At 38.7% G+C, this 288,358-nt stretch overlaps 19 protein-coding genes, 3 long non-coding RNA genes and 1 pseudogene across 39 annotated transcripts; 12 read left to right on the top strand and 11 right to left on the bottom strand.

The window, feature by feature from the left end:
- The first annotated feature begins 32,594 nt into the window (after positions 1 to 32,594).
- LOC115562383 (pyruvate dehydrogenase E1 component subunit alpha, mitochondrial) lies at positions 32,595 to 34,096 on the top strand. Its single transcript, XM_030383818.2, has one exon. It carries the CDS (start codon positions 32,759 to 32,761, stop codon positions 34,019 to 34,021), a length of 1,263 nt encoding a protein of 420 aa, XP_030239678.1. The 5' UTR covers positions 32,595 to 32,758; the 3' UTR covers positions 34,022 to 34,096.
- A 1,044-nt stretch (positions 34,097 to 35,140) lies between these two features.
- RpS26 (ribosomal protein S26) lies at positions 35,141 to 35,895 on the bottom strand. The gene is made up of 2 exons (XM_030383820.2): positions 35,743 to 35,895; positions 35,141 to 35,670 (listed from the first exon to the last, which is right to left on the bottom strand). Exon 2 carries the CDS (start codon positions 35,660 to 35,662, stop codon positions 35,318 to 35,320), a length of 345 nt encoding a protein of 114 aa, XP_030239680.1. The 5' UTR covers positions 35,663 to 35,670; positions 35,743 to 35,895; the 3' UTR covers positions 35,141 to 35,317.
- Positions 35,896 to 36,173: 278 nt separating this feature from the next.
- LOC115562381 (uncharacterized) lies at positions 36,174 to 38,372 on the top strand. Its single transcript, XM_030383814.2, has one exon. The coding sequence runs from the start codon at positions 36,174 to 36,176 to the stop codon at positions 38,370 to 38,372; it is 2,199 nt and encodes a 732-aa protein (XP_030239674.2).
- On the bottom strand, positions 37,707 to 43,018 carry ncm (pre-mRNA-splicing factor nucampholin). Of its 2 annotated transcripts, XM_089258329.1 has the most exons (4): positions 42,217 to 43,018; positions 40,812 to 42,150; positions 38,984 to 40,750; positions 37,707 to 38,941 (listed from the first exon to the last, which is right to left on the bottom strand). In XM_089258329.1, the coding sequence occupies exons 1-4, from the start codon at positions 42,823 to 42,825 to the stop codon at positions 38,859 to 38,861; spliced, it is 3,798 nt and encodes a 1,265-aa protein (XP_089114455.1). In that variant the 5' UTR covers positions 42,826 to 43,018; the 3' UTR covers positions 37,707 to 38,858. The 2 variants fall into 2 exon arrangements, with proteins under 2 accessions (XP_089114455.1, XP_030239668.2); XM_030383808.2 differs by having other exon boundaries at positions 37,707 to 40,750.
- A 364-nt stretch (positions 43,019 to 43,382) lies between these two features.
- On the bottom strand, positions 43,383 to 48,958 carry bsf (bicoid stability factor). Its single transcript, XM_030383806.2, has 5 exons — positions 48,705 to 48,958; positions 47,924 to 48,452; positions 46,534 to 47,854; positions 44,776 to 46,470; positions 43,383 to 44,718 (listed from the first exon to the last, which is right to left on the bottom strand). Exons 1-5 carry the CDS (start codon positions 48,842 to 48,844, stop codon positions 44,186 to 44,188), a joined length of 4,218 nt encoding a protein of 1,405 aa, XP_030239666.2. The 5' UTR covers positions 48,845 to 48,958; the 3' UTR covers positions 43,383 to 44,185.
- Positions 43,394 to 44,109, top strand: LOC149091644 (microtubule-associated protein RP/EB family member 3 pseudogene; annotated as a pseudogene).
- A 710-nt stretch (positions 48,959 to 49,668) lies between the features above and the next one.
- On the top strand, positions 49,669 to 52,358 carry LOC149091643 (uncharacterized). The gene is made up of 2 exons (XR_016196480.1): positions 49,669 to 49,826; positions 52,076 to 52,358. It is a non-coding gene; the product is annotated as an uncharacterized LOC149091643 (long non-coding RNA).
- A 15,692-nt stretch (positions 52,359 to 68,050) lies between these two features.
- Positions 68,051 to 70,311, top strand: LOC149091642 (uncharacterized). Its single transcript, XR_016196399.1, has 2 exons — positions 68,051 to 69,281; positions 69,873 to 70,311. It is a non-coding gene; the product is annotated as an uncharacterized LOC149091642 (long non-coding RNA).
- LOC108649326 (uncharacterized) lies at positions 70,197 to 85,909 on the bottom strand. 5 transcript variants are annotated; one of them, XM_030383811.2, is made up of 11 exons: positions 85,271 to 85,909; positions 74,324 to 74,386; positions 74,101 to 74,239; positions 73,916 to 74,030; positions 72,884 to 73,231; positions 72,299 to 72,505; positions 72,119 to 72,238; positions 71,970 to 72,020; positions 70,830 to 71,329; positions 70,655 to 70,763; positions 70,197 to 70,592 (listed from the first exon to the last, which is right to left on the bottom strand). In XM_030383811.2, the coding sequence occupies exons 1-11, from the start codon at positions 85,344 to 85,346 to the stop codon at positions 70,461 to 70,463; spliced, it is 1,860 nt and encodes a 619-aa protein (XP_030239671.1). In that variant the 5' UTR covers positions 85,347 to 85,909; the 3' UTR covers positions 70,197 to 70,460. The 5 variants fall into 5 exon arrangements, with proteins under 5 accessions (XP_030239671.1, XP_030239673.1, XP_030239669.1 ...); XM_030383813.2 differs by having other exon boundaries at positions 70,663 to 70,763; positions 73,154 to 73,231; positions 85,271 to 85,907; XM_030383809.2 differs by having other exon boundaries at positions 72,299 to 73,231.
- Positions 85,910 to 87,239: 1,330 nt separating this feature from the next.
- grnd (grindelwald) lies at positions 87,240 to 98,096 on the top strand. The gene is made up of 3 exons (XM_030383819.2): positions 87,240 to 88,025; positions 96,813 to 97,103; positions 97,172 to 98,096. The coding sequence occupies exons 1-3, from the start codon at positions 87,782 to 87,784 to the stop codon at positions 97,363 to 97,365; spliced, it is 729 nt and encodes a 242-aa protein (XP_030239679.1). The 5' UTR covers positions 87,240 to 87,781; the 3' UTR covers positions 97,366 to 98,096.
- On the bottom strand, positions 97,768 to 118,292 carry kon (chondroitin sulfate proteoglycan 4-like protein). 3 transcript variants are annotated; one of them, XM_089256923.1, is made up of 12 exons: positions 117,850 to 118,292; positions 113,557 to 114,207; positions 106,080 to 106,276; positions 105,755 to 105,985; positions 105,483 to 105,664; positions 104,402 to 104,990; positions 103,314 to 104,342; positions 101,849 to 103,245; positions 101,630 to 101,783; positions 100,908 to 101,571; positions 99,931 to 100,834; positions 97,768 to 99,867 (listed from the first exon to the last, which is right to left on the bottom strand). In XM_089256923.1, exons 2-12 carry the CDS (start codon positions 113,678 to 113,680, stop codon positions 98,124 to 98,126), a joined length of 7,215 nt encoding a protein of 2,404 aa, XP_089113049.1. In that variant the 5' UTR covers positions 113,681 to 114,207; positions 117,850 to 118,292; the 3' UTR covers positions 97,768 to 98,123. The 3 variants fall into 3 exon arrangements, with proteins under 3 accessions (XP_089113049.1, XP_030239665.1, XP_089113050.1); XM_030383805.2 differs by having other exon boundaries at positions 113,557 to 114,214; positions 117,916 to 118,292; XM_089256924.1 differs by having other exon boundaries at positions 113,557 to 114,214; positions 117,835 to 117,852.
- A 7,624-nt stretch (positions 118,293 to 125,916) lies between these two features.
- Ugt301D1 (UDP-glycosyltransferase family 301 member D1) lies at positions 125,917 to 129,925 on the top strand. Of its 2 annotated transcripts, none has more exons than XM_030383817.2 (4): positions 125,917 to 126,077; positions 128,180 to 128,432; positions 128,498 to 128,944; positions 129,006 to 129,925. In XM_030383817.2, the coding sequence occupies exons 2-4, from the start codon at positions 128,180 to 128,182 to the stop codon at positions 129,893 to 129,895; spliced, it is 1,590 nt and encodes a 529-aa protein (XP_030239677.1). In that variant the 5' UTR covers positions 125,917 to 126,077; the 3' UTR covers positions 129,896 to 129,925. The 2 variants fall into 2 exon arrangements, with proteins under 2 accessions (XP_030239677.1, XP_030239675.1); XM_030383815.2 differs by lacking the exon at positions 125,917 to 126,077 and adding an exon at positions 127,885 to 128,005.
- Positions 129,926 to 137,247: 7,322 nt separating this feature from the next.
- Positions 137,248 to 157,045, top strand: LOC108649762 (uncharacterized). Its single transcript, XM_030383807.2, has 9 exons — positions 137,248 to 137,979; positions 152,273 to 152,844; positions 152,910 to 153,645; positions 153,710 to 153,985; positions 154,050 to 154,267; positions 154,337 to 155,878; positions 155,943 to 156,351; positions 156,411 to 156,564; positions 156,634 to 157,045. The coding sequence occupies exons 1-9, from the start codon at positions 137,942 to 137,944 to the stop codon at positions 156,871 to 156,873; spliced, it is 4,185 nt and encodes a 1,394-aa protein (XP_030239667.1). The 5' UTR covers positions 137,248 to 137,941; the 3' UTR covers positions 156,874 to 157,045.
- Positions 152,272 to 246,418, bottom strand: Pde11 (Phosphodiesterase 11). Of its 8 annotated transcripts, none has more exons than XM_089258064.1 (18): positions 217,608 to 217,924; positions 216,668 to 217,043; positions 205,961 to 206,051; positions 172,671 to 173,202; positions 170,791 to 170,937; positions 170,240 to 170,699; positions 168,498 to 168,637; positions 167,286 to 167,436; positions 164,779 to 164,934; positions 163,953 to 164,474; positions 163,181 to 163,357; positions 161,544 to 161,630; positions 161,297 to 161,470; positions 161,131 to 161,240; positions 160,882 to 161,070; positions 160,608 to 160,824; positions 160,429 to 160,512; positions 152,272 to 160,363 (listed from the first exon to the last, which is right to left on the bottom strand). In XM_089258064.1, the coding sequence occupies exons 3-18, from the start codon at positions 206,019 to 206,021 to the stop codon at positions 159,248 to 159,250; spliced, it is 4,323 nt and encodes a 1,440-aa protein (XP_089114190.1). In that variant the 5' UTR covers positions 206,022 to 206,051; positions 216,668 to 217,043; positions 217,608 to 217,924; the 3' UTR covers positions 152,272 to 159,247. The 8 variants fall into 8 exon arrangements, with proteins under 8 accessions (XP_089114190.1, XP_089114191.1, XP_089114189.1 ...); XM_089258067.1 differs by lacking the exons at positions 205,961 to 206,051; positions 216,668 to 217,043; positions 217,608 to 217,924 and adding exons at positions 177,278 to 177,871; positions 200,933 to 202,203 and having other exon boundaries at positions 159,743 to 160,031; positions 160,103 to 160,363; XM_089258065.1 differs by lacking the exons at positions 216,668 to 217,043; positions 217,608 to 217,924 and adding an exon at positions 246,400 to 246,418.
- On the top strand, positions 230,257 to 231,026 carry LOC149091641 (uncharacterized). Its single transcript, XR_016196541.1, has 2 exons — positions 230,257 to 230,359; positions 230,420 to 231,026. It is a non-coding gene; the product is annotated as an uncharacterized LOC149091641 (long non-coding RNA).
- A 1,960-nt stretch (positions 246,419 to 248,378) lies between the features above and the next one.
- LOC115562401 (uncharacterized) lies at positions 248,379 to 254,021 on the top strand. Of its 2 annotated transcripts, none has more exons than XM_030383847.2 (8): positions 248,379 to 248,920; positions 248,985 to 249,111; positions 249,423 to 249,879; positions 249,949 to 250,113; positions 250,607 to 251,464; positions 251,592 to 251,742; positions 251,806 to 251,913; positions 251,992 to 254,021. In XM_030383847.2, exons 1-8 carry the CDS (start codon positions 248,719 to 248,721, stop codon positions 252,546 to 252,548), a joined length of 2,625 nt encoding a protein of 874 aa, XP_030239707.1. In that variant the 5' UTR covers positions 248,379 to 248,718; the 3' UTR covers positions 252,549 to 254,021. The 2 variants fall into 2 exon arrangements, with proteins under 2 accessions (XP_030239707.1, XP_030239706.1); XM_030383846.2 differs by having other exon boundaries at positions 250,550 to 251,464.
- A 1,462-nt stretch (positions 254,022 to 255,483) lies between these two features.
- amos (absent MD neurons and olfactory sensilla) lies at positions 255,484 to 256,624 on the bottom strand. Of its 2 annotated transcripts, XM_089258390.1 has the most exons (2): positions 256,455 to 256,624; positions 255,484 to 256,276 (listed from the first exon to the last, which is right to left on the bottom strand). In XM_089258390.1, the coding sequence occupies exon 2, from the start codon at positions 256,240 to 256,242 to the stop codon at positions 255,640 to 255,642; it is 603 nt and encodes a 200-aa protein (XP_089114516.1). In that variant the 5' UTR covers positions 256,243 to 256,276; positions 256,455 to 256,624; the 3' UTR covers positions 255,484 to 255,639. The 2 variants fall into 2 exon arrangements, with proteins under 2 accessions (XP_089114516.1, XP_030239709.1); XM_030383849.2 differs by lacking the exon at positions 256,455 to 256,624 and having other exon boundaries at positions 255,486 to 256,425.
- A 3,995-nt stretch (positions 256,625 to 260,619) lies between these two features.
- On the bottom strand, positions 260,620 to 265,867 carry LOC115562400 (solute carrier family 12 member 9). Its single transcript, XM_030383845.2, has 8 exons — positions 265,253 to 265,867; positions 265,045 to 265,179; positions 264,627 to 264,973; positions 262,975 to 263,859; positions 262,538 to 262,920; positions 262,251 to 262,442; positions 262,005 to 262,184; positions 260,620 to 261,947 (listed from the first exon to the last, which is right to left on the bottom strand). Exons 1-8 carry the CDS (start codon positions 265,530 to 265,532, stop codon positions 261,506 to 261,508), a joined length of 2,844 nt encoding a protein of 947 aa, XP_030239705.1. The 5' UTR covers positions 265,533 to 265,867; the 3' UTR covers positions 260,620 to 261,505.
- Positions 265,868 to 266,061: 194 nt separating this feature from the next.
- Positions 266,062 to 268,904, top strand: LOC108649322 (putative ATP-dependent RNA helicase DDX23). The gene is made up of 2 exons (XM_030383848.2): positions 266,062 to 266,477; positions 266,532 to 268,904. Exons 1-2 carry the CDS (start codon positions 266,260 to 266,262, stop codon positions 268,825 to 268,827), a joined length of 2,514 nt encoding a protein of 837 aa, XP_030239708.1. The 5' UTR covers positions 266,062 to 266,259; the 3' UTR covers positions 268,828 to 268,904.
- On the bottom strand, positions 268,905 to 271,738 carry Atac2 (Ada2a-containing complex component 2). The gene is made up of 5 exons (XM_030383825.2): positions 271,211 to 271,738; positions 270,996 to 271,147; positions 270,743 to 270,935; positions 269,385 to 270,676; positions 268,905 to 269,325 (listed from the first exon to the last, which is right to left on the bottom strand). Exons 1-5 carry the CDS (start codon positions 271,603 to 271,605, stop codon positions 268,970 to 268,972), a joined length of 2,388 nt encoding a protein of 795 aa, XP_030239685.1. The 5' UTR covers positions 271,606 to 271,738; the 3' UTR covers positions 268,905 to 268,969.
- A 1,020-nt stretch (positions 271,739 to 272,758) lies between these two features.
- LOC115562370 (uncharacterized) lies at positions 272,759 to 274,124 on the bottom strand. The gene is made up of 4 exons (XM_030383793.2): positions 273,574 to 274,124; positions 273,359 to 273,506; positions 273,088 to 273,301; positions 272,759 to 273,019 (listed from the first exon to the last, which is right to left on the bottom strand). Exons 1-4 carry the CDS (start codon positions 274,025 to 274,027, stop codon positions 272,804 to 272,806), a joined length of 1,032 nt encoding a protein of 343 aa, XP_030239653.1. The 5' UTR covers positions 274,028 to 274,124; the 3' UTR covers positions 272,759 to 272,803.
- A 1,053-nt stretch (positions 274,125 to 275,177) lies between these two features.
- Positions 275,178 to 276,492, bottom strand: Tengl1 (Testis EndoG-Like 1). Its single transcript, XM_030383843.2, has 2 exons — positions 276,157 to 276,492; positions 275,178 to 276,089 (listed from the first exon to the last, which is right to left on the bottom strand). The coding sequence occupies exons 1-2, from the start codon at positions 276,319 to 276,321 to the stop codon at positions 275,313 to 275,315; spliced, it is 942 nt and encodes a 313-aa protein (XP_030239703.1). The 5' UTR covers positions 276,322 to 276,492; the 3' UTR covers positions 275,178 to 275,312.
- A 3,337-nt stretch (positions 276,493 to 279,829) lies between these two features.
- Positions 279,830 to 282,471, top strand: LOC115562387 (phospholipase A1). Its single transcript, XM_030383822.2, has 3 exons — positions 279,830 to 279,956; positions 280,040 to 280,301; positions 281,533 to 282,471. The coding sequence occupies exons 1-3, from the start codon at positions 279,902 to 279,904 to the stop codon at positions 282,362 to 282,364; spliced, it is 1,149 nt and encodes a 382-aa protein (XP_030239682.1). The 5' UTR covers positions 279,830 to 279,901; the 3' UTR covers positions 282,365 to 282,471.
- The last annotated feature ends 5,887 nt before the right edge of the window (positions 282,472 to 288,358 follow it).

Here is a 288,358-nt window from a genome sequence, read left to right as displayed (position 1 = left end):
ATAACCTCACTTAACCTGCTTGTCCTGCTCGTCCTGCTCCCGATCGCCTTGCCGCATATAATTAATGACGGTAGAACAAAAAATCTTACATCTCACGCCAAAAGTCCAGGTCCGAACGCAAAGCAAACAAAAGTTTTCCGGCTCCACGACTAGACACGGCGCTCTACGTTTTATGTCCTTAGTCCTTGGGCGGAGGTAGTGGAGCTTCTCGCTGTTTGGCTATCAACGCCTTGGCCGCTTTGTCATCATTTCATTACCTTGCAGAAAGTCGGCTCTGCCTGCTCTGCTCCTGCTCTCCTCCTGCCGATGCTGGTATAATTTGTCTTGCAGGTGCGCCTTGAAATTTGTCAACAATTTCGGCCCACAAAACTTGCGTTTGCTTTTTAGCCCCAACAACAAGCAAGTGACCTTCTATTAGTGATAAAAATAGCAGCAGGAGGAGGAGGAGGAGCAGGAGCAGGAGCAACAGCAATCGCAACAAATGAGCCAGCAGCTGTCCAATGACTCAGCAGCTGTTGTTTCTCTTTTTTTTAGCTTTGGCTCTATAGAAAGTATGGCCGAGCCATTGAGAAATTATTGGCATATTTTAAATCAAAGTTTTGGGGCAAGAAATTTAATTTGATTGGCCATTAGTCGGCGCCTGGCCTGACTACAGTTGGTCAACCACTTGATTTTGACAAAACGCCGGCTCCTTAATAGCAGACGCTCGTTAGCCACAGCGGGATGGGCTGGGTTTTATCAGCCTTCCAGTTCCAGCTCCATACCGAGAGCATTATTAAGTTATGACCCGTCGTCCCGTTGGCTGGAAGACAGCATTAAATTATGACTTTAGCCATTTGGCGGCCATAAATGGCAACGCTTAGTTATGGCCAAATGATAGCCGCTAAAGGATTTGCCACAGAGCAGAGAGCACAGAGCCAAAGGAAATGCGTGCCATTAACGCTTTAGAGCAATTGTTGTCATTGTGCAGCTGATAAGCCTTAATGGCGTAGGTGAATAAAATTATAATCTCTTTCATTGGAGTAACAGCAAATGCTTAGCTTCCTTTCATTACTAAAACCTGAGGCTACGACGTAAATTCGCTAGGTAGATTGCTTAACATTGTACTCGGATATTAGCTAGAATTTTTAGTAGTTTTTTGGAGTTGTAAATAGAGCTATGAAGATTAAGCAAGTATATTGCAGTATATTATAGTATATATGCATAGTACTCGAATATTAGCTAGAAATTTTAGTAGTTTTTTGGCTTTTACTAGTATACTTTAGTATTTTATAGTATAAATTTTATTATAGAAAATATGATTATTTATTCATAGTAAAAAACCATTGACTTTAAACTTAAATATATAAAAATTTCCATTTAATAATGTTAATAAAAATATGTATATAAAATATACAATTTAAAAATGTTAAATAGAATTATATTAGTTGTAATTAAAATATGTAAACAAATTATATAATTTTTTTAAGTTTTATATAATTTAAAAATTAGAATTTTACTATTCTTAAGTATATCAAAATATGATTTAAAAATGTAAAATAGATATGTAAAATTTATAATCTAAAAATGTAAATTTAATATATGCTTATTATTGTTTAGTATATACAAATTATATTGTAAAATAATTATAGAAAAAGTACAATTTAATTAATTTAAAAAAATAAATACAGTTTATGCTTTAGTATATAACATTCACAATTTAGAAATGTAAAAGAAAATAAATTAAATACATAAAAAATAATAAAAACAAATGTTAAATAAGGATATAAAATATGTATGTAATTACAATTTTAAATTATTAAATTAAATTTTAAAATATAATCTATTTAAGATATATATATATATTGTCAACCCATTTCTTTAAGTTAAGAGCTAAGTGCGATACAGGCTCTTGGACGGGAACTAGAAACAAACATACAAATGTATATAAAAATAAAGCTTTGAACTTATATCAAATTTATTTAGTTACCTGACTGAACAGCTCGAGCGAAAAAAGTAAACAGAGTGCAAGAGAGAGAGAGAGAGCTCTAGGCTATCCAATAACTGAGTTCTCTCTAGAGATAGCAACTGTAAGCAAAAGTCACATTGCTCTCGCTACAAGATATTTCATAAAACTTCAATTAATCAAAGAGTCCTAATTATGCTTGTCAAACTACATCGAATGAGTCTATATATGCATATGTGTGTGCATGTATGTGTCTATGTATGTCAGTATCTGTGTGCTCTCTATTCAGGTACTAATGACTCGGCTACTCAATCAGGCTGAGTACCCAAGTTTAAGGGCACTTTAATCCGCCTGGCTGGCTGCCTGATATGGCCTTGGCAATCACACTGAAGAGCACTTGTACATACATATATATTCCTTCATCTTCTTTTCGTATAAATCAATCAAATGTTTTGCAATGCAATCGCCAATCAATAAACGCGCCCCGAAAATAGCTAAACCAAATGAAAAGCAAATAGGAGGGTAAAAAAAGTCGAAAATAAATAAAGTTGCGGCAAGTGCAATTTATCACTGCAAAAATAGAAGGTGCCAGCCACGCCCACTGCCCAGGATATCAATTTCAGAAGCCCGCTGGCTCATTTTTAATGCGCGACGACAGCGCGCGCCTGCATAATTATGCATGATCCGGCCTCCAATGAAGGCAGCGAGAGAGCTGGCTCGAATCGAGAGTTCTCAGCATTTAAGCCACCAATCAGCGTCAGAGTCAGCTACGTTGCGGGCGGGTGAGTGGGGGGCAGGGGGAGGTAACACTAATGCCAACACGATGGCGCCTGTTTTGAATTTTGAAAAAGTACGTGAAGTGAGCCAAGTTGCTGCAGTGCAACACGGCTGTGGATCCACGACTACGGCTACGTCCGGACGTCCGTGGCCACGGCCATAACTGCACCAAAGTATGGCAATCATTTTCCGCTTTAAGGCAGAAGGCGTCGCGACTGCTAGCCGCTCGGAATGACCAACATTTTCAATTACAACAAAGGAATGCCGGTCATTATTTATTATGCCGACCGCATGGCCTCCAGCATTGCCCGCCACCCGCGCTCCCCATCTCCCACCCATCCGCTGCTCGTGCAGCTCTTCAGCTCATTTCAGCGCGCTGAGCAACTTAAACCCTTCCAGCAGTACGACTGTCCCTTAGCCGGGCTGGGCTTGGCTTGCCTTGGCATTCATTCATCTAATATTCATGAAGAAAATGTTGCGCTCGTGCATATACATTTTGCAGTCAGTGTCTGTGCGCCGTCATTTTTCACAAACAGCTCCGCTCCGTCCAGTCCACGAGGCTTGGCGGCTTTTCATAATTTTCTGTTTATAAGACAGTGCAGGCTGCACTTTTTTTTCCCCCCCTCTCATTGCAGACTGCCCCACAGCCCCGCCGTCCCCCTTGAGCTTGTCAGTTTTATGTGTTTTATGAAATTTTTCGCAGCATATTTTGTATATATTGTATTACGCTTTTGCTTAATTTTGTGCGCCGCTTGTTGTAAAATGTTCAGGCGAAAAATGCGCTCATAAATCAAACACAGGCATTTTTCTTACAGCCTCCCCCCCACCATCGACACACCCACTACCCACTTTGCACTCCTCACTTTCCACTGCTGACTTCCTGGCTTAAGTCCTGTGCCAAACGAGTTCATTGGCTCAGCAATTTGTTTTTTGTTGTTGTTGTTGTTTTTTTTTTTTTTTGGCAAAAATTTTAATTGCATTCTGCAAAAGCAAGTTGTAGTTTTCTATGCCAACTTCTCAATTGAACAAAGCGCCAGTCTGCCAGCTGAAGGACAAAAGGTCACAATGCAAAAACTGTCCACGGCAACTTGAAGATTTAATGCTCTCTTCAAGTTATTTCTAGTGAAAGTTGTATTTATATGAAATGGAGAGGAGAACACGAAAGATCGTTTATCTATTGAATGTAAGCAATGAAGAGCTTACTTTTTAAAGGAATCAGAATCACAGACTGAGACTGAGACGGAAGCTGAGAGTGAAACTGAGAGTGAAAATTCGAGAGAAGCTGAGAGCGAAGCTAAGAGACAACTGAGGCAGAGGCCGAGACTTAAAGTGAGCTTATGCTTGGTGAAGTTGAAACTGACGCTGAAAGTGAAGCTCTAAGCGAAGCTCAGACTGAAGCTGAGAGTGAAGCCGAGAGTGAAGCTCCGAGTGAAGCTCCATGTGAAGCTGAGAGTGAAGCTGAGACAAAAAACACCGAGTGAAACTCAGAGTAAAGTTCAAACTGAGACTGAAACAGGGCGCAGAGATTAAAGCTGAGACTGGAGCAGAGATTAAACCTAAAGACTACAACGAAATAATTTTAAGCCCTTTCCAAATTAAAACTAAATAGTATGAAAAATAAATATTATAACCTACAAATCAATTTAGCTAGCCGTAAGCTTAATAATGAACATTAAATACATAAAATCAAATACAAACCTGCAAACGATTTTTTACATATTTTCTTTGATATGCCTGCAAATTATTTATATATATGATTTGCTAAATATTTAGTAGCTGCATCTAATTCTGCTCAATACAAATCCAAGTCCTGCGCATAGAGTGGGTCAATTAAAGCTCAATGTACCAAATTATGATTGACAAAAGGCAAGACACAAGCTGGGGTGTATTAGTGTGACCCCGTTTTTGGTTTTCTGTTTTCTTTCATTTTTGTTTTCCACTCCCAAACACAGAACACAGAACCTGAAAAAGGAAAACCAGAAATTAAGTTGCCAAAGGACATGGTTTGCCCAAAAGGCAAATGAAAACAATATGATGATGAAAACGATGACAAGCAGAAAGAAAAGAATGAACTAAGCAAAATGGATGAAATAATTGAAATGCCGAAGATTAAATACTCTATATACTTGGATGATTATACTATAAATATACGTATTTATGTCTTCTCTACGTATTTATAGAAATAACATAAATACTCTCTAAATATATTACAAACATTAAAATTTTAGTTAACTAGATTTTTAATGGGATCTATAAATCATATCAATTAAGGTTATATACAAACTAAGGATGTCATTTAGTAGTCATATTATATATGAAACTATTTATATGAATTTAATTTATACAAATTATATATAGTATATCTAATGCATATAAAAATTATGTGCCCCAAAAAATATATATATATTACTATTATATATATTACTATTAATATATTTTATTATTAATATATCTTTATATTCAATAAAATATCTATACACATATTTTTTTTGCAAATTTTTTAAGGTTATGCAGGAATGAATTACATAAAAAAAAACTCTCAGTAATTTTGGCTTAAAAAGAGACCCAATTATGAATACGCTTATTTGACGCTCACAATATTATATTATATGTTCTATACCGACATATGTATTCTCTCCATAATTCATGGCCCATTTAACATAATTATAATACACTGCATGTAGTGTATTCGAGTACAAGAATATGCCACTAATTTGCTAGGTTTGTATGCATAATGCTCGAGTTGTTGTTGTTGTTGTTATTGTTATTGTTGTAGCTCTACATCCGTTTGCGCTGCCTAATTGTTGTCCAGCCCTGACACAGTGCCACAGATACAGCTACGAGGCAGAGGCGAACAATGGCAAACAAAAGTAAATGCAAACCCTTTTTTGTTTTGCATTGTGCCCTGGGCTGAAGAAGAAGGGAATGGTGATTGGAGGCGGGGGGTGGGGGTGCATAAATTCGAACAACAAATAAGTTTGACTTGACAGCAAATGCGGCGTATGCGTAATATTATTTGTGTTGTGCGGTCACAGTGGTCTTTCGATTTGATTATGTAACAAATAAGCCGCACAAGTGGCTCACCAAATAACAACAACGACGAGCAGAGAAAGTTGTCGGCCAAACAATGGAAATAAGTATTGTATATATTGTATGTATGTATGTGTGTATAAATTTTTGATTTATTTGAGCGTGTAAAGGACACACACACACGCACACACATAAATATATAAATACATATATATACACACAGGAAATCCAAGTCGGAAAAACAGAAGCGGCAAAAAGTTTTTATTTTCGTTACAATTGTAGGCCATGCCACGCCCACGCAATTCCTGGAACACCTCGACGATAATCCTGTTAAAATTTTGTTTGTTTCCATTGCGCCAAAGTTTTCTTGTCCTTTTCGTATGCCCTAACCGAGATGTGCTGAATTGTGTCAATTAAATGCGTACGAAAAGGAAACTTAAATTCGATCGATAATAATAGCTAAAAATCTGCATTAAATGGCAGGCAATATACAAGAAAAATCATATTCAAAATATATTCTATTTAGAATACAATCTAGTTAGCTAATAATTCGATTAGTTGGACTAGTTACTGCTGCCAACTTTTACACACAATTGTATTAAGAGAATTCCCTATATATCGTTGATTTATTAAATATTTCTGAAACTTATCCACTATCTCATCATCAAATTTAATTCATACCTCAAGATATGTATCCCATGTTAGAATAATATGTAAAAGAAAATATATTAAAATGTATACAATTTTTGTTTTCTAAAAGAAATAACTTTATTGTATTTATAAATCGTGAATTTCTACTTAATAGCGTTATATAGATTTTTTTTTATTAAAATATTGTGTTTCTTGTTAGTAAATTTTATTTGAATTCTAAAAGTTCATTTTTATGCAGGATTGTAACAAAACTATAACTAACTAATCTACTTCAATGTAATATGGATGGAATATGCCTTTGCATTTTCGTTCGATCGTATATATATATTTGTTCTTCAATTTATTTGAAATTTAATCAGTTATGATAAAAATTTCCTTTTACCTCAATATAAAAATTTAAGCTTTGTTTATATTGAGTAAATATTGATGAAATATTTATTGGAAAAGCGGGCCTTTATTTTTATGAATTCCAATCAGATTTAGGCTCAGCTGCAGTATGCTTATATATATGTGTAGTTGTTTTATAACCCACTTGAACAACATATTCTACCACCATTGGCCTTAGCTTGCTCTACCTGATTTTCCTCTGCTAGGGCATTTCTTATTCGGCTCGGTGGATAATACGCTGCCATCTTGTACATTTTTGTTTTGGTTTTTATGGCTGCAACTTTGGCAGGTTAACCAAACTGAAATCGATTTAGGAGCCAGCCAGCAGGAAATTGATTTCGTATGCCATCGTCGAGAGGACTTGGCCTGCCTTAGCTAGGATGTGCCCTCCCACCATCAAGCAGCTCACCTCCTGGCTGGCCTTTCTCTTAAATGACCCAATAAAACACAAAAGCTAGCAAAATGTTGCTTTGATTTGCCAGCAACGCGCAAATTAGCTGCTCCATAGTGCGAGCTGCCCTTTTTTTTATATCTCGCCATAAAATGTTTTCGCGCGAATTTTAATTTCGCCCCACGCCCACCCTGCAGTCGCATCGTTGCTGCCCATTTGTTGTTTACCCTAGAGCAGCAAATGTTTGCTTTTGTATTTGCTTGTAATTCATTTTAGCGTGAAACTTCATTTGCCAGCTGCTCGATTGGGGTTTCCATTGTGTGTGTGTGTGTGTGTGTGTATTTTCTCCCCTGCTGTGAAAAGTGCCCTTAGTCAATTTTCAATCTGGCTGCTTCAAAATGCAATCGATGTATTCCAATTTGTTCGTTCATTAGATTCGATTTATTAATTAATTTCGCGTGCAGCACACAAACAATTTGCCGCAACTTTGACAGTGGCCCAACTAAATGCTGAAAATTCAATTTAAATCGTGGTTAAGCGAACAGGAAAACAAAGTCAGCAACTGCAGAAAAACTAAAAATAATGACCTGTTCATTATTACATCATTACACTAATATCGAAAATAAATTTAACAAAATATTTAAAAACTGGCGAAACTCTTATTGCTTGCGGCTAACAGTTTTCAATGGCTATTTTAGAGTTATGTGATTAAAGTATTAGAGCCACAGTGAAAACCTAGAAGAGTGGCTATCTCTGCTTAACACAGCAATTTAACGAGTGTCTCTTTAAAGCCTGAATTAAATTGAAGGTCAGAGTTCACTTTATACAAGTAAAGGGATACTTTACTATATTTGTATTAAAGAAAAACTAGTAATAATAATAAAAATCCATTTACAAAAAATATGTATATAAATTTATCAAAAAAAAAAATTATAATATTTTATTTATTTATTTAACTATTCATTTTTTTTTTATTTACTTTACTACATTTGCATGCGAAAAAAAAAAATAATAATAATAATAATAATAGTAATAATAATAAATTGTCAAAATGTATGTAGAATAGTTAAAAAAAAATAAAATATTTATAATTTATTGTTTGTGAAATTGTTTATTTACGTTAGTGAAATATTTTACTAAAAATTATAATAATAATAATAAAAATACTAAATATTTTTAATTATTTATATATTTTATTATTTATTGATTTTATATAATTTATATATAATATATTTTAATGTAAATACCCTCAATACTATTGAAAATTTACTAACAAAATCTCTCAATTCTGCTTTCAAATTCAATGAAACCTTTTAAATATCCATTTTAGACTCTTAATTTAAATACCTTCAATTATCGGTGGAAAACATCTGAAGTCTCATTTGCTTTATTTATTGCATTATTCTATTTAATCTTGCAATCAATCTCCACTTTACTTCGAATTCCAAGTAATCAATTTCAATTCAGTTCTATGTGTCAAGCATATGTTGCACGTTCAGCAGTTGATTGAACTCCAATGCCAACTGTTACCCCATCAACTGGGAAGGGGGCGGGGCTGGTCTGAGATTGTAATTGTAATTGTAATTGTAATTGTGCACGAGAGTGGGTAAGATGAAGAGCCACAACTACAACTGGAATAACTAGACCAAAATCATAATATGCTCCATGTCCTGTCCATTTCCTCCTCTCCACTCACAGTTTATGGATACTTGAGCTGACTTTCTCTGCAAAGCAACTCGCTAACTAGGCAAAATGTGTCCCAACTGTTGCCTGCTGCTGTTTATTAAATACTTGTAGACAAACACACACACACACACACACACACACACACACACACACACACACGCACTCTTAGTCTGCATAATGAGCAACTCTTGCAGCACATTTAACGGACAGAAGCAACAAATGTGCTTCATGTGGCAACAACTTAGCAACTTGCCACTCGACTTAATGACGTTTCACTGGCACACTTCAGCTCCTACATTTTATTATTATTATTTATGCTGCAGATGATGAAGCGCTTTTGCGCGCTGTTAACAACTATTTATGCTTATTAAAAGCAAATTATACAAATACTCAAATATATTATTATGTATATACACGAGTGTATATATAGTGTACCCCTTTTTTTTTGGCAAACTGACTTGAATTTATGTAAATGAGAAGCAACAAATTATTCGCTGCTAACAAGGAAAAGCCAAAAACATTTTCAAGCTCTAAGTTTGTAAAGTCAAAATACTCTTTCAGATCAGCAGAAATGATAATAATTTGCTTACCAAAATTTTTAAGAGAACAAAAAATTATAAAAAATAAATGTTATATATAAATTTTATATAAGAATTGAATTAAATCTAGATTTGAAATGAAAAACAGTTAAATTTTAAATAAAAGTGTGAGAAAAAGGGTCAAAGCCATATAAAAGCTTAAAATAAAATTATTAAATTATTGAACAGTATAAAATTACAAAAAAAAAAAATATATAAATAAATAAAATTGATAATAATATATAAAAGTAAATTTCATAGACAAAAATATAAAATAATTATACTTAAAAAAAATGTATAGAAAAATGAAGAGTAACTTTAAAATAAATGTTGAATACAAAAAAAAAAAAAAAAAAAAAAATGAATAAATAAATATCTAATAATAATTTTTTTTTTTAATTTCAATGCCAAAAAAAAAATATAATAATAAAAAAAATTTTTAATGTGAAGCTAAAGAAAATAATTCTAAGGCAACGATATATTTTTTTTATGTCTAAATATGGTTGAAAATTTGTTTAATTTAAGCTCTATATAAATATTTTTACGCTTTTCTGTTCTTTTTTTATATCCTGAACCCATTTTTTTCTTTTGTTCAGTCCAAAAAGTAGTTACTACATAAACTCTCAAGGTCTTAAGTCAATCAATTTGAACAGCCAAACTAAACTTAACCACAATTTTAAATTGCATTTTACTGCAGTCTTAGGCTTAAAATAAACCAAAAAAAAGCGTTATGAGTTTTATGTTATCAATCATGGACAGCAATGCTTGTAATCAGTTATTGTTAAAACTTTTGTGCATTTAAAATGCCTGCTAGCACTTTTGAATAACGCCTACAGAAAGGGTATGAAAACGGTAACAAAACTACTCGACATTGTAAGAGCATCTCCATCATCAAGCGGAAACGCATAAATTTGCCAAAAGTTCGTTTCAGCCAGAGAGGCAAGAGGGAGAGAAAGCGAGACTGAGAGAGAGAGAGAGAGAGAGAGAGAGTGAGTGACTGAGAGGTATGGCAACTGAGAGAGAAACTAATCAATCTTAATGTCACAACGAGCAACAAATTTTTAGCTGTTGTTATGCCAAGTTGTTTCTCGTTGCTGTTGTTGGCTCTTTCGATGTCATTAGAAAATGTTGCAGGTGAATGGAATGCGAGCGATCCATTTTCCAAACACAGCGCCTAACAGGCAATAGAAAACTTTGGAGAGATGTTACACAAAATATAAATGCTAAAAAAATACAGGAAATGATTGACTCCAAAATACCTAAATCAAGCCTCAAGTTTAATATAAATGAAAATGAAATTTAATTCAAAGATCATCAATGGAAAACCTTAATTATTTTAAAATTTGTATTGAAACACATTTTATTTAAATTAAATTTTAATTTTTACTACACCCTGTTTTAGCTTCCATCAGGGTATCCATTAAAAAAAAGAAAACGCAGACTTTTCACATGAAGAAAAATCGAAGCGTTTAAACTTTAACGCTGCGATTTCTTTAGCATTTGGGGGCGTGTGCATGTGTGTGTATGGGGGGCGTGTCTCTGTCTGTGTCTGGGCCCAGAGCAGCATTCAATGAATTTGACAGTGCGTTGGACGCATGACAAACGTGCTGGCTGGTGATTGATGTCTCATCATTCAGCTTACAGCATACAATTTCTTCATCTTTTTTTTCTACTTTGCTTATTTTCTTGTTTTTTTTTTTTTTTTTTTAAGCCGTTTTACAAATGTTTACAATGTTGCGTGATTTGCAATTGAATAAGAGTGCAACAGCAGTCCTGACAGACACGACAGGCACTGGGCGATGGGCGATGGGCGGGACTGATGGGCGACACATGGGTTAACTGAAAAGTTTGCGTTGAGAAATGACAAGAGTTTTAGGTACTTATAACAGAGACAAAGGGGCTTACGAATAAGATATAAATAGTAGGATGCAGAGATATTTTTGGTGAGCCACATGCAAATAAAAGAGACAAATAGCATGGCTTAACAGGGAGAGAGGGAGAGCGAGAGATTAGGGAGTGACGGAGGCTAAAGAGATGGGAGAATTAAAGAAGAAATGAATATTTAAACGAGACGAAAGAGCTAAATTCAGAATAAGATTAAACTGAGTGCAAGAAAGAGAGAAATGGAAGATGAGAGATATATAAATTTAAAATTGAAAGAATATAGAAACTAAGAAAGAAGTAGAAGTAAGAGTCAGAGCGAGAGAGAATCAGATGGAATAATAGAAAAAGAGAGAGAGAGTGAGGAGAGAGAGCGAGACAGTGAAAACGAGCCAATCAAAAGATCGGGAGATAAAATCCAATCCAATGCAAAATATTTAGAACACAACACAGCCTTCCTTCTAGTCATTATTTCAGCAAAAGAGCTTCAAGATCTTATTTACCATTTCCCACTAATTTGTAAATATTGGATATGCTAAAGGGCTTCAAAAATAGAACAACACATGGGAATTCCATAGGAAATTCTTGAATCTGCCCGCTCAGGGTATTTCTTCAATTCCCCTCGCCTTTAGTCTTGAATTTACCTGTAAACTCAAGCACATACAAAACACATTACCTACAGAGCAACAACAACAACAACAAGAGCCACTGCTCAGCGATTACGTGCCATTGAAGAATGTTGAGAAAACAAAGTTAGCTGAAAATTGCAAAAAAAAAAAAAAAAAATGTCGGGAAAATAAAAACCAAATTTAACCTTGAAAAATGTACGAAAAACCAAAGTTGACTCGAATTTAAGCTGAACTACGAAAAATGGAGAATGGGCAACAGGGCACGCAACGTGGGGGCGTGAGGGCGTGTAGGAACTCCTGACTTACGCGCCTGGGCTTTTGCCCAATTCAAATTTAGAGCGCGACAGAGAAGCGAAAAGTTCGCGCACAAATCCCATAAATACGGGCAGTTGCCGCCGACGCCAAAATAAATTATCTGAAACGTTGTAGCAGCCAACAACAACAACAATAGCAACAACAAGAAGAAGAGCGACAACAGCACGAAAAACAACAATTGCAACGGCTGCAACAAAAATTGGCATGCAACATCCGGTAGCGGCTGCGCTTAGAAATTGCAACAACGCCGCAGTCAGAAAACAAATGTCGATTTGAATGTCAGAATATTATTTGGAGCCCCGGGCAAAGTCGAAATGGGCGCACGGGTCTATGTGGGCAAGTGTAAAGGGGGCGGCGGCGCCTCGACTGCGTGTAAGCCAGCAATGCATGTCAATGAAAATATCAACGGCGGAGAGATATGCAAACATGCAGCAAAAATGAATTTTCAATGTGGAAATAGCCCACAGTAACAGAGCGACAGAGAGCGAGGTAGAGTGAGAGTGAGAGTGAGAGAGTGAGTGAGAGATAGAGTGAGAGGGAGAACGTTTGGCTTTTGTACATTGATCAGAAATAATTATAAAGATTTTTGCTTCTCGTTAAGGTCATCTGTTTACGTTATAATAATGAGAAAATGTGCAATTGGATGATAGAGTACATAAGTACAGTAAGTATAAAAAATAACCATAAATGTATATAAAAAAGTAATTAAAATGCGAAAAGGAACAAAAATAGGCAGAGAAACCTAATTTAATGAAATAGAAATCAAGCAGCCCAAACCACAGGAATTTTTCATAAATTCTCAGAAAATAAATAAAATAAATGAACGGCACAGGAATTCAAATTTAAATATGCAAAATTACAGAGTAAAAGAATTCGATGTAATAATTATTTATGAATGGTGTAAGAAAGTTAAATCGGCTCTTACGTTTTTTTTTTTTAATTTTATATAGTTGTTTAAGTTGGCATAAATAAATGTAGAGCAAATAGAATTTTTTTTTATAAAAATGTAATAGTAATAATAATATAATATATAATACTAATATATGACATAATAATATAAGAATCTGCAGATATACATAGACAGCAGCAGAAAAGATTTGAAGAAAGACAATGAAGAATGTGGCAAATGAATATCAAACATTTCCTAATACTAATATAATAATAATAATAATATTTAATATAATAAGACTAATAATAATATAATAATAATAATAATAATAATAATATATAGTATAATAATATAAGAATCTGAAATTATACATATTCAGCAGCTGTAGAGATTTGAAGAAACATCTGATTTAATATGACAAATCAAATCAATTGAAATATGAAATTGAATTTAATAAAGAGTCAAAAACATATTCAAATATATACATATCAGATTTCGATTGAGATAAGCTGCGATGCCTGCCCTATACAACTGTCCGCAACGCTGCAGTTTTCAATTCATTTCTACTTATTTTTTTGCTGCTCGTATAGCATTTCAGTTACTTAAGATCTGCTCGCCTGCCAGCCGAAATGTCCAGCAAATAGAAATCAGAGAGAAGAAATGCAGCCAATAGTAAATTCTTTGGCAGGCCGCTCGAAGGCACGCCATACAATTGTGTCCGGCTTAGTGGGATGGCAAGAAGTAAGCTTTGAATTTTATATGCTGACGTTTGATTATCGACACGCTTTTCTGCGCTTGCCGAACTCGCTGGCAGGCTTGTGTCCCCAATGGACCAATCTAACAGTAAAAAGTGCTGCAAGTGTGGCAGCAGCAAAACAGCTTCCGAGAGAAACAGCAAAGAGAAGAAGAAGCAACAGCAGCAGCAGCAGCAGCAAAGTAAATGTGTCTGCCACATAAAAACAGCCTGAAGATGCCAAACATTTTGTGCTGCTAAAATATGTGTGCGTATGTGTGAGACGTGGAAGGGGACTACGTGTGTGTGTGTGTGTGTGTTTGTGTGTGTGTGTAGACCGAGCTGTGGCCGACTCTTGTGCTGTTTGACAGTCATTTTCCAATAACTTCATTTTTCCGTTGTTGAGCAGAGATTGTGTTGCAGATTGCAGATTGCAGATTGCATGCAACAGCAGCGAAGCCAGCTGCCAGAAGATAAGCACCCCAACCAACCCCACCCGACCCGGCCAGACCTTGCCACAGCATGGGGCCAGCGCAGGCCGGGCCTTGTTATGCGGCTGCCTTGGCAACAACAAAAATTGCATTACATTGATAAGCGAAATCAGGTCAATGTGTGCCAATGTGTGTGTGAGTGTGTGTGTATCTGTCGGGGCGTATACGTAATGTAAAAAGCTTCTTTTTTTACTTTTCCTCTGGCGTTTGTTTGTTTGAGGAAACTCACATTCTTTTGTCTGATTCTATCGGCTGACTTTTCTATAAGCTGCAGCTACCAGGCCAAAAATGAAAACTATTTCGAGTATGCTTAAGTACGATGTTGTTCTAGTAGATGTCTGAGCTTTCCAAGTGAAGAGCTGCAAGGCATTCGAATTGCAGACCAGGTTCAATTGGGCTTTCTCTAAAATATAAAAAGATTCCCTAAGAGTAGATTTAAATCGAATTAGACAAAACAAAATCAATACAAACGGGATCCATATCAACTTCGACTCATACTCTTATTCCAAATACTTAACTCATTGCTGATGGGTCGATTTTAATTATGATTAATTCACTTCTTCATTTTTTTTAACAACATAAACCAAGGAACAAGCATCAAATGCGCTTTAAAATAATATTTAATTAAGCCATAACATATGGAACAAAGTGCCGACAATTAACACAATTTGCATTATTAGCACAATGCCTCGCTTTGTCCGGGGAATACCCCTGTTGGCATGCGCATTGTTAACAATATGATTAATTTTTATTTTGCTTTTGCGTAATTCTCTCGCCGAGTGCATTAACGTGCAATTAATTTTTTATTTGTCAGCCGTCAATTGGAGCGCCATTGTATGTATTTGATGAGTCCGAGATCGTGCTCGACTAATTGAAGTGTAAACATTTCAATGGCTTTCGAATCGATGCACAAAACGCATTAAATAATTATATGCAACACAAAACTAACAAACTGCAGTTGGCCGCAGCCGACTTCGAAATACTCGTTTGGGGTCGAACAAGAGCTGAAGTTGCCTGAAATGTCAGTGTTGGAAAAGTTGCAAAGACTTTAGTGTTGGACAATTTTCCAAGGTATAAGTCTATTCTGGGAAAATTTTAAAATACTATCGATACACCCATTTTCCAAATTTATTTTTTGAAACTGAATAAAATTTCAGTGTTGGAAAACTTTTAAATTTAAAAGATCAATTCGAGGAGAATGTTAGGATTGCGGCCGTCAAGATGAACGTATACTTTATCTTATATAATTTACATAAATAAATAATAGTTATCTATCTTTAAAAAAAAATAAAAATAAAAAAAAATAAAAATAGAAAATAGAACTCTCTTTAGCTAAAAATCTGTGGAATTTATTGAAAGAGATTATGAAATTCATACAAATAACCAAGGTATACACAAAACCAATACACTCTTTATCTCTCCTCCTTTATGAACAACTATAAACGATAAGAGTCGCGATGGCGCTGGCTGACCAACGAACCAACCAACTAACCGAACGACCAACCGACCGACCAACCAGTCGAGTCCAACTAAATTGCATTAAATTGCGTTAATCAAATGTCAGAGAATAAAAAAAAAAAATAAGCAATTTCGTAGGAGGAGAGGAACAGAGGTCTGGTGCGGCATTTAAAAGTCCATCAATATGCACTCAGATATTTAAATTAATAATGCGCGCATTATGAAGGCCGTGGCGTGGGCAGCAGCAGCAGCAGCAGCAGATAGATACAATTAAACCGTTACTTCCATTGCACGGCGACGCCATTTTATTTTTGCCGCGACGCTGATTACACTTCCGCTTTGGGAATCCCAGTTTATGGCGTTTGCGCTCTGCATTAATGAATTAATTGTTCCACCGGATATTTCAAACATTTTAGATTTGTGGTTTTTAATTTCCTGCAAAATAATCGACAATAAATGCAATATTGCTCAACAAGGATAGAGTAGCGAGAGCAGGCATATTGAACATAAAATGAGGTATGCATACTACAATGAAATGTTGAATTAGTGTTTTCTAGTTTCTCTGAACCACATCTAGGAGATGAGGAATAATAAGAGTAAGTCTTTATAAATCTCTCTTTCTGTCAATCTCTTTGCATATACATATAAATACATACAATTCCAATTGGAATATTTTGCATTTCTTACCTACTTTACAGCCAACTTTGATGTAAATAACAACTGTCTCTAAATAGAATGAAATTAATTTTCGAGTCAGAGTATTCAATTCGCTTTCATACACATCACATCTTAACGTTCTTTGTGGCTGTCAAATAAAATTATATTCAAATGTTAAATATTTTGCGGTATACGTTCATTGGCTGCCTGACTTTAAATGCCAACAGCAACAACAACAAAAAAAAAAAAAAAAAACAACTACCACAACAACAACAACTCAAACATTGTGACAATAGCCGCAAGCTGCCAAATGACTGACATGTTTTTGTGCACGTCAATGTGTGTGTGTGTATGTGTGTATGCGCAGTGGTTAAATTAGCCTAAGTGCAGTCAACACCACTGCAGCCGCGGCTGCATTTTACGATTTGGGCCCAAAAACTTTTCGCTAATAGAAAATATAAATTTTTGAAGAAGGCATTTGAAAATTATTTTAATATTTTTGAGAGGGTTTTTGTCAAGATGACTCACAGATGTTCTATAAAAAACTTTGCACATGAGAATAATTGCAGCAGCAAGCTGTTCAGATCTCAGACAATTATAGACTCTTACAGAATAATTCGCTTTGGTCAGCCATTCGAGGAAATTGTTGCATAAATTAAATCAAAAATTCTTTAAATAGATAAATATTTTATATATATTGAGATATTCAAATATATAAAATATTTACATTTAGTTTTTAGAACTACTTGAAAATGAAAATCAAATATCTAAGTTAAAGGTAACAAAATATGTATATATAAATAATATTAAAATATATTAAATTAATAAAAAATAAAACAAATATAAAAATTTAAAATAAAATAAAAAAAATAACAATATTTACATTTAGTTTTTAGAACTAATCAAATATCTAAGTTAAAGGTAACAAAATATGTATATATAAATAATATTAAAATATATTAAATTAATAAAAAAAAATATATATATAAAAATTTAAAATAAAATAAAAAAAATAACCATTATAATATAAAAATAACCATTATAATTATATGTATATACAAAATTAAAGAAAAATATGTTAAATAAAATTTATTAAAAAAAAAAAATAAATAAATAAATACGCAAAGAATAAATAAATTTAATTAAATATATATTTTTTATGTACCCCACAGCATCATTCTAACTATCATATAAATTGGGAAAAACTCTTGGCATTTCAATAGAATGTTCCAGTTTCTCTTATTTTATCTCAACTACAAAAACTCTCTCATTTGCCCCGTGATGCAGCAGCTTCTTGACCACCGAGCAAACTCAGGGCCCATTCAATTGATTAGCTGTAAATAGCACTCATATGGGCCCATTGATTGGGCTGCTGTCTGTACATTTCCCTTGCTGGTTTTTAAGCGGAAAAGTGCTTTAAGAACTCGCCCAGCGACTTGGCAGCCAAAAGCCACACAACTAACTTGAGCCCTCTCACACCTCCGCTCCTCGGCCTCCTGTGCCTTGGCAACCTGCTTAAGCCGCTTCCAGTTTCTGTTTTTTTCTCTCTTCTTCTTCTTCTGTGCAGTGAGCCCACAAAACATATTTCCGTTTCATTTACTGGCCAAAAAAGAGAAAAAAGAAAAAACTGAAACGAAGAACTAAGTGAAAAACGTTGGCCAAATACCGCACAGAGCAGCAGCTACACCAACAAGGGGCAGAGGCAGAGAGAGAACTGCAAGAAGAAGAACTCCATAAACAGGCGACCCAAGTAAAAATTGCTTGTAACCTATTTGGCAGCAATTTCATCGAAGCCCAGAAATTTGCTCGACCACAAAAATTTCGCCAGCGCCAAAAACTTTCCTTGGCGTTTTCAGCCACATCGTCCCACTAGTTGTCCTGCCGTCCTGCCAGGACGTTTGCATGTTTTCCCGCCGCACTTGCTTGTTTTTTCGGCTTGGCCAAAAGGCGAACGCAATCGGCTCGACACGAGCTCAAAATGGACCTAAGAGAAAAGTTATAGAAATAATATTTATAGTAAATAATAATAACTATTTAGTAATCCTTCTTTCCTTTCGTTTCATTTAGTTTAAGGAGCTTAGAACATATAGATCTTCCAATAGTTCTCGTTCAAGGAACCTCCTAGTTTTATAAGCCTAGATCTTGGTCTCTCTGATCTATTGAAATACAAATTATTTATCCAAACTTCACTTCACTAACTCCGATTGCTCTCCATATTGTGTAGACTGCCTCAGAGAAAGAGAGAAAGAGAGAGAGAGAGAGAGAGAGAGAGAGAGAGAGAGAGAGAGAGAGAGAGACAGACCTATCAACCATATATACCCCTTTGTTTCTCTGAGCGTGTATAAGAAATATAAATGCACGGCAGGCCGTGGCTACTTCATTTTCAGCTTTATATTTTGCAGTTTTCAAGCCTGTGGCTAACCCACAAGGCTTTACAACAATTTTTTGGCACTGTCCGCTCTTGCGTCTGCTATCTCGCTCGCACAAGATAAACAGCGATTCGAGGCAAAGGTCCTGCGCGGAGCTCGCTGCATATTTGCGTCTAACTACTGACGATGACTCTCGACTCTCGCCAACTGGCCAACTCCAGCAGCGACTCGAACTTCCAATTTTGCTGGCATTGTTGCGATAGCTGCGAAGGTTTCTTCTTCTTACTTACTGTTCTTTTCTTTTTTTGTGCATTTCTATTTCACATATATGTATGTATGTGTCTATGTATGCTCGGCCTATATGTGTTCATTGACCGCATTCTTTTTTGGCGCGAGCCAACAAATTTTTTCAATTTTTGTTTCTTTTTTTTGTCGGTTTCTTTTTGCTGGGTTCGCTGTTTGGTGAGGCATAAAAATGCATTGAAAGTGTGCACAATTTTACATTGAATACGGTTCGCATAAAGTTCGATGAGTTTGTACAACAGCCGGAAGTCTGGCAGCTAAAGATATGGTTTAATCAAGTTACGGTAGAGCACACAGCTATGCAAACATTTGGCATATTTATAGATTATTTCATTTGCCAATAAATATAAATTATGAGAGCAGAAGTGAGTTTAAGCCCAAGCATAGAATATTAATATAGGGGAAGTTACTTTGATAGATTAAAATTTTTGGATTTTTTTTTTAAGACTGACTAAAATAGTTGGGATTTTATATTTAAAAAAACAAATCAGGAAAATGAAATATATAATAAATAAATAAATAAATAAAAATATAATATAAAATATTATTTTTAAATAGATAAAAGTATAAAAAATAAATAGACAAGCATTTGCTGAGAAAAATAATATAGTATAGCAATACTAAAATATACAGATAATATAAAGTATGCAGACAAATTAAAATCAAAATTCTGTGCTAAAAAACCTTTCTAATAACACAGCTATCACTTTCTGTTCAGCTTACAGACAATCCACAAGGCAAAGGAATTATATCAAATTACTCGAAACTAGTCAATAAATTGAAGCATTAATGTCCATACAAGCTAATTTTACCATCTCAAAAGTGTGAAACATATTTTGAAACAAACTCTCAATGAAAAATTAGATGCTTATGTATAAGTCTTATATATCCGAAAGTCCACAGAATCGCCCCATAATGTCACCTAAACGTGTCAGCAATTATGAATGAACTCAACACTGAACTTTGACTGCCATCTAGAAGCCCTACGCTACTTGACATAAAACTCCGACAAAGAAGAAGAATACTCAACTGAAACTCCTTAGATTATAATGAGTTCAACTAAGATAGATATATAATGAGTAATGAGCTTAACAAACAACTAAAGACTTAGTACCATCTAAAACCTTTGTTTGATTAGCCACTCAGCTGCTGGCATAAACTTGATTTTAACGATATCATAAAACACTTTAACAATATTTGGCAATATTCAAGATTTTAATAGATGACCATTCGAATGGCTTTTACGACGCATTAATGAACTGAAAATTGAAAATGGATAACAGAGCAGAGCACAGAGAATTGAGAACTGGGAACTGAGCGCTGAGAATTCAGAGCAGTGCCAACGCAGAAACGGCCACAAGAACGCACCACAAGCCATATCTGGGATACGAAAACAGTTTATCTTGCGGCCTGAACAAGTAATAAATAACTTTGAAATGACCGCAACAGTTCATATATCAGCCGATGGCTGGCTGGCAGGCAGTCAGGCACTTCCATAGATTTTTCGCATTGAGTCTTTTGCCGTTTCGGCTTTCAGTTGAAGTCAGCTGAAGCAGCTCAGCTCGGCAGGCACCCGGGAAAAATGGCAATATCAACACTCTAATGCTGGAGGGTATTGCTCAAGTGTTAATAGCTCATAAATATTTTAAAATGTTTAGCAAATTCCGAGAAGCTGTCTTCAAATCCCAGCCAGAAACCCTTCCAGCAGCCAGCCCAATCTCCATCTCCCTCTCACTCTCGGTTTGAGCATGTGCGGTCATAAATGGCGAGGACATCCCTTAAGTGTGACATAATATCTGAAATATTTTGTGCAAAGTTATACAAAAGGCTAAAAAGGCGTCAGCCAGTTGAAGTTGGAAAGGAAACGGTGGCCAGGCAGGCCAGGGAGCTAGCTAGCTAGCCAACCAGCCAGCCACATGTGCTTGCCTTGCATGCCATTTAATTTTGCAAAATGTTTGTTTGATGTCCTTAATAGGCTTAGCGACGGCTCCATATCTAGCTCCTGCTGCCAAAATACTCTCGAAAGTTGGCCCACAAGAAAGCTGCAAGTCAAACACAAAAACTACTTTCACATCTCGATACCCTGTGGCAATCGAAAATGTTCAATAGCGGGTATATTACAGACAACAAATCTAACTTTTTGCGATTCAATTTGCTCAAAGTTTGTCTGTCTAAATATTGATCTAAATGCGAGTACAGAGGCGGATCAAGAATCCTAGTCTAGGAATCCATTTCAGAGGCTAATTTGCCTAACGCACACACACATATGTATATATGAATAAATGGAGAAAGTATGAGCTAAGCTAGTGCTCTCCTTATCTTATCATCGTCAGCTGCTTTCACGAGCTAGGTGCTGCCTAATGTCTAATGCCTTAGCAACAACTAATTCCTAATGCTTAGTATCTAGTTCGACTTATTTATAATGCTTGGTATCTAACGGTTGGCCAAAGCCACATTTTCAATTTAAGAACCAATGAGAATATCTCAGTCGACCGCATTTGGCCATATTACAGTACTTTTCACGGTCAAGAAATCTTTAAAAGTGATTTGAAATTGAAAAGTTTTTGAATCGTCCTCCCCCTCAATTAATTCTTACTAATTGTAGTTGACAGAGATATCTTTTGAAATGAACCAGTATAAAATTGCATTATCATTACTATGTTCATTTGGCCAGTATGGATCATAAAGCCGTTCCATTGCTGATCTGTGTGAAACGAAATACACGAGTACATGACATAGAAACTGAACCAGGATATACTTGCAAACCGACCACAGCGCCGACTATCAAGTGAACAATAATTTTTGATTATTCAAAATATCTATAAATGGATTTCTCTTAGCGTTATATTTATAACTTACATCTATGCATGTCCGTCCGTGAGTCTGCCAGTTCGTATGAAAAATACTATAAGAAGCATATTTTTTTTTTCGATAATCCACCCCAGTTTCTTATTATCGATGGCTTTAACTCACTGTCTGTCTCTCTTTCTTTAATTGGCGCTCTATCTATCCTTTACCCTCTCCCTCTTTTTTTTTCTATCTCTCTCTTTCTCTCTCTCCCCCTTTTCCATTCTCCCTTCTGCTGTTTATTGCTCCCTCCCTCTCTTTCTCTCTCTTACCTCGATTGCTCTACCTCTCTCCCTCCCTCTCTCTCACTCCCTCTCTCTCTCTCTCTCGCTCTGTCACTCTTCCATAGAGGTAGAGATCTACGTTTTGCAATATACATATGTATGTATAGCGACATATGTAAACCTTGACAGTACCATAAATATGATGTACATCTAGAATTGCTTTCCACTTGTGTAAAATGTAAAATCATAAATGTTACTTTGTGTATGTGTGCATGTTTCCATCGTCTCCAGGTCGGATATGCATGTAAAATCTTAGGAAATCTTGGCAAACTTTTCGCATTGAGGTTGTTGAAAGTTTGTCTATTCATTAACCTAAATACGAGTGCATGGCAGGACAGAGACGTGTGCTATGGAGGCACAAGTCCACGATTAAGTTTCAGAAGCTAATTTGCATATTTGAGTGACACAAACACAAACACACTCATACACTCACACACAGAGAGAGTGAGACAGAGACCTTCATACATACACAAAAAGCTGGAGAAATGCTGCGACTTTCGCTCTTGTTTTCTTGGCCAGGCCAAGTTATCATTGTCAGATTTTAGTTGTGCAAGTGCTTAAGCTGCTTTCAACTCTTAGCGCCTTGCAATATGAAAGATGTCACGAATTAGGTGCCGCCACCTAATGTCTAATGTCTTTAGTTTAAGCCGTCTTAGAAATAACTTTGTCTTGGCTCTCAACGCCTTGGTTTACTGGTGGCCAGAATGCTTGATGTAGTCCCAGTCGAGCATGCTCCTTATGCGCCTACTCTTGCTTATTATATGACAAATACACACATTCGAGTTCCATTAGCGAGCACGTTATTCAATCAATCGGCATCGAATCATCAGGCACGACTGTTACCTTTTCATACAGTGAACCGCAAATCAAATACGCCCAATTAAACAGCTTTTCATCTTAAAGCGAACGATTTTCCAACGGTTTTTCACTTTTTCTTTCCTCTAATTATTATCTAGACTGCGAGCCTTTTCCAATAGATTGTGTGAAATCAACGCTAACCAATTTTCAAATCAATCACAAAGCTGTGTGCCCAGAGTTTGAACCATTGAAGTCGTCTCCTGCCCCGGCTCCTGCGAATCGGGCGCCTAATCGAGCGTAATGATTGCGCTTATCTCTGGACGAAGTTAAGCAATTGCTATCTATTATTTGATTTCATTTTATTTTTTTTTACTTTTTGGCATTCTGTTAAATTAAGCGCTCATTATTTTAAGTGTATGCCCCGAGTCGGGCATAAAGCGATTGTATTGAATATTTGTGTCAAACTGGCGCAAGGCTGCAAAAGTTTCAAGGGGAAGCTCGTGCTTAAACTTGAGGCTCGAATCCTGTGGGCATCACCGCCCATTAATGAACACATGTTCACAAAACATTAAAATTAAATGTGCTGCTCATTAAAAATTGAAAACATATGCAAAACACACACACACACACACACACACACACACACACAGCAACAGCAAATTTTGCAGCCGAATGACCCACACACACAGAGAGACAGACAGATGAAGAGACGGACAGACAGAGAACATTCAGAACCCAACAGTTTTGCATCATATAACAATAATAATGAAGCATTTACGTTAAATGTCAAAAAGGGTTTTCATCAACGGATGGGCGCTCGGTTTAGATCTGTTAGCCAACGGCTGACGATAGGGCCAAAAGTGTTTTGGTCACTCCGTTCAAAGTGAGAGGGAGAGAGAGAGAGAGACAGAGAGGTGGCGAGGCGAGGCGTGGCACATGTATAAAACAAAAACCAACACCGACTGAAAGACTAAATGGCTGACAGACACAGAGACAGCAATAGCGACAGCAACAACAACAACAACAACAACAACGGCGACAGCGAGCGACCCGAACAGGACTGAGTGAGTGACATGAACATGGCACGAGTTCAATTCAATTTTTGGGCCATGTTTTTGACATTTCCATATATGCAAATGAGTGTGTGCTGAAAACCGGCAAAAATCAAACAGGGACAGCCAGGGCTGCGAGGTAAACAATATGACGAAGAGGCAGTTAGCTATAGCCCAGGAACTTCAGCTTAAAAGCATGCGTAATTGGAGCGACTGTCTTTGATTATATCTTATTTGTCCACTGCGCTGTAGTTTAGACTATGGCAATCAATTGAGCGTATAGTATTGGAAATAAAGGCAAATTGAATAAGCCATTAAATAAAGGGAGTGCTGACATGACAGAGGGATCATGGAGTATTTAACAATCAGTTAGGCATTGGCGAATAAATATTAAATATTACAATAATAGCCCATTAGGTAAGATCTCTATAATTATGTATATATTTTTGTATATTATTATATATTCTTATTATGGTTTCCTAAAGGGAAAAAATAATATAATCATGATTAAATTAAATTTTAAAAATTAAATTAAATTACAAAATTGAATACCTGAAATTAAATTTAAATAATTAATATATATTTAAGAATATATATTAAGAATTTTTAGTTTTATATTTTATTATTAAAAAAATAATAACATGAAATCAAATTTGATTAATTAATAAATATTTAAGAAACTATAATTTTATATTTTATTGTATTTTGATAATAATTTTAAGAATAACAAAAAAATTTATAGAAAATAAATAAAGTCGTTAAATTATTAATTATATTAAAATTATTAATATTAAAAATGTGAAAACGATTTTTCAAGAAATTGTTTGAATTTTTAATGCATATACAAAATATTTAATTTTCAATTATTCAATGTTCTGTCTAAAATTCTTATTTGATTTCGTTTAAGTGAGCTGGTCAAATATCTAAAATACCCTTAATTTATATATCTATACAAAACACCAGCCGTACAGCGCCGGCTAGCGCATAGTGAAATTCAAATAGCCATAGCTTATAGATTGGTCCTGTTTTTGATGGGCAATGAGTAAAGTCAAACATTTAACGCAGCTAAATGATTGTGCAAAAGAGAGAGATGGTAAAAGAGAGAGAGAGATAGAGTTAGAGAAGGTGTGAAGCGAAAGAGAGAGGGGAGAACAGAGGCAAAGCTGTTGGGCAATACAAATGAACATACGCAATGCGGCAAACAAAAGCCAGAACAGGATATACACGCATGCACACACCCATATATAGGTATACATATATGTATATATGCTGATATAGAAAAGGACACAGCACGCATATATAGAGAGAAGGACATCCGTTCTTGCCACTAGCGACGACAAATGTCATCAAGCAGTCCAAATAATAATAAAATATACACTTAAGCCTCGTTTTGTGTGCGTCCGCCGGCCCACAGCTGTGCGAGCTGTGTACGTGTGTGTGTGTGCTATGTGTGTGTGTGTGTGTGTGCGTGTGTGGATTTAAATAAAACGGAAATTTATTTCGACAAATGGCATTTACTTGCAACGGATGTACCACCATTACACTGACATGAAAAGGCTAGACTCTCGCCGCACTACCAAGACTCAGTCGCCAACCGTGCGCAATTTAAAGTGCCTAAGCAGTAGACGGACATTATTCAGTTTACTACAACGAATTTGACATACACTGCAAAAGAATTTATCATTTCAAGTGAAATAGTAAAATAATAATCAGCATAGAATAAGGTTAAGGAAACAATTTATTTATTATATATATTATACATATTATATTATATTATATTATATTATATTATATTATATTATATTATATTATATTATATTATATATACAAGCGATTAGGCTTTTGCATATATTTCATTTTTTCTTTATTTTTTTTTTTTTTTTTGTTATTTATATTTTTTAAGCTACAAATCCTTGCTAAGTGAATGTGACATGCCTCACAGTGGAATAATGTATCCCTTTAATAGAAACATCATCTAAACTGTACGCTGATGGGAGGCAATCGCAATCCCAGCATGACACGGACTGACTTACTGCTGCAGCCTCGTTTCCAGTTACCAGCATCGTTTCACGTCGTCTCCTCTCGTCTCGTCTCGACTGGCTAACTGAGTGACTTGAGTCGAGGCGACTGAGTGAATGCCTTCAACGTGAATAAGTGGGATAATGGGTCAGACTAAGCCACAAGCAACCCAATTGGACCCACTGAGCTGTCTCCGTGTCCGGAAACCCTCACGCAGCGCACACACGCGCGACAGTTGTATGATAAATTGTATAAGATATTGCTGTAGATTTTTACATACGAACATGCACATATGTGTGTGTGTGTGTTTCTCGGTGGTCCCTTATTATGGCTGGGGCATTTAGCATTCATGAGATAATAAAAAGCAGCCCAAAAACCACTGGACAACAACAAATGATTCGGGCCAACTGTGCTGTGTCATGTGTGAGTATGTTTGTTTGCTTTTTTAAGCGCGCCACATTGCGTATACGCAATATTGTTTAGCGAGCAAAAGTCAGTGCGCCGCCTCCAGCTGTTGATAATTTAGGGACCAAACCAACACACACACACAAACACACACTCTCTCTCTCTCTCTCTCTCTTTCACACCCACACATCATCTCAGTAATATTTTGTTGTCGTTTTTTTTTTCTGTGGAAATTTCACTTTGATCCATTTGCCAACGAACAGATTGTTTGTTCGGCTTTGGCTTTAGATTTGTATTTTATTTTGTTTTTATTAAAAACAAAATGTTTTATATGCATTTAGCTATTGGGGACTTGGCTTTCTTTTCTTTCACTTTTTTCGGTCTCTCTTTTCTCTGTGTGTGTGTGTGTGTGTGTGGGTTGCCTAAAAAGGGTTGGCAGTTTGTTCGGCATCCATTTCCTTGGCGTGAAAAGCGGAAAAATGCTCAGTGCTATCCTTCTGCGGCGCATTTCCCTCGTGGTAGAACCCTCTACATACGTAGATGATAAAATTCGCTCTGCGAAATATGCAAGGTAACCGCCAGGTCGCATGCAAAAGTGAAATGTACAAATTGAAAAGGGTGAGCTCATTTCGAACACAATTAAGCATTTAATGAGGCATTCACATATTGGCCGAACTTTTTCACAAATTATGCAAATTAAATATGCTCAACCACCACCACATACTCAATTTCAGGTTTGTAAATTGTACCATTAATGTGAATGAATATTGATATAGTGTATTGCTAAAACCAGTTAAAGGATTGTGTATTGTATAAAAATAAGCACAAGTAAATGAGTTAGTTTGAAAATAGAGAAATGCATAGAAATAGTATGCTCAGCTCCTCTTTGTCTTTGTCATGAGTATCTTTATATGTGAAGTCAAATAGAAGCTGAGCAGACGAATTCTTCACTCAATCTTTCATCAATCTTCATTCAATTTTCTCTCATATTTTTTGTATTTTACGTAATATTTTATTTTTTATATTTCCCCATACCTAATATTTTATTTTTTATATTTCCCCATACCTGCTGTATCATTTTCTATTATCACTTTTCAATTCTTTACTCCATATATGGTGGTATATCTCTCTGTCTCTCTCTATGTCTTTCTCTTTGTCTCTCTCTCACTCACTACATCCGCCTTTCTATCTCTTTATCCTTCTTTATCTCTTACTATCATTCTCTATCGCGCTGTCTTTCTCATTTTGCCCCATTTTTTTCCAGTTCTATCTCGCTCTATTCATCGTGCTCTCTCTCCTTTACTCGACTCCTCTTTATATATGTATGTAAATACATTTTTATCTTCTCTATCTCATGTTAGCTTTATCTTTAAAGGCTTTTTTCTCTCACTCTTTCCACACACATTCCCACACTCCTACACACACAATCTCTCTAACTCTCTGTCTTTCGCTCTCTTTAAAAGTGAACCATTTAGCAAGCCATTTAGCTTGCAAACTTAACTGTTAATTCAATTATGAAACATCATTATCAAAGACCGCATTGTGTCTGTGTAGACCATAAACGCATTACCGCCACGCTAATGAAGAGTTATGCTGAAGCAGAAGAAGCAGCAGCAGCAGCAGCAGCAGCAGACTAGACTTCAATAATAAAAGCGGCGCCTATAAAAATGTTGGCCCATTAGCATAAACGAGGCGAACTTCAAACAAGCCGTCGCTCCTTTTGCAGTCCATTAAAAGTGCAAAGAAATACACACACACACACACACACACACACATCTATATACATATATGTATGTATGTATAAGTACATGTTTATATATGTTTGTCTGGTTCGCTGAGCTTAATGTGGTCAAGGTAAAGTCGTTGAAAGGACGCGTCGGGGGACTCGGCCCAACTGCAGCAACTTCTGCAGTCAGTTGCATGAATTATTAATTAACCCCAAACAATTAAGAGTGAAATGTTTTCCCAGAAATAAGAAGGGGGGAAATAAAAATAATAATAAGAAAATAAATTTTTGTAATTACAAACAGAGTTTTTGAGCTGGAAAATGGCATAGGGTGAACGTATAAAATATTTTAAAATACATTCAAATGAGCGGTGGGGGAGGAGAATTCATTTGCAAAGCCCCACCGATAAACAATGTAGATTGTAATTAACTGTACCGGAGTAACACGCAGGTGCACTGTGAGCCCCATCGAATGCCCGCCAAGTGCGTCGCTGAGTCCTGGGCTTAATTGCATGCGCACAGGACAGGACACTGGCTAGCCTGCGAATGAATGAATGACATTCATTTTCGTGCCTTCTTTTCAGCATTTCATTTTTTTCTGTTGCACTTCCGTTTGCCACAGCGGAAGAAGTTGCCAGATAAAAGCAATCCGAAGCTGGACGTTGGAATCGGAGGGACGAAGTAGAGCCGACAAAATGGGCAGGAGCATAAAGTTACAGGACGTGAACACGACTGAAGGACTCGAGCGCACTCGAATTTCATAAAGCATTCTCAATGAAAATAATTAAAATGCGTCGAGCGTTCAAAATCAAGCAGCATGGAAATTTAATTGTATTGATGGCAGCAGCAGCAGCAGCAGCAGGAGCAGCAGAGGCAACAGCATCAGCAGCGGCTGAAAAATGGGGGCGCCACACCCACGCCCAGATGATAACGAATGGATTCCCAATTGCATTGGGGCGATAAATGAGTTTTCTCACAGGTGACAATGTTGAATGCAAACAAAATACCATCTTAAATCGAATGCAAACGTTGATAAATCGAAACAGCACAAAAGAATCGATGAAACAATTTCTGCTGCCTGTTTACAGGTCACAGAAAATTATCAACTATGAAGTGCTCAGGGCGTAAAAAATGTGATGGAAGCACAAATCAGATTATTGGAGCGAGAGTTGTCAATTATACAGCAGATTGAGGAGAACCTAGCAGAGCTGCAATTAAATAAATTCAAACAGATCATCCACATATCTAATTTAAAAATCCACATAATATTGACTTGAGTCTCTATTATAGATGATACATGCACATAGAGCATATTGCTTTTCATCTGTTTTTTCGCACAATTCGTATAGTCAATGGACTAGGATGTAACCCAAGGACACCGCAATTCCAGTACAATAAACACGCCCATACACCCATACACACATAGTCGCGATGGGAACTCACAGCTGTCATTGATAATAAACAGCAAAATATGGGTAGCATTGAAGAAAAGGAGGCATTGAAGACGAAATACCCTGCAAAATATATATATTTACAAAAATATATAAATACAAAATTTCAAATGCATGCGATCGCAGCATTGTATAGGCTTATTAATAAGTATGTGCACTCTCTTATGCATATCGATCTGTGCTGCTTTAACAACAGCTGCAAATCAATCGTCGCGATCCTTATCCTTCTCACTCTCTCTCTCCCATTTCTGTGCCGCAGCAACAGCATGTCGACCAATGACGTTCGACGAAGCTTGCACTGCAGCGCCTACCTGCACGCCATACTTATAACGGAATCTAACTTTGGACAATGGGTGAATACAATACTTACTATAGCTTTGCAGCGATAGAAGAGCTTTGACGAAGAAATATGCAAAGTTGGCCCACTGTCAGCAGTGAATAGATCAAATGTGACATTGCTTAAGATAGCATAGAACAGAAAGAGATGACCATATTACTCTCACTAAATCGCATTGAATAGACGTCTTCTTCTAGCCGTTACACATTATATGCAAAAGCTGAAGTACTCTGTTGAAACGTATAAAGAGGAATCATCAGAATAATGGCTCTGCACCTCTAACAGGGGACTACAAAAGCCACATCCCCAGCCGCACCCGCACCCGCAGCCACAATAACAACAGCAGCAATCAAACGTGTATTTTTTTATCAATCACAAAATAAACATTCAACTCGACTTTATGCGGCGCTTGTAGTGGGAGTAGGCGTCAGCCACAATGCTGGCATATTTTACACTTCTGCTTTCAATACAAACAAATTTTTTATTACAATATTATTGCTGAAGGCATAACATGTGGGTCCCCCTACAGCCAGCCAACCCCACCCACTTTGGCTGATATTTATGTGAAAGTAAAAAATGAATAAATGTTTATATGTATTTGTTTTTGCCATGTGTATATTTGTATTTTAATCTGCACAGCCTTCAACATAATTGAAATGAATGCAACGCCATTTGATGAGGCGCCCATTAACATACCCTCCGTAGGCGTTTGTCTGTATGTATAAAAGGAATGCTATTTTTATGATTTGTTTGACAAGCGCCCAACAACCCCCACTTGAAGGAGAACAGAGAACAACACCTAATAAGATCCGCGACAACCCGAGTCTAAACATATTTTCCACATTATTTCCCATTTTTCAAGACCCAAAATGGCATTGACAAAATACAAAAACGAATATAAAAAGAAAATAAAAATAAAACATATTTATACTTATATATGTATGTGTGTTTGTATTTGTAAGTAAATATATTGCCAGCAACATAAGCACAATAAATGAGCGCAAAAATCAATTGACAATTTATTGTCGAAGGCATAAAAAGCGAGCTGGAACATGGGCTAAAAATCTATATTAAATTACGAGACAGCCAGCCAAAATGGTCAAATAATAATAATAAAACAAACAACAAAAATACGAAGCTTGTGGAAATGGTATGGTCGACTGGACGTTGCCCTATAAATACGTAAAGTTGAGAAAATTTACAAGAGAAAATTATTTTGAAAATAAAATAGACCTTATTTATGTTAAGTCAATAATGAGAAAAACTACAATAAATAGATTAATAAAAGTAGATGTATATTTTAAAAATAATCTTTGTTCTAAACTGTATTTTTAGATATTAGCTACATTTTCCTTCAGCTAACAAAATTTTATTGCAAGATCTAAAATACATAATTAATTGTACTGAATCGAAAGTACTTCAATTCTAATGCTTTGAATATAAGCAAACCCATATTTATAGGGTATACAATCCATATAACACTCCTGAAAACCTTTTGACACAAGTCTGAAGCGACTTGACAGTTGATACAGATCAAAAGAAATATGTATTTAGATAAAAGTCTATTTAGGTATACCCTTAAGACTGACTGCACACATATGTATGTATGTGTATTTGGCCAACTTTATGATACCCTTTATGGCCATTTTTATGTGTTCAGCGTATTAAAAAGAAGGAGAAAAGTCACACGTCTACATATATATGATATATGTATGTATATGCATTGATATAGATGTTTCAGTATTGGCCCTTTATTTTTTTGTGGCCATTGTTGTTGTGCTCAATTGCCTTTAAATTGTGCCGAGTGTTAAGTGGCGCACGTTAAAAAAACATTTAACGTTTTTATTTACGCCTCAAATGGGCAAAAATGCTGCCACAACTCGATTGGGCAGCTGCCGAAAAGGGGGCGGCTGGCGGCCGCAGCGTGGCAGAGGTCAGCACAAGGCAGCGAAAGTGCTTTGTCCTGGCCATGGCATAGATACAATAAAGAATATACCAAAATACATATACATATATACATGATATGAGAAGGTATTGGCCATGGCGAAGAATGGCCAGAACAAAACGGAAATTAAAATAAAATATGACACACGGAATTTTATGTGCTCGACAGATAGTGGAAACTGTGTGCCGACGGAAAATATAGAAATGAAAATAGAAAAACTTTTATTTACGAATTCAGCCACTGCGAATATCAAACGAAGTTTTCTGACTATTTATTCCGCAAGTTCCCAGCCAAATAGAATGGAATAGTTCGAATAAAATGAATCGAATACTAACTAACGTATATAATAATTTCAAGAGAATTTTATGCGAGCAATTTAAGTGTATTTACTTGACATATTAATACAACAAAAGTTCAGATAAATGATAAATCGAATTTTTAAAACACTCTCTCAAAGACTAGTCCTATATTCCATAACTACATGCCCATTTTCTGCAAGGACATTCAGCTTCAGCGGAAATCATAAGTTAATTCAATCTCTAAATCGAGCACTCAATCTGTCTAATTCGAGATAAAATTGTGAATTTATAGATTGTGTTTATGAACAAAATCTATATGAAATTGGGAGCCCATAAAATTCTATTCATATTCGGACACCTACTACGCATAACATTTCAGTTAAAATCCAAGTGAAAAGCAAAAAAATCAAAAGGATATTGCCAGAATGTATCGAAATGTCTTAACGGTTCTATCCGCTCAGCTGCAGCAGCAGGTGAACCGGGCATTGAAGCGCTTCGTCAGCTGCACGGCTGCTCAGCTGCCGCGGCCACTGGCGCCCGGGCACGAGGAGGCAAACGTTGTGAGGCACGAGCCATATGTGGAGGAGGTGCGCCTGGTGCGCATATTCCTAGACTTTAAGCTGTATAAACTGGAACTGGGACCCGATACGCTGGTCGCTTTAACCGCGCAGGAGGCAGCGCTCTATATGAAGCAGCTGTTGGCTATCCGGCGCCTGGAGGCGGCATCTGAGCAGCTGTACAAGGAGCGTTTGGTGCGCGGCTTCTGTCATCTGTCGACCGGACAAGAGGCGTGCGCCGTCGGCCTGTGCTCCGCTCTACGCAAAGAGGATAATCTGGTCGCCGGCTATCGCATTCATGGACTGGCCTACTTGATGGGCGCCACGGCCAAGGGTGTGCTCAGCGAGCTCACTGGCAAGGCGAGCGGCTGTGCCCAGGGAAAGGGCGGCTCAATGCACATGTATGCGCCCAACTTCTACGGCGGCAATGGCATTGTGGGTGCTCAGGTGTCGCTGGGCGCGGGCATTGCCCTGGCCAATAAATATCGGGGCACCGGGGGCATCTGTTTCGCTTTGTATGGCGATGGGGCTGCGAATCAGGGCCAGATCTTCGAGTGCTTCAACATGGCGAAGCTGTGGAAGCTACCGATGGTCTTTGTCTGCGAGAACAACAACTATGGCATGGGTACAAGTGCCTGGCGTTCCTCCAGCAACACTGACTATTACACTAGAGGCGACTTTCTGCCCGGCATCTGGGTGGATGGGCAGGATGTTTTGGCCGTGCGCAGTGCCACACGCTTTGCCATCCAGTATGCCCAGCAACGGGGGCCTTTGGTTATGGAGCTGTGCACCTATCGCTATGCGGGCCATTCCATGTCCGATCCCGGCACTAGCTATCGCACACGCGAGGAGGTGAGTCAGGTGCGCCAGCGTCAGGATCCCATCAATCGGTTCCGCAAGGTCTGTCTCGACATGTCACTGCTCTCCGAAAATCAACTGCGCATCATCGATCAGAGCGTGCGCGAGGAAATGGAACAGGCGATCCAGGCGGCCCGACACGATGCGGAGCTGCCGCTGTCACATCTCGCCAACGATGTCTACTCGGGCAACTGTGCCGAGCTCAAGCTCCGCGGTGTACACGGCCACGACTTGGAGCATGCTCGCAGCAAAGCCACCAGCATGCATAACTAATCATGTTTTTCCTGTGAAACGGACAAAGTATCTCTTTATAGCAAAGCGTACCATGAATAAATTTCTTACTTTATATATACTGCTAGAAAATACTACCCGACTCTTATCATATCACAGGGTATTCAGAATATTATATTTTCATACGTATTTCTTGGTGCTATTGCTCAAGTCAAGTTTGCCATATATGCATTTCTTTTTTTATATTCAACTGTGGAGCACTTGCCATAACCTCCATTAGGATTCGTTTCTCTCTCTGTTCTCCTTCCTCTCTTCGTCTCTCTCTAAGTAATTTATGCTAAATGATCAACGGCAGATGCTTATGTCTACGTTTTATTTGCCAAGCAAAACGAAAACAATAATTTAGCGTGTAGAAGGCGCACAAACTGCTGCACAAGCACAAAAAGCGCAAAATAAATGTAGAGTGGGCTAAAAAGGGGTAAACAGGAAGCGGAAGTACGCCCGCACACACACACGCACAGTGAGCGCACAAACTCATTTGCCTTTGCGCTCACGTTTTCTGCAAAATTTATGCCAAAAAGCAGCATGCAATACATTTTTTTCTCTTCACTGCTGCTGCTTTTGTTGCTTCTTTAGCAGCCGCCTAAAAGTATGCCACAGTTGCGGCAGCTTACGGTATGCTACACTTATTGTGTAGGTTTCAGTTGCTTGCGCCAACCGCCGCTGGGCGGCGCTTTACAAACAAAGATTACAAATTACAGCACTTCGCTGCTTGCATACGTGTGTGCGGGTCGGAATGTATGTTTGCTTTTAATTTGTATGGGTTTCATGTTACGCAGCTTGCAATCTCTGTAGACAAAATATAAATAAATTTATTTTTAACTTAAGTTACCTAACCTCAAAGTATATGCCGGTTCCAATGAGTGTGTGTAAGCCTATTGTGCAGCAAAAAATTACGGCAGGAGCAAGCCGGAAATGAGATATTACACACGACTAAATGCATCACGTATCCGGCATCTGTAGCAAGCCGCCGGGCAACCGGAAGCGCCTGGAATACTGCTGAAAGCCCACCACCTCCCACAGCCAAGCGACATTTCCACGCCAACGAGCAGAGAATCTGAATCAAATATAGCCCGTTCCCATTAACGAATCCTTGATTTGTTTAAAAAAACGAATGCTTATATTTGGCCACGCCGCACAATATCCGAGACGTGCCATTTATCCAAGAATCGTAGCTAGCGTTTACAATAGTGTGTGTGTGGATTGTTGCTGTTGTGGTTGTTGTTGTTTATTCACATTGGCTGTGTATTTATAAGCAAGCCGCATCTTTTAATCAATTTACTTCCTATTCTGGTTGTTGCGCGCCATGTCCTTGGGGAAGGAGCGCACTGGAGGCGTACGCAAGCGACGAGCCTCACGGGAACGATTGCGCACCACCTTGGAGTGGATGGCGCAGGAGACGCAGTAGTGAAGCTTCGCGTAGAGTTTGGGCAGCACATAGGTGTCCCAAATGCTGGCCTCGCTGATATCGCGCACAGCGGCCGCCTCAACAATGTTGCGGATAACAAACTTCTTAATAGCTTTATCCTTGGGCACGCAACGGGCACAGTTGGTGCAGCGCACGGGCTTCACATGGCCGCGATTGTGCTTGTTGCGTCCTCCATTACGGCGCTTCTTCGTCATTTCGGCAGCTGCATAATGTTCAATGGGCAGTCGTTAGCCATTGGGGCATACATTCACAGTTGGATGGCAAGCATATTTACCTTATTTAACAATTGAAAAATCCACGAAGTAAAATCCGCGTGTTCACGCCAGGCGACACTTGTGCGAAAAGGGAGTTGCCAGCTAGAAATTTTTAATTACCAGCAACTCTGGGTAAATAGCGCTGCCACAGAATGAATTGCAGCGTTGCTTTTGAGATATTTTTTATAGTAATAGCGCCGCGTTCAGTCAGCTCAGCAGTTGACTAGCGAGGAAAATTTATTAAAAAACTGCGGAAAATTTTTAATATGCAGAGAAATAACAAGTATTACGGCAAAGTATTACTTAATTGAAGTTGACAATAATTTTAAGCTATGTATAAAACTACTAATAGACAACTTAAAAATGTATATTTATGCAGTGGTAATTTTTTAAACGGCGCCAAGAGGTGAGTTTCTTCTATTCCCCACATGTTTTTGTTTTGCTTTGCGGCATGTGCTCCAATTGGATGATCTTGCCACTAAATTTGCTAGATAAAAGCGAATTAGAGCTACAGCGGTGCTTTATACCCTACCAGGAGAATGACGTGATAACTATCAATGGCGCTTGGTGCAAATGTGTGCTTGAGGATGGCAGCTACACCGTTTGTCGTGTGGAGCAGCGCGTTGGAGCTGAAAAAAGTTGCTTTGTGGACGATGTGGTGGCATCAGCAGGATTCGTTGCCAACAAGCAACGTGTACGCTGCCTCGAGCCTCTAGATTTGGCAACCAATGTTGAACGAGTGATCTGCACTGTTCATATTACCGAACAACTACTGCGACGGCCGCAAATCTCTTTAAAGCAACTGCATCAGGATGTGGCCATCTTTATGCGCCACCTGAAGTTGATGAAAGGTTGCCATGTGCAACACGAGCGACTACTGAAACTGGGCATTGCCAGCATTGAGATATACGATGTACTGGCGCCAGACTTGCCTTCCAACAGCTGCTTCGAGCTGACGACGCTGGAGATTTCGGACGTGCGTCTGCCAGCGGCTACAGCTTTGCCACGCATCAAACGCTTTCAGCCCCACGGCTTTGAGGCGCCCTTACAGGCACTGGAGCAGCTGCTGCAGAGTTCTCGACGAGCGCAATTCAAGGGATTACCTCTAAATGCTCTCTTAGTCGGCGCCGTCGGCTCCGGGAAGAGCTGCGTGCTCGCCGAGTTTCTGCACCGACACAACTGCAATTGCTTCAATATAACCGCCTCCCAAGTGCTGCGCTCACAGCCCGGCGAAACGGAAACGGAGCTGCGCCGCATCTTCCACTCGGCTCACTCCTTTCAGCAGCTGTTGCATCCGAAGCAGCCAATTGTCATATTGCTGGAGGATCTGGAGCTTTTGTGTCCGGCAACTAGCGCTTCTGATGCCCGGAATTCGGGCAACGCCATGCGCATTACAGCGCAGCTCTACAAGCTCATCGACGAGCTGCCGCACCGCAGTCGCGGCATTTTATGCCTGGCCAGCAGCAGTGCGCCGAATGCAGTGCATCCGCATGCAAGGCGCGCCGGTCGATTTGGGCATGAGATCTGCATCGATATGCCCACGGAGCAGCAACGTCGTCAACTGTTTGCGGGACTCTGGCAGCAACAGCTGGAAGAGAAGCAGCAGCAGGAGCAGGACTCTCAATTGCTTACCCCAGCACTGCTGGACTATGTGGCACAGCAAACGCAGGGCTATGTCATCGCGGACCTAACACTTCTCCTACGCCAACTGCAGCAAAGAATGCTCAACCTGTTGCCCACGCCATCCGAGTTCGATCTCTTACTAAAGAATTCCCTCCTGCAGCTTCAGCCGAGCGCTTCCCGAGCTACGGATGTGAGAGTCCTAAAGCTCTCCACTGGCTTCGAGTCGATTGGCGGCATGGCTGCACTCAAACGCACGCTGCAGGTCTCCGTCTTGGCTGCTCTGCGCCACAGCGAGGCCCATGCTCGCTTTGGCTTGAGCCTGCCAAAGGGTTTGCTGCTCTATGGTCCGCCTGGCTGCGCGAAGACGTCCATTGCCAAGTGCCTGGCCAAGGAGGCGAACATGACCTTCATAGCCAGCTCGGCGGCGGAGGTCTACTCCCCGTATGTGGGCTGTGCGGAGCGCTTCATTACGCAAATCTTCAACACGGCGCGCAAGAATGCGCCCTGCCTCATATTTCTGGACGAGATCGACTCGCTCGTGGGCCGTCGGACGGTTGGAAATGGCTCAGGTGGCGGTGGTGTCCAGTTGCGCATCCTCTCCACGCTGCTCACCGAAATGGACGGCATCGTGAGCGGGGACAATGTGCAGCACATTCTTGTAGTGGCCGCCACCAATCGCCCAGACATGCTGGATGATGCGCTGCTGCGTCCCGGTCGCTTCGACAAACTCATCCATGTGCCGGCGCCAGACCTGGCCTCACGTCTGGCTCTACTCCAGCTGCATGCCCAACGCATGCCCTTCCATGCCAACGTGCAGCTCGAGGAGATTGCCGCACGCACCGAGCGCTACTCTGGCGCGGATCTGTGCAACCTTTGCAATGAGGCCGCCATCGAGGCCTTCCAGCGAGACTTCAATGTCAGCCACATTGAGCTGCAGGACTTTGAAACGGTCTTGGCCAGGCAAAGGTCATCACTCGACCAGCGCCAGATCGAGAGTTATTATAAGTTTGCAGCGAGGCATTTATAAGATCGCGAATCCAGAAGGATTTTAACTTGAATTTGTAAATAGATCAAGTATTGTTTGAGTTTGCATACCTTGGTTTCTTGTCCAGTTACATATTCTGTAAATAATTAAATTATTATTCATGTTTTTATACTCATGAAATGTATATTTTTTGCTTTCTGTCCGTCCGACCGTCTGCTAGAGATGAAGAGAGATTTTCTTATACATAATATGATATGATAAGCTGTAGAGATCAATGATTATGTAAATTATACTCATTCAACGAGTATATTGGCCTTGTCCAGGTCCGTCTTGCTATGATATGATTCAGTAAAAAGTTCCAAATTATGTTAGCAAGGTTTTTTTTTTTTTTTTTGCTTTTTGATATATTTTGTACATTTACAATTGTTGCTGCAGGGCTTAGATCGTTTCTTTGTACACCGTTTCGACATTAGAATAGATGGGAAATGCATTGGAGGTCGGCTTGGACGCTGCTGCTGCTGCTGTTGCTCAGCCGCGCTCCTTGGACACGCTGCGTCTATGCTGCTGGCGTCTGGGTGAATCGCGTCGCTCCCGTTCTCTGCGTGACGGTCGTGCATCACGATCGCGTTCACGCTCACGGTCACGTTCACGAGCGCGATCCCGCTCCCGGTCCCGGTCCCTTTCGCGTTCACGCTCCCTCTCCCTATCTCTGTCACGTTCTCTCTCCTTATCGCGTCCTCGCTCACGCTCACGCTCACGCTCGCGGTCACGTTCACCATCTCGTGGTCTCTTGCCGCTGCGACTCTCCTCTTCGGCTCGTCTGCCGCGACGATCGCGCTCCCTTTCCCTTTCCCTTTCCCTGTCCCTATCCCTTTCTCGCTCTCGTTCCTTGGCCGGCGATGCCTCTCGCCTGCTGTGGCCATTGTGCTGCTGTTGACGCACTGGCGGCGAGTCATCGGGTGCCTCCAGGTTGAAGTCATCGGAATCCGGATGCTTGCTCCGGGATGCAGATTTAGTTTTTGATTTGCTGCCGTTGTTCTTATCAGTGCGAGCAATCTTGGGCTGTGGCTCCTCGTTGCTGTTGTCGCTGCCGGAGGATGTGGCGGGAGAGGAGCTGCTGTCACTCTCATCCTCACTGCCAGCGCTGCTCGAACTGGAGCTGCTCGTCTCTGCGTGTTTGCGCTTTCGCTTTGCTTTCTTATCAGCTGCCTTTTTCTTTTCCTTCTTCTTCTCCTTCTTCTTGGCCTTCTCTGACTTCTTTTTCGCTTTCTCCTCCTCCCTCTCTTTGTCCTTGGACTTTTTGGCCTTGCTTTGCTTCTTTGAATTCTTCTTTCCCTTCTTCTTAGCGCTCTTCTCTTTATGCTTGCGCTTGCGCGTCGGCTCACTGGACTCGGAACTGGAGCTGGACTCGCTGTCGCTGTCCTCGTCGCTGGTGTCGTCATCGTCGCTGCTGGAGGAGTTGCTGCTGTCGCCACTGCTGCTGGAGGAGGAGGAGTCGGAGGAGGACGAACTTGAAGCTGGGGCCGCTTCGCCAGCTGCATTTGGATCCTTGAACGGATTACCGCTGGCCAGCAGCTCGGAATTGATGGCCGGCACTGTCTTGGGCGCATTCTTCAAGAATCGACGCAAATCATCCGTCAAGCCGCCCAAGCCGATGGAGGTGAAGAAATTGATGGAGAAGCGCGTATTACGCGGATTATCCTTGGGAAACAGACCCGCCAAACTGTCCAGCAGCACTTCCTCCTTGAGCTTCGCATTCAGCTTGCCCAGGCCCATATATTCGGCCAGCTCCTGGAATAAGATCTTGATGAAAATGCGACTCGACGAGGTCGTATCATCCTCGTTCAGCTGTATGCACTCCAGCACATCCCAGCTGATGGCGTCCGTGAAGAGCAGATGGGCAAAGAATTTGCTAACGTTGCGCAGACGATTCGTGTCCAGGCGATGGGTCGTCTGATAGGTGTCCTTGAAGATCTCCTCGAAGGGCGGTATATAGATCTTGTTGATGCTGCAGAAGCGCTGCGCCAGCAGCCCATAGAACTTCTCGTAGGTGCGCTGCTCGGCACAACAGTCGAGGAACATGTGACAGAGCTCCACCTCCTGGCCGGGCTTCAGCTGCATCTTCATCAGCTTGTGCGCGCACTCCTCGTAGTCCAAGCTGGAATTGATGGTCAGATAGATGGTGCGACGCAATGCAATCAGATTCGTTTCCGTGTTGTCAATAATATCGCCAGCGTCGCCCTTCTTGCCATCTGCATCGTTGTCTGAGCCGGATTCGCCATCCGAATCACTGTCCGAATCCGAACCAGAACCGGAGGAGCCAGAGCCCGAGCCACTGGCATCGCTGCCCAATATCTCGCAACTGAGCGCCTTGTACTTCTCCTCGTTCTCCGCATACTTCTCGTCGAATTTAAAGACATCTGCAAAAATGAATTGAAAGATTAGTGAATTCCTGGAGGAGAGTTTTCATAGTTCACTCACTAAGTATATCTTCTGTTTCGGTGGCCTCGTCCAGCATCATAAGATGCGTAAACTGATCATCCTCCTCCACAAGCTCCAGATCATCCACAATAGCCGGGTGATCCTTGAAGCCATCCTTGCGCACCTGGAAGAGCACCTCGATCATGTACTGCACACGTCTGTCCAGCTTGCCCTCATGCAGAATGTTGCGCAGCATCTCGAAGATGGCGCCAATGCCCTTGGAGGAGACCTCCGTCAGTTTCATGCCGCACTCCTTCAGAAAGGATATGGCCACCTCCACGGAATCATCGGTGGGCATCTCCACGAGCAGCGTCAGCATCTCCAGCGCCAGAATCTCATGCGCAACACGTTGATTAACCAGGTGGGCAATGAAGCGTGTGGCGGACATGCAAACCAGTTTGTCGTTGCGGCGGAAGGCGCGACGGAACTGGATAACCAAACGCTTCAGCAATAGCTCACCAATATTTGGAAACTTGGAGTTGATAATGGCCACCAGTGCCGCATAGACATGCGTGAAGGTGGGCGACGCCGCCTGCGCCTGAATGATGCTACGGCAGAGCAGGCCACGACCTCGCACAATATTCTCTCGCAAGAGTTCCCGAGTTATGATCGCGATGTTTGTGACGTTGACCTTGTTGATGTAGCCATGGATGGACTTCTTGAGCGCCTCCCAGGCGATGCGCTGATACGCCGCCGATGCCTTGTCCGTGATCTCGGCCTGCATGAGGCGCAGCTTGGCCGGCGGTATATAGGCGCCGCCAGTGCGCGAGGTTAGCAAATCGACGGTGCGTCGCTGTCGCTCGCTAATCTTGGCCGCTGGCTCGCTGACGGTGGCATTGTCCGCATTCTCGGCTGGCGGCGTGCTGGGCTTAGCTGCAGCTGCTGCTGCAGAGGACGGCTCATCGCTGCGGCGATGCTGATGACGCTTCTCACGCTCACGGGCGCGCTCCTCGTCGCGCTTATCCCGCTCCTCGTGACGCCTCTGACGCTCAGCACGCCTGCGTTCTACGGAAGTAGAGCGGCGTCGCACTGGACTCACGCTCCGGCTGCGCGGACTGCGTGTGCGCGTGCGTCGGCGTCGCTGGCGACGAGATGGACTCGTGCTGCGGCTGCGACTGTGCGATGCTTGTCGGCGTCGGCGTCGCTGCTGCTTCTCCTCATCCTCGTCGATGGATCGACTGCGAGTTCGTCTCCGCACCTGACTGGCAATTTGCGGCGGTTGTCTGGTCGGCGCCACCTGGCTAATTATTGACTTCAGCTGCGGCTCCTGCTGTTTGGCCACGTTGTTGCTCGCATCGGCAGCTGGTGTGGCTTCCACGGGCTGAACATCATCCTCTTTCTGAAAAGTTTATATCACATTAGTAAACAGAGAAATTATGTGTGTGTTTTTATATATTCATCTTACATCGGTAATTTCTCCCTCTTCCACATTACTGTGTGTAGGACTAGAAGCAGCGGCCTTCTCGCTCGTTCCATTCCCATTGCTGGTTACAGCTGGCAGTTCCTTTTCCTCCAGCTGCTGTTGCTTATTGTGCTCCTGCTCCTGTTCTTGCTCCTGTTCAGGCTGCTCACTTGGCGTTTCGACTTGTTGCTGTTCCTCAGCGGCATCTTTTGTTGTCTCTTTTATTTCTACCTTTGCGGGACTCTCAGGCTTGGGTGCATTTTCTTGTTCGTTCCGCTCAGACGTGTCAGCAACGTTTGTTTTATTTTTGTCAACAGCCTGTTCTGCTTCTTCTTCCCTATCACTTGTCGATTTTACTTTATCGTTAACATCCTTAACCTTATCCTTGTCTTTGCTTGTCGTTCGCCTCTTTGCTTGTCCCACGTCTTCCTCTTCTTCTTTATGCTCACTTGGCCGCTTGATGCTGCTGCTGCCAGCGTTGCTGTCGTCGCCGCTGCTGCTGCTGCCTTTGCTGGCGCTGCCGGTGCTGCTGGTGGAGCCACTACTGCTGCTGCTGCTACTGCTGTGACTGGAGCTATCGCTCGCATCACTTTCGGCATCACTGTTGGGCATGCTTTCTGCCGAATGTATAATTCTAACGCGTAACTTGTCGAAACTGGGTGTTGAAAATTTTACAGCTAAACGTTGGCAAACGCGGCCGCTTGGTCAGCGGTTGCAATAATATAATGTATGGCAACCCTCAAGTGCCGATATGTTTTTCATAAGTATTTATCGATACATCCAAGTCATTGTGGCGGCAGCTCGATAAGTTTGCCGCCAAACAAGATTTGAGGACTTCAAATAATATAAATATTTTTATAAAGCAGTCGTTGAAAAGAAAGCCAGCCATTTTATACAAAATTCGAAAGAGAAAATATGTTGTAGCTTCAGTTCATATTTTGATTAAGTCGAGGGTAGATCATTTCACGAGCTCTTCGCACATTTACAAATATAACTTTTATTCACAAAACGGAGTATATTTATACTCCATTCACAACTGAATACTTTTTTTTCGGCTTTTCGGATACCATAAAAATAAAATTTTTGATTTAAAGTAAATTTTTGTCTTCGGAGGTAATCGAATGGTAAGCGGTACGAACTGTTGCTCTCTACTATATTTTCCAAAGTAATTTCCGTAGACATGGCATTGAATCGTCGTCTGGTCAATGTAATTTCGACAAACAATACGAAAACGACTTGGTCCCGCCAGTCGATTCTGAGCTGGTGCAATCAAGTCCTAAGCACCGATATTCAGAAGATCGATGATCTGTGCACTGGGGCAGCCTATTGCTGCCTCATGGACATGCTGGTGCCGGACTGTATTAGCCTAAGCAAAGTGAAATTTAAGTGTTACCTGGAGAACCACTACATCAACAATTTGGCCCTGTTGCAACAGTGCTTCAACAAACTAAAGATCAACAAAGTCATTCCAATCCATAAGCTGGTCAGGGGCAAATTTCAGGACAATTACGAGTTCGCCGTATGGTTCCGTTTGTTCTTTGAGACCAACTTCCATAAATTGCCTGAGGGCTACGATGCCTTGGTCAAGCGCAACTATCAGACATTCACAAAGGAGCTGAAATCCTCCATACAGAAGGTCCAGCGTGCTGAGACACCCGTCGCTGTCACACCGAATGGACCACGCGATCGCGCCCGCTCCCGTGATCCGACCACAAGGGAGCAGACAGTCCGTGTGGCGCCCGTATCGGGTATAAACAGAGCCCGAGCCATTGGCGGGCAATCACCAAAGTTGAATAGATGTTAAAATATTGTTGAAGTTATTTTCTAGTTGTGATGGGGCTCATACATAGGTGGATTAAATAAAAAATATCGATTGTATTGCAACAAAAACATAAATATAGCTCTATATATTCTGCTTACACTCCTCTCGTAGGTCAACATACGTACTAAATTAGGATTATGCTAAGAAAATCTAAACACGCTCCGGCCTTGTGGGCGCTGTTTCTGGCCGCTTCGGCGTCACATCGTCATCGCTGCTGCTTGAGGAGGAGCTGGAGTCCTCCGCCTTGGTTCGCTTCTCAGGCACTGTATAGGGAAACTGCTGTGACTTCTCCTCGACGGCCTGCTTGAGGCGCAGCAGCGCCGTACGATTGATATTCTCTAGGGAGACATCCTTGATGGCATTGGCCAGCACTTCCAGTGCCTTGTCCGTATTGCCCTTGCTTGTCTGTATGTCTATCAAACATGAGTACGCATTGCCAATGGCGCCTTCGCTGATCTTGCTGCCGCGCAGCTGCGAGATCACCGTGGAGGCCAGCTTCTCGTCCTGCTGCTCGCGCGCCGTTTGCAGCACACGCTGGAACATCAGACGCGGCGCACTCGATAAATGCTTATCCCAGATCTGCTTGGAGGCCACCTCCTGGCCGTTCGATATCAGATGCATCCACAGCACGTTCATCGGGCCCAGCTGATTGTGGGCGGCGTATTTCTCAGCCAAAGCCTCGTCTGGCAAGGAATTACAGATTATTTACAGTTGATATCGATGACGAAGGATCTACTTACATTGAGCAATCAGTTCGGGATGCTTGTCCAGGATGCCGACGGCACCACCACGTGGGAACTTCTCGGCCAATTTGCCGGCCTCCTCCGATGACTTGACTGCTTCGATCTCGGTGCTCAGCTGCTTGAGGAACTGTTCCGCCTTTCCAGCCACAATGTAGGCGTGGCAATAGCGATTGTCAAAGGAAACGAGACGCTTCTGCTCATCATTGAGCTGCTGGCCAATGCGCTGCATCACCTCCAGATCGCCCGAGGAAGCAATTTTGTTCAGATAGAATTTAAAGATCTTTGGCTGTGGATGCTGCTTCTCAGCGAGTAGCTCCTCCACGTATTTGGTGGCCTCGCTTAAGCGATCGGCACGCACCAGCAGCTCGATTAGTCGCGATGTATCCAGCACATTGAACTTATCTCCGCTTAGGACGCGCTCCTTGAACGAAATTGCGGCATCCGGATCGTTGGCCTGAATGGCACGACGGAAGCCGGCAATGTTGGAGACAGGCTTGACTGCGGGCGCAGCCTTAGCTTTAGGTTCCACCTTCGGCTCTGGAGGGGATTGCACCACCTGCTCCGCCACCTTGGCTTCTGTTTTGGCTGGCTTGCTGCGCTTACTCTTCGGCTGCTGTGTTTCAGGCACCACGAAGGGCACCTCAATATTCTTGCGCTTGAGCAGTTCCGCAAGCTTGAGCAGGAAAGCATCCGTGGGCGTGACCCCCTCCTCCTGCATTTTAGTCCACAGACCGAGCGCCTTCTCAGTCTCGTCCGCCTTGTCGTAGCTGAGCAGCAGCGTGTAGTAGATCTTATTGCGGTCGATGTGGCCCAGATCCTTGGTCGCCTCAATGAGGCCCTCCAGCGGCTGCAGCATGCCCTCGTTCTTGTACCGGTCGCAGGCGTTGCTGATGCGCTGTGGCCGGGTGCGCAGTCCCGGTGTCTCCAAAATCTTTCTCGCCTGACGCACGCGTCCGCACTCGACGAAGGAGAACACCAGATCGTACAGGCTATTCACCTCACCGTGTATGCTCGTGCTCAGATCCGTGAGGCGTTGCAAATTGGCCGCATCCTCCTTCTGGATGAGCCGGCAGGCCAGCTCGTTCTTCCACGGCGTCGCTTTGTACTGCTGGCAGATCTGCTCGAAGGCATCAATGGCCTTCGGTATATCATCGCGCGACAAATGCACCTTGATCAACGGCCCCAGCAGCACATTCGTGGGCACCACATAGTTGCCCGCAACGAGGGCATCGAAGACCACCTTTAACCGCTCCGCATTGCCCGTCTCAGCGATGCTGTTGAGGATGCGCCACACTGTGCTCACATAGTTGAAGCTGCCCTCGCTGGCCTCAACGGCGACCTCCTTCTGGTTCTCCTTGAGCAGCTGCAGCGCCTCATCCACACGCTCCTCCTGCAGCAGCAAATCCGCCAGCCGCACGGTCTTATAATTGTCCAGCTTGAAATTGGCGTCCGCCGTGCGCAGCTTGGTGTACTGCGCCAGGGCGTCCGAGGTGCGCTTGTGGTGTGTATACAAATCGACGAGCTGGGCATAGATGCCAATGGGGATCTGGAATGCGTCTTTCTCGAGTCGCTCGATCACTTGCAACGTCTTCTCCAGGTTCTGCGAACGGAAGCAGGCGTTCAGCAGCTGGCGCTTTATGTTGTTCGAGTTCTCGCCCTTCGCTTCGACATTCTTGATGAAGCGTTCCAGTTCTAGAAACATTTAATATATAGAATTATAATAAATCTATTTCAATATCAGTCGCTGTAACTCACCGTCAATGGTTAAGGTGCCCAGGGAACGCTTTCCACTGTTGGGCAGTGGAATCGGTTCCAATTCGCCCGAGGTAAGCTTGCCCAGTTGCTCGTTAATCTTCGGGGTCATCTCAGAGCCGAGAAGCTCGGACAGTGCCGTCGCCTTGGCACTGCTCAGGGACAGACCCTGATTGACCAGGCCCTGCAATATCTTCTCCACAGTGGGCACGCGCTCGCGCCGGAAGTAGATTGCCGCATCATAGACAATTTGGCCCACCACATCGGGTGTCTGGCGCTCGGGAGTGGCTGGGGCTTCGGCATCAGTGGCTGCTTCTGGTGCTTCCTCGTTGGCCTCTCTGCTGGCGCGCAGCTGCAATCCCTCGTGCATCTGACGCACGCAACGTATGAAGGACGCAAAATCATTCGTGTGGGCCAGCGCCAGGATGAGCGGCTGACGGAAGATCAGAGGCATATAGTAGGCACGATTCTGTTCCATAATCTTGGCAGCATCCGCTATCTGATGGGTGGTCAGGGCTGCGTAGACAGCGGACGAAACGGCTGTGGAATTGGGTACACCCGCATCCCGGAGCACGGTGACCACACGATCCCAGTTCTTCTCCTTCAGATTGGGTATGATATAGTCTCGCACCGTTTCGGAATTGGGATTCAATGCGAAATCCTGCTGCATGCGACGCACTACGTCCAGCACCTGGTTGGAGTCCACGGAGCAAAACAATGGCCAGAAATAATGCTGACGTATGGGCAGACCCAGATTCTTCATCTCGTGCAGCAGGGGAAGCGCATTGTTCATCACGCCATTCGTCAGACCCGCCTCAGTGGCAATGGTCAGCGCCTTCGGATTCAAGCCCTCCGACTGGAGAGTGCGACAAATGCTCAGGATCTTCTCCACAGGCCGATTGGCCTTCACCAGCTGGCGTATGAAGAAGGCACCCACATCAGTTGGTTCCCCGTTGACGCGGGAGCTGCGCGGCATCAGTCGGAGGAGCTTCAGAGCCACATCCTCCTGGCCCTTGTTAACCAGACGCAATATAATGTTGACCGCATCCTGATTGAAGCCGGGGGATATGCGCAGCTTCGACAGCACTGCGTCCACATGCTCGCCATTTCCATGCACCGCCAGCGTGTAGGCTATGTCCAGCAAATCTTTGTCCAGCAGAATTATCTCCTTTGGCTCGCACTCGGCGAGCGTCGATTGCAGTGCTTCAATATCGCCGTGGCGCGCGAAGGCGCACAGGAGCGTCGTATAGGTGTCGGCAGTGGGCTCCAACCCAGCCTGCTTCATCACGCCTAGAATGCCCTTAGCGGACTCCAGATCGTTGGCCTAACAAACAATAAATAATGAAAGGATTCAGTTGAGACTAGCTACTAAAAATGGCAGGGATGAACTCACCTGTGAATGTCCCAGTATGAGGGAGTTGAAGACATTTTCGTTCACCGGCAAATTCTTGCCGCGCATATACTCCAGGATGCGTGTGGCTCCCTCGATGTCGCCTTGCTGGCAATAGCGCGCGATCAGGCGCTGATAGGTCACACGGTTGGGTTCGATGCCCTTGGCCTCGATTTCGGCTAGAAAGTCGGTGGGCGCGAACTGATGCTCGTTTTCCAAATAGACGCGCAGCAGAGCATTATAGTGTGATATATCCATTGGCACATTCAGAGCATTCAAAGTCTTCCAGATCTCCTGGACCAGGGCAGTGCGCACTTCGGGCTGCTCCTCGGGCACCAGATTGCCACAGCAGCGTATGACAAGCAGAGACTGCGAGCTGGTCGCTGTGCGATGTGTGCGTATCTCATCCAACACTTCCTCCAAATCCCGCCTAGAGATGCGGCCGATGCGACGCGCATCCTGATCCAAACGACGAATCTGCCGATCTAAGGTTACCTCCGCCTTGCTGGCGGCAGCATTGCTAGCAAAACCACTAGTAAGTAAACAGGAAATAATAGATATGTCAGTCTTTTTTTCAAATCTTTGTAGCTGCCCTTTGAGGTTATGTAAATGTGGGCAAACAATTAATACAATTTTCTCAAAGAAATCAGCACCCAATCACACTTGACTGAATGATCATATTGAGCATTCATAAATGTGCAACATGTGATGTCATTTTCAACATCGGAATTGCACAAATAGCCATATGCATTGCGTAATGCCGGGCAGAAACTTCGAAACTTACTTCTGGAATTGTCCGCACATGCAGGGGGCTGATTGAAGGAGATTGCTGCTCTCGCAGTCGCGCACCGAGTTGACCACCACGTTTCGCGTGAAGCCTGCAAAGTAACGCAACAGTTTGCCCGTGCGTAGTATGGATGCCATTATAAGCTATTTATGTATTTCAGCAATTAAAAACACAATTCTAGAAACAATTGCAAGGCAGCGCGCACACCAGTAATGTTTCAGTGGGACCGTCGTACTGAAATGTTGAAAAACCCTAATGTGGAAGATGTGCACATTGGACGCAAAAGTGAGCTAACAGATAAGCTTTACTGTTGACTAACAGAATACTGTTAAGAATTAACAGACGAAATATTTGAATTAAATTCGTTATATTAACTAGATACAAAATAGATTTATATAGTTACTTTCTGCTTGTTTTAAATACTTCTGACTAATATTTATTATAAAAACCGCTATTTCGATTTGTTATTAAATTAAGTGTTTTAATACTTTTAGTTATATAAAATCTAGTTTTATTTAATAAACTAATATAAAAAATTTCTTTATTTTCAATAACTAGTTTTTCTCTTATTTGTTTGTTTATTTTGAAGCAAAGCTTTAAAGGGGTAATTTGCTTGAATCCAAAGAGAGACTTTTTCAAAGAGTAAATAAATGCGTCGTTCTCTTGACGTTACTTTGCATAGCTGTCAGTAAAGAGCAGACTCAGTATTTTTTATTTTTATTTTTTTGCATGCCGTGTGATTCCATCAGTGCACGCACACAGTGGAGCAGGCGTATAATCTTTCTAGCTAAATTTAGTTAAAAGTTCGTTTGATGTTCTGTGTTAAGATTATATTCATATTTATAAATTAACAGCAAATAACAGACGTTGCTGTTAATACGCGGCGTGTTGAATTTCACAACACTAAGATAGAATTTTCTGAGTGGTCGTTCAACAGTTTTTCCCACCGTGCAGCTTTCTTTTGTCGCCAGCGCCGCTGCTTGCATTCATTTGCAAAAGATTCGTTGCACATCGCGGTCGCTTGCGCTTTTCGCTCTCTGCTTGTTCTTCCACTTCCATTTGCGTCGCATTGACTTTGCAAAGTTTACTTACACACATTCAGTTCCTGTAGTTATGGTGGTATTTGTTCATTTACAATTTTTGCGTGCTTGTGCTCGTGTGTGTGTATGTGTGCTTTAGTAACGTTCAAGTGCTCGTGGTTTGCGCATAATTTCTTGTTTCACGGTTTTTCGCGACGTCACCGCGCCGTTACATTGCCGTAGGGCTATTGCCCGCTCTTGTGTCGTTGTCGTTGCCTCTGCTGCTGCTGCTACTGCTACTGCTGGTTGTCTTTGTTTGTTGTGAATTCTCTTTTCATCATCAATTTGCATTGCAGGTGCGTTGTACTTTTACGATCGCGCTGTGTGGGCGGCGCATTTTCCAACACTGGTAAGCATCCCATCGTTGAGATCAACGTCGACGTCGCTGTCGCCGTCACCTTCCGCAGATGATTAAATTTATTGCATTCGATTGTTACACACATATTTACATACGCATAAGAACGCTCCCTCACACACATGAAGACGACAAGTCCGCGGCTGCATTACAACAATTACGAGTGAATGAGCGAGAGCACATACACAGCGTCAGAGAGAGGCAGCGTAGGGGCGTGAGTGAGCAGACAGATGAAAATTGCAATACACACACGCACACACCAACAAATTTACCACGCAAAAGCGGCCGGCACTTCGAAGCTTCCCCTTTCCCAACTTATATTGCCTCAGCGCTCGCGCGCGTGTGTTAGTGTGTGTAATTGTCTGATTGTTCTCTGTGTGTGTGTGTATGTGTGGATGCACTTGGTGCGATTCATTTGGTTTTATTACCATTTTTGTTGCTCGCCGCTGCCGCTGCTGCTGCTAGCTGCTTGCTGCCTACTGCCTGCGTTGGCGTCTCCTCCTCGTTTTGGGCTGTGCTTTTGCAATTGCACGAAGCGGCCGACGGCGACGCGTTGACTTTGATCGGCATCGGCTTTTTACTGCAAAATATGGCAACTCTGAGCAAACGTTGGAGAAAAAGTTCTCTACCCTTTTGTCAGTGTAGAGCGCGACTTTGAAATGTACGGCAACAGCAACGGCACAAAATGAGTTTGGCAAGTGAAAGAAAATATTTACTTACAACGAAATTCATGAAAATAAATACGAAAACCAAAAACTAAAGTGATAAATACAAAAAATAATTAAATACATGCATAAATATATATAAATTTCTACAAATAATTCTGAAACTTTGAAAAAAATCAAACCGAAAACCCAAATCTAGTACCTCAAATGCATTAAACAATCGTTGAACGGTTAAAAACGGACAAATTTCAGAGCTGTAAAACGCATTTTTCCGCATTGGCGATGACCTACGACAAAGGAAATGAAGTCACACAAACACACAAACATCGGTTACTCACACACATGCACACAGAAACACACTCGCTCACTCACTCAAGTGCAACTAGGCAAGCGAATAAGTAAAACAGACGCAATACAAAAAAGCAACAACACAGCCCTAACAACAACAACAACAACAACAAGAAAGCGTCAGCAATGAAAAAGCCTGAGCAACAACAGTAGCAGCGATACTAACGTCGACGTCGGCGTCGCCGTCATGCTTGCAGTGCGCATGCACATGCATACGCATACCAATGCACTCACAATTCGTGCACTCGTGTTGGTGCGCTTTGTTCGTTGCTTGGGTGCAAAAAGACAGCAAAAAAAAAGAAAAGTAAAACGGAAAAAATTGAATATAGAGGCAAATCTTGAGAAATTATTCTAAAAATATAGAAAATGCAAGAAAATTCAATTTTGAGCAAATGCAAAAAATTACAAGAGACTTTATCAAATTTATTTATAACCAAGTGCGTCTGTGTGTGCGGCTCGATTTAAATATATGTGTATATTTATTTGGCTTATGTGCTATATTTAATAATTTATTATGTATAAATGTATATACGTATATGTATATATACGAAGTATATATATACATATATATGTATATATATCAGTGTGTACACACTTGAATTTAATATGCGCGTCATGCTCCAACGGCAGTTGAATGCACTCAACGCTGATAATAATAAATGAAAGAAAAAACATACATACATATATATTTAATTTATACAAAAGAGATTAAATAAAATATTGACAGCTGCTTTTCCGCATTTAACAGTATATACACATAGTATATATTTAATGTTGCCTTACAAATTAGCTTTTATTGAAGAAATATTTGTGGTTTTCCTTAAGTATTTGCCGTTCTATATAATTTATTTATTTATTTCGTGCTGAGTCATGGACAAAATATTTCTGGCTTGCAAATGACCTTGAATCGCTGCATTATAGCCACAGCTACAGACATACAAACAAAACTATATAGTAAAGAATAGGCAACGTTTCCGATGGGGAATACATACAACTATTCTATATACATATGTCATATATACAATAAGACCCACACACACACACACAAACAAATTACTCATCCGTTTAGAAAGAACTCATAAAAAAAGAGTGCAAAAACCAATACAAATTTATGCAAGTGCACATAAACAATTTTATAAATAACAATAAATAAAAATAAAATAAATAACTATCGTAGAAATTTAAAACTGCGCACGCGTTGCAACTTTTTAAAACGAAACAAAATCAACAAAAGTAAATAACAAATTTCTATAAAAAAAATGAAAACTGAGGAAAAAACTATTATCAAGAAGTAACAACCGAAGCGCAGCGTTGCGCGTGCGAAAGGGATAGCAGCTGTTTGGCAATTCGACGTCGCCTTCAAGCGGCTAAGGACAATGGTTCAAGTGCAAAGAGGATGCCGCAACGTAATGCAACGAACGAGCCAACAGGAGGAGGCGGGGATTCGTAGGTGCTGGCGGCTCGCACAGGAACCAGGGAGACAGCGCAAGGACACCGTGTCTGTGTGGTGAGTTTCAATTGCATATACAGTGAACTAGCGCTAAAATGAACTTTTAGTTGTTCAGTAATTTCTATAGAACAGATGCAAATAAAATGCAAATGCGATCAAAAAATGCATTAGAATTGTATTACCTTACTATCTAATTAAAATCTAGTTTCCATTTTATGGCGTGTATACTGTATTGCGTATACGCGATGTGGTGAATTCGTAGATATTAAAGCATCGCTCCAGCTCCATTGAGCAACTATTTTTAGTATGCAGCCCCTAGCGCGGAGTGCTACCGACTGCTACACTCTGCCCTTGAACGCACAGAATTTCTCAGCTTTGGGTGCCCACACACACACACACACACACATAGATGCATCGTACACTGAAAAATATATTTCATTGGATTTGATTGTTAGAGATTTCAAGTAGAGATTTTTGCTTTTAAATGGTTTTCAATGATTATTAATCCTATTATTATGAATTTTTTTATATTTAACCTAAAAATTGGTAAAAAATTAAAGAGTTTTTATGTCATTAATTTTAAATAATCTGAAACTCCATCAGTAATATTTCTGTTTTTAAACTAAAGTTAAAATACTAATTCTTTGTTGTTTTTTTATTTATTTTATTTATTTATTTTTTTTTTTTTTTGAGTGTACTTGCAATTCTCAATCTCTCTCTCTCTCTCGTTCTCTCTCCAGTCCAGCGACAGTATCTGTGCACAGCTGGAAACCAGTTGTTTCGTGTCTGAGTAGCTGCATATGTCAAGCGAATTGAGCATTGATGCCCAAGCGTCGCCTCCCCTTTTCCCCTTCGTCGCGCCCACATAGTTGCTGCACGCCCATGCCCTTTAGGGCATGCCCAATGTCCAAATGTCCTTGCTTAGTGAACTCTGCATGCGATGACATTGATTTTTAGTTATATGCAAGTATGTACTAAGTTGTGTGTAGGTGTGCGTGTGTGTGTGTGTGTGTGGGTGTGTATGAGGCTGACGGTGTGTGGGTGCTTTGCGGTCTCCAATTGCAGCGGCGCCTCAGCTGTCAGCTGCATTAACATTTCAACTTGGCTTTCGAGTCTACCTCTGTCTCTCTCTCTCTCTCGTTTGCCCCCTCTCTTCTTTCTCTTTCTGAGCTGTTTGCTCGTTTAAGGGATGTGGAAATTGGCTAAATTAATGTTGTTTATAGACATTATAATAAATAAACTAACACACATTGGAAATTTGAGCGAAAAACGTTGTTATTATTTATATTATAGACGTGCTTCCATATAATCAGCAGCTATTGTTTACAGATTGAGCTAATTGTGTGTTAAACAATAGTAATATTGATTTATTTTGTTAGGATCAGGTAATTGTGTCAGTTTTAATTTGCTCAAGTTAGGCAATCTGAAACTAGAGATCAACTAGGGAATCGAGTTCAGCTTGAGTTAAGTTACGCTTGTGAAATGGCAACTGAAAATATTATTTATTTTTGTTTAGTAAATTTATACATAGTATATGGCAAGCCGAAGTTTCATTTTACATCAGCCAATTTCTTAAAACTTAATCAAATAAATATATAGTATGTATAGATAAAGTTGATTTGGTTTTTTAATTAATATATTCTAGGAAAGATTTCTCGAAATATTCTTTTGTGGCAGTTTTGCTGTAACATTTATTTATTGCTTCATATGATGATATATGATGTTGATTAGATGAACAATAAATGGATTGAATATGGATTTTATATATGTATTTAAATTGAATTTACGGAATTTTTTTTACGTATTTACTCGTTTTATTTTAATTATTTCACTGTACATATGGCAAAATGCGGGAATATGATATACAATTTTTAAAATAAAAATCTAAAAAATTGAATAAAATTTAAGTTTATAAAATCGTACAAAAATGTTAAATATAATGAAAAAATTGAAATAAACAAAACTTAAATTTAAAATTAAAATATATAGTAAAATTATTAATTACAATCGAAATAAAAAAATTTAAAATAACTAAAATTTAAATTTAAAGTCTACAAATATAGTTAAAATATTTAATTAAATTGATTGATTAATTGAAATAAATTTTAAATAAAACTCGTCTCTTCCAACTTCGGTTAATTTCACAACGTGGCGTATGCGTAATTTTCTAATAAACATAATCTCTTGCAAATTGATATATTCGACTGAATAGTCAGAATCAAATGGCTAGAAAAGTATCTGTGGGATACACAGAGAGGCAAGAGTCAGACTTGACTCACTGCGACCCGCCAGATGCAATGGCATCAACTGCATTCTAGTTGTTACTTTTTCTTGTTCAAGTTGCCGCTGCTGTTGTCGTTGTTGTTGTTGTTGTGGCTAGTTCTTCTTTTTTTTTTCTACGCGGAGGCCGCCATTGCTGCGGCAAGTCGCGACGTTCTTCTCTCGGGCAATGCCGAGAGTCGCGGCGTTGATAATGTCGATGACGTCGTTGCCATGACTGCTGCTGCTGCTGCTGCTGCTGCTGCTGAGTACAGTCATAGAGCGAGACATGAGCAGAGAGATAGAGAGAGAGAGTGAGAGGGAGGGAAGTGGGAGGCTGGCAAGGGCACACGCTGCAGCGTCGCATCCATAAACTACACAAATTCCTTTAAAAGCGTAAAATGCATTCGATAGATACACACACAGCGATTCAGGCTGCCAGAGAATACACACAGAATACACGAGGCGAGCATAGCTACAGATACATTCGCACAGTTGCAGATGCACAGATACGACTACAGATGCAGACGCAGATACAGATAGACCAACTATAGTTTGCCTCTCTCTCTGTGTGTATGTGTGTGCGTGTGTGTGCCTGTATATGTCTGTGTTAGCGTATCTTTTGCAGTTGTTGCATTGGCATTGCTCATATTTACTTGAAATTCAATTTGCAAACATATCTGACGATGTCTTTTGTTTGTCCAAAGTTTCAATTGTTTGCTATTGTGTTTGTTTTCTTTATTGTTGTTGTTGTTGTTGTATTTGCATTTAGCTGTACAAAATTCGCAATTAATTTGCGCTGCTTTTCCTTCGAACTGCGCTTCGGTTTTGATCGATTGCCACTTATGATTGTTGATTGTGTATGAAAATACATGTATGTATGTATGTATAAATAAGCATCGAGTTTTACATGTATATACATAGTTCTGAAAGTACATATATTGTATATAATATAATAATATTAAACCAATGGCAATGTACATTTTATATATTTTTGTCTTCCATCTGTCATCCCTCATTGTTATTATTTCCCAAGTCTAACTACGTATAAAATAGGGAATAAACACATCTATATAAATATTCTATATATAGGTAAATCCCATTCGCTTTATTGCCATCATAATTATTCTATAATTCTGTTGCAATTTAAAAGTCTGTTTTATCCATTTACAGTTATTTCTGGTTAAACTCATATTTTCTAACACAAATTTTTAGTTTTTTTATCCAATCAAAGCTGAATGGGAAAGTTTTATATATGAACGAGCTATTTTCAAGGGATAGCATTTTTTTCGATTTATTGCGATTTAGTGGGATACAAATCGTAGAGACTCGACTGTACTACAATTTTTTTTATATACCATATGCTTACAATATAAGTGATATACCTTAAGCCCAAAGCCCCATGGCCACAATTAGATTTCATATATATTTTTGAAATGAAGTATACGTCCCGTATGTCCAGCATTGCCCTATCTGACAGCTTTAGCCACAGCCGAATTCTCATCAATAAATGAAATGGTGCACTCAAGCGAGCCATTAACTACCATCGGCTGGCTTTTACCTCAGTCTACTGTAGCTCGAAGCCCTCTCCGGTTTGGGCCAAGAACCAAAGGCTCACTGCTTCGCTTGACTGCATGCTGCACTCAGTTTTTGACCAGCGCAACTCAAGCTTTTGTCCCTGCAGCAGGCATAACTGTAACTGGAATTCGTAAAGTGTGCAGAATGGCTGAATACTTAGTATTTAGAGCGTGACACGAAAGGGGTCGCTGACTATTTCATACCCTGCTCAGACAAGTGCACGAATAAATATTCAATATTAGCTTTGAAAGTCATCAAGACAAGCCTTCGTAGGTACTTATTTCAGTTGGCTTATGACTAACCCTAGCTCGGGGTATATACATATGTATCATGCACATGAAAGAGAGGGAAAAGAGCAAGATAGAACGATGGAGAGAGGGAGAGAGAGTATGTGTGAGCGAGACAAACAATTGCATTGGCAAATGCATTGTAATGAATGTCATCCGTTCATTAAAATTATGTCATACTCGCATATTTTGACACACATTTGCACTCACACACATACAGGTGCACACAAAGTCACACTCACACATGCATACACACATACGGAGACACCTCGTAAGCCCAACCAACAACTGCGCCTCATTAGCAATAGCAAACTGAACCACCCCGTTGGGGCCCGCCCCCTCTCTTCAACCAACGCACGCTTTGTTTCCGTTTCTATTCAATGCGACACCCTACTAAAAAACAACTCCTCCCTCCCTCATAGACACCCTCGATTCGGCATTTTAGCTGACCAATGAAAATCGAGCGACGTTCTGCTTCGAATATTTTTGCTGTTTGTTTATGGCTTTTCGCATTTTGATGGCCTAGCATAGATTGACGTAATGTCGCCTGAGTAAATGATAAATAAAAAAAGATATAGAAGATTGAAATGGATTATAGATGTAGATGTATTTGTATAAAGACAAACAGATATAAACGTATACAGACTTTTGTTGTATGTAGATATAGATATCGAGTTAGATACAGATATAGATGCAGATACAGATACAGATACAGATACAGATACAGATACAGATACAGATACAGATACAGATACAGATACAGATACAGATACAGATACAGATACAGATACAGATACAGATACAGATACAGATACAGATACAGATACAGATACAGATACAGATACAGATACAGATACAGATACAGATACAGATACAGATACAGATACAGATACAGATACAGATACAGATACAGATACAGATACAGATACAGATACAGATACAGATACAGATACAGATACAGATACAGATACAGATACAGATACAGATACAGATACAGATACAGATACAGATACAGATACAGATACAGATACAGATACAGATACAGATACAGATACAGATACAGATACAGATACAGATACAGATACAGATACAGATACAGATACAGATACAGATACAGATACAGATACAGATACAGATACAGATACAGATACAGATACAGATACAGATACAGATACAGATACAGATACAGATACAGATACAGATACAGATACAGATACAGATACAGATACAGATACAGATACAGATACAGATACAGATACAGATACAGATACAGATACAGATACAGATACAGATACAGATACAGATACAGATACAGATACAGATACAGATACAGATACAGATACAGATACAGATACAGATACAGATACAGATACAGATACAGATACAGATACAGATACAGATACAGATACCATACAGATACAGATACGATACAGATACAGATACGATACAGTAAAGATCAGATACAGATACAGATACAGATACAGATACAGATACAGATACAGATACAGATACAGATACAGATACAGATACAGATATAGTTACAGTTACATACAGTTACAGATACAGATACAGATACAGATACAGATACACATGCAGATACAGATACAGATACAGATACAGATACAGATACAGATAGATTTGTTTAGAAATCATATGTTACAATTCTAATTCAAGTTCCTTGGAATTCGTAGTACTTACGATTCCCAGTAATTCGCTTTACTGTTATTGCAATTCTCATGAAATTTCACGACACGAATTGCATCATTTTGCAAGTGCTTAACATTTTAAGTAGCTGTAAAGCATGGAAGTAGCTGGAATTAGTTTACATAGATGCCGCTTTGTGCTCTCTTTTAGCGTACGCAGCGCCCACGTCGCTGTCTCCCTCGCACCCACTCTACTTTATATGTCATGCAAAATGGCCGACGATTTGGTCACACTGCAAGATATTTGTTTGCGATTCGATGCTAAGGCGTCGCGCAGCTGCTGCTGAGCTCTGTCGTAGCTACTGTAGTTCTTCTTGTTTTTGTTGTTGCTTGTTTTCTATTAATTTTTCGCTCATTAATTTCAATTCTCCATTTAAATAGCTGTCGGACCGTTCGCTGTGCGCCATTTTGTTTATTTTTTTTTATTGACGTCGCGACGTTTATTTAAATTTGAATTTCCATTTTATATTCTGGGTATTTGCTTGCTTTTGCGGTGCTGATAAATAATTGTTAAATGTTGCTAACTAAAACAGACGCAAATTATTATTTATCTAGCTTAATTGGTGTGAACAAAAAACAATTGAGTATCAAATATCATATATCAGCAATTATCAAGTGAATAGCACAGTGTAAAATTGCATTTTACGAGTGTTTTATCAGTTGATCGGGAGATGTATTTATATTCATATCATAATAATTTTAAGTTTTTATTATTAAATAAATGGAATAGAAGAATAGAAGAAAGGAAAGGAAAAAAGGTATATTGTTTATTTTTTTTGCAATGTCCGTCTGCTTGTCTGTTTTCATACAGAGTTCAGTCTTTCCCGATAAGCCCTAGAAAGGTGAAATTTATGATTTTGTATATAACTAAAGAATATTTTGAATTTTCTTTTTATTCCACATAAGTTTCCAACTGAATGACCTTTACATATATAGGTATATATAGGTAATGCTACAGATAATGTGCCCTAGATCTATTATGGCCAGCTCCAATACTATCCACTTTGTATACTCCAACTGATCCACTTCCAAATGCAATGCAATTCAAGTTCGAATATTAATCTTGCAAAATGTTGCTCTGTGTATATAATTTTGGGATATTAACGGCATCAATTTCCACATCTCATTTGACCCTTTTGATAAATTATCGTATAATAATCATGCCACATGAATTGCGAACGGTGATGCCGCATACGCTTTTGCATTTGCCATCTTGCCACACCGTCAAATCCCATAAAAATCAACAGATTTTTGTCTTTAAAATTGCGCACAAATTATATGTTGAGGTTGCAAGCGGCTCTTTGCCTGCCGCGTTTTGTTGCAACTCGACCCTCTGCTGTGCCTTGCTTAACGGTAAAGCTAATTTATGCCACAAGTTTTTTGAGGAATTGCTCTCTAAAGCGCAAAGGCGGAAGTTGCTGTTGCTGTTGCAGTTGTTGCTGTCCAAGAAGCCAATTGAATGCAACAACAACGGCAAGCATTGTGGCAAGTGGCATGTTGCAGGTTGCAACTCTCTTGGTAGCCGGTGAAAGGGGCGCATTATACCGTTGGCTTCCCTAAATGTGTGTGTCTGACCTGCACTTGTTGGCCAGCTGCCTGCGTTTCAGCCATGGCTCAAACTTGTTTTCTGCGAATTTTGGAGGTAACACGCGGCGTATGCGTAATTAGATTTACGTTTGCTGTGCTCGCTCACTAATTAGCCTAAAGCTTGCCGCATTCTACTCGAAGCTAAACAGAGTGCAAATTAGAGGGGTTTGAGCATAAGATACCCTAGGCTGGGTTAAGGTAAAAGCACTCCATATTAACTTTCTACTCTCCGGGAGTTTGTTGGGTGAAATATTTAGATATAGAAACTTAGTAAAGCAATTAAATGAGCAAATATTATCAAATTTATTAGCAGAGAGAGATTATATTTTCAAATTCAGTTTTCTACTTGATCTAGCTTAAATTATTCTAATTTTTCCTTATATTACTTATTTAACTAATGGAGAATGATGAATATAAATAAATTAAAATGATTCTACTACATTTTCCCCCATTAGAAATACCATAAATAGTTCATTTTATGAAACTGTACAATCAATAATCTTAATCTTATGCTATTATACCATTCTTAATGATTTACCCTCAAAGTACAATACTTGTCTAATATTGCAGGGCATTTGGCAGTCATAGATACCCTCACTGCTATAGCAAACACATAAACTTTTTGTCCTGGGGCAAGGAATCGCAAGAAATAATACGGAAAAAAAAGAAACGCAGAGTGTGCACAGAGAAAAATGTAATTTCTGGTTTAACGTTCACTGATCCACGTTCTGTTGCTGCTGCTGCTTCTTCTTCGGCTAGCTGCCTCATATGTTGTGCCTCGCTGGGGTGCCACAGCGCGCTGTCGATGACGTTGCACTTTTGTGCTATTCTGTTCAGTTCGGATGATGATTTTTTTTTCTTTTTGCAACGTCAATAAACGAGTTTTGCGGCGAGCCAAGCGAACTGCCCAAGCAACGCTCTATTGGTGGCAGAGGCATGCACAAGGTGTAGAAGTTGGAGGGGAGGTTGGTATCGGGTTTTGGCTTCGACTTTGGTTCGTCTACCTTGTGCGTTGTTTTCGCTTCTGCCGCTGTTGCCGCTGTTGCCGCTGCCTCTGCTGCCTTTTGTTTAGTTGTTGCCATGTTGCATAGGATTTTGAACCCGTTTATGTAGTCATGTCGACCCTGCCTCCTAGCCCCTGTACTCCATGTGGCGCGTCCATAACCTAACCTAACTTTTTTTTATAGCCTCCAGATGAAATAGCGTGCGGTAAACGCTTTGTTAGCCGTTTGTTGTTGTTGTTGTTGGTGCTTAGCTGTGTGTGTTGCATGCTAAACGTGTTGATACCCTAACTGTTCCCTGTGTTTTTAGAACTCTTTGTCACATGACCTTTGTTTGAATGCATTTTACAGATAAATGCATTTTGGTTGTGCGCCGTTTATGCAGTGAATGATAAATATTTAAATATGTTTCGATACGAACTCATGAGTTCAATTGCCTAAAGTGCGACTGAGCAAGCTCTAAAATAGCAGCTCGAATATTCTAGTTAATATGTGTATGCATCAGAGAGAGAGAGAGAGAGAGGGATAGCTATTATACAATTACAGCGAATGAAGTAGAAACTTAGCTTGGCAAGCAAAGCAGCTCGTAAATTAGCGGCATTATAAGTTGACTCTTATACTTTGCTCCTCTTTACCGCCATTTGCTTGACAGGCAGAACTTCAGAAGAACTTTTGTGTGCACCTCTGGTGCTGTCTTCGGTAACCAATGAAACGTTCGCTTAATGAAAATAATTGCATTTTTTTGCATAATTTATGATACACACATACGCACACACACACATGCAGACGCTGCATTGAGGAGACACACAAAAGCCGCTGTCACCCACACACATAACTCACTGCTCGGCTCAAGGGCCTAAGAAGGATGTGCGGTTCTCTCTTCATTTGACGCTCGCTTTTCGGCCTGGCAAAGTAATTTTGTGGCACATGTGGGTGTCAAGCACCGTTGAAAAAGCAGCGTAAAATGCAATCAGCAACAATGAAAAAATTGCAAATGCAACAATAACAACAAAGTGAGCTTGCGTATTTCCTGTGTGTGAATGAAAACAGCAGCCGCAGCTGCAGCAGTAGCGAACAGAAATGAGAGCAAAATTCAATTTGTGCATATTTCTGCACAAAATGACAAAGAGAGCTTTCTTGGAGCTGGACAAAGAGAGCGCGCGTCAGGCAAAAGCTTTTGGGCGCTCTTCGTGGCTGGCATTGTGTGCGCTCTCTGACTCTCTGCTGTGCTGCGCCGCACGTTGCGTGTCATTGACCTTTGAAATTGCATTGCATGTGGCTTCGCTAATGCCGCTGTCGCTGCCGCTGCTGCTGTTGCTGTTGCTGCTGACGTCGCTGCTGCTTGTGCTGTTGCTGTCTTTTGCTCTGCTTTGCTACGTCATTCTACGTTATTTCGCATTGCCCACATGCCGCGGCCCTCTACGTCTGCTCTGTCTGCCTGCTGTGACTTCGTCATCAAGCTCACACACACACACACGCACACACTGAGCTTACGAACGACACGTGTATTTGTTTGTGTGCCTTGCCATAACATCAAATTATATTAAGGCAGCTGAAGCGAAGTTGTAGAAGAAGAAGAAGAACAAGAAAAGAGAGGATAAAAACGAATGCTGCTTATCTGCTGGTCCCCACCTCCCACTCCATCTTGGGCAGCTCCATTGTATGCCTTGGAAGTTATTTTAATATCTTTCAATATCTTGCGCTTTTTGAAGCACTTATTTTTCTTGTACCTTGTTGTTGCTGTTGCTTACTTCGATAATCGCTCGATAGCAAACAAAAACTTTGACAATGGATGGGCGACAACTCTCCGTCCGAGATTCACCGCCCGAGTCGCATTGTCTAAGTGGACGAAGAGCAGCAGCAGCCACAGCAGCAGCAAACGTCGCAGAAGTTCATTGAACGCCCCGCAGACATAAAGCAAACTCAATAAACGAACGCACAGCGCAAATAAACAGCAGCCAATGAGAAAAACGAATACGCAGATAGAAATCGCAACCAGGCAGAAGATGCAGAAGAGACGAGACCCAGCGCAAGACCAAGACCAAGACAAGACCCATGCAACAGAAACAGGCGGAAACAAAAGACAACAAAAAGAGAGCCATAGTATAAGTAGTTGCTACCGTGCATACTCACACATACAAATGCACACACACACACGCACACGTTCACCCAAACAGTTGATTTTTTAGCATGATTATCGCAGTTGTTTATGTGCCATAAAACCGATTCAATCTTAATATAACAGGTGTGTAAAAGCTCATTACAAAGACTGTTATAATTGAACCGGTTTAATGCGATTGGGAAATGAAACAAGCTGTAAATGAATGAAGAAACACTGGTATTGAAACAGCATTTGTCGGAAAAACAAAAATTAAATTAATGCGAAAATTAGAAAGGATTAATTTAATTTTGTTATAAAGAGAATGTCATAAACATTTTTTATTTGAAAACGTATAAAGATTAAATCAGTGAACTGAACTTGTTTTCGTTCCATAAAATGCTTAATAGTTTTGTATTAATTTCAACTATTATGATGGTAATATTGATATAGTAATTATTAAATAAGCTCCGTTGCATCACTCATCAAATATCGGAACTTTTCACGCATCAAAGTTCGTCATTCACGTTATGATTTAATTGCATGAAAGGCCGCAGCGACAATATTGTTCAATTTGCGAACAACAAAAGAGCAGTCATAACAAGGGGCAAATCCGAATCCGCTGTCCAGACTCAAAGCAGACCCATAGGCGAGACGTCACGGCGGTGTAGGAGGAGTGCACATGCGAAAAAGGAGCAGTCAGTCACACATACGTAAGCGAGAGAGGGAGAGTGAGCGAGCCTGAGTGTGTGTGTGTGTGTGTGTGTGTGTGTGTTTGGGTAGCCATGACGCGGCAGCACAACCATGACCCACACCAACAAACAGGAAACGAAACGACAAAATAAACGCCAAAACAGCTTTGCCGAAAAGCGGCAACTGTAAAAGAAATATACATGCAAAACGCTGCGAGTGGGAGAGAGGAGAGCGCAACTGAGGCAGAGTGAGAGAGTGAGAGAAGAGCAAGTCATTTACTCGCTTCAACGCCAAATTTCAATTACAATTACCAACACGGCGAAGGCCACAAAAGCAAGAAAAAAAAAAAATGAAACGGACGGCGAAATATGCAAAGCGAAGAAGCGAGCGTAGGCAGAGACGGTGGAGGCGTGGCAATGCAGCATAGTGTGAATGAAGCATAAACTACAAAACGCAAATAGCAGCACACGGTGAGAGAGCAGGAGCAGCAGGAGAAGAAGACAGAGCAGAAGAAGTCGAAAAAAGAACGTCGCCGTAGCCCAGACACAGCCAGACACACAATCTCACAGACACATATGCATGACGTACATGCATGATGTATGTGCGTGTGTGTGTGTGTGTGAGTGTGTGAGTGTACATATGGCTATTAAAAATGGCTGCTAACATGGCTGCGAACATGGCAGGCAGCGCAACAGACAGAGACGAAACACATACAACTTCAGCGGCAGGCAGCATTTAAATCGGAGCAGTGGCAGCAGCACCAGCACCAGCACCAGCAGCAGCAGCAGCAGCTCTGGAGCTTCTGCTGCTCCACGAATGAAGTTGCAAAACAGAACGCGCAAAGGTTAATCAACTCTGCATTTGGCTTTGCCAACAACTTCCCAACTCGGCACTGGGATTTTTCAAATGGGCAGAAGAGTCGCCTTCGCCACCGTCACAGCCAACAGCCGACAGCCAACGTGCGACTCTCCGTCGCGCACCATGTTGTTGTCTGTGGCAAAGGAGTTGGTAACATGCACCAACAACAACAACAACAACAAACGGCATCTAATTGAATTGCTTGCATGTGCCGCTTATCTCACTGTTTTTGCGTATAAATGTATGTGAGCGCGCGCACGTGTATGGGTGTGTGTGCAACTCCCATGACAATGGCATTGAAAGAGCAGCAAGCAGAAGTGACCCAACACATTGCGAGAGTAACGGGCAGAAAGAGAGTGAGCGTTAGCGCGAGAATGCGCTTAAGAGAGCGCGCTTGCAAATGGCGTATTGCATAATTATGTGCAACTGAGCTTCGTAGAGGTGCCATCATTTCAGTGTGTGTGTGTGAGTGTGTGTCCGTGTATGAGTGTGGCATTGCGGTTTTTTGTGCGGAGGCGCCTTTGGCCTTGGTTTTTTAAATTCGTGTGAAAGCCCGAGAATTTGCCCTAGGGATTGAATAAAATTAAAATAAAGTGAAAAGAATAAAGTAAATACTTGAATAAATGAAAAATGTAATGAAAAGGGAGGAAATTTCAGCTAAAAGTGAAATTAGAACGTAAATAATAAAGAATAATGATTGTACAATTAATATACAAAATTAAATTAAAAGATTAAATAGGAATAGTTTAAAAGTTTTAATGAATTGAAACCTAAAAATATTTAATAAAAATTGTAATAAACAATTTTCAAGTTTTTATTTAGTTAATAGATACATAAGAATTATAAAAGATCAATGTTTTCAACAATCAGATTCAAAAATTGTGAAAGCTTTGTATATTTCCTGCATAAAAAGATCTAATTAACATTTCCTGCTCGCATATTATTAGCTGGTGAAGAAATTCAATGCCTGCAAAATGAATCAGTAAATAAGCCAATTAAACAAGCGAGTTGCACATTTAAATGGCCTGAAGGCAAACATCCACACACGCCCGCAGACCGCACACCCGCACGCGGTCAGCATTCAAAATGAAAATTAATAGCCGCCGAGTTCATTTTCCATGCAAACATTTCCACATGATTGCGCGCATTCGAATGGAAATTGTTGATTAATGTGCAAATAATAAACGAATTTCGATATTATTTGCCGAGCTGTGGGGAAAATGCAAATAGCCTTATCGAAAAGAAAGTCAGCAAATGGTAACTAGCAGTCTAACAGGGTTTACTTGGCGTATGGATAATATCATATTTTGTACTCTTTTCCGTTTTCGTGTTTCCAAATTCCGTAATAATTGCAGCTTAAATGGAAAAGTTTTGCTTTTCGAGTGCGAAACAAAAACAAAACAAAATGTAAACAAATGTATGCTAAGAGCGCAGCAGAGCCTAATTATATAAGAGAGTGTGCGTGCCAAAGAGAACGTGCGAGAGAGCAAGCAAGCAAGCAAACAAGAGAGCTTTAGTAGCTGCAGGGGCAATGGCAATGCAAAGCTCATGCTGCTGGCAGAGCTGTTACCGGTTTTTTTGCGCGACGTCAACGTCAACGTCAGCTTCGCAACATAAGTAGGAAGGAAGCGCGCATGTATGTGTGACGTCGTTGTTGACTGTGTGTGAATTTGTTGAGGCAGGTCCTGGCTGAAATAGGTACAGCCAACGAACTGCGCGCAGACAGAGCGCGACAGTTGAGTGTGTTTGTGTGTGTGTGTGCGCTCTGCTGCTACCACCAAAGAATCATGTGGCAGGCCAATGGGTGAAGACGCAGCAGCATTTTGGCAGCGTCTCGCTGCTGTACATATGTATGCAATAACAACGACAACACCAGGAACAACAACGGGTACAACAAGCAACATATAGCCAAAACACTCGATAGATACAGCGACACACACACACCCATATAGAAATGGAGTTCAGCGCTCAGCTGCAGCAGCGCAGTCGCTGCACAGCAGACGTTGCCGCTACCGCTGCCGCTGTCGTTGCCGTTGCCTCTGCTACGCTCAATGGCATTTCAGTTTCAGTTTTTTGTTGTTCCGAGGCATTTGCCGTTCAGGAAGCGCAACGCCAAGTTGCCCAAAGCAGCCAAACTAAAGCTAACACACTTATATACATGTACACCTACATACATGCATATGTACTATATGTACTATGTGCATAGCATATGTATATAGCTAAAATAGAGCTAAAAAACTTAGCTAGATACGGCTAAAAGGCAACTTTTAGTGTGCAAATTGTTTTGTTTTTGTTGTTGTTTTTGTTTCGTGGTTATTTTTGTGGGCAATGCATGTGAGCTAACGTTTCTTTGTTGCTAAGTGAATTGCAGCTTGCAACAAGCAAGCGGCTTACGTGGCCAGCAGACATAAATCTGAAGAGAATAGAGCTTAACCACAGAAAAAAGACACTAGGTATACGTATATATAGAAGTAATAAATAACAAGAAATTATATGCATTAAATATCTAATTCTTTTTTCTCTCCACTATTTACAGCTTGCATACTGACAACTTGGCCAAAACACACACACACACACCATGAAAAGAAACAGAGTAAGCTTTATTTCGGCTCAGCACAAAGATTAAACAAGTTCCTTTTCTTTCAGCTTTGACAATGTGAAGATGTCGAGGCAGAAGAAGAAGAGCTGGAAAAACTACTGTCTACTGGAATTTCGCAACAATTCGAAATGCTGCTTGTGCATCAATCAAAGAACTTAGTAAATCCCATGAGAAATGGTGCATACTTACATATGGACCATTAACAGAAACCCGTAAATCCGAACTTGTGCTGTTTTATATCTGTTACAAGACCGGCATTATGGGAGTCTGTCAATGCAAACAACTTGGTTTTTGGCAACAAAGCAAAGCAACATTGAAATAACACAAGTAGAAACTATAAATAAAACAATAAATCAATATTATAAAATCGAAAAACAAACATGATATAACAAGGAAACAATAAGTTCAACAACAGTTCATAAACAAAAGGATATTAAATAATATGTATATGTAATTTCCACAAATTGAGTATAAATCTACAGAAATGTGAAAGAAAAGTAAAAAAAAAAAAAAACAAATAAACGCACCCTTAAAAAAAAAAATAAACAAATTTAAGATACAAATTAAAATATACAAATCGTAAGGAAAGACATATTCATCATATATACCTAATTATTAAAAATCATATAAATGTATACACAGAAAATAAAATAATAAATAATAATAATAAAATAAATAGGTAGACTAAAGTTTTTAAAAAATAAAAATAAAACAAAATATAAAATTAAGAAATTGAAAAGGAAATTTATAAAATTTGAGCGCTTAAAATAAAATCAAATCAAGTTCAAGTGAAAATAAAAAAGATGTTAACTATATATAATCAAATAATAATAATATAATATTAAAAATAATTGAATATATGTATATATCATATTTCCAAAAAAAAAAAAAAAAATAATAATAATAATAATATTTTTTTTCATAATATATAAAGCAATAATAAATATTTGATAAAAAATAAAGAAAAATAAAAATAAAATAAATAAAAATATATACAATAATTTATAAAAAAGCAAACCAAAAACGCCTTCAAATCTTCAAATAATAAAAACAATAAATAATAAATATTAAAAAGTAAAACAAGTTTATATTAAAGACTTTAACTGATTTGAATACATATAAATAAGTAAACTTGAAATATAATTTATTACCATTATAAATACACATTAATTTATTTAATCAGTTGCAGTTCATTTTACAACTTAATTAATTTAATATTATATTTTGCCAATTCCTATAATTTTTGCAATTCTCTTTAAGTTTTTCTTTTGTTGCTGTTGGTTTTACTATTTTGTTCGATTCGTTTAACAATTATGAAACCTTTAAACCAACTGACTTAAACCAAGCAAGCAAAAAGGACTACACCAAGGACCTTTTTCTCTCTGGCAAATTGAGGTAGTAGGTTGTATAGTAGTACTTATAGACCATACTATACAGCGTGCTAGCTTTCTTTGCTTGACTATAAGCCGCAAAGACATCCCACACACACTCGCCCAGCCATACAATGTGCTCGCTCTCTCTCTCTCACTCTCCGATTACCTGTTCATATACATATGTGTGTGTGTTTGTGTATTTGTGCGAAAGTGTTTTCACATTATTATTATATATATATTATCGATCTGTAATCATACGAAATTCACTTGCATATTACACATTGGTATTAGTGACATGTGCAAATGTTTGTATGGCTGATTCCCTGAGACCCTAACTTGTGACTTTTAATACCAGTTTCACAAGTTTTGATCTCCGGTATTGGACGCAAACTTGCTGATGTTAGTAAAAAGTACACATCGAGCTCAATCTACATATAAATATGTCTAACTGCATATGTCTATATGGGCTAACAACGTTTGTATATATATGAAACAAGACATGCCATTCCATAAGCTATTTTATTTTAAACGAACTTTTCATGCTATCCAGGTGTGAATGTATGAAGAAGTATGCTGTCTGATTTGATGATCGTGATGTGTCGTCGAACTGGATGTGAAGGTATCTTCATTTGTTTAGTAATGTAAGTAGAGATTCATCTATTAATTTTAGTGAACAATATGAAAAGAAATTTGTGGATATTTTATGAATTTATTTATATGATAGTTTTAGAACTAGTAGAAATTTAGAACTTGTATCTGAAAAACGATTGGTAGAATTGTAGAATGTGAAATGTGAATGAATTCTCTAAATAGAAAAAATTCGAAAAAAATCTTTATGAATTATCTCAAACTTACCGATCGTCTAACGAAAAAACCCTTAAAGGAAGTCTTCTATACAGACATGATTATTTATTAGAGGAACTAATCTGTAGTAATTTTGTATTTTCAATGAAAACTCAAATATGATATCAGTCTACACATGATTATATAGCCCTTAAGTTTTGCGCACTTGAATAAGTTTAACGAGATCAAAAATATTGAAAAAGTCGATGATATTAGCTTGAAACTATTCTACGTCATAGCGGATTAATTTTGTAATGCTACGGATTTCATTCGAATTTTTAAACTTTTATAAAAAAGTCAAACCTATTCCAGTGCGTGGCACTGTGTATATTATTATGTATAGTATATTTATTTGACCCTCTAAATTAATCAAAAATTTCTTACTATAGGCACAACATGTCATCAAATAATGAAACGGATATAGGATGCATATAAATCCGTGCTATGGAATCAACTGGTTGAATGTGGACTCTTCATGGAAAAGACGGCCGTTCATCATTTATCACAATATATAACTTAAGATCTGACCCCTAATTAGACTGTAATATAAAGATGTTCATTGAATATTCAATTCTTATTTTAAATAGACAAAATATTATTCAATTCATTAACAAATTGTAAATTGTTTACTGTACCAAAACATTCATTAATAATTTGTAATCCTCAATGCAAAAAAGTCAACACATTTCAACAAAACCAAAACACAAATAAAATTTTTATGCTTATTAACAAACATTTATTGTAAACCCAAAGTTGAGTTGTCTGTTAACAGATGCGATACACACAACAAAGGATTAAAATAAAGCTTATCTAAAAATACAAACTAAACTAGTTAAAGTTGTGAATATTGTATATATGATGAAGCTTGATGTGAGCTAAACAATTTCATTGTCGTTTGCAAAGAGAGAGAGAGAGCGAGCATACAAAATGTACGATGTAAGTATATATATATATATGTGGTAAAGATCAGTTATATGCTATGAACGCAGGGCGGCTTCACTGATGCGTGCACTTGTTGTCCTTGGACTTCTTTTTACGATCTTCACTTGAATTTGATCGTCGCGTACCTTGAATTGGCATGTAAGGCGGCGTAGGGCTGGCACTTTGATCTACAGACAGTGAGAGATGGATTAGTATAAAGCAGCTGATTGCTGAGCAGGCAGTTAAATACATATATACCAAAGTTGCCGGATTTGGAGTACTTGAGATGCGGCGAGACATCGTGACCGCTGGACAGCGTGCTGTCGTGAGAGCCCGCCTCCGAGCCATAGTGCTCCGAACTGGTATTAGAGAGAGAATAAATAACTTTACTAAATGCCTATAGAGATAGTTATTGTTATATTTACCGCGTCATGGAATTATGCTGCTGCTGCTGCTGCTGCAGCGCATCGGCCGTCAAATGCAAAGAGATGGGTCGCTGATGCCCCGGCCGGCAGCTGTCCACGGGCAGCGTGTAGATGTCATCGTCGCCGCGTGTCAGGCTGCTGGCGGCTGCGGCCGCCTGGCGCTGCTGTCGCTGCATGGAGCCATGCGAGGAGCTGCTGTCCCTGGTCAGGCTGCCATTGGTCAGCGTGCCGTTCGGCTGGCGCTGCTCAGCTCGGCTGCTGTTGAGCACATCTATGGGATTCGAATAGGCTTCCACGTCGATATCGTTTGGCGTTTGGATTTGTGACGCGGACATGCAGTCCTGCGGCAGCGCAAGCAACGGACCGCAATGCGAGCCATTTGTGCCGCACAGCAAACTGTTTACCCCATTGGCTCCAACAGCAGCGCCGGCTGCTGCTTCCTTTTGCTGGGATTTGCGCAGGCGCGCCTTCTCCTTGGCGCGCTTCACTTTGGCTTTCTCCTGCAGAGGGCGAACAAGATGAATTAGTTTTATTTGGGTATAAAGAAAATACATTCAAAATATTATTACTACAACTAATTTTATGTTAAAATATTTCATTATGTAAAGCTTTAAAAATGAGAACGAACAATTTTTGATTGGAGTTAAATATTTGAAAATTATGTTTAATGGATATTCATTTAAATTAATATATAAAATATATTCTTGGGTATTTTTTTTTTTTTCAGATTTCTTATACTTCAATTTTAATGCTGAGTAAAGCTTTTACACATGATCTAATCGAGAATAGTCTATGACAAGATTTCATTCAGTTCATGTATAGTTGATTTATAGGAAGGCATATCGAATGCTGCATTATAGATGCCAACTTGATACCCTGTAAATGCATCAAACTCTAGGCATCCATAAAAAGATAAAATAGTGCATTGAGTAGAAGGTCATGGAGCCCATACGCGTCAAAGCATTGTATAATATACAATAGAAATCTGTTACACCGACTTTTATAGCGTTCGATTATTGCGATGAAATTTCTGGTCCCCTGATAAACTAATATGATTATTATTGATTGAAACGATTGGCTAGCTGCATCGGCATGAACCTACTTCAGTAAAGCATACAAAATTCGACTCATTTCTTTTACCTTAACTGCAGAAATTTTGAGTTTCCTTAATTTGAATATGTTTTTTCCGTACTTGGAACAAAAAGTATATATAATAAATTATATACAGTGTAACAACAGGATTAGGATTACTAAATACTAAAACGAAATTTCCGATCTATTCAACTTACGCGCTCCTGCAGCATTTTGGCGAGTTCTTTGTCCTGCGCCTCGATGGCCAGCATGCGATCGCGTTGCTCCTGGAGCGCGCTATCCTTGCTCTCAATGGCCTGCAGGCGACGCGCGAGCAGCTGCAAGAAAGCAAAGGACATTAGTAAAAGTTAGAGACATTGCAATGGCTGTATAAGCACCTCATCCTTCTGCTCCTGCTTGAGCTTCTTGCTCAGCTCGTGCAGCTCCTCGGGCGGCAGTCCGATCTCGCGTAGGCTCGCATAGTCGCAGGGATCCACATAGAGCTCAATGTCGTCCGCATGCTGTTGCATGTGCCGCTCGACGGCCTTCGCGCTGCCCAGCGCAAAGTTGCCCACCATCTGATCGTATTTCTCCGGCGATAGTTTCTGAAATTGCGGTTCGGAACGCAGTAAGTTTTCGTGTGAGGCCGAGCGCTGGGGCATGGCTGAGTCGACAACAGTTGCTGCTGCAGCAGCTGCACCGACGCCCGTTGCCGACAGGCCGCGTATGCTGTCAGCAACATCGGCATAGTCCACCAGCTCGTCTATGTCAGCTGCCTGATGATTGATGCTGTTCTGTGTGGGAGTGTGCTGAGATGTAATGCTGTGCAATATAGATGCAGATGGAGATGCAGATGTAGATGTTGGTGTTGGTGTTGTTGGTGCTAAACGACGTGCTGATTGATGTTGCTGCTGATGTGCGTGATGGTGGCGTGCTTGTTGCTGCGGTGCAATTGTTGTTGGCGTGTGCTCAGCATCACTCACCAACAGCTGATTGTGTTGTGGCTGTGTTTTTTGTCTAGTGGGTGTGATAGCTGCCGCTGCTGCTGCTGCTGCTGGCACATCAACAATATTTGGTATAAGCGACAATCCTACATAGTTGTCTGTTTGTGAAAAGTGCTGCTGCTGCAGCAGCAATGGCAGCTGCTGCTGCTGCTGCTGCTGACTGAGATATCTAGCTTGTTGTGAGGTGCTGGGCTCGACTCTGCTATTCGACTCGTGTTGCAGTTGCAGCTGCTGCTGGTGTATACTTGCTTTGGCTGGTCGCGGCGGCGGGCGGCTCTTGTCGCGTGTTGCTGGCGGCGGCACCGGCGGCAGATTCACATAGATCTCCTGCAATGGTTACAGATTAGTTGCGTGACAGATTTTAAGTGTGGATTATGTTAGAGGAAAGACTAGAGTTATTTAAAGTGGAAGCACAAGCTTTTATAATCTATTTACGAAATATAATAGATAGTTTGAGGCAATGCATCGTGGATGATATATTCTATCTGAATATATCATAATTTTCTAGTAGGAATAAGTCTGTGAATCGTATTGTCCTAATTGAGGTATAATTGTTCTATAGTCTACCTACTATATTATTTAAATTCTTCTGGTACTTTCTTCAATGTGATATGCATTCTTCTTATACTTTTATCAATCTCTTAATCACTCTTCTTATAATTTCTTCAATCTAGTATGCATTAATCTTAGACTTTATTCAATCGGATATGTATTCTTCTTATACATTCTTCATTCTTCTTCTTCTTTGCATGCGCCCCATATTGTCTTCAGTGTAATGTGCATCTGTCCTATATTTCCTTCAATCTAACATATATTCTTCTTAAGTTTCCTCAAGTAAACATACATTTTTGTATACTCTCTGAAATCTAGTATACATTTTTCCCTGCACATAGTTATTTGATATCCTCTCCATCATCATATTATTTTTTTCACATTTCCATGCCATATTTTACTCTGTTATCCAAGATTAGTTTTTCTCATAATCTCTGCTCATCTCATTGGACAACACACCTGCATTTTCTGTGCAATTAGTTCGCTTTGCTGCAGCTCCTTTTGCTGCTGTTCCTGCAAATCGCGTTCCAGCTTCTCGGCGATCTCTTTGGCCACACGTTTATCATGCTCCTCCCTGCCACATAAAGAGAACTCACATTAGTAAAGCATAGAGAATAGTTGAGGAACCTAATATATATTCTTACTGCTCTGTCAGGCGTCTTCGATAGGCCTCCACCTGCCGCTGGGCCTGCTCCGTTTCCTTAATTTGCTCGTGCAGCGCCGTGGGGAAATCTTCGCGCACCGTTGCATTCCTGTACCGATTGCCCTTATAAAAGTCGTTAACTGCATGGGGAGAGAGGGCGCGAGAGGGAGAGGGCATTTAAGTGCAATCTAATGTTGTAAAATAAAAAAGGCTAAAGCACTTACTCTCCTGGGACTGCAGCTTGTAGGCCAGGGCGCCGTCCTCACGCACGAGCCATTCCTTGCAAACTGAAACGGAAAATCGAGAAGATGCTTAAGTTATTAAGGTTTGCTCTAATCACCTTTTGATGGCTCGGCCATAAAGTGGCAGCTCGACCAGCTTGATTACTAGCCATAAAAAAGGCAGCAGGGGAACATATTTGACTGACTAAAGCATACCCTGTGAGATGCTAACACATATACAGTTTCTTTATACTAGACTATAAAATATTCAGAATATTTGAATGAAAAATAATATTTGTAATATTTCTTACACTCTGTTCTTGAATAAATTTCAGTGTTTATCAATTTTTTAAATCTTGACAAACATAATTATATGCGCATATAAATTGAAGCGGATGTAATAAATATTTTATGTTTTAATTTAAAAATAAAATACATATATATAAAATGAAAATTTTATGGGGAGAATCTGCTTATACTATATCCAATTGGTTTGCCTTAGCTAATAATCCTATAAAAAGGAAAATGAGAAATGAGTTGATAAAAAAATATGATTTAGGATGAAAAAAAATTATGATTTAAGATGGAAATTCAATTTTAATTTATTTTAGGCACATAGCTCATACAAATGCTTATATTTCAATTATTGAATTACAATAAATTTTGTATAAAGTTAGACACCTAATTAGAAGTCAACCATGAAGTTAGATGATCTGTAGATAGCTTGAGAAAGGCAAAAAATGTGTACAAATTTAAGACCCAAATTAATCTATTTCCTCCACGACCGACCACAGCTCTATCCACTCAACTGTCTGTCAAAGAGATCTCCTTCATCACACACGAAACGCCAGCCAATGTACCCTTCCATTACCACTTTCATTAGATATACAGTTTATTGGAAAATATCTACTAAACGGCAACTGATATTTTAATGCATGCTCCCAATCGCTAAGCCTATCAAATTACCCAAACCGAATCGGAATCTAATGAAGCACCGCAAGAGCACATTATAATCTCGTAGTAGGCCATAAGAAGAAAAACGTAGAAAAATAAATAAACAGCAATGAGTCACGTCTCGGGAGTGAAGTGGCGAGCAGGAGGCGGGGATCCTGAACAAAGGCATTCCATTGAGGATGCACATGCTCGTTGCGTTTCACGGAAATGCATTTCGATGCAACTCCAGATAGGGCTCAGGCCTCACACAAGTGGGGGCGGGGACGAGCTGCGGCTATTGGGGGCGGGGGGCTGGCAGTCAGCGGATGTCAGCTTTTGATCGATTTGATGGGGCACCAAGATCTTGCTTCGTTGATAAGCGAAAGCGTGGAACAAAAATTTAGTTTTAATTATCTGAGTGTGTGGAGAGTTTTTCTTCTTTCTTTCTTCTTTTTTGTTTGATTGTCAGCTTACAAGTAGCAACGTTTGTTGTTGTTCTTGCTGTTGTGTCTGTCCCTGTCTCTGCCCCTGCCCCAGTCTCTGTCTCTGTCTGTGTTTATGTTTTGTGCCTCGCTGTCATTTATCATTAGTCGCGGAGCAGTTGGTAATTGGTTGCTTTGGGGCAAAGCTCTATTAACTAAAATTGTGTATGATTTATAAAATGGAAAGTGCCATACGAAAGTTGAACTGAAGCTCAAGTGTCTCTCTCTTTTTCTCTCTCTCTCTCTCTGTGACGCATCTGTTGCTTCAAGCTGTTGCAAATGAAGCCATGTAATCAAAGTTAACTTGATTTATTGGCTCGCCCTTATTGAGTAGTTTTTCTCGAGGCAGCTTCATTCGAACTATCGCTGAGTAAATGAGAATCCTCTTCGATTACGTATTTAGAATCGTTTATTTTCTATAAATATCATCCAGCTTTCCTATATTTTTTCCGTTTGTTAATGTGAATTTGTTAAAATTGCTTCGACTTTCGCTCGTTTGTGCTCGGGGGAAAGTCGTTAAGACTTCTTTCTAATTAGTTATGGCAGAGCTATCCAATGAGATTAAATTAAATGTATTTGCTTACTCATCTAGCTTTACTGTTTTAATTTAACTCATCTAAATTTAGTTTGTCAATAATAATATCTCATTAATAGTATGATTCTAGTTACTCTATTCTAATTCTATCCACATTAATCGTTTTCCAGTTTTTTTTTATTAAACTTTAAATATTGAACATTAATATTCGTTTCTCACATTTGTTTTTTATCTAGTATATATAGAAACATACACAAATGCCCTTATAACATTCTCAGTCAGCTTTTCTGACAGCCAAACATATCTCATTAATTTTCATTAACAAACGAGTCTGATATTTCATTCAGTGTTTATGCTCGTGCTTACCGACTGAGACGGGCATATTTGTATTCGATTTCTGAAACTTAAAACTTTGTATATACATATATGTATGTATAGTAGTGGTAATGGATACCTGAGTCAAAATACGTGTCATAGAGCAGCAATCGTGGGGTAGGTGTTGAATAGAATATATATAAATATATCAGAAATGGCTTGTTTAAGTGTTTAACATACTGAATATATGTTTTTCAGTAGTATTAAGGTAGTAGTGGTAATATTAGTAGAAATAGTAGTAGTAAAAGTAGTAGTAGTAGGAATGGTAATAGTTGTAGAAATAGCAGTTGTGGTAATAGTAGTAGTAGAAATAGTAGTAGTAGGAATAGTAGTAGTGGTAGAAATAGCAGTAGTGGTAATAGTAGTAGTAGAAATAGTAGTAGTAGGAATAGTAGTAGTGGTAGAAATAGCAGTAGTGGTAATAGGAGTAAGTAGAAATAGTAGTAGTGGTAATAGGAGTAAGTAGTAGTAGTAGGAATAGTAGTAGTGGAGTAAGTAGAAATAGTAGTAGTGGTAATAGGAGTAAGTAGAAATAGTAGTAGTAGAAATAGTAGAAGTGGTAATAATAGTAGAAATATTAGTAGTAGAAATAGTATTAGTGGTAATAATAATAGAAATAGTAGTAGTGGTAATAGTAGTAGAATTAGAATTTATTTAATTCAAAACAAACTTGATCTGCGTATTTACATTCTCCAGTTCCTATATGTTAAAGCTTCGATACTTTTATACATTTTGAGAAACCTACGAATGGCTAGGTAGCGCCCCATCGACTCAGCTGTCAATCAAAATTAAGAATATATATAATTAGAGAAGCTGACCACGCCTCTTTCTATCTCCTATGCAAGTAGACTGACCCCAGATCTCATTTCCCTCAAAACTAGACTCTAAGCGAGTATTAGAGAATCGTTCATGCCCAAGTGCTATACTCTACTTGTTGTTTATCTCTGCTCAAATGTGACACACACACACACGCACACCCAGTCACATTACACTTCGGTTTAATTTAAAGGTTCTTTGACTTTTAAACTGTCACTCGGCAATTAGCTGCACTCTGACCCGCAATTAGAATTAGTTTGTTCCTAGTTGAATTATGGCAGCATGACAAACGGAGCTGCCTGCTGCAGTTGCAGTTGCAGTTGCCGTTGCAGGCGCTGCTGTTGACGTTGCTTAATTAACTGCAATTTGCGGAAGTGCAAGTGCGCTGAGAGCTTGCTGCAAAGAGCGTCTCACTTGCAACAGCAGCGCCCTTCTCTCTCTCTCTGCCTTTGTCTCATGCTCTGTGGAAAAAAAGTATTTGCAGCCATAATCAATTTAGCTGTTCGCTTCAACATTTGATTTCTCACTGACCTAAGTATGTAACACTCTCAGTGTGTGTGTGTTTGTCTGTGTTTGTGTATCTGCTGCTGTGCATAAACAAGACCAAAAGTATCTTTTTTCCAAGCTCTGTTGCCCCACTCGATGTCGGTTCGGCGTGATTGCTCAGGTTGGGGCCCGACTCGTCTTACATATTTGCGCTGACTCCAGCATTCGTATGCACATATTAGCCCCGCCCTCCTCCTCCTCCTTCTCGGTCCTCATTCCGGGTGAGCACTGCTCAGGCTCCCCATTGGCATGTGTTTATTGTGCTTTCAGCATACATATTACTTACAAAGTCTCTTGTGTTGTTCTTTCGTTTGCGCTTTGCGCTTTGCTTTGCTTTTTTATAATGCCCCGCTAAAGCGCAGCTTTATATACCCTGTAGCTGACTGTGTGCCATGAGGTATGCTAGTTGGTTAGTTATTTTAATTTGTTTTTTTCATATAAATTGTTTTTAAAGTAAATATTTTTTCTTAATTTTCAGTTTAAGAAAAGTGTTTTTATTTTTTTATTTTATTATTATTTTTTTATTATTATTTTATTTATTTTTTTATTTATTTAATTTTATTTATTTATTTTTCTTTTAAATTCTTTTTTAAATTTTATTTCTTTATTTATTTTTTGTTAATTTGCATATTCTCAATTTTTGTGCTAAAAATTTTATAAAATTATATTAAATTTTTTAAACAAATTTTTGTCGTATATCATATTTTTAATCATATTATTCAACTTTTTTTTATAAAATGTAGTGTTATTATTTGATAAATTAATATTTTTTGATAACTATTTTATAACATTTTTCTAAGCATTTTTTTTTTTAAATATATATTTTGCCAGTTTTTTTACTTTTCTAAAATGATAAAAAAATTTTCAAATTCACAGAGTATCTATATAGTCTATATAGTCGTGCCTGCCACTGCCAAGAACATTTACTTGTTATTATGCACAACGGGCCGCGTTTCGAAAATGGTAAAAATAAGTTAAACTTTGCCTTTGACTGGTCAGCAAATGGGGAAATCAACTTGCAGTACATTTTGCGCTGGCCGTTAAATAAATTCTCAGTTTTTTGTTCGTTTTGTGCTCAAAGCGTCAGCAGGAAATGGGCTAGGCAGTTAAAAAATATGGCAAATACGTCTAATAGCGTATTGTTCGGCAGCTGCTGCTGACAGCAATAAAAGAAACAAAAATGCATTTGTCACAAGAAATTTGAAATTCCTTTCATTTCCTGCACGGCTAAGAACACATTGATGTGCATTAAAAAACACGCACACAAAAAAATATATATATTATAATGACAACTGATTTATTGCTCGACACATATATTGCGAGACATATGTATTTACCTTGCCCCGGAACGAGTTTTCATTCTACCTTTTTTTTGCGCCACATAACAGTTAACCCCAGCACCTACAAAAAGTGACACACTGAGGTGGTGTGTGTGGTGCATGTGCCTGCAATGTGGGTCGCCAGCAGCAGTTTATTGACTTGCCCAAAATGTGAAGAAGAGGAAGAGAAATAACAACAAGAGCTCTTGGAACGGGTTAGTAAGTCAACAGAATATGACTCTCCATCCCCGTCTCATGCGTCACGCGGAGTTCTCTGAAATTCCAACAGCAAAAACATATTGTATTCGGTTTTTGGCACAGTCAGCTGATCTTGGCCAAGATCTTACCTGCCAGACACCAAAGAGTAATCAAAGAATTCCCAAAAACTCATAACAATTAAGTAGAACTTCACAATCTTGGGGTTTTAATGATTTTTAATTAAAGCAATAATTGTATAAGAGGAAATGATGAAATGCGATGATCGTAGATTTGTAAATGTGGAGTAATTTTACATTTTAAAATATAGAAAAATATATAAGTTTTTTTTTTTATAGAACTTGGAGTTCATTTACGTAGGGTAATATATTTAAGTATGTAGGTCATCATATTTTGTTATGGAACTTATATAGCATCTACCCACAAATGGGTCTAGTAATATGGTCGAAAATGCTATTTTTTGAAAACCAATGCAATGTGGCTGTATTTCCGTAAATAGTCGTTATACTCATTCACAACGTATGCAATGCGCTGCTGTCCGTACGTCTGTCTATATGGGCGCAAACCATTTCTCTACTCTTGAAGGAAGAGAAATTAACTTTGGAGAATACTTTCCTTGATATATGTATGTATAATGCACATTCGTATATATATATATATATTCCTTGATATATGTATATGTATAATGCACATTTTCTTATAAAAATGCCCACTAGGGAACGGTTATAAGCAGGCAATACTGATAAAATAAAAACACAATTACATATTTAAGATTCTATAGAACTGAAATTTAAATGAAAGCTATACAAAAAATATATTTAAATATATATTTATAATAAATACATATACAATAAATATATAAATATATTTGGTATATAGAATAGCAACTATAAAAATTTCATATTCTCTTTGATCTCCTTATTCCAACATTTAAATATTACCTCCGTCAATTTAAGAATTTAGTCCCATTCAGCCATCTACACTTCTTATATCATCTGCTCGAATCGCGTTGCACCTTTCTAGCTATATTTAGGTGCTACATCTTCTTACAGTACAGCAAATTGAAGACCTCAACCTGCATTCGCTGCGCAGACCTTTGATGAAAAGCATTTGATAGCAGACCTCAATTAACCTTCGCAGTGCATTCAATTCATGAAATTCGTTTTCAGTTCACAGCACTTTGCATTGCGGTTCTCTGTGGCACTTTGTCTTTGTGGGGCTTCCCTCAATGATTTTTCACATCTCTCTCTCTCTCTCTGCCGCTCTTTCTGTTTCTCCCCCACTCTCTATGGCCATCTCTTTCATTTTCACTTGCTCTCTCTTTGGCCAAGTTCAAATAGCGGTCTACGCTTGAATGGCTCGGACTGTGGATCGCGTGAAGCGTTACACAACGAAAGAGGATATGTAAAAATGGTAAGAAAAAATGAAAAACCCGAACGAAAATTTATGCATATGCAAGCCATACTGCATATGAAAAACTATGGTATCGAGTGGAAACCCGAATTGGAAAGTCGAAGGAAAATTTATGAGAGGCAAAAGCAGCAAAAGCAGGAAAAATGCTGTCGACGCTGTTGCATTGATTAGCGGCTGAAAGTGGAAAAACCTGACTCAAGGTTGTTGAACATGCCACCAGACGGAGCCAAGAGGCAGCCTAGGCATGGGCATGGCCATGGGCCCAGGCATAGGCGGGGGCAGCAACAGACGCTTGCCACAAACAAAAATGTGGCTGCGACGCCGACAAGATGCGACGTTGACTATTTGAATGTTGCAGCTGATGGATACACACAGAAAACGAGCTAAAGATGCAGCATGTGTGTGTATATGAGTGTGTGTGTGTGTGTATATATATATATAGTGTGTTACCAAGCATTGACCTTAGCCATGGCCAAAGCCGTTAATAAGAAGCTGCCGCTGCAGCTGTGGGAAGAATTTAGCTCATTATGCAGCTGAAAACACTTTAAATGCGGGCTGATTGATTGATTGACGGATCGATTGAACCATGCGCTAGGAACGCACGTCAACAACAAATCGTTAATAATTATGCATTCGATTTAGCAAATTAGCGTAACTCGATATTTGATGACTGACGCAACGGAAGCATTCGCCAAGCTAAAACCAAATGTAAAGCCCATTAACGTAACTTTCTCTGAAATTGAGGTCCCCAAATATGACTTTTACATTTGCAAAGCACAACTGTGTGCCGCATTAAGAGTCGAGCTACTTAAAGCGAGCAACTAGCTAGCTGACAAAAAAGAAAACAAATAAAAAGAAGAAGAACAAGAGCAGAGAGCGCGTTTCCCATTTGCTTAGCCACGCAAAGAGTTTTTTGCCTTGAAAGCAAGACACAAACGAGTTCTAAACAAATAATTTGGTTTAATCAATTGCGATATCTTTTTAATTTAAATTGAATTAAAATAAAATTACTAATGAAATATTGTTAAAAATTCAATTCCCGTTAACTGTTGAAGTTTGAGTTATTTGATATTAAATAATCTCCTTGAATGTAAGTAAGGTTAAGGTAAGCTAAAGATTACTTCAATTGGAATTTTTCTGAGTAATCAATATGGTGATAAGATATCTTCTATATACCTAAAACATACATATATTTGTATAAAAAATATATCTTTTATAATATGTAAAGAAGATATAAAAGAAAATATTAAAAAATATAAAAGATAAAAACATTTATATGTTTATACACATATCATATCTGTTAATATTTACAAAATCTTATTTATCAGAAAGATAGCGTTGAATTTCACATTCAATATAGTAAGCGTATCTGTTCGCAATTTAGTCAAGAAAGTTGCGAAGTGGAAAGGTTATATAATCTTTTTGAGTACCGGTTTATAGACATTGACAACTTCCTGATCAGCGCACAAGCTATTGAAATTTGTGAGAAATTGTGATTGTCCAAGTATAAAAAATATATTATTTTGCAATAGTTATAGATTATTTATAAATATATAGAGTAGCCTAAGATTTAAGTAAGATATATAATACTATATCATGAATATATAGCCGGAAAAAGTATTTTTTAACTCGAAATTTCTAAGCTTTTAGTATATACTCCCAGCTAGATTTCATTTAGTTTATAGTTTAAGTAACTTTCCTATTAAGCGCAGCGCCCATTCTAGTTAGTCTTTGAGCAAAAACAAGAAAAAAAAACCCTTTTAAAACCTTTTGTATGCCAAAACAATTATGTAGCTGGCAGGAACGGGAGATTGGGAATTGTGAGTCTTTTAGGTGGCATCGCTAAGCTAAAGCCAAGTGGAGACCTCCTTCTGGCACTTGCACATCCTGTCGCCGACAAGTGAATCATTCGTGGCATGCAACAAAAACGCAGAGTAGTGGAAGCAGAAAAAAAAAAGAAAAAACAAAAACAAAAACATGCCACATAAACTGGAGTCAGTGAGGCAGCTCCGGCAGCTCCGGCATCTCGTCAAGCAACTGTCGACTGTTTCATTCTGCTCCTTGGCTCCTACTCCCTGTCCCTGTGCCTGTCCCTGTCCCTGTTCCTATTCCTATTCCTGCCTCTTTGCCAGCGGCCAGTTCGTCAGGCAAAAAGCAAAGAATGGAAAAAGGAAAAAGAGGCCAGCATTTGAGTGGCAGCCTCAATGCATGCAACTCGCAGCTGCGGCTACACGTTGTGGGGGTCTCTCTTTTGTCTTTTGTTATGCGTGCTTGGGCGCAAATGAAGCGGCTGCCCGAAGAAGTTGCTCGCGGGCAAGGGGCAGTGGGCGGAGGCAGGGCTAGCGGCAGCCACTGTCAGCTGTTGCCTGCTGCACGCGCGCATCTTTAAGATACAAAGATACATTTTGAGTGGGGTATTTTTTGCATCGAGCTCGTTGCATTAAATGGAAAGCGCTTCAGGCACAATTTTTGCACCTCCGGTTGTGTGTGGATTTTCGCTTTCAGTCAGCCCCCAAATAGTGTGAACTATAAGCAGACGAGGGATGCTCCATGAGTTCTGAGAGCTGACTAGCGCCAAGTGTGACCTGCAACATAATCTATTTAGAGAGACAAGGAAAACGAGAGAGTGCGAGAGAGAGAGGCAGATAGACAGGTAGAGAGAGAGGGAGTTAGATTGAGAGAAAAAAGTGCCACATGGAGGAAGATAGTGGGAAGGCAGAAACAGAAAGAGAGAGAGAGAGAGAGAGAGAGAGAGAAGAGAGAGTCAGAAGAAAAATTGAGAAATTCTATATTATTCTGCGAAAAATCCAATCTAGATATCCTCTTTCTGTCTATTTTTACTTCTCCCCCTCTCTCCCTGTACTTAAAGTCTTTCTTGTTTGTCCTTTTCGTACACTCAGTTCAAATATATGAATATAAACAAAAGAAACTTCCTATAACGAATTCCAACAGCATCGAAATACTTAAAAAATATCTCAACTTTGCCCTACACAACTTTAGTAGCAGCCCTCGTAATGCTATGCCGCATTTGTTTATTTTCAACAGAAATTTCTGCGTTTTATGTTTTTGGAAGTTGATGTTTAATTTGTCTGTCGGTTGTTATTGTCGTCGCTGTTGCTGTTGCTGTAGCCTGCTGACTGGCAGCTCATTGTTTTTGTTTATCGTTTCATGAAAGGAAAAAAAAAAACTTTCAAAAACTTAAATTGCACACAGTGCGCCCCTTCGAGAAAGATGAGAAAATAAAACCGAAAGAAAGTTCGTTGGCTTTGGCTCTTCGGTTTTTGGTTAGCTGAACAACAATTGCTTTGATTAGCATAACAACAAATTATGACTAAAATCTCTTGGGAGCTTTTGCCAACTCTTTGTCACAGATGTCGTAACGTTTCTTTTCAACTAATAAAGTTTCGTTTTTATCCGAGCTCTGGCCACTTTTCCGCATTGAACTTGGCTATAAATACAAACTTCTCCCAGAGTCGAGTTCGTTCTTAATATATGCACATATTTACTTTTGAGCTTAAATTTGGCCACACAGATCAAAAATCGTGGTTCTTGCTAATGTAATTAAGATCGCTTCGTTTATTTGAGACTCAGAAAATTTGAGACTCAGAAAAAAAATTAGAGATATTTATACTTATAATATTGAAAATGGGAATTCAGAGTGTTTTGTTTTTTTTTTTTATTTTATTTATTTTTTTTATCAAAAATATGCTCGAGAGAGCGTTTATGTATATATTCGGAAAATCTCAATAAATGGTTGTATAGGTATTCTACATTTTAAAGGAAATACATATGTAAACTCACTAAAAGCAACTCTTATATACACATGTATATTTAAACATGTATATAAATATAAATCAAATTTTTTAAAATATTTATTTGCTGAGCCTTCAAATCTGCGACGCTAAATTAATTTCTCGCATCAATCACATCATATTTGATGTGTTAAGTTGAGTTGAAGTGCTTTGAGACCTACTTATTGTTCTTCTTTTGTTTTTCATTCGAAAACGTGTTATTATACATATTACAGCACTTATTAACACCGCAATTAGAACTGCGACTCAATGAGGCACTTCCTGTTACAGCGAAACGTATGTGATACGATAAAGAGCGCTACATTTTAAACTCACCCTAAACTAATTGACATAGTTTCATAGTTGTTTCAGAACAGGTCTACCGAAACACTCTGGCCCTGCCCTTCCCCCACACCCGACCATCAATGCATTTCAAATGATATGCTATCTCTTTTGCGTCAGGCAAAGAAGCCCAACAAGCAAAATCTGAGCTGTTGCTGTTTTTGTTGTTGTCTCACTCTTACCCTCATTAACATGTCCCGATCGAGGCAGTGCGTCCTTTTTTGGCACTGCGGCCGTTGTTGTTGTGAAATTGTTCATCTTCCTTTGTTGTTGTTGCCGATTTTGGTGAAATTCTTTTCCCGAAGTTCAAGTTGCTGTTGTTGTTGCTGTTGAACAGGTGTTTTAATTATGAGCTCAAGGACGTGTTGTTGTTGTATTTGTTGTCTTTCGCTCAGTTTCAGTTTCAGGTTTCGGTTTGATGCTGCCGCACCTTCCCTTCCAGTTGAGCGACGGCGGCGGCGCGTCGCTTTCAATAGATAAACAATTAAGCAGAAGCAAACCTGACTTTGATTTTTTTTAATTTTAGAAATTTTTCACTTAATTGCGTCTGACTGCGCTCGTTTATGTTGTGTGGAATCCACTTGTGTTTAGTTATGTTGCTTGCAACGCATTTCACTTTCACGCCACGCGATTTATTTATAAATTTCACACACACACGAAAACACAACACAAACAAAGCGCGCGCGTCTTTGAGCAGCAGCTGCAATTTTTGTGTCCCGTTCGGCAAACCACGTCGCACTTCTGCCGTAATTTATGAACGCGCTCGCAGCTCATTCAACAGCGAAAGCCGCTCAACGAATGCGGCAATGGGGATGGCTGGCTTGGTGCCTGTCATATCGATAGGTCGATAGTATGCACTCACTTTTGGATATTCAAAATACGTTGACAGCGAAGAACCCTTCAAAAGCAATTCTAGTTTGATTAACATCGTTAAAAATATTTATTTAAATGATTCTTTTTAAATTTCGTGAAAGAGCTAAAATACAACCATTTTCAAATAGTTTTGTTCATTTAAAGCATTTTAAACTTGCCTGAAGCTATCGATATACCATATATCGGCAATAGTAGAGCGCGCAAAAGCTGCCAATTTGAGTCGACAGTGCTGCCAAGCACAGGCGAAAAAATTCGAATTAAACTAAGTTTCAAAAATAATGATTTTCATTAGTTGGTTTCAAATAAATAGTAATTCATACGTTAAGTATTGATATTTTTCTTTATTTCTCTTGTACGTTTCTTAAAGCACATAACATAAGTTTAATGCGCCCTTATTGCTGTGCCTTTATCCAAGTCACCAACCGCGAGCCAGTTCTCACACCGCATTTTAAAACTCTACAAAAAACTCTCGACACTGAAACTTGTTTGCTTCGGCTAAATAGCAATAATAACAACAAATAAAAATAGCAACAATAATGAGATGTGTTACACTGTTATTTGTTGACTCATGACGTCAAGTGCTTGCTTGCAAGTCTCAATGTATTGTAGATCATTAAGATATCATAGCTTCCTTAATAATTGTCATTTATCGCTCATCGACTTGATTTTTTTGTCTTCGCTTATTTTGTTTGTTTAATAGAAGTAGTTAAATGCCTCTGGACGTTCATTCATAAAAATAAATATTACAAAGAAATGAAGTCAGGTGATGATGGGCTGCTGTGCAGATGAGTCAACGTCTTTCTGCAATGCGTTGCGCTTTATCACAAATAAAATTGGCAAAACACAAAAAAAAACTTTTTATCATATTTTCATGACATCCGTTAAAATTATGATTAGAAACTACTCAAGGGCTATTCAGTCAAACTTGGATCAAATTCAAAACAAAATAGAGATCGCATACCAATGCATTTATACCTGTGAAACACATACATGTACACACCTACACCTATGTATATGTAGACTGTGCATAGTTAAAAATCAGTTGGGCACTTACACACACACACTTGCATTTTACAACTACATTCCATAATGTAAACAAGAGTCAAGTCGTTTGCGCATAGCGTGCCTACGTGAGAGCGAGAGCGAGAGCGAGAGCGCAATTGCCTGCTTGTGACTGAGTGTGCGTGTGAGTGAGCGCGAATGTGTGTGTGTGTGTGTATGCGTGATTCGAGCTCTGCTTGGTAACATTCGGCAGAGCGAGCGTTGCTGTTGCCAGTTTTGTGTTGAATGTGGCTTAAAGCAAAACGTTTGCGGCAGACAAAAGCAAATAATTCAAAAGGCCTATATATTATAAAGAAATCGTATACGTTTTTTTTTTCAATTGTAAACAAAATAATAAACACCAGAGTTTGAAGTGCAATAATACAATAAAAGTCGGGAAACTGTTAATAAAGCCAGCATTTTTTCTGCTCAAGTGAAACTAGTTTATAAGGCGGCTTACACATACACACACACACACGCGCACAAACTTCACTCAAACTGAAACTGGATTCAACGCTCGTCGCTTTCAAAGCGAAGTCAACAATTAAGAAAAAAAAAGAAGCTTTGCCAAGAAGCTGGCAGGCCGCAAAGTTATGAATCATAGCACAACAGGTAACAACTGCAGCGGTGCTTAAAACAAATCAGCTTCTTGAGTGCATATAAACGTTATGTGAAACACAACAAAAACTGAATCAACGACTGCAAAAACAACTGAAACAATAACAACAAGTTTGAAGACAAAGAAATTCAAATCAAGAGAGCACTCCAGAGCTGATCTGATGTCCGGCAGGGAAATGCGTCCCCTCTCGCTCTCCATCGGAGCCTCGCTGCTGCCCAGCTTCTCGCTGGTGAGCGCAGCCAATGACCGTGCGGCAGGCGCTGGCCAGGATTGCCATGGCAAGCTGTGCCATGCGGTGAGCGAGTACTGCTCCATGTTCGCCGAGAGCTGCATGCCGTGCGCCGACATCTGTGATGCCAGCTCACATAACTATCATGCGGACACCTGTGCCAAGGAGTGTTCAGGTGAGTTGCTAACAAACGGAAAAGTTTCCAATAAAATAAAAACCATTTTATTCGCCATGAATCTGTGGCTGAAATTCAAGTGTGCATAGGGGAGTCTAGGTGTTTGTATACACTGTTCGTGTGAGCAAAAGGGGCATATTTGTTATTGCAGTTATATACAAGGCTACTTGATTGAATTCTTTCAGCTATATGACACGTCTACTTAACGGGATTGGCAAATATTTATATGTGAACATATGCATACAAATTAAGCTTTTTTGCTGTAAGTGTTAGATGTTAGTGTGCGGTGTTGCACAAAATGAGTAGACTTCAATAATCCCGTGGCGACGACCGACGTTCTTTATTATCAAAAATCAACTAAAGTACAGTGACATAAATTCTTATATCCAAAGCTAGCCCTAAACCCTGATTATGCTGACATTGCATATTTACGCGAGGCATCGCATTACTTCGGGCAACAACATTGTTGCGCGTTGGAGCCACTGCTGCTGTTGTGCAATATCCGCTGGGAACGGCTACATTCATGCTGACGGCGCGTGATCAATCTGAACATTTATGTTTTGCTGGTCGATTGTGTTAACTCCTCCCCCACTTAGATGAATGACGTCCTCGGCTTTCTTGAAACTGTTAATTAATGTTTGAAGATCACGTTGACGTTTGTTCCTCTGATGTCTTTGATAGAGTTTCATCGAAGCGTAGCAGGAGAGTAAAAGGATGGCCACGGTTAGCCCAGATACTATTGGCCTTCTTACTAGCCCTTCCTCTAGTTGAGCAATATCCCGCAGATTTTTTATGCTTATCTTCTGCAGGTATGGCAGGCTTGGTATCTCTTGGTGGTCTGTTATATTTAAAAGCGCAGATACCGCTGGTCCCGGGGATTTCCTCACGTAGTTTTTTTGGTTTTGGTATACGGTGTTGTTTACCTTTATCTTGTCGTCAAAGGTAAGGAGGAACGTCCCTTTTACCATCTGCTCGTTGACTGTAGCTGCTCCGTCGTTGATGATGATTACTCCATCGTCGACTATGGTTAGAGGTTCGAGGTGGCTGGGCCGAGTTGAACAATGTGCGGTGTCCCCTGAGTGTAGCTGTTGAGCGCATGTTGTGTAGGGTGACTTCTTGCAGAACGTTATTGTGAGGGCTGTACTACAATTTCCTATTGATATTACATGATTTCCACAGTCAGCTAAATTGTAGTCTTCGGCGAAATTTATTATGATGCCGTTGTGTTGGACAGGGTATACGGTTAATTTTTTACATACTATGCTAGGCTTAGGATATCTTATAATGAAATGTAGAAAATTTTCGCTTAACAAAACTTTAATTTGAGATACTTCCATTAAGTCAGTAATAGTGATATTTATAGAGTGTTCATTAACAATGTTTTTTAAATCAGTGGAATCCAAAATGGAGGGGTTTACAATTCCAACCTTTGCAAGTGTTACTGATAGTATTAAGGTTTTTAACTCTGAGATAATTATTCTATTTCTTGTTAGCAGCGTTTCATATAAATGCTCTGTGTCTACTTGTTTTACTTTTGTGTTTTTTACTAGGAGGTTTACGGTGTCAGTTAGCTTATTAATTTGTTCCTGCATTTTTGTGTTTATGGTTATCTGCCTATTTTCTGACTCTACAAGTTCATTCTGTGTAAATTTTAGTTTCTCGAAATCATCATGGTCTGGCGTGCCAGCTACGACCTTTAGAACGGTGCCTAGCATATTGATACTCCTAGCATGTCTATGGTGGACATTTACTGTAGCTATTAATGTTTCTATATGTTGTATGTCTGCGTCTAATAACATTCTCATATGTGATCGGGGGAAATGGTTTGCTAATTCTTTCGTATTTTTTACTATTTCTGAGTATAGGGTAAGGTTGGTTGAGTGCTTCAAGTATTGGAAATCCGTCCAAATGGTTACGTATCCGTCCAAGATCGGTATGTAGTCCATGTTAGTATAGTCAGTCAATTTCGCTGTTATCGTTGTAGCAAAAAGAAGTATAGTCCAAATCCTAAAAAGATAAAAAAGGGAATTTAATGTTTTGCCTATCTTAGATTGTCCTTGTGGACCACCCTCCCTTTTATTAAGACTGTTGTCCCCAAGTCTGCGTCAATTTTGCCTTCGTTGTATAGTGGTGTCAGTTTGTTCCCTAAGCGTCTGTTTGTTTTTTCCAAAACTGTGTCGCCTATTTGGAATTGTCTATTGTGTCTTGTTTCGTTTACTCTATTTGTTAGGAGTTGTTGTGCCTTTTGAATTTTATTTCCTATCTCTATTTCGAGTTCTGGGGAGGATGAGTGGATTATATCGATTGGTCGTTTGTCCGTTACTGAGTGAATTGTATTGTTATATTCGATAGTTGCTTGAAGTATCGTTTCAACAGTGTCAGTAATTTTTCTTTGAGCTGTTAGGCATCTTGCAATGTCACCGAGGGTGCTATGGAATCTCTCGACTTGTCCGTTTGATGTACTATGGAGTGGTGGGGCATTTACGATTTGAATGTTATATTGATTGTTTAGCAGAGATTTTATTGTTTCGGACTTTATGGAGGGCTCGTTATCGCAATAGATCGTCTTGGTATGCCGGTAAAAATTTACAAGTTGTAAAATTGCTGATTGTATGTCAATTATTGTCCTTGAAGCGATGGGTTGAACAATTGCAAATTTTGAAAATTTATCTATGCACGTAAGGAAGTATTTTTTATTGGTTGAGTATATGTCTATGTGTAGTATTTCGCCCACATAGGAAGGTATGGGTGTTTCTCCAAGTATTTGTTTTTGTGGGTGACGATTGTACTTAGCTGTTTTACAAATTTTACAATTTGAAACAACTTCGTTCGTTAATTTTGTCATTTTCGGAAAAAAATAGTCTTGTAAAATCTGCTTCACATTTTCTTGGGCTGCTCTGTGAGCCCGATTGTGTTCTGTTGCAATTATTTCTTTCTGTTCGTTTTTATCAAAAATGTCATTTACTATGTACTTTGTATATCGAAATGTTGTTGTTGGAAAAGTTTCTATTAGTTTATGTTGTATGAATGCTAATATTGGTAACTCGCAATGGATTGCATTTACGACATCTTTTTTGACTACATCGCAAACTCTTTTGATTAACGAGTCTCTGTTTGAGAAATGAATTGTATGTCGGATTTTCTTACCAAATAGGATAACTGTACGATCAGAGGCTATATTATTTTCTTCTATTATAATTTGGTTTTGGAAACAGTTGATTGGTTTGTCTGTTGTGTCTATGGTGTATGTGAGCGATATTTCGCTGTGAATTGTGGCTCTGTCTGACTGTACATCGTCCTCTAGGGCATGAATATTATGCCGTGACAGTGCGTCCGCAACGTAGTTCTCCTTCCCTGGCTTGTAATAGATGTTTGCGTTATATTCATCTATAAAAGCTTTCCAACGCCTGATTTTTGCGTTCGGGTTTCGGTCGGATACTGCAAACGTCAGAGGCTGATGGTCCGTAAAGATATTTAAATTTTTTACCCCATATAGATAATTTCGGAGGTTTTTTAAAGCCCAAACTATTGCAAGTAGTTCCCTCTCATTTGTTGCAAAGATAAGCTCTCTATCCTTTAATGTTCTTGATATCATGGTGATTGGTTTTCCACCTTGTGACAGAACTGCCCCAAGACCAGAGGATGAAGCGTCCGTTGTTAAATCAAACGGCTTCTTGTAGTCAGGGTAGAGCAACATTACATTTTCGGATGCAAGAACCTCTTTTAGCTTCTCGAATGCCGCATGTTGACTCTCGTCAAATTTTACTGGAATTTTTTTGGATTGTCCGGCGCTCACTTTGCCATTTTGGCCTTTTAAGATGTCGCTTATAGGTTTTGCTATAGACGCGAAGTCCTTGATGAAACACCTATAGTAGCTTGCCAACCCAAGGAATGATCTGACGTTAAACAAAGTTGTTGGTACTTCATAGTTACGAATCGCTTCAACTTTACTTGGACATGTCTTTATACCATTACTTGAGACTACGAAACCTAGGTATTCTACACTTTCTTTGAAAAAGTGCGACTTTTCTGGTGAAACTCTCATGTTGGCCTCGTATAGTTTATCTAGGACCCAGGCGATATGCTTGACATGGCTTTCCATATTTTCAGAAAAAATGATTACGTCGTCTACGTAAACATAACAAGATTTTCCAATTTGCTCTCTGAGCACATCGTCAATGGCTCTCTGAAAAATACTAGGTGCATTTTTCAAGCCAAAAGGGAGCCTGCAGAACTCATACTTTCCGCTTCCTACAGAAAAGGCTGTTTTTTCTCTATCTTTTTCGGCAAGTAAAATCTGGTGGAATCCGGATTTTAAATCTAGTGTTGTAAAGTACTTTGCTGTGCCTAAGTTGGATAAAATGGAGGCTATATTGGGAATGGGGTATTTGTCATCTATTGTCTTTTTGTTTAGTTTTCTGAAGTCTATAACTAAACGTTTCTTTTTTCTTCCCTGCTCGTCGGTACCTTTTTTATCTACAACCCACACGGGGTTGTTGTATGGTGACTGGGACGGACGTATTATACCGTTTTCTAACAGATCTTGAGTTTCTGTGTTTACGAATTCTGATACGCCCATTGGGTATGGATATAATTTTGAATAAATGGGATTCTCGTCCTCTGTTCTAATAGTTGCAATGACATTTGTATTATACGGAAGCGCTTCATTTGGTTCCGCAAATACTCCTGCTCGGGCTTTGAGCATTGTTTGAAATTCCGTTGTTATAGCCTGAGGGGCTTCTATTTCTTTGACACTTGTGAAATTTACGGCTGGGCATTTTAGAAAGTTAATGGTCTCAGAACCATAGTTTGTTGTTAGTTTCTTATTTTTGAAGTCTAATAAAACGTTGGTTTGGTTTAGTAGGTCAAGTCCGATTATACCATCGAATGTCGTGAGGTTTGGTAATAAGAAAAATGTTGTCTTGGTATTAAAAAGGTGCATTATGCATTTCTTGTCAACTACGTTGTGGCCATGGATTGATTTTAATCGAAAGGGTTTTTCTACCGGCGTAATATTTTTTAGTTCTTTTAATGGTCTCACGTAATTCTTTGAGGCTCCGGTATCTATTAGCAACTTTATGGTTTTCCCTGCTATCGTTCTCTCTATGAACGGGAGCAGGGATTTATTCCTAAAAAATTGACCTGGTCGTATTCGTCCAATTCATTGTCAACGTCTTCTGTCTCGGTTTCTGCGATCGCTTGGTATTCGCTATTGTCCTGCTCGTATTCTGTATCTTCTGTTCCTAGGTGGTTAACTCTTTGCTGTTTCGGTCCTGTGAACCGTGCGCTACCGCTGTTTGGTCGTTTGTTTGCCTGTCCCTGGTTATTGTAGTTTTCGTATTGAGTGCGTCGTTGTTGATTTGGCCACTGAGTCTGTTTCGAGAAGGTCGCGTTTTGTTGGTGTTGCGTAGCCTGTCTGAAGCGAGAAGATGAGTCAACGTCCATTGGTTCTACCTGTTCTTGTCGTGGTGAGAATTCTGGTCTTTTGTAGTGTGGGCTTTTTCCTGGTTGGTTGTGTTTTGGGTCTTGAGCTAGAGTCTTGTCTCTGACTTGCTGTCTTTGTTCGATCTTCTGCGCTTTTTCTTCTATACTGCGGGCGAAATTTGTGGCGAACATATAACGTTCATGATTTGACTCAACTTCTTGAGCCAATGCCAATGCAGAGGGAAGATCAATTGGTCTAGCTGAGAATAGGACATCACTTAAGGCCTTCCTGGTTCCTGAGATGAATACTCGCAGGGCGTCTGCTCTATATTTCTCATTTAGCGAAGAGGCAACGGTGGTGTCGTAGGTCATGATTGTCTTATTTATAAGTAAAGTCAGTTTCTTTTCTACCTCTTCGTAGTACTGCAGTAGTGTCAAATTTCCTTGGCGGAGTGTTGACATCTCCTGTTCAATTAAGTATATCGGTCGTTTGTCGGAGTACGTGAAATCTAACCGATTTATAATGGCCTTAAAATTTAGAGGAGTGTCGAAAGAAGAGAGTACCATATCAGCAGCGTTCTTAATTTTGTTTCTTAATATTCCCAAAGCTTGATAATGCTTTGAGCTACCATCGTATTTCTCATATACCTTGTATGCGATATGCGCAGCCTTTCTCCAAGATACATAAGTTTCGCTTTTTCCTTCAAAGTCCGGGAGGGACTTCATGATGTCAAGGGTTTCGTTGCAAATAACACCTATTTTGATTTCTGCCTCCTTGAAAGTTTCTACCTCGGGTGCGCTAACCTGTACTGAATTTATACGTTGTTCAATTTCGTTTAATTTTCTATCAAAGCTATCTTTTTGAGCAGCTAAAGCGCTTGCGACTGCGCCTTCTACTATAGCTTTTAATTGATCTGAATTCAAAGCCATTTTTAAATTTTCTGTGTTGTAAATTTTTCGAAAATTTGTTATTAAATCTTGTATTTCACTATCACTCATAGGGCAAGTAAAGACAGGGAATTTTGCGTGCTGCGTTTTTTGTTATTAATAATTAATATTTAAAGGTTGAAATTGTATTTTTATTTGTTTTTACTCCTTAATTTCTTTTTTTGCAATGAACACTCTACTCACATGTTCTTATATTATGTTAGTAGACTGTATGTTGTGTGTTTCTTCGCTGATGAGCCGCTTCGTGGTGGGTGTCTTCGCTGCGTACTGTTTCGTCTAATGCTGCTTTCTTTTTATACCCTGAACCCATTGAAAATGGGAAATCAGGGTATAATGGTTTTGTTAAAATGTATGTAACAGGCAGAAGGAGGCGTGGCAGACCCCACAAAGTATATATATTCTTGATCAGGGCGACGAGCTGAGTCGATTTAGCCCTGTCCGTCTGTCTGTCCGTCCGTCCGTCCGTCCGTCCGTCCGTCCGTCCGTCCGTCCGTCCGTCCGTCCGTCTGTCCGTATGTTTGAACGCGTCGATTTCAGAAGATACGAGAGCTAGAGACTTCAACTTTTTTTTAAAATGTCCGTATATATCACGCGGATATCGAGTTTATCACTAAAAAAACGATAACTCATTCCGATACTTTTTTATCGATAAAAAACCTTATCGAATATCACTTAAATAATTATATCTCCTACATCTTTCAAGCTAGAGTCTCCAAATTTAAAATGTATATTAAGACGCATGTCATACAATTTCGGTTTTTGTTAAAATTTACCCCCCACCCCCAAATCCACCCCCTCACCCTAATCTTTGTAAAAGTCGTATATCAAATACTAGAGACTTGTGCTTCGGTATACACATACATTTAAACAATATGAATACGTTCTGAAAGTTTCATTACGATCGTACGTCTAGAAAATTAAATTATTCAACAAATAAGTTCTCTTAATATTGCCAACACTGCAGCGCAACCCAAGCGCAATCGCCTGTATATGTGAGTGTGTGTGTGTGCGTGTGTTTGTTTGTATGCGTGTGTGTGCGTGTGTTTGTTTGTATGCGTGTGTGTGTGTGTGTGCGTGTGTGTTTGCTAATTATTTTTGAAATATCAGTTGCTTGTAGGGTTCAGGGGATCTCGTAGTCGAGCAGTCTCGACTAGAGCTTTCTTACTTGTTTCTTTTTTCGTTTTGGTTATGCGTTTTAGTTGTCTTGCTGTTTTTTTTTTGCACTTGTGGGGTATTTATCTCACTGAATGCTTGTTTTAATCGAAGTTTTAATTTCGTTTTTTTTTTTTTTTTTTTTTTTTTTTTTTTTTTTTTTTTTTTTTTTTTTTGTTTTTGGGTTCGTTTCGGTTGGGCGCCAATTAAGCTTTTTTGCTGTAAGTGTTAGATGTTAGTGTGCGGTGTTGCACAAAATGAGTAGACTTCAATAATCCCGTGGCGACGACCGACGTTCTTTATTATCAAAAATCAACTAAAGTACAGTGACATAAATTCTTATATCCAAAGCTAGCCCTAAACCCTGATTATGCTGACATTGCATATTTACGCGAGGCATCGCATTACTTCGGGCAACAACATTGTTGCGCGTTGGAGCCACTGCTGCTGTTGTGCAATATCCGCTGGGAACGGCTACATTCATGCTGACGGCGCGTGATCAATCTGAACATTTATGTTTTGCTGGTCGATTGTGTTAACTTACATATATATTTGTATACACTGTTCTTGGTGATCAAATGAGGTATATTCAGTTAGCTATATATGAAAGCAAACTCGATTGAATTGAAGCTGGACTGGCTAATATGTATAATATTGGATATCTATAAAATTGGATATCTATCTGCAACGTCACTTCAGATAACTTATCTATAGATAACTGCTCTCTTTCTCTCTCACTTTTTTCAATCAGCTGAAGTTGCAAATAAAAATAATATTATTTTTACAACAGTAAATATGTACAGATGTATCAGTATATAGGAAGGTAGTTTGATAACTTTACACTTTTAAACAAAGAGAAAATTGTGGACAGTGTATAATGTAGTTGGCAACACGCCAAAATTTTGTTTACGGGTTTTCCACGGCACATCTCCCGTCTAGAGTTCATAACAGTTAATTGTCGTCGCATATGAACAATTGATTAGCTCATTGTATTGGTTGTCTATGTAAACATTATTAATGGAATTCACAATTTAACAGGTATTTGTTTAATCATTTTATTTGAACAGGTTTTTTTTTAAATAAGTAAATCTTGGGCGGAGTTGTGAAAATAAATGATTGGTTCAGTTCAGGTTCGACATCTATCTGCATCATCACTTCAGATAACTTATCTATAGATAACTGCTCTCTCTCTCACTTTTTGAAATCATATTATTATTATAACAGTATGATCTACAAATTTGGTAATCTCGATCTCTTTTACAGCCTACAAAAGCTTTGATCCTCTGCTGTCTGATATACAGAATCGGGTGGTGCCCAAACTGGATCAGATTCGAATTGTGTTGTTCATCATCCTCATATTAGTGTTCATCAATTATATGGTTAAGTTCCTGCGCTGGCTGGGCGTCAAGCGTTGCTTGCAGCGCTGCATGGCTCGGCTGCCGTCCAAGGCACAGCCGAGCAATGGAAAGGAGCTCAATGGCATGACCATACAGAATCCGAATGCTTTCAACCGTGACATTGAGCGAGCACCATCGCAAATCTACAGTGTAGCAGGTAAAATGCAGATTTGACTACCTGCCTTGGCAGTTTTATTGATTGACAATTGTTGTTTTTACAACTAGGCGCTGCCGAGGGCTCTGTGCTGACAATGGCAACGCCGGTGAGCACTCGCTATCCGGCTGAGAATAGCACAACACCAACAACAGTGGTCACCGAAATCGGCTATGGGCAAGGATACGACAACCAGGCGATGGTCACAACGCCTGTTGCAGAGAAGGCCGTAACGGCCACAACGTCCACAACAGCGGGCTTCTAAGTGTGGCGCCAGCATTAGCATTGCGAGCAACAGTGTGCATCACATTGAAACTAGTGATATTTTTATAATTAATAATCGTAATGAAAATACATAGTAATACATGCATCTGTACACAACATATATACATATATACATACATACATATATGTTCATACACATACATTTAATCATATTAAATAAACATTTTCGATAAATCTGCTAATGACTTAACATTTTAAGAAGTTCGATAGATTGTGGTGGCTAGTCGATTTGCATTATAACGCAAGCGCAAGTAGCTGACGATATCAATACAGTTTTCAAATGTTCGATAACTTGTGGTGGCTGGTTGATTACGCTTCAGTGCTGCAAAGATGTTTATGGAAAAAGTAACTGAAATTGGCATTTAAAACAATGATTTCAAAATTGGCTTAATAGTATTGTCATTTATTTTAAAATTTCGCAATTAAAATATTAATATTGAAAGTTGGCAAACTCTTGCAGTTAACGAGTATAACTCTTATATGAATAGATATCCATTTATATTTTATGGCAAAATTTGTATGGGCTGTTGTTTGATTTCTTTGACTTTTCGATATGTAACTAGCAAATTGATATAAATGCTTGATTAAAACTAAGAAAGTCCGTTGGCTTACTAGCTAAAATGTGCGAATCTCATAAATCAGCCTTAAACGTACCTAAATATACTCGTAAATATATGGCTAAATAAATACCCTAAGACTACGTTGCTGAAACTCTTCTTCCATGTTTGTTTTGTTTGCTTAGACCCAATACTGATTTCGGCGCAGCAGCGGATTTGTGGGCGGCGCTGACGGCGGCGAACTGACAGAGCCGGAAATCGATATGCTCTGCGGCACGGATGCATAGCCAGCAAAGTCGTTGGCCATGTCGCACGACGAACTCCATGTATCGTGGTCTATATGATAGGGATTGTAGCGCTGCGGCAACATCATTTGTTGCGGATCGCACTGATCGTCGGTTTCATCCTCGTCCGGATCGTAGTCGGGAAACTCGTGCTTGTACGACTCCACCGGTATTATCTTGCAGTGGGGTATATTACTGAAGCCCGGCAGGGGGGTTGAATTGCCCGTTGCCGGAACTGAATCCGCCTCCGAGCTGGCATAATGATGATGATGATGATGGTGATGATGCTGTGGACTGACCGACGTCAGGTCCGGAGGGCAGGGCAAAGGCGGTGGCGGATCCTTGGATATGTCAGCCTTTCGCTTGCGCATATTCCGCATCTTCAGCAAGAGCAGCACAAGCAGCAGGCAAATGAGAAGAACGAAGAGGGCACAGCCCACGGCTAGATAGTTAATGGATATATCTGCGTTGCCCAGATGCACTGTCTCCGTCTCTTGCAGCTGCGCACGATACTCAATGGCCACCGTTGCCTGAGCCGGCTGCACCGTCTTGATGAGCAGTTGATAGTCGAAGCTATCGCTATCCGCCTCCGTCTCGTCGACCGAGGCGTGCGGCACAAAGTAGACGACGCCGCTGCGCAACTCCTTGTACGAGAAGATGTTGGTGGAGCGCTCATTCTGCCCGTCGGCGGCGCCATTGATTCCCGCCTGCGTCAGGCTGGTGCTCCGTATGATCTTCCTCAGCTGGCCCGTTGCGGGCATGCGGGTGATAACGAACTTGGGATTGAATTTGTTGAGCTTCAGCGAGAGCGGATTGTCGTTGACCAGATAGCAGCTCAGCCTGATCTTGCCGCCCGCTGCACTCGAGCTGGACACCGCCTCGCGCATGGCAATGTCATTGATCTTGATCACCGGCTCCACATTGACCACCACATCCACTTGGGCGGCATAGTTGGTGCCGGGCACGTAGGCGCTCACCTGGAACGTGTCATTGGAGCGATTCAGATCCGTTTGCATATAGCTTATCTGTGACAGTTCCAGCTGCTGCTGGTTGAATCTCAGCGTCGGCTGATGCTTATACAGAATGATGCCATAGAGCGGCGAATTGGTTATGTTGTAGGCCAGTCGGTCCAGCTTCACATTCGTGTTCAGCCCAATGTGTTCCAGCTTCATCGCTGCACTGGTGGCGCCCTGCTGCAGGCTCACCGGCAGCTGCGTGCTCGCCGGCAGGAGGCTGATGGGCGCCACCTTGATGGTGAAGATCTCGTAGGCCGGATTGAACTGGCCGTCGGTCACGGTGAAGCAGAAGGTCGTGGACTGCGGCATGCCGAAGTGCACATAGATGATGCGATCGTTGTTGATGTCCGCTTGCGTGAACTGATTCGAAAAGGCCAGCAGCTCCTCGGCCTGGCCATCGTTGTTCAGCTTCTTGAGCACACCCAAAGTGGGGCCGCTCATCACGTCGTAGATAATCTCCTCGGGCGGCGTATCCTTGTCCTCGGTGAGCAGCACATTCCGTGTTATCGTACGGTTCTCGCCCTCAACGACCTCCATTTGGGGCAGATGCGTGGCCAGCTGGAAGGGCTGATCGTTGATCGGATTTATGGAGACGGGTATGGTCAAATTGCACAGAAAGATGTTGCTGCAATTGAAATTGGATAATATTTAGAATTAGCTTCTCCATTGAGTTATCTAATCAACTTACCCCTGTGTCAGGTACACGCTCATTAGTATGGTATCCTCCAGGGTGTCCGTGTGATCGTGTATATAGTAAACTTTCTTGGTAAATAAATCGCTTGGATGATATCGTTGCATGGCCTTGAAATCATGGCCCAGTCCAATGCTACCATGAGACGGCTTCTGGGCGGCTTCTATAAACAATTCCGGATTGTTGATGCCCGCCCGTGTCTTCAGGTACTCCAAGATCTTGGAGAAGTCCAATTTGATGGGCACCGAACCACCCTCATCCACCGTTAGCTTCGATACGGGCAAAAATCGCAGCAATCCTCCAGATGATACGGATATTTCTATGTTGAACTTCTGATCCAATAAGCGATCGCTGCGCTCGGCCACCACGTCAAAGTAGAACGAATCATTGATGCGGAACTCCATAATGACAGCCGTATGCTCGTAGAAAATGTGCCCATTGTCCACGTCGTTCTGCGTGAACTCGCTTATCTCCTTGGCATAGCCATTGCCCAGATACTCGTTGACAATCCGGCCCAGACTGGGCGGAACAGTCACGTTGTAGCGTATCTCGCGCTCCTCATCCGAGCACTTGTAGTACAGATGATCGCGCAAGATTTGCTTCTTGGTGAGTGGAAAAACGTGCAGATTCTCATTGCGCTCGACCAGAATCTCAATGGGTTTGACCTCGATGTGCAGCAATTGAGTGCTGGTATTAAAGAGGCCATCTGTGACCAGGAAGGAGAGCTCGTTCTTGCGGGAGTTGGCGTCGTGTATGAAATAGATCTTTTCCGCATTGATCTGCGCCTGCGTAAACTGTTCGATCTTGTGCTGCGTGGAGGACTTCTCAGCCAGGTAGCCGCCGTAAATGTGATGCACAATGTAGGTGAGATTCTCCGGTGGTGTATCGTAGTCCTGGGCCACTATAGAAAGGGAGTTGAATATTATTAAGTATACACGTTTTCTAGCTGAGTATTGTCAGTTACAAGAACTTACATAGATCTGTATTCTTAATGACATAACGCCCTCCGTTCCACACCTGCAGTCCCGTATTGGTGACCATCATCGGCTCCTCATCGTTGACCGGCACCACAGCAAACTCCAGCTCGAAGGGCACGCTCTCCTTGTTCCGGGCCACGGCTACCATGGTGAGGCTATCGGTGCTATTCTCGCTGCCATTGTGGACATACTGAATGCCGCCCTGCTCGAGTTGCTTTTGCGTGAAACGCTTGACCTTTGAACTGCCCGCCAGTATGTGACCCGAACTGGGCGTTATGGTCACGATATACTCCAAGATCTTGCCACGATAGTACTCCGAGTAGGGCTGTATATCCGTCGCGCTGATCTGCACCGTCTTGCCCTCCACCACGGATATGGTGTTGGTGTGCATGTACAGCTTCTCCGGTATGATGACTATCTTGAGCATCAGCTGACGCAGCCAGGTAATCCCGTTGGTCACATCAAAGACGAAATAATCGGAGGATTGATTAACGCCCGCCTGTATATAGAACATCTTTTCCGTGTTCACTGACGACTGATCAAAGACCTTGCAGTTGTACTCGTCGTCGAAGGACATCGACTGCATCTCCAAGTAGCCATGCATCGGGGACGAAGTTACCAGAAAAGTAATATCACCTGGCGAAATGTTTGGATGGACGACCTGGACAAGTAATACGTGTGATTAGTATTAGTACTGGAATATAGAAGAGCTCTTTTACCTCGAGAACATCCCGTGAGATCAGCACACTTGTTGACTCTTCCACGTAAAGCGTATGATTCTGCTTCACCTGCAACGGCTCCCAATAGGCCGAGGGATAGATGCGAAAGATGACCTCACCCTCAGCCGTTATGTTCTTGATGTGAACCCGATATCTGATGAGAGATGAGACATACATAAATATATTTATACATCAACAACTTTCTTGTCATTAGCCTACCTCACTTTATCCATCGATGCGATCTCTGTATTCCAGTAGACCAAACGCTCGCGCTCAATATCCAAATGCGTAAAGTTGCCCAGGGATGTGAAATTCGTGGCCTTGTGCACAGTCGTGCCGTTCTCCCCTCGCTGCCCGCTCAGATACATCAGGATGCCGTAGGAGGGCGGCTTGATGACCTCATAGTAGATCTCGTCCAGCTTCATATCCAAATTGGTCTCGAGCACAAAGTCTTTGTTCTTCAGAATCACAAATTTGCCCTCCTGCACAATGGACGCGTTGGCCGGCAGCATGGATACGAATGGATCTGAGGCGCGTATCTCCAGCTGCCCGTTGACCTCGTGCTGGCGATCCGTGACTATGAACGAGGCGGTGCCCACATCTGGTCCGCTGTGCTGGAACATAATGCGTCGATTGGCAATGTCGTCCTGACTGAAGCTGTCGATGAAGTGGCCCGACTTGTAGAAGGCGCCATTGGTGCTGGACACGTGTATATAGTGAATGTCCGTGTGATTGGTATTCACGTCCGCATCGAGGTACTGCAGCGCCGTGGGATTCAGAGTGCGTATGCCATTGCGCACCACGTGAAAGACTCGCTCCACGGCACTGCGATACGGCTCATTGTCGTTGACCAGCTTGATGTGCACCTCCATGTTGGCCACGAATTGCAGATCCGTCTCATCGCCGGACAGGATGAGCAGCTCGAAGCCATCCAGCGTGGACTCCGTGTCGTCGTGGCAGTAGTAGATGTCATTGCGGAACAGCTGCTCCAGCGTGAACAGCTCAATGGGCGTGGTCAGACCCGTTTGCTCATCGTACTTGCATATCAGGCCATGGGCCGGCGGCACCGAGACATGGAATTGCAGACTCTCGTAGATGTTGAAGCGTATCTCAAAGTGATTCTTCGTGATCAACGCCCGTTCGCCCTCCTGCACCTGCACCGCCTCGAACTTCTGGTAGTGCAGCTTGTGCGTCAGCTCAGTCAGCGGATTGAAGATGATCTGCAGCTTGCCCACAACATCGTCGCACTCCGCCACGGACACCACAAACTCCAGGTGATCTGTGAAGCTCGAGTAGCAGCTGTGATGCGTCCTATAGCGTATGCGACGCTTGTCTATGTCCAGCTGGGTAAACGAGTCCATTTGCTTGGCCGCCTTGCGCGATCCCTCCACATAGATGCCGCCGTACTTGGTGGGCTTGGTGATCTTGTAGATGACATTCCGCGGAAAGCTGCCAATGGGCACGGTCTCATAGCTCAGCAAATTGTTGGTCAGCTGTATCTCACGCGTTCCATTGATGGCAATCACAGCCGGCGAGCTGCTGGCGATGCGCAGGCGCGTGAAGGTTATGCGAAAGTCAAAGGTTTGTGTCGTCACAAAGCCAAACGAGGCAATGAACTGAATGGGGGAAATCAATTGTAGCTATAATTAAAAGAGCTAAAAGTAGTTGAGAGTAGTTAACTAACCTTGAATTCGTCCTGCCAAGGGAAGTCGCTGTTGTGCAGGTAGCGTATGTGGCCCAGCAGCAGTTGGCTATCGGTGAACCACTCGACATTTACCCAGGAGCCGTCGATTTGGCGCAGGCGCTGCAGAACGCCATGCTGGGGCGGCTTCACCACATCGTAGCGGATGTCAATGTGCTCGTCGACTGCATTGGTGCCGATCGACAGATTGGCTGGAGTCAGCAGCATCGAGCTCTTGTGTATCATGATGAGGCCGGTGTTGTTGACCACGCGCAGTTCCAGCGGATGCACCGAGACGGGCAAATAGACCGTATCGCTGGTCTCGATGCCATCGGAGACTTGCAGCAAGAGGTGATAGCTGAAGGACTCGGTTGTCGTCGAGTTGTACAAATAGGAGACTTTGCCCACGTTCACGTCCGCCTGGGAGAAGGTCATGGTGTGGACGCCGCCCACCATGAAGCGGCCAAAGGCCTCCTGGGAATTGGATGAAGGCATTATGGTATAGATCAAATCGCCAGGCTCGCTGTCCGGATCGACTATATTGAATAGATCCACATCGAGAATACGCTCGATGCCCTCGATGACGCGCAGTATTTTGTGGGAATGCAGCTGCAGCTGGGGCGGATCGTTGACGGCCGTGATGTTCGCATGAAGCAGAAAGCGATGCTTGCCCAGAATGTTGTCGGGTATCTTATGCGGATCCCCATAGACCTGCATGTCCAGTGTGGCGTGATCGTTGAAGTTCTCCAGGCCATTGTGCACGTACTTGACCTTATCTGTGGCCAAGTCAACCAGATTGAAGCTGCGGCAGGGCACAAAGCTGGCCTTCTCCGGCGAGTAGTGCAGCAGCTGGCCGAACTTGGGCTGCTGCACCACATGGAAGGCAATCGATTGCTCAGTGAGGCTGGGATAGCGGCGTGTGTCCAGCAGCACGTCGATGATCTGTGGCGAGAGAAAGGCGGTGCCGCCCTCCAGCAGCTGCATGGGCGAGACATACAGCAGCTCCAGTTCCGGGCTGGTTTCCGTGAAGATCTGAGGGGCAGAAGAATTCATTGAAAATATAGAGACGATTCAACTGGAGTTTCGCCTACCTTGAAGGGGCCCTGGAAGTCGGCCTTGATGCAGTAGGACTGATCGCAGTAGCAAATGAACTCGTCCACGCCATGCTGACTGCAGATGCCGCTCTTCAGGCAGGGACTGTGCTCCACGCACGGATACTTCCACACACAGTTGACGGCCAGATGGCGCGATATGGTCATCTCGGCGAAACCCAATGCCAGGCTATTCACCTGCAGATTGCGCATGCAGCCCTTGAAGCTAAGCTCATTGATGCGCAGTCCCTTGTTAATCAGCCGGCGGCGCATCTCCTCCTGCACGCCGCCAAAGAAGACGCTCTTCTCGAGATTTATGGTCGCCTTGGTGTCATTAGCGTGCTCGCCCCGATAGGTTGCGACCGCATCGTCCAGCCGCAGCTCCGCCATGGCGGCATTATAGCTCAACATCACACGATGCCATTTGCCATCGGAGATGGTCTCATTAGTCACGAACTGCACCAGGCTGCCGGCCTTATTGAATGTCAGCTTCAGCTTCTCATCCTCGATCTCCAGCAGCAGAAAATCGTAGCCGCCATTGAAGAACACCGTGCCCGAATCCGTCATCGTCCGAAATTGAAACGAGAGACTGAAATGATGAAGGTAAGTGAGCTGAATAAGAATTGTGAACGGCTTGAAAGAGACAGAAGTTCTTAGGCTGAATCGTATGCTGAGTTGTTGACAATGTCTACTTTTTATTTGAAAACTAGTTTAAAGATTTAGTTGAGCTTTAAAAGAGCCTAGAACTATTATAACTTAATAATATATGAGAGTTTAATAAAATTCGTTTAGTTTGGATAGTTGGTTTGCATAGTACTAGAGCAGATATATGGGCGCGGCTGCACTCATTCATTCTGTACTCATCTGTATGTTTCCAATATATTTATACATAACTATATATGACTAATCATTGAGATAAGTTTCCATAAGTACAGTATTCACTATTCAATGATAATCTGAGCTTTGAAAAAAGATCTGGCTGATAAACGATTCATGCACATTTGCAATCTGAAACTCAATAGCTTTATACAGCAAATCTTTTGCCGCCATCTCTCATCATCCTGTCTATCTCTATTCTTACCTTTCGCCTGTGCTATGCGACTCCTTGAGCATCAGCGCAAAGGAATCATTACTCAGGTAACTGATGCTATCCTGAATGCCGCCATCGAATTCATTGCTGCAAGTCCAGCCGACTCCGGTGCTGGTCGTGTGTCCCGTGCGGTCTTTGGCACGTTTTATGATGTTGATATTATTGTAGAACACCTAGAGACCATAAAACAAGCAACAGAACAAGATGGTAATCAAATCAATTCGATTAGACTAATGCCAGTTGGCACAGTGGGCGGCACTCACGTCCGATATGCAGCCGCGAAAGCCGATGACATCATCGAGAAACTCGGCCGTAAAATCGCCAACGCCGCCTAGGAAGGTGCCAAAGTGGACATTAAGAGCCAGTGAATCGGCTGGCAGCTGCTTGCGCATGATGTGACCATCCACCTGCAGGGTGACATTGTTCTCGAATCGTTGCACGGCCACATCGTGCCATTCCAGATCGTTGAGCGGCTGCTTCTTGGGCGAACGCAGCTGCAAAACAGGATTAGGCTCTCGGTTAGCGGGGCAATGCACATACATACATACATATGTTAACTCAAAAATATGCAACAGGTTATACACATACCTGAACGATGTCCCGTTCGATTTTATAGCTGAAACTGATGAGGCCATTCTCCAGCCGCAGCAGGCAGTAGTCGGTGCGACCCGCTGCCAAAAAGAGAAATGCGTCCGCCTGCTTGGTGCGAAACTTGACGCGTATATTCGTTGACATTTTGGCCTCCTGCAGCGGCATCGATACATAGCCATCGCCGAACAGCGAAACTGTAACACAGACAATAAAAGACAAATTGCAATGGACATTTCATCAGATACGGATGCACCGCCTCCCACTTCTCTCTCCCCCCCAAGTGCCGCAAGTTCCACTTGATTGGCTCTGATCGTGCTGCGCCTTCGAGAACTTATTCCAGTCGGCCTGTCACTCACTCTCTGTGCACTCTGTCAATCTATCTAGCCATCAATCGATCTATCTACATATCAATCCATCCATCTATATGGTTCCATCTCGCACTTGATTTGCTCAATTAGCTGTGCGCTTGAAGAGGGCAACCTCTGCCCATATCGTGTGGCCCCATTCCCTAGCTCTAGCCTTGCTCTGCGCTCTGTCAGGTTATTGCAATTTGTTTATTTGTTTAGAGTTCATTTAAAAGATCTGAAGATCCGAAATGCTGTTATCTCGTCAGTTTTAGTTTTGTAGGTGGCTGCAGTTCTGTCTGTAATTTTAGAGATGTTTGACTAAGGAAAGTGAAGGGCAGCTACATATGTTGATACGAGCTCATTTCAAAATGTCCAAATTGAAATTTAAAAAAAAAAAAAAATAATAATAATAATAATATAAAATAAATTTCTTAGTTTTTAGAAAGGTTTTTTTTTTTGACATTTTATATTCAACACAAAAAAAAAATTTATTTTCCAATATTTTTATTTTTTATACCCTGAACCCATTGAAAATGGGAAATCAGGGTATAATGTTTTTGTGTAAAAGTATGTAACAGGCAGAAGGAATCATCGCAGACCCCATAAAGTATATATATTCTTGATCAGCACGACGAGCTGAGTCGATATAGCCCTGTCCGTCTGTCCGTCCGTCCGTCCGTCCGTCCGTCCGTCCGTCCGTCCGTCCGTCCGTCCGTCCGTCCGTCCGTCCGTCCGTATGAACGCCGAGATCTCAGAAGATATAAGAGCTAGAGAGCTGAAATTTTTTGTGCATACTCGTGTATACCATACGCAGTACGAGTTTGCTTTATTTTTTCGATAACTCATCCGATAACTTTTTTATCGAGAATAATCGAAAAATTGATTTTGTTTTTTGATCCTCATGGGAGTACTAATAGACATAGAGACTTCAGATTTACTGTGTATATATATATGATGAATACAAACATTTTGTAATCAACAGTTTTTGGATACCACGCCCCCTTCGCCCCCAATTCGTAAAAAACGTATTTCAAGTACTAGAGACTTGTGCTTTAGAATGTACACACATTTTGACCATATGATTACGCTCTGAAAATTTCATTAAGATTGCATGTCTACAAAAAAAGTTATTCATCAAATAAATTCTCATACTATTGCCCACACTGCAGCGCAGCCCAAGCGCAGTCGCTGCTTACTGCGCAGTTAGAAGAGCACAGGCGCGTGAGGGTGGATGCATGTGTATGTATGTATGCGTGCATAAAAGAAGTGCAGAATGATAAGAATATCAGCTTGGAGGGTTCAGGGTATCTCCTAGTCGAGCAGTCTCGATTAGAGTCTTCTTACTTGTTATATTTTTTATTTTCCAATGCCCACATTAAATTGAATTCAGAAAACTAAAATAATAACACGATTTTTAAAATTAAATACCTTTTAAATATTTATGTCAAATTTGTTATATTTTAAGATTTTTTTTTTATAACTTTAACTTTGGAAAAATTGTTTTTTTTTATGTTTATTGTGTAAACAATCTATCGTTATTTCTAAAGATGCAACAATCAATTTCTATTTTATTTTGAAAATTTATTTTAGCATAAGCATAAGACAGCTAAATTCTCAATGTTGAGCTCAAAATAAATTTTATAAAAAAAGTTTCTTTCAATTTATAAAATTTCTATAAAATACGTGAATGTAATCATGAATATCTAATTCTTTTTTTTCAGCTCCCTCAAGCACTCTATTGTATTTATTTTTATCTCATTTTCCCTCAGTCTCCCTGCAGTTCTAAGAAAAGCGACTGTCTATGCTCTGCTCTGCTCTGCTTTTCACAGACATGTGCACATACATGGCTAAATTTGAGATGTTTCAAGGCAATATGATGATTTATGACCCGGTTCTTTTTACACAACGTCGCATATGTAGACGAATTTAGTTGTCACATTTTAGGGCTTTATTTCGGATTTAGTTTGTTAGTTTAACAAACTATATACAAATGCGCTCAACTTTGGCATCGATTTGTAGCAGAAATCGAGATGTGTTCGACATGCACATATTGACCTAACCCACATAGAGATGTTCAGCTGGCTGGATATGTTTGTGTTTTGTTAGCTGCTTGAGTAAACATGAAACAGTTGCACACAAATGTTGCACACGGAGAGAGAGAGAGAGAGGGGGGGAAAGAGGGAGAGAGAGAGAGAGAGAGAACGGAGGCACAACTGACAACAGTCAACAAGATAAACAAAGCAAAATGAGATACAAATAATTCGATTGTTGTTGTTATTGTTGTGATCAACGTCGGCGTCGGCGTCGGCGTCGGCGTCGCCTTGCGTTGGCAGAGCCATTTTGACGCCAATTAGCAGCAATCAGGCGTCAGAAAGTGTCGGAAAACCTAAAAAACACTTTCCCAACTCAATGCATTGACCTACATTAAGATATCGTTAAGAGCTGATCTGCAAACTATAGCGAGGTATAAGCGGGCGTATACGACTAGCTGATGCTCGGCAGTAATATAATATATAAAGGGATGTGAGACTAAGGCAGCAATTACTGGATTTAGGATATACTGGTTAAGAAATATTTGTAAAGAATTTTTGATATGATTATTTGAGGGTAGAAAATTGAAAAAATATTAAATATAAAATATGGACTTAAACTAAACATATGTACATATAAATATTTAAACAATTTTTAAATAAAAAATAATTTTATTGCTTATTTTTTCTCGTTTTTTTTTTTTATATTTTCAGCGTATTTTGTCTTGTCTTGTCTGGAATATTGTTTTCAGCATAAACAAAAATGCTTCGATCCGGAAGTGGCATCAACAATTTGCATCCAAAGGCGGCGGCTGCAACTCAAGTGTCGGCGCCCAGTAACAAATGAGACGTCATCAGCAGGCAACGGAACACCGAAATGCGGCCCACATGCCATAAGTTTTTGTTGCAAGTAGCGCGTTGCACGAATTATGGCAACAGATGCGCTGCAACTGGCTGACTGGCGACTGAGCCACCCCCGCTCGCTGCCAGCCAAATGTCAAATTTATGTTTATCTCCATCTAGCTCACTCTCCCCACCTTCTCTCTCTCTCTCTCTCTCTCTCTCTCGCTGTGGCAGGTATGTTCGTGGCAGGCGAATAGGTATTTATGTTATGGCCAATGTTTATTTTATTTGAGTTATATGTCGCATTCGGTCGTCCAGTTGCCCAAGTTTATAAGCTTTTGCTTTTATATAGATTTTATGCTTTCGCTTTGATGGCGGCATCTGCTGCCAGCCCATTCGCTTCCCTCCCCACCCCTCCGCCACTCAAACGACTTAATTAATGCGATCTAGGTGGGCTACAGGTATTCACATTTCGCTTGTCTTTCTTGTCATGGCATTCATTACAACATTTTATTCCGACACTGACAATTTATAATTTTTGATGCATTTTCTGTAACTTAATTTTGACTAATAATGTCACAGTTTATGTCCGAGCGCTGTGATTTGTGCGCTTGCTGCGTGTTGTTCAGCGAATTGCATACAGAATTTATGGAGTGTTGCTGCCGCTTTTATGAGGCTGAACAAATTGATAAGGCAGCGGAGTAGACATTTGTAGTTTTTGGATGCTGTTTCTGGACTTGAACTTGTAGGCAGTTATGCTCTTTAAATTGAACATACTTTCGATATATTTTTACATCCTTGCGGATGCAGCACAGATTATGCAATAGCTGGATATATTTGCAGAGCTGTGAAGCTATCATTAATGAAGTTAACGATAGGCAGATACAAATACTTCCCAAATGGAGTTTTTTTCATCATGAAAATTCCTCTCATATGCATGTTAATTGCAATAGTTAACACATGCTAGCCATTCCAGCTCATTTCTCAGCTCATTATTGGGCTCAGCTTTATGGCTAAGCCAGGGCTACGCGCTGCCAATTGTCCAACACTTTCACAGCATTTGGCCCCTCGTGTGTTTTATTCCCTAGATTTTATGGCTTCATTCTACAAGTGAAGAGATCAATTTAAATCAAATAAAACCACCATGACCATACTGCAAAGCACATTTAAGAAACCATTTGCCCGGTTTATGGCATGCCAAGCCGCAGCAGATAAACATGTGGAATGTGCATGGATAGACTCGCAGCCTAATTAGACCCCGGGGCCGCATAAAATTCAATTACATTTTTTTTTGTTTCTTGTCTCTGGTGTCTATCAACAACTGAGAAGCAATAATCGAGACAAATATCGTAGAGAGAACTTTTCACATGACTCAGTTCCGGTAGCCATTGACAATGGGGCTTGAGAATGTCGCCAAAATAAATATGAATCGTAAATTGAATGAGAATTTAAGAACTTGAGCATAAATGCATCGGCACATCTGCACATGAATTTAGCAGCCGGAGACAGTTATACACATACATATGTATCTATAATATGGGGAATATGTATAAATAGTCAAGGAGAGACTGCCGATGATGCCCAGCATTCGTAATTGTTTAGCGTAGAATACCCAGAATCAATAAAAGACAATTTTATATTTGACATGAGTAATAGCATGATATATGTATGTGATATAAATATAACTGATCATACTCATTATAGAGAACTAAGTAGTTTAATGTATATATAGAGAAGGATTTTATATAGCAAATGTGCAGAGTAGTCAAGGGTAGGCTCACTCACTGATGATATTCTCTGAGTACGCTCTTGATGATTCTACGGTATATCAACTCTAATATATATGAAAGAGAGATCTTTCATTGCTATAATATATAAGAGAGCTATTTTTTGTATAATTAACACAATTTATATTCATGTTTTCGTATACAAAATTTTTTAATAGATCGAAATAGATAAATTCGCTGAAAGTAATTGATACCTATCAATGCTTATTACAATGCCTATACTATATAGATAACAACCTTTTAGCTTCTGTTATCCCAGCATGCCTACACTCAAACAACAACAAACGAACTTCAGTGGATTCATAAATATAATCAGGCTGATTAGAGTTTCAAATTGTAATGACTCTATAGAATTATATTGAGATACTCGTAAATACGCCCATGTATAACTCCATGAAATACCTGCTAATGAGTTTTCATTGACTACAGGGTATAAAAATAATGAATAATCAAGAAACAGCAGGCAGCAGCAGCAGCACATGGCGCGCCACAGAGTCAGCTATAGATATACACAGATACATTTGTAGCTTGTATAAGTATCTGAGTGTTAAAATTGGCACAATGCGCTGCGCGTGTAAATGATGTACATTTTATGTAGCCAAAGTAAAATCTTCAGTGAAAATCGCAAATAAAGCGAAAACATCAACAAATAAGTGGAAAATTCGTGTTGACTTCGGCCGCATGATTCATGCCGCTGCGAAAGTGACGTCACACGCCAACTAAAAATATACGACGAAAATAAATATATACATATGTATATACAGCAGAAGCAGCCAAAATAAAGAGATACAAACAATATAGATATATATATATATATATATATATATATATATACATATACACATATATATATGTATCTAGTGATGAGAATTAAGAGCAGGCCGGCTGCTTTGGGTGCTTTGGCTGCTTTGTCTGTTCGCGTTGCAACATTTTGCGGCATGCCACAACGCTGCGAAGACATCGACGACAAAAGTGCGCCCCAAGTCAAATGTCAAGCGTGAAAAATGCGTTAAGTGCACGGCGACGGCGCATTGTACTTAAGTAGTTGGGTTTTACGACCAAACGTTTACCATGCAGCAACAACTTGAGAAAGTTGCGCCCTGGACAGCAGAAAAAAAAAATAAAAGAAAAGAAGAGGAAGCACTGAGAAAAACCACAAAATGCTGGCACAAGACCAACTTAAGTTGGCAGTCAACTCCAGTTATATAAAAGCTAACAAAAAGTATTTTTTTTTCCGATTTTGGCAACTGTCCGATCTTAACTTATGTAAGCTTCAATCGCAAGCAGCCTAGTTATAATGCCATTCAAGGCCAGCACATATCTATGGATAGTGAAATGGTATTTCCCTGGCAACTATTTCATTCAGTTCTCTTAATTTGTTTAGCTCTTCTATTTTAAGTTTTCTCGTGGGCCGCAAAATCATTTAGAATTAATTTAATTTATTAGTTGTTAACGGTTGAACTAGTTCGCAATTTGCTGGAAACATGTTCCGCTTTGCGCTGCTTTGGTAATCTTACATAAGTATTGCTGAGCTATGAATATGTTGATTAAATGTGCATAATAGATCTCTAATTGCCGTGTATGCCAGTTGTGTCTGTGTGAAAGCTTCTTAAAACTGTTATACATGAACTTTTCTTACTCTAGTTATAATTTATTATTGGAAGTTCTTGGCTAATCACAAAATAAACATACAGATAATGATTGAAAGGTCTATAACACTGTGCTACTGTTATACAATAGCTCAACGATCTTTTGCTTCTCTTCACTGATGTATTGGTCAGCCTTTCAAGGTAGAATACTTCCAGCTGTATGTGTGCTACTGTTATACAAAGTTTTTACAAAGATTTAGTGTATTTGTATTAAATGTAACCAAACACGACTTATTTGCTCCTAGCTGAAAGCTCTCTAAAAACTACGCTGCCTGAACTGTTATACTCTAGCTATTCTAATCTGTTTTGCTCACAGATTGCATTAGTATGGGTGAGCTTTCCCAGCCTGCCCACATTAAGTACGCGCCTGTCCAACTGTTTAGCATCTGTGATTTGTGTCTGTGTGAAAGCTCTCGAAAACTTTCTGCGGCTCTGAGCTGCCCACAGTGCCTGCCATTTAACGAACATGCAATGCAAATGAAATAAAAAACTATCTTCACTGTGCACCATTTGCAACTCTTTATTTTGACTTTTATTTATTTGTTGGCAGCCAAGTAAATGCAATTTGGACACATGGCCCACGTTTGCAGCTGCTGCGGCTGCTGCTGCTGCAGCTTCTGCTCAGAGCCGAGTGTCGCTTTTGCGGCCAATTCGTGTCTGGCCATATTTGTAATGAGCATAAATCGTGCGTTGATCATTTGCCATGATAAATCGCATGTTTATGGCCGAATGGTATTAAGTTCTGTGCGACAGCAGCGCGGCTACCGACTGCGATTTCAAGAGCGTAACATTTAATTAACTGTTCTGCAGCGACTCACCTTTCATAGATGCTGCCGTTTGCAGCAATTGCAGTAGGACGATCAGCAGCACTCCAAATCGAAATCCAAATCCAAATCCATATCCAAATCCCATGCCCGTTCGATATCCACAGAGTCGCAACATGGCGCTGCAGCTGCTTTGAAGTTATAAAATTTACAGCCAAAGCTGGTTTCGTGATTCGTTTTTCTCAGTTTTTCGTAGTTTTTAATAATTCTGCGTGTTAATTGATTTTTCATGGGGCCACGCATCCGTCGTCGTCGTCGTCGTCGAGCCCTGTCCCTGTCCCTGTTTATGTGGAGACCAGTGCGCTCATAAAAATAGCAACAACTGAGACGCAGCAGCAGCAGCAGCAGCAGCAGCACGTCCTGGTCTACGGCTACATAGACAGATGCTGCATGTCATTTCGTTGACAGAACTCATGCGTTTGCACCAACGGGGGGGCACACAGACTGAGGGACAGACAGACGGCCGGAGGGACGATCAGACAGCCACACTTATAGACAGACAGGCCTTTGAAGCTATCTATATAGAATTGCGCTTCGGTCTGTCTATTCAATATCTTTGCAATCTTTGCTACGTTTCTCTTTTGCTCGATTACGTTTCAATTTGTTGTTGAAGCATTTTCATTTCTCACACCTCGAACACTATTTCTGCGCACTGTAAATATTATACATACATATATTATAGATAAATATATTTAGGTTTTTTTTAGGTTTTATTTTTACATTTTATTGTTTTGATTTATTTGGATTTTTTTATTTGACTCGTGGCTCTCGTTTGTGGCAGGGGCACTAAATTAGTTTTTTATGATCAATCTTAAAGGCACAATTAAATATTTTAATAGACAATCATTTATCAGCAGCTGACATTTGACAAGCTGAACTCAATTGAAGTTTTATAGCTTTATTATTGAATTCATAAGTAGAACTCTGTTGGCCTCAGTATTGAAGAGCTTTAAAAGGATTCCTTATTAATTCATAGAGAGCTGCAGAGCTATATATAGAAAATCTCTTACAGGAGTTGAGACTCTCTTAAATTATTTAATTTAAATATATAAATTTGTTTTTAAAATTTTTATTTTAGGTTTAATTTCTTAAATTCACATGACATATTGATTTATTTTGATTTTCCACATCCTTTTATAGTGTCTGCCATATTTCTTGTTACTTAATTCAATTGCTCCGGCAATAGTTGGAAATAAATCTTTTGTAATTCTTGAAAAGAATAATCCGGCGTTGCATGGCGCACAGCCCAAACCAATTTGTACAATCCCCACATATATATCATTGATTAGCGTATCTGGTTATTTTATGGACACTTAATTGAGTTGCTGCAGCGCACTTCCCACTGTTCGCTCTCCACGCCCCATCTGCCCCCACTCTCCCCCTACCGCAAAGACACTTCACTTGAAACTGGCGCTGAGTAATATTTATTGTATTTTGGGCCAAGTAAGAGACGCCCATAAAAAGCAACTTAAGTGGCATGCCACGCAGCTTAACATTGTATGTGGCATATCGTGTTTTCTCTCTCTCTCTCGCTTTCTGCTTCAATTTCTTATTTTATTTTTATTTGATGGCAACAAATTGCCAAAGTGGAATTTCTAGTTCATGATTTGGCCAGGCAGCGCAATTGCTGTCAAAGTTCAATGCAATGTTGCTCGACAGCCTATTTAAAAATAAAGATTTTGTTTAAATGAAAAGTCAAAAGCAGCCAGATTAATTGGATGCTTTGAAATGGGGGCTTAAATCAGACTAAGAGAGCGTAAGCGAAGTCTTACTGCTTATTTTTGAAGCACTTTGTCACTAAATCAACATCCATCTAGAGATCTAGCTTAGATCAGCATCATAAAAACTAAAAAACTAGGTATCTATACTTCAAGATGTTACAGCCATAGCTGAGACCAACCTCTATGTCATCTAGAACATGTATTCTATAAGTAATCTATATGCACAGGATTTCGGAGCCTCAACTCGATGAGATCTTCAAATATTTTCAGGGCAAACAATATTAGAACATTATCAGAGAAAAGCTTAAATTCGAGATGACTGTATAGCAGATCAGTGACTATTCATCTGGAAGCCAATATACTCCTCGAAAATCAGACAAACAGAGTATATCGAAGAGATATCAAAAGGCCAAATAGGGCGCATAAACACTTTCAAGTTTAGATGCAAATCGACAGCGACGCAAACGTAAACGCAAATCCCTTGGGTGGAAATCCAAAAACAAAATTGAACCCACAGCATAGAGTAGGGAAGAAAGCAGACGCGCTGAAGCTGTCGAGGAGGCATTTCCCGTTAGTGGTGCTGCCGCCATGCCACACCACAGCGCACCGTCAGTTGGTGCAACATTCGTGCGACGAACGTCAACAACTGTGACTGGAAAATGAATTATTTACGCCTTGGGCAGCTAAAAATACGCAGACAAGAAGTCGGAAAGTCAAAAAGTTGGGGAGACTCAGAGAGAGAAAGAGAGAGAGGGAGAGCGAGTGGAGACGAGTGGATATCGGCGCATAAGCATTATGAATATGTTCAGTATGTGGAGTATGTTTATGAAAGGGAATGCAAATGACAACTACAGGAACTTCAGGTTCGACATCCTGGCGGGGTCAATTGCAGGCAGCCGCGGCTTGTTAGCGCTCGTTCAAGCTAATTTTACTAGCTAATTTCTTACTCACACACATATACACATACATATGTATAAGTCTATGTGTATTCCTGTACCCCATTTGGAGTGGGTTGTCATTAGTTTTATGGCCCGTCAAAATACAATTCGAGATGGCGACGCAGTGCACCCAAAGTGACAATCGTCGCTGCAGTTTTATGAGGAGCGCGTGTTGCCAGCGCATTTACATAAAATTTCATAAGTGTATCTGAATCTTTGCATTAGTGTCTCTGGCCGATGCAACGCCAACATGTGCAGCTGCATTATTTTTTGTTTCTTTTCTTTTTTTTGTTGTTGTTGGGAAAGTTCTGCCACATTGTTTAGCTACTTTGGCCAGCTATATATTTGATGGCAATTAAAATTAGTGGCAGCCAAACAAACCACCGCTCTTTAAGTAGTCCGAATCGATTTGATAAGCCAAAATGCTCGGAGCTGCGGCTAGCTTGGACCGAGCGAGTTCGTTTTCTTGTAGGCGTTAGCTTCCCACGCCGATTTTCAACACTTTTCTGAGCGTTTGAATGCAGATGAAGTTGACTCTGGGTTCAGTCATTCGCATAATCTATTGATTCACAATTGAAAATTCAAGATTAATGCCTAATGCGAAGGTTTACTCTGTGGTTTCTTTTGAGGGGGCGTGAAGTGTTTCAAAATATACATATATCAAAATACATTTATTCAGCTTTATTCGCATCTGCTTAGCTATAAAGACGGTCTAAATATGTATATTAAAGTCTTTTTAAGCTTTCGTCGAAAATTGTTTAAATTATTGATTTATATTTATGGCTTAGGTATTATAAAATGAATAAATAAATATTTTTCTTTTTTTTTTCAATATTATTTTTAATTTATTTTATATTTCTTTGAAAATGGAAAGTCTGTATAATGGTTTTTATAGTCCATTTTTTTTTTTACTTTTTATGAAAATAAAAAATATATATATTTTTTTTAATTTTCTTATTAGTTTATATATTTCATTAATTTTTATTGATTAACAATTTGAAAATATATTTTTATTAAATTTAAATTTAATTTTTTAAATTGTATATAAACATTTATATTTTTGTTTTGAATTTAAATTTTAGTATTTAATATTTTAAAATATATATTTTTTATTTTTATTTATACATAAATATATATTATATATATATTTATTTTCTTTGTATATACATATATATTTTGTTCAACACTCATTAACGCGCTCATTTCCGTTATACAAAATATTTTTATTCCGATTCCACATCTGTTATTTATACATATGTATTTACATATATGTATCCATATTTCTTGACAGTCCCTTAGTACCACAAAGAGCATTCATATTCACGGTCAATTTGCATTGGTTGTTCAGAACTTCATGTGTATAGCTGTGTGTGTGTGTGTGAGTGTGAGGGCATGTTGTGCACATCTCAACACATTCAGTTGCATTTTCTCAAATGCAACAACAAACGCTTCCATTCAGTATTTCTTTTTATCCAGAATTCTCGATAAAAACGACAAAAAGCGCCGACAGAAGCGAACCAAACCGAACGAAAAAGACAGAAAATAAATAACTTAAAAATAAATTAAATTTTTTAACTGTGCGGTGAATGGGCTCTGCGCGCTTTTCCACTTACTGAACAGGCACACACTAACGCACACACACACACACACACACATATACACATAGGGAGATTCGTTCAGACGCGCACACTCACATTCGGTGTGCGCAGAGTTTTTCCGCGACGTTTGCCGCCACCCGCAACAACAGCAACGAAAATTCGAATTCGTTCGATAAGCCAAAGGCCGCCCAGGCAAATGAAAAGCCAACGCGCAGCGCGAACAACCGAAAACAACCAACAACCGAACGAACAACAACCCAAAACAACCAAACGGCCCGACGTTTACTCACAGACTAACTGACTGACTGGCACCCAAAACCGAATCGCGCCGAACTCGAAAAGAAAATTCCGCACGCAGTGCGCAATGCGCAGTGAGACAGACCCCGAAACACCGAAACATCGAAAGACCAAACGACCGAAGAACGAACACCGAAAGACCCCGACAGGCCACGGCGCACCCGCGAGTCACTTTTACGCGGTTCACTCAGCTCCCTCGAGCCAGCGATCTCGGGGCGAAGGCGACCACCAGTCCAATAAGCATGATTGTATCTAGATATACGAAAACAGTGATGAGCTCTATTTTCAAGTGTTGCAGAGTATTTTAATTTTGAGCAGATCATAAAGAGAGACATAAGTGAAGTGTAGAGTGATATATTGTATATGTTATATATACCGTAAGGTATCGAATATGTTAAGATATAATATGATATAACATTTTAAAGGATAATATAGGATATTGGAGTGTATATTGATTCAATTATAGTATAGTACCGTACATTATAGGGTATATATTATATAGTAGATTTAATGTTGTATTTAATAGTGAACAAAATCATATATAATGGCATTGCTTGAGGAAAGCTGTTAGTAGGTTTAGAATATCATAAGCTATAATAATTTTATAAATACATTTATTGCTTAATATATTGTAATATTTTGTAGTTAACAAATTCAAACATAAATATTTATTAATATTATGAATATATCTACATATAAGGATAGCCTTAAATGGATAATTTATTATTGGAATTTATTAGTTTCGAATTGGAATTGTCAAATTATCTAACTTGATCTACTTGATCTCTAATCCACATTCGTGGGATCGCTATACAGATTTTGTCTCAATAATATTATTCTTAATCATCGCAAAAAGCAATTCCATATGCTCAAAGTATACTCTAAATTGAGGAATTCAGGAGAAGCTTTGATTAAGGACATGATTTACTATTTACAATAGTATAAGCACCCTTCCTTATTTCTTCCCAAAGAATGATATTTAATAATAATAAATTCACATTGGAATATTCCAACAATGTTGCGCTGCCTGCGCATCTCTGGCGCTGATGAGCGACCGAGTTCACTGTAGTACGTACTCTGTACTTGTGCGCTGTGGAACATGATGATCATCTAGAGATGTTGTCGCTGCTCCCTTTGCAATCTTTGTTGGGTGGCAGCGAGCACGCGAAAAAAGCAAAAACAACAAAAACAAAATAAGCTCGCGCGATTGAGCAATTGCGAGCGCCAAGAGGCTGAGGACTTGAAATTTTTCAATTTGTTTGCCTCAGTCGCCAATGCTGCCGCCGCTTGTTGCAGTTGCTGCTGCTGCTGTTGCTGTTGCTGTTGCTGTTGCTGTTGCTGCTGCTGTTGCTGTTGCTGATGATCATCGAGTTTGTGGGGCGAGCTGCGAGTGAGGCACACATGTGGATGCAATTTGGTGGCTGTGGCCATTGCCACATGTTGTTTGCCTATGCGACGTCGTCAACTCCTTAGCCAATGAGTGTGTGTGTTGTTGTTGTTGTTGCTGGTTGTTGATGAGTGATAAAAATCGCCCAGAAATTTTTTTAGCAGCCTATTAAGTTACATAAGTCACAGGGGCGCATCGTGTGAAATATCCTTTTGGCGTGTTAATGAACCCTTTGACACCAACGAGCAGCCAGAGCCGTACCCACCATTCATGCCACAGCGTGCCACATGCAGCAACGAAACATGCCACTGACAACACATGCCACATAAATCAGTGTGGCCAACGGCATTCGCTACGGCTCAGCTCAGCTCATTAATAAATTACGAGGCAACGCGGAAAATCAAAAATTTACCTATGAAAAAGTGGAGCATAGAAAGATAGTTGAATGCGACGCCCACCAGCTGCATATGTATGTGTGTGTGCGTGTGTGAGTGTGTGTGTGTGTTTGTTTGTGTTCGATATCGGTTACACGCCCCCCCTTCCAGCCAAGCCTGCTCATCTCAGCAACCCTTGGAGGTTATATTTCGGGGTGTGATAAGGCGAACGACTCGCAGGCACGCACAATTTAGAGCGGATCCAGCAGGAGCCGCGGCAGGAGTGGGAGTAGTATCGAGCTGCACCCAGAGGGGCAACCACTTGAGTGCTATGCATACACATATGTATATGCTTATGTATATGTATAGATATAGATATTGTACGTCAGGCATATCGAATATGCATGTATCTGGGTTAGGCCACACAGCTGTGCGCCCTGCGGCCTTATGTGTGGCATGTAAAAATATAAGCACATAAAACTGCACTTTTCCTAATTGCGCCAGGGAGAACCAGAAGCACCAATGGAGAGAGCAGGAAAGCGGGAGGGAGGGAGAGAGAGAGAGAGAGAGAAAGTCAGTTCGTCAAATATTCAAAAAACCAAATCGGCGATAAAGACACATGCATATAGTTCAAGTCAAATACATATACATATGTATATTCATGTTTGGGGAAAGATCTAGCAAATGCACACGTGCGCCGCTAATTGCAGTCGCAGCAGAGTTGTCGAACTAAGCGTTGAGCTGGGTTGCCATGCTCAATTATGAGTGCTGAAAATATTAACATGATTTTATAAATTTAGAGTGGGAAATCTGTGCAGGCGAATCCAAGCGGGGTCGATGGCAGCTGCAAAGGTTGAGAGAGAAAGTTCTCTGGGTACTATAGTCTGAGAAGTTGAACCTTGTATGTTGTATAAATCTAAAACAGAGCATATTATATTATAAAACATATTTCAAAGTATTTCTTCATTTCCAATTGAAAATACAAAAGATTGGCAGCCCTGTTGGATATCTAGAAAGGAAATGATAAGTACAGCAACACTTACCTACGCGAAGGGTGCATCCTTTTACGCATCAACAGTTTTTATAGTTGTTTGGCCTATCACTTGGTTTATACGCTCGAAATTTCTTTGGAAATGTTGGGAGCGAGCAGAGAGGAGGGGGCGTTACTCTGCCACGCAGTGAATCACTTTTAGGGCGTGTAACCAAAGTGCATCTGTGTGCATGTGTGTGTGTGTGTGTGTGCCTCACATTGTAATTTATGCATTCGTGTAGGTAATGAACTTGGAATTTATACGCAAATACCATGTAATTTGCTCATTAACAAATTGTTATAGTTTAGGCTTAGTACATGCATTTTGGGGCTCATTAGCTGGGCTGACCTTACCTTTTCGAGTGTTGCTGAGCACTTGAACTGAAACAGATTGTACTGACTACTCATGTCCTTTGCACGCCGTTCTCGAACCACTTCAATTTCCCACCCCTGTTCCAGCGCGTTTGGAAGGCGTCTCATGTGTCCCATTATAACTCAATTTTCCATTTTCAATTGCGTATAATTTTATTTTTGACATATTAAATTAATATTGACACATTGACAGCTGCTGGTTCGTCAAATTTGCCGACAGCCTGCCAAAACAAACTCCCACCCGGCCCGCTCTAACAGTCCATTACGAAAACTATCAACGACCATGTCCGAGTCTCAGTCTCTGTCGCTGTCTTTGTCTCTGTCTCTCTCGGCGTCTCAGTTTTGACGAGCGGCTGTCGCTGTCGACCACCCGCTGACAATGTTCTGTGCTGCGATCAAGCAATGCGGGCGCTGATCGAAGTTATAAACGAGAGAATGAGAGTAGCATCAGAGTGACTGACGCGGTAATACCCTCTGTTAAGCTATGCAGGATAAATTTAGAGCAGAGCAAAGTTTTGATAGATCGGATTAGAGTAGAGTAGGATAAGTGGAGAGGGCTTGAGTTGAGATCGGTAATAATGATCCAACTGGAGTTAAGTAAGAATAAAGTATAGAGTAGAGAGTAAGCTAAGCCCCGTTAGCCCTATTTTATATCTTATATTACTTAAAAGTCTCAACACGTTTTATTATAAACTTTAATTATAAATATTTTTAATTTTTAATTTTTAATTTTTTTTTTTTTTAATTAATTTTAATTTTTTAATTTTTAATTTTTACGAATGCTTATCAAAGAAGACCATTTACTACCTTTGATTTGAAAGGTTGTTAATATAAAATCTCATAAAGACAATGAAATCGTTTGTATTTTCTAACACAGTGTAAGGCTTGAAACCCTCTTTTCCTAATCTAGAATATGAGATCGGATATCTAATTCCACAATTAGAGCGCGTGTCAAAAGATAATTATGATTTAGTATAATTATATTGATCGGAGTTTCATTCCTTATCTGCTTATAACATACTTTTACAATGCCACCATATACCCTTTCTTAACCCCATCTACTCTATATAGGGTATAGAAAAATAAAAAATATTTGCTTTAATTTGTCGAATTCGTGCGCTAATCATGCGCAACGTTTACTTTTGGTGAAATTTTTAATTGCCGCTTGAAACGCCAGAGAACAAATGTGAGCCATGGGCTTTACTTCCGTGGAAAACGGCAGTGTCATCATTTTGGGTTTGTGTATTGCTGGGGTGTGTGGTAAGTGTGTGTGTGAGTGTATGTCGTGTGCGTCTGGCGTTTCCCTTTATCTAAAGCGCGCCTGGGAAAACGCGAGCTGGCTTAATTGATAGTTAGATAGATGTGGATGGTTGAATGGCCGACTGGAAATACATCGAAACAAATACGTTACAAATGGCATCTCGGACAAAGGTTCACGTTTTTAATAGCTCAATGCGTATCTGTTTGGATTTGCCCATTCGATGGGCTCGAAGTGCAAAGTAAACATTAAATTGGCGCAAACTAACAAATTGACCTTTGTTTCAGCCCCTGAAATGGATTTTTGGGTTGGGCCAAAGTCTGTATATGGAGCTGGGTGCGTGATCTAGAAGCGAACATCAATTGATAATATATTATATATCGATATAGTTTATAACGTGTAGTTTGCACCTCGTAAAAAAACAGAAATGAAAAGTGAATTTAGATAAGAATTAAATTGATTGATTAAATAATTTATAAAACTAAATAAATCAATTGATTTGCAGTATTTTTGAATAAAATTAAATATAATAGATATAATATCATTAAACTGTTAAACTACAAACTCAAGCCAATTAGCTAAATATTCACAATTATTTCCGTATATCGTCTCAAGCTCTTCAATTGGATAATAAATTGTTCCAGTCAGAAATGAGTTGTTAGCTTAAAGCATTCATTTTTGTGCACTTTATGCTCTCTTTAAACACATCACAGAGATCCTGGCATTCGGTGGCCAATTTATCTCCGACATTGATGTATACAAAGTATCTTAATGCCTCTCTCTGCTCGGCGGTTCTCGGACACATTTCGTTGCACGCAATTCAATTTCATTGCACCGTGGCAACATTTTGTTCCTTAGCTGCTTATGAATGAACTTTCCGCCGACAGCGAACAGTTGGAGTCAGCGCTGAGCTCTTGGCTTGGCTGGTCGCTGTCTCAACGGACTGTGGGCCGGGCAGTCCATCATCGCCCACGCCTCGCACCGCACTGCAACGCCCCGCCATGACCTGCGGTCTTCCTGAAGTTGCCTTCGTGTTCGCTTCATTGAAGCGTGCCAATTTTTATTGAAATGTTTCGGCATCTTCTGTTGTGCGTTTACGTATTCTGGTTTCGAGAGGGTAGCACAACTTTCTTAGCATTTGTGTAATGATTAGCAAAGGCAATCGAGAAAAGGAGAGCTAGTTGGAAAGACAGTCAAAGAGATAGAGACAGATACATGATAGACAAATAGAGATAGAGAGAGACAGAGGGAGAGAGAGAGGCATAGAGAGTGAGTGAGAGAGAAAGACAGAGAGAGAGGCATATAGAGAGTGAGTGAGAGAGAAAGACAGAGAGAGAGAGGCATATAGAGAGTGAGTGAGAGAGAAAGGCAGAGAGAGAGAGAGAGGGCCATAGAGAGAGTGCGTGAGAGAGTGAGAAACAAGAACAGAGACAGAAAAATCGTGAGCGAGCTAGAGAGGGAGAGGAAGAAAATGTTACAGAGTGACAGAGAAGAATAGATGACATTGATAGTGAAATATATTTCAAAGTTTTGTGCTTTTCTAAGTATATTTAAATATAAATGAATAAATTTGCAATGAGACTCCTTATATAATAAATGGGAGAGAGTATACAACCTTCAGCATGCCGCTCTTTCCCGATCCATATTCATCTTTAATTTGTTGCATGCTTTACTTGTGCTTTTTTATGGCATTTTTGGTGGCGACACACCAGTTGTCGGCGATGTTTTTACTGCTCTGTTTCTTCGCGCATTTAAACGACTGCAATGTTAATTATTTATTTTATTTGTATTTGTCGCTTTCGGTTTGTTAACGTTTATCAGCTGGCAACAGACTGCAATTTGTTAGCACTGAAAAATGTCGCCAGCTCGGGCAGGGATAGTCCGGCTTAAATTCTGTTTAAACATTAATTAAGTGATTTATTTATAGATTGTTCACGATTTTCAATTGTTTGAAGTTATTTAGTTATTTTCATTGTAAAGGAAATGCATGCATTTTTCGAGAGGAAAATCCCAAAACCGTTGAACGAAACAGGTTCTCCGTTTGACTATAAAATGCAGTAGAATTTGCTTTCGCTAAGCGTGGTTTAAATTATAGCTTCCCGAATTGATTCTTCGCGTTTTGTTTGTAATTTTATATTTTAACTAATTGATATTGTTTATTAAACAGCTTTATTTAATATTTATTCCCGTTTACTACCTGTTGAACAGGTTTACGTTGAGCGTTCTTGAATGTCATTTCTCTTTACATGAAACATCTCTGGCAGGAATCAATTTGAATTTTAAAATGTTGAAATATTATAATTTATTTATTATTATATAATATATATAATATAATTATAATTATATTATAGCTGTAAGGGAGAACTGTTTATGCTAATAAAATATTGAATATTAAAAAGTATAATAATAAATTTATAAAAATTAAATGAGTGTTCTAAAATTCATTCTTAACTCTAATCTAGTTTACGAAATATGAATATGATTCCCATAATAATTGAAACCTTTTTATTATACTCATTTTGAATGGATTGATGGGTGAAATCAAGTTTAAAGCCTAAAACTATTTTAATAAATATAATTTTACAAAATAATTTAAACTTTTTCTTTAAGGAATTTATAAGATATGCAAGAGCTCCGCATTCATTGCGAACAGACACAGTCTAGCCATATTTGCATCAAGCTGGTTGTTGAACTCACTCAATGGGCTGTGAATTCACTGTTTTGTCTGTTATATGTATGTATTTACATATGTATCTATACACCTGCATTGTGTCCATTGTATCGAATCTTTTTGGCTGCTTGATTGTGATAATCATAAATCCTCAAATGCTCATGTTCGTGACCTGCAAAACAAATTGGAGTCCATTCATCTCAATTGAAAGTTCAAGGCAAAGCTGTTGACTGGTTGGCATTGATATTTGCGTTATTTTATATTTATAAACTCAATTTTCAACACGTGCATCGATCACATGCGGCAAACAGTAGAATCGATCACAATTGCTCACAGTCGATCATCAGTCGAGCTGCTCCGATCTGTTCTACTGCAATTATTTGGCAATGCACGGGGCAATTTGTGAATACAAATATTTGTATATACATATACTGCAATAAATGTATACCTACATACATACATACATACATATGTACTTACACGCAAATCAGGAAATACGAAGCAGAAGCGAATACAAATGACAACAACAATAAGAGTACGTCACGTGCGCCAGGGCTGCATTCGCTCGGTCTTTGCATGCCAAAGCAAAGCGAATACATAAACAGTTATTATTGTGTTTGTTTTGCTTTGCCTTACAGTCGACGCTGACGCTGACGCTGGCTGTCGCCGTCGCTGGCTGCGCTGATTAAGCAGCAAAAGCTAAGGTGCTTGCATTCTGTGCGGTCAGTGATAACTGTCACTTGCCCAGCACCGAACGCGCCAAGTGACTGGCCGAGTGAATTCAAATAAATTTTGCAGTAAATGCAATTAAAGTGTTTTTAATAAAGTTTTTAAAATTAAAAACCAAGTTCTAACAGACAAATATAAAGGTGATTAAGAAGTTATTAATTGAAATCAAATCAAAGTTATGCAAATATAAAGACTTAAATCATTTTAATAAAAATAAAAATATAAATATTTTTAATCTTTTTGTTATAAAGTACAACCTTTTAAATGTTACTATGTTTATTTATTTTTTATTTTATTATTTTTACTCATTACTTACATGCGAAAAATGTTTTTAATCCTCGAAATTTAAAAATTAAATAAAAAATATTTAATAAAGTAAAATATAAACAAAACTAAATAAATAAAAGAAATTAATAAATAAAAATATAATAACTGAACTTAAAATATTTACAAAACTAAAGTGCTTAGTGATAATTAAATATATTAAAATATTATATATCTTATATAAATTGATTTAATTTAAATTGCTTGCAAAGCTAAAATTTGTGTCAAAATATTAAATTGATTTAATATAAAATATGGTGAAGGGAAAACAAATTTAAATAAAAATCAGAGAAAATATATTTAAATATTAAAGCAGATCTAAAAACATGTTTTCTGAATTAAAGAAGTCAACTCAAATACAAATATTATTTATAAATAGTTTTATATTGGTACTGGCATTGAGAAAATGATATAAAATTTCCTCTGGCAATTAAAACAAATCATTTCAACTTTTTTACATAATTAACATTTATAATAGAAGATATTTATTACCGTTTTATGTTTTTCTTATTATTTTTCTACAACTGCAACAAATTGTTCATAAATTAGTCAATTAAAAATAAATGCATTTATGTGTGAAGTTGCAGCTGGGAATAGAGCACGAAACCTTGGCGGACTGTGAGAGTTAAAGCTGAGTGGGTACCTAGGCACGTCAGTAAATATATATACATATACTGTTATTAGCTATAACAGTAAAACAAAGCACATATATATGCATTTGTGATATGAGGAATATAACAAAGCTCGTAAAGCAAGACTCGAAAATCTCTTGATGAAATGATATACATATCAAATGCTTATCGTCGTCTAGACTATATATACTATATAGGAGATATACGTGTTTTCGTGACTCTCATGGTCGTCGAGCATTATAAATTGATTTATTTTTTTTTGTAGAGCAACAGTAATAAAATATAAAATATAAATAAAAAATGTTTGTGTAGAAAGAATTTCGTTTGTTATCTTTGTATTTTTAAGCAGTAAAAAACATTGCGGTTATTATATGTAAGTGTAGGACTAGATATACATATATAACAAACACAATTATCTGTTAATCTGTCATTAGGCAAATCGTTTCACATTAGAGTCCAACCATATAAGTCCAATAAGAATGCAGTCCCGCCCGTTCTACTTTTTATGCGCAATTCATAAAGAATATGAATAATTTTATAATGATGAAATGCAGTTGGTGGATTACAAACAAATGTTTTAATCAGACACTGGATCAAGAATAGCAAAAATGTAGAAATTAAACCGAATATTTAAACACGCTTTGTTGAGAATATACAAATATATTATAAATATATAATATTAGCGAAGAGAAAATATACTATAGGAAAAAAATAATAGAATCAAGAATCAAGAATTATAAATGTAAAATTCAAGATAATTAAAAACATTATTTATATTATTATAAACAATAATACAAATTAATTTCAGGTTAAGAAACGATATATATGATTTTGTTTTGCTGTAATTATCATCATTAAATCAGAGAAGTCTAAGCATTGTTATTGATTGATTTTAATGATTTAATTGGCTTAAACGATCTGATGAATATGGAATATATTCTTAGATGAAATTAGTGATGGCAAACTAATTGATATATATTTTTGTCTATTCATATTCTTGTCTATACGTATAGAATGACAAATAGTAACTAGATTAGATGTAACTCATCATTGAAGGCAATGAAAAAGCCTACGCAGGGTATTAAAACTATTGCATTAGCCGATTAATGAAGGTAATGAGGAAACACATAGGAGACATGTTTATCCATTTGCGTAATCAAACAACATTAGTTGCAAATGTTAACGCGCTTATGCAAATCAAATTAGCTAAAGCTGTACTTCAAATGGAACTGGATATATGTATGTTAATCTGGCGCTCATAAGTTGAATTTTAATTGGTATTTCAGATGCAGCTGCAGTCGAGATCTTTGCTCTGTTTCGTAGTGCTCGCCATATGTGGACTCTACTCGGATGCCTATCGTATACTGTTTATGGGTCCGTTCCCAGCGCCCAGTCACTGGATGTGGCTGGAGCACTTTCAACGGGATCTCTTGAAGCGAGGACATCACGTGACCAGCCTCAACAATCATCCCACAAAGACACCACATGAGAATCTCACTGAGATCATACTCAATCCCATCTTTGATATACCCAAGCACTGTGAGTATTTAATAAACATGGATTTTTCAATATATGTATATATATTATATAAATTATTCTTGCAGTTCCCAAGGAGAATCTGTTCACCATGCGCTATGCCAGCGATTTTCAGAATCTGCAAATGTATTGGAAAATAGGTCAATTGACCACGGAACACGCTTTGCAGGACCCGCAAGTGAAGCGACTGATCGAGAGCCAGGACGAGCATTACGACCTGGTCATACTGGAGCAATACTTTCACGAGGCCTTCCTGATGTTTGGCCACAAGTTCAAGTGTCCCGTGGTCACAATCGGCACCATGGGCTATGCGGACAACATGGACCATGCCATGGGCATACTGACGCCCTGGTCGTTTATCCCCCATCTACTGCTGTCGCACACGGACAAGATGAGTTTCAGCCAACGCGCATACAATTCGTATCTGTCCCTATATGATGTCGTCGTTAGGCGTTGGTACTACATGCCACGCATGCAGCGTATAGCCGAGAAGTACTTCGGGTCGGTCACCAAAGGTGGGTGGGATGAAATCCTAGTCCTGGTTTGCAGTTGCTAAATATTATTCATACTTTTTAGGTGACTTTCCCAATGTGCTAGACTTGGAGCGAAACATTTCTCTGATGCTGATCAACAGCCATCGCAGCGTCGATCTGCCACGCCCCAGCATGCCAGGGCTGATAAATGTGGGCGGTGCACATATACAGCCCGTCCAGAAGCTGCCAGAGGATATACAGAGATTTATGGATAATGCCACGCACGGAGTGGTATACTTCAGCTTGGGCTCGTATATGAAGAGCACGGATATGCCACCGGAGAAGACGGCGCAGTTCCTCCAAGCCTTCGGCAGACTGAAGCAGCAGGTGCTGTGGAAGTATGAGAATGCCTCGATTGGCCAATTACCGGCAAATGTGATGATAAGGAAGTGGATGCCACAGAACGACATTCTGGCACATCCGAATCTCAAGCTGTTCATCACGCACGGCGGCATCTTTGGCACCCAGGAGGGCATCTACTGGGGCGTGCCGATGCTGTGCATTCCCCTGTTCGGGGATCAGCACAGGAATACGATCAAGTCCGTGCGTGAAGGATATGCGCGTTCCATGAATTTCGCGCAGTTGAATGTCGAGGATCTGGTGAGCAACATCGAGGCGTTGATCTATGAGCCCGCTTACAAGCGTAGCGCCTTGGAGATCTCCAAGCGTTTCCGCGACAATCCGATACATCCTCTGGAGGAAGCCAGCTATTGGATAGAGTACATCATCAGGCATCGCGGAGCGCTTTTCCTGAAATCACAGGGTGCCCAAATGCCGCTCTATCAGTATCTGCTGCTCGATGTGATTGGCTGCGCTCTGCTCCTCCTGTGGCTGGCCGTGTGGCTTCCCTGGCGCATGCTGCGCAAGGTCTACAATTGGTGGGCGCTGTCAGCGGCGACAGCGCAAAAGCGGGAAACTAAGAAACGTCTGTGAAATCTTTAAGAGTACATTTACATTGAAACATAATATCACAAATTATAAGACTGTGATAATAAGAGGCAAATATAAGCAAATGCAAAAAAGCTTCCAAAGAGCTTGACTGATATGACTTTTATAAGAGATACATAAGTCAATTGATGCGCTCAGTATAAGAGCCACGCGAGTCAGCGCTCCTTTCGAGTCATTCTCTTTGTCTTCACATTCGTAGCGTTTATTGCTGCCTTAAGCAGGTTATAAGACTGAGCTTTAGCTCAGTGTGTGGATAGCCGCGGAGAGCGCAAGTCCAAATTCGTTTGAGCGCAAGTTTTTATCGAAATTGTGAACCCAAAGTGTTGCCTACTTTTAGGCAGCGCCAAGAGAAATTGATGAACTAATCTAATAAAAAATGTAGCATACTTTTATGCAGCAGATAATACAAATATATTTATATCACAATTATAATCCATATAATACACCCACACAACTGATAGTGATTATATTAAAAGTGATTTGAAAGAAAATGTACTCAAGTTTTTAAATGGAATTTTATTAACATAACGATCGTCTACTGTACTTGTGCATTTTAATATGGTTCTCACTTACACGCACACACCCTCACACACAAAGACACACAGTTGCCGGCAGCAGTTAAAGGTAAGTGGCATAGCTGTTGCCCAGCATTATCTATATATACAATTTTATTTTTCTATTTCTATGAATAATTTATGTCCCAATTAATTAAATCGAAATAGGCAAATGGAAAAACTTAACAAAAATAAATCAAAAAAAAAAAAATCACATGGCATATATTGTGCGCGCTGTCTTTTAGTTATTTTTTGTTGTTGTTTATTTTTCAAATTGTGTTCTCTGTTGCTGGCAGAAATCACGAACTAACAGACAACTCCAGCCTCGATGCTCATAAAACGCCCTCGCACTGCACGTTCTTTTTTCAGCTTTTTTGCCAATTCAAGTCTGTAGCTCATTGTCACACATGGAGCACATGGAAGCTGCTTAGCTATGCTGCAAATGAAATATGCTAATCAAGGGCTATATAGGTGCATGGGAGAGAAACTATGGAAGCATACATATATAATATATTATTAATATTTTTAATTATCAGCAATAATTCTTCTTTAATATATATTTATTGTATGATAATTTATTTTTAATCTTTAGTCTATTTCGTACTTTGATTATCCAAAATTAGGTCAAATGAAGTCTAATTAATTGTTAAGTCTTATTAAACTCTACTCATGTAGAATATAACTTTCAATTATTATTATTTTAAGTTTAGATTTTTATTGAGATGTCCTAACTGTAGTTTGCATTCAGTTGAGACATTTTCTATTGGCCGTATTGAAATGATTTCATTATCTTGAAGTTAATTGCCACCATCTTTTAGTTTGTCATTATCATCGATTCCGAACTCCACACACAACTCAATTTCATTTTGTTATCGTATGATTTCATCATCGAACTTGTTTGCTTCCCTCAAAATAATAAATCTGAGCTCAAGTCCTTGAAAGCGTATTTTTTAAGTTTTTCTCTTTTCCATATACTTAATAATATAATAAATATATATATATATATATATATTTATTTATTTTTTATATATCTATAATATATAAATTTATTCATTTACCTTTATCATTAGCCACATGAACCTCTCTGAGTAACAGTCGCTGCTTGATACGAGACTTTCTCTGCATTAACTTTTGTTTTTCTTGTTATTTGCCCTTTTTTGTGGCAATTTATCCATCAATCATTTCTTAAGAAATTAAACTTTTCTGTAGATATACTATATTGCTTCTTAAGCATTTCAACAGCTAATCAAATGAGACAGCTCTCATATAATCGATTCTACTGGCTACTGTGTGGATGCCCATCCGCCCTCTTCCTCTTTCTCCATTCACAATATAAAAATTCGCTTTGGTGTTGCGTTTATGTCATATGGATCTCATTTACTTTCACTGCGATCACCTTGTGAAGGTTCAAGTGCGACTCCATTGTTGTCGGTGTTGTTGCTGCCGTTGTTATTGTGAGATAGAGGTATGTCTGGGTGCCCTTACCGGTTCAGCAGAGTGACCGAATGAAAGAGACTGCTCGCATAAGCTTTGTCGCATCTTCGGCGTTATCTGTATTGTATTGCTTAAATGGCTGTTATGTTGTCCGATTATAAATCGGGCGCTGAATTAAATATACGTATAGCTGATCTCCCGCTGCGGAACGAGAGCATGCGAATAATATATTTAATTTGACATCGTAACTCAAAACAGCGCCAAACTTGAAAAGCGAATATTCAATATTCAACACTTGACTGATTTTTCGTATGCAAACCTTTTGTTATCTTCGACTCGAATTTGTTTGTTTTTTTTTTTCTGCCTTTTTTTTTACTTTGCTAACGGTAATTTATAAGTTATGTACGCGGGTCTGTGTGTGCCTGTGCTTCAAATATAATTTAAATGATATTTGAATGTTTACGTAATGAACAGAAACCGGACCTACACCGGATCACACAACGTGGCACAAACGTAGTTCCGAGAGCGCATGAATGATGGTATCTGTGCCTAGCACGCGAATGCTTGAGCCTACAACATTTTGATTCTTGATGGGCCACTTTACAGCTGTGAAGTGTGTTGCCAACGAAAATGCTGAAAATAGATCGCTTTCATTTAACACTACTTGAAATACCCTGTAAAGGGCTGTTCAATGGCTTACAGATTATTTCACCTTGATATTGCTTCAATTTAGGAATCAACAAGTTTTTTAATTTGGTTAGAGCTTGGGGGCTGGGCATAGGCATGCTGTAAGGTAAATGCAAAGAGATAGAGAGAAAGAAAGAGAGAGAGAGACTTACATGCTTAGAATTCATTCATTCAGACTCTATATAAGGAATACGATATAGTATGAGTTACCTTATATGGGAGTAGAGATAGAGTAATATAATTTAAGCAATATTTATTACAAATATAAGCATAAAATAGACTTTTTCACTTTTGTTTGAAGCATGGCGACCAGGGTATTCTAGGGAGTGCTCGACTAGGTTATACCCTGAGTTGATTTCCTTTGCTTGTTTAATAAAAACCTTACACAACGAATAAATACAGATTCACGCTTAACATATACATAGAATTACCTAGATCCACTTAGCTCAGCAGTCTGACTATAATATAAGCTATATATGTGAGCTCCCTTAGTCAGTTACATACACAATCACAAAACCCATATACCCGGCTCGCTCATTCTCAATGTGCTCAGGTTATAAAAAAAGAATCAACATCAAGTTCAAATTATATAAACTCTTAGCGCCAGCCCCGAAACCGGGTAGACTATTCTGCGCAAATTTACATAAAAGTCATCGTCATAAAAAAAAAGCTTTGAGTGCTGTCTATAAATATTGAAGTTGGCGAACGAAATCGAAATTTTGAGATTTCGAGATAGATTTGGTAATACGATTGGTGAGAGCTCTAAGCCCAAAGACAGACACTCTACATCCGCTTTGATAATTAGCAAGTGCTTCAGTTAATTTGCGACATTTCAGTGCATGCAAAATATTTACTCTGAAAGATCGTTTGGTAATAGAACATACATAAGTTGTTTGACAAATGCCAACGAGTTGCCAGTTGGTCAAATACCAAAAACAATGACAAAAGGTAAACAAGCGGCCTCTGCTTATTATTATTTTAAAAGTAAAAAAAAAGTCATCGTAAAAAACAATAAAAATGTAACTTTTCTGCGAGAGCACGTGATGTAATGTCAGAGCTGAACGTTGGATTGTGTTTGAACACTTGAATCAATGAAACTGATAATGCGGGATATATGGGTTTCGTAACCAGGCTGAAGGAGATGTGGCAGGTACCATCAATTATCATTCCATTCTCTCCCTTCCGTATGAATCGGCAATAAAAGTTAGTTAACTTACTCTACTTAAAAATATATTTGCGTGTGCCATAAATAGTTCTATGACTTAAACCATTTTAATAATTTAATAAATAAATTGTCTATTTTATTAAACAATTTTTTTTGTCATAAAAATATTACTTTTATAACTTAAATTATTTACATATTTTGAAAATCCATTTTCAGCCATAAATATATTACTTCCATTACTTAAACCATTTCCATATTTTAAATACAAATTTTATTATTTTTTTTCGACTCCTTTATTAATTTGTTTGCCATAAATATTTTATTGCCATAGTTTAAACTATTTCCATATTTTAGATTCAAATTTTTTATTTGTTTTCTTATTACTTAATAAATTTTTAGCCATAGATATATTACTTCCATAACTTAAACCATTTCCATATATTAAATACAAACATTTTTTTTTTTTATTTTTGAAGCAATTTGGATATGTTTAAGTTCACAGCTTAAAACTAAAAAAAAAATCCAAAATAGGAAAAACGTAAAACTCCAGCGAAAACAAAAACAAAATGAAGATGTGCTGCGAGAGCACGTGATGCGCTGTCACAGCTCATGGTTGGTTTTTTTCCTTTTTGATAATTTTATTATTTATTTTTTTATGCTTAAGTTTGTGTGTGTGTGTGTGTGTGTGGCTGGCTGTCTGTAAAGTCTGTGCAGCTTTAGTAATTAGGCGAGCAGCTGAAATGCTCATTTAAATGTAATTTGAAATCAGTTTTTATTTGGTTTCTTTCGTTGTAGTTTTTAGCTTTTTGGTTGTTTTTGGTCAGCTGAGGTGACAAATTAAGGCCCCGACAAGGTCATGTGAGGGGCGTCCATTAGCCATGAAGCTGGCACCTCTACACACTCTGCGTGTGCATATCGTTTCATTTTCAGCCTTTGAACTCGCATCTCTGGCTCTCTATGGGTCTCTATCTCTCTCTTTCTCTTTCTGTTGCTCTTTCTTTCTCTCTCTGTCTGTCTGTTTTTTCCCTCTCTGTTTCTTTATTTGTTGTTTGATTGGAAAGTTGTTGTTTTGTGCACATTGTTGAGCATTGCGAGCACCCTTTGATAAACAAATGATGCAAAACATAATTTGAACATAATGTCAGCGCCATTATGCAAATCATCGTAAATACATTGACCTGCATTGATGGCAATATTTGTATTTGCTTGTGTCTACCAACAATCAAAATAACAGATTAAAGAAGTTGTTTGCCAAATTGTATTTTGGTTTTCAAAATGTTCAAATATTTGTTAGCCTGGAAGGCGCAAACATGTGCCTCAGTTTAGTGCAACTAACTAACTCTGACCCGATTCGATTCAAAGCGGATGTGAAGCCATATCTGAATCCTTGAGATATTGTTGCTGATTGACAAATCAATAGCGAGCAGTGTCAGTCTGTGCGTTATTCATATGATTAGATGGAAAGATAGGCATCTTATATATGCATATAAAGTCAGACGTCTTGCAATAAAATCATATGGATGAACCTCACGATCTGGAAACCTATCAAAAAGTTAAACAAACCCGTTCTACATGTGTTCCAGGCTTTTATCAAATAACTTGTTCTTTCACTTGCCAAAAATCATCAAAAAATGCCCTCAAGCATCTCTCTCTTGTTCATAGTAGGGACACCAGATTTGAAATATATAAACATTGTATGATTTTGTAAACATGTATAAAATTCTCTTGTTACTTATTTATGAATAATGTCAATATTAATTCTTTGATAATTTGATATAAATTTTATTCTATCCAATATTTGTTTTTAATATTGTATATTTATTTCATTTTGTTTTAATGACAACTTGTATGTTCACGCACACAAATTATATTGCTTATGCCATATGCCAGAATTTATACTCCAAAGTAAAAGCTATATCTTCAGAGATTAAGACACAAAAAGAAATATTATTAAGGAACTGGTATATACTATTTGACTTACTAAACCAAGCATAAATATTTTCCTGATTCGAACTGTGCCAAGGTTCCTTGACAAACTCTTAAGCTCATATTCAATCCATTATGTTTGACATATTAAAAATACATTTAGATCCATCTATGCTTATATGGAAATTATAAACTCAGCTGAATATCAAAACAAATTCTTGAATAGCAAGTTTTGTGCACTTTTCAGGAAAAAAACTCGATTAATATTATGAATATGAGTTGTCTGAGCAGCTATAACAGAATATATTAATATATGAATACATATCTCTATATAGATTCGTCGATGACTGACAAGATATTACTGAGAAGAGATTCTTGCGATATTATTCATAGTGGGGGAATAACGAACTGTTAGATCTAGAATCGAGGCGAAGTTTGAATACGACTGCAGTGGATGCTGAAAAGTTCACCAATACATTGGGCTCTAAGTGAATTTAGCTGATTTTAATTAGCCAAGCCTGCGATTACTTCGATGACAATTGTCAAATTTTAATTAATTTTATGATCACCGCTTGTCACCTGTCGTCCATGTTTGTTTTAGAGCTTAGCATTCCGATGCTAAGTAAACTGTTTGAGCTGGCCATTAGCAATGTCTATGGCCTCACTCGCAGACACTGGGGATGCCCGGCTGTTGAGATGACTATGGAGATCTATTTGATTTCTAATGCATGGCAACGCCCACCAAATGAGTTTGGTTGCCTAACTGGCAAGCGAGCGAGACCTTTGCGCAGCTTACATCACATAGCAGGAGTCGTTACCAGCTCGAGCGAAGAGCCAGGTCCAAACAGCCTGCTCAGAGACCCAGCTGTGGCACATAACTTGTTTGATGCGATGCTTCGACAGCAATAAATATTTGCCTCTTCACTCAGGTTTTTGTGGCTCTTGTTGTTGTTTCTTGTGCAAATTACAAAAATAATAATAATAAACGACACAAAGCGCGTGACTCCTTTCACAAGCCCAAAAAGTGCACACAAAAGGTGTTAAAAAATACATCTGTATACATGGATAAACGTATACAGGCACATATTGTGTATATACATGTATACACAATTACATAGACATGTTTGTATATAGCCAAAATTTGTCTGACCGCAAAAAATAAATCGAGAGAGCAAAACAAAAGCCTGGCCCCCATCTGACTTTATAAATTGGCCTGATTTTGCTTTCGTTTGGGTCCCCATGCTGTGTTGACGAGTGTTCGGCGCATCATTTTTACTTTCTCCATAGCACAGCACACACTCACACTCACACACACACGCACTCAGTTGCTTGGGGCGCCTTTGCGCTGGTGTGCGTGAGAGCTATAGCTGTGCCGGCGGCAGCAAAAGCTCACTTCTCTCACGCTCTCGCTCTCGCTCTCTCTGCACCTCTCTCGATCTCTCCCTCTCGCTGTTTGGTGTGTGCTTTGTCTGCGCTGTTTGCTCTACCGGTTTCATGTGCAAGCTTCTGCCCGTATATCCGTTTTGGCTCGTGTGCTTTGCCTTTTAAGCCCGACCACCAGCTCGGCCAGCTTTCAGATACGTTTTTGCTGTGCCAGCGTGCAAGTGTTGGCTCCAGCTGTACCATTCATCTGCCAAGCTATCGGTAACGGTTGTCGGTGTTTGCGCTGTATCGGTTTTCGCTTTTCGATTTTCGGTTTTCGGTTTTCCGTCTTGTCGGTGCTCGTTGGGCGAGCTAAGAGCTGTGTGCCGTACGCTTAATGCAAATCGCATTTACATCGATCCCAAAATAGGCTCGTCATCGCTTTGGTTCTATCAATGTTGTGCTCCGTATTGCCTGCGTTATGCTAATTACCGAAAGGATACAAATCGTTGCGTACATTATCGGTTACAATCTCTTTGGCAAGAAGACGTCTGACGTTTGTTGAAACAATTCGGCTATCACAAAATTAATTCCTCAGCGCACAAAGTGTTAATTCAAAACAAAACGAGAATACCAATTCCAATTCCAATTCCAACTGCAATTCCAATCACAATCAAAGCAAACATATATCACGCATCATATTTATTGTTTATCAATTTGCAAAACGTGCCAAATATAATTTAATAATTCTAATCTATTTATTCTCATTAACAAAGAGCTAATTAGTTTAACTATAAATTATTAAGTCGTAATCTTAAATACAAACAAAAAGCCAACGCTACAAAGAAAGAGAGAGAGAGAGTGAAGGAGAAAGAAAGAGCGAGAGCAAGAGTTTGCTTCAAAATGAATAAGCAACAAATGCTATTTAGTTTATTTTTATGGTGAGTTTACAAATTGTTTATAAGGAATTTCTTTTATCACCCATTGTTCAAACGGAATTTATGATATAAGAGCAGCGGTAAATTAACTGACATGACTTACATAATAGCTATTGAAGACATTTTGTGTGCAGAAAGTAAAAGTAAAATTCTGAAATAAAAAAGTGAAAAATAATATATATATATATAACCATTTTTTAGCAATGGTAATTAGCACAAATTAATTCTGTTTGACTTTGCATCTATACTCATAGAATTGCTAGCGAATGCATGAATAATGCATGCATTATCAGCTCATCTCCAATGATTCAAGCCGCATGATAAATCTGCTTAAAAATAACTTGAAACTATTTCTATTTGTCTATTTATATTCTCAATTAGAATCGATCGATTCCCGCCTTTTTCTCTGTGTAATCTGAAAGTCCTTCAGTGCGGCTTGAAATTCTTGGCTCACCTTCGACTGCAGCAATTTTGTATTTAGTTTTGAACACGCCCACAAATTCAATCGCAGTTTTGGCCTGGCCTTGCTGTTGCCAAGTTCGTTGTCTAAGTCTTTCGTTTCTAGCCCACGCAAATGCTCCAGTTAAGCATGCAATATTTTCAAACTATTCACGAAATATATATAATATATTTATAAATTTTATGGCTCATCTGAGCGCCGGCTAAGCCTTGACAAAGTCAATAAACAAAAGTCAAGCAACAGCAGCCGCAGCAGCAGCAAAAAAGTTTGTTGTTGTTTTTTTTTTTTTTTCTTTTTTGGGCTGTAAAGCACTCGAGAAAACTTTTAGCAAGAATTCTACAACAACGCGTCGTCGTCGCAATAAGTGACTTAAGTGTGTCAACTAGACAATGTCAGTGGCTCGGCTGCGATGCCAACGCCGGCGTCGACGCTGACGCAAGCAGCACAAGCTGTGCTTAATTTGCCAGCGTTTACAAGTTGCTTGGCTGCATTCTGAGTGCCGCCGGATGACTAAGCCAAAGAAGTTACAGGCATTCAGCCGGCCAAGGCTGCTGTTACCCCTCCCCATAATATCGTGCAGATCGAGCATGAATATATATTTATATGTGTGTGTGTGTGTTTGCACCTGCATATATCACAGCTCGATAATACAGTTGCGTAATGGCCATGCAAATTGTGCTGCGATTTGCATAGATTGAACTTTGATTAACAACAGATCGCGAACAGGAGAAGAAATAACTTTCGAATGGGCTGGCAGCTGCGTGTGAATTGGTTTTGGTTGGCCCAAAAGAGCCGTTAATGAAATTTAGGCCGAAGATCTATCTATAAATTAGCTGCACTCTCTCGCGCAAATTATGTAAACCATGGCAACCAAATTATGTCAATGCGGTTTCTGTTTTGTTAACATTAACACACACACAACAAAAAGAAAACCAAAGTGAGACAAACAGAAACAACAACAACTAGTCAAGTCATGATTAGGTAATCGTTCCAAAAAAACTACCTGGCACGACACAGAAACATCAAAAAGCACTAGTACAACAACAACAACAACAACGATAACAATGTCCAACCACAGCAGCAGCAGCAGCAACAACAACAACAACCTCTAAAAGGTCTTTCGTTGTGTTAAAAACTTTTTCTCTTTAGCGCTGGGCATCTTCGTCGAACGTCGAACGCGTGCAGAGCGAAATGAAAGTGAAACTTTGAATGCCTTTCAGACGCTCGAGAAATAAACTGAGGTTTCTGAACAAAGAAATATTTCAAAAATTCAAATTTAGTTCGATATTATGCGATCTTTTCCTATATGGCATATAATTAAATGTGTCGCGATTAGCATGCTCATGAATACTAAATAACAATACAAATAAAATAAATATATAAATATATAGATAAATAAATAAAAGTGTGCAGCAACAGATAGTTTCGAGAGGAATTTCAATAGCTCGCCATCTCAATGCAAATTCTAATATTTTGCATAATTATGCAAGCCGTCAAGGATGGTTGAAGAGCAGCGGAGAAGAGGCGGAGGGCCAGGCGCGCTGATAGGCGGCAAAGATCTACGATGCTTCCGTTGGCACGTCTTTCAAAGTCTCTGCAGACACGGCAGAAGCTAATGATTAATGATGTGCACTCCGGCACTTGTAGACAGCTCAGATTTCATGTTAGGCCAATGCCCACGACTCTTGAACGCACTCAAAATTGCCTAAGCAAAAATGTGCGTGTAAGGTCAGCCGTGCAGAGCTGAGGAATTTAACTCGAAGACAACATCTCAAGACTACTCAATGCTGAATGACATAAACTGTATAATTGTCGATTTAATTTTTGGTGTTCATAAGCCACACGAGAAACGGTGTCTTGAAATAGCTGTCTAATTAGCAATAAATTATTTATCATTGAGCTGATCTTAATTGTTTTCCAACATAAAATATGCACAACATTCATTGAATTCATTTTAAGCAAACATTTTGTTTCAGTGATCATATCAATCATATTAAGAAATAATCTACTTCGCATCTATCTATTGGGTTGGCCAAAAATAGAAATATTTACAGATTATATGTTAATCATATAGAAAATTTAAAATATAAAAAATATATAAACAGAAATAAATAATATAAATATTTTAAATTCTTAAAAGATACGTTTCATTAATTTTCAAAATATTTTGGGAATATAACAAATACACTTAAAAGAAATAAATAAATATAATAAATATTCTAATTCTTAAAAAAATATATGTTTAATGAATTTTTAAAATATTTGAAGGATATAACAAATATAAGAAAAATGTATTTATTTATTTAAAATTATTATTATTTTATTTTTGTATTTCTTATAAAGTATTCGAAATATTAATACATATATTAAATACACAATTAATTAATTTTTCGTTTTTGTATTTAAATTTAATTCCTCAATTTAAATATTGTAATATTTTTAAAATATTATTTTAAAAACCTTTAACTCATAATAAATATTCTTATAAAATTCGAATTTGCGTACTTTAACTAATCAAAGAATATTTTTTAAATATATAAACAAAACTACTTCCAATATAATTAATTAAATATAGACAGCTATAAATCTCCAGAGCTTTAAACATGTTGCTGTGACACTTTGAAAATTCTTTCCGCATTCTAATCCATCTCCATCTCCACATACTTTTAGAGCCTAGTTTAATTCTAAACACTCTCACAGTCTATAAATGTTTTAATTAGAAGTTTATGCGCTACCAAACTAATTCAATAATTAGCAACAAAACACAACGATTGCGAGATAGCAGTCCACGAAAAAAAAAAAAAACGGGCAACTAATAAAAACTCGAAATATCAAATGAAATGAAACCGAAGCGCAGCGCCTAAAGCTGAGAACGGCTTTCAACGCATAAAAATTCAATTAAGAGAACAAACAGCCGCCGTGAGTTCAAGGCTAAGACAAATACTTCAAGTCAGGTGGAAAAGAAGTTTGCTACAAATTTGTTTTGACTTTATAACTGATTTCAGATGTAAGAATACATGTATATTGAAATATGTAGACTCGAAATTTGATAATTATACTTGGTAATTTAATGCGCAGCTCAGTTCAGATCAGACTCAGCTCAGCTCGTTTTTCAAAGGCAACCCATTTATCATTTTTGCGCATGATTTCTGAAGACCCGTTTGGATTGAGTTTCGGCCGAAACAGCTTTTTCAATTAATCTTCATTTGTTGTCGGGGAGAATTTCCATAAACTAAGCTAAAAAGTTGAATGCACTTTGTACCGATAGTATTCATAGCCGAATTGCAAAGCTGAAAAGTTGAAAGGTTGAACTGATTGATGTCGGAATTGTTCCAGAGTGCGTTTCCTGGTGCTGGAAAGTGAAAGGCGCCATTAAGTGGCTGACCCTGAGTGAGCTGGAAACGGGTGGGCACAGGTTATGAAAATTGAATCAAGAAGCCAGCAAGTTCGTTGCCTAAGTCTTTCATTAAGGCGACCAACCAGTTTGCCAGCAAAATGGACATATGTACATACGTATAGATTCGTTACATATGTGTGCGTTATTATAGCTCGCCTTAATGATAAATTGTGCATATAGATCTAACGCGCTTGTCCAACCACTATTCAGTTGTCGGGTTAACCCAAATAGCATAAAATATGCACACACCACAACAACAACAACAGCAACGAGGTGACGCCCCAAAAACAAAAACAAACAACAAAATGTGTGTTATGTTGTGTTTCACTGCTGATCTCTCGCTACATGCAGTTAAGAGTGTTTGCATGGCACTTGGACTGCGTCTCTGACACAATCAGCCACCCGAAAAAATATATATACATATATGTACCGAAAATATACTTAAACAGAAAAAAAAAACAATATTTATCGAGAGACAAAAATCTTGTTTCGCCCGACTGGCAACTGGTTTATTTGGGTTAAAAAGAAATTTAGCTGATGCGACTTTTGCAGCTGGCCACAGTTAACGGTACCAGGCCTCTGTAAAGATGAAAGTGAAATTTTTCGCTGCTTGGTAAAAAAAAAAAAAAAAACGAAAAAAACGAAAATAAATCGAAAATAAAACACAAAATATGGCAGCAGAGACAGCGACAAAGACGTAATCAACTTCAGGATGAAGTGGACCCCCCCAACAGGCTTGACTGGGCACCATCTGCAGTTGCTGTTGTTGTGGTTGTTGCTGCGGTTGCTGCTTGCGTCTGTTCAACAACAGCCCCAAATGGTGGCAAAGGTTTGCCTAGCTCTTCATAAAAACGTTAAGTTTATTTTTCAAATTGTTTTTCAATTTTTTGTTTTTTGTTGTTGTTGTTGTTTTTTTTTCGGTATTTCTTTGGAGTTGATTTGTAGTGTTTTTATTAGTGAGTCTTACGAGCTTTGGCAGTTATTGCATTTGAGCTTCCGTCATTTTTTTACAGCCACCTTGGACTGTCTTTTAGCTACAAATAAAACTGTCGGTATGTCTGTCTGTCTGTCTGTCTGTCTGTCTGTCTGAAGATGCCAGCATCGGGAAGTTGCCGTCTTAAAGTGGAAACGTTGTAGTCAAATATTTGAGTTTTGCTAAAACCTGGCTGGGTCTCTTTATTGAGAGTCTTTTTGAGCTGTATTGAAGAGTATGTAATCTACTTAGACTTACAACATTAGAGGTATTTTATATAACTCAAATGTGTCAGCAATTGGTGCATACAAAGATTATTATCAAATTCAAGTCTTTTTTATTTATTAACAAAATGCCATTAAGAGGATTGAAAAAGATTTCGAAACTGTTTCCGGCCTAGGCTTAGAAGTTCTGTAATCACTTTTTTATTAATTCTGTTTTTTACTAACTAAAGAAACAGAAATCAAGCCTAAAGCACATTGTAATAAGAAATAAAAATTTTATGAATATACATAAATTAAAAAAAAAAGGAGGAATAAAAATTCAAATAAACTGCAAAGTAAATTCTGTTGTGCCATTAAAAATTACTAAAAGGAATTGCTAAGATTTACTTTTATGTGCATTATGAACGAGTTGGCTTGCGAGCCACAGCTGCAGGTTCGAGCTATTAACAGAAGTGCGCCATTAAGACTTTGGCTAACCTACCCAAACTATTAAAAACTTTTATGTTATGGTCAGTGGTTAGCCTGGATTCAAAGCCGTAAACCACAGACATACATCATCACATTCATCATACATCACAATTCATCAATCAGTCTAGCCTGAAGTACTTAATGCGTTCACGTCGGACAATAGCTAAAAATAATAATACAAATTTCCAAATGTATCTATTTTAAAGTCTAAATTCAGCCAGTGTTATCATTAGCTCTAATACCACATAATCTGTTGTATTTTTAGATGATTGCTCAGTTCGGGTCAGTCAATCGGCTGCAAAGTCTTTTCACTTTTGTGCATTTCACCAGCAAACGAAAAATTTGCCTAAATTACAAGATTTGGCCTCGAGCTGCGTCTCAAGTTTTCACAAAAGGTGTGCGCCAATAATTGAAGAGACACTCATTTCTTTGTCATTTCGAATAATTTGAGCGTTTACGAGTGCTTGCCGGATTTTTTGTGGAGCAGCCGAAAAAAAAAATGAAAATAAAACACTTTCCATGCCGAGCAGCCACTTGGGCCACGCATTGCACAACAAATTGATGAAGCGGCGACCTTGATGCCCGGACGGCAGTCAAGAGCTGGTTAATTGAGCGATCATATTCCCCATAAAATTCATAGCTAAATGAGTATGCGCATGCGCATGCGTATTAGCATGCAGCGCCGTGCTCGAGCCAGAAACAGAAACAGGCCAACGAAATGCGACGTGGGCCAAGTTGAGAGCTATTGCCGTGGCGTTCGCTCTTGCTTACCAATATCAAGTCGAATGCACTTTCGCAATGAAAACGAAAGTTAATGCTGCCACTCTGTATTGGTGTGTGTGTGTGTGTGTGTATGTGTGCGTGTATATGTATGCATGTATGTGCGTGTGTTTGTTTGTGTAAGGCGCGTGACTCTGTCAACATTTACACTTTCAGGCCATATGAGTATGAGCACAAATACACACACACACACACATACATATGCACAGAATTATGATCTTCACGCCAGCTGGCCACGCTTTGCATCCGAACGATCAGCAATGTAAACAACATTTGCAACTCTTGGCAATGTAACAAATATTTTGAAGCCACATTCGATCGGCGAGCACTCAAATTGCATCACTACATGTTGTTAGTGTGCGTGCATGAGTGTAAGTGTAAGTGTGTGTGTGTGTGTGTATGTATGCAGGCCACTGTCATAATTTGTTTTACATTTCATTTTTATGCTAATGAGGCGCACTTGAAACTTTTCGTTTTTATGCTTTTCGATACCCTTGTTAAGGGTATTTTCATTTTGTTAGATAGTAGGTAGTGCATGGAGAAAGATTGTTATAGAGCTTACATATATCTGAAAAACTGAGTTGATATGGGCATGATTTCTTGAAGAACTGTCTTCATTTTACTTCTCCTTCATTATCAGCAGTATATTTATGTCTATTTAAAAGTCGCCTTAAGCGAGCTACATACTTTAGCAAAGACTTGCATAAAGATAATCTCTTATCGGCAGATACATTTTCTTATTTAGTTCTTTGGTATTTTGGTATTTCTTATCTAGAAATTCCTTTGATAGGTTATCAATATTTGTTGTAATCAAAGAAACAAACAAAGATCAGCGCATCAGTATCTTCCGGTTCTATCATATGCAGACTTTTATATCAAATCTGACTCTTGTCTTCAACTTTTGCAAAGAGAGATCATCTACTTGAGGCCACTGCACTATCACTATATTGATCTCTAACCGATAAGCCAGAGAAATGGTCATAAAAAAGTTCAAATTCTCTACTATCAACTTCTACGATTCTCTATCAGCAAGTGTGTTCTAGCTTCCATGAGCAGTTCTCTCCCCGTTTGCGGCTTGAGCTGCGTTTCCTACAGCCACTGGCTAGAAGAGGCGCATCACTTGAGCACAGCCAGGCACAGCCTTAAAATGCGGCTGACTGCTGTTTTTCTATGGCTGTGGTTGCTTTTGTTGTTGACGTTGCATTTGCATTTTTTGTTGTTTGTTTCTTAAGCTGGCTTATTGTGTAATGGCAGCCAAGAAACTCACTTGTAACACACAAAGAAAAAAACAAAAACAAAAACATTAAAAAAGCACAAGTCGTGAAAAGAGACTTGCTTTGCCTATGCTAGTATTGGTGTATAAAAGTGTAAGTGTATCTCTCGATGTGTGTGTGTGTGTGTGTTGTTATTTTTATGCTGTAAAGAAAACATGTTTGCCGTTTGCTGCCTGTGTTGGTGGTAGGAAATCATGAACAAAGTCATATGACGCTCAGGCTACGTGCTTTGGAGTAATTGCAGCGAGTCATGGCTTATGGATGCCAGCCAGAGAGTGTTGGCCATGTTTGGCTCTCTGTGCATGTGTGTGTCTGTGTGTATGTTGTTGTTAGCGGCTGATGCAAGCGCATACCCGCATATTTGGCTAAGCAGCATTCGCTATTGATAATGAAAACGACACCTTTAGTTAGGCAGCAGCGGCAAACACGCCTCGAGCCACAACGGATTGCATGACTAATGCGCATACCAAACACCCACACAGACTAGCTAATGAGCCAAACAAAATGCTTCCGCCAACTTTAAATACAAGTGGGTAACTCCCTCCCCTTTGGGGCTAGCGATATGTAATCATCGATTGCTTCGAATTATGCTAATGCAGGTGAAACAAAGTAAATACCAATTAAGAATCGTAATGGAGAAACTGTTAGATCATGATGGCTGATATCTTGAGGGGGTAACCTAAGAGCTACTCGGGAATTTTAAGAAACTTGGCGCGCACTTATGTGTGAACGACTTGAGAATGGTATTAAATGAGTAGCTTAAGACAGAAGTCACGCGCTTGAGTAATTGTTAGATGAATAATCTCTGAATCTCTAAAATCTTTTCGTTCAGCGCCGGACTACGTATTCTGTATATATGCATATGCCATACAGATTCGAATTAGCTTTTTCATATCTCTCCCAACCTCTTTATTAAACTCTTCCCATTCTGCAAAGCATTTTTCCAACTCGATGAACTGCCCACACTTAAGTCAAATCTATTACAACACATTCGTTAATTGTTTTAGCTTTTGTTTTGTTTTTCCTATAGCTGACCCAATTTACATATTCGCGAAATAAAAAACCTTTGCCACGCCCATTATACATTTCGTTAGGGTCGTTAGTTTTGCCGTTATTTAGTTGCTTTTCTTGTTGCAATTGTTTATGCACGCTTTAAAGGTATGGCCATTGTTTTTGTTGTTGCTGTTGCATGATTGTTGCCAACTGGCGCCAAGTTTGTTGCCTAAGTCTTTTGTATGGGTTGCGCAAAAGGTTCAGGGAAACGGACAACGGTTAGCTGCACCGTTGCCATATAGAAAGAAACACCCATAAAGAAAAGCAAAGCAAAACAAAACAAAGTTCCGTTATTCCCGCATAGCTCATGCTATTTGTCTACTTTTTTCCCTCTCTCATAAATAATTCACAATTGATTCGTGATTAAATTTGCAGCTACTGAACTATCAACACTTGCAAATGAACCATAAATTGTGAATCGAATTAACATTGTATTGCTGCTTCATCTCTTTATATATGTATTGTAGATATATGTATCTGCATTGCAAGCATAATTGGCTCTGGATTGCACAACATTTGTTAAGTGTGCTAACAATAACGCAATTAGCCATGATATATTAATAACTTAATCCCAGCAAATGATGGCGTTGCCGTTGCTGCTTATATAATTGACTCTCATTGTTGACTAGCCAAAAGTAATTAATATTATTTGCAGCTCGACTCACATAGCGGCGCGAGCTGAACAAGAACTTAAGTGCCTGTACTTGGGATAAATCCTCTGCAGTTGGCTGGCTGATAAATAAAAACAATCACTTGACTCGTTTGACTTGTTGCATGGTTTTGCCTTTTGGTATTTGAGCGACTCACGTGTTATGGCCAATCGCCTGTCGGCTGTCTGAGAGATGCAAATGTGCGTTCAATATCATCAGCATCAATTCGCTTGTAAAAATAACCAATAAAATTACATTTTATATTGAACATAACAAATGTGCTCGATCTTCAATTAAAAATATATGTATATTTAATCATTTCGATTGCATCTCACTCAAGATAAATTGAACGCCGTTTTTAGATCACTTACCTCGTGAGGCGATATCATATTTCTGTTGAGCATTTCAATTGAAGATTGTTTACAGCATCAGCTCTCGAAAATCCGGTCCCCAGATGTCGTATTCAAAAGCCATCAAAATAATATATATATAACTTAACATGTTGTTAGCCACACACAAATTTAATATTTTATATTTGCTGGCGCGGTTCACGAAGTTCAAGCGCCTGCTGTGAGGCTGACGAAACCCATATATGAAAAAATTCCCGCCATAAAAAGTCCATGTTTAGCGTTAAGTTCCGCCTATTTAAATAGAGATAATATGCATTTTGGTCTGCGCATCGATTGCAAAATACACAATAGACACTAAAACACTTTCTTTTTTTTTTTTTCAAAACAAAAAATGTTTGATTTATTTAATTATCAAATAAATTGTGCACACAATTTATAATAAATAGTAGAAACAAATTAACAGCGGTGTCATAAGAGACAACAAACTGTTAAATAATGTATACGCCGTGTGTGTGCGTGTGTGTGTGTGTCTGTGTGTGATGCGCATTTCTATTCATGCGCACAGCTGCTCGATTGGTGCCATCAAAGTCAGGTGTGACACAGTTTTTGGCATTCGCCTTACGCGACACACTTCAATTTCAGCTGCCCTCAACACCCGCTGCACACATACACACCCAGATACGAAACACGAAATGAAAAAAAAAAACACACACACACACACAAATACAAATACAAATGTTAATTGTACGATTGCTGCTCACTCACAGGTCTGTCGCTGTCCGTTTGTTTCACTGTAGCTTAGCTTTCGCTTTCGCAGCTAATGCGACGTGACTGCCTTAGCGTTGTTATCCATTTGTTTGCTCATGTTCTGCGCCAATGCAACAACTAAATGTATAGAAATAAATATATACATATATAGATATATAAATAAGTAAATAAAATAACAGGCTGTTCGTGCTGAGGCAATATTTTGTGCCAATTGGCAGACAGGCCAATTGCAATGCAATAAACAATTGCAGAGGAGCCATCGGAATGCTGGCGTCCAAATTGCATAAAGCAACAATTGCCATATACATTGTATATTGGGTTTTTGGCATTTTTTGATTTCGATAAGAATTTGTTACGAATGCGACGGGCGAAACGGCATTAAAATAAAACACTAGGTTTAACGGATCTTTGAATTTGTTGACTCCAACGAGACGTAAAAACAACGGGTTCGTCAAAAACAATTAATAATAAAATAATTATAAAAAAAAAAAAAAACAAAAAAAAAACATTATTCCAGCAAGTACTTCGCTTGCATGTATAAATATAATTTTTAAATAAAAACAATAAAGTAAAAGCAAGTATTTTGATAATTATTTGAAGTACGCCAAACAAAAGACTTAGGAAACAAACTTGCTGTGTGTACACACTCGTAACCATAAGCAAGATTAGCGTCAAGAAATCAACCTTGGAATAAGCCACGAAATAAAAATAAGCATATACATATATAGATAAAAATTATACATAGAAAACTAATTAGACTGCACGAAATGCTAGAGGAAAACCTGAAAGTAAACCACAAATAAACCGAAAATGAAAACGAATATATACCTGATAATTATAATAACTAATCATATTATATATAGCCATATATTGAGTGGCAAACGTCATAATGCTCATTATCATCGAGCATGTGCCGGATAAGAGTTGGGAAGGAAGTGCGTCATTTACCCATAGTTATAGTTGAGCATATGAATGAGCTCATTAAGCACTACGATTGACAGCTCTTCGATTGAGTAGAACGCCCACAAAAGATTGCAATTGTTGCACAATTCGACAGAGAGATTCGCTCAGGCATATCCCATTGCCAAATTTGTCACAACAGCAACAACAAGGCGAAAAGAACAAAACTACAAAAAACCCAACTTCAATATTAATGTCAAAGACAAAAGCAGAAACCGCATCACGTGAGGCACTCAAAAAACCATAAGAATAAAAAAAATTAAGTACTATGACAAAGCGATTCTCTTGATGAACTGCGGAGAGTATCCGTGTATTGTTCATAATTAGAAATTGATTAGTTAGGGGGCCGGCATTTACGACTCAGTACATCCGGCTCACTTGCGATGCTCAATCTTGAGTTATTCGCCTCATGCATGCTGCTCATCTAATTGGCAATGTGAGCAAGGGGCGACGATGGGAAAAGCGGCGCTTCAATTATAAAAGCTGGAAAATGCCGTTGGAAAAACGACATAAGTACATCAGAACGGGATTATACAGAAACTGAAAGCCCGTTTGTTGGGAAAAATCAGAAAGTGATAATTAAAATGTTTAATCAAGTTAACTACTAACCGGGTTAATAAAAAGCATTTTTTATTATTATTTGTTTGAATATCTGCACTGACCAGAGAACACATAGACTAGACATGTAGAACAAATTTTTCTACAGCTCGAAACTGTTAAGTTGAGCGACCGCTATACTTCGTATTTGCTCGGCTCGGTCGCTGGAGGTTCGAGCAATGAAAATACTGCATGACAAAAACAGTGCGCTGTGAGCGCTCAACCGAAATGGTCCCAATTCCGTATGAAGCACAGCTATGAGCCATTTTTTCTACTCTTTCTCTCTCTCAGTCCCTCTCTCTCGCTCTCTGTGGTCGCTGAAATCATCACTCTCAGCCGCGCACAGAAATTGAAATTTTTGTTCGCGACGATCCCAGCTCTTTCCTTTTAAGTGAAGGGTATACCGAAATTTGTAAAGCGTTTACCACGTTCATACAAAATGCTAGCTTTTTCATAATTATTTCTAAAAAGGGTATGAAAGTGTTGATGCTCATAATAAAAATGTTTTCGCGAAAAGCATGCACACACACAGTCTTCGTTGCTACATGTATTATGAGCATTTGTATGCCTGTGTGCGAAGCTCTTGCTGCCTCTAGCAATTTTAAAGCCCAGCATTTGCATTTGGTCGATCATGAGAAGTGCTCACATACATACATACATATGTATATATGTACATTTGATTGTGTGTACGCATGCGATGCGATGGATTAGCACTGGTAGAAGCATTTGTTTGCCTATTTGCCATTACATGTGCGTGTGTGTATGTGCATGTGTGTATGCATGGGACATGAACATTGGCGTGTGCCTACCTCAACTTAGAATTGTCTGAATGATTTTGGGCTCGAAATGAAGAGGCGCGCTGATACATACATACATATGTATGTATGTATTTATGTAAGTAGCTGATTAACTTAAGTGACAAGTGCATATGCCAATTCTTTTTAGAATTTTTTTTTTATTGTCATGCACCTGTATATGTATGTATGTAAATATATGAACAGGTACAAGGGATCGAAAATCGCATCCCATTTCGTATACTGAGCTTAATAAGGTACTAAACTTTTTTTTTAATTCCTTCTGATAGCCAACCCACGATCATTAAAATTAAATCCAGGTGCTTAAATATAAGCGCGAGTTACCCGCCAGTAACTATACTACACACATACACATACAGTATGAGTTATTCGCCGGTCACAGTGCCACAAAGAATTGGCATATGCACTTGTCACTTTAGTTAATCAGCTACTTACATAAATACATACATACATATGTATGTATGTATCAGCGCGCCTCTTCATTTCGAGCCCAAAATCATTCAGACAATTCTAAGTTGAGGTAGGCACACGCCAATGTTCATGTCCCATGCATACACACATGCACATACACACACGCACATGTAATGGCAAATAGGCAAACAAATGCTTCTACCAGTGCTAATCCATCGCATCGCATGCGTACACACAATCAAATGTACATATATACATATGTATGTATGTATGTGAGCACTTCTCATGATCGACCAAATGCAAATGCTGGGCTTTAAAATTGCTAGAGGCAGCAAGAGCTTCGCACACAGGCATACAAATGCTCATAATACATGTAGCAACGAAGACTGTGTGTGTGCATGCTTTTCGCGAAAACATTTTTATTATGAGCATCAACACTTTCATACCCTTTTTAGAAATAATTATGAAAAAGCTAGCATTTTGTATGAACGTGGTAAACGCTTTACAAATTTCGGTATACCCTTCACTTAAAAGGAAAGAGCTGGGATCGTCGCGAACAAAAATTTCAATTTCTGTGCGCGGCTGAGAGTGATGATTTCAGCGACCACAGAGAGCGAGAGAGAGGGACTGAGAGAGAGAAAGAGTAGAAAAAATGGCTCATAGCTGTGCTTCATACGGAATTGGGACCATTTCGGTTGAGCGCTCACAGCGCACTGTTTTTGTCATGCAGTATTTTCATTGCTCGAACCTCCAGCGACCGAGCCGAGCAAATACGAAGTATAGCGGTCGCTCAACTTAACAGTTTCGAGCTGTAGAAAAATTTGTTCTACATGTCTAGTCTATGTGTTCTCTGGTCAGTGATATCTGTTAACTTAACATACGCTTAAATGTTATTAACATAGCCCCAATAGTCTTTTTCTTATTGACAGCTATGTTATCGATGATCGATTAGTTCAGATATTTTATGTAATCACATTTGGTCACACCTTAAAATAAAATGGCGCGATTGCAGAAAAAGCTTTTTAAATCGGAGAAAAGTTTACATAAAAGTGCATTACTATTTAAACTACCATAAACCATGTAAACTAATTTTGTCTACTTGTTCCTCTCTTATAGGTGCCTATGCGCTCCCAGCTTTACGCTTCGCATACCGGAGGATCTTGAGAATAGCGCGGTCAACTCGCTACGCTCGGAACGTGCTCGCTCTGTGCAGCCTTGCGGTCAAGGTGAAGCCAGCGCGGCGGATGATTATGATGTCTGCCCGCCGAGTAAATATCGCCAGCCCACGGCAGAGTGCAACAATGTGTCGCACCGCAAGTGGGGTGCACGTGGCGATATCTTCCAGCGTCTGCTGCAGCCGGACTATGCCGATGGCGTCAGCCAACCACGCAGCTCGCGTGGCACCCACGCCCTGCCCGACGCTGAGCTGGTGATCGAGCAACTGCAGCGCCATGTGGAGAGTGAGCTGCGGCACGATCACATCACTGCCATGCTGCCCGCCTGGGGTCAGCTGCTGGCCAACGATCTGTACGAAGTAGGTCAGCTGCCCATCAGCGGTAAGTGCTGTCAGCGTGACGCCGTCATCAAGGATCCCAGCGAGCTGCAACAGTGCTTTGTACGTTCCGGTGCTGACTGCAAGGAATACAAGCGCTCCGCACCCGGCTATGATGCAGAGGCGTGTCAGAAGCGTAAGTAGATTAAATTAAGGGCAAGCTTTCCAGTGTGACAAATCGTGTTCTTGGCTCCTTTACAGATGTGCGTGAACAGATGAACATTGCTTCAGCTTATATAGATGGTTCCGGTCTGTATGGCTCCACCCGCCACGAATTCGACCAGTTGCGCACATACATCAGCGGTGGTGTTAAGGTTGAGTCTTGTCGCTATTGCCAAGTGTCTGGTGCCACGGGTGCCCTGCATCGTGCCTTGCTGCAGCAACACAACAACATTGGCGAACAATTGGCGCACATCAATTCCGATTGGTCTGAGGAGGATGTGTTTTTGGAAGCGAGGCGCATCATAACCGCCACCATACAGCACATTACCTACAATGAATTCTTGCCATTGGTGCTGGGTCAGGAGACCACAGCCAAGGAGGCTCTAAGGCTGACGGCAGAGAAGCATTCGTCTAACTATTCTAGCTCCATACGCGCCGGCATCTACAATGAGTTTGCCACTAGCGCCATGCCCGCCTTCTGGAGCATGTATCCACCAGAAATGCTCTCTCAGAAGAGTTCGGCCCATGAATTACTCTCGATTGCTGCGCTGCAGAAGTCTTTGGTGCCCAGTCAAACGAACGATGACGGCTGGTCCGAGCTGGCCCTGGCCGTGCACCGTGGCCGCGATCATGGCATTGCACCCTACATACAAGCCCTGGACATTTGCGCACGTCGCTTTGGCCATAACTCGGCTGCCAATGTAACCTTCGATAATCTGGCACAACTCACAAACATTCCAGAGGAGCATGTTACCAACTTGCGTGACATCTATCAGTGAGTTACCTACGAAAATAATCAGCAACTCGAGTGCCTAATCTGTCTGTTCACTCCTCTATAGAAACGCTGAAGACATTGATTTGCTTGTTGGCGCTCTGCTGGAGGATCCCGCTGTGGGGGCTCTGTTTGGACCCACTATTACCTGTCTGTTGACCACGCAGTTTGAGCTGCTGAAGCAAACCGATCGCTTCTGGTACGAGAACGAGATCCCACCCTCATCTTTCACTCTTGAGCAGCTAAAGAGCATTCGTCAGACTACGCTCTCCGGTCTGCTCTGCGGCTCTCATCAGGTCAATACAGCTCAATCGAGGGCTTTCATACGCGAGGATAACTATCTGTAAGTGCAGCTACAACTTCTTCAGCATGTGGTCTTACCAAACTCTCTCTTCAATCTTCCTTAGAAACTCTGTTTTGGATTGTGCTCAGCTGCCCAAATTTGATTTGCGCCCCTGGAAAGTAAATTCCGAGGAGGAGATTCACTTGGAGCACGTTGAAGTGGAGGCCGACACCAAGGAAGCCATCAATGAACTAAGTCCAGAACTGATTGAGGCGGCCGTCGAGCGCGCCAAGCAGGAACTGGAGGAACGCAAGCGTTTCGAATACGAAGTGTGGCGTGCACGTAAGGAGAACCCGCTAATTCCCATTATTTGATTACCTAATAACACACACTACTGTATTTTCCTTGCAGAGGGCGGCATTAGCGCTCGTTCACCCGACGGCACCGCTGCCTCCTTTAGCAAGGCCAATCTGGCTGCCCTAAGCCTGGCCAACTCCTCTCTCATCTTCGAACTGGCCTCCAATGAGATCGTCAAATCGCTGAACAGCATTACACGCCGCAAGCGTCAAATCTTCAATCCCAACCAGAATGCCTTCAATCGCAACGAACTCACTGATACCCTACAAACTGTGGACATTAGCGCTCTGATTGGTGGCAGTCAAACATCGTTGGACCATTGTCCGGAGCCAACGCAACAGTGTGATGCCAATACGCCATTCCGCACGCTCTCGGGACGTTGCAACAATTTGCGTAACCCCAACTGGGGCAAGTCATTGACTACCTTCTCCCGTCTGCTGCCCGCTCAATACGAGGATGGCATTTCGGCACCTAGAATCACAGGCGTATCGGGAGCTCCACTGCCCAATCCCCGTACCATATCTACAACCATTCATCCAGATATCTCGAACCTGCACACTCGCTACTCGCTGATGGTGATGCAGTTTGCGCAGTTCGTGGATCACGATTTGACTTTGACACCTATTCATAAGGGTTTCCATGAATCCATTCCCAGTTGCCGCTCTTGCAACTCTCGCCAGACCGTCCATCCGGAGTGCAATCCGTTCCCAGTGCCCGCTGGCGATTTCTTCTACCCCGAAGTGAATGTCACGAGCGGTGATCGTTTGTGCTTCCCCTCGATGAGATCGTTGCCCGGCCAGCAGTCGCTTGGACCTCGTGATCAAATCAATCAGAACACTCACTTCCTCGATGCTTCCATGGTGTACGGTGAGAACGCCTGTCTGGCCAATAAGCTGCGTGGCTTCTCCGGTCGTCTGAACAGCACAGTGCATCCCATCCGTGGCAAGGAACTGTTGCCCATGAGTGCCACCCATCCCGAGTGCAAGTCCCGCAACGGACTCTGCTTCATTGGAGGCGACGATCGCGCTTCTGAGCAGCCAGGCTTGACCTCTATTCATACTGCTTTCCTGCGCGAGCACAATCGTCTGGTCGAGGGTCTGCGCGGTGTGAACCCCCACTGGAATGGCGAGCAGCTGTACCATCATGCCCGTCGCATTGTCAGCGCCCAGGTGCAGCATACTGTTTTCAATGAATTCCTGCCCCGTATTCTCAGTTGGAACGCTGTGAATCTGTATGGCCTGAAACTGCTGCCACAGGGCTATTACAAGGACTACAACCCATCCTGCAGTCCCATTGTGTTTAATGAGTTTGCCTCCGCTGCCTTCCGTATTGGTCACTCACTGCTGCGTCCGCATATTCCACGGCTCAGCGTACAGCATCAACCCGTGGATCCACCACTGCTGCTGCGTGATGGCTTCTTCCGCATGGACGTCTTGCTGCAGCCAGGCATTATTGACGAGATTCTGCGTGGTCTGGTGGCAACACCTATGGAAACGCTTGATCAGTTCATCACAGGGGAGGTGACCAATCATCTGTTTGAAGATCGCAAGATACCCTTCTCCGGCATTGATCTGATTGCTCTGAACATACAGCGTGGTAAGTTGAAGACTCATTCATCCTACACTGGCCACCTCTAACAGTTTGCTTTAATCTCTTGCAGCTCGTGATCATGGCATTCCCTCGTACAACAACTATCGCGCTCTATGCAACTTGAAGCGAGCCACCACGTGGAACGATCTGAGCCGCGAAATACCCACCGAAGTCATTAATCGTTTCCAAAAGATCTATGCTAGTGTGGATGACATTGATCTATTCCCTGGTGCTATGACCGAACGTCCACTCCAAGGTGGCCTGGTCGGCCCAACGCTGGCCTGCATCATTGGCATTCAGTTCAGGCAGCTGCGTAAGTGCGATCGCTTCTGGTACGAGAATCAAAACCCCGAGGTCAAGTTCTCTGAGGCTCAGCTGGCTGAGTTGCGTAAAGTAACGCTCGCCAAGATTGTCTGTGAGAACCTGGAGATTCAGGGCGATATGCAGCGTGCCGCCTTTGACTTGCCCAGCAATTTCCTGTAAGTCCAATTCCAAACACACATCGGATAGTCCATGCTAATCTCTGTTTTGCCCACAGTAATCCTCGTGTGCCCTGCCAGTCCATGCCACAAATTGATTTGAATGCTTGGCGCGAGAATGTTCAAGGCTGCCAAATTGGCAACCGCAACGTGCGCGTGGGCGAGTCCGCCTTCCCATCACCCTGCACCAGCTGCGTCTGCTCCGCCGAAGGCGTAAGTTCTAAATACTAAATATAGCACTCTATATATACTAAATATCTCCCTCCCACTGTTCGATTACAGCCTCAGTGCGCGTCGCTGCGCATCACCGACTGCGGCCAACTGATTCGCCAGTGGCCCAAAGACGCCATTCTGCGGGACGAGGTGTGCAATTCGCAGTGCGGCATCTACTTGACCGGGCAACAGGCGAGCGGCTTCACTGCCCAGCAGCGTCAAGGCCACGCCCAGTCGCGAGTCACACGTTCACGCAATCAGAACCTATTCAAGTTCCCCGACTTGACGCCGTTCATTGCTGCCCTCTAGGGAGGGGGCAACACGAGAAAGCAGGCTTTCGTACACGTTTTGTAAATAACTTTTACGTTCTTTACATGATTAGTTACTTATTTTGTTCGCTTACCTGAAGACTTTTCAATGCAAATCTATACACCCTAAACAACTGTTCTATATACGACGGCAATATCTCGTACAAAAACTAGGAACACTATCAGAAACCAACAAATTGAAAATTCTTGTTTCGGCACCACCAAAATGCGTGATTCTACTGTTAGTTAAGCGACAACTAATTAATTAGCATTTTTATATGTATATGTATGTAATGTATTTTTTACCTAAACCCTATGAATGTCAATTATATGTACCTAATAAATAAATAAAATTAATTAAAACAAAATGCGATCTTTTGTTATTTAATTCTACTGGCGGGCGAAGCAGCTTAATTGCAAAAAATTTACGAATTAAATTCGAACTAAAAAGGTAAAGTGTAAACAGCTGTTTTAACAGGCGACCAGCATTTGCAGTAGCTGTGCACTCACACAATTTCAGTTCACAATATAATTTGCGCGCACGACGGCTGTGCAGCGACAGCGCAAATAATCACAATATGTATACAGTCAAAGTAACGGGCGAACAGCGCCCGCAGCGAGCTGACATGTTAAAAATAATGTACGGTGCAGCGGGACAGCGACGCGACGCGTCGCTAGACTGTTTGGGTAGCGAGCCCGAGATGCGCAGGTAGCAAATCGCAATATGTAAACAGACGAATTACCAGGCAAACAGAACGTAAAGGCAGCTACAGTACACACATGCATTGGTCGAGTGCGTTGTTGTTGCTCGCAAACGAATTCTGGTTGGGGAATCGCCGGCGAAAGCAACACGAAAGAATAAGCGAACAGAACGGACAGCAAGCGACGCGGCTACTTGAGCAAGCGAGAATGAACAGAAGCAGAAAGCATGTGTTGTCAAAATACTTATGCCGTTACTAATGCGTGCTCTCGCTCACACTGCAGGCTAATCTGGCGTTCGCTCGTTCCCTCTCCCATGGGAATGTGCACACATAAATGCAATTATCAAAATAAATATTTTGCATGTGTTTTTCTGTGTGCAGAGCAGAGCATAATTAAGCGCCGTTACATGAAGTTGAGAGCAAGAACTTACACTGGCGTCCATATCAATTGACATGCTTGATCACTTGTTTGCGATGAACGAACACTTTTTAATAGTTTAAATAATTGGTTTGCTTTATTTAGTTTTGCTCTTTGAACGTGGTTCCATTACAGCAAATATAATTTGTGTGTAGTTTAGATAAGATCTCTATAATGCCGACAATAAATAACAAAACTCACAAAGTACGATTAAATCTAAAGAGGGGTTTACTATGCATATACGTATGTATGTATGTATGTATGTGTGAAGTTATTTAAATGTGCGTTAGACACGAACCGTTAGACGTGCTCTTTGCTTAACGCTCTTTCAAAACCGGAAATGAACAAAACTTTAAAGTTATTCAACATTTGCCAGATCTGACATAGATACATACATATAGATATATAGGTGTATTTGTATATTATATATATTATTATCGCATATATTTAGTTAAATTACAATTATTTAAATTCGAATAGAGCGCACAGAGAAACAAAAATACATAGCGCTTAGTATTTGTATGTAGATTTATGTTTTAGGTTTTCTTTTGTATTAATTAATATTATCATTTTTAAACATGTTTAAGCTGTTGTGCTACTTGTGCTAACCACAGATAATTCAACTAACTGCCGCAGTGCATGTGACGAATAGGCATGCAAAATACAATACTTTTTCATGTGTTTTCGCTGCTCCCTTGCAAGCAGCTATTAACTAATATGCCTTTGCTTCTCCTACTATATTTTTTCGTATTTTTTTTTTTTGCATTTTTTTTTTTTTTGGTATATTTTGTGCTTAAGTGTCTAGAGAATTTGACTTCTTTGCTTTATAGGTTTTATACCTTTCTCTACAGATATATTTATGTAGATATACATATATAGATTAGCATTTTTTTGAGCTAAACTAAAATTGAAGTTTAACACACAGCATAGAGTGTCAATTATACATAAGCATGAGTTTAAATACTCGTATTTATAGTAATATATATATATATATATACCGTATATAAAGTATATTTTATAGTTTATAGGAATCTTGCTAATTTAGTTTTTATGCTGTGCCACAATATTTGCCTATGCATATGGTATGTGTTCTTTTTCTATTACTTGTATGATTATTATGTTTATATACTGTTGATCAAATGGGTTACGATTCAAGTTTTCTTTTTTCATATTTACAAAAATGGACATGAGAAATGTGGCCTATGTACAATAAACATTTTCCAAATGACAGTCAAAAGTTATTGGCTTTTCATTATTTATTTATCCGCTGCCAAAGCGGTTTGCGCTTGGTTATGGGTCTCCGAATGTCGACGCGTCAGCAACTGTTGCTGATGCTGTTGTGGGTTGAAGTTAGTGTATGCCAGACTGTGGCCATTGCTGTATGGGAGTCCATCGAGATGTCCAAGTTTTCCCACAATTTTTGGTATTTTATCACTGTCCGTGCCGAGGCCAATTAGGCTGCCGATTCCGCCGCCAATGATTAGCTGTTGCTGATGACTCTGATGGAGCTGATGATGGTGGTTATGCTGATGCTGATGATGATGATGATGGTGTGAGTGGTGCTGATGATGCGATTGATGATTGTGTTGATGACTGATGGCCGGCGTGCTCTTGCATAGCGCCATGTCTTTTTTGCTGCTCTGACCACCGCCATTCAACTCCAGGGCTCCCTTCAGCGAGCTCGTCTTGCGCAGACAGACGTGCGTCTGATCGCAGCTCTTGCACCGCTGCTTGGCCGTCGCTGTGGCCGCCTTGCCCTGGCTGAGTGCATTCAGATTTTCGGCAACCAGCTGGGCCTGCAACGTCTTGGACGGCGAAACGGGCGTGCTATCCTCTTCTCCAGTGGGCGGCGGTGTCGAGAGGCGACTCGAGACCGTGGAGGAGCCGCTGGAGGATAGACAAACGCTGCTGCTGCTGCTGCGTGCATAGCCATTTTTTGTCAGGGCAGCATCCTCATCATCATCAGCATCATCTTCATCATCATTGTCGTCATCATGAACATCATCAACAATATCATCATCCACATCACTGGGCGGGTTGCTGCTGGGACGAGAAGCGATGGCAATGTTGTTAGTAGTTGCGTTGCTTTTAGCCACATTCAGCCCATTTACGCTTGCTTCAGCCAGAGCTGCATCCGCATCCGCATCCGCATTTGTATCTTCATCTGCATCTGCCATCTTCTCATCAGTCTGCTTGATGTCACCATTCGCTATCACAATTTGCTCCTCATCCTGTTGCTGCTGCTGCTGCTGCTGCTGTTGATCCTGACTAGTTTTCGTTTTCACACCTTCGGCCAAATCAATCCAATGGCCGCGATTATCACGCACGCCCTCAACGAGTGGCTCCAGCTTATCTGAGAGTTTGGCAAAGGCCTAGAGAATGAAGCGAAAACATTTTTCATAAGAACTCTCGATGCAGTGTTTGTATTTCTGTTTACCTCATAGATGGGCAGGCATATTGAATCAATAAAGTTCACCTGCATCATGGGCAGCTCATCCTCCTTCTCGCGATTCATGATATCCTGTTGAAGATTGCGAAAGGGATTATATATTAAAATATATTTCATCTTCAGCCTATATCGGCATGATTCTGTTTCGTTTCTTCTTAACCACTTACAATGGGCGTTATATTTAACTCCTGCTTCTCCATGTCGCCCTGTTCGAAGAACTCGGAGCTAACCAAATCGGCGACACGTTTCTCGATCTCCCACGGCTTTGTTATGGCCGACAAATCACAGACAGTCATGCTCATGGCACGCAGCAAGGCGCGCGGCTCCTCGGCAACCCAATAGCTCACTGGCTGCTGAACGCTCTCCAAGAAGGGTCCACGTTTTCTATTGAAACTTAAAAAGTCAATAAATATATAGGGAAAAGATGTTCAATGAAGTTACTTGAAGTAGACAGCTAGGTCTGTGGATAGAATTGCATCCTCCAGCACGCGTATTACTCGACAATAATCATCTGAGGATAGATTCGCTAGAATTTGATTGCCAGGACTATTCAAGATCATCAAGCACTGATCGAAGTGATGATGCTCCATCGTTGATGTGGAATAAAGCTGCGCCAGGGGCGATGAGGCTCTGTAACGGTTGAAAGGGGCGTTAGTTAGAAGCGATTTTGATTAATTATTCCATACGTACTTAATCTGGAAGGAGTTGTTAGTCCCCCGATGATCGAGATCGTGACACAGGCAGCCAATAATCAAAGCGAGGCATTCAATTTCACCAAAGATCTTCCACCATTGTGTGGTCTAAGTTGAGATAGATAAAGATATAACTATATACACGATTGAGTATCATTTCTTACACTCACTGTCAAAATGGCAAACATCATTTGAGCCACATTGAAGGCGTGCCGCCAATTGTGATAGGTTACATTGCGATAGTTCTTCTTGACGCTCAACAGCCAACGGCAGAGCACTTCGTAGTCGATATGAAAACGCTCCACAAAGTCGAGATCCAAAAACATGCGCAAACAGGCCTATAATGTAGATAGAGTAATTAGTAATTAGTAAAGCTGATCGATGTTGACTAGGAGGCTATATACGGCTTACCTTCAGCGTATCATCGTCCTCGAAGTGTATATCATCGAACTTGAAATCGTGCAGACGAAAATGTACCGCAGAGGGCACTCGTAGGCGCTATAAGGAATACAGAATTTAAATCATTAAATGGCAGCTCAATACCTATTGAAATATTGATCAACATTAAAACAAATAAGAGAAAGTTTGGAGAGGGCGAATATTTACAAAGAAAAGTATGGAGCAGAGCACAAATAACCTTGGAAAAGGTATTCAGCATTTCTGTTTCTTCTCAGAACTTAAAACGCAATCAAAATGAAATTCAAATGAATTTTCTGAATCTTAACAAGAATTTCAATAGCTTTTTAAGGGAAGTTTTCTTCTTGGAAAACTTTTGAAATCCTGTATTAAATGTGGATTTAAGGAAATCGTATGCAACATCCCAAATTACTCATTTTGTCCTATTCAGTTCACAAAGCCTTGACAGTTTAGCCATTTTATTCTTTGCGCTTTAGTTTTGAACACTTCTTTTAATATAATTTACATTTTTATCCCTTTTTTTTAATACGTTTTAACCCTAGCAGCCTTCACTTTTATTTATAGCCCGCGCCTGAGACAAACGGATGCTGAAATACGAACGGAAAAACACACGAAACCGTCTACCCAGCAGCTGTCAGGAAATGTTAATTGATGTCCGCACTAGCCACAGTACGAGCTCATGATACACTCCCACGCACACACACACACACACACACACACACACACACCGGAAATGGCAAAGGAGCAGCGGAAAAGGTTTTTTTTTTATAACTTTTTCTGTATGCTCCTTGCTTTATGGCATAATCGCCGGAGCTCTGAGTAAAAGCAGCTCAAAGAATGGCATAATTTTAATTAAAATTAATAACCCAGCATCAGCGCCGTCTGCCCGGACCGTTGACAAGGCGACAGGCGGTCATAATTTTAGCCAGCATAATTACTGCAAGTGTTGGGAGCTACATCGGCAACAGGCGAACGACAAGAGACGCCAACAGCACAAAGATAAACAGAGAGACAGATGCGAAAACTTGAAGCATCCCAAGTCCATGGGGTTAGCAATGGACCCTATGGTGGACGGGGGGGTGGGGGTACAGCTCAGTGAGTAGCGAGTGCTGAAGAAGGGACTAGTATAGCAAATGCTCTTAGCCAGTGTGCGAAAGTTTCTTTTTGTCATACTTGTGCGAACAAACTAATTACAACTGTCAACACGTTGAGTGAGAAAGAGAGAGAGTGAGAGATGGGCAAGGAGGGAGAGGATGGGGACAGTTAAGTGAGTGACTGCGTAGACAGGTTGTTGCTACTGTCGCTGCTGCTGCTGTCACGCAAAAATAATAAAAACATGGAAGCAAAAAGCAGAAGGCCAAGCAAAACAAAGAATTTATGGAGTGGCATAAAAATGAGTCCGGCAAACGAGCCAAGTCCTAGAGCTTCACACCAACAATGCCTGCCGCCCCACCGCCCCCACCCTGCTCTCGTTCCACATCCAATACAAATTAAGCGTGCACGCAAATAAAATTAAGCATTTAAATGCAGTAGCTGGCCTCCTTGCGCCAGCCACGCCCCCTCCCGAAAGCCATTGGGCGCACGACACCCAGGGGTAAGATTTGAACTGTCAGCATTGCTGTTGAACTTACGCGCAATCGATGTGCCTCGTCCATGGTCGCAGATGCATGATAGCTGAGCACCTCCAGGGTAACGCTCTGCTTGGCCATGGCCACAATCGCCTTCTCGTACATGTGGGTATTGTGGATGCCCATGCCGCAGAATATGGCGAATGCCTCCACGAAATTCTCATCGTTCTTGGTGAAGTCCTAAAAGAAGAAGAAACAATAATAAACAGAGATCATATAATGGAGATAATAATAAAACACGATTCGAATTTTATGTGGAGCATAGGTACATTAAACTGGGCCAGTACTGGTTCATGGGGAACTGGTTCACAATGTAACGTTAAGTGAATAACCATTAACTGATTCATAAGGAGCTAAGATAAAAATAAACTAGTGACTCATGAACCATTGTTAACTAAATCAAAATGAACTGGTTCACATAAAAGTGGCTAAAAATTGAATTTTAATGAATTTAAATGAACTAGTACACTATGAACTGGCCTAAAATGTACTTTTTCCATATGAACTGGTTCATTGTTAACTAAATCAGAATGATCAGGTTCACAAAGAAGAATAAATATTTATAATAGGAACCGGTTCGCAAAGAAATGAGCTGATTCAAGAATCAGATTACGCATAAACCGGCACACAATGAACTGATTCATAAGAAATCGAGGCACAATGACCTGGTTCACAAAGAACTAATCAACAATGAACTGTTAGCACGTTCACTGTTTACAAGTCAACTGGCTAACAAAGAACTAGTTCACAATGGCAACATATTGAGAAGACTTACCAGATCATTGAACTTATTGATCAGCTGTATGACGCCTATGATCTGACCCAGCGAGTTCTTGATGGCCATGCACAGTATGGAGCGGTGCTTGAAGCTGGAGTTCTCATCGACGCTCGCATCGAAGCGATCATCCTCGTAGGCATTGGGCACATTCACCGTCTCGCCGGTGGTGGCCACATGGCCGGTGATGCCAATGTTGATCGGAAAACGTGACTCGTAGGGGCTGGTGCGTGAATTGGCCTCGTCGTCGCTCAGATCGTTCGCCTCGAAGTCAAAGACACGCGAGAAGCTGCCCTTGTCGGCCTCGTGCACGAGCAGGATCTGCACGCGCTGGCACTGGATGAGACTCTGCATGTGGGTGAGGATGCGGAAGACCATGTGCTCGATGGTGCTCTGCTCCTCGAAGATCATGCGCGCCAGATCCAGCAGCACCTGATTACGCTTGATTTCCAGCTGAGATTTCTCAAAGAGTTGCGCATTGCGCAAGCCAATGCCACAGAACTGCAGATACGAGGCAAAGACCTGAAGCCGAAAGAAGAAGACAAAATAAATATATAAGTATACGGATTATGATATGACACACACACACACACACATAGACACATTCATCAGTGTGTTATGGCTGTCGTCTGCAAGGCCAAAGCCCGACCTGCCTTTTAGCTGTGAGATCTGGGATAATCCCTGACATGTGCTGGCATTTTGCAAAAAGCTTTTTGTTCAACAATTTTTCACTTTGTTAAATAATAAATGCAATTTGCATGTGTCAGGCACTCACTGGGACGGTGACAGCAGCCACTCTGACACAAAGGATTCGGTTAGCACTCACCTTCTCATCGATTTCCGTGAAGCATTCGCCATTCATTTTGTTAATCACCTGCGCAACGCCAATCACATCCCCGCCAGAGTCCTTGATGGGCATGCAGAGCAGAGCCTTGGTGCGATAGCCGGTCTGTGAATCAATTTCACAATTGAAGCGTTCATCCTGCAAGGACATTGGCATTAAGTATAAATATATATATATACACATTTATCTGGTGTGATTTGAGATGAGACTAATAAGGTAGAGCCAGGGAATGATTTAAAGGTTTCTTTTGATATGCTTATTATAGAGATGCATATGGTTATTTGTACAATAAGAGTTAGAGTAGAGCCAGCAGAAGCCTTTATCCTATGAGAAAATAGGTATTCCATATAAGCTAATGCTAGAGAGAAAATACTTTGAGGTTTCTCTTGATAGATTTATAGAACAGTCGAGTTTCGATAATTTGTATCCCACTAAATCGAAAAAAATTCCTTCTCGATTATTTGAATTTCTGTATGACGAAAAAGAAGATTCCCTTGCCATTTCGAATTATCGGTACTCCATAAGAAAAATAAATATCTATTATTATATTAACACAATAATCGCAGATTAAAGTCTTTGAGTAGAGCTCGCTGAGGTGAACAATATCTTTGGGCTGTAAGATTCGTGAAAAGCAATCGTATTAATAGCAGACCCATTTCTATAAATAGCTCCATTTGGACAAATGTCTTTATTTATACGCGCGTCTAGACTGACATCAGAGACTTTCGGCTAGGTGTTGGTACAGCTCTATATATGTATGTACATATACATTGATAGATGGCCCCCTTGCCACCGTCCATTTGAAGCTGTTAATTCTGGTATTTGTCTAGGTCATCATATTTCTGGTCATGTTATTGTCGCTGACTTGCATTTTCATCGCCTTTTATTCGTGTTCGTACAAATGGTGTCAGCCAGAGTCCGCATAACTGGAGCTTACTTTACTCACTTATTGCTTCAGCTTCTTCTTCTTCTGAATTCATCAGCAGAGTTATCAGTCTCGGTCCGTCTAACTGTCGGTCCAAAGATTCACTTAATTGTGCTAAAATGTTTTGATAAAAGAGCTAACAATCCCCATCCTCGGCCCTCGGCCCTCGTCCAGCGGGACGCCCGGCACATGCGTCATATTTATTGCCAACTGTTTATTGTAGACGATTGTTGGCCATGCCTTAAGTTGACTTTAACAGCACAGATAAACGACACGAGTCAGCTATATACATATGTGTGTGTGTGAGGGGGCCGCTGGCCAAGGCGTATTATTGTTTGGCCTGCAGCTTAAAGCCTTTTAAAGCGACTGTCGCTGGCTTCTATCAGCAATGATATAATACTATAATAACATTACCTAACACCCGCAGCCTTGGACACTACCAGTCTTGTTGGCCACAAGATTAATTACAGCCCAATTGGCCGAGCAACGGAGAGAAATGCACATCGTCAGTGCTCTATATATTCTTTTTGCTCTCATTTTTTTTTTAATTTTGGGTGCGGACGAGTGCAGAGCGCAATATTGAAGCATTGCAAGTCAGAAACGGATGTGCTGGACTGGCTGGGTGCTCTCTTAGCGGAAGTATAGGATGCCTTTAAGTTTTGCTCTGAAGCATGAAGAAGCGAAAATGTTTTTCATATGACTTTGTAGCTCAGTGTAAAAATATGTCTATATTAAATATTGAGCTCAGCTGCTTTTGATTACTGAATTGAGGCTTTCCTCTTTAATTTAGAGTTCTACTACTTATTAAATATTTTCTATAAGTATTTCTTAGAATTTAGATATACTTATTTCAAGTACAATTGGCATTTCCTATATAGAGAAATATTTTTAAAATTTCACTCGAATGAATGAGAATCAAAGAACTACATAAACTATAAAAATATTTAAATTTTTTCAAGTCTTTCTCTGAAGTCCCAACTCTCTTAAAGAAAGTCTGTATGGTTTTGAGAAAATAAATAAATAAAGTTAGGTAGACACAGAAATAATGTTTATAAGAAACTTTCTATAATTTTTCTAATTAAAATATAAAAATTTTAATTTTCTCTTTGAAGTCCCAACTTTCGTAAAAAAAGTATGTGTAGTTTAAAGTGAGTTCTGTAAATGTTGAACAATAGATTGTCAAGTTAGTTAGATACAGAAAGAATGCTCATAAGAAAGTTTCTCTAATAAGCCAAAACTTTTGTCTTATAAAGTCATCCCAAAATACAAATGTGCAATTCAAACACATTTACAGGGTATTTGAGGCAACATATTCGTGCACTTGATCCACTCTATCTCATGTGGCATGTGAATTCGAGGACTGCCTGCACCATAAATCGTGCAAGTCTCGAATTCGCCAGTGTTTTAAGTTCTGTTAGCTTGATTAATGGCCAAGGAAGAGATGGCATTCAAATTTGTCAAATCGATGCTAGCTGACAACTCGATGCTGCTGAATGGTGAGAGGGAGGGGGAGGGTGGGTCTTTGGTCTGAAAACTTTCCATTTGGCTTAGCTAGTGAACTGACCTGGTAAGCATCTGGAATGTTGACCGGCTCGCCGCTCTCGGCCACGTGACCAGCGATGCCTGTGCCCCATGCAACGCGCACTTCCTCCTGCTGTTCCATTTCCTCGACGGTGCTGCGTGGGCAGACATCGAACAGCTTCGATACGAGGCATCTGCAAAAGTTTAAAGCACTTTAGTTCCAATAGTTGGCCATTATAATAATACATATACACATTTCAAGTCCCCTCTAGCTACATATATAGTATAAATAGTACGCAAATGTCTTTGGCCCCTCGACAGAATTTACCAAAAATGCAATTAGTTCCGACTACAAAATGGCGCCACACGCCACACACACGCACACAGCTCAAAAGGGCCCTCCAGTGGACTCTGAGTGTATGTGTGTGTGTGTGTTACAGTTATGAAGCCAACAACTGCAGTGGAGAAATCATAAAATGCCAAAAATAAATGCCATCAAAAATGTTGCACAGACAAAGTTGAAGCTGCTGCCGCCTGCTGCTGCTGCTGCTGCTGCTGCGCAAAAACTTGGCAACGAAATGGCTTTGGGCCAATGAAGTCATCGCCGCTTTGACAGTATCTATTAGAAATAGCACCCCACCAGCAGCAGGAATAGCAATAGCTATAGCAGTTGCTCTGCCAGTGCCAGCTTCACGGGCCAAAGCACTTGCCTGATTACCAAATTCAATTTGCACACCTATTAGTGTTAAAATTCCTGTAGTCCTCCGTTCTAGCAATGGGTCGAAATTGTAGTCCGACTGGCAAATAAAACGAGCTCCTTTTACAGAGTTTAGTTGCCCAATTTACAAAGTTAGTTTGGCATATTTAAAAGTTAGCTAATTGCTACTTGGCACTGTTTAAGCAACTAACTTCAAAGTCCAATTCCCAAGAATTGTCTAAACTGAGAATCGCAAGGAAGTTGCTCTATAAACTAGTTGGAGTGTTTGAAAAATGCGTCGAGTTTTTATAAGTAAAATTTAACTCTGGAATTCTATGAATATAAAATGAAAATTGGGCAAATATAGAATTTAATGGAAGCTCTAAAAGAATTTTCTAAAATCTGTTTTTAAAAATAAAATATCATATAAAATCATCATAAAATATATAATATGAAGCTATGCAATTGAAGTTTCCCCTAAGTTAAGCTATATCTATTTTATCTATATCTAATTTATCTCTCACTTAGTTTCTACTCCATTGACCTATTTCTACTTACTTTTTGAGTCCATCGGCGCCATTGCAGCGGCCCTGCACCAGGAACAATGAGCCGCGATCCGCGTTCAGCAAGATGGAAACATTTTGCAGGATCTTGTGACACAAGGTGCGCACCTCCAGCTCGTTGCAAATGTCCTTTACCTGCGAGCGAGCATAACACACACAGAGTAATAATACATTATAAAATATTTCATAACATGCCACGGAATTATGAGATAAGTGCGCCATAAAGTCAGCCAATAAGCTAGGCAATTGCAAATGCACTTAATGTTGTTTCTGGTTAAACAAACAAGCCAATCAGCCAAATACAATAGACGGACTGATTGACGGAATGACTGACTGACAGACGGACTGACCGACTGACCGACCGATTGAGGGCGTGACGTTTGCGACAATTTAGCACAACAAGGTTTGAGTGCGGCTGGAGCCCGGCCTCTTAACTGTTTGCTGATAACGACGTCAGCAAATTCGCTGCATGTGTGCGAAATCAATTGGAGCTGGCTGCGGAAAGGGTTAAATAGAAACTGATTGACTAGCAGTTACCCCGTGCGTGTGTGCAAACATAACTAATTATAACTCAAATATATAATATTCATGTGGCTAATTATAATTTGGCTGGAGTAAATAGCTGACTAAGCAGAAAAACAATGACTAGAGAGATGGTGTGAGAGTAACGAAAGTTAGAGAAAAGGAGAGAAAGACAGAGAGGTTTGTATGAAGAGTGTGAGAGGAAGATAGAGGAAAAGAGAGAGAGAGATTGAAAGAGAGTAAGAGAGAGAGATTGAAGGAGAAAGAGATAAGATATATAAAATTTTGAGATAAGATTAAGAAAGACGAGAAATGAAGGATGATGACTGAGGGAGGGAGAGAGAGACAGAGATCATGAGAGAGAGAGTTAGAGAAAGACAGACAGATACAGAAAGAGAGGTAATATAAGAGTAATGATAGGATATAAGAGTAGGGATAGGGATAAGGAACATAAAGAATGACGACGAAAAGAAGAAGAAAGAAGGATGCTGGATGGAAGGATGAAAGAAGAGAGAGAATGAAAGCAGTAACGGTATGAAGCAGAAGAAAGAGTTTGAAACTTAAAAAACAAGGGGGGAGACGAAGAGAATATCGTAATTGAGGCTAAAAAAGAGGGGAAAAAACCAACAACTGTGGAGTTGAAAAAATATATTGATAAAATATATAATGAAAGTTTTGCGGTTTCACTTGTAAAGCTCACCCAACTATCTCTAATGACGGTATCAATAAATGTATTTCTGAAGAAAATACTATAATATCAGCTTATTGGTTTTTGGTCAGCTTTTAGCTGGAAATACCCCAGTGAATCACAATCAAAGTGTCAACCACATAGAAAGTTGAGCCACCTCGCAGAGCCTTAGTCACCAATTAGTTAGTTAACAGGAAGTATTAAGTGTCGCAACATCCATTAGTGCAGGGTATCGAACAACTTACAGCTAAATGACGCACGGCCATCTTAACGAGCTGAAAATTCGATTGAAAAATGCATTTGGGGCTGACTGTGTGTGCGGGCCATAAAGAAATTCCACATTAAAACGGGGCGGGGCGAGGCGTATGACGCATGTTAATTAAGAAATTTGCGCAGCTTTATGGCACCATGCGAGATGATATAATATTTATATAATTGCATTATATAAATGTCATGTATACTATATAATGTGAATGCTTATATATATATGTATATATATATTCATAATTAATCGCTTCAATACGCACCAGCTCGAAAATCAGCTCCTTCTCGTCCAGCTGCTTCAGCTCGTTGCGCGACAGTCGCTGCGGCCGTTGGAGGCAGAGATGATAGGGATACGAATGCTGATTGCTGCCTGGACTTGTAGCGCTAATTGCTGTTGGGGCATTGCAATTGTTGGTGCCGCCACCGGCGGTGCCGCCGCCGCCGCTGCTGCTGCAGCCGACGGCGCCGCCGGCCTGATAATGACTGTGCTGATAATGCTGATGATTGTGATTGTTGTGATGATGATTGTGATGGTGATTATGATGCTGCGGCTGATACTGATACTGTCCGGCCACCACGCCGCCAACATTCTGCAAATTGCTGCAGCTGCCGCTCGTATTGTCCAGCTGCGGCCCGATGCTCAAAAATGTCAGCGTCCCATCGATGGTGTTCACAATGGGCTTGAGTAGGCCGCCTCGCTCGAATTCATGTGCGGAAATTTTGCTGCAAATTGGAAATGAAAATGGATTAGCTCGTTAAAGTTGCTTCTGATTCTGAGTCTTCTTCTTCTACTACTGCCTCATCTCACACTTACCGCACGGGCGTTGTGGCGCCGGAGCCGGCACGCGAACTGCTCGCCTGGCCATTGGGATGCGTGGGTGAGCTGCTGCTGATGACATCGTTGCCCGCACTGGTCGCATGCGACACCAGCCACGCGTCCACAGTTTGACGTGTCGCCTTTCTGCAAGAGTGAGAGGGAGTGACTGTTAGAGCGAGTTCGACTATAATATTTGCTGTTAAAGTGCAAATGTATTAAAATTCCATTAAGAATTTAGCTCGCCGGGTCTAAAGACACTGACCACATGCGCGAAATTGTCTAATAAAATGCCAGCTCATAAATATTCAGCAAGCGCAAACATTTTTACGTCATGCTGCAGGCAACTCCACGACTAGTCGCAAGGACACATGCGGCCAAGCAACACGCGCGAGCGGCATAAAAAATTCGAGAAATCACAGCACACAACTCTTTATGGGCGAAACAACAGAATTACTGAGCTGCACAGTGCCACAAAACTCAAATGTTGGCGAGCAAAATATAATAAAAATAGTTATTTGATTCGATTTAAGAAGAGAAGAAGAGGAATATATATATAACGGTTTCATTTGAATAAGCTTAAAAAAAAAAAAATTGAATTTCTCTCATATAAATTCCGTTTCTAATGTGATTTGAATAAAGTACTGTTAGCATTAGCTGTTAACTAAACAGCTGCTGTGGACATTAACATATTTCTGTAGCTGCTGTGGACATTAACATATTTCTGTACAGCACTTAACAGTTTACTGCGGCTGATCGTTTTATATAAAATAAAACTTTCAAGAGATGAAATTGTGTGAGAAACGTTATCAACTAATCCAATTGTAAACATGTGCGTGGCAAGCTCTAACTACTTTTGTGGCAGGAATAACAGAGAGTGGACAGAGCGTGCAACTAAATGTCCATGCGGCTGACATACATATTCCTATGCAAAGTACACAAAATGAAGCCTTTTTCTGGCTCGTTTAACGCTGGCCACATGCCCAAAGGCTGTGAACTGTGCAAAGCGACGACCGGCAACGGCCTCGCCGTCCGTTGGCCATGAAAATAAAGCCCAATTTATGTTTTTAGTTGTTAGTGATTTTTATTATGTGTCATAGCCAAGGGCCAACAAACAGAATGTTGTGCCACACACATCCATTTGTCTAGGATTTTCGATATGTGTGTGTGTGTGTGTGTAAGAGTATATGTGGAAGCCAATTTCCGGTTTACGGCGGAAAAGGCCGGCCTGCCGCTTGACTGCTCATAAATATGGCACAAAGTATGGCATCGCCATCAGCATGCAGAAAGAGCCAACGAAACGGGCACAGGAAGAGGCTCAGGCGCATGACAATGCAATTTAAACAATCCTTTGTAGACAGCCTTAAGCCACACATATCGTAACTTCAGATTTTCATATAATATTTGCCATAATAAAGTTGTGCTTTATACGATACTATAAAAAAGTCGATTAGAATACATTTGCGTGAAGGCTTTGAGTGGGCATATGGATCATATGCGAAAATCGGAATTGAATAGAATTTTATATATGAAATCGATTTTAGGTCAATGTACAGTTATCGATTTTTGCTAGATTGCAGCTGCAACATGATTTGATATTTATAGAGTGAAATCGATTTCATGTCTATGTACAATTATTGATTATTAATCGAATGCAACTAAAAGTGATTTTGAATTGAGATCGTTTATCGATAAATACTTTCAGGTATATGTATATATGTATATTTTTTTTCGATCTTTGACAAGTTGAGTGTTAACTTTTAGTCAAAATGCTCAATAAATATTGAGCTAAATATTGTTGAAATCAACACTCGATAAGTTATCGATAATATTAAGCCAGCTCAGTTTAAGCTTAGCTTGGGCATTTTTCTTTGCCTTACCTTATGAAATAATCCTGTACAAACTCCTGGTTCTCATCCAGCCACGCCTCCATGCGCGCATACTCCGGATCGTAGGGCCGGCTATGCTGTGGCGACGCTGTCTGATGATAGGGATGTGAATAGCCCTGATATAGTTGCTGCTGCTGCTGCTGCTGTTGCTGTTGCTGTTGCTGTTGCTGATGGTGCAGTGGCTGCTGCTGTTGCTGATAAGCGGCCGCTGTGCTGGCTACGTAGCCGCCGCTGCTGCTGCCGCCGGCGCTGCTGCTGTTGCCGTTGATGTTGCTGCTGCAGTTGCTGCTGCAGTTGTTGCTGTTGCTGTTGCTGTTGCTGCTACTGCTGCTGTTGTTGTACTGATAGTGGGCGGGTTGTGGCTGTTGCTGTGATAGCGGCAGGGGGACACCGGTGCGGTGTGTGGCAATGAGCAGGCTATGCTCACTCATACCGTACCCTGTGCCCCCCTGCTCCGCGGGCATACGTGCCGCTAGCTGCAGCGGCGTCGACGCTGGCTCCTCAATGCTGCGCAAATGCAGGCCTGCAAAAAAACAGAAAACAACAAAAAACGAGGTGTGAACATTGAATTAAATATTCATTCAAAGCTTTAAAATTCTATTGAGTTTTTATTTAAACTTTTGCCGACAGCGCTGACAGCGCTTTATGTGCGCGCGCTTCGCCCAATTCGATTGCACGACATTTGCATTGCAAATGGCCAACATATCCTTTAAACCCGCTGCAAAGTCACGCGCCGCACGCGACTCATGGGGACAGAGAGGAGGAAGGCCAGTACATCCCTCTCTCGCATCGCCTCACACATCACAGCTGGCAACCCCATTGGCCCATAGACTCTATGCAAATAGCCGTTGCTTTTTGTTCGCTGTGTTTAAATTTATAATTTGGCACCAAGCGTAAAAAAGTTTGAAGAAAATATTCGTTTTTGCACATAATAAATTCGGTTAAATTGCTTTTCCAGCTCATCAATTTTTGTGGGCTGCGACAATTAAGCGGCACTTACAACGACAGCCGCACGCTGCGTATACGTAATATATGCTGGAACAAAGAGCAAGAGCAGGAGCAAGAGCAAGAAACTGCAAAGTCTTGCGACACAGTTCAAGCGGGCTTCACTTCAAACTGGGCCAAGCTCTCACATTAACCGGAAATATTGGCAATTTTCTGTGAAATATTGGCATACAATGGCAAGCCACCGCCCCGCCCGCCCGTTCGCTTGCACGTGGGTGCCATTGGGCGCCTGATTAAGTGCTAAAAATAGAAATAAATACTTGTATCCTTGTGATGGATGTCTAAGGATATCAGCGCTACAGTTTGCCATTCAACTGGAAATTGTGACTTCTCAACAGCTGCTTTGTGTGTGCTCGCCGTCTGTCTGCCGGTCTGGCTGTCTTTGTGTGTATAAATTTGATTTATGATCTACTTTTTGGCGCACAGCATAGCAACAAAATAAGTCAAACAACAAAACCCCCCTCCGCCCACACACACACACACGCACACACACACTCAAATAAAACGAGTTGCTCCTGTCAACTGATAATTTGACTCTCGGATAAGCTGACAAACTGAGCAGCATTTACAAATTGTTGGCGTTTGCTTGTGCAAACATTCCAGCTAAATTTATGAGCGTCTGTTCAATGGACTCCACTCAGCTGCAACGAAAATTGGGGGCAATGCGACAGCTGTGGGACTTGAGTGAACTCGGAACTATTCAAATTTGGAATACAAAATGAGTTGTTTCATGAATTACACTCGTTTGTTTCTTAAAAGTCGAATAAATAAAGATAGAAGATAGATAAGAAAATTTTAATATAATAATATGTATAATAAATATATCAGTGAATGTAAATTATTAATTAAACCCTAGGAATGACTACGTAAGTCTTAACAAAGATTAACAGAGGAGCCTGTAAGGCTTAGCAGAGACTGCGTAAGCTTTAACAGAGGAGTGAGCAAGCCTAAGCTGATTTTGTGTAAGCTTTAACCATGTCTCTGTTAATCTTAACGTAGAGTGCGTAAGCCTTAACAGAGGAGTCAGCAAGCCTGAGCAGATTTTGTGTAAGCTTTAACCATTTCTCTGTTAATCTTAACGTAGAGTGCGTAAGCCTTAACAGAGGCAAGCCTAAGCCGATTTTGTGTAAGCTCTGTTAATCTTAACGTAGAGTGCGTAAGCCTTCACAGAGTGTCTGTAATCCTTAGCAGAAAGTCTGTAAACTTCAACAGAGCTTGTAAGTTGACACAGAAATTAGCATTAACAAACAGTCTGTAAGACTGAACAGTGCAGGAGACCGATCAAGAGTTATGTAAAATTTAACAGTGTATATAAGCTTGAACAGACAATGAGTATGGCCAATCATAGCTCTGTAGCTGATGGCGCAACGTCAATGAGATTAACAAAAAGCATATTGCAATTAACATAATTCTATGTATAATAAACTAATCGCATTTGTCAATCATGCTCTGTCGTTGTTAGCATAGCAGCAATCACAATCATTTACCTGTGCATTGTCTGTGTATCCTATGGTGCTTTAAGATAAAGCGGATTTAGTTCAATTCACTTAGTCATAATAAAATATAATATAACTTTTACACAATTTACTTAAATTCATTAATATTACTATTTTACATATTGGTCGATGCACAAAGCAAGCCAATGACAATCCTTATTGATTTTACTGACTTCATATGAATACATGTGACAAATGTTGACACATTTTACATGCATTTTTTTATCTCTCTCTATATACATATTTTAATGAAATATTTTATTTACATTCGTATGTCAACGATTTTTGTTTGCTTAAATAAATCGCTTATTTCATTTGACTATAAAACTCAAATATATGTGCTTTGATTTTATTTTGTTTTCCTCTTTTTTTTTTTTCGTTTCGGTGATTGCAATTTCATAGAATTTGATTTCATTCGAGCACACGCTGAGTTTTTCTTTATTTGGGTATTTTTCGCATGGCATTGCTGGTAATCTGCAAAGTTCTTGTTGGAATTTTGCATTTGGTTTCCTTTTCTCGAATATACATATATATATAGAAGCTTAAAGTCGGCTACTTAGTGTTGAGAAATTTATGAGCATCCACTGGAGAGTTGGGCGCAATGGCGGTGGGGTGGCCAGAGAGACATGAGCAAGTGCTGCACTTACATGCCACATGCACGTGCCCGCATGGCCCCGCTCCGGCCCCTTTGCTGTCGGCCATCTCATGGCACATTTAATCTTTTAAGCTGCATTTGCCTTGCACAGGCAACATGCAACATGCTTAAGCTGCTGCAACACATTTGGCACTACACAGAGTCCCTTCTCAGCGCCTTCTCCTCTCGCTTTGTCCACCTCTTTGCCCACTCAAAGTCAAATGACAGCGTCATGGCTGAGTGGGCGTTGCCACGCCCCAAGCGGCAACAACACGAATACTAACACTCCTCCTTCCCCGTTCCGCTCTTGCATTGGCACTCTCTGTTGCGGTTTGACGATGCGTCAGCTTTATGTAAGACACATCCATACCAGGTCCCAGACCCCAATCCCCAGTCCTCAATCCCCAGTCCTCATCACTACCCATGCTTAGAGCCTTACGTTGCAATGGAATTTAGCTTTTAGCAGCAGCGAAGAGAAAAACACACCACTCGGAGTTGCTCGACTAAGCGTTTAATATGTCGAGCATTTGGAGAAAAGCGTGAATATAAGGGCTAGCATTTAGGAGAAGTTGAACGACATTTAGCAGAGAAATACCTTTTAAGTTACAGAAGAACTACCAGAGCTGAAAATGTCTTAATAAAATATTCTGTTAAATTACATTTTCTGCTAAATAAACATGGCTGTTGAATGAAATTTTCTGTTAAATATAAGAGCTATTCAAATATATTCTTAAATCTGAAGAGTTATCAATATATTTGCTTAAAGTTAGACTGTAATTCCATTAGTTTCTATGTCAAGCAGTGAAATTGTTTTTATATTTTATCCCAATTGCTTAAAAGGCATATTTAACGAGTAGCCTTAACATGAAGCCTTATAATTTAGCAGATAAATTTCATATATACACATAGGATTTCCTTGGTTAACTTTCTGGTATATTTGCCTTGTGAAGCCTTAGGAAAAATCCTCAAAAAATAAGGACAATGGCACCCAGAACAATATCATATAGCTCTTTAATTTCCCATTCCTGTTACTGAAATAGTTGACTTAAGTTCATGCATCTATACAAAGTACATATACCCGCCGTGTTTGACATTCAATCTACAGGGTATATGTGATATACACACAAATATACACATGTTAAGTGTTTGGTTTTTGTCGTTGAAGCCAAATGCAAATTGAAAGTTGGCAAATGTGCAAAAGAAAAGCATTCTTTTCGCTCCCTCTCTCGCTCTCTCTCTCTCTCTCTCGCTCTTCATCACTATCTCACTGCCCCGCTCTCATGCTAGATGTTGGGTTAGCGCTGCGAGGGCAATGGATCGATGGGCCAGAGACAAGTTTTTGGCTCAACATTGTTGTTCACGTGTGACAAAATATGTAGTGCAAATCGTAATGCAGTCAAGTTTTCTATTTAACGCCAAGTCATCTTGAGCTCAGTTTTTTTTTTTTCCTATTTTTCTCTCACCTGTTGTATCCAGCTGCTGATAATGTTGTTGTTGTAGTTGTTGCGGACTGTGAGTTGGCGTTTGTTGCTGTTGCTGTTGCTGCTGCTGCTGTTGTTGTTGTTGTTGTTGTTGTTTGCTGTTCTTGCTCTTGTTTTTGTAGCGACAACCACGAAATCGACACATACTTGCCGCTTGGCCCATGGGGCCCGCCAGCAATGCGAATGTTAAACCCTCCGTTTTAATGAATTTAATTTTCTCAACTTTGAGCAGAGCTGCCGCGTAACGTAAATTGTATCTTGAATTGTTGTTGTTGTTGTTTGGTTTCGCTGTTGTTGAGGACTCAATTTTGTTGGCTTTAGTGTGGCCAAAGGGCCGCTCCGTGGACTCTTGTCAAATTTTGTTGGATTTTGTTGACTTTGGTATTGTTTATTGTTTATCTTGTTGCGCTTGTTGTTGTTCTCGTTGTTGTTTTTATTACTGTTTGGCTTTGCACTTTGTTGCACTTGCATAATAAATTTGTTGATTTTATTTAAGACAAATTTTGTGCTTATTATGATAAGAGTTTGATATTAAAGAGCTCGAACTGTAGCTTGGTGCTGCGACACTTTCAAGACCTGTTGGCAATTGGTTTTTTTTTTATATTTATTGTAAATTGAATACGGAAGCTGTCCCTACTTTGCTTTGCACACAGCTAACTCTTTATATATGTATGCTGTCCATTTCCTGCTGCATTTTACATTTTGCGGCTTTTGGCTTGGAGCAATTCAATTAACACTTAAGCCGCAGCCCAAATGCAACGCAGACACCGACGCCAATTGATAAACAAACAAAGGCCAAAAAGGTCTCCCCCCAGCAACCAGCTAACAGCAGGTGAGGGGGGCGCGAGGGCAGCGGGCGCAGCGTGGGCGGGCCGCCACGACTGACAGACAATGCAGCCCACGTGAAGGCAGGCACTGAAATGTCAGTTAAGTAAAATCAACATGGCTCGAACCGCACAGCCAAATACAAGCCAAATAGAGTGGAGTAAAAAGAGAGAAGCGCATAGAGAAGTAGACTATGGAATACACTTTAATGTGTGCCAAAGTAGGTGAGATGCAAAATAAATTAAATATATAGAAAAATTACAAGTAGAAATGAATGACAGTTTATGAATAAGTTATTCACTTTTGTGGCTAGAATCTAAAGCAAATACAGCTTCAATCAAACAATGCAGAGAAGTCGTATAAGCTTATTTAAAGTTTGCTTCTATTTATTTTAAATAGAAAGTATACATTTTTTAAAGGTATATAAATAGTGGAGAAGAGTATATACAAAATTATCCAACTACTAATGTATAATACTCTTCTCCACTATTTATATACCTTTAAAAAATTTATAGAAATAAATTTTGTAAAATTTAAGTGACCAATTCTAGCTACAATAGAAATTCTATCTATAAGTAAAAATGTTTTATGACTTGATAAAAACAATTTAAAGCTGTTTATTCAACAGCATTTATTTTCTTAACTGTATATATAAATTTAAAGAAGTATTTAACAGAAATTAAAGCTTAGTCAACTTTATTAATAATCTATAATAATTATTATTATTAATTTATAATAATTATTAATAATTTATAATTATTATCAATTCTTAAATTTCTTAGATTTTTGTTTACTTATTTATTTAATTTTTTTTTTATTATTAACTTCAATACTTTTCCACTCACATTTGATACCCTTTGTTTACAGGATGCATAAGCATATATGGAAAATTGAAAACTTTCATGAAAATTGGTTTGCTTAGAACTGGGTTTCGATTGCGGTTTCGTGTTCGGTTCGGTTAGGTTGGGTTCGTTCTGGTTCAGTTTGGTTGGCAACTTGCAATCTGTTTGCATTTGACGGGCAACAACAACATGAAAACGTGAACAAGTCACAAGTAGAGGCACTTCTGCATTCATTCACTCACTCAGTCAGTCAGTCAATCTAGTATATTGACAATTGAGTATTGAATTAACGGCAACTATTGGCTGGCACTCTCGAAGTGAAGAGATCTTGAGTGCAGTGATTTAATTTCAGCTGCTGCTGCCAGCTGTTGCATCACTTGTTGGCAGCCCGTTGAGAAGTTGACAGCGGAAATGATTTAATTTCCGTTTTACTGCAGCATCAGCAGCACCAGAAGCACCACCAGCACCACCAGTTGTTGTCGGCAACAATAGACATCAGTGGGGCATGCGGCATGTGGCAAGTGGCTGGCAAAAGGATTGTTGCAACATTCGCACATTTCACCATTGTTAGCCCAACTATTGATGTTGATTCTGGCTGATTGCTAAATTGCAATGAGCAGCCATTGCTCCTCCATTTGTAATCCGAGTTGATTGTCTGTATTTCAAATGCGGTTTGAAATGCTGACTGCGGCCATTGCTGCCACAGCAGCTGCCACAAGGCGGAACAAGGGTAAATAATTCTAATGGAATTCCGTTAAAGCCATCAAAAGTGATGAGGCATTACAATCAGCGTATAATAGCAAAGTCTACAAAATGCAAGTAATATATATATACTGCTGACTGCAGCAAGGAAATGTTGAAAATAACCAACTGAAGATTGAAAAGGAATTAATGGAAGACAATAGGGACCCATATAGAAGAAGAGCAGACGAAAGATAGAAGATGTAAGACAAAGGATAGAAGATGTATAAGATATAGAAGATTTCTAATTGGAGATGGAAGATAGAAGTAGGAAAATGGTCTGTGTAGATGAGGGCAAATAACAGATAAAAAATGCAGCTGGGAGAAAGAACGAAAGATAGAAGAGATAGAGATAGAGGATGGTATGAATGATATTAAAGAAGAAGTAGAAATTAAAAATTATTAAGAACAAAAGCCGGAATGTTAGAGATGGCATAAGGAGATAGTATAATTTATATAAGATATAATATAAAAAAATACAAAAAAAAAAATTTAATTAAATCATCAAACTCAGAAGCAACCCTAAATAAACCTCTATAAATTAACATAAATTAACAATTTGACTAGTTAACTAATAATTTACTCTAAAAAATGCAATGGCATAAAAGTCAGAGCGTTTTCCTTTAAAGTTCTCAAAGCTGTGCAGCAGAGAAAAGTGCCTCAACAAATTTTAAAAATAGTTGTTCGCTGCGCTGCGTTGAATAGCCAAAGGCGAACAGAAACTTTTTTTGCGGCCAACTCGGCGCAACTGAATAACTTTAAGAACTATTTGATGTAGACGCTGCTAGCGGCCATTAAACACAAACACAAACACACAAACGCCAACATCGAAAGGGTAAAAAATAAAGTTGCCATAAAAGAACTAATCAATTAGTTTACGACTAATACTGTGACTATGACAACGATGACTGCGATGACTACGATGACTATGCTGACTATGATTGGCGAATACATTTTATTTTGTATTTGAATTTGCAGCAATTTGCAATTTATTGCCACATTGCTCATACGCACCGCAGTCGCCCATTAAAATTGTGCTCAGTCCTAAACGATTTGCATCTATTTTTTGCCACAGTATCTCACTGTATCTCTGCTTGGTATGCTTGGTACTCGTATCTACCCCTAGCAACCGGTGGGTAACCACAGCAGAGACAGCCACGAAAAAAACAAGAACAACAAGAACAAGAACAAAAACAAAAACCACTCACACACAGACAGGCCACAGAAACTATTTTTATGCCAATGGCGACAACCGCAGAACGTCACACAGACACTGAAATACATAAAAGTATGTACACACACACACACACACACGCACACATGCACATATCTAGCAAATAGTGAGAATGGTTCGGTCGCTTACATTATGTCAATAGCATAGGTAAAAGTAATTGTGGACAGTGTGTGGGGCAAGGCGAAGGGGTTGGCTCTACGGCGACTGTCCGGCTGTCCATGTCTGGCTAAGCAAACGATGTTCATTAATGGCGCACGCCAGAGTTTTTTGCGAACGGCCAGCTAAGATAACAGATAACCAATGCTACACTGAGCGAAAATTGGCACTAGATGTGTCAAGTAAAGCCAAGAATCTGTATGGACTGACTAGCTGGGCTTAGTTAGCTAGTGGGTATATTATTTTGTACAGTGTATACATAGTAGTAACCAGAGCTTGTACATGGCATTCAATGGGTCGACCTTTTCATTTTCTTTATTCATTCATTTCATTTCATTTGAGTCTTTTTGTGCCTCTTCTCCTCTCTGCAAACAGACAACAATGTCTACACACATACACTGTGCAAAAATTGCTATGTATGTGTGTGTGTGTGGGTGTAAGTGTCATTAGGCGGCGGCGACAAACGCGTCACGAACTTGAGCATCGATTAGTGAAGGACGGAGGACTCGGCGAGTGGACCTCACCAGAGCCTGGATACCATTTGCATTCACAAATGTTTCAATTGTTGAATCAATAACCTGTTGCCTGCTTGTACAGTTATTGGCTACGACTATAGTGCGTTGTTATTGTTGTGAGTGAAACATAGTTTTATTAATATTATTATTATTATTATTATTATTTTTTTTTGCTAAGCTTTGGCAACGCATCGTAAGCGTGATATGGCAACAGCTTTGGCGTGGACTTTTAGCGCCAGTCTGCGAATTAACAATTTGTAGCTAAAGAATTTTTATGCATAAATTATAATAATAAAATATATACCAGTGCGAGAGCAGATGTGAAAAGTTACAGATATGTATGCGTGTAGAAAACGCACACATAACCAGCTCTGGAGTCAGGTTAAGCAGCATCCGAATTGAGCTGCTGCCTTTAATAATAATAATTGTGTAAATAAACAATAAATCTCATTATCACATTCCACTGCTCGTGCATTCAATTATTATCACAACAAGCAACAGCAGCAGCATCACATACAACAAAAACTGTCTGGCAAAGTGACAAGAACACATAAAACTTGTAAATAATAATAAAAGAAATAATCAAATGAGTGTTGAGGAATTTGGCAAAGTGAAAATACTCTAACTAGCATTAGGATCAAGTAGACGTTACAATTGAGCATGTGAAAGATATTTCAATTTTTTACTTAAATTTTGTTATATTTGCAACGACAATAAAGTCTGAATTCCGGCTGTTAAAAATATTTATATTAAATTTAATGTGAATAATTAAAGAAAATAAATAGAAATATTTCTTTATTTATGCTAATTTTGCACATCAGAAACTTTATTTATTCACGTTTTTTATATTCGCCAGCTTTAAGATAATACGTGTGCCATAACCGGAATTTACTATTATTTAATATATTTTTAAATTACTGTGAATAAATATTTATTCTATTAAATGCCAGCAAAAATTCTTCATAAATCCTTTAAAGAGCTGAACTTGAAAATACACATATTTTATTTTGTCAATATACTTTTGCCGATTAATTTATTGCTTGAATATCATTATGATTTTTTCTAACGAAGCTCATTGAATAAAATTTCTGAGCCGACACTAAGGTGGGTAAATAGACCCTATCCTGATTGTAAATAAGTCATGATTCCTAAGTCAGCTGTTTAAGGCAAAGTAATTAAGGAATTTTTCGTTTTGGAACCCTAAAGGTTCTATAACTCTTTATAAAATTATTATCCCTCAACATGCTCGATATATTTATACGATATATACAATGCTCAGCCACATTTCTATACCCTGTTAACCCTTGTCACATGCTGCTTGACTTGTGCAGAATACCCTTAGACAGTATACAAAAATATATTAGGGCCATGGGCAAAACAAAAGCCAAAACTCAGACAATCAAAGGCAGACGCCGCAGCCCGGGTAAACATCTTGATAAAAATGGCTCTTATCAAAAATTGCAGCAGACGGCGAAGACGCTGCCTTTGTCAGTCGCCTCAGGCCCTCACACGCCCACATTCTCACGCCCTTACACTCATACACTCTTTCACACACTCTGCTTCATCTGATGCTTCTAACACTTTTCACAGTTATAATTTAAAGTGTTGCATTTATTTATTTATTTATTATTTTTTGTCAGCAAATGCGCCGCTATTAAATGAGAAATTATGAATTGAATTCAGTTAGGAAAAGCGCTTTTCGCTGACCATTTGCCGATGGCTTTAAATGTGCAATTTTTATGGGCTGCACAGTTGTGCGGTGTGGGGGGCGTGGGCGTGGCCCCTACAACTTTATGATTGTCATAAAAACACGCGAACGAACAGCGGGACAGACAATCATAGACACTATGGCCACACCATGGGCGCACAGTGGGCGTGTCTGTTCCGTTCCGTCTGGCAGCGACTGTAAATGGAGCTAATGCCGGCTGCTTTGACATTTAACTATCAAAACTTTAATATATAAGCCATATACACATATATATACATATACTTATATAGTGTATATGGCTGCTGCCTGCATTTATGTAGTCGTTTTTATTGTTATGACGCGCGCTGCCAATTGAATGATTTTATATGCATATGTGTGGTTGTAGTTGTGCCGCCTAGTCAGGCGCGTTTCGAAGGTCACAAATGGTTGGCCCATAAACGTTTTTCCCATTTATCTGGCAATTGAATAGACACTTAAAATAAAAATAGTCAGATAACTACAAAAGATCGAGAGATTTTTTAAGAAAAAAGCCAAAGAAAAATGTAGTTTAAATAGTAGAAACTTTTTAACGTATATTTAAATACTAGAAAAAATACCAAAATTAAAGATTAATCAAAGATTAACAGATTGATTCCGATTTCTGATTTTTATTTTATTTTATTTAAACAATTGAAATTGCCCAATCTCTGAATAATACAAATTAAACTCAACATAATAAAGTGAGTATTTTTAATGATTTAATCTCCGTTTAATCAAGCTGAACCATATGCATAGGGGCAGCGACCGTATTGCTAATTCTATAGCCAGATAGCCTATTCAATGCCCGCATGCGCCACACACACACACAAACACACACATCTACACACGAACATATAGAGCAGCACACGCGGCGTATGAGTAATTTCGCATACGGCACGCATAAAAAACGAAATCTAATTGCTGTTTTCATGCGAACGACTTTAATTATAGCTAATTTTAATGGCTTGTATGCAATGTTGATGTACAGCGTAGGTAGGGGGCCCCGGGGGAGAGGTGGGGGCCCCAAACACTCGTTAAAGTCGGCCACGCGTCGTATGCGCAATAATTGCGTTATTTATTTATTGCACAAAACGAAAAAAATAAAACAACTAAAACAAAAACGAAAAACAACAAACGAAAAATCGTATACATTTTTCAACAATTTCTTTTTAGACATTTCTTCTTGACTAGCAACTTTCTTCGCCTATCACATTTCCAATTTAATACAAAACCCGAGAAAATGTTCGCGGCGCACGCCGTCTGGCAGGCAACTTGAGTAAGATTTTCAATTTATACTCGCTCGCGTTTTCAGTTTGCTCGGTTTCTTAGATGAAGAAATATTGAAATTGTATGCGCCAAGAGGCAGGAGCAGAGACAGAAGCGGAGGCAGGGGCAGAGGTAGAGGCGGTGCCAGCGGCGTCTTCGTATGTAAAGGAGCTTTAAAAGGCGTTGCCAGCTAGTTTTGCTATCATAAATCTTTTTTTGTAGCAAACTTATTCAACTCCCCTCCCTGCACAGTCGAAGCTCCACCAGACGCGCTCCCACGCGCTTCCCAAACCGCATCAAGCTTCCCGTCAGCTCTGTTTCTCTCTTGCCACGCATTGCTGAGCAGTAATAGAGTCAAGGAATAAGGAAGTCAGGCGAGCGCAGAGTTTGATATGAACTAAAGATACCCTGTACATATGGTGGAGGAACATTTTGGCAAAATCTGTTGCCTTGAGGTAGATCTGAGATAATAAATAAATAATATTGAAATGAATATTCCCAGAGGAAGAGATTCATAAAAGTTAAGCAGATCGATTGCTTCTAAGTATATATATATAAGAAATCCTATTAGCTGAAGGTTTTCTTCAAGCATATAGCAATTTTCTTTTTATTTATTTTATTTCTAGAATAACTTCTAAGCTTCAATACAAACTATAAAAAAAACATGCTTGGCACACTTTCAAATACCCTATTTTTCATATGCCCTCGCGCAACAGAGCAAAAGAATAAAAATAAAATACTGACAGCATTTTAATAAACTCTTGCTAATACGCAAAGTACTTGAAAAGGGAAACAATTTTGTTTGAAGATTTCTTTATTGCTTTGCAGAGAATTCAATCTCGGAAATGAATTTTTCTATGCGAAATATTTGCGCTTGGCTAATTTAATAACTGCAGCACATTTGTCAATTTTGACTGAGGCCGGACATCAAAGTCATCTATCTGTATAAACACACATACACACATACATGCATATGAATATTTTTTGGTATTTGGTTTGTATTCATGCTATATGGAGGGCAATGCTAAGCTCTGGCCACATGTCCTGAATGACAGACGTCCCGCTGTGTTTGTCTTGCGTTTGAGTTATCATTATGACATGCTCAAAATTACCAATGACAAACGTGCTTTGACTGCCAAACAAACAGACAAACAGAGAGAGAGAGAGAGAGAGAGAGAGCCGAGCTGAGCTAAGCTAAGCGCACTGAGGCCCTGGACGGGCCGTAGCTGAGGTCAAATATAGGATGAGGATGAGGCGTGGCATTGCTGATTGCGCCCACTCAACGCTTGTGACTCTGGCCGCAGACCAGAAACATGTCAGACCACAGCAACCGCAGCAGCAGCAGCAGCAGCAGCAGAGGCAAAATTAGTTTGTTTGTCTAGCGCTTCGACTCGACTCGACTCGACTTGGCTGACTTCAGCAACTGCTCGAAGGCGCACAGGCCAGGGAGTTGGGCGTGGTGTGGCTGCGTTGCTAGGAAGCATTTGGCCATTGCCAAGAATTTAAATGGCACATTTAAGATTTTGATTAAATAATTTTATGTGTGTGGCAAACGCATGACAGCGCCTGCTGCTGCAGCAGTGCCAGCAGCTGCTGCTAGTCCAACACATTACGCATACGCCCCGTGTGAGCGGCTAGCTAGTATATTATTTAATCTCAGCATGCGATGCTCCATTTGCTTATGGCCTAAGCCCGGCATACAATTATTAGCAGCTGCCATTAAAAGCAATTTGAAGACGTTTAAGAGAAATGCAGATTTTCAGCAAATTTTGTGGTTTTTTGCACATGTTTTGTGTGTCTTTTAGAATGAGTGGAGATTGGTTAGGGAAATGTTTTTAGATATATATTATATGTACCAACATATGTAGCCAAAGGCATGGCATGTTGAATTTATGTCTTATATATTATGATTTACATATATAAATAATAATATATATATTATATATGATGTGGGATAAAATATATCACACATTAATTCTCATGGAAATACATACAAATTTTGATATACAACAGTTTCAATATGTCTTTGCTGTCCCACATTTGCCTCTATTACGAAAAAAGTATTTTTTTTAACGTTATTACTATAATATTTATTCAATTTATAATGCTACAGTTGCAACAACCACAATTGCAATAACTTATAAAATATAACCATAAAAAAATGAGTATAAAAACACATTTTATTGTGCCGCAAACATTGTAAACTTCGCACACAAATCATTAATTAAATTATGTGACAATAAAAAATACGCGAACGTGAGCCGATAAATCAGCCCACGCTCAATAAAATTATATGTATATACAAATATATATATATGTATAAATGAATATATATTTTATATATTAATTAGCGCCCTGCCATTTACGATTGCAAGCAAGGAATCCCCCTTGGCATAGGCTCGAGTTCCAGCAATTAATTTGGCCAGTTAATGGATAAGAAAATATATTATATGTATAGTATAAATAATATTTAAATATATTATTCATATTTGTACAATATATACAGATATACATATCTGCATTTCACATAGTTTCCTTGAACTTTGGTATATTTTTAACGCGAAGATATGCTGAGCAGCCACGCAGCAACAGCAATTAGTTGAACAAAAAAGGGAACAAATATTTTTGGCTTGTTTGTTTTAGTGGCTAAAATTAGCTCGAAACAAAGAACAAAGATTCTTAAAAAAACACAGGAAAGAATGTCTAGCAGGGCAGACATGTTGAATATTTAATACACTTGCGGAACTGAATGCTCATTGAGGCAGATTCAGTCTATAAAGCTGTAAGATATACTTCACATTGATACAAAATGTATTTGATATAGAGTTGCAAATGGCTAGAGATTTATAAGTTACAGCATTATTGCTTCTATGAACAGAGCTCTAAATAAATTTAAATAATAATATAAAATCTTTTGAGAAAAAATTATAAAAAAAAAATAATACGAAAAAATCTTCATCAACAGACTATCCTAAGGATATACAGATATCGTGATTTTGATTATATAAAATAGTCCCACTATTTTTAGGAACATAACTATATTCTTAGGAACCATAAAAGAGCTCATCAATAACATAATAAAATTAAAAATATTCTGAAATTATAATAATTATTTTACATTTATTGTTTACGATCTAAGAATATATAAACTATATACAGAGATGTCTCTTCATAAACCTCACATTGTGTATCTTATAACGGTAATGCCCCTCAAAAAAGTGTATATCAAAATGGTATTTAACCGTTAGTGACTTGCACTTGATCATGACGTCAAAGCTTAAGTTCCACGCGCTAATGAAGACAAAGTAGTTATTTATTTAGCTGCAGTCAAAGCCAAAAAAGCGAGCGACGTTCGCTGGACACGTGTAGGGCAGCCCTGTGGGGCGGGGCTACAAATGGTTAAAGGGTATTTCAAGGCTTCCGGGGGGTGGGGGCCAAACCGGCAGTTGAATGGCTTTCAACACGCTTGCACACACAGAGGAGAGGTCCAGGCACTTGGCCGCAGGCAAATGTGTTGCATACTTTGCAGCACAAACAGAAGCACACACGCACACACACACACACACATGCAAACACACCTGAGTGCTGCACTTGAGGTAGTCACGATTTAAAGCTGACAACATTTAAAGCAATTAAAAGCAAGAAATACTCGTATTTGCAATAGTATTCACATTCGCATTCGCATTCGCACACATTCACATTCACATTCGCATTCGCACACATTCACATTCACATTCAGTTCAAGTCAACCATAAAAATCAACAACAGTCAATGAACCTCTGGCCAGTGCGACAGAGTGAGTGAGATAGCAACAACAACAAGTGCAATACACAAACTAAACATAGCAAAATAAGAAATACAAAAAGAAAAGAAGAAAAATGAAAGACAAAAAAAAAAAAGAGAGAAAGAGTCAAAGACACATCGCAGGCGGAGGGAGCGAGCGCTGCTTAGGGGTTGGCTTGGCCACGCAAGTTCGTAAGCTTAATAACAGAGAGTGCGAGAGTAGCTGTAGTTGTTGTTGCTGTTGCTGTAGCTGTAGCTGTTGCCGTTTGATTATCGTGTCATTTCTTTTGCGTATTCATTCATTCATTTATTCAGTCACTCACTCGCTCAATGGACCGCGCGCGCGACTTGCTCTAAGACAATAACAAGTAAATGATACGAGTTGTTGTCTCTGTTGTTGCCCATTGTTGTTGTTGTTGTTGCAAATGTAGTTGTGGCAGCTGCAAGTGCACTTCACTCCTCTATATATAATTGTTCAGCTACAAAGGCAACAGTAACAACAACAACAACAACAACAACAACAACAACAACAGCAGCAGCAGCTACTCTGTGACGCCAGCGCTGCAATTTCTGTGAATGGCTGCCTGCCACACCCACCACAGCACCACAGCACCACACGCCCCCCGCTTGATAGCGAGAGTGAGAGCGAGAAGGCTAGAGAACTGCTCGCCGTCAAGCAGGAGCCAACTGAGCTACTTTAAATATAGATATACCCTGGCATAGCAACAGCAACGAGGGCTGTAAGACGATTAAAGCATTTTATGAATGGAATGAGAAATGTTTTTTTTTTTTTTTAATACATACATACATATATATATATGTACATATACATATCTATACACATATATTAAAACTTGTTTGGGCAATTATGTTTAATATTTTAAACTTATGCAAATATATGTTACATGAAATATGTGAAACTTTGTATAGATATCTTTTGATCTATCATTAGAGAACATTAGCCGGCTTTGCTTGACTGGCATATTAAATGATTAAATATGACAACTATTATTATATGGCTATTAAAACAGTACAAAAAATGTATAAAAAATAATTTAATAATATTACAAGTTTTAATATTTGCTAGAGAAGTCCAATTGCACGTGAAAATGCAAATTAAAAAAATTAAATTAAATTTAAATTATACAATTTAAACAATTTAAATAAAAATATATTGAATTTTTGTTCAAATAACATTTACATACACCCGCATGTTGTTTTTTTTTTCGTTTTATTATCATAATAAACATCCAAAGTTAAGATAATATGGAGATATATAGGATCATATCCAAATATAATTATTAAGTACAAATCAAGTTCCCCTTATACAAGTTATTTTTACATAAGAAATATATACAATGCCAACACCATATGCAGCATGTCTATAGAGTCGCATAGAGACATGATTTTGTTTATCTCCCTCACATCTTTAATATCCAAGTGATTGCATTTGACTTGTGAGTGTAAACGAATGAATGAATGCTGTAAGAGTGTGCATGAATGTGTCTATAAACATGTATGTGTGTGTATGTGTGTGTGTGTGTGTGTGTGTGTGTGTGTGTGTGTGTGTGTGTGTGTGTGTGTGTGTGTGTTTGTCTTGTTGTGGGTGCAGTTCAATTAATCGGCTGATTGAGCACACACTCCCTGACCAATCTTCGCACACCCACAGACACAGCCCATAGTCATAGCTATAGCCATGCCCACTCGAGGGTCCATAACGGATCTGTTTAAGATTTTAATTAATATGCCACGTTAATTGCGAACTCTAGCCCATTTAGAGCAACATCTGCAAACGATTTTCATTTAAATGCAATTTTTATCCAGAAAAATAAAAAGCAATTTGCGATTATCAATCATAAATAATGTGACATATGTATATACATATATCGAATTCCTGTTTCAATTAAATTAATTATGCCAAATATGTTTTCGATTCCATGCGTACAAAAGTAACAAAATAAATGAGTTTTTAATATGCTTGACATTTTACAATGGCATCAAATTAGCGCTATATGTGGCGGATGCGCGATATGTAGAATGAACTCATTCAAATTGGCTAGCAGATTGTGGGTAAAATCATTTTGCTGCTTATATGAATATATATATATTTATATTTTATATATAATATATTTTCTGTCATAATATTTCAACATTTTTAATGCTCTTTCATTAAGAACTCAAGTCTTGAATTATGTGAATTTGCCACAGAATTAAAACAGAAATGTTTAACCCAGTGAAAATGGAAAATAAGGGTACATAGATTTTGGTAAAAGCCTGTCCGTATGAATGAAATGAAAGCGTAGATCTCTGAACCTATAAAAGCTTAAAACTGACAATTTTTGTAGTAGGCTTTAAGAAATCGAGTTTGTTATAAACAAGAATAAGTATTCCCGTTTCAGAGTGTATAAAAACAAACAGACTTATTCAACAAATATATTCCCAACTCTTCACATTTCAGTATTTATTTCAAGCAACAACTTTAAAGTAAAGTCCAAACATTCTCTTGAGCTTGTTGCGATAATATTTCTCTTCTAGCTAGCCCTCATTAGCAACTGTCAGATTAAATGCGAATTTGGCTTCAGTTATCCTTGACTGAGCAGCCGAGACGGTTTGGTCAGCGATCAACCTTGACCACCTGCATGGCATTCGCCAAGTCCTTTTGCATTGAGCCGTGCAATCAACCCAAGCAAAACACAAATGGCAATCAAACATGGCCAGTAAAGAGGAGAAAAAAAAAAATAAATAAAAAGAAAACAGCAAACAGCAAAGAAAAACAGTCGAAACTGTCAATAAAAATCTGTCAAATTTGTGCGTTCAGGGCAGTTCAAAGCAGCATTTGAAAAATAATACACAAAACATGGGAGCAACAGAATTATTTACCTCAATATTACTCATACGCCACCGCTGAGAAGTGGAAATTTTTTGTTTTGCTGTGACATATGATAAATCGAAATTGTTTGCTCTATTCTTGTTTTCTTGTTTTCAAATGCCAGAGCAGTGAATGTGATTGCAATCGAGGAAATTTTCCATGAGTACAGCCACTAGAGAATTTCCGGTCAATATCTGAACTCGAACCTAAGCCAACAAATTTGATTTTTACATTTGGCTTGAGTGACGTCAATTTTTCATATTTAATAATTAACGCAAAGCACATTTCACTCGGCTGCGCAATGTGCGAAAATCTAATCAACAAATTCCCTCTCTCCCTCTCTCATACACACACACACTCACGTGCAACAAAGTGCCACTAAGTCGCAATATAAAAATTAAAAAATTATTTTGCAATATATTTTTTTACATTACTATTTTTTAACTGCTAAAAAAAATGGACTATTTAAATTTAGCACAAACAAATATACAAATATTTGAATATCTGCCAAAAGTGAATTGCGAAAAGTCCAAAGATTATGGCGTGGGAAAGGTAAGTTCTATAGGCATTGAGAGAAACAGAAAACTATTAAAAAACTATAGTATAGTTTATGATATATGAGATGTATTTTTAAGAAGTCTAATTTCTTTGGAAAAAAAAAATAAAATAAAATATGATTACCATTTTTATACCCTGAGCCCATTGAAATGGGAAATAAGGGTATAACTATTTTGTTTTTTCGTTAAGATTAGAGAGACAGGAATTTAGAGTGCAGAGTAGTTAGTACAGAGTTCTCTAGTGGGCACCACATTCATCATGATATACTGAATGACTCAATCACTTGACTCATTTAAAAGAAACTCTGTTATCCAAAGCTTAACTTATATTTATTTAACTTGGGATAAACAACAATTAAATTAAACATTTTTTTCATCTCATTTCTTCATATAAAATTCCCAAAATCACTTAAACTTTGCTTCATTCTGCTCATCAGACTTATCATAAAAATCTCTAGACATCTGTTTGCCAATTTGACCCAAGCGTCGTCTTGAACTTTTGTCTACTTAGCGCCACGCAATTAACCTCAAAAGTCCAAATGGAAATCTCATTAATCATTTGTCTTATCTGTGTGCGCTACATTTATCACGCCAAGACTTATCTATATTTCTCGCTATCTAGCGAAAACAATTCCAATTCCAAGAAAGAATCAGACTTATCAGTTTTGTATCTCTAAGTATATAAGTTTTGGGGAACCCTTACCTATCCCTATGAGCAAATCAATTAGCCGCCAAGACGCTAACAAGCAACTGTTGCCAACTAGACTTTCGGTGCCCAAAGCGAATGATACATTCTCTAAGTTTCGAATCTTTCTGTTTCGGCTCTGCGGTCTCGAGTCAAGTGTTAATTAGTTTGTTGATGAATTGGCGTACACGCAGATGTTACGTGTCATTGAAAAAAAGTAAAAATAAAAATAATAATAATAAATAAAGTAAGATAGGATGTGCAACAGTTAAAAGACAAGACAAGATCTAAAATTTCCAGCCTCAATAATATTTGACTATATAAACCTATAAACATCAACAAATAGGCCGGCAGTGCGGAAACTTTTTACATGCGAATTTCAATTTGAATTGCAAATGTCATCACAGATAATTAACTTAATCATCTAGATAAATAAGCAACACGGAATTGGTATCAAAATTCGGCTCTTATTTGAGCGCATCACCATGACCAAGGTGTGCAAATACACCCCCCGCAACAACAACAACAACAACAACAACAACAACAACAATAGCATTAATAACAATAATAATCATAATATGCATATTTTATATATCTTGGAAATTTTTCAATATTTATTTGCATACACTTAAAGATATTTAGCATAGCTGTTCTCTGCCTCTGTGTGTGTGTGTGTGTGTGTATTTTTTTATGGTAAACTTAAAAGTTTGGAAAAATTTGTGCTTCTCACTTGGCACTTGTAATTACTTTGTTTGTTTATTTTGTGGCGTGCTGTGAACTCATGAGCCAGAAAAATACATTATAAATGAGCAGCAGTTTTTCGTATTAAATCGGGCATGGAGAAATAGGTCAAATGGAATACCTGAAAAAAGTTCAGGATTTGAACTGGGCAGCAATTAGCTAAGATGCTTTATAGGAAGTGCAGAGATAAAGATATTATGTTCCAAAAGGATAAGATAATCAAATATAGATGTGTGATATTTTTATTATTATTATTATTATTTTTTTTTTTTTTTTTTTAATTTGTATCTATCAATGAAATAGAAATTTTCAGTAAAGAGCAAAAAAGTATAGATCTCATGCGTGAATGTTTCATATCAATCAAACTTTTTGTATTGCAAAAGCCAGATGCTTGATGCCAAGGCTAAGTGTGTAGCATCCATAGATCTTAAGAAACCCAAAAACAAATGTATGAGCAATAGTACATAGAATAAATAAAAAAGAGAAATATATAGGGAAATACTGTCCGAGAATAAATAGACTACTACTAGACGCCTAAAGAGAAGATGTAGAAATAAATTTAGAATTTTTTTGTTCCCCTTATTAGTAGAGAAATAAAAGAATTAAAAAATATAAACCATAATTCGAGCTGAAACAAGTTTTAAAACTAGAAGCAGTCTTAGAAAAAGCCATAAAAAACAATTAAGGCAAATCACGTGAAGCAAAATTATTAAATTATTATTATTTTCTACAGCATCTTAAGCAAAAAAAAAAAAAAATGTCAATTCATTAAAAAATAAATCCAAATAAGAATTAAATTTAAACTGATTTAGCATTTTGGCATATTATAAAGTATATATCATTCTCGTATGATATTATAATAAAACACATATATATTTCACCTTTTCCTTAGCAAACACAAAGCACAGCTAAGTCCATTACTTGTCCAGTAATTCAATTACTCTCTAAATATTTATATATTATTTAATACAAAGTCTCCACTGTTCACACTTCATATTCATAGCTCATATTTCAATTGCACTCAACTTAAAACGCAACTCCAAGCGATTTGCAGGTTCACACGTTTGCCACACGCCACGACAAAATGAAACGCATCAGAAATCAGAAATCAAATCGAAATTTCATAAAAAAAAAAATTGAATTTAAAATTCCCTTTTTCGTTTCGTTGTTTCTTAACAGAATAAACAAGCGGGCCAACTTGTTTATTCTGTATATTAATTTCATTTCTCCAGAAAAGGCAGGCAGCATACAGTCAAGGCGAGCGGATTCGGTCTTTGGCTTGTGTCTGGGGAACGGGAAAGGGGTTTTAACTCGATTCCTTTTCGGGGGAGGGGCAATGGTAGGGGGTGCCAAGCACAGCATAAATTGTAAGACGATGCCTGCGGGGCACGCGGTGGCTCGAATCGGGTACGGATATGTTTACAATAATCAAATTATTGCAAGACGTTGCACATTAATAAACAAAAAATATGTATATAAATCCACATATACATACATATATAAGAAAAGCAACGGAAAAAAAGCTTTACTGCTATAAAACATAAAGATGGCGTTTCCTGCGAAATTGAAATTCGAAACGGAGGAAAAGATATGCGAAAAGAAAGGGAGGCAAGACACCAAATATAAATGACAGCTAGACGCGCTCGAAAATGGCTTATCATCAGGGGCATTCCCTAGAGACAAAATGTTAGATTATCGAGTAGCCATATATAAGCATTATGTGATTAGAAAAAAAATCCCCATATACTTATCATATTCTATTATATTATTCAAGTTTCGACTTGACTGAAGTGTTCCTAAGATATACTACTAAATTAAATAAGTTTAATCTCTTGGGAAAACTCTGCTCTAAATAGGGAATTCGAGCAAATATCCATATTATTGTTATTACTCTGTCAAACTGCAAACACTTAAAAGCAAAGTAAACTCGTTAAAATTAGCAATACGTAATTCCAATAATTTGTAATTGTGTTCCGGAGGCCGGCGTCTACCGCAACAACTATGCCTACGAGTATTTCTCCCATAATTTAAGATTACGTTTTAGCAGGGGTAATTAACAAATACTACAGCAAAACAAAACGCAACAGAAGTCAAAAACTGATCGCGAATTGAATACTCTATTGTACGACAAAAGAAAATGTTTTTATACATATAGACATATAGACATATAGTCAGCCAATTAGGAGAGATTCAACTATATATATTAGGTCTAGCCATAGGCAACGCACATACTGAATTTCGCCATAATAGCTGCACTACGAGCTGGGTTACAATGGGCTACATTGAATCATTGTGTAAATACCCTATGCAAGGGAAATTACGAAAACAACTGCACTTCACCTAGAACAATAACAAAATCATTTATGCAGGCGCCACAGCGCACTTTGTTCGTTTGCTGCCAACGCCAGCTCTACTCTACCTCTACCTCTACCTCTCCGTCTCTCTCACTCTCTCTCTTTCTCTCGCTCTCTCTCTCTCTCTCGCACTGTCGGTCCCCCTCATTGTCTAGGGTTTAAGAGGCTGCCGTTTGGGATTTAAGCATCAATTTTAATTCTATATACTTTTATATTAAGCGCCTGGAAAATTTTCCACCAGCTGTGCACGCGAGCAGAGCAAAGCAAAGCAAAGCTAAATTGAGTACAAAAACAGAAAAGGCAAGAAACTAATAATCAACTAAAACAAAGCGCAGAGCACAAGCCAAAGGGAAAAACATAAATAAACAGAGACTACACTCAAATGAGAGACAGAGAGAGATAAAGAATGAGAGCTAATGAGCGAGCAAGTAAAAGAGCTTGTCACATTGCTGATAATGTGGGGGCGCTGTACATAAGAGCATATACATACATATATATATATGTAAGTGTATATGCATATGTATGTACCTATATAATCTATATATGTATGTATGTATCTATAGTCTAATTTATGTTTCTCTATTTGAATGGCAATTAATGGAATTTGTTTGCATCGCTGCCAAAAATTTAGATATATTGTATGACCGGCTAAACAATATAAATTTCATTAATGCAGATTTATTAATGCGAATTCTTCGCTCATTTTGCCCCCACTTTGCCGAGTCTTTACAAGGCGTGCGACAGAGATGGATAGCTGAGTGCGAGAGTAAGCCCACGCTGCCTGATAAGCACAGAACGCAGCAGCAACAGCTAACTGCGCGCGTCACTTGCGGCGAATTGGAGCGAGCGTCGAGCAGAGAGCAAGAGAGAGAAATAGAGAGAGGCAGAGGCGCAGGCAGGTATGACGACAAAAGCAGCAGCAGCAACAACAGCAACGACAGCGGCCCCGAAAAAGCAGCGTGAGGGCGTCGCAGCTGCCGTCGCTGTCGCCGTCACCGTCACCGTTGTCGTTGCTGGTCGCGTGGGCAGCGCCATTTCCTCCATTCAGTGCAGTCACTCAGACGATCACCGTTGCTTAATACCCTGTAACCGTACAATGGCTATAAGCTGGCATGCATGTACACTGGTTATACAATGCTATTACCGTTACATTAGCGGAGCACAAAGCATTGCACAAAAAGAGAGCGTGCATAAAGGCTGCTTTACAGTTGACATTTACAGTGGGTGCACAACGGCACCTGAGTCGATATAAATAAGTGTAAGTACCTAAGCCCCTTTAACTGTACAAAAAAAATTGTTATTTAACAGGGTATATCGTACTAACTATCAACTTTCTGAACTCAAATAAGATTTACTTTTTACAGCGCATTTACAAGTCGTTCAATATTCCTCCTTTCTCACTTTTGCTGTATTTTATGTTTCGTTTGGCACACATTTTGTTCTTGCAGTTCGATTTATGACGCAAGTTTCGTCGCCTCCAACCAAGAAAATGCCTTTCAAATGATTCACGAATCAGGCCCCCAAAGATAGATGGGTATTGCATTTTGGATGTTAAAAATGTATATATGTACTACATATACATATGTATGTATATCTATATATTGCTTAAATTCTCAGTAATTCAAAGTAATTAATAAAAGTTGAGAAAAAATCCAAAGCCAAAGTTATTAAAGCAAAAATCTGAGTCAGAGCAATTAATAGAACTCTGATGGCAGCGATCAGTGGATGGCATATAACTTACGTATATGCATACATATATAAATATATATTTCTAGAAATTCTACATATGTTTACATGTTTCATTGTAGCTGTGTTTATTTTTCAGACCAACCTTGGGCCATCGAACTGTCTATCCGAATATATATGAACTCTTATATATAAAACATATACATAAATATATATAAATATATATAATTTTGTATGTTTCTCAAAAGTCGGGCAATATTTTATTTATTTTATTTGCTTATAATTTTGTAAGATAAAAAGCAATGTTGAAACATTGCCAGGCGTAAGCACATCATATGATTGTATCATCTGACAGACATAAATAAAATAAATTTCAGAATTTCGACCTACAAGCAAAAAATTCATTCAAACTGTTTTACTTTTGACTTCTGGCTCTCTAATGGCTAAATAATTTTTTTGTGGGACAAAGTTCTTTGAAATATGTTTCTATATTTGGATGTGAAGCATTTCTTTTGATCTTTTATATGTGTATGTAGCAAATATACTACAAATATATTTGCTGTTATATTCAATTATCGCTTATGAATTTTCGTTAATTGTTTTTATTTATTTTAAAAAGTTTCATAACTCTATCTCTAATAGTTCTTCAGATATTTATTTCTGTAGTAAATCTCAAGATTGAAAGAGTTTTTGGCACTCAAATTTAAATTCTGTTAGAAACTTTTTCTTGCACATGCACATGCCAATTTTTATTATCTTATCTCTAGACGATCCTATTGAGTATCTCAATATGAAAGACTTGTCCCATAAATCAGACTTTTGAAAAGTTGATTTAGCAACTCGTAGGTGACTTTTATGACGCTTTAATTATTTTTTGCTGACAATCAAATACTTTTTATGATAAGCCACAACATTTTCATGGGATATTTAAGCTGTTTTTAATTTACATAAATAAATTTAAATTTTTGCCTGTTAATTTCTTTTTTTGCAATGCAAGTTTTTGCAATTCCTCTACACATCTCTTTCTGTTTCAATATTGTACATCTCGCGCCATAAATAAGATGCAAATTTGAAATGTTAACAACCTAAACAAAACGTCGACACGTGCCTGGCCGCAAAAATGCCAACAACAGCTGTTCAGGCATAATACACTGAAACGAAAACAATAACAATGCGAAATGCGAAATAAAACATCATAAAAGGTGTCAAACGAAAACACAGTTGACTAGGGAATCAAAAGTTCAAGCCCATTAACATAGAACGCAGAAACCCCATTTGACAGAAATAATAAACAAAAGAGCAGAAAAAAAATGAAATAAAAAGAAAAAACTAATCATATGATACTTAGTTATCATTGCGATAATGTCAAAGATTCTTCCACCAAAACAAAAACAAACGCCGACCACTTTGACGTCAAAGGAATTGAGCATAAATTAAACAAAAGTTGAGCGAGAGAGAATGAGACAGCAACATAGAGAGAGAGAGAGAGAGAGAGAGAGAGACAGAGAGAAAGAGAGAGGGGGGTTGGGCTGTTTGATGGTTTCCATTTGGAATTCACTCAAGAACTGTTAACCCACATAAACGAGGCAAACAAGTTGTAAAAAACCACTCGAAAGACAGGAGGCATACCTCGCTGTTCCATCTCTACCATAGGCCCCCCCCTGCAGACGGCTCCCCCTTTAACCACGAGCCGCTGTTATCTCACGTAGCACCTTCTGTTTAAGGCGCACAATAATAATCCAGCTGTAATTACCATATATGTAAGTTGCCAAGCAATCAACTCGCTTCGATCTTTTGCAATATCTTTTGTATTGTGTGGCTTGCTGTCCCCTTCCCATCCCCCTCTATTTCCCCAGCTGTCAGTCTCATAAATGGTTAAGGCACGCTCGGGTTTGTGGCCTCAATGTAGTCAAGGCAGTTCGAAATTGAAGCTAGTTACAAAGCAGATGAAGAGTGAAAAAAGAAGAAGAGAGTTCGTAGCTCTATTTTCTTCTATTCAAGGTGAAATTTTTCAAAATCTTCTAGACATAAAAGTTTATTTGAAAGATAGATACAAAATCTTTCAAATCTTAAAAACAAAGACACAAAATTTGATGATCATTGCTCTAAAAATCTGTCTCTCAAAAGTTGATTGTAATATTTAATAAATAAAATAAAATTCATTTGTATTTCTTATATACATGCATTTAACAGTGCTTGACCCGGTCCAAAAACTATTTTGGCCAAGTGACGGCATTAAATTATGGAAAAATGGTTTTCTAAACTGATAGCAAGACGCGTGGCGTATGCCAATGCTAAAAGGGGAAAATAACCAACGTTATCAGCATCTAGAGAATTATATTTGGTTTTGTATAAATACTGATAGGGCATACTGTGTGAGTAATGTCTAGATTTAGCTGGATAACAATGGTAATTCCTAGTGATAATGACAATCATAAACAAAAATGAGAGATAGAACAACCACGGAGGGAGACTAATTGGGGCTCAGTCCCAGACGGCGAATAGGTGTGAATTTCAAGTAACAAACAAAGTACTATTTAAATAATGTAATTTTACTACTTTTAGCTAATGTGTTTGTTTATATAATATATAATACTCACAATGATTAGGACATTTTAACTAAATTGTATTATATACCGCATTTTAAAATTCACTCATATACAACTTTAATATGTGCTCACAGAAGCTGTCTTTCTCACTCTAGCTTTAGCAGAAGGAAGTACACAAAGCGGAAATTTAAAAAAGAAAACTTAACATTAAGAAGAGAAGCTTGCAAAGGGAGCGCACACAAAACTACGACAAAATCATTTCCGTTACAAGCATGTAAAAGACTAAGCACGCACACACACACATTCATACGAGCTTAAACTACAGCAACTTAAGTTTGCGGGTATGTGTGAGAGAGAGAGAGAGAGAGAGAGAGAGGAGCGCACTGGTTAAAAGAGCAACAACAATTGAGACAACAATGCGACAACTGAACTGCGAACGACCCCGCACACCTGTCTGCAAGCTTTTTGGTGGGCGGAAGTGTTGAGCCAAGGAGAGCAGTGTGGGGAGCAGAAGCTGTCTGTGCGTTGGCTGCTGCTGCTGCTTCTGCTCGGACAGCTTATCGTTTGTTCGTTGCGCACTCTCTTGCCCTCAAACTGGCTCTCTTCCACTCAGTGTGTCAACCTTGCGTTCTCTATCTCTACCTCATTCTCTCGCTCTTCCTCTTTCCGTCGCTCACGCTCTGTGCATACAAGAAAACCTTTAAAAAACGACGCACTTCATACAAAAATTATGTTCTGCGCCGCACCATAAACAAACATAAATAATAACAATTTATAATGCTCCGTGTGTGAAAACAAAGGCAGTAACGTCGTAAAATCGGCAGCAGATATTAAAAACGTATATATGAGATGCATTAAATAATATTGCGTGCAATCGAGTTAAATTGTGCCGTTCTTTTTTTCATTCTTATAAATGTAATAAATAAGTCAAGAGATAATAATTAAGAGGGAAAAAACGAACTAACTGGCAACACTGTGCGAGGATGATGAGCAGACGGCGAATTTAACTGGCAGCTGCTGATCAGCTGTGGCAAAGCGAAGTAGAAGAGCGCACAGAGTCGAGCTTTTTTCTCGACTCGCTGCACTCCAATTTTCAGCTCAAACTCACAATTGCATTCCGCTTTGGACACTAATTTTTTTTCTTAATTCCTTTCTTTATTTATTTTTTTTTTTTTTGTAATTTTTTACACTTGCTCACACTCTATTCGCTATTTGCATTTATTCTTAGCGGCTTGCCGAATATTTCTTTTTCTTCTTGTGCATAATTTTGCGCCTATTATTTGATTACACGCAGCCGCGAAGATAGATAGATTTGTAGATATTTTCACACCTCTTTACACACACTAACACACGCGGGCACGCACACTTGCCAAAACGAAAGAAGCAGAATGAGCACGCGACCGTTGATCGCTTACGTTTTAGTGTTTCTTTTTTTGTTATTTATTTTAGATTTGCTTTAGCGAAGAACGAAACGAAAAACGGACAAAAAAAACGACGCGCGCATCTTGCATTTACTTTACACAATGAATTCGATGTTTTTTCTACAAAACTCTGCCCGAAAAGAATTTGAATCATTTACAATTTTCGATTTGTTAAATTGTTAAAATTGTTATGTTTTTATTTAATTTTCTTTCTTTATTTAATTTATTCTTTTATTTCAAATCACTTTTCTCGGGCCGCTTTTGCAGTCGCGCCAACCAAACACGTCGAATATCTGTGAGATACTAAAAACGAGTTGTGCTCAAAATTGCGGGACCAGTCACAATCGCAGCGAACGGCGGCGGCGACGACGACTGCGCTGCGCGGCGAATTCGCCTAAAATAAACAAAGCAAAACGCTCAAAGAACATTGAGCACTTGATTTTGTTCGCTTTTGACTTTGCGTATTATTTACATTGTTGAGGCGAGCAATTAATGAATTTCAGCTGGCCGCGCTCTCTTAGTCTCTATCGCGTGCGCTCTTCCTACTTAATAGCACGCCATATACATAAGTGTATGTATGTGTGTTGTTTGTTGTCTTTTGTAGTTTTTACTCGCCTTTTCAATTGCATTCGCATTCACATTCACATTCACATTCACATTCACATTTAACAGTTGATAGCGTTAATTTTGCTTTGGTGTTGCCAGATTTCTTATCAGTTTCAATATTTCGCTCTCACTCTCTGCCTCTGTGTGTTGGTGACCTGGGAAATGGGCAATTGCTTTTGTTGTTGTTGCTGTTGGTGCTAATATGACCATGGCCGTAATTGATTGCCGCTCTGTGACTGCAGATAGAGAGAGGCCAATAAGTCGTAAATCGAAAATAAGCACATTTTGTCTGCCTGTCTGCAATCTGGCAGCTTTTTGGAGTCACAGTGGGCACTGACTAGACGCAACAGGTTGTTGAAAGATACTCAACGAATTTTGATCAAAGATATTAAAGAAAATATGTATGTGTATTGAAAATTAAAATTTGAAATTCAAGCAAGTGCAAGTTATGCCAGTATGTATTTAACTTATTTAAAGGAATGCCTAAAAAATGCCTAAAAGGCTGTTATCAATGCAACGATTACTGCTGAGCAGCTGTTTCTGCCATACCTCTAATTCTTGTTAATTTATGTTTGTTTTTTTTTATTAATTTTTTTTTGCCGCACAAAGGCAAGGCTTGAATATGACTCAAAGCGCACGAATGCACCGTTAGTAAGCCAGCCAGCCAGCCAGCCAGACAACAAGAACAGTTTTGGCATGGAAAATAACATCAAGAAATTTGTATATGTATGTATGTATGCAAGCGCAACAAAGACAGCTATAACGAGCGCAGCCGAAACCGGCTTTGAGTTTGAGCGCAAACTGTAAACAAAAAACACTCAAAAGCGACAACCAGCTGTTGCAAGCTTTGCGTTAGCTTTGTGTTTGCAATAGCAAAATGAGCTTTTGCAAGCTTACGATATGCGGGCATTGAGTGGAGTTCTGGTCGAGTGCAAATCGCAATGAGTATAGTATTTACTTATTTTTGCTGTGGATGCCACTTAAGTTTTTTTTTTTTTTTTTTTTTTTTTTTTTTTTTTGCTCAATGCCAATTTGCCGGCTACATTTATATGGCCTGGTCTCACTCAAGCTTTGTTTGTCTCTTTGTGTATGTGAGAGTGTTTTGGTTTGTGTGCGTGAGTCGGAAACGGAAATGCTGGCAACCGTCTGAAACGTGACAGCAGCGCTTCCGCTGCTGACAAACTATGTTGACAAAGCGTGCCTCATGCTTTCATCCACTTGAGCCGCGCTTCACTACATCCCCCCCTGGCCCTTAGCCATAAATTTCGCATAAAGTTGGCCTTTAGCTGCGTTTAGTTCTGTTCGCTTGTTGGAAATTAATTAAAACTTTATGTGATTGTTGCGCGCACAAGTTTTGAGTGTCTCACACCCAACCCCCCAGCCCCGCATGACCCTCTCTTCTTACCCTTACGCTCTGCCGCTCATAGTTCCGCCAATAAATCACTTGACTCTGTGTTTACACACGCATTTGTGGTCTTCAGCTCTTGGCCGGGCTTAAATGTTTTGGCTCATCTCGAATTGCCATTGATTGGCAAAATTTCCATGGTTTTGGCTCTTTTGGCCACATTTTACGCCCAGCCACACAGATGTCTGTCTGTCTGCCTATCTGTCTGTCCAATTGGCATCCAATTGGGAAATTGGAAATGCAGTCAAGCGCTGCAACTAAGCTAACGAATAATTTTTGACCACATTTTGTGGCAAGCCGGCGTTGCTATTGCCAAACCTATTCAGATTTCAATTATAATGCCGTATTGTGCAAGAAGAGGCAACTTTTGTTATTATTTGAACAAACTTGGTTATTCATGAGTGGGCTGAGAGGGAAATTTTAATGTAACCAAAGAGGTTTCACATTGTAAATCTGAAATAATACCAAGTAGATAGTCGTACAAAATTTTAGGACAGCTAGTTGTAGTAGTAAAAATAGTAGCATTAGTAATAAAGGAAGGGTCAAAGTTGGTTAAGCGTTAAAATTGGTTGAAATAGAAGCAGTGGAAGGTAGTAGGAAAAGTAGTAGAATGTAGTAGAACGAGGTAATAGTCGCAGATAGTAGTAGAGGCAGTAGTAATTGGTAGTAGAGTCTGGTATTAGTAGATAACAGTAGAAACTAGTTGTACTTAAAAGTAGTAGTAAATACTAGTGGAAGCTATAGTCAATAGTAGTAGATGATAGTGCTAGAGAAACTAGTAGTAGTAGTAATTAACAACAGAAAAAGGTTGTAGTAGTAAATAGTATGAGACGCTAAAAGTAATTGTATCAAACGTAGTAGTATAATAACAATAGTAGTAAATAGTATCAACTAGAAGTAGTAGGAAATAGTAGTAAATTTAAGTAGTAGTAAATAGTAGTAAATTCAAGTAGTAGTAAATAGTAGCAAATAGTATAAGTAGTTGTAAATGTTAGCAATATAAATAGTAGCAAAAGCTAGTAAATAGTAGAAGTAGCAGTAAATAGTAGTAAATTCTAGTAATAGTAAATAGTAGCAGAAGCTAGAAGTAGTTGTAAAACGTGGCAGAATCTAAAAGTAGTGGCAAATAGTAGAACCTAGTGTTAGCAGATGCTCAAAGTAATAGTAAGTAGTAGAAGAAACTTGCAGTAAATAGTAGTAATAGTAATAGTAACATTAGTTTGTTCCCTAGGAGTAAGAGTAGTCATAACTGTAGTAGCTGTCATATTAGTAGTATTACAGAAATTATAGTGGATCATAATAAGTGCCCAATTTGTAGTATAACTTAAGGGCAGTTAGGGAAAAAAAGACATAATATTCCCATATTCAAATAGTATTAGTAAATAAATAATTCGTAAATAGTCGCATTCCCATTGAAAGCCAAAAATTAGCTTTCTACATTCGTATGTCAATAGATTGAATGGAGAATCGATGTCAACAAAAATCGTTTAGCATTTTATCCCATCAAAGAACTTAAAGGCTTTCGATGGTGCTAAATGCTACAAAGAGTTTATTGCCAATTCTGTTGCAGCTTTACAAAGTAAGCAACACTTCTTGCCTTTATTCTTTTTGTAGCCACTTAAGTGGGGTGTTTCCCCACTAAATCAAAGCCCATTATCTGGCAGCCAAGTTTATCCCGACGTTTTTGCAACTGAGCGACATTTAAAATTCAGTGAGTGCTCATTAATATTTTATCTGACAAACGCTAATGACTGCGAAAATAACCAAGAGCGCAGCTAAACTAGTGCATACGCGACTATCAGATACCCTATAAATAAGTTTTTGATTGCTTAATGGGATTACACAACGAGTATACATATATACAACATTGCAGAAATGTAAAGAAATTAGAGAATTATAAGATCATGCCATATAGAGTATATAAATACAGAGTATTTTTAGCACATATCATAAATTATATATTTCTAAAATATGATTTTCATTTCAGTGCTATATTTATTTCAAGTATATTTAAATTATTTTGTATAATTTATATTTTCCTTTCATGTCGCATACAAATAGAAAACTTCCTACCTCCGCTCTGATACAGGGTATAAAAAGGCAAAAAGCAACAGGCGCCATTTGCGACACGTTCTGAGCTGATGTCTACGCAGCTTGAATTGAGACAACGCTGGCAAATTGAACATTTAACCATGCTGCAAATCAAAGAACAGCAAAAACATGGCGGAATGAACTTCTTTTGTGAACTTTGAACTTTTAGCTACAAACTGTCTTTGGGACAGTTTACAAAAAAAAGAAGTTCAGACAAAAACTTACGAGGGACTGTCTTGAATTTTGAACTAGCTCAACTACAACTGTAATCTAGCTAGAGCAAAGAACTTATTAAGTACTTGAATAACTTTAAACTAGTTCAAAAGCCAGTACTAGTTCTGTAATAAGAACTAGTATCGGGTCTTAGTTAAGTTTATTAAAACTTTAAAATAACTTTAATATATAACCAACATAAAACACTCTAAAATAGTTCCGAAAATAGAACTGGTTCAATAATTAATTACAGGTTTGTAATTAAACTTCGCCCCCACAATTCCAACTTCAACTCATGGAAACTTATAAGCTTATGCTTAATAAATTTAGTACAGTTTAAACTAGTTCCGCTCTGGGAACTAGTTCAGCAACTCCAATTAATTTAGGCACTATAACTTACCAATCTTGCGACGAGCGCGCCATAAAACTGGAGGTGCGGCTTGGTTTGGTGAAGAGGCCATGTTTCTATACAGATCCCTTAATGTCGATATCTGTAAAATCAAAAGAGATACAAAAATAAATAAATAAATTGAATATGTATATATCTAGATCAATACTTCATTGAATCACTATAAACTGTACAGTCATTGGTTTCATAATTTCTATTGATTGATTGCATCATATTCGGAGCATTATGCAATCAAATGTTTTATGCCAAAACTTTATCGATAACATTGAACGCAATCTATTGTATATATGTACATATATCCGCAAAATATGCCAAGGCACATCCGCCAAACACCAGCTACAAAGAGAGGAAAAAACCCCAGCAAAAAATAATCGAATGAAAAATTATGAATGACAGCGCTGATTAATGGTGTCGGACCAAACATCATTAGGCCAAATTGAAGTAGTAGTAGAAGAAGAGGAAGAAGAAGAAGAAGGTGACTTTAACAAAGTTTATAAGCAGAAATTTGAAGAATATGTGCCAAAAAGTTTGCCCTTAATAAAACCAATCATATATATACATACACATATAATTTGATAGTATGAGCGTAATTTAAGAACTTAAGAACTCTGAGGTATTTGATAAGTAGAGTGGTTTAATCTAATATAATTGATACCAATGTCATTTGACAAGTGGTTATCAAATGGAATTTTTCAAGAGAGCTTAAGTGGAGAATGTAATTAATATTTATGTATCACACTTCCTGTGTTTATAGTGTAGTATACCCATATAGTATATGTTATATTTTACAATATATTGAGTGTGAAGATAGAAAAAAAATAATAATAATGGTGTTTAAAGTGTAGTATACCCATATAGTATATGTTATATTTTACAATATATTGAGTGTGAAGATAGAAAAAAAATAATAATAATGGTAATGTCTTGTGATAAAGTATAAATATACTTCACATACATATTTCCTAAGAATCACAAACAAATAGGTCGCAAAGTTTTTGAAAATATATTTGATTCATGAATTCTTATTTCAGGTTATGTGGTATTTCCTTATCTATCTAGTTTCGATAGAATTATGTACCATAATTCTGAAAATAGTATCGGAACTAAGTCATATTCTACATCTTAAATGGCTTTCTCGAAAAAACCTATTTATACAAAGCCAAAAATTGACGCGAAATTGAATGATTCACAAGAAAACTTTCGGAAATCAAATATATACAGACATGAATATATACATATATAGCTATGTTTATGCATGTCAATCAAACGATTCCAGGCACCATAAAACTAGAGCAACAAATTTACTTATTCTACTTTCTACGTCTCGTGATTTTTGAATGAAATTCTTTATTGAATGAAAACTACGAATCAACAAAAATGCGCAAATAATATCAAGTCGATTGACGATACTAAGAATATCTAGCATATATGTACATATATCTATATGTATATGGAAATATGTGAGTGCACTCTTTGGACTCGTTGCTCGATTCTTCTATATATAAGAAAATCAATTTAGAATGGCGCTCTTCTGTTGCTGCTGCTGCTCTTATCAGCGTTTGCTTTGCTCTTCCTCTTGTTTCAGCGTATTATCAGCCACGCCAACGACCTTGACAACATATACATATATGTTTATGTGTATATATGTAGATACGTGTGTGTATATAGATTTCGTTTTATCTGACAATTGTTGCGCGCGCATTTCAATCGATGTCCACTCAAAGTCAAATATCGCCCCTCAAATGCGTGGCAAAGTCAATGAACTGGGCCAAGTATTTATGTATTTATTTCTTTCTTCTATTTTGCTTTTGTTCCTAGGCGTGGGCACTGATTGTGCTTAGAAGTCGTTGTTGCCGGCGGCGGCGCTTAAAAAAAATTTATATATATACATACATATGTATATGTGTATGTATATAAAAAGTCAAACAAAAGTAAACAATGGGAAACACTTACAACAACAAAGCAAAACCAGCCGAATTCAATTAAACTTAATTAAAAGAAACTAATTAGAAACAAATAAAAAAAGTCTAATAAAAAATGTGGTTTAAACAACAAAATGTTTGATCGACAAGGCCGACAATCGAATACTCTTTACTTAAGTTATTTATTTAAAAAATATAATTAAATAATGAATTTAATTAAATAATTATTTACTTTTATTTGTAATTGACAATTTAGTCTTTTAAGCTCTGATTGTGTGACGCTTTGACTCTATACATTTTTATATATAGCTCTGTCTCTTTCTCTTCTTCTATTTTGCTTGCAGGCAAAGCTTCAGCCAGAAAGCTAAGCTTTCATTCATCTTCATCAGCTTCATATTCGCTATGCAATCCTTCCGTTATGCGTAACGCTGTCGTCTCCTCTCTTCACTCATTAGCAATTTAAATGTGTGGCTTTTGTGGATGATAAAAAGCAATACTATCCACATGATCCACATTTCGTTCAATGCAGTTTAAAGCACGTTGGCGTGAGGGCAAGGCATAAGCCTGACGAACAAGTTAGCTCCGGTTCGAATCCGGCTTCAAACTTCACTTACGTCAAAGAATTTTTTTTATTATTATTATTATTTTTTTTTTTTTAATAACTAACAAATTTCGTATAGCTTGGTGAATTTTTTAAATTTATATGTATTTTATTTGACAGACAATATTAATAAAATAGTAGTCTTATCACGTTACCCTTATGAATAAATACTTATGATTTATTTATTTACAATCGTAACAAACAAAATAGAAAACATTATTTATATGCTCCCTTTTAAGAGTATTAGGAAAAATTATTACAGTTGGAATTGTTTATTGCCCTTTTGGCTGCACGTTTTGATTGCATTTTTTGATAAGCAAAAAGTGCACAATGCAAAAAAAAAAAAAAGAGAAGCAATAAGTAAACTAACATTAATTAATGGACAGCAAGAAATGTGTGCAAATAGCCGCCACATGCGACGCGATCAGACACTAATTGTTATTGTTATTGCGGCCATTGTTATTGTTGCAATTGTTGTAATTGATTCTTGATATTTTTGATTAAATTCAAATCGAATCATTTAATGCGGCGCCCAATTGTCGAATGTGTCGATCAAAGTGATCATTGATTAACATAGTCGAGGCAGGTCAGATTAGCTATACACATATGCATGCATATATGTATGTATGTATGTATGTATGTGTGCGTGTGTCTGTATACAGGGAATCACTTGGGCCATGATTATTACAACTGCGCAGATTGCTTGCAATCGCATCGCCCATACAATTAGTTGCTGCACAATGCCTCTAGACAATAACAATAACAAACAAATTGCAATCGGCAGATGCGAGAAGAGCCATCGATAACAACAACAGCAACAAGATATTAGAAATATATTGGAGTTGAACATGATGGACTACTATATACCCTAAATTGTCTTTCTTTCTCTCTCTCTATCTCTATACTCTATACTCTATACTCTATACTCTATACTCTACTAACGCTAGACGCTATACTGCTCCAGACGAAACTGCCATACGACCGAGACCGAGACCTAGACCTATACTCTTCATACTATAACGCGATACTCGAGACGCTATACTCTATACTCTATACTCTATACTCTATACTCTATACTCTATACTCTATACTCTATACTCTATACTCTATACTCTATACTCTATACTCTATACTCTATACTCTATACTCTATACTCTATACTCTATACTCTATACTCTATACTCTATACTCTATACTCTATACTCTATACTCTATACTCTATACTCTATACTCTATACTCTATACTCTATACTCTATACTCTATACTCTATACTCTATACTCTATACTCTATACTCTATACTCTAACAAATACTCTATACTCTATACTCTATACTCTACTCTAGCATACTAGGTAAGAAAGTGTCACAATAGAGATCGAGCTCTGGGAAAGAGAGAAGGGAAAAGGGGAGGAGTGAGAAGAGGCGGAGTTGTGCCGTTAACCGCAAATCGTGTACATTAGACAACTGCAAATATGCAAGTGTATAATTAGTAGATAGTAGTATATAGTATATACTTATATTTGTATGTATGCCCAAGCACATGTGCATGCAGCAACCGGTTTAGGCTGTGAGCTGATTTAAATTAATGCTAACTGAAAGTTTTTTCAATTTCTACTTGATTTAATTAATATTATTTTGGGCAGAGAAATTGTATATAATAAATTTATATCACATGGATGGAGCATATCTTCGACTTACAGAAGTACAGTCATAGGGATATCTATAAGAAAACAACCATTGAAGCGTGAATATTTCTGTTGGATTTCCTATTATATCTTTTCTACAGCGTATTTTAACATGGGATTTACAAATATTACAGTTTTACTTGTAAATAGCCTAACTAAAATAGTACATAATATTGTTCTGATATGTTCTATTATATATATAAGTTACACTGTACCGAAAATGATCTAACCAATCCATATAGTGCACAAAAATAAAGAAAAGCAAAAAAAATTAGTTACGCTAAACGAAACAAAATTTGTTAACATACGCAATGCGTATCACGCAGTAAACAAAAATTTTTTCATGCAGAAATTCCCAAAAAAAAAAAAAAATAAAATAAAAAAAAAAATAATAATAATAAAATGGAAAAAGCAGTCAAAAGAGGACGTGCAATAAAACACGCAATCAATGAAATTAATGATCATAACAACTATAATCATAATAACAATAGCTAAACACGTACCCGAAACAGCGATCAACGATGGTTGGCATTTGGGTAAACACTCGAATTCGATGTCGAATTCGATAATCCGCAACATTAACGAAATTCGCAAAACCAAAAACTAGGTGAGACTTTAGCCAGTGGGCGTTGACGACGGCGGAGGCGGCTGTGCCCGACAAGACTGATGTGAGAATCGAAGAGAAGCGTCGCTTGGTCAAGGTGTTGGACAGACAGACATACAGAGAGACAAGCGAGCAACAAATCAATCAACCGAAATATTCGCATCCCATGACCGGCATTTTAATATTTGCGAATACCCTAACCAAATTCGAAAGGACAGGCGAATTGTATAAATTGTTGGACATAGTAGAGCAAGCAATGAATAATGAGTAATTAATAATGAAATAATATATATAAAAAAAAATAATAATAATAAATAATGGAAACTCATCAATTTAAATATATAATAATACAGAATAAATAAGAAACATTAAGAAATAAATAAAAATAAATAATAAGATCTCCAATAATTGTTTTTATTACGAATTTCGGGATAAATAAGAAACATTAAGAAATAAATAATAAGATCTCCAATAGTTGATTTTATTACGAGTTTCGGGATTCAGGTGGACGAAATTTAACATCAATGTATTAGAATTTTCAATTATTGTTCGTGACTACATTGTAGAATCATTAGTTATTATAATAAATATAAAGTCAAGACCAAAAATATCTCACATTTCACATTTGGGTTCTTTGCCTTTGCCTAAAAACAAATTTGAAAGTGATTCAAGATTGTTTGAGTATAGTATTAATATATCTTGAATTATCATCTCCAACTGAAACAGCTCTACTTACATTAATATATGTATAGTTAGCTCATACTAGATAGAGCATTACTTTTCAGACTTGCATTACAATGTTGTTATTTTCGCATGTGTTTGCGACTCTTTATTTTTAAATGTTTTATTTTTGGTAATTGTTTGGCACATAAAATTTAAAGTTGAGCATGTCGGTATAATAAATGTTTCCTTGGCTGGCATGGGCGTTGGTTTGGCAACACTTGCTGCATGCCAAGTGGCAACCCTGACGGGGAAATGCCATATTTGGAATGGGAATGCGGCGAATGGGAATGGCAAATTGAAATTGAAATTGAAATCGCAATTGGAAGGTTTGTGAATCGTATTTAACTCTACATTAACTGCGTTTCAGTGCGTCGCTCACAATGCTGACATGCCCATGTCACAATAGATAAGATATATGAGCAGGCGAGCATATACATAGGTATGTATAGTCGACGGCTTTATATACAATATTATATCTGTAAGCTGCCTAAATATTTGTTGTTTGCGCAGATTTGTGGCCACTGATAAAAGGTATCTGCTGTGTCAGAGGAGTGTGTGTGTGTGATATCAAAGAGATGACAAACAGCAATAGGCACATGCGACGATAGGTAATGACACAGATTGTTCAACTAGATGGTATCCTATATATATGATTTTACTCTTCTATTAGCTAAACATTATAAGAGGTTATAGAAGTATGGAATTTTAGTTATTTTGAAACATGAATGGACATCTAGTCTTAGTCTATCCACAGAGCATCTATACAATATTGTTTTTCCCTCAGCTGTACATGTTGTTTAGATACTTTTCGTGAATAGACGACTTTGGGTTAAGCATGCGATAACTATGAAAGTTTTCGTTTGTTATCATGCAATATTCAGTTGTTTGTGGAGAAAAGAAACATTTTCGTAGATTACTAACAGATAAGGAGCTTTGAAAACAACTTTGTGATGTGGAAGTAAAGGTGTTCAACTCGTAAAGGTATTCAACTCTGCTCTTCTCCTAAAAAAACTTAGATTTTGTAAAAATCTTGATCGCTTTCAACTTAAGATCCACTCAAGTTCTCTCACACTATCGTAAAGGCATGCGCTAGAGCTCTTTCAGTTGCAGACTTAGAATAATATATATATAATAATCCATAGTAATATAATGGAATAATGTATATAGTAACAATGATACACTAGAAGTATATCTCTTGAGATACCAAATAGTTTAGATTGTCTCTTATCAACACACAAACACACACACACACACACACAGAGACACACACTTGCACAAATTCGGTTCAGTCATCCGCTGTCAAGTTGGTTTTCGTTGAATGCATGTTAAAAGCCACGCGTATCACGAATTAACACAAATGTGCTGATTGAGTGGTTCAATTTTTGTTGACTTGCTGCGCTGAGTGGTTCCTCTCCCCCTTTCCCGCTCCCAAAAAAAAAAAAACGTTGTCAACGTTTTGCTGGAGCACCTGTTAATGATGCGAATGCGCCCGATGATGATTCATGGCCATTACTCGATGGCTCGATTTGTTTGGCCAACTTCACTTAGCGGATATCACTAGCCGGCATCCAATTGGTAACGCTTCATTAACAGTGCTGTGCCAATGCTAACGCCTGCCACTCAATGACGCACTTTCCAATCCCCATTCAAACTTCTGACGTCTAAACATCTGGCGGCAATGTTCTCGCCTCTGACGTCTGAAGTTATGTTTCATGATTCTGGTAATTTCCGCAAATCGGCGGGCGACCGCCGCAAAGTACAGGAAATGATAAGAAATGTTTCGCACCTGCTCTGAAGTTGATTCATTTCAAGTGTAAATGATGTAAGCGGAACTGATTCAATTGAACTGCTTTCGATTCAAACTAGCTATGGCGACAGCTGTGCGGAATTTCACAAATTGCTTAATGAAGCTAATTTATTTAATTATGATTGAAATTGCAAATGAAATCAAGATTAAGTTAGCTAATGCTAATTTACAGCTAATTAAACTAATGAATAACTATGAACTAGCTATAACCAGATATATGAATCAAAATTTCTTTATCCAGCTTAAAATCTAAAGTTCCCATAAGAACTGAAGAAGAACTGGTTAGAAAACTAAACCAAGCGTGGGCTTCAGTTATCTGCAGCAATCCGAATCCAACTGGCTCAAGAACAAAATGAACCAGTTCATTAGATCAAGGGTAACATGTTCTAAATATTAAAATGTATTTCTATTCGGCTTAAATATAATTTGATTTTGAGTTTTCAATCCTTAAAAGCCATTTGAACTAGTTCAAAATTTTGCTTCCGTTAGCATTTGACTACAGACTTTTAGATAACTTCACTTCAAATTTAATTGAAAGCTTTCACCAAAAATTTGGACAACTCAAGGGAATCTAAGTACGTAACGCCCAAGCGCAAACTCCTCAATTATCTCTGGTTCTTCGACAATAAATGCCAAAATTATCTAAGTGCCTGACACTTGACAAAAAAAAGAAAACAGAAAAAAAGAGAAATATAATAAAAGACAAACTGAGTGCGACAGATAGACAGCCGAGCCAACAGACAATTAGATGTGATATCTTTTCGCACTTCGCCCACAAATAAAGGCAGTAAAGAGTGAACCGGAGCCAAAGCTAATTAGAGGCAACTCTTTGCTACCAACAATAACAATAATAATAAATATAAAAATTCTATGAGCAGCCAGATGAAATGTAGTAGTATAATAATAACGGCCGCAACAACAAAAGGCGCCTGATAACCAGGCTAATTTAATAAGCCCGTTGGCAGTCGAGTCACGTTTCCAGCAACAACTGAATTTGATCAAGTGCTGAAAAGTAAATGTCAACTGGGAACCTTTGCGTAGTGATTGATATCGAGCAGGAAGTCCAAGTGCGAGTGCGAGAGCGAGAGCGAGAGAGACTAGTTCCAGCTCATATAGCACCTACTAAAAAATATATTGTACGTGTGCTTTTGGGGCGGAAAGTCAATGCATAATTTATTTGTATTTGGGCTGCATACTTATGGCAAGCAGTGTTCATGCTCGCACTGCATTTTAACTTTCAGTACATTTTTATATTATTATTGACTGCGGGCCGTTCGTTTTAAGTTAAAAAAAAAATATATATATGTATATATTTTATAATAATCTCATACAATTATTTTGAATTATTACAAAACTTAGTAATAGTTTCATTCGCGTAAATTAAATTTGGAAAAAAAATGAAATAAATAAATAATTTTTTATTTTGTATTTCTACAGCTTTATAATTTTAATTCTTCAGCAATTTTTTCAACTTGTTTTAATTTTTTATTCACTCTCCAAAATAATTATATACAATTTTCATATGAAAACATTTGTATTATAATAATATATATAATTTATAACAAAAATAGGAATCAGATTAAAATTTGTATTAAAATAAATGCGAACTTTTAAAAATAATATTTTTATAGATTTCTATTTTTTTTTTTTTTTTTTTTTTTTTTTTTGCTTGATACACATAAGGTTTTTTTAGAACAAGAATTTCTTGCAGTGCACACGACACACTCACAAAAAGCAAGCCAATCTCCTTGTCAGTACCGTTAATTAACTAACTGTAAACTAAGCTGATGCGCCAAAGCAACAACGTGTCATTCCATTTTCTATAGACCACAAAAAATTACAGCAAAAACCCAAAACAAATACAAAAAAAAAAGCAACCACAAAAAAAAAACAGGCCATAAAAGTTGATTTTACAATTTAACTGAGACACGTAGCAAAGGTAATAGCGGGGCACTTGGTGGGGTGAGTAGCCCGGCCATAAACTTCAAGTGCTGATGCTCTGGCTGGCTGGTGCTCAGCTGGCTGAAGTGTCTTATCTCATTGACCATATAACATGTAGCCCATATTTAACTCGCCGGCAGCTCGCTGAAGTCGCCCAGCCACAGCTACAGCAACCTACATGAACCGTTATACGGCCAACAAGCTTTGCATGCCTGCGAAATATTTTGAAGAAGAAATTTTTTAAATAAGAGAATAAATTGGAATAAGAGAGCAAAAATAATAGGGAAGGGAGTTAGATGTATGAAAACAATATATGTGATTAATAAAAATAAAATAAATATTATATAAAGCTACGGTACATAGACAACAATAAATTCATGATAAACTCATATATTTTGAAAACAAATTAAAATTAATATTATAATCAATATACATTATTATTAATATATACGTTCAGCTTGTCGTTAAATTTTTATTTCATAAATTTATTGCTCAGTTACACTAAATTTTTATGAACGCAGCTGTATTTTAATTTGTGCTAAGATAACTCAAAGCAAGATTAGTACTAAATTTAAGCAGCCATAAAATATAGTCTTTATCTATATTTCTATGCAATACATTAGCTCTGTCAAAGCTTTAATGCCCACTTTGCTGTAGTGTATAAAGATTTGGTGAGGTCTGAAGCATTCACGCGAATACACAAAACATCAGAACACGAAAAATAGAGAAAGAAATTGGAGCAAAACAAGGTGAGAAAATAGAAGCAAAAAAACTTTAAGAACTTAACTTATGAGACACGAGTGAAGCATACAAGAGTTCAATGAAACTAATAAATTGTTTCTTTATAGAAGACTTAAATAGCCAATAAATTGTGATTTCTAAACAAAAGTCAATATTTAAATAGCGAACATAAATGCTCTACATGAGCGTAAATTAAAAGCATTTTTTGTTTAGCATTTCTTTTGTTTTGATATTCTTTGGAATGAGCAAAAACAGAAAATAAATGTTGTTGTCTACTTAATACAGATTAAGTTGTGCCTAAAAAAAATAGGTAACACAATTTAAATAAAAATAATACTAGATGCCAAACAAAGCATAGGCTGACCATAATTTATATGCTAAGCCTCTTTGTTCAGTAGAAATTTATAGGCTTCAAAAGAAATTGTTTGCTGGAAATTATTATTAAAAAATCCCAATTTCAAAGCATGTATCTAAAATGATTGATATGATCTATATGATCCCATATAACATAAAGATTTGGATTTATTTTTCGTAGTTTTTTGTTTAAAATATACTTTTTTTTTTAATTTATTAATATTTCAAATTAGTAGCAGTAATTAATAATATTCATACATGATTTATCAATTACTGAAAAATAATACATAGTTAAGCAAATGAAAATTCAATTTACTTACATTAAACACGAATATTTATTTTGCTTAATCTTGAAGCACTAATACACAAAAACGTATATAAACAGAGATTTGTATATACTTTATATATATATATATATGTATATATTTACTTTATTTAATTTAATCACATTGAAATACACAGATACGAGTGCTTAGAGACTCGGTATTAATACGTATGTATATATAAATTTGTAATATAAGTATATATATTATATATGTATATATATATTCTTTATTGATATTTCAGTTATATTTTGCCCGAGTTGTCGCGACGTTTGAAAATTTCGCGTTTTGTTTTGTGCGTTTCTTTATTACTTTTTATGCACATTTATATATTCGAAAAGGAAGGGGAATTCAGGCACATAAAAAACTGTCGCTGTTATAATAAATTATAGCGTGCTTGTGACAGAGATAGCAATAACAAAAAACAATATACATACATTTGTATATGTACATGTAGTTGTATATATTGATATATGCATATGTATATACATACATATATATTTAATTTCTTTTCGCTTCTTTTGCTGCTCTTTTCGATTGCCTTAGAAAATTATGAATATTAATCACGTATCTGCCAACTCTTTTTGCTGTGGTTTTTTCTTTCACATTTCAATTCAATTTTTGTTAGTGGAAAAATTTTAAAGAAACATTTCTTAAGCAAACTCCGCGGTTGCTGCTGCTGCTGCTGCTGATTCTTCGCGTTTGTTTTGTTTTAGTTCTTGGGCAACAACATCAACACATCTACAATAACCCATACAGCGAAACACTTTTTCTTCTTCACTCACTGACACACATACACGCGCACGCGAGTGTCAAGAGAGCAGAGCGTATTGGAAGGGATGGGTTGGGGTATTGGTAAATTCAGCTGCTTCTTTTTGCACTTTGCTCTTTACACTTTTATTTGATTTCTTTCAAAGGGGAAAGGTGCTGGGTTTACCTTTTGGGCTGCCCAGTACAAAAGTTCGTTTCACAATTTTGAATTTCGTTGCTGCTGCTGCTGCTGTTGTTGCTGTTGCTTTTGGTATTTGTTGCCTGCCTTTGCCGCAGTTAATACACACACATACACACACACGCACACGATCAGCCGCTGGATCAGATCATCATTATCAGCATGATGATTATGATGTTCCAGCGTGTGCACGAGGGCGACGACGACGATTGCTTTCGTTTCAACTTTCGGCAAAAGCGACACAAACGCTCGGCTACTCAAACGAACTGCACGCGACGAGCTCTCAGCGTTAACTGATCAACGGCGCTGTCGCTATTTTCTGGCTCTGCTTCTGGTGCTGCTTTTGGTGCTCTGCTTGTCGCTCTATTCCCTGAGAGCGCCGCACTGGGAGAGCCCAATGCGGGAGAGCCAACTCGCTTGCTTGGGCTGCGCTGTTCCAGCTTTGCTCAAACTTTGTAACATCGTTCTTTCTTGCAGATTTAGTTGCTTTCTGCTCTCCTCTCTATCCCCCTCTTCTACTGAATGTGCTTGACTTTGGTTTTATTTTTTGCCAACTAACGGGTCCAAAGTCCACAGTAAAGGGGATGCCAAACTTTTGCATGCTGCCTGCCGCAACGTCTGCGCTTTCAAATTGCCCAATGCCCACAGGGCTTCAGCCGAACGTAGAGTGCTCGACTAGCAGATATTCTGTAGCATTAGCATTTGTTATTATGAGTGAAACTTAAAAGCCAATAACACCCTTTCCTCTTAGACTTATAGGATATATCAGTTAGTTTGTTGTTGTTATTTATTTTTGTTGTTGTTTTTCAATCTTATTTTTACTCACGCTGTTTGCCTTCACAGTTGGCCCCGATCACTGCTCTGAGGTGCTAATGAAAACAAATTCTCGCTGTGCTCAGCCCTATTTGATGCCCTTGTCCAAGCCCTATTTGTGGCTATTCCTAAGCACATTGTAAATAAGCACTCGGTTTGAATGTCACTTAACTGATTTATAAGCATATGCAAGTCTGCTTTACCTATATCTGTGCTATTATTATCGTATTTTAACTAAAAGCAGCTGACAGTGCCCTGGCAGTGCACCCGGAAAATATCGTGGGTTTGTTGCACTGTTTTATTGACAGATATGTGGACTGTGAAAACATATTCACTTTTAAATTATATATATATATTATATATATTATTGGCATTTCCATATGTTTTTCCTTTTATATTTAATATTTGTTACATGACTAATAAAAGTTTTTCTGAAGAATTGCTATTTGTATACTATAATTTAAAATTAATTTTGTGTAAAATATTTTTTCTACACAATTAAATTATTATAAATTTCTTAAACTTATTCTTTCATACCTCATTAAATAAAAAAATATATTATAAATTTAGTGTACATAATATTAAAATATATTATTATTTTAGGAATATTTTATTATTATTTTCTATATCAATGTATATATTTATATAAGTACAAATGTCTATCTATCTATATGTACATGAAAAAATCTTTTAAAAATAAAAAAATTATATATTCATATAAGTATATGAACATGCATGTATGTATATTTATAACCTTTCCAGCTTTAATGGGCTGATTACATCAGCTTCGAACATAAAATTTGGCAATTTCCCGAATTATGTTATTATTTCATCTCTGTACTCTCTCAACCACATCGCTCGTAACGTTCTGCTTGTCTTAGCCACACAATTGTTCGCCAAACACACAAAAGATTTGCAAATTGGCAAATTCAATAGATCTTACAGAAGATCCCCAACAAAAAACAGAAAACCGAAAACAATTGCAGCTGTGTTAAATGCCATGAACCGAATCATCAGAAGAGTAGATGAGATAAGTAAAAACATTTGCACATTGCTGGCGGCCATTCAGGCCATATATAGTATACGACTATACACTATATCTACATATAGTATGGCATAGTTAACCAAACCAATATCTGGTATATCGCATCGATTGATTTAAGCAATTAGCATCCTCACAACGCTCGCCATTAGTCACACACAATTGGCAATTGGCCGTCAATAACATACATAACATGACACATTCTAGTATCGAAACTTTCATTATATTTGTAGTCTTTAAAGAGCCGAAAAGGTATATATACAACAGCATCTAGCTAAAACTAGATGATGGTCGAGATATTTGCGCCCTGTGAATTTACTGAACACATATCAAATAATGCCTAATGTGCAAATGTTAAGTCGAGGTAAGGCAGTAATACCTCGACTTAACATTTACACTACTATATTTTATATTTTATTAATTTAAATAACATTGGATTATTATTTATTACTGGAAAATCATTTTGCTATTATTAAATACAGAATAGCATTAACATGCATGTTAATTTAAGTAAATTTTACGTTTACATTTACATTTAATAACATATGTTATTATATTGTGTATTAATGTTTAACTGATTGGATTTACGCTATTAATATGTTAATTTTAGCATATACATTACATTTAATATTCACATAAGCATTTTCTAGTAAATCTAGGCCTTATTCTTAACATTTTCTATTGTAGACCCAATCTTTAACATTAACATTACATTTATATTACAAACATTAGGTTTTATATTCACATTCACGTGATGCTCACCTTTAACCAAACAACATAAGCAACATCATTATCCTCAATATAACAATTAACATTGGCATTAACATCGGCTTTAACATGCACATAGCTTACCAGTTGCTTGATATATGACGTAACATTAACATTGCACAAGCATATTAACATTAACATTAATTTCAATCTGTGCATTAACATATCCAACACAATTAACATTAACATTAACTTTAACATGCAGTTGGCAAGCTGCCTGCTAAATGTATTAGACTCCTAGTTGAGAGAGCTCAGGGCAGGCAAAGCGAAATATATATATATGTAGGTATGTATGTATGTTACCAGGTGGGATGTTGCTGGGTCAGCACACACGCGCAACAACAATTCAGTGCATGTACGCGTGCTTGTGTGTGTGAGTCGCTATAGTGACAGCGTGAAAGACTGACGACACAAGCGATCTGCGTGCTGCTAGACACGCAGCCAGACAATACAAAAGAAAAGAGCAGATCATGCTCGTAAACAGAAATAGGCATGGGTAGCATTAACAATTTGGGCACATACATACGTACATACATATGTATATATGCGTAGTTGAATAAATATTACGTATACGTCATCTACTTCATGTACCTACATACATATATATTGTGTATAGATCTACAGAGCTTCCAAGTAAAACCAAATATTTTGATACACAATTTGTAGACGCTTTATTTGCATTCGTCATCATTATCATCATCATCCTCATCATCATCATCGTTATCATCTTTGAGGTGCATTAGAAATAGAACACACATTGAAAGGCAACGTGCGCCAATTGTTAGCTGCATCTGTGTAATTTTCGCTCTATCTGTGTGTGTATATATGTACGTGTATGTGTGTGTGTGTATGGGAAAATCTTTTGCTCTTGATTGGCGCTCATATTTGATTCAATTAGGTTTTTGGTAGCAATTTGCATATGCCAAAAGAGAGGGAGATACAGAGAAAGAGGGAGAGGGAGAGCGAGGGGAGGGAAAGAGTGAGTAAGAGCAATGCCTGAGGTTTGCTGAAATTTCCTTTGCATATGAAATTAAATTGATTTTAGCCCAATCAAAGAATATTCTCAGTTGCTGCTAGTTGGAAAAACTTATTCATCATTTGCATTTGAACTTAAGAGATTTTGCATATAATAAAATCTTTATAGATGATATCATTGGCATCCGTCAATGGCAGACTTCATCTTGAGTATTATCTAGAGATATTTAAGATTTTTCTATAGAACATTTTAGCCAGTATAATTTAGTAATAATAAATTAAGCCAATAGTTGACTAACACAAACAAGAATTGATTTCAAAAGAGCGGCATATACTAAGAATCTAGGGTTTAGAAGAAGAAGAAGAAGAGAGATAACAATGTGTTCTCTTCATACAAAGTTTTTGAAGAGCGAAACACACTAGAGTTGTTGAGGGCTATAAAGAAGTGACAAGCATTACTCTTTTGCGATAAGCTATATATGTATATATACTATATGTTGCAGCTTATGGTAAGGCCAGATCATCTGCAAACGTTAGGGAACTACGCATAAAGAGAGATATAATAAAAATAAAAATAATACTAAATATTTTCTTGTAGAAGATTTTTATAAACACGCTGTCAGCTTGAAGTTAGAAAGTAAATATATAAAGTTATTTTAGGAAAGGAGTTATTCTGGAGAGTGGTCTACAGGCCCCCCAGGACATATAAGACATTTGTGTAAAACAGTCGTACGAATGGGCCCAACTCTATACGAATTTTAATCTTTAATAAATCTATATAAGCTTCCTAACCTCTAACATATTCTTCAACAAAAACAATACACCCTATCTACACATTTGGGTTCAAGAGTTTCTGATCTATTGGGCCGATTTTGAAAACATTTCGCATTTCCTAATTCAGACTCAAACTGTAATCGATGCAATAACTCAGCTTCATTTGCATTGCGCAAAAAAAAAGACAAAATAAAACAAGTTTTTGTTGTTGTTGTTTTTTTTTTTTACAAATCAACGCTAATAACGGTCACGTTTTCAGCGAGCCAAACAGATGCATTGTCTGAGCGTCTGCTATCTAAGTGTTATATCAACCAACAATAAAAACAGAAACAGAAACAGAATATAGAGAGAGATAGAGAAGTATATAGAGTGAAAGAGAGAGATAGAGATAGAAGGGTTGCACAAATTAAAGCCAAGATAATCAAAATAACAATGGGAAAACGACAGCAACGGGACATTTGTATGCAAAACTGAGCGAGAGAGATATATGTGTATATAGAGTGGAAAGGCGATGAATCGCAATGCAAAACAACAGCTGGATGGCAAAAGACAAACAGAAAACCGAAAACAAAAACAGCAAAGCAAATACAGAAAACAAAACAAAACAAAACAAAATGAGGTGCTAATCGAATGCATACCTCCCAATGCGATGCGACAAAGAAGCACGAGCACGAAACTGATGGCAAAGGGAGCACGGAGGATGCAAGCGGCGAGCAGCAGCAGAAGAAGAGGCGAGAGAGTCTGGCATGCAAATTAAGTAACTGCAAATTCTTGAAATTTGCATAAAGCACGACTGGAAGATACTCAAGCGAAATGCTTAGCCCGCAGTGAGCTTTCACTCGTCTATGTTTAAAGTTTTAAATCAATGGGTGTGTAAAATGTGCTTAAAGTATAATTTAATGTAAATATAATATATAATATATAGTAGATCTTTAATCTCGCTTTAACTCAGGCTTGCGAAATTCTTGATGATTCTTTCTTAACTTTAAAGCTTAACTTGAAATGCTTTGCAATTCTTAATCAATTTAAGAACTTAGGAAATTGTAAAATTTTATATAAATCTCAATCCCAATAATAGTAAAAAAAAGTTTTTGAAAAACATAATTTTTTATATAAATCTCAAAAAATTTGTTTGAACTCCCATAAAAAGTTTTCAAAATGATAATAATAAAACTTGTTAAGTAGAGCTTTTAGCCTCGCTCAAAAAGTTGCACATTTACTTATAGGATTTCAAAATAACGCTTTACGTTCTAGTCGAAAAAAGTTTGGTTATGATTTGGATCAGTAACACAAATAAAGAATCAATTGTGAAGAATTTAATGAATATTTCGGTTTAATAAGACCTTTTCCATGGTGGCACTTCATTCTTATTACATAATGCTCTTTTACCCGATATACCCATCACTCACATACGACAAATTACAGTTACATTCACTAATCAAAAGTCAACAAATCAACGACATTACGGCAACAACTTGAGGCAACGTCAGGGTCATGAGTTGCACTTGAGTGCCGCATAAAACATAACACTGTTAAGTGTGGATCTGTATACCATATAGACACACACACGCACATGTGTACATGTTTACATATGCATACATGTACACTTACATACATAGCTGCGAATGACCGTAGATCGGGCGATTGCCTCTGACTAACTGAATAGCTGCACCTCGCCCGCGTCTCAAGATGCAAATTGCGAATGCAAACCGCAATCGAACAGTTTAATTGAGCAATAAATGACGGAAATTTCAACAACAATAAAAATGCGCAAAACAAAAAAAAATAAAGATAAATAAATAAATATTTCAAACAATTCTTTTTTTTACCGTAAAAGGCAATAGAGCAACAACTCGAACATTGCTGTAACTCATTAAAATAACTTCGTGACAAATTGACAAAGTTTTTTCGTTGCGTTTTTGCAATCAATTATTGCAATAAGGAGGCCTGTCAAATCTAAATAAACTAAGGAATTTTAAAAACGTTTTGTAGCTATTTGTTGATTAAATTATTGTCATTGCTTGTCAAAAGTATTTAGTTAGTTGTGCTTAGTTAATTAAATACTTTTTTAGAGAAATAAAATGCCAGAGTCTAGTAGAGAGATTATATTCTAAGTGAATGTGTGAAAATGTATTTTTGTAGTACAGATAAATCGCTTAAGATTTGATAAAATCATATTTAAGTGACGACATCAAGTAAGAATAACAGTTATTTTTCCCTTTTTAAAGCTCAAAACTAATATTTATATTTCTTCGCATCTATGACACATTCATATTCATAATAATTAAACAAATTATTCACATTTTTTTATCGCTTAGTCAACTGAAGCTTATCTATAAATTTGCAATTGAATTGCAAAAATTACTCATACGCAATGTTGCAGCTTATGAAAAAGCACTCAGCGAATGCACTCAACAAGCGTTACGTAAAGCGCTTACGGCGCAAAAAGCTTTCATTCATGCGTTGAGCCGAGACACAAACCACATTGAATCACGTAAGTATGTGAAAAGCAAAATAGCCAAAGAACGTAAATTATGTGCGAAGTTATGATTCGAAAGAAACAAACCAAAATAAATATATAAATTATAAGAAAATATAAATTATAAAATAAATATATAAACTTATAAAAAAAAAAACAAAAAAATATATTAAAAATATATAAATTATAAAATGAATACATAAACTTATAAAAAAATTTAATGTTTCGAAAATATTTTATTTAAAAATTAAGACGAAGTCTCAGATTAGATATAGAAAATGATAATAAAAACAATATAAATATAAATATAAATATATTTCAAAAAATTTAAATTTTAGCATTTAGATAAAAATCATTGTTTTTTTTCTTTTATATTCAAGCCTTTAATAGCTTTTCACAAAAAAAAAAAAATATATATATATATATATATATATATATATAAAATATATAAATAAATATAATATAAATACATATAAATATTTTTTGTTGTAAACTGTTTTTAGCTGTTGTCTAAAATGTAATTTTAAATTAGCTGCAGTTTAATTTCTTACATGATATTTATGTCCGATTTTTATGCTCATATATATTTGTTTTTATTAAATATTTCTATGGACACGCAAATTTTATATGACCATCCGTCCGTCTGCTGTCCGCCTATTACTTGCCTTGGACCCACTCAGCGTGTCATTCAACTTCTGGGGCAGTGCGTACGTGACTGTAAATTGACCTCAGCGGCTGACCGACAGAGAAAGCAGGATAGAGCGAGGGACACAGAGAGAAACGTGCAACAAAAACCACCTGTGGCCGGCCATTCAGCGCTGCAGATAATGGCCATATAAAAACGGCAACAAAAATTGTGAAATTCCCAAGAATCACATCAAATTAAACAGCAAACAAATATTGCCCAACGACAATTGAAAATTCAATTTGTTCTCGTTGTTGTTGCTGTGCTTCTTGCTGTAAAAATGCTAAATGGCCAATTATTTTGCACCTTTAACGAGGCATTTGGGCAAGGGACGCAAGCATATGCCACCTAGCGACCCATTAAGGCCACTGCACCCAGCCTCTGTCTGAGCAGAAGACAAGATGTTGAAAGTAGAAGCTAGCGTTGGAAATGTCGGATTCCTCTATAGTCGAACATTAAATACTCTATAAATTATTATATAGATATTATAATGATTACACGCATTATATATATTTACTATAATATATGTGGTATAGAAATGTTTTGTATGATTTAAAGTAGATATGCAAGAGATAAAGCCAGAATATTCGATATATTATTTCTTTTATTTTTTTGCATAATCTTTCTTTTATACCGAGTAAATTAAAGTAAAATATTTTATTTTTTTAATTTCAGTATCACATTGATTTACCTAGTTAGATATATCCAATGTTACTAATAGATCACTTTTCCCTTACATCATTTACAATTAATGCCTGCCTATCACAATCCAAATACCCAAACTTAGGGCATTTCAAACAAATCCCACTTTTCGATGGCAATGAACTGACCTCCTTTCGTACCCCTAACCTCGTCTCTGCCGCTCGTCTTGCAACTCGTTGCAAGTCCTTTGGAATTAAGAACTTAAAGCTATTCGAATTTGCTGGCAAATTAATTAATGTGCATATTAAAAATTAAGAGATGAAGATAATGCGACTGTTTAATGACAGCATTCGGTAATTAACATAATTAATTAATTCAATGGCGTTTGCCATTTTGTTTAATGCGCCATTTTGGCATTTTACAACACTGCCAACTTTAATGCGGTTTTTGCAAAAGTTTTTTATTTGACATTTAAGTCGTCATTAAAAGTTGAGAACTGCAGAGCAACAAATTGAAGAGGCATCGGTCGAGCAGCGGTGCTCCTGGATGCCCAAATGCACATAAATTAGCGTAAATGCGAAACTTTTCTGCCAGCCATTAAGAATTTATGTTCGAGAAGGGTATGCACAACGGTAGAGTTTGCTTGATAAACCAAGAAATTTATTGAAAATTTAATGAAGTTGGGGTTTTTTGAAGAGAATATTAAAGAGCGAAAGTTAAATGAAAAGTGAGAGGAAATAAAATTATTAATTTTTTTATTCATTTATTTTTTTATATAGGACACTTTATTTTTAAACAATTGTATACAAAAGTGTGGTATTTAACCTTTTTTGCATTTAATTTATTTTATATGATGAAAACTTAAAACTTTTAAGGACTTTATAAAGGGTTTTAAATACATTAATAATGCCCGTTGCTAATACATGGTATTCATATGGAATGCAAGCATATTAAAGCCCAAATTACAAGCCTCTGCAGTGACTTTTATGCTTTTCAAAAACTTTCTCTAAGAGAGTTCAGGCTCAAAGAACATTTTATTATATCAAGTCAAAGTGCACTCCAGCTAAAGCTCTCAGCTTACATATAGGATATTTACATGGCTGTTCAACCAATCATAGTTCTTTTTTTTTTTTTTTCTCTCTTGCCCTCTCACTTTGCTGTGGCCACTCACTCACTCAAAAAAATGTAGTTGAAGCAGCAGCAGCCGCAGCAGCAGCTTCGCCTCTGTGGAAATGGCAACAAAAAGCAACTAAAATACTTTAAGCTGCTTTTTGTTTTAGCTAGTGAAACTTTTTTGCGCTTTATCACACGCACACACACGGACGCACACACGTACATATATTAATACAATAATCGTTGCGAACACGCTTGAGCAGCAGCAACAACAACAACGATAGAGGAAAATATATCCATGGCAACAGCTGCAAAAGCAGCCTCCGGCAGCAGATTCAATAAAGCCGTTGACCGACGCACATGAATATGCCAAAGCGAATAGAATAGATGTTAACTACACTGAGAGAAAACGGTGTAGAAGAAGTACAAGTTATGTGAAAGCATTGGCTACAAAATTTAATAAGTTAAATAAATCAATAATTTTCTATGTATACATTTTTTTTATTTAAGCTGAAATAATAATCATTTGCTTGAAATATTAATTTCTAAAAAAATAATTTATTAGAATCAGTTTAAATTTTTATTGACACAGAAACTTAAGACTGATATAAACATATACATATATACATATAAAGGGTCTCTAATTAATGATATTTTAGTAATAATATATCTTCCCTCTGAAGAAACTCTGAGACTCCTAAAAAAGAAAGTTTTAATTATATTTAAATACCAGAATATTTTATATGTATAAGAGAGTTTAAAACTTATTGAGACACAAATATTTTGCTTTTCCAGCCCAGAGAACTTGAGAAGGTAAAGGTTAGGTGAAAAAAAAAATTGAGGATATTCAATCTTCAGTTCTTAAGTAAAGAGAAGAACTCTAAAAAATATCTATTGCATTGGCATTAAAATATTTATATTTTTAATCAGGATGTACTATAAAATTTTTAGATTGTTTTAACTGTTACAGAATTTAGTAACTATTTTATATTTTCACTATTTTATATTTTCACTATCATAAAATATGAACTCTCTGAATTTCAAGTATTTGAAGTCCAACAAAAAACTTAACAAAAACACTTTGTGTTAGACATTCAAATAAAAAGTTTGCAAACCGCTGCTAAAAGCTTTAAAACAGCAATAACTAGTCGCAATAGCAACTGTTGAAAAAACAGTTATGTTTGTCTAAGTGTTGAAAAGAGAGAGACAGAGAAAGCACACATAGAGCTGTGCGAGCTAGAGAGCTATGGAAAGGATCTAAACGGGCGTGTCTGTGCATGTGGCGCAATATTAATGCTAACAGCAAGTTACCAACACTCACGCACACACGCACCACATACCGCACACCCACTCACACACACACACATTATTTCAATTGGCCATGTTAAAGCTCAGCGAATTTCACGTCGACGTGTGGCTAATTAGGCGCTTGAAATCTTTCTGCTCAGCTGCTGGCCAAAGTTTTTGCAGCAAGTGATAATTGCAGCCAGCATCCTCCAACTGGTTCGTTATTATTGTTACTGCACTGTACTCCTCGATTGCCAGACAATTCAATTACGCTCAGCCTTTGAGCCGCCCGCATAAGTATGCTATGCCTAATTGCCAGTCTGGGCCTCGGATGCGCTGCGTAGAGTTTACCAAATGATGTGCCTTAATTACGATTGCAGTCTGAGAATAAATATTCAATGAGCTTATCATCTCGGAAACTTGTCTGCGTTATCATGAATTAATTATACATGATTTTCATATAAATAAATGTTTGCTTTAGTACCTAAATATGCGAATTTATGGAGCAGAAGCTAATTACTTCTTTGCAAAAATGTGAAAGGAGAAGAGCAAAGGCATAAGCCTCGACTTTCTTTACTTTATGTTCACATTTAAAGATAAGCTGTCCCATTAAATGTATGTTTATTTTTTGATTGTTCTGCTGCATTAATATTTGTTGCATAATTAATTTTCAATTGTTTTCTTCTATTTATTTCGTTTCGTTATTTTCTTTTGTTTTTCTTCCAATTCTTGTCTTATATTTTCTGTTATACTAGTTTCTTATCTTTTCCTACCTCTATTTTTCCCATCTACTCTTTTCTACACTTTCATATATTCACTCTTGACTTTTCTTTTCTCACAGTACTCAATTTGTAGCCTTTACTCTTCTCTCTTCAGTCTTCAGTTATCCCTTATCTGTCATCTGTCTTCATTCTAACCTCTTCTCTCTTCAGCATTCACTGTTCCCTTTTCTTTCTTTTCTCTTCAGCCTGCGCTCGACTTCTTCTTCTTCTTCTTCTTTTCACTGCTCAATTTTTGTCTCTTCAATCTTCATTATTTACTGTTCAGTTTTCCTCTTCTCTCTTCTCTGTTGAGTATTCTGTACTCTCTCTTTAGTCTTCCAACTCCTCTCTTTAGTCTTCAGTTTTCAGTCTATGCTCTTCAGTGTTCAGTATTCACATTTCTCTCTGCAGTCCTCTTCTCTTCTCCCATTTTGCCTTCCCTGTTCTTCTCCCTTCAGTTCTCTGGACAACAAGCCCAGTTGCTTTTCATCCTCTGCTTCACACACACGACCTTCAATGCCTTCTCCATTTGCTTTTCTACTATAATTAAAGTTGTTGTAGAGGGGGAATTTGGTTAGCTCGTAAGCCTTTGGCCAGCTTTGTAACTATACCAGGGTCCATTCGGGTTATTCGTTATGCTGCCAATAAACCAAGTCAATTAGCGTGCAGCTAATGCAATTCAATATCCTTTTAACTTGGCCATAAAGTATCAGACATAAAAACAAATACAATTTGAGCTCGCGCTTTGGCTGGACTTTAATTCGATTTTAAATGTGAATCAAAAAAACAATTTGGTCCAAAGGCCACTAATAAAACACAATTTAATTAAACATCAAAAGCAAAAACTGTGGCCGAATATGCGAAACCAATTACAAAAGCCAAGATATAAGCCAGGGAGTGCTCGACTTGGAAATACCCTAAGTAACAGAATCTTAATCTGAATGAATTTATTTGTAGATGAAAAAAATGAATATAATATCTATACTACATATACTGCTTACCAATTTCATTAAAATATATGTATGTCGATGAGCAATAAATATACTACAATTTTTTTTTCCGTCTATTAAAAAAAAAAAAAACACAATTTACCCTAAGCTCACAATTTTAATGGGTAGCAAAATTCATTGAAAATAAATCAAATTATATAAAACATATATGTATATATGCATCCAACTGAAAAGTAAACATATACAAAATTATCATGTACAAAATAAATTTATTACTGACTTAAATAAACTAATTATAATTAAAAAAAAACATGCGCAAAAATCTCAAAGAAGAATATCTAATATATCCTTTATTTATATTAACCCAATTTCTCTCTATTTTATTCAGTACTCAAAGTTCATTGGACAAATAAAATCAAAAGGAATCAAAGAAGCTGAAAAATTTATTAAAGTCAGTTGATAAAATTAAACGCATAAATTCTCATTAAAAGTTATTGCATTTGTTTGACAGTTTGGCAGCACGACGACAACCACGCCGGACCACAATACGTACAATACAGTACATAAAATGAGAAATGGAAGAAGAGGTAGCAGAAGCAGAAGCAGAAGCAGAACTTTTACGTTGGCTAACGATGAGGCGAGCCTTCAATTTGATCGGATGATAGCTTCGTAACCCGGACAACAGACAGCGACAAATGGCAAGCGAACATTTTACAGACCCGTAATCATAAATCACACAAAATCCGTACGGAATGAGCTGGTGCGAAAGAAACGGATGGAGCATGGAGCATCGGTTCGAAGTATGGCGACTGGACCTTCCTAATGGCCATGTCCTGCTGTTGGGCATTTCAAATATAAGTGCCAATCGTATCGATGGTTATCTAATGAGCGCCAACAACAGCAACAATCCCACAAGGAGCTGCCCATCAAGTTCATTGACCGTTAAATTGAAAATCAAAAATCATCCCAATGACTCATCGAAAGCAGTCTGGAATATTATTATGGCATAATGAGCTAGAGGTTTTTTTTTTTTTTTTAAGTGTTTTGCCAAGTTTTGAGCAAGTTGTTCAAATTTGTTAATTGATTTTGAAGCGCAGTCCATTAAAAGTTATATCTAATTTATGCGAGTTTACTCAACAGCTGTTCCAGCAATGTAATTGCGGCTTTTGATTTTCTTTCATTGGCAATAAGCCAGATGTGGCTTAATTAACAGCAGAAAGTTTAGAACAGCTGAACAAGAAGATGAGTGTAGTTAATTTGAATGAGACTTGAACAACTTTAGCTTGAGCTGCGTTTGGTAGAAAGGAAAATACCTGAGAGTATTTGGAAAAGTTTTTAAGTTTTAAATGTTGTGTAGTGCCTGATTAGGGAAAATTAAGGAATCAGTGCTATTTATAGAGAAGAACTCAATGTATTAGTTATTTTGACTAAAGTAGTTAGTTTGTTTATAAACTCTAAAGTAATTTATGAATATTTTTTATAGACCTGCATCTTAATTTTATTAGGTAAAGATTTTGCTATATATGGTACTATTTGGTATCATAGAAGATATCTTAGCATTGTAAATGGTTTGACATAATAGAACTCAATGTATTAGTTATTTTAACTAAAGTAGTTAGTTTGTTTATAAACTCTAAAGTACTATCTGGTATCATAGAAGATATCTTAGCATTGTAAATGGTTTGACATAATACCGTAACTGCAAGTCTATATAAGTTTAGTACATAGAACATACTATTCATACATAAAGTAAGACAGAAGTATTATAAGCAATATTATATACATATATATTTATAGCTGCAATCTTTTGTCCCTCACTCATAGCTCAATTACTTTCAGGCCATAATCACTTTACCTGTCATTTACTCAATATACAAACAATACACCTTGCCATACTCAATTCGATTAGGTCCTTTGCTAACAATGTCCATCGCTTAAGAAACGTAAAGGATAAATTGTAAAATGATGTCATTCAGCGTCAATTTCAATTACAATAATTGTCCTTTCATGCACTTTCATAAATTGAAAGAGACAAAAAACAAAAAAAAAAAAAAAGACACCCAAGACTCGCAGAGCATGCAAATGACAAGTGGGCCTCAACTCAGCCTTAGCACGCTCGACACTGGTGAGCGAGAGCCTTGAACAAATAAAACATTCGCCAAGCCAGTTGACCCACTGACCCCACCTACCCCGCCTGCTCCATTGACTAACCCTTTCAGGGTCACTCCATAACATTGGCGCTTAAATTAATTGATCGCTCAAGCGAGTCCTTTCCACAAAATGTCATCTGGCCAAATGCTGACCTTCGTTTAGAAGGCTATATCATAAATTCGACCATTGGGACTTCCGTTTCATTCCATTTCATTCTGTTCACTTATGTCCTGTTGCATGACTCGAACCTCCAGCCCCACTCACACAGTTTCTACTCTTCCTTCAGCTCGCTTCACTCAATTTGCGCTGTGGTTTTAACACAATGCGTTGGAAACTTGACCAAAACGAAAAAAATTTTAGAACTTACACTGCAAAAAAATGTTATAATTACCGAAAAAAACATAAGAAAAATATAAGAATGAACTAATTGACTGATTTTAGAGAAGCAAAAACAAGACAGTGTATATATGAAAAAAAAAAAAAAAATTATACATAAAATATTTAAAAAAAAAAATTAGATTATATAAATCTTAGAAAATGAAATTTATCATAAAAACAAAATTGAAAAAATATATGTTTAAAATTAAAATATACATACATGAACAATTGTATTAAAATAAAAAAAAATTATAAATCTAAAAATATTAGAAAATTAAATTATTTATATAACAATAAGAACAAATAAATTGAAAAAAAAATTTAATTTTTTTAAATTATTATTTTTTTTTTTATTATTTATTTATAAATGTAAAGACAATTATTTCTATATATACAAATTATATAAGTAATAACAAGTTTATTGAATTTAATCAACATTTTTTAACATTTTTAAATTTGTAAATTTTTAATTTTGTACTTAACTTTTATTATATATATTATAAACAATTTTTTGTATTTAATTTATATTTTTAAGAATAAATAATTTAAATAGAATGATAGAAAACTCAATGGAATTCCAAAATTTTTGTCGCTCTCATCTCGCATAACTATAATATTTTATTTGTAAAAACAGATAAATTTACAAATTGATGTGCATTAATTTTTGAACAGTGTACATGTGCAAGAGTAAAATGAATTTATATGAAACTGAGTAAAGGCGACAATATGTAAATGATGTGCAGCTTTACCACATATGGTAATCTTATTTAGAATATCAAAAGAGAGCCAACGAAAGGCAGAAAAACTTTCCTTTTATAGTATTTTAAATAAAATTGCAGCTAAAATATTTTGCTGTGTCTTGTGGCATGGAAGACGTGAAATAATTTGAATGCTACCCATTTAAATAAAATATTTACAAGCTGTGCAAATCATGTTAATCCCAATTCAAATTCATTAACACAAATGAGTGTTAAAAATTATGGCTTCAAGTGCAGCAATTAGTCAAATATCTATTAGCCAATTATAGCTGAAGTACGCTTAAACATGGAAAATCACTTAGGTAGAGCCACACCAATAACAACAACAACAACAGCTTCCACTTTATGGACCACACTTGAGTGGGGCTCGTAAATAGGCAAGCAGCCTGCCCACGAGTCGCTTGTGGCCATAAATTAAAGCCAGCTAGAAGAGAACGACCCACAAATCATCAGCCTTATTATGTTTAACAACAGGTTCCGCTTAAGTGGCAGCTGTGGATGGGGCTGGGGCTGCAGGTGGATGGAGGCTGGACGGCGGCAAAGTTTGTTGCGGCATTTTTGTGGGCACATTATTTTGGCATCACTGGGCCATGAAAAAGTCCCAATTTTTTTTTCTGGTTCTCTCTATTATTTTTATTTTTTTCCTGCATGTCCAGAGCAAGTTAATCGCAAACATATTGAGTGCGCGTTGCCTCTAGCTGGCGACACGTGGCTGATGAGGCTCGCTTATCTATAAATTACCAGACCAGACCTGGCACACCACCACCACATTCGCTTAGCTCGACTACCCAATGTCATGTAAATGTAGCGCTGATACTCAAGACTGGGCACATAAATCACAGAGCTCAAAATTAGAAAGGAAAAGAAAAAAAACGAGGCCCCAAAAAGAGCGCAACAATTTGTGCAACAGAGGAAACATATGTAGCATAACATTCGAATAACATTAGAATTAGATATTGAAAAATATCGAGTCTCTTTGTCAAGGGAAACTAATTTAGTTACTATCTGTATATCTATCAGAAGCAGCTAATCGATTTCTGGGTAGCATAATCTAATCTAATTTATCCAAACAAAATGATTATTTTCATTTAATATTTATTGTGCTTGGGAAATATTATCTACTATCTATATCTATATCGCAGCAAAAGAGCTTTCGGTGCCTGAATCTGTTGGGAATTATAAGCAATTAGCTTTGCGTTTGCTTGTTTACTCCAATGTTAATAGAAAATATAGAGATTATTTTCTACTTTTAGATGTAATTGGATTTGATACATGATATACATACATACATATAACGATCTCTAGATTCTATGAGCTAGAGTTTATAAATCGATATAAATAATATTAATTAGTTTGTGATACATGGAATAAATTCTTCTAAATATATTTCTAGCTATTTATGATACTTCTGATTCAGTTATGAATTTACTTTAGTATACAAATCTGAAACTGTAGATTGCATTCATATGTATCCAACTATTCATTCCTTTTCTAATATTTACATACATCTATTAACTTATTTTCTAGTTCTAAAACAATGTTTTGTGTCTTTAACCCAAGCCCAAGCCTTATCAATTGTTAGCTAAGATATCCATCTATAACATAGATTTCTATTTTACAAGCTAATTTCATTATTAAAATATCAACTTGTACCAAATTATCTTTACAAGCCCAATTTATCTTAATTAGTCTTGTCTAGCTCATACTTCCTCTCACTCTATGCCTCTCTATGTCTCTCTTTCCCTCTGTTTCTCTTCACATAACATATGAGCACTTCTCAGCAACTGGAGTTACTTATTGATAAAACGTTTGTCAAATACCAAAAGCGCAATTTATTTTTCTCGCTCTTCTAATGGCATTTCCATGCAAATGACCAACAGAGACGACAGTTAACAATTTTTAACAATTGGGTGAGTGATAGACGAACAGATGCCCTGTTAAGTTACAAAAAAAAAAAATGAATGAAGAACTTTATATTTGAGTATATGTAAAAAAAAAAAAAAGATAAAGAGAATGAACTATCGCTCTCCATATAATTCCACAATCAGTTTCACTTTATAAAGTTTCAACCTTTTGCTTCCCTTTCTATATATTAACTACAGGGTATATGAAAAAAGAAAAAAAATAGACACTTGTTAATTTCTAGCACTTCAAAGCCAAAAAGCGACGTCAATTTTCGCACGTCATTTTGCGAGTCACAAAAAAAAAAAAAAAAAAAAAAAAAAAATAGAAGAAGAAATTTGAAATGCAAAGTTGTTCGAAATGCGTTAAAATAACACGAGCCGTCTTTGGGGTCGGGGGATGGACAGAAATAAATAGAATTGTATGGGAGAAGCAGTAAAGAGTGAGAATTGTATAAGCAAATGGCAGCCACAAAATGAAATTCAAACCAAAATAAATAAATACACGCGCCGGCAAACCAACAAACCCACACACACATACACGCAGCACACACCACATCACAAACACACACACACACACACACACACACACACACACAGGGATACACTCATACTATACTCTCTTAAGAATATTGTACATTGGTGAAAAAAGGCAACACAATTTCATTATGTGCCAGAGCCAGAGCCAGAGTGTGAGCTTGGCCAACTTTGAGTAGGCACTGTGCCAGGATATGGTCCATACACACACACACACATACATACACATCAATGAAATTGAAAACTGCTGTTGGCAGCGAAGAAGCGGAAGAAAAGCTATGGAAAACATGTGAAATCACAATACGAATGTGCATGTGCTCTAACTCTTGAGTGTGTGTGTGCAAGTGAAACAGTTTTCACAAGTTTTTCACATTTGAACAAAATTTATAATTTACGATACAATTTCCATGTGATAACGGTTTTGAATGAAGTATTTAAGTTCGTTTGATAACTAGTAATTGATGTATTTAAATGAAAAAGAATATTTGATAAAGGCAAAGAAAGGCTTTTCAGTCGATAAATACAATATAATTTACATAAAATTTATTAAAATATTTCAATTTGTGTATATGATAAATTTGCTGTAAAGAAAACTGCGCTGAGAAGTTAAGCTGAGAAGAACTTAAGGGTATTACCTATATTATATGTATATGTCTATATTATATAAACTCTATATAAACTCTCTTGAAAGCTAGAAAGCTATTTTGTTGTTAGAAAATTATGACTAATATAATTTTTATTATTTATATTATTGTGTAATTAGAAATCATTTTGCGATTTATAAAAATGGAGTCAATTCTATATCAATTCTATCTCATATCTGTTTAAGAGTTTACTATAAGCCTTGTAAGCCTATGCCTCGTTACATAAATACGTTTAATTTTCCAACATTTTAAACAATAAACAGATGGACATATTGCCTGGATACCACAATTGCATTGAAAAAAGAAAGAAAGAATCTTTTAAAGAAGAAAACGTTTAATTAAAATACATTTTTATTTTGCTTTCTTTAAAAAAATATATATTTTGTTTACCTTTCATGAACATTTCATACGAATTGCAGAGCGTAAGGAATAAATAAACGCCTTTATGTTAATAACGAGAAAAAAGATAATAAAATCGTTTGTTGTCATTTCACAGTATTTTTTTAAGAGCCAAACAGTGGACACATTTCTTATTGTTTCAACTTTAATTATTGCGATTCAATTAAATTAGCTCATGAATATTTCAAACTGGATTTAAAGAGAGAATTTTGCATGAAAGATATTTTTTTTAATAATGCAAAATTAATCATTATGCTATCATTTATAAATAATTAAAGGAAAATAAATTTAAATAGATTTAAGTATAATGGAAAGCGGATTTCGCTCGATAGGCGAATTTTTTTTTTATAAGAAAACTTTCAATTGAAAGTTCAATATATTATACTTAATTTATTAAATACCATATCACAATCTATCTATCCACCTATCTATCTATCTGTGTGTGTATCTGGCTTTCTATCTATCATTTATCTATCCCAGTCTATCTATCTATCTATTTATATATCTATCTATCCAAAAGATAGACATATCTATCATATATCTGACTATCTATCTTTCTATCTATCTATCTATCTATCTGTCTATCTATCTATCTATCTAACTATCTATCTATCTATCTATCTATCTATCTATCTATCTATCTATCTATCTATCTATCTATCTATCTATCTATCTATCTATCTATCTATCTATCTATCAATCTATCTATATCTATATATATATATATATCTATCTATCTATCTATCCTATCTTTCTCTACGTTTATCTTTGACTATATTTATCCACTTATCTATTTCTCTATATATTCATCTATCTATCTATCTATAATCAAAGCAAACAAAGTCAGACCAAAGACCCTCATAATATAGTGCGTAGTTATAGTAACTTTATTATTAAAACTTTATGCTTATCTGTAGCATAGCATCTAGCTATTTTCAAGTACTTTGCACAGTTGTCAAGGGACGCAAAACTTTCGTATTTGGCTTCGAGAATACATGTCAGAAACGACAGGTCGCCGTGGATGAATGCGCGTGTGTGTCTATGAGAGTGTGTGCGTGTGCATGCGTGCGTATTTTGTGTGTATCGCATGCAAATCTCGTGAATGGCAGTTGAGGCTTAAAGGGTTTTGCTTTTGGTTTGCTCTGGTTTGGTGTGGGCTCTCGGGCTTAGGACAAATGCCCAAGCAATTGTCTCAAGCATTTTTTTATTTTCGATTCGTTTTATTATTCCGATACCATCCCATGTCTTATGGTGATTTCTTCCACTTTCACTTTCGTTATGCCCGGGGCCAACACGCGGCGCGTGAGCGCAATTTTGATTTTAACACAAAATTATTCACAATATAAAAGTGACAGCTTAAAAGGATTGCTCGCATAATTTACAGAGTAATCTCCTGGGTGCAAGACATTTTTGGCAACCCAATACTATGCCCCGTGGAGGCGTGGCCGTGCGTGCTCGTGCGTATAATGATCTTGCGGCTGAAATGTGGCCAACAAAACTTTCGTTTGCCGCATTAAATGCCAATTAGCATTAGGAATTTTGAAAGCTGTCGACTAATTACTTTTCGCATTACTCTCTTGTTCGTGGGAGTGTGTGTGTGTGTGTGTGTGTCTATGTGAAACAACTTTTATTAGACGCCGCCCAAGCATAATGTCATAAAGTTATCTAATGGCATAAAGCCTTCAATGTCTTTCATGGGCGCCCCTGTTAGCCTTACGCATGATTCGATGGAATTGCAATTTGACTGCCTGCAAATGAGTTGCCTATCCGCAAGGCATCATTAAGTGTGTGCGTGGCAAAAATCGCATGAGGAATTTGCGGAATCGGCTTAAGCTCTGGTTCTATATGAGTATTTCAAAGCAGTGCAATTTTTTAGAGTATAAAAATACTTTAATTTACATTTGACAGTCATCTTGATAGAAAAGAAAATATAAGGTAAGAAAGAAAAATGTTGGTCTGATTCGAGGCTAGTGGAAAGTGTGGGAAGAATACTAAACTACATTGAAATCTTTAGACCATTAACTGAGCTTTAAGCTAGCGAGATTGTTACTAGAGATTCGCCCTAGTATTATTTGCTTAGCTTCAAACAAAAAGTATGTAAAATACAATAAACTTTTATTTTGACCAAAGCAAAATGATTTTATATTATCTTAATTAAATCACATTTTAGTATCTATTCCTGTTACTAAGGAAACTAGGGTATAATGACTTTATCTAAGTTATAATAAGTTCTTCATAAAGCTCTGTTCTCATTACCTCAATCTCTATCTGTTCATATTCATATCAGGCTAGAACCGGCTTCATTTAAATTTGGAAGATAATTAAATGAAGAAAATCCAATTTCTTTTGCCTTAATTTTTGTATATTTTTTATCCCTTTCATTTTTAGCTTTCATTTAGAATTTCACCTGAAATATACATATAAAATTTAACCACCAAAGATTCTTTACAAAAATACATATATACCACATTTTTTTCTCTCATTTTCAAACCTCTTGGCTCTGGTTAAGCCATAAAACTCCAACGCTCTGTTGTGCCATAAAACATGAGACGGGAAGTGTGAGTGCTTCGACGCACAAGACAAATGATTTACACATTGCCAATGTCACTAATGTAAATGAAGGCGGGCCAAGTGAGTCGAGCTGCCCTCCCCCAAAAAGTATGCAGCATAATATGCAATAAAGTTAAATTATGCGTCAAAATGAAAACAAAAATTCTTGAGCTTGTCACCTGGCTTTTGTCGCTTTTGTCGCTTTTGTTGTTGTTGCCAGCTACATGATTAATTATAGTCTGCTGCACCTTACCAACCCAACAGCCAAAAACAACTTTTTACAGTCGTAAAAAGCTAACGCCAGCGAGCAATACAAAGGGTCTCTTAAGGTGTTGCTTAAAGCTCACACACTCGCACACCTTTTGGGTGTTTATTTTTCTTTTACAAAAAAAAAAAATATATGTGTTTAATATATTAGCTTGAATAGGATATTAAAAAAGCAGAAGAAACGACGCAAGAAGAATACCATTGAGTGCATTGATATTTATGTTCTAATAATCATCAGTTGTGTTGTTAAGATACCGAATTGGAATGGCATGTACTTAATACCTAATATTAATGAAAAATGAGCATTAGGTAGTATTTATATTCTTTTAAAGCAAGCTTGATCAACCTATCTGAACCTACCTATTAAGAAATACTCTAAAAATTTGAAATTAATTTTTTGCTATATTCGTTCGATGAATTCTTTGAGTAAAATCATATTATTATCGATAAAAATCGATTTTTAAGCAAAGTTGCAAAAAATTAAAACAAATAAACGAAAAAATAAAGAACTTTAAGCATGAGTATCTAAGTCAACTGTTTCCATCTTGTATAACAAGTTGTTTTAATAGTCCCGTCTAAGTATTTTCTAACCAGAGTATATTCTACTTATGATAATTAAGATATCTCTTCTAGTCAGTTTGCATCGTGCTTTTTATAACTTTTAGTTGGAATATCTTCTGTAATAAGTCTAGTCCAGATATCTTTAAGTCAGAGTATGTTCGATTTATGATATCTTCTAATAAGATTATGTTCTAGTGAAAGGAAATCTTTTACATTATCTTTCATAATCAATCTATTTTCTGGTCGAAATATCTCCTAGTCAAGGTATTTATTAGTCAGTTTTGTCGCACTTCGTTTTAGGTTTATTCCGTGCTTATCGACAGCGAAACAAATAAACGCGAAAAGTGTTTTTGTTAGCCATAAAAAAAAAAAACAACAACAAAAAATAAATAAAAGCGGGAGAAACGAAAAAAGATTAACAGCTCTAATTGACTGAAGTGATTTTATTATTTTTTGTTGTTTTGGGCGAGAGCTCAACGATTGCCAAATAAATGTAGCTCAAGGACGAGAGAGAGAGATATAGAAAGAGAGAGAGAGCGAGCTAGAGATAAAGAAAATACTTCACATTCACAGAGTGAAGGTATACAGCTTGGGTGAAAGTGCTGCCAATTGCTGCGAGCAGTCTGAAGTCAACAGCAATTGAAATTGATACGAATAAAAGGATCTGGTTCGATGCCAGCAGGGACACACACACAAACACACACACACACGTACGCATTTCGAATGTCCTTGCGTCGACTGTGCGTGTGGGTGGTCAGGCTGAAGCACCTTGAGGCGCCGAACAGTTCAATAGCTGCACTGACCCCGAAACACTACATGGCTCGAGTGCTGAATGTATTTCGAATTCCAAAATGTTTTCCCCAATGCAATAAATGTGAACATAAAATATGAAATATCGTCTAGCATAATGATTAATGTACACGCAGTGAAATACTGGAGCGCAGCTGCAATGAAAGGCATTTCTCAATTGCATTCCACGCCTCTGACAGGTTGCAGCAAGCAGTTGCAACAGTTCGCAGCTACGCAGACAACTGCAGCTCGTATGCAAATCAAGGCATATTTTATGCCACAGACAACGAAGGCGCATTCCACTGTCTGCCGACAACGAGATATGCAATGGAATTAATATGAAAGGTAAACGTTTATTTTTCTCTTTTAAATTAGGCTATTTTGCTTTTATTTCCTAGCTTGGAAATAAATTTTTATTGCTCATCGCTTCCATACTTCGAATCATTCAACTGGAAATTGTTTGCATTAGTTGCATTACTGAAAATATATTAAATTTTGATACTGTTTCAGTTTCATTTAAGCTTCAATTTCACAGAAATTTTAATAAATTCAGTAAAACCCAAAAATAAAGTATATTATTATTGATGCTAATTTCAATATATTCAATATCCAGTTCGTACAATTATCGCGTATCACACACAAGTTTCAATTCTACTTTGTTCCTAGGACAAGAGAACCAATTCTGCTCATACTGTATTTTATTTACAAAATTACAACAAATTTTTAGCTGGAAAAATTTGAAGCTATGCTTCGCTTCACTTTCATTGAAAATTTCAATGTGGAATGGAATTCCATTTCCCGTACAAATATGTTTATATAATAAACATGGAAAACAGATTTCCTATTGCATATTCAAATAGTTTTTAGAGATAACAATGTCTTAACTTCCGGCAATTTAGCTAGCGGCATTTGCATGGATGAAAACAGTTTCGTTTTTCCTTTCGTTTCTTGTGGGCAACCAAACAAGTTTCAGAAAATACATTCAATGCGACTGCAAGTGAGTGCAATTGTGCGGTTGCCCTGGTGCGTAAAGCAAGTGTCGTTGAGTACAGGACTCTCGTCCTACTGTAGTCTAAGTACTGGCTCAGCAAACCACCCAGACTCGCAATGAAAGACGCGTTCGCAGCAACTCGAAGCCAAAGGCAAGTCCTTGCCGCCGCGAAAGGAAATGCGCCACAAAAGTGCTATTAAAATAAAACGTGCTCAAACGTGCTGACGTGAGTCTCTCGCTCAGGGCACGAGCGGGACGCTAGGAGCAGGAGCGGAGAATCGAAAGTGAAGGAAACTGAGGCAGACGCACAGCTGAACTGAGGCTAAGTTGAGTCTACGCGCTCAAAAGTCAACAACAAAAAGTAAGTAAAGGACTTACGTTTATGACTTGATATATACTCTTGAATTTACAAAGAGAAGTTGTGTAATATGAAAGAATATATGGAAAGCCCTTGAGATTTTATGATCCTATATGAAAAAGGAATTAAAAATATAAAGTTAATAGCTAAAAATTTAATGGTATTCCTATGATCGTATATCATAATAAGGCACATATTATATTTGATAGATATACTTTTGATATTTTTTTAAATTTAATTTTGTTATTTGTAAACTCTGGGGAAATTATAGTATAGTAGAAGGATAGTCCCGTTGGAAATGTATAATGCAATAATAAAATAATCAAACTACTTATAAAATATTTCTGTTTCAGATAAGGTATAAATTCAATTAAATTAAATTACAAAAATTTATTTCTCACTTCCTTAACCTTCTAAGCAAAAACAAAGAAATCAATGTATTATAATATAACAGAATGGCTAATAGTTGATTTTCCTCAAAAATTGCTGATAATAAAATAATAAAGGGATCCTCGGATCTCTTAAAGACTGCACTAAAATTGTAGTTATCAGCATTATCAAAACTCTCTTCATACCCTGTAATCCCTCTTCGCCTCGCAAACTGCGCAACAACAATGAGCGAGGGTTGAGCCCAGGCAATGAGCAAAGCAAACAACGGAAACAAAAAACACAACACAAGCTACAACAACAGCCACAACAACACCTAAGCAGTTGGCAAAAAGTGAGCATCTGACGCACAAACGTGTCGCAAGTGGCATAAACTGAAAATCACGTAGCAGACATTTGGATGCAAGTTGCGTATACGCCGCATGGGACCCAAAACGTTTATTAGCCGAAAAAACAACACGCAAGACTTTGAGACAAAGTGACAGAAGGAGTAAGTGAAAATGCGCTCTATAATATATCTATATATAAATTTTAGTTGAATTGTAAGTATTTATCTAGGGTTTTGTCTAGAATTCTGGGTAAATGCGATGTAAAGCGCGCATTAGCGTGCAGAGCGCTCAATTAGCCAAATTAGCGTAATTTTAGAGTTACAGTGCACACTCGCTAATTGAAACATAGAACGATAAGATGTGGAAACAATTTATTAAATTTCGAGCAAATTTTACATATTAAAGCGTAGCCATTACACTTAACGAGCAACCACTGTGGCTGAAATAAAATATTAATGAGCTGTGCACGATGAATGATGAGCTAAGCTGGCGAAAGAGCGGGTCGCCTTTAGCCCATTAATATGTCATGCATAGCCATGCCCAAAGGGAGGGAGCAAGAGAGAGAGGGAGTGAGAGAGAGGGAGTGAGAGAGAGCGAGGGAGTATAGCAGGCGACGCTTTGTTCTTTTATTAAGTGGCAGCAGCGTGTCCTCTGTCAAAGCGCACACAGCTGAGCTCGTCTCACATATGCAAATTAAAAATGCCAAGCAAAGATTTTGATTCGCATGCGTTGGGGATTGCCAGAGCGTCTGCCATCCATGCGGGCATCCATCATGCCAACTGCAGCCGACAGCAGCTGCATTCAATTTGTCATTAGCTAACACACACGCTGCGGGGCTAACTGGCGACGGACAATTGACATGAACCTGCCCCAACACCAGCAACAACAATCTAAACTGATGCCAGACTAAAGCTACTCTATGCCAACATCCCCAAGCATCCCACCCCATCCCCATCAGTGTCAACTCATTCACGTAAACTTGTTTACTCGATTCGCGTGGGCCCGGATGACGTCTATTGCCTGATTCAGTTCCGCATACGCGTTGCCTCCAGATGCTGAGCGTATTCAAGGGCAGTTACGAAAATCAAGCAGCTTATGAATGAATTAGAATTAGAATTAGATTAAATGAGAGTTGGAATGAATTATTAGAGTGAGGCAGAGAAAGAGAGAGAGAGAGAGAGAGTTGATTTGTTGGGCTTATGTAAAGTTTGATCATTCAATCAGCACCAAAGACCAAAATCGATAGGTCATAGATTAAGTAACTTGCATTAGGTAAAAGTTCGCTCAGTTTCTTAAAAGTTACGAACTCTGAACAAATATTAACTCGTGGTTGGAAATATCAGTATGAAATATTAATTTTTATTCATTTAATTACTTATTTTAATTTTATTTATTTTTTTGAGTGAGTTCATTTAGCCATGTATGTTTATGAACGCGTCGTTCTTAGATCCCTTAAAAACTAAAGAATGATTATTATTTTTTCTATTCAGAACGGTGCGCAGCAGGTGAATGTTTGTTTTCAAAAATTCAATAAATATTTCCTTTTTGGTATTATCGATCAAAAGAATTATATAGCATTTACAAATTAGACAAATATATCTCGTACAGCTCTATAACTAGAGTCTCCAAATATTAGATATAGACTTCCATAGATGTATTTTTTTTTAATTTATACCTATTAATTTTTTTTTGCTTCATATTTTGGAAATCTACTCTAGAGAGCCTAGAGCCTTGTGCGTTAGCAAATACACACATTTTAATATTATCATATTATTATCACGACCTATAAGTTTGATTTTGATAGACGCTCTATAAGAGGATTTATTCAGCAAACAAATTTCCCACAATATAGCCCACACTGCAGCCCAAGCCCAGTCGCTGCGTCCACTGCGTAGTTAGTTAAGAGAGCGCGGTTACGTGTGTGGGCATAGGTGGATGTATGTGTGAGTGTTTTAATTATGTGCACAAAAAAGCGCAGAATTATTGGAATATCAGCTCTTTGGCAAACATTATATACTTTATTATCTCTACAACTTGCTAAACACTCCTCGACATTTATTTTGAATAGACAACTGTGCAAGTGTACTCGCATGGTCGGTAATGATATCCATTCATCTATCTTCAGACACGATATTCGTTTCCATAGAAATATTGCATGAGTGAATGCTGAAAACTGTGCTACACTTTTCACTTTTCCACTCTTTTTATTGCACACACACAGAGAGAGAGAGAAATTAACATGAAAATGAAAATCAATCGTAGTTCCAAGAAAACCATGATTTGAGTGAATATATCAGATTCTCTGTGAATGCAAACACAATTAAGTGCAGGCAATCAAGTGTTAAATCATTGACATGAAAACCAATTATGAGAGCTCTATAAAAAACATGGTCGGTGCTATAGGGATCCCTAACGTGGGCTTTATAAACGTTTGCTTAAGAGCCCTTTTAATGGTACGCCCAAGCTGCTAAAGGCAGACCCAAGGGTTTTTATTCCCGCCATGAAACTGCGACGCAGTTGTCCGAGTTTTAAGGGCTGAGTATGGATGGAATTTTTGAGAGAGAGAGAGTGGCCGGGGTGGCACTGGAACAAAGGAAGCGAGAAACTCTCGCTGCAAATGGACAGCTAATTGACAAATGTGTGCTTGGATGAGCAACAGCTAGCCAGCGAGTCAGCCAGAGAGAGCCAGTGTGTATGCCTCCAAAAGGGCAGCTGGCAATCAGGTTACAAGCTAGGATATAAAAAAAAGCATCGCCCACTGAATTAGCTTCTAATTAGAGTTTATTGTCTTGCGCGTGAGTGCGTTACAGTGTGCGTGGGATCACTTAGAACCATCTCCCGTAAGTTTAGTAATTTTATCAACTAATGACGCCATTCGAGGTGTATATATAAATCGCAATTGGTTTTATGTTCAATAGTTACAGAAAACGAAAGCAAATAAAGCAGACGATATTAGATATTGTGCGTAGGAGATGAGCTCAATCTGTTTAGGGTATATAACTAGGTCACATTTTTGTGCTGAGGAAATATTTTGTTAATTATATTTATATAACTATATGTATGTTATATAATATTTGTGTTTCATATAATATTTGTTAATATACATATACATAGATATTTATAATATATTATGCGATTAAACTTAAATGAACAGTGTTCATTTTTTAAAATATATCCCACCCTAAATAAAATTTAAAAATAAATATTTTTGTCCCAAAGTACAGTTCAAAAACATATTATAAAATTAAAATGATAAAATAACACACTTAAATTTTTTACTAAAGGAAAAATATAAATATATATTTATTTATTAAAACAATGCTCAAAATAAGTATTAATAAAATAACAAAAAATTAGTATTAATATATAATTTTAATAATATAAATTATTATAGATTATATATTAAAATTTGTTTTTAATAATTTGAATAGATAAATGTTTTTCTATTATATAAAAAATGTTCAGACTAGAATATACAATCATACACTTACCTCAAAAATAAATTTCAGTTATTAACGGTCGCTTTTTTACAGATTGATTTATTTACTGCAACTGCTCAACTCTAAGCGTAAATCCATTACAATTGTTTTTTTTTTTTTTTTTCAAAATATTTGGCAAAACTCTAAGCTGCGCTAAGGCTCGGCTCAATCAAGTGAAATCCTGAATCAAATTGAAGCGTAATTATTTTTGCTTTGCTGCGGCGCATTTCCCCTTGTGACGTCGCCAATCAAATGGCGCAACTTGACTATGGCACTGGGTCAGTAGCGCAGCATGGGAATTTACTCATGCTGCTGCTGCTGCTGCCGCTGTTGTTGTTGTTGTTATTATTGCTCGTACTGGTGGTGTTTACTTGGTCTGTGCCAAGTAATCAGAATAATTACGTGGCCCTAATGGGCCGAAGGACGCGCTACGTCAAATGCAAAACAATTGAAGCAGTTTACAGTTGGCAAAGCTCTAGACAGGCAAATAAAAGAGCAGCACCAGCATCAGAAGTGCCTGACCAGCAAATACCCTGTTTTTTACTTATATACAAATTCAAATACAGTCGAGTCTCGATAGTTTGTAGCCCACTAAATCAAAAATCGTGATAAATAAAAAAAAACCCAATAATTCTCGATAATTAGAATTTCTGTATAAATCGAAAAAAAAAAACCTGATGATTATCGGAATTCTCTACTGAACGACTAACTTACAAATGTTCCGTTAACATAGCTAATAAATTATGTTAAGGCAGCTTTAAATACTGCATTAATAAACAAAATAAAATAAAAGATATAGATTCATGACATTTAACAATTAGAAATCAATTATCGAAATTAATATTTCTTAAATGTCTTCAAATTTTTGTTTCCGGATTCATATGCTACCACTAAAACAATATTCCTCCTTTTGAAAGCAACCAAATCAATGAGTAGCGGTCATCAAAATTCTTGTAATGCGCATTTTGTGCAAGTTAAACATCATTATGCGTTCATTATGTTTTCAATCAAAGCTTTAATCTTTCACTAAGCTTCTATGGTTCGGCTAGCGGCACTTCAGCGACAACAACATCAAGTAACAATAACAACAACAAACCCAATAGCCAAGCAGACGCCATATGCCGGCAAAGAGGAAGAAGAAGAAGCACACGTGAGTACAACTTTTGCAGCACACAACTACAGTAACAAGAAACGGAGTATGTAACATAAAAGTAAAGTAACAAACGTAACACCCACGCGCACCGTTATCAATGCGTTACTGTTATCACTTACGCTGCCGGCGCAATCAAAAGTATTACAAACGTGCGCGTGAAATTTTACGCGCGATAACTCTTGCAATTTTGCGCGAACCCTACTTGCTGTAGCTATACGTCAAATGGAACTGACGCCAAGTCGGCGCCACCTGCTGCAATGCACCGTGCCTCCAGCAAGTGGCTCCAAAAAATGCCAAAAATAATTTAAGGAAAATACCAAATTAATATCCTGTGTAGCATTTCCAAATAGTAAAGTACGCGCGTCATTTCAAAAAGGACTGTTACAAGAACTCTTTTAAATCCAACAACTAATTATTTGAAGTTATAAGACTATATATATCAAAACATAAACATTAAAATTCATTTACTACTTTATTGCTAAATTAAAGACCCATTTAAATATATCGAAATCATTTCAATTTCGTGGATGTGCAAAAAAACAATTCCATTTTATCTATTTCTTTTGTAGCCAGATTGTCACTATGCCCATTTAGTGTTGTAAATCGAACTTAGTTAGCGAACAGCTGCTGCGTTAAGGCTCTGTAATGTTTCCATAAATATATCAATATTGCATTTTTCAGAAAGACTGTGTCAGAGAGTAAAATATATTTATTTACTTGATATACAGGTAAAAGTTTTTTATCGACATTAATTTGTATTATTTGAGCCAATCAATTATTGCGCGCTGTTAGCAGTTAGCAGCTGTTAACATTTTAGGGTGCCCACATCTGCCAAGCAAAGCAATTAGTGTTGGTTAAAACATTGTTTGCTCACTTTGGTAGCATGTTCGCTTGAGATACAACTCCCAAGAAAAACAACAAAATTGGCAAAAACCGCGTGCAATTCGGTTAAATAAATATTCACAACATCTAAGCGCGGCTTCGCAGCAACATTTAAACAATATGCAAGCAGCTCGAGAGCGTCGCTTGACTGCCTAACTGTGGCTGAAAAAAGTGCGCGTGTTTGTGTGGCCCTGTGAAACAGTGAAGAAAAAAGTCGCCGCTGCCCCAGCGAGGGTAACTGGGCGCATATACAGAAAACTATACCCCAAAATAAATTGGCGCCATTGTAATGCACCATGAGCCAAACAACAACCTCAACAGCAACAAAAAGCGAAATGTCCAAAACAAATGAAGCCTTTGATGAGGAGCTATTTGAGACGCGGCTCGAAGCGCTCAAGGACACGCAGGAGTGCATACAGCAAATGTCCAGCTGGTGCCTGCAGCATCGCATCAATCACAAGAAGATCATCCAGTGCTGGTTGAACGTATTCAAACGAGGTGCGTACCAATACCTCATCCACTTATATTATAATTGTTAGCTAAGATCAACCTTTTGCCGCAGTTCGAGTCGATCATCGTTTGGTTCTGTTCTATCTGGCCAACGATGTCATCCAGTACAGCAAGCGCAAGCGGTACGAATTTGTTGAATGCTGGGCGACGGCGCTCCAAAGGGCCACCACTATGGTGCGGTAAGTAGAAAAACTAGTCGACTAACAGATACTCTATGAAATTATTGAACCTTTGTTGAGGCTTTCCTGCTGATTTCACTAAATTGGTTGTTTAATTTCTCAGTTCTTAAATTTAAAAACATTTTACTTTAAGATATTTTTAAATTTTTCAATAGAGTTTCCATAGTTGTTTGATTGCATTTAAAATAGTTTTCTTACTTCTTGAAATAATATTTTAACCATAATTTCTTATCGACCTAAATATACCCTGTATAAGTTAGAATTTATAATTATTTTTATTAATGAATAATTTTTAATTCCTTTTTGCATAGCGACGAACGTGTGAAGAGTAAAATCTTGCGCATTTTTAAAATCTGGGAACAGCGCGAAATCTACAACGAAGAATTTCTGAGCGATCTGAGCGGCCTTCTTAATATAGCGCCACCCAAGAAAGCCCCAGCCAGCGCAGATCCAAGTAATGAGTATCAGAATGCCACGCTCATTGCGCAAGTACGTGAATGTGTTGAGCTGGCCGAGACGACGGACAAGAGCATGAAGAAGCTACCGAAGCCACCGAATTTCGAAATCGAAGCCATCAAGCAACAGCTGAAAGACAAAAGCCACTCGGGCGACATCGAAAAGGAGGTGGAACGCTGTGTGGCCTTCATCAATGCGTACAACAAGAATCTCCAAAACGAGATCAAGAGTCGCAAAGCAGTGCTGGAGTCGATCGAGGCAGCCAAAAAATTCTACGAGCATCAGGGCCGTGAGGTTAAAGTTGTGGCAAGCGTAAGTTCACACAAAAAGTTGATAGATAATATACAAATTAATTAATAAATATATTTATATTAATTTCAGGCATATAAAAGCTTTGGCACACGCATTAAGATAGTCAAGCGGAAGCTGGACGAGGTTATACCAACGCTATCCAGTCCGATACCCTCACCGGATATCAATGCACCCTCACCGGAACGAGATGCAGATCTCCAGCTGCCGGATGAGAACAATTCACCGCTGGGCGTGGTAAGCAATAAAACACAATAAATATACATGTGCTTCATATTGTGTTTGTATTTTAGAAATGTAGAGTAAATGAGTACAGTGATCGCTCGCAAATAGCAACACTTCGCTTGAAGTAAACATTTTAATTTACAACTGCTTTGGGTTTATGTATAAATATTTAGATTGAAATTTATTTAATTTTCAGTATAGAAAACTTTCGAATTACAACAAAATAGTTAAAGTAGATAATACACAATTTTTACAGTTATTTAACCTGATCACGTTTTCCAAGCGATCACTATGCAATATTTTTTATCAATCAATAGATTATATTTTTGATGTAGTCTTAATGTACTTTATGTATCGAATAAAATTGGACAGTTTATCCAAGTTTTATTAAATGATTTTCTTTATCAATTCGCATGCTAATCTTTTTATTTTCACCACTAATATTCAGAATAAGGCGATATTGGGAAACCTCCTATATAGTTCTTCTGGTTTTTATGTTCCTCAGAACTTGTTCAGCGGCAGCGGTCTTAATGGATTTGCTAGCTATCTGGATGGCGGCCAGCTGCCGTTCGATATCAACGACTTTAAGCGTGAGTCGAGCGGCAAGGATCGTGGCAGTGCCATTGAGGTGATTGGTTCGCGTTCGGATGACGAGAGCTATACGCCCGGCTCCAATTATTATAAGCCCGAGCCGTTGAGCAGAAGCTACAGCAATACCAATGCCAACGGCAACGGCGGCAGCGTTATACCGGGCCTGGGTGGCAGTGGCAACGGCGGAGGCAGCGGCGGCTCCAGCGATGAATACAATCCCAGCCAGGGGGTCTCAGCCTATGGTGGTGTGTTGCCACCACCAGCGCCGCCCATATTCGGTGGCCCGGCACAAGAATATGCGCCGCCACCGCCGCCGCATCTTGGCTACGGTCCGTCGGATAGTCAGTATACGCCCGCGCCTTTGAGTACCAATCCGATGGCACCGCCGCCGCCGATGCCGGCGGCCATAACGGCGTCGGGCAGCGTGGACGACTTCAACAGCACCTGGGACATGAGCATGACCTGGACGCCGCACGACACCAGCCTGAACAGCAGCGGTGCCAGCTCCAGCTATACAGCACCGACGCAATCGACGCCGCACTCGCCGCCCCACTTCGAGCGCAAAGGCAGCAGCGCGCCCATTGAGTACAGTGAACATCATAATGTGTCTGCGCTGGGCGCACAGGATGTGGATCATCGAACGATCCAGCTGCCGCCGGCATTCAATTTTCGGGCCAAGTCAGCGCTGAGCGATGAGCAAACGCGGCAATTGGTGGACATTGATCATAGGAATTTAATATCGCTGACTGGTTCGCCAGGCGGTGCCGATAAGGTACAGTAAAGCCTGATTGTGTTTAAAGGCTTTTCAATGCAACTGCTTGTTATAGATTGCATTTGGTCTGGATTTGATTTCTGTAAAATCTCTTTGAGCAATTTAATTAATATTTATGCCTTTGCAGGACTTTGGCGTTGGCGATGTCGATTACCGCAAAGCGCCCAAAACGGAGGAGGCCGGCAGTGCTATACGCAGTCTGGGCAACAATTCACCCATGATGGCGCCGCCTGGCAGCTATGTGAAGAAGACTAGCTCGCCGCAGAAATCCAATGCGAGTAAGATCAAAGTCTTTTATCCACATACGACGGCATCAATTTAAATCCCATGTGTTCCTACAGGCTCCTCTTCGGAATCAGATCGGGTGGATAGCTCGGCACGCTATGATCCCGCAGATATGGTTGTCGATATGGACATGTCCGATGAGGATCTGGAGGAGTCGCAGATAGGTATTGGCAAGAAACGTTATTAAGAACAAAATCTCTTAGATTTAGTGGCAAATTTGACATGTAACCATTTCCATACAGAGCTCAATGCCAATGCGGAGCAGCTGCATCTAGACAATGCCGATGGTGAACTGGATGCCAATGGCGCCTTAACTCCCCGTCCCGTGCTGCTAGAAACGCCGCAGGACTTTCAATGGGATGCTAACAACAGTTTTCTAACGGCACCGGGCGCCGGCAACATGCAGGACATGCAGCAGCAGGCCGATGCACAGCAACAAATGCAACAGCCGCCGCCGTTGCCGCCACAGCAACAGCCATGGAATCAAATGCAACCGCCAATGCCCTGGAACGGCAATGAGGGCAACAATGGAGCGGCTGGTGTGCCGCCACCGCCGAGACCGCCGTTTACAGGCGGTCCGTTTTCGTTTCAGCCATTTGGCAACAGTCCTGATAATATGAGTCGCGGACGTGGACGTGGTCGCGGCTGGTCGGGACCGTATAGACCCAATTATCAACGTATGCCCGGCCCCTTTGATGGCGGACCGGGGCCAGGACCGCGTCCGTTCTTTCAACGTGGCGGCGGACCCATGCGCAACAATGGCGGACGGGGGCGCATGCGTGGTAAACCTTGGATGTAATTACGTATTATAGCTTCAATATAGCATACACATACACACACCCACGAATAGCCACACAAACACACACACGCGTATGGAAGTGCATAGTTTATTTTAGTTGTTAGTTGACTTTATCTCATTTGGATTTAGCCTTACGACACATATACAGCCCCCAACACACACACACACACACACGCGCGCGCGCTTAGTTTTAATTATCTTGCTTCAAAGCTGTGGATCGTTGGCTATTTAATAAACTATATAGAAGCCCACTTGGACGCAACAGTATGGACATCAAGCTAAATGCGAGCTATGTTTAAGCATAAAGTTTTATAATTTCCTGATATAAATACAATATAATATATATATTATATACATATATACGACAATTTTGCACCTAGTCCCCCTTCACGATTTTGTCTTGACTCTAATATATATATATATATATATGGTTAAAATTATGGCATGCATACCTAGTTGGGGTTATACTAAAAGAGATGCATCTGAGAATTTATAAAACAAATTTTTGGAGTGATTAGAACAGATTTGAAGAGTTTAATAAACTGCATCCACCATCATTACGATGTGAATTTTTGGGTTTGTCTGGGTCGTACCTCAATGAACTCTTGTTGCTTTTATGACAGAATATTTTGATTTCTTACAAACCCCCAAAGTTCTGTGCCAAATTTCTGTTTATTTCCCATGTGGCCTATAAGTTTTGAATGAAAAGTCAACGATACAAATCTCGATATCAATTGCTCTCACCCCACACAGACAAACACAAAGTAAAACACACACTTCAAGACTTGTTTAGAAACATATTACAAAAAATTTCCTTTAAGTTTAGAGTTGCCTTAGTTTATAAATATTATATATACTTTAAAAATATATATGTAACCTAACTTTAGTTAACTTCAAACATTGCTTTTAGTTTTCAGACCTAGACGTAAGCAAAAGTTTAATGTAAATAATATAAATGTAATTATTAAGTTAACAACTAAATGTATCTAATTGAGCTTTGGTTTTGCCAAAGTTTTACGCTCTTCACTAAATGTCTACATACAAGAAATATTTAAATTATAACCCTCTGTTCGGATAAAAAAAAGAAAAATCTCGTTTAAAGAATTTCAAATTAAATAAAAATTAAATTCTTTTAAACATTCACTCGAGAGTAAAGGGGCGCATCTGACAAATAAATATGAGCAATTCCTTTAAATTTTTCACTGGACTTAACTATGTGGAATGACTGAACGCACGTGTGTGGGCGTGACATCAAAATTGACATTTTCCAAACGAACTGCAAGACTGATCCGAGTTTCCACTTTGGAGTCCCAGAAAAGCATTCTACAGGGGCATTGCCGAACATAAGGGGGTAACTTCCAATCACAAATGAAATTCTCGAGCAAAAGAACTCTTATAATCTCTCAAGTACAAACTCTGCCATAAGCAAACCAAATATCATATCATCGTCACATGCCAAAGCCAAATAAGAAATGAAAAACTTGTGAAGAAATTAAATAGAAAATAAAACTTATAGTCAGTTGAACAGAAAAGTCATAATTGTATCAAAATAATATTAATTAATACTAGTTAATACATAGATAATACATATATATGCGTAAGTGTAATTAAGTTTAGTAATGTATATTTAGCTGTTTAAATACAAACCTTAAATGTGATATTTAAAATTGAAAAACCTTTTTTTATTTAATGCGCACAAATTGCAGTGCTCAAATCAAATTTCGTGTCCTGTGTCCTGTGCGGCACAGGATCTAAGGCAGCATTTAGTGTTGTTTACCTGTTGACGTTGACGGCACTTAATCACCTCCAGTTAGGTGAGCTGGTTCGCTCTCACTGTTTCTTCTTTTTGTTCGACATCGGAAGTCGGAACTCATCAATCGTCTGTCGGCGAGCTCTTGTTTTGACTCGGCTTATATTTTGGGGGCGTTACGCCCGCTGCTCAGCATATTGCGTTCTCAAGGACCTTTTTCTTTGGGTTTTGGGCAGGGTTACTGCGATAGCTGGAAATTGTGAATTAATGAGCCAAATCGTTGGGTTAAAATTTTTATATAGTATTGTATATGTGGAAACAGAACATATTTGCTGCTCTAATAACAGAGAGTAGTGGGTGATTTAGAATATTTGTTGTAGACATGGATTTATTTATAATAATTTTAATTGGAATGGTGTTTTTTTCATTCAAATTAAAATTTTATTATGATTTGAATGGATTTCGTAATTTCCTGTGAAGTATTTGTATTTGTATATGTTTTACAACAATTTAAAATTTTTTTATGATTTGAATGTATTTCGTAATTTCCTATGAAGTATTTGTATTTGTATATGTTTTACAACAATTATACATAAATAAATAATTCAGTATTTGCAATAAAAGTTATAATCAAGTTCAAATTATTTTAAACAATAATAGGAGAAAATATATACATTTTGTATTTACCATATATGAACATATATATGTAAGTAAATTATTAGTTATATTACGATCATCTATATTAATTTGGTCTGATTCGATAGCATTTCAGTTTAATAAATTATTTATTATTTATGAAATCAGATAAATATGTATTTTTTATTTTTTTTTTTTTCAATTAGAAACTTTTTGTATTTGAAAATATATTTGAAGGAAAATATGAAAAGGTTGCAATGGGGCTGTAAAGATATGGTTGTACTCCACGCCCCTAATTCCCTTTTAGATTATATACATACATATGTATGCATATACATATGCCATAAGGCAATACATACCTTAGGCAATGATAGATTTTAGGCATATGTTAGGATCTATATTTATTTTTGTTGTTTTGCTCTTCATCTATGTGTGTTTTATTCCACATGACAAACCTCCAACTCCTTAAATAATAATCAATCAAAATACATAGTCTTTGTGAAGGAGTATAGATAAATAACAAACTCAGTTTAGTATTCATTTTATCATTTTATATTTAGTTAACGCTCTTAAGATCCTAACTTATATACAGAAGTTTATCAGCTAAATTTATGAACTAACAGCCTTTAAAAGTTGACACTAGGTTCAAGTGTTGCAGCAACACGCCCCGGTTGCATTGATGCCCCCTCGCCAGCCCGCGCCCGCTCAGTAGTCTCTGGCGAGCAGCGTCAGCAGATCGCCAATGTACGCCTGCGCCATTTGCAGCGTCTCGTACTTGGAGAGTCGTCGATCGTGGCCCAGAGACGGCACCACATCTCTCAGCTTGTCGAAGGCATCATTGAGGCTGTTCATGCGGCGACGTTCGCGTGCATTGGCAGCCAGCCGACGCTTGCGCAGGACATCTTTGCCGCAGCTCTCGTGCTCCTCCGGCTCCTCCTCGCAGGAGGCACTCGGATAGGCATGCTGATAGTCGTAGGGTCTGCTGCGCGCTGTTTTTTGCCAATATTTCGCGGCCTTTGTTTGAAATTTGCTGGCCCCTGCAGATAGTTGCTGTTGCATCTGTTGTTGTTGTTGTTGCTGCAGCTGCTGCAGTTGTTGTTGTTGTTGCTGCAGCTGCTTGTGCTGCTGTTGGGTTTGAGCGCTGAGCATTTGCTCCAGCTCCAGCACGGCTGGCGTATCGTAGTAGAGCTCCAGAGAGCAGCTATTGGTGCCATCGGATAAGCTGTCCGCACTGCCGCTAAAGTCTCTGTCCTCGTGCTGATTCATGAACTGCTCCAGCTGCTGCTGCAAGTTGTCCTGGCCGAGCATGGTCTCCGTGGAGTCGGCCTCCAGGCTCTCGGCGCTGTAGTAGAAGTGCTCGATGAGCTCGTTGTTCGTCAACATGTTGTGCGTGTGTGCTAAGCCAAAGGATAACTGACTGAAGGCCAGGCCAAGCCTGAGCCTTAAATAGGCAGCACAAGCAGCAGCAGCAGAAGCAGCAGCAACAGTTGATGTTGATTGGCTGCTGCCGCTGCTCTTACCTGATTCGCTGAGCTCAGCTTGGCTCGGTCTGATCCTGTTTTCTACCTGGTCGGCATTTACCTGAGCGCAGCCCGTGCCCTAAATTGGCTTGCGGTCAAAACGTTTAATTGACACGGCAAAGCAGTTCGATTTGACCTGCCCGATACGTATAATATGTACATACATATATTTACTCATACATATTTATATATTCGTTATATATACTTCTTTTTTTTTACAATTTTAATTCGATATGTCAAACAATTGTTGCCAAGGTCACTTAGGGATCACACAAAGCCTTAAAGCCAGCCTTTTGTTATACGTCGCATATCTTCACATATTATATGAAGCCAATTCATTTATAATTTTTTTTTTTTTATCTTTCTTACCCTCGGCATTCTTATTGTGCTTTTGGCCAGTAGCCAGTTGCCAATTTAGTTTGCATGTTTGTGGTCTAGCGATCCTCCATCCAGTAAATGTTTTGCTGCACCAAACAAAAGAATTTCTCTCAAGTGCGGTTTTACTTTGTTGCAACTTTCGATTTTAGCCATTATGCTTTATTGGGTCAACTAAACTGAAATTATTTCGGGCGATTTCTTTGAAAACAGTTGCAGTTCATCGTGAGTAAACATAACTGTTTCATTTTTTTCACACGATCATGAGGCGTTCAAATTTACACTCATTTGCGATAAAATGTTTCCCTGGAGATGAAAATCTGTTTGAGATATGTACAAAAACTCTTTTATACTGTAGCTAGATCAGTGATTCATAAAAAAAGGTTTTTGCTTCTCAAGAAAAGGTTGCTCATGGTGTACTGTAAATTTATTTTAGGTTATTAACATGCTATTAATTTTTTTTCGTATATTAAAACTCGCATGCTGGTAGCATGACAAACATAATCTACATCTAAAAAAATAGGATTATTTAAAATGTTCTTTATTCTTCTTCTTTTACTCTTCCCAACTATTTGAGCAAATATCTATCAACAATTTACGTAGCTGTTCTGTTCTTAGGTTTATCAGACTTAGGATCTAGAAATAAACGTAAACAAATAAATAAACAATAAATAGATAAAACTAGTTAAGAATTTATATTGAATGCAAGGCTATAACAATATTTTTAGCCATATGAGTATTTCTAGACAGACTAAAATTGTTGTTTTGTATTTTTAAGCTGACATTTAACTCAATAAATAGAGCACTACGGTACGCCATAAGTATATATATAGCTATAAACAATTTATGAAAACAATATTGTATATTAATGCAATATAAGCAAAACAAGAAATAAACAAATATTTACTTTTTTTTTCGTGACTTTAATGGGTTGTATAAGTTTCATATACATATCTTTATAGTAAACGACTTGAACAAGAGTCAGCTAATGTATATACCTTTCCTGTGCTCTACTAAACCGTATCATTTAAGACTGTCAAATTATAAAGCTCATATATTTAATAAAAGGAAACTCGTAATGCTTAAGATACTTAAGATCCATCAATCTTACAAAAATATTATTTTTTATTTATAGGAAGAATTTCATAAAATACTTAAATCAACTTAATTTTTACTATAAGGCATTGTGGGGCTATACGTGGTTTCAATCAGCTGGCTTAGAACAAGGTAAATATTGGAATGCAAATATATTCCTTGCACTGAGGCACATATATATCTATTATATATCATATTAGAATAAAAGAGATCGTGTTATATGATTCCATCGTAGCCTTTTCGGACTGTACTCTAAGGACGACTTTCCTGTCTCCTCTAGCTGCATTTGAATGAATCTGTCTCAAATATTGTCTGTTGACCAAATCGTCATGCAATCTCTTGGCACCCCATGGCTAGCTGTTGCTAGTAACAGAAACTTATCAGTCGCCCACTTAACACTTCTGCTGCCTCGGCTGACGAATGGAACTGTGTTTGTGCGCCTTTTTACCGCTACCATTAAATGCTTATTAAGATATAGGTACATATATGTATCCTTGAGGCTCGTGTCTGTTAACAAAAAAAAACATACAAAAAGGAAAGAAAAGGAAAAGGACACAGATTACCCAACGGCAGTCGCAATGGAGTCATAAATGTCACGGCGCTATTTATGTGATGACAATTTATGATACTCATCAATAGGGACTGCCGCTCGCTCAGAAGGCGCTGCGAAGCTACCTGCCGTAAGGATCCTGCGAGCCGAGAAAAAAGGGTATTTAGTTGATTTTCCGTTCGCTTACTGTTTGTTTTCCACATCACGCTCAAGTGTCGATAAATTCTCATATAAACCTTGCAATTACCTCGACACATTTGGGCTATCAGAGACGCGTCTAACGGATATGCTGATACAGACAGAGACAGAGGCTGGGGCAGAGCTAGCGGCAGCGGCAGCAGCTTGTCGTGTGTCTTAGTTTATGTTTGTGTTCCTAGAAATAGATGCAATACCAATAATTAAATAAAAAACTATTCAAATTGTCGAGATATTTCGAAAACTCTAAGCTAATCCCATGAGCGACAAGCTGTCTGGCCGGCAGACAAAGCGAATTTTCGCCGAAACCAAAACCAAAATATTAGATCTGTATGTGCACAGAATATTAGCCATAATGCTGGAATATTACATGGTAATTTGCTGGCAGAGACAATAACTGCAGAACAATGGAAACTATTGCAACGATTGCATTGTTTGGCCCAACAAAAGGGCATGCTGGACAAGTGCACAAGCACTTGAGACTTTCCCAGGCACAAAAGAGAATCTTCGTCTTGGTCCTGGCAACAATCTCACGCAATAGTTGAACAATAGTTGAGCAACTAATCGCATTTTCGCAATTTAGCGCCAACAGCTAATCCGCTCGACGAAAACGATTAATCCTGGGCGCAGAAGGAAAGCAGATTATCATCAGTTGGCCTATTGTTGAGTGGAAATCGACTTGACTTGACTTGACTTGACTTTCGGGCCGCAGCACCGCCTACGCGTCTATTGTTTGCTATTTTGACAAGGACATGCAACTGGCCAACACGGCTGGGCAGGTAAACGACGCGTCGTACATGCTAATTGGAAATTCCAGTCAAGGCGTTGCCCATCTTTAGCTGATCTCTGAGCTATTCAGGCTATGCCACATGATTGGGTCAGAGCCGTTGGCTTTGGCGTTTTTAGGTCGTTTCGCCAGAAATTGTGCTGCATAATGTCGAGAGTTTTGCGGTCGCGTGGCACATCGATCAGCGGCTCATCATCATCGGGCAGCAGAAGCCAGAAGCCAGCCGAGCGTCAAGATCAAACGTCACGATCCATGCCGTGCCCTTTTGTCGGCGCATCTTTGTGTGAAATATCGGGACAACTCTTGCGGCTCTTGTGCATCATTTGTACATTTTAGCCATGGCCGGCGCTCAGACGCTTGTCTGTGTTTGGAATTGTTTTGGCCGTTTTCCATAGAAATGCAGCCAAGTGTTTGAATTGATTTCTCCCTACGTTTAATTAACCTTTCGTTGCGGCTGCCTTGAAAGTGGTCCAGGACTGATCGCCGTGGAAAGTAGTTCACTTAGATGAGCATGTGGATCATGGATGACTCGAGAGTATCATACAATTCCGAAATGGCAATGGACAGCATGATATGCAATTCTGGACTCACTATGAATCGCAACTATATCTTGATCTCCACTTGGGTTTCATTCATTCATAAAGTGAACTGTCACTGTTCAGTAAGACGAAGTTTATATACTCTTTATATTTGTTTAATATTTATATCTCTCGAATGAAAATATTACATAATAATAATGAAAAAAAAAAAAAAAAAAAAAAAACAGCAAAAAAGGAAAATGTTTTCATTTTGAATAATTTCCTAAAAGACAAACTTACTAAAATTCGGATTTAATACATTGTATTTTAAAACAATAATAAATAATGTTATTTAAAAAAAAAAAAAAAAAAAAAAATTCTAAAATTCGGGAAAGTCTAAGCTGAAAAATATTCTTTAAAAAAAAAGTGGTTTATTTTAAATAAAATAATAATTCCTTTGTTGAAGTTTTAGGAATAAAAAGTTTCAAGAAAATTCGAATTTCTTGAAATAACTTTGAAGTGATCTCTAACTAAAAGAAAATGGTTTTTAATACAACTCCCATAGCAATCCCACATTAAGCGATCCCAAATATCTCGTATAGCAACATTGACTCAAACACTTAATCATTTACATTAAAATATATGTATGCAGGTATGTTTATTATGTTATTGGAAAGAATTGAATACATTTCTCGTAAAATTATAAATAAAATATTTATATAAATATATACGGGCGACTCACAGGCACAACCACAATTAACTGGCGAAACAGAAAAATATTTATATACATATATATATTTATGTGCATAATTTAAAATATGTCTAGCTTGAAAATTTCGCAACAGCTAGATGTAAATTGTGCGCTGTGAGTTGCCATAAATATGTGGAAAACTAATTACTAAAACAAATGAATAATTTTATATAAAGTTTTGCTTTGTGAAACTACGTTTTTTTTTTTTAATAATACTTTTTGCTATAATAGAGAGCGGGTTCTCGAATCACAAAATTTTTAATATCGAACAGAGCAAAGAACGTATATGTGTATATCTATGTAGTTCCTATGGGTAACCGTTTGTTTGTCTGTTTATCTATAAGTGGTCCGCACATATGTGTGAAATATTGTTGTATATTCGTATAAAAGTAGGTGTTAATTTGAGAATTTACTGATATGATAATTAGTACAAAGTGTTTCGATGATATTACAGTGTTTTTGTTTTTTTGTTATTTAAAATAAGTTAAAATTAAACATGATTACGTTATGCCCTTATATGTTCTATAGCTTTCAGCCTACGGACAACACAAATACTCATATATTAAGCAATAGCACAGAGCCCCAGAGGCTTATGAATTTGAGAAAGAGAGCGAATGTATTACGAAATCGGTTTCATCCAGTTTTAATGTGCGGCTTGTTGAAGTCCATTATGTGTTTGTGCCGCGTATGCAATGCATTTGATATCACTGTGCGCCTGCAATCTCCAGTACGAGCGAATCGGAGAATGAGAGTTGTTGTCGGTGTCTGTGTCGCTACAGCTTAGAGCGTAGTCGAGGTCACAGTACTGACGCCATGCACCAGAATGGTCGGCGGCAGCTCGGCCGTTAACTCGGTGAGTAGCTCTATGTAGCTGGCACTACGATCGCTAAAGTCCGTCAATGAGGGCTTTGGCGGTGCAGCCAAGTAAATGAATGATAGAGCAGTCTGATCGGAACGATCGCGTATTATTTGATTAACACGCTGCATATACAATAGCGAATGATTGAATTTGTCCTCGGCTATTTCATCGCCATCGTCCAACAATGCTTCGTCCGCTTGCGACGTAAATTGCCTCAGAATGCGTGCATGTCGCGTGAAGTCCGAGTTCCGGCTCCATTCCTGTATCTCAATAATTTCGGCATTAATACGAAGCTCCTTCAACGTTTGCTCCAGCTTCAGTTTGGAGAATATGTCCATTTGGGGTGCTTGCGTATCAAAGGTGCTGCAAATCAACTCTCTTAATACATAAATCTTTCGTACAGCGTAGAATTGTATTTACCCCACAGCGCTCTCCTCATTCGTTTCGCACAGAAAGATGCGCACTCGCAGATGCTTCCACTTGGCCAACATGATGACCGCCAATTGCATCATGAACAGCGAGACCATGTCAAAGGGATCGCCAGATGTGGGATTGAATACATTAATGGGCCACACATCTATATACTTCACATGTTTGCTTCTGTAAATTGGAAAATGTTCAATAAAGAATCGAAATAGTTTGTTATCCATTTCATGCCAAACGCACATGGTAATGAAATTCTTGTCTAGACGCTGAAAGTTGCGGCACAAGCACAGATTCTTCTTCATGCGCAGAGTATCGCAAAGGATTTGCACATATTCCTGCACCTCAAACTGTTTCGGTTCACCATCACGTCGTATGGGAAAACTGAGTGCATCGCCCTCATTAAAGTCATCCGTTTTATAAGGGGAGGTGCCACTAAAATGTAAAGACAATTATTAAGAAGAATCTCAATAGATATGGACTATCACGAAATACATATTTAAGATATTCACCTATTTAATACCACTTACTTTTGAAAGAAATCCTTTGGTGTCTCATTGTCGTAGAAGCCCAGAATAATGGTATTTGGCTTCATGGCGCCAATGCCGGACAGGCGTATTAAATGCTGAACCCCTTCGCGAATGCTGCGACTGATGGTCACCTCGGTGAAGGCCTTGACACGCATGTGGTCCAGGAAGGACCACCATTGCTGATTCTCGACGGCATCTTCGACGCCATTGCAGTCGCCAAGCTTGACGTGGCCAATGATGTAGAGGCCGCTCTTCTTCAGATCGTTGACAAAGTCCACAAGTGGACAGCAGGAGCGCGGCGAGGAGACCAAGAGTAGAATTTGTGGACGCCAAAATTTGACGTGATCTTTGCGTGGATCCAGCATAAGCAGATATTTGCGAACCTGCAAACCAGAACATCAAGCAAAAGATAATTATAAATTGCATGCGTAGCTCACCTGGTGGAACATCAGAGCTTGGGAAATGGAGCCCCACTGCGCTGCCTGCGTGGCTGGGGAGAAGAGATGCAGTGCAATGACCAGGATCAAACACAATATGATGCAGGATGAGGCATAAATTGGATTGATGACGAACATCATGATCAGTGTGCCCAGCAAACCGACGAGGCAGGTGTGCCAGGTGAAGTATTTGAAGAGTGGCCGAAAATTGGGTGCACCGGTCAGCTCAATGCCCAAACAGGCCAGATTTGTGGCCAAATACGAGAGCATAAACAGGACCGAATTAATTTGGGCAATAATATTGAAGGAGCCAATCAGCAGAATGCATTCGACCAGCACCCAACTGATGACCACAGCGCAGATGGGATTGCCCTTCCAGGTGCCACGGAGCACAAAGTTCAGCAGCGAGCCAAAGACCTGATCCTTGCTGAGCGCCTCCAAAATACGACTGGAACCAATCAAATTGCTCAGCCCTGTCGAGAAGGTGGCGGTCAGAATGCCAATGGCTGTGAATGGGGGCCACAGATTGACGGGCATCAGGAACAGATAGTTGTTCTGCATGGTCACATACGGCGTGGTGCAGCTCATCAGGAATGAGAGTATGATATACGAGACGAATGTGAAGCAGACGGCAGACAGTGTGCCCCATGGAATACTCTTCGAGGGATTCTTCAGCTCCCCGGACATGTTTGCACCAGCCATGATGCCTGTAACGCCCGAGAAGAGAACACCGAACGTTGTTGAAAAGTCCACATTCTTGTAGTTGGATGTGTAATCCGTGCCGTAATGTGAGCCCAAATTCTCTCTCAAGGTTTTGCCACTAAGCCCCGTATACGGCAAGAATTTCGTAGCATTCATAAGCGTATTCACTACCGGCACAGGAATCTGTCGAATAGAGTTAAATTATCGATATGTATATGTTGGTATGTATGTATTTTAATATGTGTATACTAAACAGAGATAGCAGCAGCTTATGGCATTTAATTGATAATAAACATGATACTCTTTAATTTGAGAATGTGCGGGCATTTTAGTTTGTTATCAGCTGCATTCAAATGATTCATATAGCGCGTCATTTTTGTGGCCAGCACATTTTTTCAATCTGCTAGCACATGTACAGTGGAAACTCAATAATATGGAAACTGATATTATAAAAGTAATCAATAATATGGAAACTGATATTATAATAATAGTAATAAATACAGCTAATTAACCTATCTGATTCATGCTTATAAGGCCATTCGCTTATATAGTATATAATATATTATATATATCGACATAAAATACTAATAAATAAATATATAAAAATAAAATGGCATTGATACAGAACATTTATAGAGACTAGCGACTGTAGCTAAAGCCTAATGGGACTTACTGGAGCAAAAAAGAACAAAAGTGACCGATGCCCAAATTAATGCAAGCTAGTGTTATCTTTGCACAACACCCATTATCGCAAGTTGATGAAATTAGTAAATATTATCTATGTCAAATATCACATAGTTTTTTCTGCATAACAATGCGTTGAGCTGTGCTCCGTGCTGGGATTTTTTGTTGTTTCGGAAAGCGAAACTCTGATATCGAATATAGAGATTGATAATTCTAATGAAGCTTTGCATGATTTTCTGTATGATTGAGTGAAAGCCCCCGCTTACCGTATCGTTGGTGGCACCTACGATCAGAAAACTGATATATGTGGCGAAGAGGCAAACGGTTACAGTGGCCAAAATAATCACCGACGTTTTGGCAAAGAGAGCGGCGCCCACCAGGCAGACCAGCAGCATACTTGTATTGATGCCGCTGCTAATTAGGAAGCGCCACCATTTGCCATCGGGAAGGTGGGCCCCACCTTCATTAATGAAATGGCCGCCGGGTCCGAAGTTATCGATGATGCCCTCTGTGCAACCGGATATGGCCATGGCGCAGCCCACCACATTCGCAAAGAAGAACAGGGTGCCAATAGAGCCGCCAAATTCGAGGCCCAGAGTGCGACTAATCATGACTAAAATGTATGGGAAAATTCTTCCAGTTATAAAATTCAAATGATTTCTTTTACCCCATACGGTTACTCACAGTAGACGCCGCCGCCCTCAACAGCGCCATTCGTGGAGATGGCGCAAACGGAGGCGACCGTAAATAGTAGAATTGCGTACGCGATGAGGAACTGCAGTAGCGTGACGTATAAGCCCGCATTCCCCACTATGTAACCTGAAAGCGAAACAAATATTAAAATAAAAAAGCGAGAGAGAGCTGGGGCCATCAATTATGATGTCACACTCACCCACACGTATGAAGACCAGAGCACTGAACATGGACAACGCCACAGGGCTGAATACGCCCGCAAATGTGCCTAGTGTACGTCCGTTGCGTTCCGGATCTTGCATGCCAAACTCTACATAGCCATCGCTCGATTGAGGCGTCATGGGACGTGCGCTCTCCGTGCCGCCTCCGTTGCCACCACCAGCACCAAAGAGCGAGCCAAAGCTGCGAAACATATTCGAGGCGCTGCCATTGCGTGGCGCTGCAATCGGCGCAGTTTCCTGATCTCTGCTATTTCGCATAACAACTGCTAAATGCCAGCTGCTAAGCTGGAAATTAAGAGAAACGCACACACACACACACACACACAAAGGGTTGGTGCTGTACGCCCACAATTGGCGCAAATCAAGCGAATTACTTGATGTGCAGTATTTGGGCCGTTTCACAGCCTTTTATTCTTTTGTTTTCTTTTTTTTTACTTTTTTGTATGTTTTTCGTTGACTGCTCCACTTGTAGCTGGCGGCGCGTTATTTGTTTGTCTGTTGCCACAGAGAAAACACGCAAAACTGAGTCCCCCAAATGCCCCGCAAAGGCCGAGGCTCCAATAACACAGCTGGCCGACGCCATTATTTATGAGACAGTATTTAAATACTCAAATTGAGTATTTTGAAGAAGTTTGCGAACGGTCTCACTATTGAAATGTGAGAAAGAGAGAGAGAGAGAGAGAGAGAGTGCGATACTACACGAATAACTGTGAGTTTCAATATCTGTAATCTATATAACTGACTAATATCTATACTTATACAAAAAGTAAAATAAATAAAACCTATTTTTTATTTGTTGCCTACATATATTCTCTTTCTTCATGCATCACTCGGCAGTCACTGTGACTTGTGTTTACTCACGACTGCACCGGCGCGCTGTGGCAGAGCTCATCTCTAATTTCCACAATCTGCTGTTGTTGTTGTTCTATTTCACCAAACGTTTAGCTGCGAAAAATATTTCTTTTTGACGCTGTTTATTTGTGAAATGGTGAATGATAAAAAGCGACGTTCGCGCTCCCGGGAGCGTTACAGAGACGAGCGTGGCGTAGCCACAGCCGACAGAGATCGGGAGCGTGAGCGGGAGCGCGAACGAGAGCGGGAGCGACAGCGAGACAGAGATGTGCCGAGGCACAGAGAAAGAGATGCGCGCGACAGACAAATGGATAGAGAAAAGGATCGACGACAACGACGATCCCGTTCCAGGTAAGTTAAATAAGTTAAAAAAAAGTATGTGATAAATAATAAATCAATTTGCAGGGAGGACCGTGCCAGACGTAGTGGACGCTCACCGGAGCGTCAGCGTCAGGTGCGTGAAAGGTCGCGGGAGCGTGGATCACGTAATGGCGAGCCTGAAAAGAAGCCCAAATTAGAAAATTCTGGGACAGTGAAAGGCGAAACGACCGACCCATCCAGTAAGCCAGAGGACGAACAAATGGATACCAAGGGCGATGGCAAAGTAAAAAAAGAACCTCTATCGCTGGAGGAGTTGCTGGATAAAAAGAAACGCGAGGAAGAGGCGCGCAGTAAGCCCGTTTTCCTTACCAAAGAGCAGCGAGCCGCTGAGGCACTGAAGCGTCGTCAAGAAGAGGTGGAACGCCTGCGTGCTGTCCGAGATGCTGCGCGGGATCAACTGCAAGCGAGCAGCAGCAAATCAATTACCGGCATAGCCACAGCATCTGCATCCATGCCGGTGGCCATGCCGCCGCCAGCGCCCGTAAAGCCGGAACGCCGCGAACGTGGCGGAGATCGAGGTGACCGTGGCGGTGATCGGGATCGTGACAAGGACAGCAAACGTGTTGAGGATCTAACGCACAAGGATAAGGAAAAGGAACTGGAAGCCATACGCGAACGTTATCTTGGCATTGTGAAAAAGAAGCGACGAGTGCGCCGCCTCAACGATCGCAAATTCGTCTTCGACTGGGATGCGGGAGAGGACACCTCCATAGATTACAATAACTTGTATAAGGAACGCCATCATGTGCAGTTCTTCGGGCGCGGCAATGTGGCTGGCATCGACATTAAAGAGCAGAAGCGCACACAGAGCAAATTCTATGGCGATCTGCTGGAGAAGCGACGCACCGAAGCGGAAAAGGAACAGGAGAAAGTGCGCTTGAAGAAGATGAAGCGCAAGGAGGATAAACAAAAGTGGGATGATCGCCATTGGTCCGAGAAGGACAACGACGAGATGACCGAACGCGATTGGCGCATCTTTCGGGAGGACTACAACATTACCATTAAAGGCGGCAAAATACCCAATCCCATTCGCAGCTGGAGTGAGTCCGGCTTCCCGCCTGAAATCATTGAAATCATCGATTCGGTCGGCTACAAGGAGCCGACGCCCATCCAGCGACAGGCTATACCCATTGGCCTGCAGAATCGCGACATTATTGGCGTTGCCGAGACGGGCTCTGGCAAGACTTTGGCGTTTCTTATACCGCTGCTTTCGTGGATTCAGTCGCTGCCCAAGATCGAGCGTTTGGAGGATGTGGATCAGGGTCCTTATGCAATTATTATGGCGCCCACGCGTGAATTGGCCCAGCAAATTGAGGAGGAGACAATCAAGTTTGGCCAGCCGCTGGGCATACGCACTGTGGTCGTCGTTGGCGGCTTGTCCAGGGAGGAGCAGGGCTTCCGCTTGCGTCTGGGCTGCGAAATAGTTATCGCCACGCCGGGTCGTCTAATTGATGTGCTTGAGAATCGGTATCTGGTGCTCAATCAGTGCACTTACATTGTGCTCGACGAAGCAGATCGTATGATTGACATGGGTTTCGAGCCGGACGTACAAAAGATTCTGGAATATATGCCGGTGACAAATCTAAAACCCGACACGGAGGAGGCCGAGGACGAGAAGAAACTAATGGAGAACTTCTACACAAAGAAGAAGTACAGGCAGACGGTGATGTTTACGGCGACAATGCCGCCAGCTGTGGAGCGTTTGGCACGCTCCTATTTACGTCGTCCGGCCACAGTGTATATCGGTTCTGTGGGTAAGCCGACGGAGCGTACCAACCAAATCGTTTACATGATGGGCGAGAATGACAAACGCAAGAAGCTCATGCAAATCCTGTCGGCCGGCATTGAGCCACCAGTTATCATATTCGTCAACCAGAAGAAGGGTGCCGATGTGCTGGCCAAGGGTTTGGAGAAGCTTGGGTACAACTCCTGCACGTTGCACGGGGGCAAAGGGCAGGAGCAGCGTGAATATGCTTTGGCAGCGCTCAAGTCCGGGGCCAAGGATATACTGGTGGCCACTGATGTGGCTGGTCGTGGTATCGACATCAAAGACGTATCGCTGGTCATCAACTATGACATGGCCAAGTCCATTGAGGACTATACGCATCGTATTGGACGTACAGGTCGCGCGGGCAAGACGGGCGTTGCCATATCCTTTGTTACCAAGGACGACAGCAGTCTGTTCTACGACCTAAAACAGTGCGTCACAGCCAGTCCCGTGTCCGTGTGTCCGCCGGAGCTCATGAATCACCCCGAGGCACAGCACAAACCCGGCACAGTGGTCACTAAGAAACGACGCGAAGAGAAAATATTTGCCTAAGATTGTAAGGAAAATAATTTCGAAGTTATTCTGGATTATTAAAAAAAGCCCAAACTTGGCAAGAAAAGAAAAAATCATTTTAAATTGTTTGATCAGTTTTTATTGTTTTATTTCAGCAACTTTTGGCGTATGCTCAGATTACTCATCTCATCAATCTCAAAAAGAATGCATTTCGACTCTGCTTGGAGTCCATTGGTAAATACTTGTCATAGAAATCGAGGATCACTTCTTCAATCTTGAAACCAAACTTCTGATACAACATTACTGCCGGATTGCTGGCGGAGACATGAAGTGTAATATCCTTGGACATGCAAGTCTGAATGAGATGGTACAGCATAAAGGTGGCTATTCCAGCACGCTGCCAATTGTGGCGCACGGCCATAAAGGAAATGTACGCCTCATTGTAGCCCACATCCGGCACCAGAAAACCACATCCAATGACCAGCTTTTTATAGAGCGCGACCACGCTGTAGTCCGGATAGCTGAGGCAGTCACTCACTGCAACAAACATGGAGATTAGCCTACGTACTAGGTCAACTGTGACTGCACTAACTCACCATCGATACCCGGCCAGAAAACGCTCTGGAGCAGCGCATTGACTGCTGGTATATGCTGAGGGCGCACGTAACAGAAGTCTATGGTGGAGCGGCTGGGATAACATCGATTGACGCGATGCTGAAGCTCGCACATCAGACGCAGCCAAGGCGGACCCATACTCTGGCTGCGATATATGAACGGATGCAGGACACGCTGGGTGTATGGCGATTCGAATAGTTCGTATTCGGTGCTGCCGACAATGCGGGCATAAAATGAACTGCGGTTGTTTGGATTGCCCTGCTCGAGCAGCTGATAGCGATCTAAAATTTGCGACTGCTGCTTCGCCAGCTGCAGACGGGCACGCGCCATGGGATCTATGTGCTCATCCAGATTGAATATGGGTCGATTATGCTCCCGCTTCCACTTGCGCACGCACATCTTGCGGTAGAGCCGGCGCACATAGGCGGGTATATCACTCTGACTTTGCTGGTCGAGCATGAAAATTTTGTGCAGTTGGTGGTAGAGCTGTTGCTCTTCATGTAAAGTCATTGGACGAAGCTGTTGCTGTGGACCTTCCTGATGCGAGACCGGCTCGATTGCCGTCTCCTGTAGCCAGGGCCAGTTTCGACGCGGTTGCCTTAGAAAGCCGCTTGGCTTACAAGGCTCCAGATTGATGTTGTCTTTAGCTGCTGTCTCCAGGTGCAGATCATCCTGCTCTTCTTTCAACTCCAGCGGCTCCTCCTTGATTTGTGACTGCTCCTGCTGTTGCTGCTGCTCCTCTGCCTGATAATTCGTCACCTGTACTATGCGCGGCTGATACGTGTTGCTCTCCTCCGTCTGCTGCTCTGCCTCCATGGGCTCCTCTTCGCTTTCAGAGCTGCTGGACGACAGCTTTTGCTGTCCAGCCTTCGTTTCCATTTGTGTCTCCATCCTCGTTTCCGTCTCGGCTGTAGTCGCAACAGACTCTGCCGGCGGCAAGACAAAATTATGTTCCAGGTCAAACAGGCTAACGCCGTTGCCGGGCGTTTCCAGTGGTACTTCGAGCGGCGCTTCCAGTAGGGCATCTGACATGAAAAAATCTCCTTTGCAGCCAGCACCAATCAACGGAGGTGGCATAAACATGCTAAGATCATCGCCACCTAAGCTTTCGGCCAGAAAATCCATCAGGCTTGCCTGAACGCTGCTGAGCGACGGTAGCAATGCGGCCGCCTCTGACTCCTCTGACTGTTGCAGCTCCTCACGTTCCTCCTGTTGCTGTGACTCTGTTGGTTGCCCTACGATTGGGAACTTCGGCAGGCGACCCATGTACGGACTACCAAAAAGATATGTTTAATTTTATAAATTTCTGTATACAATTCCAAAATTTATATTTGCTCACATGGCACGCGCACAGCCCTCGCTGGGCGGCGCAGCCGGCAGACGTTCTGTAATTTCCTCTGTTATGGTATGGGTTGGTTGGATGTCGCTCAGATGATCCGTGACAGATAGATCGCTGCTGCAACTGGTCTCATCCAGTGCTGGTAAGCGACGATCCGTGCGGAACTGCTGACGCTCTAACAGTCGCTGCTCATCTGTAAAAATATAATTCCATGAACACTTCGTACTTATTTCGAAGTATAAAATATGTTTACATTCAGCGCGCACGCTGCGTGGCGTTAAATTCGGTTTAGCCAGTTTCCACCAACCATGTTCCAGGCACACACTGACACCAGACTGAAAATACTCGGGGCTGTTGTGGGACAAAGCGCCCGAAACAGAACCTGCCCATTGCTTTCGACGACGTCTGTTGGTTATAGTTATCAATTAGCCGTTGATTTTCATCTGCCATTAAACTAAATTCACTTACACATGTGGCTCAAAAATGTAGTTCCAGTTCTTGTCAACAAAGCTGATGATGTGCGTCCGCCAGTGGAAATATCCGTGATGGCTCAAGCCCTTCGATTTGAGTGATAAATTATAGAGAGTCAGCGTCAACACTAACAGCCAGGGTATGCGTTGCCGCACAAAGCGCTCCTTGGGAACTACTTCGCCTGCATCTTGCTCGTTGCGTACGCATTTGATACACGTGAAATCGAAGAAGACATCACCGAGTAAATCACCAGGCGTGCTGGCATGTGGCAGACACTTGATGTGCACGCTCTGCTCACATTTCTGACAATCCAAATAGTTGTCATCCTCTATAGCAGCCTGGCAATAGCTACATCGGCAATTTGTATCGTCAGTCGCCTGAGAACGCGGCATGGCAAACGCTGAACAAATGTAAACAGCTTTTTCAATAACAATTTGTTGCGCCGCTTTCTTAAAATGCGCTAGAGGTGTTGCCAGACTGGTAAAAATACCAAAAATTGTGCCCAGCGATGCCAGGCACGTGCAGGCACTTACAGTAACAGCTTTTTCCTGAGTATTTATATCTTTTAATGAATGACAATTCCAGCTGCGTATTTCAGCTTCAAAGTTGTGGATAACGCATTCGCTGTACAATTATTCAATCTTATGACATCGATACCGTAGCTGTGAGCTTTTGTCAAGTCACGGAACCAGCTGTTCATAAACATTATCTTGTGCTAATCTTCTAGTATTTTATTTTGGGCTAGGGTTTTAAAATGTTCAAAAGCGTTTCAAAATATGCTTCGCTGCGTTTTGCAATATTTTCGCAAATCAGTTTTAAAAAAATTAAAACAAATTTTAAATGGCAAACTGAAATTCTTGTTGGTAGAACCAACATGTTAAGAAAACACAAATTAAAAAAGAGTAATGAAGCGGTATGAAATGATTTGAAAAGGTGGTTTAACACAAAGCAAATCTGATTCGATTGGCACGCCAATATTCAGTTATCACGGTAAGAGCTTTCAAGAGTTCGCTCTTCCTTTTCATTTCAATTTCAATTTTTGTGCACTGCTGCCTTGTACTTGCATACACAGCTCAGGGAGAGCGAGAGAGAATAAGAGTAAGCGCATAGCTGTATTTCAGATGATAAGGCGTCTATTTCGTTTGAGCGCAATAATTGTCGTACCATATTCACTGCTTAATCCTCAAGAGACCTAGCCGAGAAAATACATAAATTGTATGTGCATATGTTCATACATATATACCTACATATGTATGTATGTATCTTATAGGTAATACAATACTTGTAGGTACATACATACATTCATACATATGTATGTACATAGATGCATGTTTGCGTGACAGTGCTAATCAAAATTCATAATTCGCTAACGATTCTAGACATTTCTCTTCAGGACAAAGGTCTATAAAATTGTAGTATTTATATTTTATTAAAATTGCTTGCCTTTCTTCAATATAATTTCTGGAAAAAACTCGAATTTATGTCAATGTTAACATCACAAAATCAAAATTTAAATCAAATTATACATGATTTTCATTTAAAGATAATTATCTTAAATCTGGTTATATATATATTTATAGCAATAGCTTTTCAATCCTTGTATTTATCATTGACAAATTTAATATACTCCTCGTCGAGAAAGCCGTATTTGTTTTGACCCACATGCCGCTCATACGAAATGCAATTGCTTCGTACGCTAAAGACGTAGGTTGTGTATGGACAGTCGTCGTCAGCCATCAGATTCTTGATCTTGCAGAGAAAACTGTGCAGCAATTGCAGACGTTTGTTCAATTTAGATTCATGTTTCTGCAATGGCGAAATAATTGTGAGACTTTAGTCTTTTACACGAATACAAAAACTTTAGAAATGTTCACCTTATATAAGTCAGAAACTTGAATTGTTTCAATTGGCTGTGTTACCAATGCTTTTTCATTGAAGTACGCCAATCTGAGCTGCTCGATGCCGGCGAAATGGGCTTGAAAGAGCCACTCAGGTTCAACTATCTTCTCACGCGAATAGTCATTGTTTTTCATTTGACGAACTTTGGCCATTGTAAAGCGCAGCTGCTTAAGTACCCCTGGATCTTTTCTATATGTGTATTAAGTAGTACTTAGAAAAGCTCTGATAGTTTGTGAAATTGCTTACAAATCGCCTAGCGGCTCTGTATTATCGACGCCCGCAATCTCAGCCGAGTAAAGTATCTTAAATATACCCAGATGCGCGCTGAAGTTCACATAGATTTGTTTCCGCTGATCAAGCCGTTTCTTTACATCGGGTAGATCACCTGGCGTATCTAGGATGGACATATAAATATATGTATGTTTTTTTTCATATCGACTTTGGAATCATCGTAAACTTACCAACAAATAAGTTCTTGCGTAGCTCATATTGATAACTTTCACGTGGTGAGGGGTTTAATGCATCATTAAGAGACTTAATATAAATACAATCCTTAAAATGTATGGCCGCAATTTTAGTATTGCGGCCGAAATTGATTTGTTTTAAAGCGCCACGAGTTGTGCAAATATCAAATTTTGGTCGTTGATTTTGCGACATGATGTAGTGCAATGTTTTTTGTTTCAGATAATGAACAGGATCTGATATGCTAAAGATCATATCTTTATAGCCCTTGGCCAAGTCGATTGGATACTCATCAGGGTTGGGCTGACGGTAAAAGCCAATGCATTTTGGAATTATAAGTATTTGTTCGTCGACATCATATGTTGTCACGTTATGCAATTCAATATTTCGCAATTTCACGTTAATATCACTTAGTATGTTCTTATAGCAAGCTAATACCTTTTTTTCTGCCATTGCAATGGATAATTTTTGGAAATTTGTGCTTTCCGTTTGCAAACTGTAGTTAATATGTGATAATCAAATATGTATATGCAAATTTACAATAATATATTATAACCACTCGTAACTCAAAGAGTCTCTGATTCAATTTATCGGTAGAGCTTGCTTAAATACGAAATTGACGCTTATCAGAACTCAAATGAATATAGTATATACAATGTACGTACATAGGCTTATTCGCTTTATGCTCTATTCGGCACTGTTAAAATCACCCGCTTTTTTGCAATTTGTGCGCGCGAATTCATGTTAATCACTTGTTAAATCGCCAATCGTGGGCATCGCGACGCGTTAACAGAGCTTTCTGTTAACATCAAATTTAACGCTTCTGTTGTTTAGTCGTGTTTAACATTTAACAGTGCTCGTAATAAAGGGGAATCCCGTAATTTTCGTAAATGCTCTGCTTCGTAACATTTCGTATCGCTCAAGTCAAACACATCGTTTGCTTGAGTTAAATGAAGCAAACTGTCTTTTGCGTTTGTATGGGTAATTACACGCAATGCTTGCTTCTTTTTGCATTTATATGAATGTATGCATGTATGTATTTACTTGCACACGAAAGCAAAGATCATTTCTGTTGGGTTTTTAGTCAAACTTTTGCTGAAAGTCTTTGGATGAGCGAAATCGTATCAGTCTTTACGCGACACTCATTTGAATGAGTCACACAAATGCAATGCGTCTGACCGAAACCGATTCTAAACAAAACAAAGAGAGCCGCTCAGAGCGAGATCGTGTCTGCACAATCTTTTCGGTTATGTTACGAAGCAGAGCATATACGAAAAAATGATCAACTCTCATTTGCGAGCTCTGCATACACACATACATACATATGTATGTATATATTTTCCCTTGAGCAAAGCTAACGACCAAGTGTTTCGTCGCGAAAGATGTACATACATACATATGTATGTACATACATTAATATGCTCTACACATACATACATATGTACATATGTAAATGTATTTTATTTTTTTTTTATACTATTGTGATGAATATTTTTGCAATTTCAAGTATTATTTGGGCTTTTAGCTTTAAAATATTTATTAATTCTAAATATGTTAGTCACTGTAAAAATTTAAATACATACATTCATACATATGTATGTGTAATAAGATTTGTGATTCAACAAATTTGATAAGAAATTGAGGAAAAAATGGACAACAGTTGAAAAATTTGGAGAGTTTCCGCAAATTACTTAGGACCCGCGCCCTCTGTCAATACCCATAGTTATTAAACTAACAATCATAACAGCGTATCACTTAATTGACTTAATGAGTTGTCCCGTGCGATTGGCGCATCCACTTGGGTATTGACAAAGTTGCGATTGAGACCATCAAAGAATTTCAGGCCCGTCGCATTCTCAATGTCTCGCACATCGCAGAGCAGCGTACGCAGGTCGGTGTCATCATTGAGCGTTGTATTTGGCATCACATAGGCCTCGGCATACGGTGTACTATTGACTTCCTTTGGATCGATAATGATGATCTTGAAGAAGTGCGTGGGTATTGCGACAATGGTATTGTCTTCTGGCTGAAATTCCAAGTACCAATTGTTGCTCTTGATTTCGCGTGGCAAGTAGATGGATCCGGTATATACAAAAACAATACCGTACTTTTCGGTCATGCTGTGTACATAGTGCAGCAATCGCTCCCAGATGGTCGCATTGAAGCCGCGACTCAAAAACGGTTTGATGTTCGACATAAAAAAGACACGCGCCGCCTCCGATTGCTGATACAAGATGCCAGACGGAGGGACTGAACGTGACCGATGCCGCACCGCAAGATCCCGAAAGTCCCGGCCGATAGCATTTGTATAGCTAGAGACATCCACACGCTCACACATCCATTGAATGGCCGAGTTACGACGATCGAACGAGGTGACGAAATTGAAAGTCTCATTTAGACTGATCTCGTTCATGCTGGGGAATCCGTACTTCATAATGGAGCCCATCTGGTGCGATTCACTATCGGCAATAACATTGCAATATTCATTGAACTCCTTCACTTTAAAGATATCTAGCTGAAATATAGACAAACCTCAGTATTCAATTCTCGGAAACAAGCTGCCCAGGGGCGGGGCACTTTACCAGTCCATAAAGTTTGCGTCGTATGAAATAGGCATGTGGATTGTGCTGTTCCAATCTCTTAATGTTACGGATCACATGCTGGTGCTGATAGAAGGCGCCCAAAGCAAAGAACGTACCGGCTGTGGCAGCAACAATAGCCAGTTTACCACTTAGGGGCATGTCCATGTCCACATTTCCACCAGCTACTAGTACAGGGCTAAGAAATTTACAAAACAAATTCAAAAAGAAAACTAACAATTTTCGATTCGAGTCTAAAGCGTATTCATTTATTTCTCTAATGGAAATTTCTGTTGAGAGTTGTAAATCAAAGTGATGTATGCGCCGGATGTATCAAAGATTATTGAATATCTGTTACCAAAACTATTTGTGAATTACAAAATATAAATAAAATGAAAACACAAAATTAGAAACCTTCAAGTAACATAATTTTTGTATTTTCTCTAATATATATTAAATTATTCTATAAATATTTTTTTTTTAGACTATTATTAATGTCATTTGTGTTTCATTTCAAATTTAAAACCACCTAAAGTAATGCTTAGAAAAAATTATTGTTTTTTTTTTTTTTTTTTTTTTTTTTTTTTTTTGTGTCTAATCTCAACATTAATTAACCAAGTGATTTGTGTCGTAGCTGCGAGCCACAACTTGCGACCGCTTGGCAAATGTTAAAAGTTTTCGTGTAACATAATTCTTTGGTGCAAGTCTTAGCCGTGAAAATATAGTGCTGCCAACACTTTTACTGTGCAGTTGCCAACTGCATTAAGTCAATCAGAAAAGTTGCAGTCACCGTAACCGGAAAACCCAAAGAGCGAAGCCCTTGTCTTTTGCTCTGTCACCCTCCTGTTTCTACTCTGGCAACGCAACGCCTCTCACTCCCCGCCCCGAGGAAGTTTATAATAAGAGACCAGTGCAACGGCTGAATAAACCAAAAAAGGCAGCATTAAGATTTATTCGACAAATCTCGTCGCATTTTGTTATGCTTAAAAATGTTAGTTACGGATTTATAGTTTTTGGGTTCAAGTCCAAAACTTTTTCGTTGCGTCCATTGTGAAAAGTTTTGCCATTGACAGCAGGAACGAGAACTACAAAAGGATGTTGGCCAACAAATGGGCAGAGTGGGCAACTTAGGCATGTGAATGATTTGCCTATTGTTTAAGCTATAGAATTTTGTATAATTTTAATAAAGTATCACAATGTTCTGAGGACGGTTTGCTGGTGTGGATATAGATTTTAATTTTACATTAATAAAAGTTCTCAAAAAAAAAAAAAAAAAAAAAAAAAAAAAAAAAAAAAAATTAAAAAAAAAAAAATAAATAAATAAATAATAATAATAATAATAATGAATAAAAAGTATTTCTATATAAATATAAAAATATACATATACAGAAGAAGATTTGAAGATTTCTAATGAAATCTATTGGCTTGAATTTTTCTCCACATATAGATTATATTATAATTATTATAAAGAGGGCATACCTAAATTATTTTCGACATTAAAAAGATAAACAATTAGTTTCTTTTGAAACCAAGTTGATTAACACCAAATGCTCAGCTTTCGCTGTGACCCTAAATAAGGTCACGTGCCGTACCGTTACTTTTCAAATTTGCGATTTTTTTTTTTGTTTGCCTTTTGTTTGAAATATAATTTATAGTCGAATGCTTTTAATGACAAACGACTTTTGGGTGTAAGTAAAGCCCTAAGCTCCCACTGCTGCTGCTGCTTCTGCTACCGGGTTCCACTGGATTCCGTTGCCTGCCCGAACGGGACTTTCCGACCCCTGTTTGCCCACTTGTCAGTGGCACAAAGGAGCTGCGGGCAAAAGTTTTGTGACACTCGAGCGAACAAAGTTAAGAGTAAAATGCGCCAAAAGTGCAGTAAATTCTTTTTTTTTTTTTTTGGTAAGGCAGGAGGGGGACACGAAACAAAATTATTTTAATTCGCAGCGAGGCCGCACAAGTGGGTCTACCACTTGGGCATCCAAATGCTCAATAAGCGTCCTGCAGCTGCTCCAGTGCTAGTGCTCCCGCCCAGCCGCAGGCTTGCCAATTAATTCCTGTAGTCTAATTGCTTCGCCCCAATTCATTAGCGTGGGCGTCAAATAAACTGAGACTCGGTTCCGCATCGGCATATTGATTGACGCCTGAAGCTGGGCTGAGGCGTGGAGGCATCGTCGTCCCACCTTAACTGCTCAAGTGCTCAAGGGTTTTTGCGGATTTTCTAATCAACGAGCCTCACGAAATTTGCATAATTGAAATGCCGCCTCACGTTCGCCAGGTGTGCCATTCCTCTCCCTCTCTCTCTCTCTCTCTCTCTGTGTGTGTGGGTCCATGACCAAAGTGCTGAAAACTTGCCACGCCCACTACGGCAGCAACATCGTCGAGAACTCGGGCTCGGCGCCTGAGCGATTGACTTGCTAAGTGCCTGAAATTTGTCGCTTCATTTGGTGTCTCATAAATAAATTATTATGCTCCGGCACCCATAATCAGGTGTCCCACAAATCTGATTTGAGCCAAGCAATTAGCCGATAACAGAGAGTCCCTGAGTGGAATTTTCTACTAATTATTTGTTACCCTCGGGCGCACAGCTGCCAAAAGGCGTCAAACTTTTCAATTTATTGTCGTATGGGTTATCTTCCAGCTAATAGGGGTAAATCATGGCTTAGTTGAATTTTAAAAGTAATAAAAGTTAATATCATATGAGAGCATTTACTGAGCAGGTTTTTTTTTTTTTTTAATTTTAGAGCCTTTTATTTTACGGTAAATATTGATTACCGCCTTAAGTCATATATTATATTAATTATTATTTTTATTAATATATGTATGTATATCAATATATGTACATATATGAATATAAGAGAATATAGAATGTATGAAAGGTATAATTATTTACCATATTACAATATAACATATATTCAATCTGATCCTTTAACAGACTATTTGGTATATGTATTTATAAATTGATATTTCATATCAAGAATTAAAAGTAAGATAATTCATTATTTGAGTTTTATGTTTATTATTACACAATAATTACAGTGGAACTCCATTGGGATCTACGTACTCTCTTGATAACATAATTAAACACACAAATTCAAGTTCAGCCACTAGCTTAATGTTTCTCATACGCATGTGCCATCGCTCTCTCTCTCTCTCTCTCTCTTTCTCTTTATCTTCAATTCTCTTCCTGCCTTACTCCCACATTAGAATGAGATTAAATAGAACTGTTTATAATAGCTATCAATTAAATAATTAATGCCAATGTTAAATAGCCGGCGCCCTCTCGCGCTCTCTGCTTTCGTTGCGCTGTTTGTTATCTCTAGAGTTCAGATGGAGAGAGCGCAGACACGAAGACGCCGATCAGCTCGAATTTGAGATGTGATCGTGCTTATGCTGGTATACGATGAAAACCATTGATTGCCGTTGGCGGCTATTAATTATTTAATACAAGGATGTTTTTAAAGTTATCTGAGCTTCACTTTTCGTGCTGCTGCGTGTCACGCGATTTGAGCTCACTCCCATCTCTAGATGAAAGTGTTATTTTCTGTCTCATGCGCTCGTGAGCTGGTCAGCCAAGCGCGTCAGTCACTCGATCAGTCGTTAGTTGAGCAAGCACCATTGAGCGCTACGGAGCTGCTAAATTGGTCTCTTTCCAAGTGTGAGCGTGCCAGATCTATTGGGGCAACGTACGTAGGCGAAGGCTTACGCATTATTTCTATAACTATTCGAGTATTACAAAGAAATAATCATGCGCTTGCTTACGATAATAGTTGTTGGTATAGCTGCTCTGAACATAGTTGTAGGTGGGTATATAATGATTTCTTTATATACATATATATGTATATATATTTACTTTATATACAAATTCATACAAATAATTAATTAGCGGCACCTTCGAACGAAGCTACCTCTACCGAATTACCTGAGGAAGATCATTGTGATCACAAGCTAACCAAATCGAATAAGTACCTGGACTATCCATTCTGGAAGAAGTTCTTCAAACATTTGGTACCTTTTACCAGCAGTTCACGTTCCAAGATGCAGTTCTTTCTATTCAAACGGGACTTTCCTGATTGCGGCCGTGAACTGTTTGTCAGCGATGATGAGACCCTGGCACGTTCCGGTTTCGATGCACGTCATCCCACAAGGTAAGTGATCTTCGATGGCATTTTTACTTAGCTTACAATGCACGTATGCAGCTGATAAGAGAGTAGGAAGAACTTGCAAGGCATACGATTGTGCGAATTGTGCATTTATTATGTAAAACAGTCGTGAAATATACATTATACACTCTTAGTTCTCCACGATATTTCCCATTTGAAAATATTTGGTTTTGCATTATTTTGGTAATAGTTTAGCTTGAGGCAAAAATAAATTTCCGTTAGACTCAACGAATTGTTTTTTTTATTGTTTTTTTATTTTTATTTATTCACATGTTAAAACTGGTTTGCAGTTTTTATCAGCACGCAGTACTCTGTGGGAGAGTCGGGTATATTCTATTCACGATTTAGTTTGTAGAGAGTTAGGCAAGTTAGTAGACTTTAGAAGCTATATAATAACTAAATTAGGTATAAAGTTCCCCACAATATTTCCCATTTGAAAATATTTGGATTTGCATTATTTTGGTAATAGTTTAGCTTGAGGCAAAAATAAATTTCCGTTAGGCTGAACGAATTGTTTTTTATTGTTTTTTTTTATTTTTATTTTTATTTATTCACATGTTAAAACTGGTTTGCAGTTTTTATCAGCACGCAGTACTCTGTGTAAGACTTGGGTATATTCTATTCACGACTTAGTTTGTTGAGAGTTAGGCAAGTTAGTAGACTTTAGAAGACATATAATAACTATATACCTAATTATAAAGAAATATTATTATTAACATTAAAAGTCATGAAAGTCTAGATTTATATATAAAAAAACATCAAAAATTAGATTACTTTATAAAAAATTAATGTTAGTATTAATTATATATATATAGTAGTCATTGATTAGGGTATTTCCTAGGTGAACCGCCTTTTTTTTCCTATTCGAGGGTCTCTTTAACTAAAATTGACTTTAGGGTATTTTCTAGTCAACTAATTGTAAATTGTGCCTTTCATTGTATTATTTTTGTTTGTTTTTTTTTTTTTTTTTCTGTGTTTTCGTGTCGTTTCCACACGCTTATCAATGAGTCATAAAACAGTTGCTTCGGAGCTGAGCCACACTAAATGAAGTCCAACAGCTTTAATTGTTGCCAGCAAATTATTAGCATGCCATTTTAGCATTAAACCTTTAAATGTTAACACAAATATTAAATAAGATAAGATAGGCAATACAGTCTATTTGACTGTTGCAAATAATTCGCCCGATATCTATTTAGTTGAATTTGTATATTTCCAGAATTATTATACACGGCTGGATGAGTCAGGGTAAGGGTTCATTGAATCGGGATGTGAAGACCGCATATCTCAGCTTAACGAAGCCCAGGCCAAATGGTACGGATGACGCAATGGGTGAGCCCAAAATGCTGGCACCCCTTTATGAGGACTTCAATATCATTGTTTGTGATTGGAGCAAGATATCGTCGAATGTCAACTACTTTGGCGTGGCCGAAATGGTCGAGGATCTGGGCTATTTGCTGGCCGAGTTTGTGCGTTATCTTCATATGCGGGCGGATCTACGTTTCGACGATGTCTACCTCATTGGACACTCGCTGGGCGCTCAGATTGCGGGTAGTGCCGGCAAACAGATCAGGCCGCATCGCTTCAACACGATCTTTGCGCTGGATCCCGCGGGCCCTGCGTTCCGGGAACAGTCCGATGAATATCGGATAGATCCCAGCGATGCACAATATGTGGAGTCCATACATACGAGCACCGGCCTGGGATTCGAGCAGCCCGTGGGTCATGCCAGCTTCTATCCAAACTTTGGCAAAGATCAAAAGAAGTGCTACGTCTACGGCTGTTCGCATAAGCGTGCCCATGACTACTTTGCCGAGTCCATCAATAGCACTAAGGGCTTCTGGGGCATACGCTGTGAGCGCTTATCGAAGAAAACCTGGGTGCTGCTGGACAACGATGGCGAGTATCGCATGGGCGGTGAGCCCTCAGACCCAAAGAATGGCACCTTCTACGTCAAGACCTATGACACAAAGCCCTATGCTATGGGCACCATGAAAGCGCAGGCGGAGGCTTCCGCACAGCCAGAGAGAGTCACCGAGGTCTACCATTAAGGGACGAAAATGATCAACTAACTGTGAAATATTGTTAAGAAACTGTTTTTGATTAGTAGTTACTCGAATAATTTTAATCAATATGGAAATAGGCTGAAGACAGTCAAAGGAGTATTTCTCGAATCAGCTCGATAATTAATCGATATAAAATATGCTCTATATAGTTGATCGTGCCTTCATGTCTACCTACAAGCCATTTAAATACATTAGTAAAAGCAATCAACATAACTTTTATAAAAATTTCAAACTATTCAGACGATTTGAAAAATATTCAAATTATTATGTATAAAATGGTTCATTTGATATGGTTGATATGTCTCCTGTGGCTAAATGTGTTGTTGCTATCGAACGCATTTCCGCTACCCAACTGGGATCCGAGTTATCTGGATGACGATATGGACTATCCGGATATACTTGATGACGGAGTGTATGAGTTGATGTTGCAGCGTAGCATTAAATTTCGTTATCCATATATGTTTAACCAACTACCAGGACATCAAGTCATGTAAAAAGTTTCATTAAACATACCACATAATATATATGAGTGTTGCTGCAGTGCAGCCAAGTTAATGCAATTTATGCTGCTTAATTAGTTGGCACTTAAATAATTCATACGTCACGTGTGACCGAGCAACCTGGAGTCAGAGGCAAGCGCTAGGAACTGGGTGGGAGCAGGAACAGGACTCGACGCAGGAGTAGGAGCGGGCGTCTTTCTGTCTCAATTACTCGAAACATAATTTTCATTTAATTAAAGTTATATTGGATTCGTGTTAGGGTTACAGCTAACTGGAAACACGAAAATGGGAAATCTTTCAGGTTATTGTAGAGCAGAGCTTAGAGAAAAACTTATATAAGCTGAACCTATGTCAGCGATTTGACATGAGTTTTTCTTCCAATAAGCATCTGCACTACATTTATATGTAATCTTTGAAACAGCTGAAGCAATTCTCTTATTAAATTCATTTCAAATGAGCATCGTTTAAATACAATAGTTGATGCGATTCCCGAATTGACAGCTGCCTAATGGCGATTATTTCATGATGGGCTAAGTGACAGCTCGAGAGGCATACGAAATGAATGATTGATGGGCATGTCGAGTCTCAAATGTGTATTCATTTGAAATTCTCAGAGTGAGTGCATAATTTATGTAAAATGATTTTCCACTCTTGGGCTCAGCTTTTGCATGGATCCGGTCAAGGACTAGTTTTCGATTATGTTAACGATAATGGCGGATTGTGTGGTGTCCAGGATTTGAGGTGGAATTTGATTATTTAAATTTCATGCCCATTGCATATAAATAATTTATGAGCCGTACTACAGCTACGGTCGCCGAGTGAGCCATTCTAATTAAGACATGAACATAATTCTGCAAATGTCTCCCAAGTTTCTACTAGCCACAAGCAAACTAATGGCTATTATTACACACACTCACACACACACTTACACATGTGTAGTAGTATTGTGGTATGTGTGTGCTCCCTATTCTCAGCTGCCCCTCTGGCACTGTTTGTCCCCAATCCAATCCTTACACGCTTTCCACCCAGTTCACTTGACTTCACCCAATGCAATTTACACTTTCCGCTCTGTGCACAGTTTGGAAACCTTTTCTCCTTTATTTTTTCTGTCCAATTTGTCGTACGGAAATGCTTCGTGTGGCAAACCTCGGAGCGTCATATAACTCACATTTTGTATGTGTGCGTACACGTAACCCACTTAAAAAGGGGTTCGACAGAGGACGAAGCACCAGAGGAAGAAAAAATTAAAATAAAATCTGTAAAACTTAAGGGCAAATCAAGTAAGAGCATTTGCAGTTATGCTCTACCGACTTCAAGATGCCCGTTTTGGAATATAGAGTTTATAAATCAAATAGTGGAAGACATCTACAGTTATCTAAACTTGGTTATACAAGCCCTTAAGATAGTATATATTTAGTATATAGTCTTTTGGAAATATACATACATATATTGTAAATTTCAGGATTGTAGCTTAACAGACAAGCGGACATTGCACACAAACAAAACATACCCTTTACATTACATGAGCGAGTATTATAAAAAGAAGGTGCGTGCATAATCTCACAAATGAGACGCCGGGTAAAACAACGACAATGACTCGACATCAATGTGAAACGACAAATACTTAAAGTTTTCGGATTGACAATGTGCCCACACACACACACACACACACAGTCATAAAAGCTGATGTGTATCCGCACTTAGGTCAGCAGATACTTAGGTACCTCTCAAGTGGTACACAGATACACTATGTATATGTACGTAAGCCAATTTTATAGCATTTTTACGGCAGAGAAGTTTGGTATTTTGTTACTCTTGGCAAACCGCATCCAGCTTCATATCATTTAAAATATTTAAATTCGATACGCCTTTGGTTTTGGGTTAGGCTGGATTCAGGGCTATGTAATGGGTATAAGTATAAGTATAATAAATTCTTTGGTTTTGAAGCCCTGGTTGTAGGCATATTCCCTATTGGCATACCGTAAGTATTATGTATAAGTGTAAGTATGAGCTTGGTATGGCTAGTATACAAATATGTCAATGTGTTCTCGGATCCGTTTTTGGGTCATGTCCAAGTTTTGCGGTGTGATTTTATGTGTAAAACTTAAATTATACAATTTGGGCACCATGAATACATTTTTATACCTCATCTTTGTTGCTGCTGTTGTTGTTGTTGTTGTTGTGGTTCTTGCTGCTGCTGAAAGGGACAATGAGTTGCTAAATGCTTTGAATATTCTTTTGGTCATTGCTCGGGCTGCATGCATAATATAAGTGCGATATGTTGCCAAGATATTTACACACACACACACACACACACACACACTGCCACGCGCGCTCACTTACACTCGTATACACATGTCTAAGAGCTTTTGATGTGCTGACAGGTTGAGTATATGTATGTCATGTGGTTTTGTCCTGAAGAAAATGCTATAGGGCCTAGGTTCGCTGTCATTGCCAGCAAGAGTTTTGGCTGCTGCAAGTAAAATGTTTCAAATATTTTAGATAAATGGAAATAAATTAAATCTTGCATTGTTAGGCAAGAAGAGTATATAAGAATCTCGCATGCATGCTGATTGACAGCATTGTACTACAACAATTATAACTTTTGGTGCAGTGTACATGCCCGACTGCATTGCAGTGCATACTCGATGTTGCTTTTGTGTTTACTGTCTCTTGTGGTGAGTGAGTTTTTTGTGTATTTTGTTTTGTGCCTTATAAAATGAATTAATGTGGTAGATTTTGTTCGCCGGCGCCCTTAATCGTAAGCCTCTTCAAGCACATAACAAAGTGCGCACTTTGTTAACATTAAACATAAAGTCGGCAATAAAACGATGGCGCCTGCTGCAAATGGCTGCTCCTAGCGGCTAATGTTGTTCTTGTTGTTGTTGTTGTTGTTATTGGCTTTACAACTTTTTCTTTATGCCCATGTGTACACTCACAGTTATAAAGCGAGGGAGACAGAGAGTGAGAGTGAGAGTATGTTACATTGCATTGCACTCAAAATGGCGTTAAGCTCGTAACAAAAGGCAACGCGGCGCAACAAGCGAAAAAAAAAGAAACGGATAATAACAACAACGAGAGGCAAAAAGCTCCAGAGAGTGGGAGAGCCAGAGAGCGGGAGTGTGAGTGTGAGAGAGCTGAAGCTGAAGCTGAAGCTGAAGCTGAAGCTGAAGCTGGTCTCTGCAGCAGCTTTGGCTTAATTCAATTATGTGTGGTGTACACACTGGCCAGACGTGCAAATGCGAAAACAACAATGCAAACAACAACAGCCTGCTGGCCCCGGCTTAACTTTATTATTATTATTATTATTTTCTTTTCTTTTTTTAAATTAAAAGCAAAAGGGGCAACTCGAATGGCACAGCGAGGAATTACACTGTCCCACAAGTTGTTGCAGCGGCTTGGCCCATTATCATTGCCATTGTCGTCGTTGGGGCTTTTTGCTTTATGCGGCCACAGAATGCAGCGAGGCACGATTCGCGAAAAACACAGCTACATACATTTATGGAAACTACTATGTGCAGCAAAGCAAACGGCATTAAAAACCAAATGCAATACTGCGCCACATTGGCAAGCAAAGCAAGGGAGTGCCTCAAGTACAAGATGTTACGGGCTGCCCTTTAACTAAAGGCAGACGGCGCGAATCGGAGCACGTTTCATGTTAAGTATGTATGTATATGTATATACTATATATCTATGTATATGTATGTGTGTGTATATGTGTGCTACACAAATAACAACAGTTGCTCTCAGGACAGCAAACTGCAGGGGCAGGTCAGAGAACGTTGCACAAATAGCAAACAAATCGCAAATTGAAATAAGTAAAGGGAGAGCGATCTAACGATGATAGTCGAATTCGAAATACCCTAGCTGACTGATATCCTTATGTGCATTTCTTAAAAATAATGATAAGCAAAATTCAAAAGTCAAGGAAATCACAGTATTTACAAATTTCCACAAATAATGTTGTTAATCTAATCAAAAAAGTTTTTGTAAAAAAAAATGATATTGCTACTAAAAATATCTAACTTTACAGTAAATTAACATCAATGTATTTCAGCATATAAGCACATTTTATTTATAGTACGCTCTGAAAATGAAAGAATATTTCGAATTCTTAAGCAATATCTTATATTAATTGACAAGGTGTGAAGGGCACGATCCTATGGTTAGGTGTTAAGGATGGCTTCAGTGTGGCACTGTATAAGACATGGATTGATATGATAGATAACAAATGACTTGAACCATATAATATATAATGTAATGTAATATATATGTTTTATATTTATATTATCACCCCTTCCTCTTTTGTTCATGGCAGGGTATTTAAAGAGCTCAGACCAGTGAATGCAGCCGCTCTCATAGAGTCCACCTCTTACCAAGCATACGAACCACTTCATCAGAGGCGCAAAGAGAATGGCAAATAAAAATCAGATCCGCTCCGAGCGAGTACCGAGGTGGTCTAGCAGCAGGAGCCGGAGAGCACTGGCCCGCAGAGGCGGTTGCCAGGCAAGTCAAGGCAATTGGCCGCCTTCCTTCTGACGCTGTTAACCCGGCAAGTTATGCATTCTTAATTTAATCGCTGGAAATTGACTCTCCAGAGTGTGAGTCTTGGCAAGGCTTAGCACAGCTTCCGGAGTCTCATCGCATCTTTGTCTAGCCGCGACTGCCTCTGTCCGTGTCCTGCTCCTTCAGTTGGGTCCCACACAGCTTGCGTACAATTTGGAAACTTTGCTGCAGAGATTGGACATATATCATGCGATTATGATTACATTGCATAGTTTGCATTATCCAATGGCTTGGAAAGAGTTCTGCCCAAACAGACATTAAGCCTGTGCAGATATTACAAACTTCCCTTCGCACCTGCGGACGCATAGTTATGCAAATGTTTGCCAGACATTGCAAAAGTTTGTTTTCTTTGACGCCAGAGGGCGCCACTGTCTGGGCTAGTTAAGAACCTACATAAATCGGCTGCAATTCGAGTCTCGGTATGCGGGGCATACCAAAAATTTAATTTAAGTTTAAGTATACTTATATGAGAAAATTTTTTTTGTATTTTAAAATTAGTTTTCTTTTATGCTTATTAATATATGATTATTTGTTAAATGCATAGACTCTACTTATGTAGACATCGATTATGATTCGCATTACAAAATTAATAAATAATTGTCTTAATCTGTTAAGAAAATAGATATTAATAATTTTAAGAAAGTAAAAATATATCATTTTATGAGCTTAGATTCGAGTTTGAAAAAAAATTTTTTTTTATATATATTAAGATTTTTTACAAAAAGAGAAATGAAATGCAAATGTCAAAAAATTTCAGAGCTTTCAATTCAGTAAGAAAAATTTGTAATAAAATTTTCAAACTTTTTCGTAGTTTAAATATAGTCAAGAACTTTTTTAATTTCAATTTTGAGTCGATGCTGATGATTTAATTCAAGTTTTAGGCAACGTTTTTGTGCTTGAGCCGCAGCTGTTG

Source organism: Drosophila navojoa, chromosome 3 (assembly GCF_054131105.1).
Source record: "Drosophila navojoa isolate 15081-1374.11 chromosome 3, UAZ_NAV_1.0, whole genome shotgun sequence".
Taxonomy (NCBI): Eukaryota; Metazoa; Arthropoda; class Insecta; order Diptera; family Drosophilidae; genus Drosophila; species Drosophila navojoa.
Note: the sequence above shows the minus strand (reverse complement) of the source record. Positions and strands in the feature narration are given on the sequence as shown.

What these genes read in the sequence shown, in the direction of transcription:
- amos (XM_030383849.2), bottom strand. Translation starts at nt 256,317, where the DNA reads ATGTTGACGAACAACGAGCTCATCGAGCACTTCTACTACAGCGCCGAG.
- LOC115562401 (XM_030383846.2), top strand. Translation starts at nt 248,719, where the DNA reads ATGAGCCAAACAACAACCTCAACAGCAACAAAAAGCGAAATGTCCAAA. An exon ending in AGGGCCACCACTATGGTGCG is followed by an intron (nt 249,112 to 249,422) that starts GTAAGTAGAAAA and finishes CTTTTTGCATAG; the next exon opens with CGACGAACGTGTGAAGAGTA. An exon ending in GCCGCAGAAATCCAATGCGA is followed by an intron (nt 251,743 to 251,805) that starts GTAAGATCAAAG and finishes GTGTTCCTACAG; the next exon opens with GCTCCTCTTCGGAATCAGAT.
- LOC115562387 (XM_030383822.2), top strand. Translation starts at nt 279,902, where the DNA reads ATGCGCTTGCTTACGATAATAGTTGTTGGTATAGCTGCTCTGAACATA. An exon ending in TGCTCTGAACATAGTTGTAG is followed by an intron (nt 279,957 to 280,039) that starts GTGGGTATATAA and finishes ATAATTAATTAG; the next exon opens with CGGCACCTTCGAACGAAGCT. An exon ending in GATGCACGTCATCCCACAAG is followed by an intron (nt 280,302 to 281,532) that starts GTAAGTGATCTT and finishes GTATATTTCCAG; the next exon opens with AATTATTATACACGGCTGGA.
- Pde11 (XM_089258062.1), bottom strand. Translation starts at nt 177,458, where the DNA reads ATGGGCCAAGCGGCAAGTATGTGTCGATTTCGTGGTTGTCGCTACAAA. An exon ending in TCAGCAGCTGGATACAACAG is followed by an intron (nt 173,203 to 177,277) that starts GTGAGAGAAAAA and finishes GTTTTTTTGCAG; the next exon opens with GCCTGCATTTGCGCAGCATT. An exon ending in TCACGGAAATCGATGAGAAG is followed by an intron (nt 164,475 to 164,778) that starts GTGAGTGCTAAC and finishes TTTCGGCTTCAG; the next exon opens with GTCTTTGCCTCGTATCTGCA.
- LOC108649762 (XM_030383807.2), top strand. Translation starts at nt 137,942, where the DNA reads ATGAATAAGCAACAAATGCTATTTAGTTTATTTTTATG. An exon ending in TGCTCTGAACATACAGCGTG is followed by an intron (nt 155,879 to 155,942) that starts GTAAGTTGAAGA and finishes AATCTCTTGCAG; the next exon opens with CTCGTGATCATGGCATTCCC. An exon ending in GCGTCTGCTCCGCCGAAGGC is followed by an intron (nt 156,565 to 156,633) that starts GTAAGTTCTAAA and finishes GTTCGATTACAG; the next exon opens with CCTCAGTGCGCGTCGCTGCG.
- bsf (XM_030383806.2), bottom strand. Translation starts at nt 48,844, where the DNA reads ATGGCATCCATACTACGCACGGGCAAACTGTTGCGTTACTTTGCAGGC. An exon ending in TCATACTGGGACATTCACAG is followed by an intron (nt 47,855 to 47,923) that starts GTGAGTTCATCC and finishes ATTGTTTGTTAG; the next exon opens with GCCAACGATCTGGAGTCCGC. An exon ending in GGGCACCTTAACCATTGACG is followed by an intron (nt 46,471 to 46,533) that starts GTGAGTTACAGC and finishes AAATGTTTCTAG; the next exon opens with AACTGGAACGCTTCATCAAG.
- ncm (XM_030383808.2), bottom strand. Translation starts at nt 42,825, where the DNA reads ATGCCCAACAGTGATGCCGAAAGTGATGCGAGCGATAGCTCCAGTCAC. An exon ending in AAGAGGGAGAAATTACCGAT is followed by an intron (nt 42,151 to 42,216) that starts GTAAGATGAATA and finishes TAAACTTTTCAG; the next exon opens with AAAGAGGATGATGTTCAGCC. An exon ending in CGAAACAGAAGATATACTTA is followed by an intron (nt 40,751 to 40,811) that starts GTGAGTGAACTA and finishes TCATTTTTGCAG; the next exon opens with ATGTCTTTAAATTCGACGAG.
- LOC115562400 (XM_030383845.2), bottom strand. Translation starts at nt 265,532, where the DNA reads ATGCGAAATAGCAGAGATCAGGAAACTGCGCCGATTGCAGCGCCACGC. An exon ending in TCTGGTCTTCATACGTGTGG is followed by an intron (nt 265,180 to 265,252) that starts GTGAGTGTGACA and finishes TTTCGCTTTCAG; the next exon opens with GTTACATAGTGGGGAATGCG. An exon ending in AAGCTCTGATGTTCCACCAG is followed by an intron (nt 262,921 to 262,974) that starts GTGAGCTACGCA and finishes TCTGGTTTGCAG; the next exon opens with GTTCGCAAATATCTGCTTAT.
- Atac2 (XM_030383825.2), bottom strand. Translation starts at nt 271,605, where the DNA reads ATGCCGCGTTCTCAGGCGACTGACGATACAAATTGCCGATGTAGCTAT. An exon ending in TACATTTTTGAGCCACATGT is followed by an intron (nt 271,148 to 271,210) that starts GTAAGTGAATTT and finishes TATAACCAACAG; the next exon opens with ACGTCGTCGAAAGCAATGGG. An exon ending in TTTCTGGCCGGGTATCGATG is followed by an intron (nt 269,326 to 269,384) that starts GTGAGTTAGTGC and finishes TGTTTGTTGCAG; the next exon opens with TGAGTGACTGCCTCAGCTAT.
- LOC115562383 (XM_030383818.2), top strand. Translation starts at nt 32,759, where the DNA reads ATGTATCGAAATGTCTTAACGGTTCTATCCGCTCAGCTGCAGCAGCAG.
- RpS26 (XM_030383820.2), bottom strand. Translation starts at nt 35,662, where the DNA reads ATGACGAAGAAGCGCCGTAATGGAGGACGCAACAAGCACAATCGCGGC.
- LOC115562370 (XM_030383793.2), bottom strand. Translation starts at nt 274,027, where the DNA reads ATGGCAGAAAAAAAGGTATTAGCTTGCTATAAGAACATACTAAGTGAT. An exon ending in ACGCAAGAACTTATTTGTTG is followed by an intron (nt 273,507 to 273,573) that starts GTAAGTTTACGA and finishes TGTCCATCCTAG; the next exon opens with ATACGCCAGGTGATCTACCC. An exon ending in ACAGAGCCGCTAGGCGATTT is followed by an intron (nt 273,302 to 273,358) that starts GTAAGCAATTTC and finishes ATACACATATAG; the next exon opens with AAAAGATCCAGGGGTACTTA.
- kon (XM_089256923.1), bottom strand. Translation starts at nt 113,680, where the DNA reads ATGTTGCGACTCTGTGGATATCGAACGGGCATGGGATTTGGATATGGA. An exon ending in TTCGCGGCTGCATATCGGAC is followed by an intron (nt 105,665 to 105,754) that starts GTGAGTGCCGCC and finishes TATGGTCTCTAG; the next exon opens with GTGTTCTACAATAATATCAA. An exon ending in TCGCATAGCACAGGCGAAAG is followed by an intron (nt 104,991 to 105,482) that starts GTAAGAATAGAG and finishes TCATCATTTCAG; the next exon opens with TCTCTCGTTTCAATTTCGGA.
- Ugt301D1 (XM_030383815.2), top strand. An exon ending in CTTTGATATACCCAAGCACT is followed by an intron (nt 128,433 to 128,497) that starts GTGAGTATTTAA and finishes TTATTCTTGCAG; the next exon opens with TTCCCAAGGAGAATCTGTTC. An exon ending in CTTCGGGTCGGTCACCAAAG is followed by an intron (nt 128,945 to 129,005) that starts GTGGGTGGGATG and finishes CATACTTTTTAG; the next exon opens with GTGACTTTCCCAATGTGCTA.
- LOC108649322 (XM_030383848.2), top strand. Translation starts at nt 266,260, where the DNA reads ATGGTGAATGATAAAAAGCGACGTTCGCGCTCCCGGGAGCGTTACAGA. An exon ending in CAACGACGATCCCGTTCCAG is followed by an intron (nt 266,478 to 266,531) that starts GTAAGTTAAATA and finishes ATCAATTTGCAG; the next exon opens with GGAGGACCGTGCCAGACGTA.
- LOC115562381 (XM_030383814.2), top strand. Translation starts at nt 36,174, where the DNA reads ATGTGCTCCAATTGGATGATCTTGCCACTAAATTTGCTAGATAAAAGC.
- grnd (XM_030383819.2), top strand. Translation starts at nt 87,782, where the DNA reads ATGTCCGGCAGGGAAATGCGTCCCCTCTCGCTCTCCATCGGAGCCTCG. An exon ending in CTGTGCCAAGGAGTGTTCAG is followed by an intron (nt 88,026 to 96,812) that starts GTGAGTTGCTAA and finishes TCTCTTTTACAG; the next exon opens with CCTACAAAAGCTTTGATCCT. An exon ending in GCAAATCTACAGTGTAGCAG is followed by an intron (nt 97,104 to 97,171) that starts GTAAAATGCAGA and finishes TTTTACAACTAG; the next exon opens with GCGCTGCCGAGGGCTCTGTG.
- LOC108649326 (XM_030383809.2), bottom strand. Translation starts at nt 85,346, where the DNA reads ATGAACAATTTCACAACAACAACGGCCGCAGTGCCAAAAAAGGACGCA. An exon ending in AGCAGGAGCAGAAGGATGAG is followed by an intron (nt 72,239 to 72,298) that starts GTGCTTATACAG and finishes GCTTTCTTGCAG; the next exon opens with CTGCTCGCGCGTCGCCTGCA. An exon ending in CCGGCAACTTTGGTATATAT is followed by an intron (nt 70,593 to 70,654) that starts GTATTTAACTGC and finishes CACTGTCTGTAG; the next exon opens with ATCAAAGTGCCAGCCCTACG.
- Tengl1 (XM_030383843.2), bottom strand. Translation starts at nt 276,321, where the DNA reads ATGGACATGCCCCTAAGTGGTAAACTGGCTATTGTTGCTGCCACAGCC. An exon ending in GACGCAAACTTTATGGACTG is followed by an intron (nt 276,090 to 276,156) that starts GTAAAGTGCCCC and finishes TCTATATTTCAG; the next exon opens with CTAGATATCTTTAAAGTGAA.